Source organism: Hemitrygon akajei, chromosome 9 (assembly GCF_048418815.1).
Source record: "Hemitrygon akajei chromosome 9, sHemAka1.3, whole genome shotgun sequence".
Taxonomy (NCBI): domain Eukaryota; kingdom Metazoa; phylum Chordata; class Chondrichthyes; order Myliobatiformes; family Dasyatidae; genus Hemitrygon; species Hemitrygon akajei.
In genome coordinates, this window is record NC_133132.1 from 93,594,878 (window position 1) to 93,883,235 (window position 288,358).

At 40.4% G+C, this 288,358-nt stretch overlaps 2 protein-coding genes and 2 long non-coding RNA genes across 11 annotated transcripts in view; 1 reads left to right on the forward strand and 3 right to left on the reverse strand.

Moving 5' to 3' along the window:
* Positions 1-7,141: 7,141 nt before the first annotated feature.
* phf3 (PHD finger protein 3) lies at positions 7,142-156,291 on the reverse strand. 8 transcript variants are annotated; one of them, XM_073056516.1, is made up of 17 exons: positions 156,102-156,291; positions 141,904-141,989; positions 136,194-136,457; positions 132,270-132,431; positions 127,685-129,911; positions 122,820-123,063; positions 102,715-102,910; positions 84,878-85,025; positions 83,088-83,244; positions 69,897-70,013; positions 68,232-68,360; positions 61,088-61,232; positions 57,984-58,167; positions 43,470-43,617; positions 42,218-42,307; positions 14,514-14,709; positions 7,142-10,405 (listed from the first exon to the last, which is right to left on the reverse strand). In XM_073056516.1, exons 3-17 carry the CDS (start codon positions 136,435-136,437, stop codon positions 7,944-7,946), a joined length of 6,849 nt encoding a protein of 2,282 aa, XP_072912617.1. In that variant the 5' UTR covers positions 136,438-136,457; positions 141,904-141,989; positions 156,102-156,291; the 3' UTR covers positions 7,142-7,943. The 8 variants fall into 8 exon arrangements, with proteins under 8 accessions (XP_072912617.1, XP_072912615.1, XP_072912616.1 ...); XM_073056514.1 differs by having other exon boundaries at positions 141,851-141,989; XM_073056515.1 differs by having other exon boundaries at positions 141,838-141,989.
* Positions 156,292-217,307: 61,016 nt separating this feature from the next.
* On the reverse strand, positions 217,308-222,179 carry ptp4a1 (protein tyrosine phosphatase 4A1). Its single transcript, XM_073056523.1, has 5 exons — positions 222,048-222,179; positions 221,109-221,201; positions 220,462-220,592; positions 219,779-219,853; positions 217,308-218,879 (listed from the first exon to the last, which is right to left on the reverse strand). Exons 1-5 carry the CDS (start codon positions 222,150-222,152, stop codon positions 218,762-218,764), a joined length of 522 nt encoding a protein of 173 aa, XP_072912624.1. The 5' UTR covers positions 222,153-222,179; the 3' UTR covers positions 217,308-218,761.
* An 11,631-nt stretch (positions 222,180-233,810) lies between these two features.
* Positions 233,811-239,969, forward strand: LOC140733329 (uncharacterized). Its single transcript, XR_012100266.1, has 3 exons — positions 233,811-233,947; positions 238,357-238,526; positions 239,841-239,969. It is a non-coding gene; the product is annotated as an uncharacterized lncRNA (long non-coding RNA).
* Positions 239,970-284,665: 44,696 nt separating this feature from the next.
* Positions 284,666-288,358, reverse strand: part of LOC140732808 (uncharacterized) — a 21,712-nt gene continuing 18,019 nt past the window's right edge. The window contains exon 3 of the long non-coding RNA XR_012100147.1: positions 284,666-286,514. This is a non-coding gene — a long non-coding RNA (uncharacterized lncRNA). The remainder of the gene's footprint in view (positions 286,515-288,358) is intronic.

A 288,358-nucleotide genomic window follows, 5' to 3' on the forward strand; every position in this document is an offset into this window, starting at 1 on the left:
TGCTTCTTCCTATAGATGCTGCCTGGCCTGCTGAATTCACAAGACTGACTTGCTTGTTTCTAATGGTAGTAAGGTATTCTAAATAAATAATTTATACAGCACTGAGCCGTAGAGTCACAGTACACTGCAGCATAGAAACAGGCCTTTCAGCCCATTTAGTCTGAACTATTAATCTACCTAGTCCCATCAACCTGCATATGGACCACAGCCACCAATATACTTTTCCGAACTTCTCTTAAATGTTGAAATTGAGCCCACATCCACTACTTCCACTGACAGCTCATTTCACACTCTCACCACCCTCAGAGAAGTTGTTCCTCCTCATGTTCCCCTTAAACATTTCACATTCCACCCTTTCCCATGACCTTTAATTCCAGTCTCACCCAACCTCAGTGGAAAAAGCCAACTTGCATTTACTCTGTCTATATCCTTCACAATTTTGAATAGTTCTATCAAATCTCCCCTCGTTCTCCTACACTCCAGAGAATAATGTCGTAACCTACTCAACCTTCCCCTATAGCTCAGGTTCTCAGGTCCTGCAACAGCCTTGTAAATTTTCTCTGCACATATTTCACTCTTATTGATATCTTTCCTGTGGTTAGGTGATCAGAACTGCAACACAATACTCCAAATTAGACCTCACCAATGTTTTATACAACTTCACCATACTTTGATTTATGAAGGTCAATGTGTCAAAAGTTCCCTTTATAATCCTATCTATACCTGTGACACCACTTTCAAGAAATTATGGATCTGTTCTACCACACTCTTCAGTGCCCTATAGTTCACTGTGTAAGTCCCATCTTGGTTGTCTTCCCAAAGTGCAACACCTAGCACCTGTCTGCATTAAATTCCACATGCCATTTTCAGACCATTTTTCCAGCTGGTCCAGAACTTGCCACAAACTTTTGGTAGCCTTACTCGCTGTCAACTACACCCCCAGTCTTGGTGTCAGCTGCAAATTTGCTGATCTCCAGTTTACCACTTTATTGTGGGAACAAATCTTCTAGCCCACAGAGACTGGATCTTCAAATACCTATTAACATTAGTCCCACACTGATCCCATTTTGTTCTTTCTACGTTCTAATCAGTTCCCCAGATTCTGCCATGCAGCTACACACCATTGGCCGATCAACCTATCAACCCACATGTATTTGGGATGTGGGAGGGAACTTGAACAACCAAAGGGAGAAAATGCAGCATTACAGGGTCGCACGATACTGAACCAGAGTACACAAAGACATAACGGTTAGCATAACACTTTACAGCACCAGCGACCCTGGTTCGATTCCCATCATTGTCCGTAAGGTGCCTATATGTTCTCCTCATGACCGCCTGTGTTTCCCCTGGGTGCTTCAGTTTCTTCCCACATTCCAAAAACTTACTGACGGTTTAAGGGCAATGAGCTGTGGGCATGCTATTTTGATGCCAGAAGCAAGGCAGCACTTGCAGGCTGCCCCAGCATATCCACGGACAGTTTTGGCCATTGGGACAAGCGATGCATTTCACTATATGTTTCGGCATATGTGTGACAAATAAAACTAATCTAATCTAATCTAAATTCTACCCCGACAGGATGAGAAGTCAGGAATGAACCTGGCTCATTGGAACTTTGAGGCACTACCTAATGCTGAATTCTCGATTTTGCAAATGCTTTATAAATATCTGTACCCTCATCCCAATATATTTTCCATACTAAATGGTTACATGAAAATGTTACCCATAATTCAATGCTTAGCAGTTACCTACAATTTACAGCAAAGAGGCATTCACCATTCCCATCACAACATGTTTCACTTGAATTTGCTAATGAATTAATTAGTGTTTATATTGATACCTTCAACTTTTAGTCTCATTCACCCAGGTGGTACCATAATTTCTATGCCTATGCTCTCAAAGACCTGTGCCAGGTCATTCATACATTTAGTTTACAAGAAAACAATAGGAGCACCTGAAGCCAAACATCGGGCCAAACTTCAAATCCACATCTGTGCCAGCAAACAATGTTCACAATTCCCTGATCATTCAAAAATGTTTCCACTTTTTCCTTAAATACAACCTCCAAAGTTCTGGCCTCCATAACCCTCAGGAAATGATTCCAGGAAAGAAAGAATCCCAGCCAATTCATTCGTTTCTGATATCATGGTTCCCATTTTGTTTCTTCTTCAGAAGTTTTGCAGCATACAGTTACTATTCTCTTGTAGACTGTAAGGTTAGCATAATGCTTTACAGTGTCAGTGATCAGCAATCAAGATTTGATTCCCACTGCTACAAGGAGCTATTATGTTCTTCACGTGACTGTATGTGTCTCCTCCGGGTGCTCTGGTTTCCTCTCACAGTCCAAAGATATATAGTTAGAGTTAGTGAGTTGTGGGAATGCTATGTTGATGCTGGAAACATGGCGATGCTTGCAGGCTGCCCCCAGCACAGTTCTTGGACTATGTGGTCATTGATACAAAATGAAGCATTTGTTACATCTGCTTCACTGTTTTGATGTACATGTGGCAAATGAAGTTAATCTATATCTTTGTATATAAACAATACATTAATTTATATTTGATCTGCATTTATTCAAGCAGTGCACTAGAATCACCAACATCCACATAATACAGTCAAATGGAACTTCGTTGAATTTCTCATTCAAGGCTTATTACCTAGAATGATGCTTTACGCCCTTGGCACTGCACACTCAGAGCTGTGTCTGCCTGGCACACTACATTCTCTGCAGATTAGGTGCTGAGGATCTCTCATGGGTCAGTCTGACATTCAGCTACAATCTGAGCAAGCTGACGCAGGCAAGTTAAAATTTATCCATTTTCATGATCATTAAACCACAAACAACAGATGGCAACAGATACATTAAAAAAAATTCTGGAAATGAACCACACACAAAATGCTGGAGGAATTCAGTGGGCCAGGCAGCAAATATAGAAAGGAACAGAGTCAATATTTCTGGCTGAGACCTTTTGTCAGTATTAGAAAAGCAAGACAATGTGCTATAAAGGAAATCTGCTATGACCTCAAGTTCAACATTATCAAATTGTTTGATAAATGTTTGATACAAACAACATACAAAACAGATTTGTTGTCCTTAGAATGAAATTTGCATCCAACTCAAATCCATCGATCATTTTGATTAACAGTTCAAAATGATGCCAGGAGATGACTGAGGTGAGAGGAAGATGAAAGAATACATTAGCATGATTTAGTATGAACACTTGATGATATCTTTTAAGTTATCCGTTCATGTATCTACAATAAGACAGTTACTATATGCTGTGTATACAATTAGAGGCTGGTAGATGTAATTATAGCCATTTTTACATTAGCTACACTTGAGCTATTAGACAGGTTTATATGTTTCCTGTTTCTGAGTGATTATAAACAATGCTTCATGCTATTGACTGGGTGTTACAAGAGAGAAGAAAAACTTCTATATTCTTGTTCTTGAGCATTCATTGCTTAGATTTAACCATCAATATTAAGTTCAAAATTCTCAATCAATTCATTATCGAAGTACTTATATGTTGCCATATACAACCCCAAGATTAATTTTTCTGTGGACATACTCAGCAAATCTATAGAATAGTAACTACAACAGGATCAATGAAAGAGAGCAGAAGACAACAAAATGTGCACGTGCAAATATAAATAAATAGCAGTAAATAATGAGAATATGAGAACGAGATGAAGAGTCCTTAAAGTGGGATCATTGGTTGTGGGAACATTTCAGTGATGGGGAAAGTAAGTGTTGTCATTCAAGAGCCTGATGATTGTGGGGTAGTAACTGTTCTTGACCTGGTGCTGCAAGTACTGGGGCACTTGTACCTCCTTCCCGACTCCATAGATAACTTCATGCACCACTTTATTGAAATGATTCTATGACTTCACTGAGAACTCTTTGTAGCTCATCTTCTTAGAATTATTTTTATTTGCAGAGATTGTCTTTTCTGATGTTTATCAGTCTTAGTTTTATGTAATGGTTTTCATAAAATTCTATTGTATTTCTTTCCCTATAAATGCCTGCAAGAAAATTAATCTCAAGGTAGTATGTACTGTATGGTAACATATACTGCAGGCAGCTTGATTGCAAACTTCCTTCAAATTTTGATCATGTAGGGCCTTGCTTTGATGGATGAAACCAGTTTCTCTCAGGCAAGTTCCTACATGATCTGTACAAGTACAAGCTGGCACTACACTTGCTTCACTCCACCCCTTGGTTTGCAAAATCAGTATTCCTTACCAGTGACTCACATCGATTAGCACAATATCACTGTGTACTTCTGGCAGAAACACACCAACTTGATCTGCTGCACAAGTAAACCTGGTAATTATAAGCAAAGTGCCCTTTTATCAACATGTGTTACTTACACGCAAATAACCTCTCTGACATCGACATTCCAAAGATGACTTGCTGTGACAATCAGCTCATGCTCTCAGCAGAAGAAAAATCAAGATCTAAAACACGCAAGGGCACATCTACCAAATGTTCTGAATGTAACACACACAAAATACTGGAAAAACTCAGCAGGTCAGGCAGCATCTATGGAGAAGAATAATCAGTCATGTTTCAGGCCAAGACCTTTCATCAAGACGTGAAATGTTGACAATTTATTCCTCTCCACAAATGCTGCCTGACCTGCTGAGTTTCTCCAACATTGTGTGTGTATGTGTGTTACTCTAACAAACACCCGATGAGGTGAAGTGGTTGCCTAAAGCAAAATCCGAACCATTGCAGAAGTGTTGGCCTGGAAATTTTTTGCAGGAAGAGACAATGTTTAAAGGAACATGGTCATCTGAGAAAATTGTCATTTAATTAACTATTTTAAGCATGTGAAATGTATTCACATAAGCAAATTATGTATATCCACTTTTAAAAAGGTTATATTGAGATTTGCAAATCCTAATGCAAACTAAAGATCACTTACAGTGGTTATACTAATAGCTGAAACTATAGGACATTTAGACAAAGGAGCAGAATTAAGCCATTCATTCAGCCCACTGAATCTGCTCCAACATTTGATCAGGCCTGATTTTTTCCTCACAGCCCCATTTTCCTGCCTTCTCCCTGTAACCTTTGCTGTCCTTACTAATCAAACACCTATAAGCTTCCTCTTTAAATATACTCAACGACCTGGCTTCCCTAGCCATCTGTAGAAATAAATTCCACAGGTTCACCATCCTCTGGTTCAAGAAATTCCTCCTCAATTCTGTTCTAAAGGGACACCCTTCTATTGAGGCTCCTGGAAAGAGTTCATCAAATTGCTTCACTTTTACCTATTCACAATTAAATTGTGAAACATGAAATCTCCTGTTCTTTTATTTCAAAAATTTTATTCATTCAGTTATTAACAGATTTCAACATGAAAAATCTCACTTAATTCCAACTTGAATAATACAAATTATTCTTTGAAGCTAGTTTATTATGAATAAGACACCATCTAACATAGCTGAACACAAATTGCCCAAATAATTGATCCACATTAGCTACAGATATAGTATTTCTTTGGCTACCATACTAAATTTGAAATAATCTTTACTTCGTACTTTATTTGCAGTTCCAGAGATGGGTGGCACAACAAAGATATGAGTTGACAGAGTGTTGGAAAAGTGAGAGCATTTCCTGTTACAAAGCAATTGTCAGAAAGGCCTGAAGCTTTGCAATAAATTCTGTGATTTGATAATCAGACTGATAAAGTTTGATAACTAAATGGTAGACCGTGAAACAATTATGTGGAAAAGCTAGAAAGTGTTTTATTCAGAACAAGTTCAGCGGCAGTTCTTTGCTAAAGAAAGTGTAAGAAGTTGTGAGTAAACTGAAGTCCATACATCAGATTGTGTTTAGCCCAGTTATCTTGTACTCGCCTCCTGGGAGGTAGTATTTTTCCCTTGTGCTCTCCACACCTGAAAAGGGTCCCAAGATGTATCCTGTCAGCTCATAGCTATCTCAAGGGCTTTGATCTGCTTTCAAATGTTAATAAAAAACTATTGAATATTGTAAGGCCTAGATAAAGTGGGCACAAAGAGGATGTTTCTAATAGTGTGAGTCTAGGACCAGAGGGTGGTGAATCTGTGGAGTTTATTGCCACAAATGACAGTGGAGGCCAAATCTTTGGATATATTTAAAGCACAGGTTGATAGGTTCTTGATTAGTAAGGGTGTCAAAGGTTACAGAAGGTGGGAGAATTGGGTTGAGAAGGGAAATAAATCAGCCATTATTGAATGGCAGAGCAGACTCAATGGGCCAAATGGCCTAATTCTGTCTCTAGGTCTTATGGTCTACTTTTCAGAGAGTTAATAAGAAAAAAAATTTTGTTGGCAAAATAACATTGGTCATAAACTCATGCCATTGTTTACAAAGTTCAGCAGCTTGTAGCTTGAAAGAGATACAAGTTCTGTAATATAACATGATCATCAATCTGCAAATGTTAAGTCAATGATACAAGTTGTAATGAAATACCATATTAAACTTGACAAAAGGTAGTCTGAGTTGCCATGTAATAGTGAAAGAATGTTGTTAATGGATTATTTATGCCAGCAATCAAATTTCACTTTTGGTTGAATGACAGTAAACAGGGCCAATTGAAATGCTACTTATTTATCAAACATTGGAAAAGGTTTTATTTATTGGAGACCTTCAGATTTCTAGAGCCTTGAAGAATGAGAAATTTAAAGGATTAAAATGTATAGCCCTCTATCACTAATAACCAAACCTTATTTTAATTACTTAATTAGAATCATGGAGCAATACAACACGAACACAGGCCATTTAACGCAATGAGTCCATGCCGACTATGGTGCCCAGTCAGTTAGTCCCAATTTCCTGTGTTTAGCTTACATCCCTCTAAGCCCTCTCCCTCCATGCACTGATTCAAGTGCTTCTTATGCCCGTCTCTCTTACTTCTTCTTCAGTTTGTTTCATATACTGTTTGTCTTTACGATGTTACCCTCACCAATACAAGAAAAGGAATGCTTTTACTTCTTTAGTGTCCAGCTTTCCCATCGAAGGAACATTTCCTGATTTTGTCCAACGTTGCTCTTCTACCAGGAAAATTCCCATGACGATACATTATCAGTGTTGACATTTCATACTGAAATAAATCATACTTAAGAACTATGCTATATAAATAACAAAAGACAGTTATGTGGAGAAAATTCATTTTATAATCATTTACAATGAAAACATCATTTAAAATATTTACACAGATTCTTCAGTAAAAAGATTGATGAATTAAACAGAAAAGGTAGTATACAAGCAATAGTCTACAATGTTGAAGCAACAAAGATAATAGCCAAGTCAAAGCAACAATGTGACAATTTTACAAAATATAGATGGATGTATAGTTTTATTTTCAATGCACTTTTTATCTAAAATTTTAATACAACACTTACGTTGTTGTGATTGCCTGTTTAAAACAATGCAATAGTTAACAGCCAACTCTTGCAAATGAATTAATACATTGAAATAGAAGTACAACATAAAACTTCAGAAATGTACAACTGCAACTGGTTTGAATAAGAACATGATACCTTTGTATAATTATTCATGAGTGTGTGCCGCACTGCAAACTGCCTACAAAGCGTACATTATTTCAGGAAAAGAACCTGGGCAACAGCAAAAGCTGTGGATTTTAACTTCTTCAAATTTTGACATGTATAGTAGCTCATGCTAGAACTATCAGTTTGGATAATTATCAGAAGTAATAAAATTACTTAAAATGTTATACTACTAGCTTCTTGTATTGTTAATTAGTATTTAAGAGCAGCAAGACATGGTGGTAAATACTGTATGCTATACAAGGAACCACTCAAGTGAATCATGTCATAACATTGCAGCATGAACTGGCATTCTAGTTGACAAGTACAGGTGAACCAGTTGTTACTTCTTCAAATGATCAGGACAAAGTTCACAAGTCAACAATTTTTTTGGTTCTGTACAGTTGTTAATTAGAAGTATCCTCTGGGGAACTCTTTCTCTTCTTGCTTTTACTTCTGTCACTGTGGTCCCTTTTATCATGGTCTTTATCTCTGTGGTGTTTCTCCCGTTCCACATCATTATCTCTTTCATGAACTTTCTCTCTATGCTTGTCCTTACTCCTTCCCTTCCCCCTCTCTTTATCGCTATCTTCATTTTCGGACCTACTCTTTTCTTTATCTTTGCTTCGTTCTCTTCTCGAGTCCACGCCATCATGGCTCCTTTCACGTTCCCGATGGCGGTCCCGATCTTTATCTCTATGCCGGTCCTCATGACTCCGTCTCTTTTCTCTGTCTCTCCCTTTATCACGGTCTCTGTCCTTATACTTGTCTCTGTCTCGTTCAGACCCTCGATCCCAGTATTTGTCCCTGTCTCTTTCTTTGTGCCGATCTTTTTTTCGACGATAATCACTATAAAACCTGTATCTATGATGACTGCTGTGTTCCTTGCCAAGATTATGCTCTGACCTTTGGCTATATCTATCCCAAGGATCGCCATGATGCCTTTCTTCCTTGATAGATTGAAAACTTGGTCCTGAACCTCTTACATATCTGTTAACATCAATTGGGCGGTCAGAGGAGAAAGGAGGCATAGGCTGCCCATGTGCAAGATGTAGAAGCCCCAAATGTTGTGGCGGACAGGGAATTGGTGGTAGCCAAGGCATCATATGATTTGAGCCCAGGGCATGTGCTGCGCCAAGATCAGGAGCATGAAACCTCAAATGAGGATCTGTTTGAAGGCCAAATGGTGGTGGAGGAATTGGTGGTGGGGCCCGAACTGGCATGAATGAAGGCATCAAATTACCTGGCTGAAAACTGCCAGCAGGTAAAGTTCGCTGAAATGGAAAACCAGAAGGATGGACTTGGACTTGGTTAAAGTTAGGTAGTTGCGATATTGGAGGAGGGAAAATATTTCCACTTGATGCCGGGCTACCTGAAGGGCCGCTGCTTGGTAATGAGGTGGGCACTGCTGACACCTGAGTCTGATTGTGTGCAGGTACTGCATTTGAAGAGAACTCAAAATGCGTACCTGAACGCGGGCCATGGAAAGAGGATACTGGGACATTTTCCCTTCGGATTGACTGCACAGTCTCAATAGTGTGTGTTTCTACCAATTCTGTTTCAGAAGCTGTTTGACCCATCTGTAAAGAACTTGTTGATTCTGTTTCTAGATTTGAAAGATTCTGAAAACCTGCCGGTGAAGTCTCTATAATACAAGGTGAAGGTTCCTGCAATTGTTTACTGGATAGCTCACTTTGAGTATCAATTGTCTCTTCAATATCCTGCTTTATGGCTGTTTCTCCTTCGCCATTTTCGGGGGATTCCTTCAAAATTTCCTCTGGATTTTTTAAGCTCTCACCCTCATAGTTATCGTTCCTGTTTTCCAAATGTTGTTCTTCTGCACTACTCTCTGGCGGCTTGTTTATTGCAGAAACATTTTGTTGCATTCGAACAGCTGCTTGTCTTGGGTCTCTGCTTATATTCACAACCTGCAAGACACTTGCATGAGCTTCATGTGAAGAGTCTACTTTTTCTGCACCTGTACTGGGCTCAGGCAGAGATAACTTGGGACTCACTGGTCGAGTTGCAGAACCACCAGAAGTCTCATTTTTCTCTTTTGAGGGTTCTATTTTTACCTTTTTTACTTTGTAGTGATGCCGAAGTTTCTCATGCTCTTCTTTCTGATTTGGCTGTGATTTTAGAGCTGCTAGATTGGAAAGGAACACTTCAGTGGAAACATCTGGAGGTTTGTCTTTAAGTGTGAGAGTTGTAAGAAGTCCAGTTGGCTTTGAAATTTCTTTGTCGTCCTCAATGACATCTGCATTCTCATTTTCCACTGTAAGATCATGCAAAGCATTTTTAGCACTCTCTTGATCGTCAGTTGTTTCTTCAGGCTGTGACGTATTGGAATCTTTTACAGTCACTGCAGCATCTCCCAAGTCAGGTCCAGTACCAGAATCAGGCTTTGGTTCAGTTTCTTTCTCTGCATCTCCCAAAAGACTTTGAAGAATGTCATCCAGTGGTCGGTTTGATAATTCGAGAGAGGTGGATTGGTTTTCCCAACCAACCAATACTCCAGGGAGAAATCGCAATGGCTTTGTGGACAGCATAGGAATTGGCTCAGCTGGTGATAAAGGTGGTGTTTTCAAAATCTGAGGTTCAATGGGTGATGTTTGTTTGGGTTTGCTTCTAAATTTAGGCAACACAGAAGTGAAAGAATTAAAGAACTGATTTTCTTCTTCTTCTTCTTCATCTTCATCTTCACCTTCACCTTCTACATACTCTGTTCTGCTTTTCTTTTCTTGAGGCAAATTACTGGGTAGTTTCTCTGATTCAGAGTGTTCTTCAGCAGGTGAAGCACTAAATGATCTCTTTAGCCTCTGTCGAATGATCAATCCGAGGAGAAGATTTTTGCGGACTACCTCAAGACCTATAAAATGATAAAAATAACTAATCATTATAGTTTAATACTGCAATTATTTATATAATCAAAACACATCAAGAAAACTAATTAAAGAAACTAATTATTTAACTGTGCATGATACAGGCAAACAATATGGCTTAAAGAAATGACATGATATTTAAATTCAATTCTTACTGAACATTTTGCATTTGCACCACACACAAAATGTTGGTGGAACGCAGCAGGCCAGGCAGCATCTATAGGGAGAAGCAATGTCGACCCTTCGGGCTGAGAGCAAGAAAGGTGATCACCTTTCTCAGCTTCACCTCACCCCCTCCGGTCTTCTCCAATCATTTTGCATTTTCCCCTCCCCGTCCTGCTTTCAAATCTCTTACTATCTTTCCTTTCAGTTAGTCCTGACGAAGGGTTTCGGCCCGAAACATTGACAGTGCTTCTCCTTATAGATGCTGCCTAGCCTGCTGTGTTCCACCAGCATTTTGTGTGTGTTGCTTGAACTTCCAGCATCTGCAGATTTCCTCGTGTTTGCATTTGCACCATACAGTTTAAAAAACATTATCACAATGAAAATTACATAGAGCTCTGACATACCATAACATATATAACATATCTCTTAAACAAAGAAACTTCTGGGGCACCTCAAGGCAACTTGTGTGGCAGCAGAACTCTCAATGGATACAATTAAATATTCTCATTTCAGCCTGATACAGCTAAAAAGCACAACTGCTTCCAAGGTCAGTAGGGTCAACAAAGATGTCTTAATGCATTTAAACGAACTATCGCTGCTTAACACTAACAGAAACAATGCCGATCATGGTCGGATTCCATTCAAGAATCGTGGCTGCAGGTCAGGGTTACAAGTGCGTTTAAAGAAATGGGTTTTAAAATTCCCAATACCGACTATCTTGCTGGCAAACGTGCAGTCTCTGGTGAATAAAATCGATGATTTCAAAGCTAGTTTGCTGAATCAGAGGGACATTAGGACCGCGTGTGTCCTTTGTTTCACGGAATCCTGGGTACCAGATTCAGCGATTCAGATTGACGAGTTTAGGATAGATCTACAGAGTCTCTCAAAAGCAGAGGTGGAGGAGTATGCTTTATGATCAACTCTTCTTGGTGCACAAATATATCAGTGCTGTCCCAATTCTGGTCACCAGATCTGGATTATCTAGCAGTTAAGTGCCGTCCAATTTAGCTACCACGGGAGATTTCCGGGATCATTTTGGTAGCAGTATATGTTCCACCTCAGGCCAATGTCAAGCAGGCTTTAGATGATCTGAGCATCGATCAACATGCACAAAACAGCGCACCCTAATGCCTTCACCATCGTCTTGGGGGATTTTAACAAGGCCAGTCTGAAAAAATCACTAAGCAATTACCATCAACAGATCACTTGCAATACCAGAGGAAACAACATACTGGATCACTGTTACACCACCATCAAGAATGCCTACCATGCTACTCCATGCCTCTCAATCTGTGGCATTTAAGTCTGGCGACCCAAGTCTATACCAGAAAACCAGGTATAATTTGCAGAGGGCTATTTCAAGGGCGAAGAGACAATTTCAAATGAGGTTGGAGGCAACATTGGATGTACAACAATTGTGGCAAGGTTTGCAAGATATTACTTCCTAAAAAGTGAAATCCAACAGCATGAATGGCAACGATGCTTCACTACCGGATGAACTCATTGCCTTCTATGCCCACATTGAAAGAGAGAACATAACTACAGCTGTGAAGAACCCTGCTGCAGCCAGTGACCCTGTGATCTCTGTCTCAGAGGCTGATATTAGGCTGCCTATAAAGGAGGTGAACCCTCACAAGGCAGAAGGTCCTGATGGAATACCTGGCAAAGCTCTGAAAACTTGTGCCAACCAACTAGCGGGAGTATTCAAGGACATTTTCGACCTCTCACTGTTATGGGCAGAAGTTCCCACTTGTTTCAAAAAGGCAACAATTATACCAATGCCCAAGAAGAATAATGTGAGCTGCCTTAATGACTATCGCCCTGTAGCACTCACATCGACATTGATGAAATGCTTTGAGAGGTTGGTCATGACTAGACTGAACTCCTGCCTCAGCAAGGACCTGGACCCATTGCAATTTGCCTATCACCACAATAGGTCAATGGCATATGCAATCTCAATGGCTCTTCACACGGTCTTATACCACCTGGACAATGCAAGCACCTATGTCAGGATGCTGTTCATCGACTATAGCTCATCATTTAACACTACCATTCACATAATCCCGATTGAGAAGTTACAGAACCTGGGTCTCTGCACCTCCCCCTGCAATTGGATCCTCGACTTCCTAACCATAAGACAACAATCTATGCAGATTGATGATAATATCTCGTCGTCGCTGACGATTAACACTGGTGCACCTCAGAGGTGTGGCTTAGCCTATTGCTCTATTCTCACTAAACCCATGACTGTGTGGCTAGGCATAGGTCAAATAGCTATAAATTTGCTGATGATACAGCCATTGTTGGTAGAATCTCAGACAGAGATGAGAGGGCGTACAGGAGCAAGATATGCCAACTAGTGGAGTGGTGTCGCAGCAACAATTTTGCACTCAACGTCAGTAAGACAAAAGAGCTGATTGTGGATTTTAGGAAGGGTAAAATGAAGAAACACACATCAACCCTCATAGAGGGATCTGAAGTGGAGAGAGTGAGCAGTTTCAAGTTCCTGTGTGTCATGATCTCTGAGGACCTAACCTTGGTCCCAACTTATCGATGCAGTTATAAAGAAGGCAAGACAGTGACTATATTTCATTAGTTTGAAGAGATTTGGCATGTCAACAAATACACTCAAAAACTTCTATGGATGTACCATGGAGAGAATTCTGACAGACTGCATCATTGTCTGGTATGGGGGTATACTGCATAGGACCAAAAGAAGCTGCAGAGGGTTGTAATTTTAGGACGTCTTCAGGAGCGGTGTCTCAGAAAGGCAGTGTCCATTATTAAGGACATCCAGCACCCAGGACATGCCCTCTTCTCATTATTAACTCAGGAAAGAGGTACAGAAGCCTGAAGGCAAAAACTCAGCGATTCAGGAACAGCTTCTTCCCTTCTGCCATCCAATTCCTAAATGAACATTGAATCCTTGAACACTACCTCACTTACTTAATATATATTATTTCTGTTTTCTGCACAAGTTTTAATCTATTCAATATACGTATACTGTACTTTATTTACTTATGGTTTTTTTTCTTCTTCTTCTATATTATGTATGGCATTGAACTGCTGCTGCTAAGTTAACAAATTTCACGACATATGCCAGTGAGAATAAACCTGATTCTGACATATAGTGTTTTTATCAAATAACTTCTGATGCTATACACTTAATCTGTAAAACTTTGAAAATCTGATACAGTTCAAATTCAAAATTATACTCATGACTTTAATCATTCACCAGTAATTGAACCTTAATTTTAATATGCAATTAAGAAATGCCTTAATCATAGACATTTCAATTCATTTCAAAGCTGCAGTCAAAGCTATGTTAAACACATTTACAGGGTCTTATTTCCAATTAAATCTTGTTTCAGCCAGCCAGCAGCAACAGGTTTTGATTGTTTTCCAGATGATGGATATCACAATTGATACAAGCAAGATACTGTGGTGATGAGGCTACTGAAGAGTAATCCAGGGCCCAGACAATTCATTCAGCGCAGGCTGACTTTCTTTCTGTGAGTTTTTATTTTTAATTAATGTTACACATTCAGAAGTGAGTTTAGTCACCTCCAGATTAAAAGGCAAAGTACTGAGAACCAAGCATGGCTTTTGTGTATAATCTCTGAATATAAATCAAGCTCTCTGATGTTCTATTTGCCGATAACAAGTTTGAACTGTTGAAAACTGTTGAACCGTGAAAATAATTTAAACATTTTCAACTGCTCGACTGCCAGTGGTGAAAATACATCATAATAGCTTCTTTAGGTGAAGGGTAAAACACACTCTTCAAGATATAAAAATATAAAAACAAAAATAAATTGCTTGAAACCTCTACTTTTTTTTAGGTATCCAGTGGTCAAGGACTGTTAAATTGTATTTAATGCTTGTTTTACAGCATAATCAAAAAGAAAACTACTGGTTATACAAACTCACCTGGCCCCTCAAATGGTAAGAGTCGATAAGGTATTTTTTCCAAGGCACCCAATGGAATAAGGTACATGTCCTTAACCTGCTTCACGTTGTTGGCTACTACTCCGTATCGCTGCCTGCTGTTGAAGTATGCGTATAATGAAGTGTACATTATCTGATCTTCCTCAGTCACTGGACAGAAACGTATGACACAGATTTCCTGTTAAAGCAAACACGATGAACATTAAACAAAAGTTTAACGAGTTTTAAACTGACCGACTGTGTAGGACAGCAAATTTTGGTTAATTCCTGAGAAAGAAAACATATACTTTGTTCACTAGAGTATCTGCTGAAGGAACTCAGAAGGTCAAGCAGAATCTATAAAGTAGGGGAAAGGAGCTGTCAAAATTTCACACCAAAACCCTACATCAAGACAACCATTTTGTTTGTGATTTTGGTAAAGTGAAAACAAGCAAAAAATAAAAATTACTCATACTGCAAATGGTTGTTTAGTAAAGCATTTTTGTACAAAGGTAATGGAAATACTGCAATCAAAATACTATTCCATTAATTATCCTATAAATAAAGAAAATTCTTTGTGTACACTAGCCATGATTTAAATTGATATTGACAATGTCAAGTAAGGAAATAACCAAGATGTTGACTGTTGTATGTAAACAGTTGAATCCAGATCCAAAGTTTGGCATTGTAACTTGACTTGGTATTCACCCAACATATCAAACATAAATCTTACCATATTATTGACACAAAAGTACAAGTTAATGGAATTGCACTGACTCATTGCAAACAAGCTGGTGACAGCAGTACTCGAAAGAAATGTGTTATGCTCATCTGTATATTATCATTGTATCTGGTTCTACTGCATTTTCAGAGATGTTAACTGCACTGACTTCTACAGTTCACTGTGCTTCAATGTGACTGCCAAATTATTTTTAATAATGTACTAATAATTGAAAAATATTGATCTGACATTTAATAGAATACCTGTATTTTCTTAATGCTTCAAAGAGAAGCAGTTTGCCTTTAACTTTCATTGGCCCAATGGAACAGTGTTCCTATCCTCCACCTCATTCTTCACATTACTGATGACCACTATCAGGCATTGTAACTTGGCTACAGTGAATGGCAAACTTACCAAGGACAGAGGACTGGCATTTTTGGGGATGAAATACTGCAAATGCAGAGGAAAGAGGTGGTCAGAAAGCAGTATGAGGCACTAGATAGGCAAGTTTCATCTGTGGGTGGTAGGAAGGGAGTGAAGTTAGAGAGATAGATAAATCTCCCCCTCAGTCCACTCCTTCTGCTCTATCCTCCACTCTCCCTACCTTTTTGCTCCCACTTACTCATTCTTCTACTCACATTTCTGCTACTGTTTGCCCCTCTCACCCTTCCCCTCTATTCCTTCATCTAGTCCCATGACCATTACCCTCCCATGACCCTAATCCTCCTTTTACTACTACACTAGCCTGCCTATGCTTCTACTCCTCTTTCTCTTTCTGTCCTTCCCTGCCCTATCCAACCTCCTACATCTTTCCCTTGCCTTACTTTCTCTATCTCCCTCTACCTTGTTTCTTTCACTCTCCTCCTTCTCGACTGTCCAAGTTACTCAATATTTGTCTCCCCAACTAATTGCCTGAAAAGAGAAAGGTGCTCTTTGTAGTTCCAACAATGCCAGAAAAAGTGTTTTTAGTATACTGTATAAGCCATAGATTCCATGATACACTTTTTACTTGTCCTAACTCCATGCCAATAAAGGTAATCAATAGCATGAATCTATTTTAAAATAATTGATATAAAGTAACATGCAAAGTTGAGAGGTTGTTGATTTAGCTAGCTAGCTTTGGGTTTCTCTATCAGCAGATGGCTGAGGTAAAATAATGACCAGGTCAGTACAAACATTCATGTTGACAGATCAGAGGTCTGAGGACCCTGCATGTAACAGCCCTTGGGACTCAACAGTTTTAGTAGCCAGCCTTTACAGCTGATACGTTTCTCTCTTCCCAGATAATGTTTGCTGCTCTCTACATTCTATTCTAATTCAAATGTTCTGCAGTGTTAAATTCTCACAATTTCAATTCCATCTTTTGAATCTCCTTGATATCTCCTTCTACTAACACTTTCTCAACCCAAACAGATTAGGAATGAGCAAAAAGCTTTCATTTGTACCACTTCTGACACCCAGCCTCTCCTGGTCTCCAGATTACGAGACATTACTTCTGATCTCTCCATTACTTCGGGTCCTCTGCAATTTTTAATGTGTTTGAAAAATTAACTCTGTTTCTGTCCCCATGGAAGCTGTTGGACCTCCAGAATCATTGTACCACCATTGTGTGGTTTACTTAAGACTTTCAGTATCTTTTTACTTTCCACTACCAACATATGAGCTGACAGAGTGGGCACTAACAGTCAGCAAAATGGATGTGCTTGCATTTGACCAGTGGGGCTCAACCTTTTTCTGCTCATGGTCCACTTGTGTCTTTCATTTACGTCTGCGGCCCCCATGCTCCATAGACTCCATTAGTTGCTAGTCTTTTTTGTCAATTCTACTAATTATTCTAACATACAGTCAATATTTATGTTTAACAGGTTATAGGTATTATTGTATGTTAAATATAATGATATATATGTATATGAAAAATAAAACTATTTCTAAGCTCTGATTAAGATACTTTATTTATAAAAAATATTCTTCCAACCAGCAACAAAAGAGCACTTACTATTGTTACTTAGGGTATTGAGTGAGATCCTTGTGACTGTTGCAAACTAGTGAGTTTATGAATATCTGGTTGTATCTCGGTTAAAAATAATCGATAGCACCTCTTTTTACAATATCATGATGGTTACGAGCTTTTGATAGCAGGTGAAGAGCTTAACTAAAATCACATTCAACTAGGTAAGAGGTGGGAAATCCAACGTATAATCCTCCGTAACTTCCACCACTTCCTACAGGATCCCATCACCAGCCACATCTTCCCCTCCCCCCCACTCTCGGCTTTCCGCAGGGATCGCTCCCTACACGACTCCCTTGTCCATTCATCCCCCCATCCCTCCCAACCGACCTCCCTCCGGGCACTCATCCTTGCAAATGGAAGAAGTGCTACACCTGCCCCCACACTTCTTCCCTCACCACCATCCTAGGCCCCAGACAGTCCTTTCAGGTGAGGCACCCCTTCACCTGCGGAGTCAACTGGGGTGATATACTGTATCCGGTGCTCCCGATGTGGCCATTTATACACTGGGGAGAACCGCCGCAGACTGGGAGACCATTTCGCTGAACACTGGCACTCAGTCCTCCAGCAGTGGCGGGATCTCCATGTGGCCACACACTTCAATTCCACAGACCACTCCCACTCCGACACGTCTGTCCATGGCCTCCTCTACCGTCAAGATGAGGCCACACACAGGTCGATGGAGCAATACCTTATCTCCCGCCTAGGTAGCCTCCTACCTGCCGGCATGAACATTCAACTCACAGACATCCGTTGATGCCCCTGCACCCCCCCCCCTTTACCCCATCCCTATCTATGATTTTAGTCTGGTTCTCTTTCTCTCTCTTTTTCCTCACTATAATCTCCCCCCAGCCCTACTTTTCTTTCTCTTTTATTTCCCATAATTCTCCACCTTCCCCCTAGCCCATTTCCCTCCAGCCTATCACTTCCCAGCTCTCTACTTCATCTCTCCCCCCACTTCTTATCCCCCCCTCGACCATCCCATGTTACTTCACTCCTGATGAAGGGTTTCGGCCCAAAACGTCGTCACTATCTCCTCCCATAGATGCTGTCTGGCCTGCTGAGTTCTGCCAGCATTTTGTGTTTCTAATTAAATACAACCTTGTTTTCTCCAGAGCTGTGGAAACTTATTTTGAATGTCACTAGTGATCCAGAAATTTTGCTTGCTGCGAGTGAATTTTGCTTGAGCTGTTACATCACTCAGCAGCTCAATAAAACCTTCCTGCAAAGTGGAGTCAAAATCATTCACATTCACCCCAAATTAAACCATGACCCAATGTAGAAAATGGTTCTCCAGTAGGTCTCTGCAGGGTGTGAATGGTGATTTGTGCATGGTCAAGCAGGAACACAGATAATGATTGATATGCCATGCCATATATCTCTCTCTCTCTCACACCCCCCCCCCCCCGTGCTCTATTGCTGCCTTATTTGCATCATCTAGCATATTTCATTCAGGGTTCCAGGTAAATTACATGTATTAATTTCTTTTTATTTATGTATTTTACCAATATTTCATTAAAACAGTGAACTCATCATGGCCTACTTAAAAATTCCCGTGGACCTAAGTTTCTTGTTGTTTTACTTGTGGCCTCTATGAAATCTGGTATGGTCCCCTGGGGGACCATATGGCCCATGCTAAGACCCACTGTGTTAGACAGCTGTCTACAGCCCAAGATAATTTACTGTGCCAGTACTCCCTTCTCATAGGTAATGTCCACATCCAGTGCCCCATCTCTACTTGGCTTTGAAATGAAGTTGGTAAGTCTTCTTGAAGCACTGTAGTTTATGTGATAAAGGTGCTCCTACAGTAATATTAGGCAGGAAGACCCTTATTTTCCGATTGGCATTGTAACAGCTGTTATTTTGTAGAAAACCATGTTGAACTAATGAAGTTGATACCTTCCCTACCATTGATCACGTCCACAAAAAGCGCTGCCACAAGAAAGCATCATCCATCATCAAGGACCCTCACCGTCAAGGCCACACTCTCTTCCTGCTGCTGCCACTGGAAAGGTGACACAAGAGGTGTAGGTTCCACACCACCAGGTTCACAAAGTTATTATTCTTCAAGCTCCCAAACCAGCGTGAATAACTTCACTCACCTCAACTCTGAACTGATTCCACAACCTATAGACTCATTATCAAGGACTCTACAACTCATGCTCTCATTATTATTTATTTATTTGTTTTTGTATTTGCAGTTTGTCTTCTCTTGCACATTGGTCTCTTGTCAATCTCCATGTGTAGTTTTTCATTGATTCTATTGTATTTCTTTGTTCTACTGTGAACGCCTGCAAGAAAAATGAATTTCAAGGTTGCCTGTAGTGACATATATTGTACATACTTTTGAGAATAAATTTACTTTGAACTTTGAAATAGATTTAGCAGTGTTGCCAAAGCCTTCCTGCATTCTGTCATCTACCATGCACACAGCCAACCACAAAGGTTTTTCAGTGAGATCATTCTGATACCTGTACTTCCGTGTAAAGGCAATTCTATAGGGGTTGATGAGATAGAAGTGACTCATGTGCTACAGACCATAGCTGACAAAAGGTAGACATATCAGGGAACACAGCGGTAGCCATCATGGACACCAGCCTCTCCATCATGGCAAACAACTTCAAAAGGCAATACCTCAAGAAGTTAGCATCCTTAATTAAAGACCCCCATCACCTAGGACATGTCCACTTCTATTTGTTGCCATCAAGCAGGAAGTACAGGAGCCTGAAGACACGCACTCAATGTTTCAGGAACAGAACTCCTTTCCCTCCACCATCATGGACAATGAATCTATGAACACTACCTCAGTATTTTTTCACTCTCTTAATTCAATTTGTTTAAATTAATTTTCTTTTTTATATATACTTATTGTAATTTACAGTTTTCATTATCATGTATTGCAATGTACTGCTGCCGCAAAACAAATTTCATAACATACAGTATGCCAGTGATATAAAATCTGATTCTGATTTAATTTTTTTAGATATACTTCTTATCATAATTTATAGTTTTATTGTTATTATTATTATGTATTACAATGTACTGCTGACGCAAAACAAAAATTTTATGAGATGTCAATGATATTAAACCTGATTCTGATTTTGAGATGTCTCAGGCATCTTGCACATTTCACTAAATTTGCATTTGTTTTTGTATATCTGATCTGTTACACTTAACGATTCTGAGAAAATTACTCTATCAGGTCATAAAAGTGGAAGAAGCTTCCAAGACTGAAGCTTGGACCATGTGATGAACAGCTTTCGATGTGGATTGAGGCAGTGAATGTTTAGAAACTTGAGACAGTACTGGTAATCTGCTCATGAGTCATGCTGCCTGGAAATACATTCTGCAGCAGCCGTCCAGAATAAAATCATGATCATTAGGATTTTCTGGAATACAGTACACCTAAGCACCTGTCATAACTGTGCTGTGACACATCGTGATGCACCATAAAGTCCCAAATTTTGTCTGCAAGTTTCAATCCTTTTACACCTTTCCAGCTCTCTGCCTGCATGACTTCATTTCCCCTCTCATGAGAAATCCTCAATTAGACCAAGCTTTTGGTCATTCTCCCTCATACCTGCTAATGTTGTTTGGTATCATACTTTGTTAATTCTAACCTCCACTGTAAAAGGATCAGAGTGCAAGGGAAACAATGATTGCAGTTTATAGAAGATAAATCATACCTGGAATATCTGTACAGGTTTGATCACCTTAAAAAAGGTTGGATAAAGAGTGCATAACACTTGCCATAAAGGGAGTGCAGTGAAGATTCATTGAACTAGTTCCTAGCCTGTCAGGTGCAGAAAGAACAAATAGGCTAGGCCTCTTCTTCAGAGTTTCAAAAATTAAGAAGTGAATTTGAAGCAATGATTCCAGAAAGAGTGTTTCCTCCGGCTGAGAAGTCGAAAGCCAGAGGTGAAAATTTTTTTTTAAAGTGTCATCCTTGACAGAACGGTGAAGCTATGGATCTTAGTACAGTAGGTTGATCAATTATTGTTTGTGTTCAAATGTGCTATAGATTTCTGTATACATGAGGAACTGAGGATGAGACAAGAAAATGGTGGTGTTATAGATCTCGCTTGAATGTACTGAATGGCAGTGCAGGCCTGAGAAGCTGAATGGCCAACTCGTGTTCTTATTTTTAATGAACATATAAGATAACACTGTTGAAAAGCAGCTGGGGATAATTACTAGGGTAGTATGGTCTTGATAATAATGAGGATTCCTTACATAACTTAGCGGAGCTTCTGTTTAATGGAAAACAGATTCTCAACCCAACTTCTGAATGAGAAGGTTAGAAGTTTAACTATTTATAACCTTTACTATTATCAGCTGTTTCATCTGGTTCTTAAAGAGTAAAATAATCTGTTTTGGATTATATGACATTATTCAAAGAGGAGAAAATAATTACAGAATATTGGAAAAAAATACTGCACAAGACTAACAAAATTGGTTTCCAAAGATCTGGCATGGACTCAACAAGCTAGAACATCAAATATTTAACTGTATTATTCTATAATTTCTTCTGTGGTGCTGGTAAGTATTGAATCACCACATTTGTGACAACTTGCCTTGCTTTTCTTCAAAACCATGCCATGGGATCACCTGCATCTACCTTAGAGAGTTGCAAAGCCCACGACTTAGCAGTTCATTAAAGGACATCACTCTTGATAGTGTAGTTGTCCCTCTGCAGTAAACTAACTACTAGATTTTTTTTCATGTTCAAGTCTTTGGAAAGGAATTTTTAGTCTACCACCCAACCCAGAAGCAAGACAATTTTAGCCAGGCCACAGCTGACACCTGACTTATTATTTGTGAAAATTTGCATATATGATAGAGTAAATTCACAGCTGCATCAAAGATCTAAAATTTACGCATGAGGTCTGATGTTTAAAAAAATATATAAAGTAGATGAGAAAGGACCATGATGGTTCCAGAAATTCATGCAAAAACTTGTCAAGTATGGAGGTACCAGTGGTGCAAACCCTGGTCAAAAGTTCAAAGCACATTCATTATCAAAGTATGTATGAATTATACAACATTGAGATTCTTTTGCTTACAGGCAGCCACAAACCAAAAGAACCCAATTTAAAAAATAGACCAAAACCCAATGACTCAGCATACAAAAGTTAATTAAAATATACTATCCTAACTAACAATTGGCAGTGCTTATACTTGGAGTGACATGGTAGCATAGCAATTAACATAAAACTTTACAGCACCAGGGATCGTGGTTCAATTCCCGCCACTGTCTGTAAGGAGTTTGTATGTACTCCCTGTGACTGTGTGTGTTTCCTCTGGGTGCTTTGCTTTCCTCCCACAATCCAAAGACATATGGGTTAGTAAGTTGTGGACATGCTATGTTGGCACCAGAAGCATCCTCTGACAGTGTTTGTTGTTGACGTAAATGATACATTTCACTTCATATTTCCATGTACCTGGGTACTACTCGCATAGCATTGAACATGCTAGAATTTTCTGGGCCAAACTCCTGTCCATAAGAATTAGATATGGAACTATTATAAATCTGAGAAAACTGGCACATTCCATCAGGTTGCTTAAAACTAGGTGTAAGATCGCAAGGGCAAACAAGTTGTTTGTATATATTATGTAAATGATTTGGCTGAGAATACAGGGGGTCTGATTAGTAACACAAAAATTAGCGGAGTCGCAAACAACAAAGATTGTTTAAAGACAGAACAGGACATAGCTCAGCTGGAAAGTTAAGTCCATTGATTCTATGAATTACGTACAAAGACAAATTTGACAGTTTCTGAGTTCAGCAGTCAGACGAAACAATATAGTGTAACTTGCGGAGTGTTGGCCCATTTTCAAAAACACTGTAGTTATGAGATCTGAATTTTGATAAGCATGACTTCTAAGAAAAACAACAGAGGTTTGCTGGGTCTACATAGCAGGAGGCCTTAAAATAAAATGACCTTTTTCCATTTGCATAGTTCCAATTCTCTTACACTCTATGAAATTTAATGACTTGACCAGAGCAGACAATGCAATTTAATAGCATAAGTTCCTTACTCTGTTGGTTACCACAGACACTTCATTTTTCACCCTCCCTATCTAAGAATTCATCTTCTGCATTCAGATTAAAAGTACAGGATGGGCTTAGAGGGGAGATTTTTTTGCTTTAAGAAGTTTAACCAAGGACCTCAAAATAGACCCCTACCAACACTTAATTGTGCAAATTTAAAACATTTCTTCCCTTTAAAATGATGATGCCACTGCATATTTTACATCAAACACCAATGCAATCCTAGATGACAGTCCAAACTACATCTCTTTCAGCTAATCCTATGACATCAAAAAACTGTTGCTTGGTGTAGTAATATCCACTCCAGTGGAAGATAATGGAGAATATGATTAATTAATTGTTATTTTTAATAAATATAGGTAAGAATATAATTTAAAAAGTATTTATTTTATCTAATTAAACTTCAAGCTTTGAAAACTATTTACTGAAATTTATTCCATTGGATGTAAATTTAAATTGTTTGGAAATTGGACTATATTACAATCAAGGTCAGGGTTGGACTCCCAAGAGCACAGGCAAGTAAGTGAGATAAGACACTAAACCAATTAAACTCACCTACTCCAGGGAACACATGCAGCCTGCTCTGTATGCATTTTTCCTATCCATTTCAGTTCCTGCAAAGATTCTCCTCACAGCAACAATAGTCTCAACATACATTAAACCTTGCACCTTGCATTATATATACTACTTTAGCTTCTCACCAGGAAGGATTTAAATGTGTTATGAATAACTAAAAGTTGATCTATCTGACAAATGACTTCAAGGCTATAACATTTTATGACTGGCCTAATGCCCTCAAAATTTTCAAATTGTATTTGACAATTAATGTGTCACTTCTTTAAAGTACTTCCTATATGATAAATCAGCAGTGCAAATTATAAACTTGGATTTGCTTCATTCTTTGTACCTTGTAAGATTTCCACTAAAATTTAATTTTAATGCAAGTAATTAACACTAAAATCTGGAGAGTAATTGTTTTCATTGCCACTCAATGATTTTAGCAGATATGAAGGTTCTCTTAGTGAAAATGGCATAAAAATTATGATATTGTTTCACCAAAAATTCTTTCTGCCACTTCACAATGATTGGAAATATCAATGTGATTTCCAATAAAAACTAGTTTGAGTAAGCCACTGTGTGGCATTATCTGAAATATCGCACCACTGGCAATGTCCTGAATTTATAAGTGACTTACTCATAATCACATATATTCTACTTATACCACAGCAGATTATTTAACTTTTACCACAAAGTTGCACCATAGAGGAACATTTTTTGTTCCCTTATGGTTTCATTAATACTTAACTGATTTCAATGAAACTATTCTTTAGAGCATTTTAATGAACTGATATTCAGGTCCATATTTTCTCTAGAATACTTATGTACAGCAACAGTTTATTTTATTCAATTTATCAGAAGAGCATTTGTGATCCAGGAATAAAGTCTTTTTCAGAAGTGTAACCAAGATCTATAGTAGCTTAGCTACGTGTTCCTAATTTCTTGATTCATTTTTAATTCGATTCACTGCCATACTTCTCATACCCCTTGAGACGATGATGGCAAGCTACCCACTTGAACCAACAAACTTCTTCCAGTGTTGTTGGGCTTGGAATTTCTGGATTTAGATTAACAAATAACAATATACACTCAGTAGCCACTTTATTACGTACACCTGTACACCTGCTCATTAATGCAAATATCTAATCAGCCAATCATGTGGCATCATCTAAATGCATAAAAGCATACATAAAGAGATTCAGTTGTTGTTCAGACCAAACATCTGAATGGAGAAGAAATACGATCTAAGAGACTTTGACCATGGAATGATTGTTGATGTCAGATAGGGTGGTTTGAGTATCTCAGAAACTACTGATTTCCTGGGATTGTCACACACGACAGTCTCTAAAATTTACAGAGAATGGTGCAAAAACAAAAAATATCCAGTAAGCAACAGTTCTGTGGGGAGAAACATCTCATTAACGAGAGATCAGAGGAGAATGGCCACAACTGGTTCAACATGACAGAAAGGCAACCATCAAATAGCCACGTATTACAACAGTGGTGTACAAAAGAGCATCTCTGGATGCACAACATATCGAACCTTGAAGCAGATAGGCTATGGGAGCAGAAGAGCACACTCGATTCCACTCCTGTACAGAGTAAAGTGGCCACTGACTGTATTTACCTCCAATGAGAAGAGTAAATGCTGAAATACCCAAGAGATCAAGGCATTGTCTATGAAAAGAGAAACAGAATTAAGGTTTCAGGTCAAAGACAGCACTGGGCAAGTGAGTAAACCAGTTATTTTAAATGGTGGAGAGGGTAGAAAGAGATAGAAAGGACATAGGGAATATCTTCGAGAGCCACCTGTTTGAAGGTTAATGATGGCAATTATAGCGAGGGAAAACAAAGACCTGTGTGAAAGCTGTGAAGGAGAATGATGATCAGATAATATCTAAAGTTTGCAGAGTCAGAAAATCTTCTCTAATATCATCCATAAACAGGAATAATATGCAGAATAAATAGCAGAATCACAGGCAGCCCGGGCCTCATTCTCTCAAGTATATTTCCTTTGTTTTATCTGTACATTCCTCAGCTTTTCTTTAACTTATCAACTGATTTGTTATCTCATTTTTCTAGTTTTGCCTTTCTCTTCCTACTGGTGCTGCCTTGGCCTGCTGTTCTGCTTTTGTTTTTACTTCAGAAGCCTTGTTCTAAACTTTTGTGATATTCATACTTATTTCCAAGCCAGGATGGTGTACAACATGGAGGTACACCTTCAGGTGGTTGCTATCTGCTACTGTCTGTGGCTGTGTGATGTGCAGTGCAGAGTTCATAAATGTATGAAGCGGTGGTGGAATGAATATTTGAGGTAGTTGAAGAGGTCAAGTCAAGTGAGTGCTTTGTCCAGGATGGTACTGACCTTTTAAACTGTTATCTGAGATCAATCCATGCAAGAGAAGTAAACATCACATTGCTGACCTGTCTTCAGGTGAAATGAACTTAGGATATGGGTCATTTGCCACAGGATATCCAGATTCTGAATTCCCCTTGTCGCCATAGTATTTGTAGGATTGCTTTAGTTAAGTTCCTGGTTGAAGGTGAAATCCAGCATGCTGATGGTGGGGAAGCCAGTGATAATAAAGCGACAGGTGGTTAGACTTCCTTTTGCTACAAACGATCATTCCTTGACACTTGCACTGTGCAAATGATTCTTTCTACTAATCAACACAATCCTTAATGCTGTCCTAGTGCTTCTCCTTACAGGGATAAATTGCTCCATTTTCTGAGGAGCTGCTAATGGCTTTGAACATCGTGCAGTCATCAGCAAGCATCTGCATTTCTGAACTGAAAATGGAAGGAAGGCCATTGCTAAAGCAGAGGAATATGTTTGGGCCTGGCACAAAGCCCTGAGGAATTCCTGCAGTGACGTTAAAGCTAAATGTGGGAAAGTCAGCCTGTCAGCCAGCATCTGTGGAGAGAAGAGCAATAAACTTGAAAAATCCCAGACCCTTCACAGGAACTCAGATATGAAAGGTTAATTATTTCTCTTTCTATACATACTTCCTGATCTATTGCCAGTTTCCAGAATTTTCTATTTTTAATTCAGATTTTTAGTGTCAACAGTTTTATTCATTTTCTTTCAGTAGTGATATCCTATAGTGATATGCTGGGGCTGGTACGACTGACCTCCAATAATCATAACTATCTTCCTTTAAGCATGCATGATTCAAGTTTCGATATCATGTGAGCATTGAAACATACAGTGAAATCCGTCATTAGAGGCAATAACCAATACACCTGAGGATATGCTTGGGGCAGCCCACAAGTGTCTCCAAACAGTCAGATGCCAACATAGCATGCCCACCACGTTGGCAGAACAACTCTGAGCACAACAAGCTAGAAGTAGGGTATGAAGTAAAACACGGCTGCCTTTTGTCATTAATCTGTTGGCATTTATATTAAAGAGTTAAGGAAAATAGAAGAGGTATCTCTCAATTGATTGGTCAATGTAAAATAAATACTTTGCATAATTTGATGAAATACATTTCGAAGCCTGCAGCTGTCGAGTTATTTAAATCTTTTTTCATTTAGTTCAGAAACAATATGCAAATTTGCAGATACTTGATTGTATGAAATACATTTTTATGCAATTTAAAATAATTTGGAACACAGCGAAGGGTATAGGTCACTGAATACGTGCCTGTGTGACCATTCACTTTTATTTAGTCTGATCTGCAATACAATATTCATTTTCAACACCCTTTTTGATGCATCATTTGGTATCTTTTTCAAGAAGATTCTGTTGATTTGTACCAAAATGGCAACAGCCCTAGTATACACAACACCTTGAATGGAGTTCCATGTTTCGACAGTTCTTTTACTGTGAAATAGTGTTGTCTGAATTCACTCTTAAATGGCTTAGCTCACATTACGCTTCTATGTTTTCATTATATTCTCACACTGAAGAAATAACTAATCCTTTTTTAACACATTGATTGGATTACCCGTCAGCTTCTAAATTCAAGTGAATAGTATCTGTCTTATTAAGTTATTGGTGTTGGGCTTACTGCAAAGTCAATGTACCTTTCCCGAGACTTGGTGCCTAGAATTAATATAATGTTCCAGATAGGACCTGAGTGATAGTGGTGTTAATCCTCATTTCCCTTTCCATCTAGTCTAGCATTTGGCACTTAACTATCTACACTTCTCTTCTAGAAATTCTGTTCCCTCACCCAACATAACTTCTTGAAAACCCATTATAAAAGCTCAGATCTAATGCAATCTATGTTCCCGGTTTGCAGATACGTTGACATCTGTTTAGCTGAATCAGAAATCCTTATTAGGAATCCAGATCACTTGTCCACATCTGACCTCCATAATCACCAGTTTGACTAGCTTTGGTTCCCCATGGAAACTATTTACCTTGTGCCTCATAGGCACTTATAGCTATCCTCTCTCAAATTCTTAAATGACTATAGCTAAGACAGCAACCAAACTTTCTGTTGGAAGTACAACCTTTGTACAATTCATATACAGTACATGTATTCACCCACACTTGTTTTATCAATCCAGACAAGTGCAACTAACACATTAAGTTTTTAAGAGAGATTAAAAACCTATACATTAATAGATAGACTAACTTATTTGTCACATGTGCATCGAAACGCAGTGAAGTGTGTTGTTTGCGTCAAATCAAATCAATGAGGAGTGTACTGGGCAGCCCACAAGGGTCACCACACTTCCAGTGCCAAAATAGCATGCCCAAAACTCATTAACCCTAACCTGTACAGCTTTGAATATGGGAGAAAACCAAAGCATCTGAAGGAAACGTGGTTATGGGAAGAACATACAAACTCCTTACAAAAAGCGACAAGAATCAAACCTCAATCTTACAGCTGGTGCTGTTAAGCATTGTGCTAACTGCTATGCTATGACCACTCTTCTGCACAGTATAATTTTTTAAAATTTCAGGAGAGTTTGATTTCAAAATCTATAGTTACTTATACTAAATAAATCTATAAATACAAATATTATATTCATTATATCAGTTGTTTTGAAAAGTAAAAGGCATAAAAAACAAGGAAAATATTTTTATGTTAGCAAAATTCAAATAGGGAAAAGATTTTCCCATATCCAATGTCTATCTCCAATATATGATACACAAAGTTCAAAGTAAATTTATTATCTAATTACATACATGTCACCATATACAACCCTGATATTCCTAATGTAGCTTTTAATAAATGATAACGGGATAGAAGGCACATTCCATCACATCAGGCTATCCCAACAGTCATCTTATTGGCTATAGCCAGAAAGGAATATTATACTAGGTAGGGTTCTTGATTAAAATAGACACCATCATATCCAACTGGTACTTCCATTGATTATAATTTTGTTGGTGGTTTAAACTAGCAACTTCAAATGCCCTAAGTTATTCAATACTTCTAACATTTTCACTGAACTCTGTGCCAAGTGAATGGACAGCTGTCTGTCAGCAATTCCCCATGTGACATCTAGCGATCCTTCATCCAGTGAATGATTAGAAAATCAGAAGATGTATCACATAACCATCAAATATGCATGCCCAGTATTCAAAGAACATGGTGTTCTTGGCTCAAACTTCCGAGCAGGACATCTGTCCAGTTCTTCATCATGAACATGTTGAAGGCTAAGGTTTAGAGAGACATTAAAACGGAATTGGAAAGAGTGAACTCATGATAGTGTTAGGGAAAAGAAAAACTTTCTCCTTTTTTTTAATCTATTTGGCATTAGCTGACGAGATTTGTTAATGTATTAATACACATTAAATTCCAGTGTAATACACTATTAACTTCACTGCATGGCAGTGTACGCTCCGCTGCAGTTTTAAATTGCAGCCGCTCGATATTGGGAAGCTGCTGCAGATTTACTTCAAAACTAGCTGATCTGTAAGACCATATGACAAAGGAACAGAATTAGGCCATTTGATCCATCAAGTCTGCTCTGCCATTCAATCATGACTGATTTATAATATCTCTCAACCCCATTCTCCTGCCTTCTCTCCATATATTTGACACCATTACTAATCAAGAACCTATCGACCTCCACTTTAAACATACCTAATGACTTGGGCTCCACAGCCATCTATGGCAATGTGTTCCACAGATTCACCACCCTCTGGCTAAAGAAATTCCTCATCCCTATTACAAAGTGATGTCCTTCTATTCTGAAACTGAGTGTGCAATTACTTCAAGATCTACAAGTGGGAAGACATTATAGTTATTAACAAGATTCTAGAGATCTCATAAAGACAGACTGTAAATTTAAATTCAATTAAATAATCAACAACTTGAACAGGAATTGTCCAAACAAAAACTACAGGAAGAAAATCTAGTGCTTTCCCCGTCTAGCCTATATGCAACCCCAACCACTTAAAATTAGTTTTGATTCCTTCTGTCCAGTCAACAACTAGTTGTATCATACTGCTGATTAAATCATAAGAACAAAATTGAATTGACCTTGTTACCTTATCACTGGGATTTAGCCCACCAAAACAAATCCTGAACATTTGTGAAGCAGAGCACCTGAGGGGATCACTGCAGAGGATCTCAACTTAATGTTGACCAGTTTTCATCCAGTATAATTCATTCCACGTCATATGACAATATAGCTTAGTGCGACAGATCAAGCAAAAAGCTTCCAAAACACTTACGAGATGTATTTTTATCAAACAGATAAAAGGCATAAAAAAGATCTATTCAGCTAATTACTCTCCCATCAGTCTACTAGTAATCAGCAAAGTAATGAAAGGTGTCATCCACCGTGCTATCAAATGGCACTTGCTCACCACAACCTCCTCTCCAGTCCTCAGTTCAGGTTTTATGACAGCTCATTACAACTTCGGACCAAAACTATGATCTCTACCACCTAGAAAGAAAAGGGAAACTGGTGGATGGGTTGACAGCATCTGTAGATTTCCCTTCAAGTTGTACACCATCATGAATTGGAACTATATCACAATTGTTTTATCAGTGGATTTAAATTCTGGAAATCCCCACCAAACAGCCCTTCACTCTATGGACAATAGTGGGTGATAAAAGTGGCAATTTTCCAGACCTCCAGAACCAAGCCAGAATCTATTGATTCTTGGAAGATCGTTACTAATACCTTCACAATCTCTTCAGCTACCTCTTTCAGAACCCTGGGGTGCACATCATCTGGTCCAGCCAGATGATTTATCTACCTTCAGACCTTTCAGTTTCCCAACCCTGGTAAAGGCAACTTCGCTCACTTCTGCCCCCTGACACTCTGGAACTTCTGGCATAGTGCTAGTGCCTTCCACAGTGAAAATTAATGCAAAATACATATTGAGCTCACCTGCTATTTCCTTATCCCACATTATTACCTCTCCTGCATAATTTTCCAGGGGTCTGATATCTACTCTCACCTCCCTTTTACACTTTATATATCTGAAGAAACTTCTGGTATCCTCCTCAATATTATTGGCTAGCTTAACTTTGTATTCCATCTCTTCCTTCTTACTGACTTTTTTGGTTGCCTTCTGCTAGCTTTAAAAGCTTCCCAATCCTAACTTCCCAATAACTGAGCAAAAATTATATGCCCCTGTCTTTGGCATTTATATTGGTTTTAACTACTCTTGTCAGCCATGGTTGTGTCATCCTGCATTTAGAATACTTCCTCTTTGTGAGGGTGTATCTATCCTGTGCCTTCTGAATTGCTCCCAGAAACCAGCCATTGCTACTTTGCTGTCCTGCCTGCTAGTATGCCCTTCCAATCAATTTTGGCCAGCTCTGTAATTCTATTTACTTCACCGAAACTCTGAGACATCTGACTTTAGCTTCTCCTTCTCAAATTGCAGGGTACTAATAAAAGTAGCCACTAAGCGTATGTTTGTGCTACTATAGCCTATCCATTTCAAGGTACAATATGTTGTGGTTAGATACGCTCTTCTGCACACCACTGTTGCCTTCCTGTCAGCCTGAACCAGTCTGGCCATTCCCCTCGGATCTCTTTCATTAACATATTGTTTTTGCCCATAGAACTGCCACTCACTGATTTTTTTTTGTTTTTCACACCATTCTTTGTAAACTCTAGAGACCATAGTGTGTTAAAATCCCAGCAGATCAGTGGTTTCTGAGATACTCGAATCAAGGTCAAGGTCAATTAAATTATATTTCTTCCCCATTCTGATGTTTGGTCTCAACAATAACTGAACCTCTTGACCACGTCTGTATGTTTTTATGCATTGATTTTCTGATTAGAGATTTGCACTAATGAACAGATGCATAGGGGTACTTAATAAAGTAGCTACTCAGTGTATTTCATTTCATCTTCATTCCATCATGTTTCAGCTTTCAAGATTCAAGGTTGCACAATTGTAAGGAGAACAAAATAATTGTTACACTGAATCTGATGCAGCACAATAAAAACACAAAAGAGAAAGAACACAATAAAAAGCACACACAATAAATATAATTACATAAGATAGCTTATATACATATATTGATTGTCTCTCCATAAAGTGAACTAGGCTCTATATAGCCTAGGCTGTCCTGTCTCCATTTCTGTACACCTCTGACTTTCAGTACTAATCTGAGCCTCATCATTTGCATAAGTTCTTTGATGACTCTGCGATGGTCGGGTGTATCAGAGATGGGCAGCAGTCAGACTGGTGGACAAGTTGTGTGGGAGGAATCACCTGCTGCTGAATGTGGCCAAAACCAGGAAGATGATGATTGATTTTAGGAGGAAGGGGACAGTGACGAGTCCTGTATACATTCTGGGATAAGAAACTGTGGTGGTGGAGGAGTACAAATACTTGAGTGTTCATCTCCACAACAGACTTGGCTAGAAAACCAACAGCAAGACTGTTTATAAGAAGGGGATGAGCAGGCTCTATTCTAAGGAAGTTAAGATCTTTCAATGTGTGCAGCAGGATGTTGGAGATCTTTTACCATTCTGTGGTAGTGAGTGCAGTCTTCTTGTGGCTTTATGTTGGGGGAGCAGCATCGGTGTTGGTGATGCAAAACGACTAAAACTCATCAAGAAGACAGGATCCGTCCTTGGCTACAACCCGGACTCTTTTGAGTTAGTGGTGGAGAGGAAGTCACCAAACAAACTGTTATCCATCATAGAGAATCAGGCACATCCTCTCCATGAGCTACTGAATAAGCAGTGGACCACCCTCTCAAACAGACTCATTCAGCTTTGCTGTCACAAGGATCATTACAGAAAATCTTTCCTACCAAATGCCATAAGCATATACAACAGTTCATCTGTGTGTGCCAGGAGAACACACTTCATAGTACAATAATCTCTGTTCTATTAATTTGTATATTATTGTTGTACATTAGTAAATTATTGTGTATATTATTATTCAGTACTTTAATAAGTCTGCACACTGCTAAGTGTGTTTTTAAATGTTGCTGCTGTAATGAAAGAATTTCCCACTTGAGATCAATAAAGTATTTATTATTATTATTATATAAGGTGACTGATGGTAAATTATAAAGTATGGTGGAGTTAGTGTGTGGAGCTGTTGATCAGTCTTACTTCTTGGGGAAAGGAATTGTTTTTGAGTCTGGTGGTCTTGGCTTGGACACTACATAGGCTTCTTGCTGATGTAAATGGGACAGAGTCCATGAGCAGAGTGGGTGGGATCCTTCATGATGTTAATGGCCTTTTTCCAGCACCTTTTTTCTCCTCTTCTACAAACTCTTAATACAATTCTCCCATTGGGTAATTAAGTAATTATGATATTAAAAGTACTCTACATTCATGTCAGATATCTTCTGTGTAGTTTTGACCCCCAAAGGCTCTCTGCATCCCTAAACTACAAAGTTCAGAAAAGGGAATCAGAAGAACTTGCTCAAGAACACAAAAGATTCTGCAGATGCTGGAAATCTACAGTAACACACAAAATTCTGGACAAACTTAGAAAGTCAGGCAACATTTATGGGAGGAATAAAGAGCTGACGTTTCAGGTTGAGACCCTTCCATCAGGTACAGAAGAGCTTGCTCTTTGCTGGTAGTATTTTCTTCCCACCATTTACAGTATGTCCAGTATTTAGAGAATATTTGCTATTATGTCATTAGCTCAATTGTTCCGTTAGCCATCTATTGAACGGCCCCTTTCATAAATCTATAGTTATTTTACCTAGAGAAGTGACGGTCATTGCCTTCAGACATTCTCAGTAATAAACTTTTCTTCCTGTTGGAAAAAGTACACTTGGTAATCCTCTTATCTGAGTCATAAAGTTATGGATGTCACGTGGCAGGGGTTCCCAACCCTTTTTTTATGCCATGGACCAATGCCATTAAGCAAGGGATCTGTGGACCCCATTTTGGGAACCCCTGTAACACACTGAATGACTGGTTTCAATGGACCTGAAGTATCAATAGATGCCACATTGTTTAATAATCGAGTATCATTGCACTCGTATCATGAGAAGTGAATGCTTGTCAACTTCCAAAGCAACTCTTTTAAGTAGCTCCTTAAAGTGAAAAGTGCATTCAGTGGCCACTTTATTAGGTACATCTGGTCGTTAATGCAAATATCTAATCAGCCGATCACGTGGCGGCAATGAAATGCATAAAAGCATGTCAACATGTTCAAGAGGTTCAGTTGTTGTTCAAACCAAATATCAGTATGGGGAAGAAATATGATCTAAGTGACTTTGACCATTGCTGGTGCCAGACAGGGTGGTTTGAGTATCTCTGAAACTGCTGATTTCCTGGGATTTTCACACATCCGCTGTCTCTAGAGTTTATAGAGAATGGTGTAAAAAATAGAAAAAAATCCAGTGAGTGGCAGTTTTGTAGGCAAAGATGCCCTGTTATTATGAGAGGCCAGAGGAGAATGGCCAAACTGATTAAAACTGACAAGGCGGTGACAATAACTGATAAACAACACGTAACAACAGTGATGAGTAGAAGAGCATCTCTGAACACACAACACACTGAACCTTGAAGAGGAAAGGCTATAGCAGTAGAAGACCACAAACAAATCTAAGAAAGTGGTCACCAAGTGTATGTTCTGAAGAGATAATGGTACTTGATTATTGCAGGGAGATGACATGTAGATAGATTATTTATCAAGATTTATTCTCATTTGTGAAAGCTTGTTGGTTTGGACGGGGCACCTACATATCAGGCATTCATGATCCAAGGAGGGGCCATAGTGAACAACTAAACAGCCAAATTCAACTTTTCATAAAAATCTGGGACAAAACAGATTTTTAAATGAATGTCAGTTGTTCTGCTAGCAAAACTCAGTACAGTCCTGCCTCTCGGATCAGCTTACCGGAGTGATTGTTATTGAACCAAAGAATTTATTTAGTGCACAACCAAAAAGTTATTTTACAATTTTCTTAACACTCCAACATTTGTGGAATGGGCAAATTAACCTGCTAATTGCTTTTATATAATAGAAATATTGAGATATTTTCCTGTGGGACAAAGCAACTCCTAGAAGAGGAAAGAATACTGATTACTAAGTAGACATATATTTCACTTCAACTGTCAGGGTCAGAATGTCAATAGGATTTTTTTTAGCATCAGATGAACTCTATATCCTCTGTAGTGTTCTAGAGAGTTGCTCAATACACCTTTCATTATCTCCAGAGTATCAAAATGTTTTGATTTGAACAAGGTGCTAGAAAATGTGGTAACCACATCTGAAAAGAGGAAATGAATAAATAAACGGTCATATTAACTGGCACTTATCAGCACCATTCATGAGGATACTGTAGAGGTACGGTTACTGGATCAAATGATTTTGAGTATTTTCCAGTTTTGGACAAAAACTCACATAAAATTGGAACCTGTTCCTAATTCTATGGTGGCCTGTGTTGGGCACTACACAGAATCCAATTGTGGATTACAGTCTGAATGTAATTCTGTCTTTACAGTGGTGATCAGCTCTTGGGTTCTGCTCCAGATCAAACCCGGACAAGACCATGCTGCTGGACCTTTTGATTCAGAGGACCACTGAGATAATGTATCTACATCCAGCTCAGGTATTAGTGGACTTCTGACAACAATCACAGGGAGTCAGGTGTAGAGATCAGAAGGGCTGCCTATGTCTTAAGCCGTACAAGGTAGGTGGGATTTTTAATATTCCTCCTCAGTGTTAAGAAAGTCATGGCTGCTCAACACAGGTGGGGATTTATTGGAGGACATTTATAGTACATTATCAAGGAGGTGCTACATGCAGCGCTTCAGTGCACTGAGGTGGATAAATCCTCAGGGCCTGATGAAGTGCATCCTCAGACAATGTGGGAAACTGTGGAGGCTCTTACAGTGACTTCATCAGAGCCACTGATGAAGTACCCAAAGACTGGAAGGTCACCAGTGTTGTTCAACTGTTTAAGAAGTGTAGATAGAATAGGTATAGAAATTGAGATGTTAACAAGTATGTAAGTGATGGGACTTAATGTTGCAATCATTGCTGAGGTTGTGTACAGTTTTGGTTGCCCTAATATAGAAAAGACACAAGTGAAGTGTCTCTAGAAAGACTGGAATGAGTGCAGCAAAGACTTACAAGGACATTGTCAAGACTAGAAGGCCTGAGTTATTGGAAGGGATTGGCAACGCTAGGTTTTAAACAGGAGAATGAGAGGCAACTTGAAGAAGTGTTTAAAATTACAGTTAGAAGAAAAGTTTGTGAACCCTTTGCAATTACCTGGTTTTCTGCATTAATTACTCATAAAATGAGATCTGGTCTTGATCCAAGTCACAATAAATGACAAACACAATCTGCCTAAACTAATAACACACCAGCAATTCTACTTTTCATGTCTTTATTGAACACATTGTTTAATCATTCACAGTCCAGGCTGGAAAAGGAATGTGAACCCTTGTATTTAATAACTGCTAGAACCTCCTTTAGCAACAATAACCTCCAGCAAACATTTCCTGTAGCTGTTGACTTGCACAATGGCGAGGAGGAATTTTAGACCATTCCTCCATATAAAACTGTTTCAGTGCATCAATATTTCTGGGATACCTTGCATGGAAGTCCTCTTCAGGTCATGCCACAGCATCTCAATTGTGTTAAGGTCAGGACTCTGTCTTGGCCATTCCAAAACACAAATTTTCTCCTTTTTAAACCATTCTGTTTTTGATCTACTCTTGTATCTTGGATCGTCTTGTTGCATCATCCAAATTCTACTAAGCTTCAGGTGACAGACTGCTTCCCTGATATTCTCCTATAAAATGTCTTGGTGCAATTTTGAATTCATTGTTCCCTCAATGATTGCAAGCTGTCCATGCCCTGAGGCAGCAAAGCAGTCCCAAACCATGATGCTCCTTCTATGATACTTCACAGTTGGGATGAGGCTTTGGTGTTGGTGTTCAGTGCTCTTTTTTACCTCCCAACAGAGTGGTGTGCATTTCTGCCAAAGACTTCAACTTTTGTCTCATTTGTCTACAGGACACTGTTGCAGAAGCGTTGTGGAACATTCAGGTGACCTGTTGCAAATTTGAGATATATGGCAGTTTTTTTGGAGAGCAGTTTCCTCTATGGTGTCCTTTCATGAACACCATTCTTGTTCAGTATTTTTTCTTGTAGTGGACACATAAACATAGACTTTAGCAAGTTCTAGAGATTTCTGCAGGTCTTTTGCTGTTACTTTTGGGATGCTTTTTCATCTCCATCAATGCACATTGTGATCTTTGCAGGATGCTCACTTCTAGGGAGAGCAGTACAGGTTTCCCCTGCTATCCGAAGGTAGAGTGTTCCTATGAAAAGATTCGTCTCATCATGGTGGGTCTCATGGTGGCTAACGAACTGGTGCATAGCCAACAACCTGTCTCTTAATGTGAACAAAACAAAAGAGATGGTTGTTGACTTCAGGAGGGCATGGAGCGACCACTCCCCGCTGAACATCGACGGCTCCTCGGTAGAAATCATTAAGAGCACCAAATTTCTTGGTGTTCACCTGGTGGAGAATCTCACCTGGTCCCTCAACACCAGCTCCATAGCAAAGAAAGCCCAGCAGCGTCTCTACTTTCTGCGAAGGCTGAGGAAAGTCCATCTCCCACCCCCCACCCCCCCCCCCCCCCCATCCTCATCACATTCTATAGGGGTTGTATTGAGAGCATCCTGAGCAGCTGCATCACTAACTGGTTCGGAAATTGCACCATCTCGGATCACAAGACCCTGCAGCGGATAGAGGTCAGCTGAGAAGATTATTGGGGTCTCTCTTCCTGCCATCACGGATATTTACACTACACGCTGCATCCACAAAGGAAACAGCATTATGAAGGACCCCATGCACCCCTCATACAATCTCTTCTCCCTCCTGCCGTCTTGGAAAAGGCTCCAAAGCATTCGGGTTCTCAAAACCAGACTATGTAACAGTTTCTTCCCCCAAGCTATCAGACTCCTCAACATCCAAAGCCTGGACTGACACCTTGTCCTATTGTCCTGTTTATTATTTATTGTAATGCCTGCACTGTTTTTGTGCATTTTACGCAGTCCTGTGTAGGTCTGTAGTCTAGTGTAGCTTTCTCTGTGTTGTTTTTTTTACGTAGTTCGGTCTAGTTTTTGTACTGTGTCATGTAACACCATGGTCCTGAAAAACGTTGTCTCATTTTTACTATGTACTGTACCAGCAGTTATGGTTGAAATGACAATAAAAGTGACTTGACTTGACTTGGGTAAGCCGGAATGTTGTAAAGTGAAGTAGCAATTACCATTACTTTATATGGGAAAAATTTTTAAGTGTTCCCAGACCCAAAAAATAACCTATCAAATCAAACCAGATAACACATAAAACCTAAAATAACACGAACATAAGTAAAAGCAAGAATGATATGATAAATATACAGCCTATATAAAATAGAAATATTGTATGTACGGTGTAGCTTCATTTATCAAAATCTGCAAGACAGTGAGCCAAAATCAATGTGGAGGAAAAAAATCAGCACATACACACCTACACACGTACACGCACAACTCCCCGCACAAGGCTTCACGGTCATGGTAGTCTTTCTCAGGGTAAGCACATGTATAAAGTGGGCGTCTTTTTTTCGTAAAAGCGAAAATCCTCTGATTAGCGAAAACAGATACTAATGTAGATCTTTTGTAACAGCAAGCTGTCATAAAGCAAACGTTCGAAAAACGGGAACCACCTGTAACAGTAATGAATTTCATCCACTTGCAGACAATTTCTCTGTGAACTGATGAACACTCAGATCTTTAGAAACGCTTTTGTAGCCTTTTCCAGCTTCATGCATCTCTGCAATTTTCTTCTAAGGTCCTCTGAAAGTCGTCTTGATCGAGGCATGGTACACATACAGATCTTCCTTGAGAAGGCTCTGTCAGTAACCTAACTTTGTGTGTCTTTTTATAGGGCAGGGTACCTCTACAACCCACACCTCCAATCTCATCTCAATGGCATTACCTCAGAGGTTTACAAACTTTTTTTGAACCTAGACTGTTTGTTTTAATGGTGTACTCAGTATTGACAAGAAAAAGTACAATTGTTTGGGTGTTATTTGTTAAGGCAGATTGCATTTGTCTATTATTGTGACTTAGGTGAAGATCAGACCACATTTTATGGGTTATTAATGCAGAAAACCAGGTTAACAAACTTTTCCTTGCAACTGTATGTCTGACATAGATAAAATGGATGTCTTTTCCCCAAGGTAGGACAGTCCAAACCTGGGGAGCACAAGTTTAGGGTGAGAGGAGACCAGAGGGTCAACTTCATCAATGCAGAGGGTGATAAGTATATAGAATGAGTTGCTAGAGGAAGTGGTTGAGCCAGGGACATTAGTATTATTTAAGAAGCACACGGATAGATATATGGAGGGAAATGGGCTGAACGCAGGAAATTGGGACTGATTGGGTAGGCACTGTGGTTGCCATGAAATGGTTGACCTTAAGAGCTTATAATACTTTATGTCCCTTTGAATTCTAACTGCCTTTCATTAATTTCCTGCTAATGATCTTTATAAGGCATCAACAGAAGTTTTAATGGTCTAGTCTTTGTGATGGCTTGTCACTTTTTATCAAAAATGCAACTGCAAATAAATGCCATTCTTTCAAATGCATCTGAGAGAACACCTACAGATTCAGACATCCTCTCTGAAGTACTCACTTGATTAATGGCTTCTGCAACTAAATGAAGGAATGAATCTATACTCAAATAATGGAGAACTGTGCTTTGTGTTAAGCATGCATCTCAATAAGCCAGTAATTTTAAATCATTTGCAATCTTCCCAGAGAAGTGAATTGTGAAACATAAAGTTTGTTAAATTTCCAGAAACCAATTCAGTCATTCTAAATCAATGAGACTGATTAGACAGTGCCAGTTCCTTCAATTATTATGCACATATTGGTAGGATTCCAATTTCAAGAAACAACATGATTCTAAAAAACTGAAGAAAATCTAAAATTCCAAACTGAAAATGTCAGTTCATTGCAATATAAGAAAAATATTCAAGATTGTTTAACATCATTTCCAGTACACAAGTTAAAAGAGAATGAAGTAATTGCTTCTCTGGATCTGATGCAGCACAAAAAAAACAATAAGATACAGAATACAATAAGTAAAAAATACAATACATGTTAGCTTATATACATAAATTCATTGTAACACTAGGCATAGGAGTGTCTGTACATAATGTGACTCAGACAGGAAATGATAAAGCTGTGGTGGTGAGGGTGTTGCGTGGTGGGTTAGTGGGTGGAGGTGTTGATCAGGCTTACTACTTGTGGAAAGTAACTGTTTTTGAATCTGGTGGTCCTAGTGTGGGTACTATGTAGAATCCTCCCTGATGTAGATCAGGGAAAGAAAAGTGATATTTTGTTTATGGGGTAGAAATATTATATTAAGGAGTCTTACTAAAATGACCACTTACATTCTAATTTCGTGTTCAGTCACTTACGGCTGGTGCAAGATTTATGTTTCTTGAAATCAGTCATTTAAATTAATCACTCATCTGATAATCAATTATCATAACAAATATTCTTTACATGAACTAGAGATAATTCCATTCCTATTACAAAACACCAGAATGTTACCACTAAAAATACAGTAATTGCTTCTCCTACTATTTTTCTCTTGCATAATTCCTGAATATAATCCTTATTATTTGATTATTATTGTATATGAAATTTTGTTTTGATTCTCCTATTTCACTGTTCTATGAGGCTCCTCATATTCTGCAGAGTTTCTAAGGAAGATAAAATACTGATTAGTATCCCGTTCGTACCTCTGATGCCCACAGTAGCCATCAGAAGACACACAAGAGCAAACTTGCAAGGGTCAAGATGGTGGTTTGAGTATCTCCGAAACTGCTGATTTCTTGGGATTTTCACACGCTACTGTCTCTAGAGTTTACAGAGAATGGTGTGAAAAGCAAACAAAATCCAGTCAGCATTAGTTCTGTGGGTGAAAATTAATGAGAGATTGGAGGAGAATGGCCAGACTGGTTCAAGCTGACAGAAAGATGACAGTAACTCATATAAACATGCCTCACAACAGCAGTGTGCAGAAGAGCATCTCTGAATGCATAACACGACAAACCTTGAAACCGATGAGACCACACCAGGTTCAACTGCTGTACCTAATAAAGTGGTCACTTTATTAGTAAGTAAATACACTTACTAATGATTTTGCTACAGCAACAGCATGCAATGTCCTTTCAAGGAATTGTGATCAGAACTCATTCTAGCCCTGCCGTTTTACTGCTGGGTTGATAGTATGCTTACACTTTTCATTAGATTCGCCACTGCCTTGTAATTTAATGTCACATCTCAATATCCTATGCAGGTATTGAGTCTGCAAATTGGAAATGGAAATGAAAACTCCACTGCAAGAAAATTATATAGCTTTTAACAAATTATTGTTCATGGCAGTTTACATATCACGGAAGTGAATGCTCAAGAAATGAAGTATGAAAATTAGCATACCACATGGAATTTGCTAGCTATTAAAATTAATAGATGAAATAAATGTTTCCAATATAGGGTGAGCCTGGGATCTGAGGGCACAGCCTCAGAATACAAGGACATCCCTTTAGAACAGAGATGAAGAGTAATTTCTTTAGCCAGAAGGTGGTAAATCTGTGGAATTCATTGCCACTGGCAGGAGAATGAGGTTGAGAGAGAAAATAATTCAGTCATGATTGAATGGCAGCGAAGACTTGATGGGCCAAATGGCCAAATTCTGCTTCTGTGTCTTATGGCCTAAAATGTGCATATAATATGGAACTCCTTGATTAAATTTTCAAACATGTGCTCCTGTCACATTCAGCATTGTAGTAGGAACAATAATTCCAAAAATTGCATTTCCAAAATTAATTTTTAAAAATCATACATATTAATAATATGAATTATTTCTTATTACACAATATTAATATTTATGGAGAATTGTGTTCTGGATAACTGATGCATTTTCAAAGTATACCTTAGTTCCTGAGGCTTTTATCTTGTCCACATAGTCCCAAACCATCTGAGGAGGAATCCTCCCTCCTACTTGTATGGTATCTGGTAAATCCTTTGGAGGGGGAAAATAAACTTTGTTCAATGATTGGAGCACATGTAAAAAAAAATCCAACAATTTTCAAGTTCATTAATTCCACTTGTCTTTCCAATCATTTCCCTTTTCTGCCATTGCTCCCTAACTGAGAACCCCCAGCTTATACAATAAAAATATTTATTTTCAAAGAGGTTGCAGTTGTAACTTAGTTATTGTTTCATACTTTCACTGGATAAGCCTTTTGGCAGCAACTTTTACTGAAAATAATTTGAGAGATACAGTAGGACAATAGGCCCTTTCAGAATGAGCCCGTGTCACCTATTTATAACATGTAACCAATTTACATACTAACCTATACGTCTTTGGAATGTGGGATGAAACCGGAGCACCCGGAAGAAACCCACGCAATCACAGAGAGAATACAAACAACGGTGGAATTGAACCCAGATTGCTGGCGTTATAATAGGGTTACAATAACTGCTATGCTAACCATGCCACTCCTAAGCAGCAATGGGGAATATATTGGACAGAAACTTAATCCATCTGCTACATTTCTCAATTCTTCTTTCTTTCTCTAGGCTCCCCAAACCAATTATTTTAAAATTACAATTTTTTTTTCCATTTCCTGGGCTTTTTTTTTCCTAATGCTCTGTCTGGAGTGATCAATGAAAAGAAGATTTTCTGATTACTTTTTCAAACCAGGAGTTACTTTATCTCAGTTTGACTCTGCAAAATCAAAGTGATTAAGACTGAGACCAATTAGTTTGGAAAGCAGGAGAAGGAGAAAATGGCAAGAGTATCAATTCTCTCTGACAATTCCTCTCTAGTAGACTCTGCAGATTTAACACTAGTGGTAAAGAGAAATCTATCAATGGTTAATGAAATTGTGCTAATTGATTATTGAAAGCTGAAACATTCTATATTCTCAATTTGCTGTTTCAGCGGCCTTCTATTTGCCACACCCAGCGCTCTCCTGCATATGCAAAACCAACAATTGTAAAATTATAGCTTTTAATGAGACACATACTTGGAGACTTTGAGCGTTATTTTATCATGAAAATATCTGGCAAACTCAAGTTAAGTACTGTATCCTGCATTATATTTTTCTGCAATAAAACTACACAGACAGGTAAGTACATGTCAATACTTTAAAATGCTTTAAATACTTTAGGAATAGTACCTCGGTTAGGTGATCCGATGAGCCAGAGACAGGATAAGCTTTGGTAACAAATTTGGCCACACTAGGCATATTGATAAATCCCTTCCAGAGAGAATCCAGTCGAGCTAGAAACCTTGATTCATCTTCTGCAATGTCATATACATCTGACCTGAATTTAACACAAAAATAAATGAAACACAAATCTAACAGACAAATTGAAACACTAACCTAACAAAAAGATCAATTTAAACTTATCACACAAAACTATGATTTGCTTTAGAGCAGTGGTTCCCAACCTTTTTTTGGCCATGCCCCACCTAATCACCTCTAAAATCCTGATGCCCCCTGTGGTGATATATAATTCTTATTATTCAAAAAGTGAACTCCTATTCACCTGGAGGAAGCCTAAAAGACCATTAACTTGGTTTAAACAAGCTTCCAAAGAACATGGCATTCATGAAAGAGAAAAATAAAAGAACCAAAGGACTGTTAAAGTTCTGAGGAAGAAATTACTAAGAAATTGTAAAAAAAAGAACATTAATTGATATTAAAATAATAATAATAAATAAATAAAACAATGCCGATTCGTTTCTACAGCATACAAAGACAGATACATCGTTTAAAAGAGATGACGCAATGTACACACCTTCACACCACCAAGAACCGAAAGCTACTGCAAAAAGCAGCATTGGCGCGACCTCGTACGAGTTTCTTACGCATTTGGACTTGTTCATTCGTTCCTTCCTACATCAGTCAATTCATTAATTTAATTATGAAAGCCATTTGATGGTTGTAATGATGGTGATACACTATATATACAGTACATACGCAATTACACATGTACTACACACAAGTATTTTTATGTATGCATACTGTATATACACATATGTATTAACTCGCACAAACACTCATACTCACACAGACTTACTAGAAAAAATTCACTGTTAATAACTCATTCTCAAATTGCCCCCCTTAAAAATCAAATTACCCCCCTGTGGGGCGTACGCCCCACATTGGGAACCACTGCTTTAGAGCATAAGTTACATTTATAAATACTCTTATTAAATACGATCATGTCTACGCCAACTTTTTATTGAAGAAATCCTTAGCAAATTACATGGAGTTTTCTCCGCCATTCAATTTTTGTTTTCTTCTGTCTATCCACTTATTCCTTTGAAGGTGAAATACTGAAACAATGTTTGTCTCAATTATTTGATAAAGAATGCCACCCATATTTTACTCTATGCAGGTGAATTTCTGAGAACTTCCTATTGTCACTCTCCTCTCAGTAAAAACGATAAATATACTTGTTACATACTCACTACTCAGAAAGACATACTTCTGAGCAATTCAGAGTTGGGCAGAGGTGAAATTCAAAAGATAAGTGATTTGAAGGTGAAGATTTAATGAAAGGAAATGTACAAAATTTGATGGAAGAGAAAGGAAATGCTAGGTCTGAGAATGACCAAGAACAGATGGAAGGAGCATTATTAACATCAGAAGCAGCAGTCTCATGACTTAATAAAATGGGCCAATTTTATTGCATTATGGCATCTAAGAGCATCGCTCCTGATTCAGAATTAGCCCTGCATCATTCAGCTCAGAACATTTTTATACACCGTGTTGCTAAACTGTGAGACAATTATAGGCCACCTAATGGGGAGCGTGAGTTGGAAGAGCAAATGTGTAAGGAGATAGCAGATATTTGTAGTAAACACAAGGTGGTGATTGTGGGAGATTTTAATTTTCCACACATAGATTGGGAAGCTCATTCTGTAAAAGGGCTGGATGGTTTAGAGTTTGTGAAATGTGTGCAGGATAGCTTTTTGCAACAATACATAGAAGTACCGACTAGAGATGGGGCAGTGTTGGATCTCCTGTTAGGGAATGCGATAGGTCAGCTGACAGATGTATGTGTTGGGGAGCACTTCGGGTCCAGTGATCACAATAGCATTAGCTTCAATATAATTATGGAGAAGGACAGGACTGGACCTAGAGTTGAGATTTTTGATTGGAGAAAGGCTAACTTTGAGGAGATGCGCAGGGATTTAGAGAGAGTGGAATGGGTCAAGTTGTTTTATGGGAAGGATGTAATAGAGAAATGGAGGTCATTTAAAGGGTGAAATTATGAGGGTACAGAATCTTTATGTTCCTGTTCGGTTGAAAGGAAAGATTAAAGGTTTGAAAGCGCCATGGTTTTCAAGGGATATTAGAAACTTGGTTCGAAAAAAGAGGGATGTCTACAATAGATATAGGCAGCATGGAGTAAAGGAATTGCTCGAGGAATATAAAGAATGTAAAAGGAAACTTAAGAAAGAGATTAGAAAAGCTAAAAGAAGTTACGAGTTTGGTTTGGCAAATAAGGTGGAAGTCAATCCGAAAGGCTTCTACAGTTATATTAAAAGCAAGAGGATAGTGAGGGATAAAATTGGTCCCTTAGAGAATCAGGGTGGTCAGCTATGTGTGGAGCCGAGGGAGATGGGAGAGATTTTGAACGATTTCTTCTCTTCGGTATTCACTAAGGAGAAGGATATCGAATGGTGTAAGGTGTGGGAAACAAGTAAGGAAGTTATGGAACCTATGACAATTAAAGAGGTGGAAGTACTGGCGCTTTTAAGAAATTTAAAAGTGGATAAATCTCCGGGTCCTGACCGGATATTCCCCAGGACCTTGAGGGAAGTTTGTGTAGAGATAGCAGGAGCTCTGACGGAGATCTTTCAGATGTCATTAGAAACAGGGATTGTGCCGGAGGATTGGCGTATTGCTCATGTGGTTCCATTGTTTAAAAAGGGTTCTAGAAGTAAGCCTGGCAATTATAGACCTGTCAGTTTGACATCAGTGGTGGGTAAATTAATGGAAAGTATTCTTAGAGATAGTATTTATAATTATCTGGATAGACAGGATCTGATTAGGAGTAGCCAGCATGGATTTGTGCGTGGAAGGTCATGTTTGACAAACCTTATTGAATTTTTTGAAGTAGTTACGAGGAATGTTGACGAGGGTAAGGCAGTGGATGTAGTCTATATGGACTTCAGCAAGGCCTTTGACAAAGTTCCACATGGAAGGTTAGTTAAGAAGGTTCAGTCGTTAGGTATTAGTGCTGGAGTAATAAAATGGATTCAACAGTGGCTAGATGGGAGATGCCAGAGAGTAGTGGTGGATAATTGTTTATCGGGATGGAGGCCGGTGACTAGCGGGGTGCCTCAGGGATCTGTTTTGGGCCCAATGTTGTTTGTAATATACATAAATGATCTGGATGATGGGGTGGTAAATTGGATTAGTAAGTATGCTGATGATACTAAGGTAGGAGGTGTTGTGGATAATGAGGTGGGTTTTCAAAGCTTGCAGGGAGATTTATGCCGGTTAGAAGAATGGGCTGAACGTTGGCAGATGGAGTTTAATGCTGAGAAGTGTGAGGTTCTACATTTTGGCAGGAATAATCCAAATAGAACATACAGGGTAAATGGTAGGGCATTGAGGAATGCAGTGGAACAGAGAGATCTAGGAATAACAGTGCATAGTTCCCTGAAGGTGGAGTCTCATGTAGATAGGGTGGTGAAGAAGGCTTTTGGAACGCTGGCCTTTATAAATCAGAGCATTGAGTACAGAAGTTGGGATGTAATGTTAAAATTGTACAAGGCATTGGTAAGGCCAAATTTGGAATATTGTGTACAGTTCTGGTCACCGAATTATAGGAAAGATATCAATAAATTAGAGAGAGTGCAGAGACGATTTACTAGGATGTTACCAGGGTTTCAGCACTTAAGTTACAGAGAAAGGTTGAACAAGTTAGGTCTCTATTCATTGGAGCGTAGAAGGTTGAGGGGGGATTTGATCGAGGTATTTAAAATGTTGAGAGGGATAGATAGAGTTGACGTGAATAGGCTGTTTCCATTGAGAGTAGGGGAGATTCAAACGAGAGGACATGATTTGAGAGTTAGGGGGCAAAAGTTTAAGGGAAACACGAGGGGGTATTTCTTTACTCAGAGAGTGATAGCTGTGTGGAATGAGCTTCCTGTAGAAGTAGTAGAGGCCAGATCAGTTGTGTCATTTAAGGTAAAATTGGATAGGTATATGGATAGGAAAGGAGTGGAGGGTTATGGGCTGAGTGCGGGTAGGTGGGACTAGGTGAGATTAAGAGTTCGGCACGGACTAGGAGGGCCGGAATGGCCTGTTTCCGTGCTGTGATTGTTATATGGTTATATGGTTATATAACACAAGTGAACCAAGACACCAGTGAAGAAAAAACAGTGAAGTATATTGTTTAAAAACGAATATACAAAGATAAACACTAGGACTGAGAAGGTGGCAAATTTAGAGACAGCATGAACAAGATGAGCCAAAAAACCCGCTTCTGTGCTGAACAACACTATGGTTCAATATTTTATCAGAAAAATAAGAAATCATTTGAGATAGGAAAAAGAAGGAAATCATAAAACAAATTTCTGTACATACACATAGTATTTCTTTATTTGACAGTTATTTGTTTACCTTGTTCTACCTCAATGCACTGTGTAAAGATATGATTTGTATGAACAGTGAACAGTTTGTAAGGAAAGCTTTTCACTGTACATTGGTACATGTGAAAAAAGTACACCAAAAAGTACATCAATCTCAAACCTAAGGAGAACTGGTGTTTAGTATATGATGCTTTAATGCAGAATCCAACCAGTTTTAAATAATGAGCAGTATAAAAGATACAATGAGACTTCCAGTATGGCGCAGATACAGCCAGCAGCATAACCAGTAAGGGCTCCCAGGTGGTCTTATTTCCTCCTAAATAAGAAACGGTTATTTAAACAGAAAAGTGGGTCTTGTAGCATGAAAGGGGGAAACAAAAGAAAGACAAGAGGAAAACTGCAACAAAACCTGAAGACAAGAGATAAAATATTGACTGACAGTGAGGACACTGACGATGGCGCTAGCAACCAAGCTAAACTAAACCTGCGTCTCAATGTCACCAAGACCAAGGAGATGGTGGTGGACTTTAGGAGATCTAGGCCTCATATGGAGCCAGTGATCATTAATGGAGAATGTGTGGAGCAGGTTAAGACCTACAAGTATCTGGGAGTACAGTTGGACGAGAAGCTAGACTGGACTGCCAACACAGATGCCTTGTGCAGGAAGGCACAGAGTCGACTGTACTTCCTTAGAAGGTTGGCGTCATTCAATGTCTGCAGTGAGATGCTGATGATGTTCTATAGGTCAGTTGTTGAGAGCGCCCTCTTCTTTGTGGTGGCGTGTTGGGGAGGAAGCATTAAGAAGAAGGACGCCTCACGTCTTAATAAGCTGATAAGGAAGGCGGGCTCTGTCGTGGGCAAAGTACTGGAGAGTTTAACATCGGTAGCTGAGCGAAGGGCGCTGAGTAGGCTACGGTCAATTATGGAAAACCCTGAACATCCTCTACATAGCACCATCCAGAGACAGAGAAGCAGTTTCAGCGACAGGTTACTGTCGATGCAATGCTCCTCAGACAGGATGAAGAGGTCAATACTCCCCAATGCCATTAGGCTTTACAATTCAACTGCCAGGACTTAAGAACTTTTTTTTTTTTTTTTTTTTAAAAGCTATTATTAATGCTTTTTGAGTTAGTGATTTAGATGCATATCATATTATTACTGAGTTAAGTATTGTATGTAAGGAGTTTTTGCTACAACAAGTGTATGGGACATTGGAAAAAATGTTGAATTTCCCCATGGGGATGAATAAAGTATCTATCTATCTATCTATCTATCTATCTAAACACGAGGATATGGAGGCTGTTCGTGCTAACATCATGGCCGAAATACAGACACTTCGTTCTAACATAAAAAAAGAACTGAGTGATACTTTGGGTTTTCTAAAGAAGGAACTGGAGGATTTCAGAGAAGAAATTAACCAGAATGCTATTGTTGGTGATTTAAAAGAAATAACGGGCAGAGTTGAGGATATGGAACAAAGGGTGGCAGAAGTGGAGGAATAGAATGCCGAAGCCAGGAAGGTTCTTTCCCATATACTGGAACTTCAGGAGATCATTCAAGCTCGACTAACGGACCAGCAGGCACGTTCGCGCAGGAATAACATATGTATTCATGGAATTTTCGAGGGAGTGGAAGGAGACAATGTACAGGAATTTCTGGAAAAATCTATTAAAACAGAGTTGGCCCTTCCCTGTGCTACCCTCGGCATACAACACTGCCATCGATCTCTTGGATCCAAACCACCACAAGGTTCCAACCCAAGGTCTGTGGTCATCTATTTTCTGGAGTATAAAATTAAAGAGTTGGTGCTTTGCCCTGCTTGGAAAAAATGAGAGGTTTATTATGACGGGGAAAAGAGTATTTTTTGATCAGGTCTACTTGACCAAAATACTTATGAAAAGAAAGGCTTACTCCACCATCAGAAAGACACTTAAAGAAAAGGGGCTCTGGTTCCAGACTTTTTACCCAGCCAAACTTCAAGCATTTTTTGACATTGGACAAGTCATCTACAATAACGCATCAGAGGTGATGGAAGACCTGAAGAACGGGAGTTTTTCCGGACTGTCCTGGAATGGTGGCCCCCACGGAAGGCACAGCCACGGCGAAACTGAGACAACTTTCCTGGGAGACAGCTGGTGCAAAATCCCCCTGGGACTGAGAAACACGTCTGAAACGCATCTAGGACAAGCTACAGGAATTTCAACACAACAAAGATACTGCATAAGAGCTCTCAAAAGTATAGTGATAAAATATCCTTCAGCCAGGTCGGTAAAATCACATGTTCCCTAACACCAAACTATAACTGACTTTGTATTAAGAACTTAAAAACAGAACATAAACGATTTTTCCCCTGAAAGCTCTTATTACTATAACTGACCACAAACCTGGGAGCTGATATTTGATTTTTTTTGTGCTCTGTCCTGATTTCAATTATTCAGAGGCATCAACCTGCACTAGGAGGGGCCCCTTCGGGTTTAAGGGCATCCCCCCTGACTTAGAAGTATAGTTTAAACTTCAAAGATGGAAGTCACAGATGTTATATGTGTTGTTTATACGTTAAATATTAGTTTGTTGTACAGACAGAAGTTCATTTGTTTAGAGCATCTAGGGATATTTAACTATTTATATAAACACTTTTTTATTGGCGTGGAATGCCGTATCAAGAACACACAATAATCTCCCTTAATGAGAATGGGTTACAGAACCCAATCAAAAGGAGTAAGGCTATAGCTAAAATGAAGAGAGAAAAGCAAAATATAATTTTTTGGCAAGAAACCCACCTTTCAAAGATTGAACATGAGAAGTTACACAAAATGGGATTTAAAAATTGTTATTACTCTTCTCCTGAGAGGGGAAACACAAGGGGAGTTGCAATATTAATCTCAAATAAAGTAAATTTCCATTTTCCTCACAGATTACAGACAAAGAAGGGTGTTATTTACTGGTGAAGGGTTTTATTGATCATAAAGAAGTTACACTACTGAATGTTTACAGACCACCAGGAAGTGATAAACAGCTGATTAAGAAGGTTTTTAATATATCTATGGAAACATCTAGAGTGGCAATATGTGGAGGGGAGACTGGAATATTCAATTACATCCTTCCCTGGACTCCACAAATAGAACAAAAAAGATAAACCCGGAAACATTACATGTCAAGAAACTGCTCAAAGAAATAGGCATGATAGATATACGGAGAGAGTTACACCAATTCGATAGACGGTTTACCTTTTTTTCGCACTCCCACACTGTGTACTCGAGAACAGATTTTTTTAAAATGTTTAATTCAGAGAGACACAGGATTATAAAATGCGATATAGGAGTAAGAGACATCTCTGACCACGCAGGGGCTTACTTAACATTACATTTAGACAACAAACCCAAAGATAGCTTGTGGAGACTTAATACCAGTCTTGTTTAGTACCCCTATGTTTAAAATAACTAAAGAAAGAGTTTGAAGTTTATATGATATATAATGATAATGGAACGGTGTCCCCCAGCACTCTGTGCGATGCTGCAAAAGCTGTTATTAGGGGTAAACTCAAGGTGGTCAGCTCAGAAGAAAAAGGAAAAAGAGAAACAAGTCAAGGATCTTATTGAAAAATTACAATTTTTGGAGAGTAAGCATATGGAGTATAATGACAGTAATGCCTTGAATCAAATTTTGGATACAAAATGAACTCTAAATAATATTTATTAAAGTGAAATTGAGAAGAGAGCTAAGTTTGTTAAACAAAATTTCTATGAGAATGATCCCAAATCTAAGAAATTACTTGCATGGAGAATACGTAAACAACAGGCTGAGAGATCTATACATAGGGTGAAAGCCCCCCCAGACTAATAAGATGCTTCACAAATTGGAAGACATTCAAAAATCTTTTGAAACGTACTACAGAATGTTATACGCTCAACCCAAAGCTGCATAGTTAGCAGATGTATCTAATTTCTTAACGTCCTCAGATTTAACATCTGTAGAAACGGAGCAAAATAAACTAATAATTCATGAGATAACAAAAGAAGAAATAGGTAAGGCTATATCAGCATTAAAAACAAATAAAATCTCAGATGCTGATGGCTATCCAGCGGAATGGTACAAAACTTTCAGAGATAATGATACCAATACTTAAAAATTTTTTTAATTATGTTCTCAGAGGAGGTGAGACTCCATTGTCCTGGAATCAAGCAATAGTTTCAGTAGTTCCTAAAAGTGGTAAGGATTGGACTAAATGCAATTCCTAAAGGCCCATATCTGTTCTAAGCATAGATTATAGATTATTTTCATCAATATTAGTAAAAAGATTGGAAAATATAATTCCAGATCTAATTGACACAGATCAAACAGGTTTTGTAAAAAGTAGGCAAATCCAGGACAATGTGAGATGGGCCCTTCATCTCATTGACTATATGAGCAAAATTAACCTGGAATTTGTAGTTATTTGCCCTGATGCTGTAAAGGCCTTTCACTGGGTATGATGGGAATATCTCTACTTGGTATTTAAGTGGTTTGGCTTTAATAATCAGGTAGTTAAATGTCTGAAGTCTTTATATTCTTCCCCTACAGCCAGAATTAAAATAAATGGGAATTTATCTAAAATAATATTTCTTGAAAAGGGATGTCGACAAGGGTGCCAGCCCCCTATGCCCCATGCTTTTCGCTCTTTTTATCGAGCCATTGGCCCAGGCAATTAGAGAAGACAAGATTATAACAGGTGTACTGATCAGAGATACAGAATATAAGATTTGTCTGTATGAGATGACATTCTCGTGACTCTTACCCGTCCTAATGCAGGTTTGCCTAATTATCCCTCCTGAAAGAATTTGGTTCCTACTCTCGCTATAAATTAAATTTACATAAAACCCAAACTTTAAATTTTAGTTACGAACCACAAGAAAACATTTACAGAAAGAGTAAATTCAAATGGAAAGGTAATATTATTAAATACCTAGGAGTACAAATACCTGAAGACTTGTCTACTATCTACGAACATAATTATATTCCCATAACAGCTGATATTAAGGCAGACTTAAATAGATGGTCATTGCTGCCAATGAATATGTATAATCAAATAGAAGCCATAAAGATGTATGTATTACCTAGATTGCTCTTTCTTTTTCAATCATTGCCTGTTGAAGTACCTTTTAAACAATTTAATAAATGGAAAAGAATGATTTCAACATTTATTTAGGGAAAACAGAAACCAAGAATTAGATTTCAGACATTCCAGCTGCCTGGAATGAGGATAAAGGAGGATTTGCTGTGCCTTGCTTTGAAGACTATCATAGAGCAGCACAGCTGCGCAGTCCGGTCTATTGGTGTGACCCTAATTGTGAGGCAAAGTGGAAGGATTTAGAACAAGGTCTAATAAATAGACCTCTCTTTATTGAGGTCTCCAATCTTCAATCTTTACCAATCCTATCCAATCTTTACTGGGGGATGAAACACTCCAAAAGAAGCATTTAAGTAAACTGACTAAGTGGACAATAGTCCCTCTAAACATCTGGTATAAAGAATTTAAAGACCCAAAATTTGAAAGAAATCTAAGAACACTACGTTGGGTGGCATATGACGCAGAATTCCTTCCAGTACAATTGGATAGTAGATTTACACATTGGGCAAGTAAGGGAATCACCTCATACTATACAATGTCCTCCATTAAGGGTTTTGGAGTCCTCTCAACAACTCACAGAAACGTTATCACTTAGAGAAACAAGACTTCTTTAGATATCTTCAACTAAGACAATATTTTAATAAAAATATTAAAACTACTGGAGAGAAAAGGTTAAGTCTGATTATTATGTGTGTAAAGGTAATATTAAAAAGAACCTGATAACCAGGATTTACTCGATTTTACAATTTAATAGGGGTCTCTCCACAATGTGTGTTAAATCAAAATGGGAGAAAGAAGCCAACATAAAATTGACAGAAGATGTTTGGTTAAACATATGCAGAACACATTCGACTATTTCAAGCTCAGGTCTGTGGAGGGAATTCACCTGGAAGAATACCTTAAGAATTTTCATAACGCCAAAAATAAAGAAGTTACAAACAGACCTGAACAAGGTCAATGTTGGAGAATGTGTGATAATATGTTGGCTGATAAATTTTCATATTTTCTGGGAGTGTCCAAAGGCTTTGTCTTATTGGTTAGATGTGGTAACAGAGATAAGGTCAATAATCAGCCCAGAGATTAATTTTGACTTTAATGTTATTTATTTGTGTAATGTACCAAATGGGCTCAAAAAGCATGAAAGATATTAGTTACAAATACTGCTAGCAGCCAGTAAGAAAGCGATTACCAGGAAATGGCTAAGCAAGAGTCTCTTACAGTCCTGGAATGGATAGAAATAGTTCAAGAAATTTATGTTATGGAACGATTGACTTTCTCTCTGAGGCATGCCACTAAAAAATTTGAAAGATACTGGGAAAATTGGACAATTTATTTGAACCTGAAATGACTTCTTCACTGTACATTTATTTGGTTTGAAGAACTTTGTTTTATTTCTTCCTATGAGGGAACCTGCAGAACGGACTTTAAAGTCAATGATCTTAAGGTCCCCTGAGACTTTGAAGGACAATGATGGACATGAGTTTGGTTAATCTTGATACAGCAATGTAACCCATTTCTCTATTCATTTATTCTATTATAAGATATGGATTTTACTTCACTTATGATGACCCTGTCTGTCTGTTTTTATTCTGTTTGTTGTTATTGGCAAAACAATAAAAATAAAGTTAAAAAAAGATAAAATGAAAAGACAGGATCTGCAGAGAAACAGTAGGACTTAAAAGACATAAAATACTGTTTGGTTCAGACCTGGAGTATCGTGCGTGATGCTGGTACACTTCGAGAGAGGGAAACCAGAGGTCCATGAGCCAGTAGTCATTGCAGGATCAGAGATAGCGAGGTCATTAATTTTAAATTCCTGGGTATCACTATCTCAGAAGACCTATCCTGAATCCATTGTAAAGAAAGCACAACAGCACCTCTACTTCCTCAAGAGTCTGCGGTGATACAGCATGTCATCAAAAACCTTGGCAAACTTCTATAAATGTTAACTGGCTGCATTACAGCCTGGTATAGGAACACCAATGCCTTTAAGCAGAAAATCCTATTAAAAGTCATGGATTCAGCCTAGTTCATCAAGAGTAAACCATTCAAAACAACTGAGCACACTTACATGAAACATTGCCATAAAAAAGCAGCATCCACCTTCAAAGGTCCTCACAAGCCAGGCTTTTTTCTCGCTGCTGCCATGAAGCAAAAGTGACAGTGCCTCAGGACTTGTACCACCAGATTCAAGAGCAGTTACTACCCCTCAGCCATCGGGCTCTTGAACAAAAGAGGATAACTACACTCAATTTACTTTTAGTGTTCCCACAACCAATGATCTCACTTTAAGGGCTCTTTATCTTGTTACTTCATGCTCGTAATTTATTACTATTTATTTAAGTTTACACTTTGCAGTTTGTTGTCCATTGATCCTGTTTACAGTTACTTTTCTATAGATTTGTTAAGTATGCCCGCAGAAAAAGAATCTCAGGGTTGTACGTGGTGACATGTATGTACTCGGACAATAAATTTTACTTCAAACATTGGTTGCCACACTAAAGGAAAGAAGTGATGGGATGGACAGCGTGTAGAGGCTAACTGTACCCTAGCCACCCCAGATATTTTCTTTTTTTCCCCTCACATAGGGAAGAAGCTATAAAAGCCTGGAAGTATGTACCACAAGGCTCAGGTACAACTTCTATCTCACTATTATATGACCATTGAATGGTTCCTTAGTATGACAAGATGAACTCTTGACCTCAATCTAATTCATTATAACCCTGCACCTTATCGTCTATCTGCAGCGTACTGCACTGTAATGCTTTATTCTGCATTAAGATATGATTTTACTTGTACTGCCTCATGTTGTAATGAACCGATCTGCCTGACAAGCTTTTCACTTTACTTCATGTGACAATAACAAGCCAATTTAACAATTTACCATGCCCTTTCCTGCTCCATGCTAAACTTTTTCACATCATTTTAAATTATGAAGTTAAAATGAATCAATTTTTCAGCTGAACTTATAAAGCTGCAATAAATAGAACCTCAGTTTTAACATACACCACTGACGGTTAGTATTACATTAATTGGTACTGGTTTATACTTTTGCATAAAAGGCACATCAATGTGCCTTCTGACCTAGAGTGCTAGAATTAGAATTCATCAAAAAGTCATGAATACCAAACCAAAATAAATTTTCAGGGCCAAGATATATATATTTATTAAGGGCGGGTAACAGGGGCACTGAAGCAAGGCACATAAATAGATCTAAGGAACTTAGCAGCACTCGCTTTAAAGCAAGAGTTAATAGGCACAAAAGTGGAATAAGCTACTGCTTCTATCTCCTTGCAAGTAGGCAGTCAAACACTAATTACTCACCAAGCAACTGACTGGCTATGAACAAATGAATTAGAATCAGGTTTATTATCACTGCCATATGTTGTGAAATTTTTATTTTGTGGCAGCAGAACAGTGCAAGATAGAAAAAAAATTACTATAATTGAATTGACTTTATTTCTTACATCCTTCACATACGAGTAAAAATCTTTACGTCACATCTCCGTCTAAATGTACAACGTGCAATCATAGTAATTTATGAAATAATTTATGATAAATAGAACAGTCAATGTAACATAGAAATACACTTAAATCAGCGCGAGTTAATCAGTTTGATGGCCTGATGGAAGAAGCTGTCCCAGAGCCTGTAAATCATGGCTTTTTAATGTTGTGCTACTGTTTCCTGACGGCAGCAGCTAGCATAGACTGTGGCTGGGGTGACCCAGGTACCCAATGATCCTTCGGGCCCCTTTCACACATCTGCCTTTGTAAATATCCTGAATTTTAGGAAGTTCAACAACTACAGATGCACTGGGCTGTCGGCACCACTCTCTGCAGAATTCTGAGATCAAGGGAGGTACAGTTCCCATTTCAGGCAGTGATGCAGCCAGTCAGGATGCTCTCAATTGTGCCCCTGTAGAAAATTCTTAGGATTTGGGGCCCATACCAAACTGAGGCACTACTGTGTCTTTTTCACCGCACAGCTGGTGTGTACAGACCACGTGCAGTGCTTGGTGATGTGGATGCCGAAGAACGTTGTTTACCCTCTCAACCCCAGATCCAATGACGTCAATAGGGGTTAGCCATCTCTATTCCTCCTGTAATCACAACCAACTCCTTTGTTTTTGCGACATTGAGGGAGAGGTTATTCTCTTGTGTCAAAAAGATGACTTTTTCCTTGTAGACCACCTCGTTATTGTTTCATATTAGGCCAATCAATGTAGTGTCGTTGGCAAATTTAATTAGCAGATTAGGGCTGTGGGTAGTGACAAAGTCATGTATATATAGGGAGTAAGGAGGGAACTTAGTACACAGCCCTGAGGGGCTCCTGTGTTGACAGTCAGAGAGGTGGAGGTGAGGGAGCCCACTGTTACCACCTGCCGGCAATCTGACAGGATGTCCAGGATCCAGCTGCACAAGGCAGGGTCAAGACCAAGGTCTCTGAGCTTCCTGGTGAGCCTGGGTGGAATTTTGGTGTTGAATGCTGAACTGTAGTCCAAGAACAGCGTTCTCACATAAGCATCCTTCTTCTCCAGATGTGTAAGGACAGTATGTAGAGCAGTAGGTATTGCATCATCTGTCGATCGGTTGCATCAGTAGGCGAATTGTAGGGGGTCCAGTTTGGGTGGTAGCATGCTGAAGATGTAAACTTTGACCAGCCTCTCAAAGCATTTGCTTATTATTGAGTTGAGTGCGATAGGATGCCAGTCTTTCAGGCATGTTACCTTGGTCTTTTTTGGTACAGAGACAATGGTAGATAATTTGAAGCAAGAGGGAATCCTACACTAGGAGAGCTACAATAAAGAATAAAATAAATAAATAGCACGAAAGAAGAATAGTGATATAGTGTTCATGAACCGTACAGAAATCTGATGGCATCACTTGATAAGTCACATTATTTACCTGCATCACCAGCTGGCAAGTAATCCAGACTGACACAATGGAAATCATAAGTAAGTTGCCTACCTTGTCATAGAGGAGGTGGATAGCTGCACTGACTCTGATGTCTCCTCTGCTATTACATCAAAAGAGGAAAGAGCATCCGCCAAATACGCTGATTCGGCATCAACATCTGATTGACGCCTTGTTACACTGGTAGCTACCTTCACTTTTGGCACAGGCAGTTCCTCAACAGGTGGAGCCATTCGACCTGAAAATGATATGTTACAACGAAATCCATTCTAATTCTTAATTCTTTTAATTTATGACTAAATCAATAAAAATAATCACATATACGGAACAATTAGTAGGTCGAAAATATTTCATCACAAATGACTATTTAAAGTTTTGTGTCTTGTTAAAATTACATTTGGCCAGTTATTTGCCTAGGTTAGTTAAAATCAGAAAAAAAGGCATTACATTCAAGTAATCTTCATTGTCTTTTAGTGCTGAGGTAACATGGCTTCAGTTCAAATTAAGTTAATGTCAAGAAACAGAATTGGTTCCTAGGAAGATCTGATAATGCGATACATGCACCCTCTCACAAATCAATGAACATTGTGAGGGGAAGTTGGGAACAGGAAGAGGTCAGTAACTCTACTGGGTGTTTTTTATACACAACCCAATAGTAACAGGGACATCGAGGTGCAGAGAGGAACACAGATTCTGGACAGGTGTAATAGTAACAGGGTTGTCATGGTAGGAGATTTTACTTTCCCAAATATTGATTGGCATCTCCCTAGAACAAGGGTTTAGATGGGATGGAGTTTTTAAGGTGTGTTCAGGAAGGTTTCTTGACATAATATGTAAATAAGCCTACAAGAGGAGAGGCTGTACTTTATCTGGTATTGGGAAATGAACCTGGTCAGGTATCACATCTCTCAGTGGGAGGGCATTTTGGAGATAGTGATCACAATTGTATCTCCTTTACCATAGCATTGGAGAGGGATAGGAACAGACAAGTGAGGAAAGCGTATAATTGGAGTAAGGGGAAATATCACGCTATCAGGCAGGAACTTGGAAGCATAAATTGGGAACAGCTGTTCTCAGGGAAATGTACAGAAGAAATGTTGGAAATGTTCAGGGGATATTTGTGTGGAGTTCTGTATAGGCACGTTCCAATGAGACAGGGAAAGGATGGTAGGGTACAGAAACCGTGGAGTACAAAGGCTGTTGTAACTCTATTCAAAAAGAAAAGCTTACAAAAGGTTAAAAAAAAAACAGGTAATGATAGAGATCTAGAAGAGGATAAGGTTAGCAGGAAGGAGCTTAAGAATGAAAGTAGGTGAGCCAGAAAGGCCATGTGAAGGCCTTGGCAGACAGGATTAAGGAAAATCCCAAGACATTCTGTAAGTATGTAAAGAGCAAGAGGATGCAAAACAGGGCTGAGAAGTGGCAGATGGAGTTCAACCCAGATAAGTGTGAAGTGGTTCATTTTGGTACATCAAATGTTATGGCAGGATATAGTATTAATGGTAAGAGTCTTGGCAGTGTGGAGGTCCAGAGGAATCTTGGGGTCTGAGCCCACAGGACACTCAAAGCTGCTGCACAAGTTGACTCTGTGGCATATGGTGCACTGGCCTTCATCAATCGTGGGATTGAGTTTCAGAGCTGAGAGCAAATGTTGCAGCTATATAGGACCCTGGTCAGACCCCACTTGGAGTTCTGTGCTCAGTTCTGGTCACCTCACTACAGGAAGGATGTGGAAACCATAGAAAGAATGCAGAGGAGATTTACAAGGATGTTACCTGGATTGGGGGAGCATGCCTTATGAGAATAGGTTGAGTGAACTCGGTCTTTTCTCCTCGGAGCGACGGAGGATGAGAGGTGACCTGATAGAGGTATATAAGATTATGAGAGGCATTGATCATGTGGATAGTCAGGCTTTTTCTCAGGGCTGAAATGGCTAGCGCCAGAGGGCACAGTTTTAAGGTGCTTGGAAGCAGGTACAGAGGAGAAGTCAGGGGTAAGATTTTTACTCAGAGTGGTGAGTGCGTGGAATGGGCTGCCGGCAACGGTGGTGGAGGCAGATACAATAGGGTATTTTAAAAGACTCCTGGATAGGTACATGGAGCTTAGAAATATATAGGGCTATGAGTAACCCTACATAATTTCTAAGGTAAGGACATGCTCGGTACAGCTTGGTGGGTCAAAGGGCCTGTACTGTGCTGTAGGTTTTCTACGTTTCTATGTAACATTTCAGACAAAACATACAATTGATAAGTATTTCAAAGGAGAGTTAATTCTATTTACACTTGATGTAAAATAAACATCAAATCTGTATCTGTCAAACCCCATATTAATTATGTATATTATTATGAAATCGTATCTCAATCTTTAAACTCTACATGGTCCCAAGTCTGATTAATCACACCTCTGAGGTGAATTCCATCCAAACCACCCAATTCCCACCACCCCAAACATATTAAGCCCGAGAGTTTCCAATATTATACCAACTACAGTTCACAGCTTACCTTGGATTAGAGCTACAATATGTCAGACTTGTCAAATTACGCCATCTGACTTAACTGAACTTCAGATGTCTGCAGTCAAATTTACTATGTTCTGAAGTTATACTTCAATATCAGTTTTCAATCATACTGAAACAGGCTCACCAGGAAATGATCTGTTCAGTCAGTGCTTATTTTAACAAATGATACTGCCTGTCATTAAATGAAAACAGAAACTTACATAATTCTCCATATATAGCCACACTTGCACAATGGGATTTCAAGCAGATGACAATTTGTCAAGTTCTATTAAGTGTGGTTAGTGTGTTCCATTCAATTTATTAACTAAGTTTGCTTTAATATTGTGATACATGTCTATATCAACTGTGAAAGACCAATGAAGGGATAGGTAATCCAACTGATATATTTGAGTGGAGGACTAACATCAACACAGTTTCGTTGGCCAAATCATTTGCTTTCATGATATAATGTATTTCCACGACAATGTGAGAACATGGATAGAAGTAGGCCATGAGGTTAAAGAGAGTGAACTTCAATAAAGAGACTGCTGCACATCAGGTTTATGGAACTTTCCCTGTCAATGACAAGCTAATTTTACTCAGCAGTACATCTAGCCATACAACAAAATAAAAGATAGAATATTTCCCTAATTTCTATTACCTGTACAAATTTTGCAGTTTAAATCAAAAAGATGGTTTTTGTGCTGACAGGTAGTATCTTCTGTGGCATCTGTTGGAGTTTCTTCTTCAACCTCTTCTATTTTTTCTACAATAGGCTTTGGGTCCAGAGCTTTTGGTTCAGCCGCCTAAGTGTTCATATGGCAAAAAAATTCAATTAGTTGACAAGATGCATCTTATTTTAGCCTTTTGGAGCTCTACAGCAGGGCTTCAATACGAATGTCTTGGTATACTTGAGTGCCCTGTTCAGTTAAAATAAGAACCAAAGGTGTATATTTTTTAAATGGCTTGGTTAATGAAAAACAGGACTAAGCTGAATGATGTGCAACTGCCAAGTTTATCTCAGTTACAATATACTCTAGTAATCAAACATTTTGTTTGCCTGTAACAATAAACATATAGCTTTGATGTTTGCTTGTCACACTTTGTTTATATAAAACACACAATAAAGTTCCTATCCACTTTCCAATAAGTAAAATTAAAGCATGAATTATAATAGGGAAAATTAAGAGTAAATGAGGAAGCAGTATAAAAAAAATGGGTTACCTATCAGCTTTCCTTCTTTTATCAAAACTGAAAATGTGTGCTTTCTTAGCAACACAAACAAAATGCTGGAGAAACTCAGCAGGCCCAGCAGCATCTATGGAAAAAAGTTAACAGTTGACATTTTAGGCAAAGACCCTTCATCATCAAGGAGTCCTGATGAAGGGTTTCAGCCCAAATCATCAACTGTTTACTCTTTTTCATAGATGCTGCCTAGACTACTGAGTTTCTCCAGCATTTCATGTGTGTTGCTTGGATTTCCAGCATCTGCAGATTTTTTTGCTTGCATAATTTCTTTTTGATTTTAGTTGAAATATATTAATTCATAATGTATTAAAATAAGCTTGACTAATTTGACTAATCCAGTTGACTATAGTTTCATTCCTATAGTGTTTCCTCCCGTGTGTATTTAGTCACAAATTTACCATTGAAAGACAGCCAAATTGTACTTTGGAATGGATTTTAACCAAGAATCTATCTTACTAAGATTGTTCATTTATGGATAATTTGGGTGTGTAGCATTTCTACACACAGGAAAACTACACACTTTAGCTTTGTGTGAAAGGCGCATACACTAGTAACATGTCTTCAGCAGTTCCTTGGGATTAACAATGACTTTGTAGTCCTTAGTATTCTGTGGTCACTGATGAGACCCACGTGGTACAGATTCTTCCACATGTAACATGCTGTAAGGTTTCACTGCTAATGTAATGGCTTCTCTGTAATGTTCCACCGTTGAAGTAATGGTTTCTCTGTAGCAGCAATTTTTAGGTTATGACTAGAGATAACAGGGCATGCTAGCCAATCAGCAGGGTGTTGTTCTTTCTTGCGTGTCTCGGAGCCGGGAATTCCCGTTTCTTTTGCAGGGGAAAGATGAGGAGAGAAAACGCGAAATGAGAGAGCTGGTAGACCTCAGACAGAGTGGACTTGGAGCGAGGGTCCGAAAGTCAGTGACGATCAGAGGAGGTCGATGGTGGACGAACAGCCTTATCTGTGAGCTCCAATGTTTGCGCATTAGACTGTTCCATCAGAATGGGCCCTTTTTCTTTTTTTGTGTTCTTTACTATCCAGATAGTCAAATTAAGAATTATGAAGCTTAATTGTTTAAATATATATTGTGTACTGCTTGTTATTTCGTGGTACTGATTTGTAACAGGGACACATCGCACAACATCCATCCAAACAAGATTCCTTAAGATTGGCCGGACCGGGGCTATCATCCCCTATATTAAGCGGCTTGCCGAAGTGAGAGTTACAATTGCCCAGCCAGAGAGGTTTAATCGGACTTTGCTAGACATGCGAAGGGAGCATTTTTTTTACTACTCAGGTTAAAGAGAGGCGAGACTGCGCAGGCGTGTGACGTCAGCCAGTAGAGCATGAAAGGTTTAAAAAGGCAAGAAACCTTCAACGGTTTTTAATTCGGAGCAAGAAGGCTGCGAGTGAACTGCTGATTTTTCGGACTGAAGGCAGTTTTTCACTATTCGGGTTAAAGAGAGGTGAGACTGCGCAGGCACATGACGTCAGCCAGTAGAGCGCGAAAGGTTTAAAAAGAAGGCAGCCATATCCAGCGGGCAGCGTCAAAGCGGGCAGAGGAGTGAGAGGCAGCAGAGTGGTAGGGCTTTGGCTCAGCGGGCTTAGGTGGTAACGGGATGAGGCGAGGTAGGAAGTATGTGTGTGAGGCCAGTTTTCTGTGCTCAGTGTCAGATGTGGAGGTCTCCCAGCCTCCCGGACGGTTATATCTGCACCAGGTGTGTCAAACTGCAGCACCTGAGGGACCGAGTTAGGGGACTGGAGATGCAGCTCAATGACCTTCACCTAGTCAGGGAGAGCGAGGAGGTGATAGAGAGGAGTTATAGGCAGGTGGTCACGCCGAGACCTCGGGAGACTGACAGGTGGGTCACAGTCAGGAGGGGGAAGGGGAAGGGGAAGAGTTGGGTACTAGAGAGTACCCTGTGGCTGTACCCCTTAACGATAAGTACTCCTGTTTAAGTACTGTTTGGGGGGGGGGAGAAACAGCCTACCTGGGGGAAGTGGCAGTGGTCGTGCCTGTGGCACAGAGTCTGGCCATGTGGCTCAGAAGGGTACGGAAGGGAAGAGAATGGCAGCAGTGATAGGGGACTCTATAGTTAGGGGATCAGACAGGCAATTCTGTGGAAGCAGGAAAGAAATTCGGATGGTAGTTTGCCTCCCAGATGTCAGGGTCCGGGATGTTTCTGATCGTGTCCAAGATTTCCTTGGTGGGAGGGAGAACAGCCAGAGGTTGTGGTACATATTGGTACCAATGACATAGGTAGGAAAAGGGAAGAGGCCCTGAAAAAAAGACTACAGGTAATTAGAAAGAAAGTTGAGAAACAGGACCGCAAAGGTAGTAATCTCAGGATTACTGCCTGTGCCAGACGACAGTGAGAATATGAATAGGATGAGGTGGAGGATAAATGCGTGGCTGAGGGATTGGAGCAGGGGGCAGGGATTCAGATTTCTGGATCATTGAGACCTCTTTTGGGGCAGGTGTGACTTGTACAAAAAGGACGGGTTGCACTTGAATCCCAGGGGGACCAATATCCTAGCTGGGGGTTTGTTAAGGCTACTGGTGAGAGTTTAACCTAGAATTGTTGGTGGGTGGGAACCAAACTGGAGAGACTGGGGAAGAGGAGGTTAGCTCACAAATAGAGAAAGCTTGTAGACAATGCGAGAGGGAGGATAGGCAGGTGATAGAGAAGGGACATGCTCAGACCGAAGTCTTAAGATGTGTCTATTTTAATGCAAGGAGTGTTGTGAACAAAGCGGATGAGCTTAGAGCATGGATCAATACTTGGAGATATCATGTGGTGGCCATTACAGAGACTTGGATGGCTCAGGGACAGGAGTGGTTACTTCAAGTGCCGGGTTTTAGATGTTTCAGAAAGGACAGGGAGAGAGGCAAAAGACACAGCTGCAGAAAAGGTGGATGCCATGGAGGGATTGTCTACATAGTCTCTGTGGGTGGAGGTTAGGAACAGGAAGGGGTCAATAATTTTACTGGGTGTTTTTTATAGGCTGCCTAATAGTGACAGCGATATTGAGGAGCAGATGGGGAAACAGATCCTGGAAAGGTGTAATAATAGCAGAGTTGTCGTGATAGGAGATTTTAATTTCCCAAATATCGATTGCCATCTTCCTAGAGTGAGGGGTTTAGATGGGGTGGAGTTTGTTAGGTGTGTTCAGGAAGGTTTCTTGACACAGTACGTAGATAAGCCTACAAGAGGAGAGGCAGTACTTGATTTGGTATTGGGAAATGAACCTGATCAGGTGTCAGATCTCACAGTGGGAGAGCATTTTAGAGATAGTGATCATAATTCTATCTCCTTTATAACAGCATTGAGAGATAAGAACAGACAAGTTAGAAAAGCGTTCAATTGGAGTAAGGGGAATTATGAGGCTATCAGGCAGGAAATTGGAGGTTTAAATTGGAAAGAGATGTTCTCAGGGAAAGGTACGGAAGAAGTGTGGCAAATATTCAGGTGATATTTGTGTAGAGCTCTGTATAGGTATGTTCCAATGAGACAGGGAAGTTATGGTAGGGTGCAGGAACTGTGGTGTACAAAGGCTGTAATAAATCTAGTCAAAAAGAAAAGAAAAGCTTACAAAAGGTTCAGAGAGCTAGGTAATGTTAGAGATCTAGCAGATTATAAGGCTACTAGGAAGGAGCTTAAGAAGGAAATTAGGAGAGCCAGAAGGGGCCATGAGAAGGCCTTGGCAGCAAAGATTTAGGAAAATCCCAAGGCACTCCACAAGTACGTGAAGAGCAAGAGGATAAGACGTGAAAGAATAGGACCTATCAAATGTGACAGTGAGGAAGTGTGTATGGAACCAGAGGAAATAGCACAGTGAATACTTTACTTCAGTATTCACTATGGAAAATGATCTTAGTGATTATAGTGATGACTTGCAGCAGACTAAAAAGCTTGAGCATGTAGATATTAAGAAAGAGGATGTGCTGGAGCTTTTGGAAAGCATCAAGTTGGATAGTCGCCGGGACCAGACGAAATGCACCCCAGGCTACTGTGGGAGGCGAGGGAGGAGATTGCTGAGCTTCTGGCGATGATCTTTGCATCATCAATGGGGATGGGAGAGGTTCCCGAGGATTGGAGGGTTGCGGATGTTGTTCCTTTATTCAAGAAAGGGAGTAGAGATAGCTCAGGAAATTATAGACCAGTGCATCTTACCTCAGTGGTTGGTAAGATGATGGAAAAGATCCTGAGAGGCAGGATTTATTAACATTTGGAGAGGTATAATATGATCAGGAGTAGTCAGCATGGCTTTGTAAAGGGCAGGTCGTGCCTTACGAGCCTGATTGGATTTTTTGTGGATGTGACTATACACATTGATGAAGGAAGAGCAGTAGATGTAGTGTATATGGATTTCAGCAAGACATCTGATAAGGTACCCCATGCAAGGTTTATTGAGAAAGTAAGGAGGCATGGGATCCAAGGAGACATTGCATTGTGGATCCAGAACTGGCTCGCCCATAGAAGGCAAAGTGTGGTTGTAGACAGGTCATATTCTGCAAGGAGGTCGGTCACCACTGGAGTGCCTGAGGGATCTGTTCTGGGACCCTTACTCTTCGTGATTTTTATAAATGACCTGAATGAGGAAGTGGAGCTATATAGGACCCTGGTCATACCTCACTTGGAGTACTGAGCTCAGTTCTAGTCATCTCACTACAGGAAGGATGTGGAAGCCATAGCAAGGCTGCAGAGGAGAGTTACAAGGATGTTGCCTGGATTGGGGAGCATGCCATATGAGAATAGGTTGAGTGAACTTGACCTTTTCTCCTTGGAGCGACGGAGGATGAGAGGTGACCTGATAGAGGTGTACAAGATGATGAGAGGCATTGATTGTGTGGATAGTCAGAGGCCATTTCCCAGGGCTGAAATGGCTGCCCCAAGAGGACACAGGTTTAAGGTGATGGGGAGTAGGTACAGAGGAGATGTCAGGGGTAAGTTTTTTACTCAGAGAGTGGTGAGTGCATGGAATGGGCTGCCGGCAACGGTGGTGGAGGCGGATACAATAGGGTCTTTTAAGAGGGTTTTAGATAGGTATATGGAGCTTAGTAAAATAGAGGGCTATAGGTAAGCCTAGTAATTTCTACGGTAGGGACGTGTTCAGCACAACTTTGATGGCCGAAGGGTTTTCTATGTTTTCTGTTTCTATGCTCGAGATCCTTGAGATCAGCAATAAGAGCAAGTGAAGTCAATATATTGCGCATCTGGTTCACAGTTACAACTGTACACGAAATGAAGCTACTGGGCACTCGCCGTATTATTTGATGTCTGGGCACGAGGCGAGGTTGCCTATTGACCTATGTTTTGGAACTGACGAGGGTGACTTACCCCTAAAGACTTATCTGAAGTATGAGTCTGATATGAGAAGAGAGTTGAAAAGGGCTTATGAATTAGATGGGGTTGCGGCTGCCAAGGAGAATCAAGGAAATCAGAGGAGGTACAATCAAAAGGTGAGTTTCTCCCAACTTCCGGGAGACAGAGTCCTCCTAAGGAATTTGGGGCTACCTGGAAAGCCTAAGTTGGCTGACCACCGGGCAGCTATGCCCTATGTGGTGGAGAGTCAGATGCCAAGCCTACCAGTTTTCTGGGTAAATGGGCCTGTCAAGATTCTCCATCGGAACCACCTGCTGCCCCTGGGTCAAGAGGTGCAGGTAGACACAGAACCTGACCTGGAGCCTACACCTAGTAAGAGGACTCTGCAGAAACGTGAGGTGACTGCAGGGCCCACAGCAGGCGAGGTTAGGCTGGCCCCCACCCGAGAGGGATACTGATTCAGAGGATGAGGACCTGGATGTGTGGTATATGCTGCCTTTCACTCACTCCCCATTGATGGAGGAAGAGACTCCTGGCCCCTCTCCCGCTGTCAGGTGAAGTGGGGGGGGGGGGGGGGGGGGCTATCTGTGGGCAGCCTGGGTTGCACCAGGACTCTGCAGGGGAGGAAACGGGGCTTGGCCATGGGACACAGGGGTTTGAGTTGCAGGTGACCACAAGTGTTAAGTCAGGTGAGGTCTCGTCAGGTGGATTGGAAGTATCCCCAGTAGTGTCTGAACCTGAAGAGTTAGGTGAGGGGGCACGGAGCCAGTGTAGATGTGGCATTTCTTCCAAGCAAGATTCTGGCATACGACTGAATCTGTTCCTCTGGCTGTCTGGTAATCTCTCCCTAAAGCAGAGCTTAGAAGAGTATCTGTTTAGGGAAACTAGTGTCAGGCAACTGAACATAGCTCTCTGAGGGTAACTAGGGCCTCTATTGCAGGCTTGGAAGTGGCCACTAATGTTGATTGGTACTCCACAGAGGGAAACATTAAACTGCATACATGACATTCACCAACAGAGCTGCAGTAGAGATTTATAAAATCCATGTTTTGGTTAATTTTAACTTCATGTAGTGTTGTAAACTATACAATGAATCAGTGGCAGAAAGATCATCAGTATGACTTCACACAAATTAAAAGTAATTATTATCAAATTTAAATATTGACATATCTAATTCAGGAAAAATTTCTTCAAATTCTATTATATCTGATTTTGTTTATTATTTACCTCTGTAACCACCCCTTCAGGTTCTTTCATTGGTGCCTCGCTCTCAATTTCAATTTCCCCCTTGTGCGTTATTTTTGTAATTGGTCGCCTTTCAACCTCTCTTTGTTCCTTTTCTATCATTTCAATCATCTGTGGATAAAATAAACACATTTCACATACATTGAAGCAAAAATCTTCATGAAAACATGATCTGATAATCCATACTCCAAAATTATTTTCAATGGGTTATCATCGTGAAAATTCTAACAATTCTCATTAGAATGTACCTGGACAGAAAAAAAATGCTAGCACAATCAATATGTTTTGATAGAGCTCCAGTTCCTTGATTGAAACACTAACAATAACCAGTAAAAATGTGTTTTTTTTTATATTATGATCAGGTAACTAGGTTACTAGGTCAATCTAATCCAATGGTTCTCAAACTTCATCTGCTCGTCATCTACTTGTGACCATAGTCTCCAAGGTTCTTTTGCTAAACTGTACAGAATATTCTAATAAACAGTTAACTTTAAGTCTTCTCACAACATGAAGACATGTACAAGCTTTTGATAGCAGGTGAAGAGCTTAACTAAAACCACATTCAACCAGGTAAGAGGTGGGAAATCAAATTAAAATCAACTTTGCTTTTCCCTTGAGCTTGGAGACTTATTTTGACTATCATTAGCTATCCTGAAATTTTGCTCGTTGTATTTGAATTTTGCTGGAGCTGTTCCATCACTTTGCAGCTCAACTTCATTCACATTTGATCCAAATTAAACCACCACCCAATCTGGAATATGCATCTCCAGCAGGTCTCTGCAGGGTGTGTATGGTGATTTGTGCATGGTCAAGTAGGAGCAGAGATAATGATTGACATGTTGCACCCCTCCCCCACACATAGGCTAAACTGTTTTGCTCCATCATGTTAACATATTTTCCCATCCCCTTCATTCAGGGTTATAATTAAATTACACACAGTCAGTTCTTTTTTATTTCTGTATCTTAGTAATCTTTCATTAAAACCTGGCCCATTCAGAAACACCTGTGGCTCCCAGTTCCTTGTTTATAACTTGTGGGCCCTATGAAATCAGAAATGACATACATTGAGAACCACTGCTCTAATCTGTCACACACTCTTTCACACTTATTGAAACACTTAAAAAACATTCTGCATAATCTTCTAATAAAGCTAACCACTAAAGTATCCAATTCTGTGCTCCAACCAAATTAAATAGGTATTATATTATTAATCATTCTAGGGATTCAGAGAACTGCAGATCTAAGTATGTTACTTAGAACTACAAATCCAGATTCATTTTAACCTACACTGAGAACTTCGATCAATACGTTATTGCTCACTTGAAGGAAAATGAGAAAAGAAATGTACAATTAAAATTATTTCAGAGATCATTACTATCATGTGATTGGACGTGAAGAGCAGTTATGATCTGCCAGATTTGCTTTTACTAAATAGATACCCTTCACTTGGCAAATGAACATTATGATAATCAACTGTATAAATTGTATAAACTGTATAAATGTACATCCATCTCAGCAATAGAAAGAAAATTATTTCTGGAAAAGGAATAACAAGTTAACATCGCCACTGAAACAGCAGATAGATCATTTGAAGGCGATTAAGGATATAAAAGGATAAAAATAAGTAATATTTAAAACAGGTCTCACATGTCTATTTTCTCGCTGTCTCCATGCAGCCAATTCCTTGGACGCCAGTTCCTCTGGACTCATACGAATTAAATGATCAGGTAAGATGTCACCTTTCAACACTCGCTTGAACAACACCTGAAATGTTTCAGCGTAAATTTTGATTTATGTTTCATAAAGCTTGGCTTATTTTTCTGTACAACAAATAATCATTCAGCAAATCATAAATAACTTAGCGATGAAGTTGAATTTTTAGTTATTTTTGATAATATTTTAAAGCTTCAAGACAGGCAGATGAAGTAATGATAAACACTTCCCAGTGAACCATGCAAGTTTAATTGGAGTTTAGCAATCTGAGACACAGGGAATGGGAATCAGGGTCCTCTGACTGAGAAGGGAGTATGAGGACCTCGGCCCTTGTGAGCAGGAAGGAAGCATGGAGTTGGGCCCCAGTGGTACCACAGCAAGCGAATCTGGTCCCAGTAAGTGAGAAGGGAGAGTGGGAACTAGGCCCCACTAAGTGGGAAGGAACTAGGCCGTTGGTGATTAGGGAAGGAGCTTGGCAACTTTTGCCCTGGTGAATAGGAAGAAAACATGGGAATCAAAGCCTACTGAGTCAGAAGGAAGCATAGGAACCAGGGTCATGGAAAAGGGAGCAGAGTAACTTGGGACCTTGGTGAGAGGGAAGGAACTGTGGCAACCATTAACTGATAAAGTAATACTGAACCACTGGAATTTCCACATCACCAGATAAGGTTATCACTTTTACTGAATTGTCATCCTTTTAATGCTATTTGATTAATAAACTATAAATAATAGAAATACTTCAATCTTCAGGGTGTCTTCATTAAAGATTTTTTTCAGTTCATTTTTCAGAAGGACAGTGTCACTGACAAGACTCAAATTTATTGTGTATTCTTGATTACCCTTGAGAGTTGAAGATAAGTAACCTTCTTAAACTAGTGTAGTGTTTCTGGTTAAAGTTTTCTCACAGAGCTGTTGGATATGGGGGTTAAGACCCACTAACAATCAAAGAAATTAATTTGTCAAATCAAAGCAACAGAACCAGTAACACAATCTGACTTAAAGTATTTAAGTATTGATTAGGCACAATGAATGAAAAAAACGAATACCTTGCAAAGGTATAAAAACCTCTAATTTTAATATTCTTTGGTATTTACTGAAAATTAACTGGTAATGCAAGACAGTTACTTAAGTTAATAAGCAAAAGGCTAAAATAAAGATAGAATGCTGAAAATATTAAAACAACAACTGTAAACAAATGTTTAAATTCACATTTCAGATTAATGACCTTTAGTCAGAATTGGAAATTGTGGTCTTAAGAAGCAAGGCAAGGTGAATGGGGAAAGGAGAGGAGGGAAAAGAGTTCAAAGTTCAAAGTAAATTTATTATCAAAGTGTATATATATGTCACCATATACTATCCTGAGATTCAATTTCTTGAAGGCATTCACAGTAGATCAAAGAAGCACAATAGAATCAATGAAAAACTCCGCACATTTACTCACTAACAACTAACGTGCAAAAAGACAGTATGTGCAAATACAAAAAGCAATAATAAATACATAAATAAATAATACTGTGAACATGAGTGGTAGAGTCCTTGAAAATTAGTCTGTAGGTTGTGCAATCTGTTCAGACTTGAGGTGAGGGAATCAGAATATTGTCCAGTATCAAAAGCCTAGATGAGGTGAATATATAAAATAATTAACTGGAATTACTAAGTACTGGAAATCTGATAAATATGCTGCAAATGTTCATTTTCTGAAATTAGTAAATACAGTGTTGAGTCTGCAAAGCTTTAACATTCCTAATCAGGAAATCAGGTACTTTCCTGACAGATTACATAGAGCTTCATTTAACAAGGGTGAGGACAAGAAAGAAAAGGGGACTGAATGCAAAGTGTTGGAAATGAAAGTAAAGTCAAGGTTCCTCTTAATAATTCAGCAGGGAAATCCACAGTTGAGGATCAAGTAAAAAAAAAGCTTATAAAATGGCATCATCAAAACAACATGACAGAGAAGAGGAACCTAGTTAGCATGACACTATTACAGCTTGGTACGTTCCAGGGTTCAGAGTTCAATTCCAGCACCATCAGTGAGGAGATGCATGTTTTTTTTCTGTGACCATGAGGGTTTCCTCCCACTGTCCAAAGTAGTACAGGTTAGTATGTTATTTGGTCATTGTAAATTGTACTGTGATTCATCTAATGTTAAATGTGGGTTGTTGGGCGGTGCTGCTCAATGGACCAGAGGGCCTGATCTGTGCTGTATCTCTAAAAATAAATAAATAAATTTGTCACTTGCATCATTTTGCGTCGGACCAAAAGTGTCTGAGAGAAGTTGTCAGGCTCCCAGTGCCAACATACCCAAAGAAAGGAGTTGTATCCTTATATAAAGCAGGACAGATGAAGGTTTAGCCATGGTAGCAAGAATTTTAGAATTAGAGCACATTTATTTCATCACTGGGGATAAAATGAACTAAATGCTAGATTTTCAATTCTCCTGAAAGCAAAGTCAGAATGTTTCCAGAGTACAGTTATGTTAGCACTTCCATCTCACAAAAGTATATATTTATGCCAAAGATAACATCTCAGAAAATTGGTTTTAATCCAAATTTCAAACCTATTGATCTCATAGTGTGAAAACTTTCCATCTCAGAAAGCTATCCCACACCACTTTTAATTTAGTACAAAACCACATCTTGCAAGTAGACCAGTACTAAGCCATTCAGCCCATCAAGTCTGCTTCACAAATTACCAAGTACCAGTACAGTCAGCCCTCCTTATCCACGGGGAATTGGTTCCTGGACCCCCTGCGGATACCAAACAACGCAGATGCTCAAGTCCCTTATTTAACCTGTCCCAGTGCGGTGGTCTTTAGGACTGAGCGGAAGCATATAACCAGATAACAATTACAGCACGGAAACAGGCCATCTCGGCCCTTCTAATCCGTGCCAAACGCTTACTCTCACCTAGACCCACTGACCCGCACTCAGCCCATAACCCTCCATTCCTTTCCTGTCCATATACCTATCCAATTTTACTTTAAATGACAATACTGAACCTGCCTCTACCACTTCTATGGGAAGCTCGTTCCACACAGCTGCCACTCTCTAAGTAAAGAAATTCCCCCTCGTGTTACCCCTAAACTTTTGCCCCCTAACTCTCAACTCATGTCCTCTTGTTTGAATCTCCCCTACTCTCAATGGAAAAAGCCTATCCACATCAACTTTATCTATCTCCCTCATAAATTTAAATACCTCTATCGTCCCCCCTCAACCTTCTACACTCCAAAGAATAAAGACCTAACTTATTCAACCTTTCCCTGTAACTTAGGTGCTGAAACCCAGGTAACATTCTAGTAAATCTTCTCTGTACTCTCTCTATTTTGTTGACATCTTTCCTATAATTCGGTGACCAGAACTGTACACAATACTCCAAATTCAGCCTTATCAATGCCTTGTACAATTTTAACATTATATCCCAACTCCTATACTCAATGCTCTGATTTATAAAGGCCAGCATACCAAAAGCTTTCTTCACCACTCTATCCACATAAGATTCCACCTTCTGGGAACAATGCACTATTATTCCAAGATCACTCTGTTCTACTGCATTCTTCAATGCCCTAGCATTTACCATGTATGTCCTATTTGGATTATTCCTACCAAAATGTAGCACCTCACACTTATCAGCATTAAACTCCAACTGCTATCGTTCAGCCCACTCTTCTAACTGGCCTAAATCTCTCTGCAAGCTTTGAAAACTTACTTCATTATCCACAATGCTACCTACCTTAGTATCATCTGCATACTTACTAATTCAATTTACCACCCCATCATCCAGATCATTAATGTATATGACAAACAACACTGAACCCAATACAGTTCCCTGAGGCACACCACTAGTCACCGGCCTCCAATCTGACAAACAGTTATCCACCACTACTCTCTGGCATCTCCCATCCAGCCACTGTTGAATCCATTTTACTACTTCAATATTAATACCTAACGATTGAACCTTCCTCATTAACCTTCCGTGTGGAACCTTGTCAAAGGCCTTACTGATGTCCATATAGATAACATCCACTGCTTCACCCTCATCAACTTTCCTCGTAAACTCTTCAAAAAATTCAATAAGATTTGTCAAACATGACCTTCCATGCATAAATCCATGTTGACTGTTCCTAATCAGATCCTGTCTATCCAGATAATTATATATACCATCTCTAAGAATACTTTCCATTAATTTACCCACCACTGACGTCAAACTTACAGGCCTATAATTGCTAGGTTTACTCTTAGAACCCTTTTTAAACAATGGAACCACATCAGCAATACGTCAATCCTCTGGTACTATGCCTGTTTCTAATGACATTTGAAATATTTCTGTCAGAGCCCCTGCTATTTCTACACTAACTTCCCTCAAGGTCTTAGGGAATATCCAGTCAGGATCTGGAGATTAATTCACTTTTATATTCCTTAAAACCGCCAGTACTTCTTCCTCTTTAATCGTCATAGTTTCCGTAACTTCCCTACTTGTTTCCCTTACCTTACACAATTCAATATCCTTCTCCTTAGTGAATACCGAAGAAAAGAAATTGTTCAAAATCTCCCCCATCTCTTTCGGCTCCACACATAGCTGTCCACTCTGATTCTCTAAGGGATCAATTTTATCCCTCACTATCCTTTTACTATTAATATAAATGTTGAAACCCTTCGGATTTATTTTCACCTTACTTGCCAAAGAAACCTCATATCTTCTTTTAGCTTTTCTAATTTCTTTCTTAAGATTCTTCTTACATTCTGTATATTCCTCGAGCACCTCATTTACTCCATGCTGCCTATATTTATTGTAGATATCTCTCTTTTTCCTAACCAAGTTTCCAATATCCCTTGAAAACCATGCCTCTCTCAAACTTTTAACCTCTCCTTTCAACCTAACAGGAACATAAAGATTCTGTACCCTCAAAATTTCACCTTTAAATGACCTCCATTTCTCTATTACATCCTTCCCATAAAACAAATTGTCCCAATCCACTCCTTCTAAATCCTTTTGCATCTCCTCAAAGTTAGCCTTTCTCCAATCAAAAATCTCAACCCTGGGTTCAGTCCTATCCTTCTCCATAATTATACTGAAACTAATGGCATTGTCACTGGACCCGAAGTGCTCCCCAACACATACCTCCGTCACCTGACTTATTTCATTCCCTAACAGAAGATCCAACACTGCCCCTTCTCTAGTTGGTACCTCTATGTATTGCTGCAAAAAACTATCCTTTACCCATTTTACAAACTCCAAACCATCCATCCCTTTTACAGTATGGGCCTCCCAGTCTATGTGTGGAAAATTAAAATCTCCCACAATCACAACCCTGTACTTACTACAAATATCGCTATCTCTTTGCAAATTTGCTCCTCCAATTCTCGCTCCCCATTAGGTAGTCTATAATACACCCCAATAAGTGTTACTACACCTTTCCCATTCCTCAATTCTACCCAAATAGCCTCCCTAAACGAGCCCTCTAATCTATCCTGCCAGAGCACCGCTGTAATATTTTCTCTGACAAGCAACGCAACACCTCCCCCCCTTGTCCCTCCGATTCTATCACACCTGAAGCAACGAAATCCAGGAATATTTAGTTGCCAATCACACCCCTCCTGCAACCCCAGACTTTATTTAACATGTCTCAGTGTGGTGGACATTAGGACCTGGCAGCGCAGCTCTGAATCCTCAGTGTTTCTGTTCATGAAAATAATCATGATCACGATTGAAAATAAGGTGTAAGTAATAAAGCGATCGGAAACAGGTGAAACGCCATCGGTCATTGGAAAAGCGTTAGGCTACAGTCGGTCAACGACTGGAAAAATTTTAATGGAGCATGTGAAAGGCCCTGCCCCGATGAAAGCTACAATTATTACTAAGCAATGCAGTAGTTTAATTATTGAAATACGTATGTTTCTTAAGTGTTTTGTATGCATAGAAAGGTAAAATATGTACTATATACTAAGAGAAACGTTCGACTAACTGACGCTAAATAATACCGGATGTACCTGTTCCGACTTCAAATTCGACTTAAAGACGAACTCAGGAATGGAACTCATTCATAATCTGGGGACTGCCTGTACTTTTAAGTCATTTCTAGATTATTTATAATACCTAATACAATGTAAATACTATGTAAATAGTTGTTATACTGTATTGTTTAGGGAATAATAACAAGAAAAAATAGTCTGTACATGCTCAAACAACGACTGCTGGAGAGAGAACTTCCAGGTTTTCCCGATCCGCAGTTGGTTGAATCCGCATATGCGGAATCTGCGGATAAGGAGGGCCGACTGTATATGGACATTAAGAATCAAATCAGGGAACAGTCTCTTGAAAAATACTCAACATGCACATAAAACTTTAATTATGCCCATCTTTCTGAACCGTATGAACCTGCAGTAATCTTGCTCTGTTGTATGAACAATGCACCAGTGAGATATCTTCATGAAGCCAGTGCCTTCAATTTAACCTTCCATAATCTTTTGTAAAGAGCTTTCAACATGAGGGAGTAGACAAGCTTGGATTCAATTAAGTAAAATATTCCTTTATTTCTGACAAGTGAGCAATTTAGGAAGCAAATTCACATCTAGTATGAGAATGTTAAAAGCCACTCCAAGTACATTAAACTTAGTGTTTGAAAACTTTGTTGCATACTTTCAGAAAATAGTTACTAGTCATTTCAACTGGATATTAAATAACAAAATCTAACAATAACATAAAATAGATTTAACATCTGAATAGAGATTGGGAAGAAAAAAAAGAGTAAAGAAGCACAGAGAGTCTTTGATTAAATCAGTGCCTTTCAGAAAATCACACATAACAAAGTGCTTTATAGCCCATTCAGTACTTCTGAAGAGTAGCCACTATCGTAATACAAGAGACACAGCAGCTAACACACAGCACATGTAGCAAGCTTGAACAACATAAATGTGATAACAACAAAATTATTATTGCCTGTGGCTGAGTGAATAAATGACCAGAACACAATAAATAACCATCCCTAACTCTTCAGCATTAATATTGCCGAGGGACATTTTAAGTCCAACTGAAAGAAGAGAGCCTCTGATTATCTTGAGTTCACAAAGTTGGCCTTTTCGAAAGTACAACACTTTCTGTTGGTTGCTGAACCCACAACTTCATGCTCATGTTGATAGTGCTGTGGCTCAGTGTCTGCTGCAGTTGGTGAAAAAGTATTCTGCAAATGCTGTCCATTTTCATAGTCAAGACACACATGATCTCTTCTCAAGCACTTCCTTAGGATCCAAGATCACTTGCTTCATCTCCAATTCTGCAGGCTTAAGGTGAGGCACAGTACAGTTGACAGAACAAGCAGTTTGCGGAAATGGGATGCTCTCTCCACTGTTTACACAGAATTTCCATGTACTCTAACATGTGGACTCAAATTCACAAATGCTTCTTCCTCTTTCTGGGCTGTGATAGGCCAAGGCGTTCCAAAGCATCTACTTCCACCTTCCTCAGACAAAGCTTGGGATAGAAACATTGACTATCACTACTTCCACAGTTGCTGCCTGACTTCAGTTCTTCCAGTGTTTTCTAATTTTCCTTAGCACAGAAAGTTTGCTTTTGGAGTTTGGTAACATACGTAAAACTAAGGAGGTGACAGATAAGAGCTACAGGGAGGTGGTCACCCCTGATTTGCAGGAGGCAGGCACCTAAGTGACTACCACTGTCAAGAGATGGAAAGAAAATGGGCAGCCATTACAGCAGTGGTCACCAACCCGTCGATCTTTGAGACTTTCCCAGTAGATCCCGAAAAAAAAAGAAAAAGAAATACACAAATACTGTTGAGAGACTGTTTCCAGGTTGCAGGGTTTTAGTTCCGTTCTTTCTGCCCAGTGCGCATGCGTGTAATTCCCCCGGACTACACACTGTACTTCAGTGGTCCCCAACCGCCGGGCCGCGAGGAAACGATATGAGTCAGCTGCACCTTTCCTCATTCCGTCAGTCCACTGTTAAACTTGAACCCACGCGAGGTCATCAGTTGCCTAACCGCGGTAACACCCTCACGCCAAGGATCACTGGTTGGCCTCAGGCGGCCGGCGGGAAGTGCCGTCGCTACTGACCTGGAGCGCTGTCTCTAAACCTATTTAACACACCGAATGTTCGTGGGCAACCTGGTGCTAAAATATTCGCAGATGACCTAATTCGGGCTCAGGGTTCCGTAAGTATCAGAGCAGCTACCTTGCTGCGATCTACTGAAACAAACTTTTGTCGGCCGATAGATCCAACAAGGGGGGCGGGCGTGTGCCCTGTTGCACTCCTCGCTCGGTCGCTTGCTCTCTCTGGACTGCGACCGCCATGGCCCTGGCACGGGGACCTCCGGCCCTGACCTTGTCCTCTCACCCGACCCATGACCAACCACACCTGGCCAAGGCGTCTGGCGGCGGGTGTGTGGGAGGCTGGAGCTTGGACCTGGAGGCTGTCTAATGAGGCAATGAAGCCCTCAAAACTGCTTCGGTACCCTGAGTCCAAGCACCCTGCACTTAAAGACAAACACATTGAGTTTTTTCAGCAGAAAAAACGTGAGCAGCGCGGGACAGAAGCTAAGTGCCGAGAGCCATGAAAACTAAATTGCGGAATAGACTGGACATAAGGAACCTGCTTCGAGTATCGCTGTATTCCCGTTGTGTTTAACACCCCCCCTCCCCCCCCGTCAGCCAGTCCGCAAGAATATTGTCAATATTAAACCGGTCCACGGTGCAAAAAAGGGGTGGGTACCCCTGGTGTTTATATGTTATTTCTACTTCTACTTCCAGGTTGCAGGGTTTTACTTCCGGTCTTTTCTGCACTGGTGCGCATGCGTGTAACTAATTGATCTGGGGTCAATCTTGCCTTTTACTAAGGCCGAGGTAGGGGATCTTGGGCTTAAAAAGGTTGGTGACCACTACATTACAGAGTAGTCCTGTAGCCGTTCCCCTTAATAATAAGCATACCGCTTTGGATACTGTAGGGAGGTGGGGGGGGAGGGTGGACCTACCAGGGGAAGCCTCAGAAATCAAGACGCTGTGTCTCAGAAATAAAGGGGAGAGAAAATGACCGCAGCAGTGATAGGGAATTCCATAGTTAGAGGAGCAGACATGAGATTCTGCAGATGTGCTAGAGACATCGATGTATGTTGCATCCCAGGTGCCAGGGTCAGGGATGTCTTGGGTTAGGGACATCTCAATCATGAACACAGCATTCTAAAGAGGGAGGGGGAGCAGCCAGAAGTACTGGCATAAATGACAGAGGTTGGAAAAAGGAGGTCCTGAAGAGAGAATTCAGGGAGCTAGGAAGAAAGCTGAAAAGCAGGGTGTTCAGGGTAGTAACCTGTAGTTTGCAGCCTGTGCCATGTGCCATTGAAGGTAAGAATAGCATGATTTTGAATGTGGTTGAGAAACTGGTGCAGGGGCAGAGTTTCAGATTTTTGGATCATTTGGATCTCTTCTGGGGAAAGTATGGCCTGCACAAAAGGAACAGGTTACACCTGAATCTGAGGGGGCCGAACATCCTTGCGGGCAATTTGCTAGAACTGTTGGGGAGGGTTAGGATTGAGAAGCTTTTAAAAAACTAAAAAAGCCACAAGGAGCAAAGTGATGAAATATGAAAGTAAGTTAGCCAATAATATCAAAGAGGATACAAAATGCTTTTTCAGAAATATAAAGAGTGAAAGAGAGGTAAGAGTAGGTTTCATACCTCTAGAAAGTAACACTGGAGTGGTAGGATTGGGGGACAAGGAAATGTCAACCAATCTAAATATTTTGCATTAGCCTGCACTGTGGAAGACACTAGCAGTATGCTGGATTTTCAAGAGTGTAGGGACAGAGTGAATGTAGTTGCTATTACTGGAGGGAAAGTGTTTGGGAAGCTGAAAGATCACCTGGACTAGATGGACTACAGCCAAGGAGCTAAAGAAATTGTGGAAGTATTAGTGATCTTTCAAGAATCATTAGATTATTGCATGGTTCCAGGACTGGGAAAATGCAAATGTCACTCCACTCTTCAAGACCGGAGGCAGAAGAGAGGAAAAAAATATAGATGTTGGAGGGTATTGTTAAGGATGAGGTTTTGGGATACTTGGAGGCGCATGATAAAGTGGGTCAAAGTCATTTTGGTTTCCTTAACTGGGACCCAGACAGATTTGTTGGAATTCTTTGAGGAAATAACAAGCAGTATAGACAAAGAAGAATCGGTGGATATTGTGTACTTGGATGTTCTGAAGGCCTTTGACAAGATGCCACACATGTGGGTACTTAGCAAGATAAGAAGCCGTGGTATTACAGGAAAGATACCAGCATGCGTAGAGCATTAGCTCTTGACAGGAAGCAAAGAGTGGGAATAAAGGGAGCCTTTTCTGATTGGCTGCTGATGACTAGTGGTGCTCCACACAGGTCAGTATTGGGACCGCTTCTTTTTACGTTGTATGCCAATGACGTGGATAACAGAATTGATGGCTTTGTGGTCAAGTTTGTGGACAATATGAAGATAGGTGGAGAGGTAGAAAGTGGGATCTGGGCAGATTAGGAGAATGGGCAAAGCAGTGGCAGATTGAATATAGTGTGGGGCAATGTATGGTCATGCACTTTGATAGAAGGAATAACAGCATAATCTATTTTCTAAATGGGGAGAAAATTCAAAAATCTCAGATGCCAAGGATTCCCTAACAGTTAAGTTGCAGGTTGAGTCAGTGGTGAGGAAGGCAAATGCAATGATAGCATTCATTTCAAGAGGACTATAATACAAAAGCAAGAATGTAATGCTGAGGCTTTATAAGGCACCAGTGAGACCTCACTTGGAGTACTGTGAAAAGCTGTGGGCCCCTTATCTAAGAAACGGTGTGCTGACTTTGAAGGGGGTTCAAAGGAAGTTCATAAAAGTGATTCTGGGATTGAAAGGCTTACCCTATGAGCATTTGATGACTCTTGGAATGTACTTGCTGAAATTTAGAAGAATGAGGGGAGGGGGATCTCATTGAAGTCTATTGAATGTTGAAAGGCCTAGATAGAATGGATGTGGACAGAATGTTTCCTATACTGGACCAGAGGGCACAACATCAGAATAGAGGGCGTCCATTTCAAGGAATTTCTTCAGCCAGAGGGTGGTGAATCTGTGGAATTCATTGCCACAGGTGACTGTAGAGGCCAAATCATTGAGGGTATTTAAGGTGGACGTTGAAAGATTCTTGGTAAGTCAGGGCATGAAAGCTTATGAGAAAGTGGCAGGAGATTGGGGCTGAGGGGGAAATGGATCAGCCAGGATCAAATGGTGGAGTAGATTCAATAGCCAAATGGCCTAATTATGCTCCAATGTATTATGGACATGTGAATGAATGACCTGTCTGAAGAGCCAGCAGAGTATATTCAGAGCCTTGGTGCTGGGAATGTTAGTCAATGGTATTGGTTTGCTTATCCTGCCAGTGGATACCGAGGACTTTGAAGAAAATAGGTAGTACCTCTCTAATTTTTTGACATGTCTGCTCTATACACTCAGTGGCCACTTTATTAAGTACAGGAGTAGAATCCAGTGTGGTCTTCTGCTACTGTAGCCCATTCACTTCAAGGTTTGACGTGTTGAGCATTTCATTTAAGTTAGTCACCTTCCAGTCATCTTGAATGTGTCTGACCATTCCTTTCTGATTCTCTCATTAACAAGGCATTTTAGCACACAGAACCATCACTCACAGGATTAGTTATGTTTCTCAAACCATTCTCTGTCAACTCTAGAGTCCGTTATGCTTGAAAATCCCAAGAGATCAGCAGTTTCTGCAACACTCAAGCCACTCCATATAGCACCAACAATATTCCACTAGTCACTTTGGTTACACTTGTTTTCCATTCCGATGTTTGGTCTGAACAATAACTGAACCTCTTGACCATGGCTGCATTATTGTCTGATTAGATACACCTATACAAGCAGGTGTACAGCTGTATCTAATAAAGTTGCCACTGAGTGCATATTCCAATTCCCAGAAACATCCAAAAGATAAGGATTATTCTTGCCAGCTTCTCCATGAAATCTGATTGATGATCTACACCAGACACATTTAGAATCAGATTTATTATCACTGACACTTCATGAAATGTGTTGTTTTGTAACAGCAATGCAGTGCAATATATAATTAAATGACGATAAGATACGATAATATATAAAAATATAAATAAATAGTACAAAAAGAGAGCAAATAATGAGATAATGTCCATGGACTTATACATAGTTCAGAATTCTGATGAAGGACGGAAAGAAGCTGTACCTCTTCCCTGATGGTAGTTGCGAGTAGCGGGAATATCTCGGATGGTGAGGGTCCTCTAATTGCCTAATGCTATGCTGGCCTACTGAGGGCAATGGTGAACCTCATCATCAACACCTTCTTTCACTGACAGCTGCCACCCAAGGTACAGGAAATGCCTGCATTTTCTTGAGTCTTGTTTTGTACCTTTTTTCACAGGAGGTCACCGTGGTATAGGAGGAACAGATTAGCAGAGGGCTTTTGTTTTGCAGAAGTGCAAGGCCAATGCTCCCATATGCTTAAATAAAGTAAAAAACAATGGCTTAGAGATCTGCCTCCAAACACGAGAGTACTGAAAACGTGCAGCACAGGAATAGGCTCTTTGGTGCACAATGTCTGTGTCAAGCATGATTATTCTTGCCAGCTTCTCCATGAAATTTGACTGATGATCTACACCAACATATTTAGAATCAGATTTATTATCACTGACACCCCTTCTGCCTGCACAGTATCCATATCCCTCTATCCCCTGCATATTCATGTGCCTAAGTAAGAGATGCTTAAACACCAATAATGCATCTGCTTCCCCTACTATCACAGGCAGAGTGTTCCAGATACCCCAAACACTCTGTGAGTATTCTGTGCACTGCAGTTCAACTGCTACAGCTCACAGTGGGCAGCCTATTGGGTGCGTGGGGCAAGGTGGGGGGATTGTGCAAGAGAAAGCCTGAGTAAAGCACTATAGCGATGACTCACGCTTTGCTTAACAAAAAAGTTGATTCATGGACAACTCTCATCTACCCAATCTCTATAGCAGCTTTAACAATTAAGTTCTATTGCATTATAATCTTTGAAAAAAATGTTCATAAATCAGTATTTTCAAAATACAATAATTATTTACATCACTATTTACATACTTGGTTCTTGGGATCTTTGAGATTAAACATCAAGCTCCTGTACTTGCTTTTGTATTTAGTATCTGTGTCCCCATAAAAAGAAAACAGCTTTCTCTCAATCCTGGCCGCAACCTTGGTTGCGCGTTCCTCTGGAACTTTCAAATCCGACTCCGAAAGCCTGAACAAAAGTGAAATTTGTTTTGTTTAAGTCAAAAGTAGTTATTATTATCAGTTGCAGTATATAGCTCATGAGTAAGAGACACAAAATAAAATTAAACAACATACTAGAGTTTCTTCCACCATATGCAACATTGTCCCCAAAAAATTCTGCTGAAAGCTAATATTAAATCAGCTTTCACTAGACTTACTTGTCAGTGTATTTCATATTAGAGCAATATGATCAGTTTACATGGACTGTGGTTCTCTTGGTTTAGATGTTAAATCTATATCTGCTGCTGAAAACCACTACTCTATTTATTTTGAACCATATCTACAAATATCCCCTTAAGCTTTGCAGCCCTAGGGAAAATACACTTAGTATTACTCAAACCAAGTTCCATTAAACCCTTACTAAAGCTTTACAGCATTATGATGTGATGGGCAGAAATGGATACAATATCCAAAAGCTAATCAGCATGACTTCCTTGTAATCAATGTTACTGAAAACCCAAGAACCCCATAAAACAATTAACAATTTGTCCCGTCACCTACCAATGGGTGAACTAAAATACTGCAGTTACTCAGCATTTAAGAAGAGAGAAACATAGTTATTTCAGGTCAATAGATTAGCTTTATTTGTCACATACATCGAAGTGTATAGTGAAATACATCGTCTGCATCAACAACCAACACAGTCCGAGGATATGATGGGGGCAGCCCACAAGTGTCACTATGCTTCCAGCGGCAACATAAAATGCCCACAACTTATGTCTTTCAAATGTGGGAGTAAACAGAAGCACCCAGAGGAAACCCATACAATCATGGGGACTACCTACAAAATGCTTACAGATAGCAACAGGAATTAAACACGATCTTATAGTCACTGACGCTGTAAAGCATTATGCTAACCACTATGCTACCTTGCTGCGTCTTCTTTCCAATCTGAAACGTTAATCTGGTTTTCTATCCATAGTGTTGCCTTAGCTGCTGAGTATTTGCTGCTTGTATTTCAGATTTCCTGCATCCATGTCTTTTTTAACTTTCATTCATGGTGAATTGAAGAAATTTTCAAGATATTAAAGGAAATTACAGGGTAGATAAGACCATTTTTATTGGACAGGAATTCTAAGGCTGCAACTTTTGTCTCTAAGAAACTCACATTCTGACTAGAGGGCCTAGCATAAAGAACTGAACTGAAGCTTTTCTGAAGTGATATGGAAAAGATGGAGAAAAATACTACAAATAAGGAACAGTAGATATTTGACTACTGTGGAAGGCAATGAATATGACTGGTAAATATCTGAAAAGTAAAAACTGCTATCAATTAACAATTGCAGAAACAAATATCACTGTGATGATTGTACACTCTAGTATCAATTGTTTGGTGACAATAAAGTAAACATAATGAACATGTCCTTTTAAGTCAGAGCCAATTACATGGCATTACAGGGACAAGGGCCAACATGACGTAATCATATTCCAATGTTTTGACTTTTGAAGTAAACTTAGCTTACTAGTCTACTATCATGCAGTGTTTTAAACAGCAGAGTTCTGTTTCAAGAGATGGCATCACACCAAGTGCTTTCTCACCTTTGTTGGTTGCTGGATTTACAAAGACAACTTAAATCTTTTTTTCATGCCAAAGATTTTACCTTTTTCCTAATATGTCCTTCAGAGAATGGCGAACATTCTGTCTGATTTGTTCAACAGTTGGTTGAGGTGCAGAAGGGCTGGTTGGAGATGGTGCACTATTTGGTCCTTTCTCTCCTTTCTTTTTTACTAATAGCTTATCCTTCAAATCTGAAATAAAACATTAATATTTTTAATCTGCATTTATCATAATTTGGCATTCATTCACTAAAGCACAAAATTCAAAGTAAATCTATTATCAAAGTACACGTCACCATATACAACTCTGAGATTTGTTTTCTTGCAGGCATTCACAGTAAATACAAGAAACACACCCAACAGGACAAACAACAAATGTACAAAAAAAAACCAAGCTGTGCAAATAGAAAAGAAATATTAATAATAATAAATATATAAGCAATAAATATCAAGAACATGAGGTGAAGAGTCATTGAATGTGAGTTCATAGGTTGTAGGAACAATTCAGTGAAGTTGAGCAGTTATCCCGTCTAGTTCAAGAGCCTGAGAAGTCCTCAGGCTCCTGTACCTTCTTCATGATGGCAGCAGTGAAAACAGACCGGCCTGGAAGGTGTGGATCTTTTGTGATGGATGCTGCTTTCCTGTGACAGCATTCCACTTAACTGTGCTCAGTGGTGTGGAGGGCTTTACCTGTGATGGACTGGACCATATCGACTACTTTTTGTAGACTTTTCAGTACAAGGGTGTTGGTGTATTCATATCAGGCTGTGATGTAACTAGTCAGTATATATTCAATGCCACAGGAGAAGAGACCATGAGTTCATGCTTTCCCCAAATATGACATGCACTCTGAAAAATACTTGGACGCTTTGCACAAGGGAGTGTACAAAAAGGCAGAAGAAAATCAATTCAGACAAATCCTTGTGATATATAAGCAAAACAAGCAAATAACAAACACTTTGGTACTCAAATTGCAAAATAATTATTCTGCCATATTCCGACTCCATACCATTCCTACTTTCATCAAAATATAATACTTTTATCCCTTTGGATCTAGGCATTTGTTCTTCCATAATTCTTAATTTGTAGGAAAAGAAATGAAATTTAGATAGCCAAGTATTACTTAGAAAATATTCAGACACTGGTGCCAACATATTTATAAAAAATTAATCACTTTTGCTGCACATTCACCAAAATGTATTTTCTATTATTTTAATAACTTCAGGAGTTCCTTCCATTGTGCAATGGAATATTTCCTTTAGAATAGACAGCTGCAAGTCATTGCACTGCTTTCGTTCAGAACGGCAAGTAGCAGAAACCAAAGATTAATAGACCAGTTGGCCTAGAATCCATCGCAAAATTACAAGGAATACCAAAAGTCTATGAATAAGAGAGGCTGAACAGAAATTCTAAGGCTGCAACCTTGTATCTAAGAAAGTCACAAACTCAGTCAGACTTAAGGGTGTCATCCAAAGAACTAAAACCAGTCATTGAATAACTTCTAAAAATTCTCAAGCTGAGAGCATAAACGCACATTTGTAAATTGTAGCCCAGTTCTGACAAATGTGATTTTTTTTTAAAGAAGTGATTAAATCAGTAGACAAGCTGGTATCAATGCTGTCACAAAAGACTACAGGTACTGAAATCTGGAGCAACATCTGTGAAAGGAAGGAACTGGCAATATACTTGGTTGAAGCCCACATCAAAGTGTATCTATTTCCAGAAAGTGTTTGATTAAATCTATCAGACTATAACTGGTAGCTGTTTGCATAACTAGGAAAGTTGCTAAACAAGTCAAAATTAATAAAAAGGTACAAAAGTCACAGTATGTGACTAAAGCTACCACAGAAGATTTGAATGGTTGCTACAACAGTGGTATTTGTAAATTCAAGAAATTCTGCAGATGCTGGAAATCCAGAGTAACAAACACAAAATGCTGGAGGAACTCAGCAGGTCAGGCAGCATCTATGGAAGGGAATAAACAGCAAACATTTTGGGCCCAGAATATCAGCTGTTAATGCCTCTTAGACTCTGCTTGACCTGACTGAGATCCTCCAGGATTTTGCATGTGTATTTATGAATGACTTTGATGATAGGATAAAAAGCTTGTAGCAATGGTAATAAAAATACAATCCTAGAGAATTTTCCTTCAAAATAGACTAGGCAAACCAACTCAGCAAGCATACTCTAGAGTTCTAGGCAAAAACACCAACTAGGGAATAGGTTATTTATCCAATGAAGCAAGAAAAATCGGTTATCGCAAGGGATTTCTTGATAAGGGTAATGTTATTTATTACTTAATTTAGAATTTTCATTCAACATTCTTAATCTGAAACTTGAGCCAAATTTAAATAAAGCAAATTATATAGTTTTGAAGGGAAAGTTAACTAGGGTAAATTTCAAATTGAGGCGTTATGGTGAACAGACATATTTGAAAATTTGCAACGTCACATCCACTGAAGATTCAGAGCTAACCAAGAATGGATGGTGAAAGCAGTTATGGGCAGATTTAAATCAAGAGGTTATGATGTTGCAAACCTGAACAGCAAACTTGAGGACTGAGAATATTTGAAAAACAGGGAAATAATCAAAAATTGATAAAAGAGTAAAAGCCTAGCAAAAACGTACAAAAAATCAAAAGTTTTTACATATATCTACAACAAATTTAAAATGTTTCTTTGAAGCTGAGAAGAGAAACTGCGATGGAAAATATAGAAGAGACTAAACAGCTATGTATTTCCAATCCATTTTCAGAGCATAGAACATATACCATATTCTAGATGTAGTGAGGAACCAAGGGGTTGTCAAAATGAAGCACTAAAACTAATTATCAGTAAGGAAAATATTACCAGACAAAAACACCCTGAATCTAATGGCTGACAGTGTTATCTCAAGATTGTAAAAAATGCTTCTGTAGCAATAGTAGATGGATTGAGTGTGATCTACCAAAGTTCTCCAATCTTGAACTGTTTCAGACTACTTGATGACAGCAATGATAACACCATCACTCAAGGAAATGAAGGAAAATTAGGAATTACAGCTAAAATTGTTTGATCAATTTATTAGAACATTTGAGGACATGACTAGCAAAATACAGTACACTTAGATTGCAGAAGGTATTTATAAGATTCCAGAAAAACTATACAAAGACTAAGTTAATTCTAATGTAGAAGCATGGAGAAAAAGAAACTAACAGACACAAAATTGATTGGCAGGAAATTACCAGTGGGCCACAAGAAGAATCAGTGTATTAACCACAGCTATTTATAATCTGCTTGAATCAATTTGAAGAAGTGCAAATTTTGTTGATAATATAAAACTAGATAGGAAAGTCAAGAATGACAAAGCTTCAAGCAGAAAAAAAAACGTGGCCAGAAAGAGAGCATGTGAAATGGAATGAAGATAAAAGTTAAGATATTCACTTTGGTAGGCAGAACAGGGAAGCAGATTTTTTTTTAGCATTGGTGTTCAAAGAGATTTGGGTGCTTTATTCACAAAGCTGGTATGTAGATAAAACAAGCAACTAGAAGTGGCTTGTCAGCTTTTGACGCAGGGTAGATGGAATAAATTGGCAAAAATCTTAAAACCATACATTACTTTGGAAAGACCACACCCCTGTAGTTATGTATAGCTTTCAAAGCTTGACCCCTGGAAGGATATACGAGCCTCAGATTCAGTGTTATGTAAATTAACAAATGTGATTGTGGGATGAGGTTTTTAATCCAGTGCAAGATTGAATGAATGGGGCGACAAACTCTGCGGTTTAGAAGATCTCATTAAAACATATCTGGAGGAATTTCTTTACTGAAATGGCTTTTGAAGTCTCTGCTCTAGAGGACTGGAAATCTTCCATCATTGAGCAAGATCAATACTGACCATCAGCTCTTTGAAGTCTAGAGAAATCAAGTTATATGGGGATTAAACAGGAAAGTGGAACTGAAATAAGTGACCCATAAGCTCCACCAATGGCAGAGCAGAATCAAGAGCCTACTTCTGCTGCTATTTATGTTCTTAAATCCACAAAACAGCAGTGTAGCGATTAGTGTGACATTATTACAGCTCAGGGTATCAGAGATCAATTAGTGTCTTCTATAAGAAGTCTGTACATTCTCCCCATGAACAAGTGGGTTTCCACCCACATTCCAAAGATATACTAGTTAGTAAGTTAATTGATCACTGAACTGCCCTCTGATTAGGCAAGAGTTAAATAGGTGGGCTGCTGGGTGGTGGGTGATGCAGCTGACTCTAGGACTAAATAAATAAATAACCTGATGAAGTTATAGAAATTATTCTGATTAGGGCAAAATGAAATACAAAATGAAAAAAGCTATGAATTGATAACATTCCAATGGAAGCAAATGTGAGGTCATCCACTTTGGACGTTACAAGATAGGAAAGCACTTCCTAAACAGCAAAAAGTGCTATACTTATATCATAAGTATACTGCATTCAAGATTGAAAAGGAATGAAAAAGGCTAACAGAAAGCTATGCCTAATATTTTGGAGCCTGAAAACTTTGCTACATAAGGGCATGGTTAAACTACACTTGCCCTTTGTACAGCTCTGGGCACCACACACAGAAAAGACAGCAATTTAGATTGGAGTCCCAAGATTCCAATTATGAGACTACAGAAATTAAGCTTGTATTCACTGGAACTTAGAACAATTTTCAAATAAAAAAATAAGAGCAAATGATAATTGTAACGGGAAACGAACACCACAGGTTCTAATAAAGGGTCTACATTAAAAGGAATGAAGGGTCTCCACCCAAAACATTGACATTTTATTCATTAGATGCTGTCTGACCTGCTGAGTTTCTCCGGTATTTTGTGTGTTGCACTGAACGTCATTAAGAACTTTATAAGCATTGGGCTACCTAAATATTATATCTAGACTTTCGCACATATGGTATGGGACATAAATGGACCCAAGAGAACTTTACAAGATATATGTCTATGTGTTGACCCCGTTAGGGGTGAAACTAGAATCACAGACCATTTAAGAGACAAATTAGGCGACAATTTCAAACTCTAGATCACCTTCACTCAAAGGGCAGCTGAAGTAGTCATTTTGATTTTTATTTACTCCAGAAAAAGATAAATTCTTATGAGCCAGGAGATGAATGGCTGATGTGAGTAGATGCAAAGCAGAGTTGTAGTGACAATTAGTTGAACTATATTTTATTTCATCCAAGCAAGCTGAAAGGGCTGAATGGCAGAATCTTGCTACAAGTTTGTATGCTTATAGTGAACAAACATTAGGTCAATTAAGATTTAATTAACAATTAATTCAATTAACCACAATCTCACTACATGGCTGACCAAGCCTCAAAGCCACAGAAATTTGTACTTATTTTACTGGACTACTTATAGCTACATTCCCTACCAGAATGCAGTAATTTTCTACTGTTTTGTTTCAGTTGAGAATCTTTACAATTTATTTTCTCCCTCTTAAAAACAGTGGTACTGAAACACTGCCTACAAGAGTGGTGGAAGCAGAAAGCATCACTTCAAAAGGAAAACAAATGGGTACCTGAGTGTTTCAATTCTGCAGGACCATAGCAATGAAACAGAGAGGAGGGATGGACAGGAATGCTCAACAGAAGTTCAAGGTAGTATTGATGAGCCAGATAATCTATATCATTGTAACAACTTAACTGTTCTGAAGTTTGCACTAGCTTAAAGATTTCTCTTCTCAAATGAATCAAAGAATACTGTCAAGATATCTTTCAACTTGACTAGCAAAAACTTCTAAACTGGAAAAGGTAGAAGGCAGGAACAGTTCAAGTACAACCCAACCTTCAGATTTATCAAAAGGCAGGCATGGACAAAGGATAAGAAAGCAATTATGCAATGTTAGTTATCCCAGATTGGTGGGTCAATGTCTAATTAAGTTTGAGCAGGGAAGATGAAAAACTCAAAATATCAGAAATGTTTGAATGAAGCCCTCACCCTGAAGTAAAGAAAGCTAACTAGTGGCATTTTGGTGTGTTCACTTGTTCTGTTAAAAACAAAGTCTTCCGAATTGCTCCACACTAAAGAACAATGACAAGTTTAAGAATTCTCCCATTTGATGTGTGAGGTAAGAGCGTACACAAACAGCTACAAAGTAGTCTCAGTGCAGCATGAGATATTGAGCTCACACAAGTTGATGGCTCTAGGCATTTTATGATTCTTGCATTGCAGGTGTACCAGGCCTGAAACAGGAGGGAGAGATGTGATATCATTGACAGTCTGTTATATGGTATGAAGACAAGAGTAATGAGGATAGTAAATTAAAAGCCTATTGCCCAAGACAGGTCATGAATCCTGAATGATTCACTATGGGATATCTTAATGCCAGCAACTGCAACTCTACTTAACAGTACTTAAGAGATGGTTAACACTGTCATGGAATAAGGAATACCCTGGAGCTAAAGGCAAAAATGGGGTGAAGATAAGGGAAAATGACAAAACATTTCCTGGGGAGATGATGCACAGTCTCTGTCTTTGTAAGCAGGGCCCAATGAAAAGGCAGAGCAACACAACTCTACTCGAGATCAGCCTTCATGTCAATCCGAGTCAAATGGATTTTGATGTGAAAAACATTAAATCAGGACCTCCATATGAATGGATAGGAGATAACTATCATCTCATTGTCATTTCTGGTAAGTAAAGAAATGAAGTTTTGTAAATGTTAGGTTTATTTAAGGTTGAAAGGAACCAAAATTTTGCACAAAACAATCAAAACGTTTACATTGTTTAAACTCAGTTTTACAGAGCTTGCAGTCGTCCCCCCCCGCAGACTTCTAAACATTGAAGTTAATAAAAACATAACAGATTTAATTCCTTACAATATTGATTTGTCTTTAACAAGTAACATGTATAATAAAACTCTGAACATTGGGAGACCAGTGTCTGTGGAGGGAACATCTTCCATTGGTCATCTCTGAAGATAGAGGTAGAGCTCCTCGGAAGGCTACACTTCAAAAGTCCTGCTGACTTGCAAGATGACTCCTGTAGATGTGGCACAGTCCCCACACAACTGAAAGGGATTTTTCTGGTTGTTTTGTCTCCTGTAGAAATCCATATCTCAGTCATGGGAAAGACAAGATGCAACACACTTTAAAGTTTAAAAGGAACCTTAAAGTCACAATTCAATTATTCAAAGTAATGATAGGAATCAAAAGCAGCACTTTTTTTCTTGCCTTAGCCTCATCATGAACACTTCAGTGATAGACAGTACACTGACTCTTATAACAGGAACGGTCATTTGTTAAGTTTCCACCCTTATTTGACTGATTCAGCTCCAGTACCTTGTGGGTGGAACACAAGCCACAAGATTTATGGGAATTGGCCCTTTTCATTGTCATTGGTAGGATCTACACTAAAAGCCAAAATCTTCAGGTTATCTCATAAATGGAAGCTGGGGGGGGGGGGGGGGGGAGAGATATAAAATCACTAGACAATTCATTGTTGATTTGTTGGACAGTCTTGAAGAGCAACTTTTTAAGGCAGACAGCAAAAAGTCAATTCCTCAGATTTGCTGAATTGTTGAACAAGATAGTTTTGACTGAGAGATCTGCATATTTGGTGGCCCTAAACTCACTGGGCATAGGCAATCGGTTCTCTCCTTTAAAAAGTAATGCACAACCATTAAACAAGCTGACTAATTTCCTCCAGTAAAGCCTGTACAATTGTGTTATGCAGACCAAAAGAGGGTGGCTTTGATTTTCTCACATTCAAGCTGTTTAATGCATCAGGTTACAAGGAATGTCAGGTGTGCCAAAATATTCATTTGCAAATTTTAAGGAATAATGTTCTTTTCTCCATCCTAACCCCCAACAGAAGGAAACCCAAATTTGAAGGTTGGTAGTAGCCAGTCTTCAGGATGGAGGTCCACTGGGAAGAAGGTTTTGACTGACAAAGATAATTTTGGGTTTCAGGTTTTTATTTCACACTATTCATGAATAATATACTGATCTTTTAAGATGATTAAATTTTGTCCAGAAACAAAAACAGAAATTCTGGAAAATCTCAGCCAATCAAGTAGCATCTGTGAAAAGAGAACACAGTGAATGCTTTAGATCAGGGGTCTTTCCTCAGAGCTCTGAAAGGTTACTGACACAAAAAGTTGACTTGCTTCCTTCCACTGATGCTGCTTAACAGGCTGAATTTTTCCAGATTCTAGCATTTGTAATTTTGTTGTTTCACTTGCATTTTGAATGAACAAGTTACATGAACACAAATGTGGAGAAAGATTCAGCCAAATAAGCTTTTACACACGAGCAACTTTATTATCCATAAGAAATTCTTAAATTCTTATTACTTTTGCTTCTACAACACAGGGAATTTTGTAAAACTTTTAAGCAGTGCAAGCATAAACAGAATACTACAAAAACCAGCTAACCTCATTATAAACATCTTTATCTTCCAACAAAATGATAAATAAATACTTTGAAACCTTTGTTAAAGAAAGTGAGTTGACAAAATACTAGTGGAATAATGGAATCCAAATAAGAATAGAAGAAATTTGGCAATTATAAAAATTATTATGGTAAAAATGATCAGATTATGAAGGATATTAATCCAACCAGAGCGAGGTTATTTTAGCTTTTCTAAAGCTGTCTAGATTAATAAATTGTAAGATAAAAATGAGATGCCTTCATGAAAAATTATAAAAATGAGTGTCCTACTTAAGGCACATGAAAAGCAGAAATCATGCATTAATTATAAATTAACACAAGTTATAGTAAGTTACTAGAATTTAGTTGTGACACTGATTAAGCATTGAACAATAATGAAAGTATGATCTCATCAATCGAGCAGTGGAAAAACAGCAACATCTCAGGTTGGTAACCTTCAAAATCTTTCAGATCACAGACCACAGATGTCACCAGATGGTAGGCATTCCAACATTTTTTTAGTATTATATACTTCCAGCAGTATTTTTTCACTTGAATGAAACAGTTAAAATAAGTAGTTAGAAGGCCAGTGTGTGACATATCAGACCTTTAGAATGGTTATAGATATGAAAGAATGCTTATTAAGCAGTTATTTCATTTAGTTCAGTGACAGGGGAAGGGATGGAGAGAGAAATGGGGGTGCAATCTTTTTAATTAGTGCGAGTCCAGTTGTGTGAAATCAGGAAGCATGGTCCCTGAAAAAGAAGAAATTCTGGAACTCTCTTAACTGAAGCGTTCAGTCAATTGAAATATTCAAGACAGATTCCTTTACTTTATAAAATGGGACATAATTCAATGGTGTATGAATTGAACTTAGTTAGATGAAGATGAGCAATGGGGGGGGAGGGTGGAGGTTCCGGCCCAGGGTTAATTACTGTCAGTCCCTTTCATAAAAGCTCACCAACCAGAAATACTACAGAATTACCTTACCATACTCAATTCTGATCTGCATTAATTTTTCAATACTTTGTTCATCTTCCTGAATTAATTATGTCCTTTTCTTGTAAATGGACACAATAAGAGGTTTCCAATCAAGGGCAGTCTCCTTCAAATCTATAGGCTCGCAGTAATTGTCAGCTATCCATCAATAACTTTTCATTACACAGGAAAGAGATGCTGTGTCACAAAGGTCCTAAAAGTTGCAGCTACTTGATGTCCATTTAAAAACTCTTTCTCTTCCTTAAAGATCTTAAAACTATAGGGATTTTTTTTTTTTAAGCAGCTAGATATGATTTTTTTATCCAACTGATCCACAGCAAAGAAAATATTCCTGCTAGCACGCCAATTAATCTCAAGTTTAATCACTGGTGAACAAAGTAAAAAATACAAGTATACAAAAATTGGAAAAAAAAAATCTGAAAAGAAACTGAAGTTAGCTGATGGCAAGTTTGTTTATTAAATCCCAACTGTTTAAGAAAGAATATAAAGGAGCTTAAAAGCAAAGGAGCAAACATAAAAGATCAAGAGAATGACACTAAAATTTTAAAAAGGTCTATAATGAAGAATAAAAACAGAGCAGCTATTGAGTTTAGAATCTGCAAGAGAATGTAACATCTCGCTAATGGCACTGCATCAAACAAGCTAATACATTCAAATATAGAATTCTAATTTCTGAAAAGTTTGAATAACAATACAAATTTTCAAGTCAAGATTAACTCACTAGTTTTGGAGGAAAATTAATATAGTTTTCCTAGTTTTGAGGGAAAAAAGGCCAAAAAAAAGACATTTTAAGGTGGCAGATTTTGCCCTCCACTGTTAGGAAGTTAATTACAGGGGGAAGGGCAGTCTACTTATAAGTACAGACAGATGAGTCTGAAGACAACGTTGCAAAGGTGTGGACAGACAGCTTTTTTTTAATTATTTTGTATATAATTGGTGAACAGATAATGACCCATGAACATCACCTCACTCTTTTTGCACTCATTTAATTTTTATATTCTTATTGTAATGTATTGTATTATAATTAATTTCAATTTATATTTCAATTTAGCCGAATAGGCAGGGGTTATCTAATACACAAAGAGTTCCCTGAGGAAATACAGGCAGTCCCCGAGTTTTGAACGGCCGACTTACAGACAACTCGCACTTACGAACGGAGGAAGGAGAACGCCGTCCGCCATTTTAAGTTGTTGCCGTTGACACTGTGTTGAGTGTGTAACTTTGTATTTGGCTTAAATATTTCTTAGCAAGATTCACCCTGACCCCCCCCCCCCCCTCCCTTTTCCACTCAGCACTGCTCCCACTTGTCCCATTTAATCTGTCTCAGTGTGGGTGGATTTTAGGACCCGGGGAGCAGAGGACCCGCCGCCCATGGTTGCTGCTAGGTTTTTTTTTTTAATTAAGTGCGATCATGAAAAATAGCCAGATCAGAAATGCTGATCAAGTCAACTAGTTCCTAAAGAGAACTCTGATAGGCCAATCAGACAGTTCACTGCTGCTCAGCGATAGAACATTAAATCCGCAGCTTCCTGTCCCATTGACAGAAAACGATCGCGATTGAAAATAAAGTGGAATAAAGCGATTTGAAAGAGGTGAAACACCATCGGTCATTGGAAAAGCTTTAGGCTATAGTCGGTCAACGATCAGAACAACTTTAAAAGGATACAGTAAAGGATAAAGTGAGAATAATGGAGCATGTGAAAGGCCCTGCCCAATGAAAGCTACAATTATTACTAAGCAACGCAGTAGTTTAATTGTTGAAATACATGTTTCTTAAGTGTTTTATATGCATAGAAAGGTAAAATATATACTAAGACAAACGTTTGACTAATTGACGCTAAATAATACCAGATGTACCTGTTCCAACTTAAGTACAAATCCAACTTAAAGACGGACTCAAGAACGGAACTCGTTCATAACCCAGGGACTGCCTGTACCCAATTACTAAATATATTACACCATTTTCATCAGCATTTTAAAAGCACTTGAAAATACCTAGTCAGTCAATCATGTGGCAACAACTCAATGCATAAAAGCATGCTGACGTGGTCAAGACGTTCAGTTGTTTTTCAAACCAAACATCAGAATGGGCAAAAACAAAAGTAATCTAAGTGACTTTGACTGTGGAATGATAGTTGGTGCCAGAGGGGGTGGCTTGAGTATCTCCAATACTCCCCAATGCCATTAGGCTTTACAATTCTACCGCCAGGACTTAAGAACTTTTTAAAAGCTATTATTAATGCTTTTTGAGATAGTGATTTAGATGCATATCATATTTTTTACTGAGTTAAGTATTGTATGTAATTAGTTTTGCTACAACAAGTGTATGGGACATTGGAAAAAAAGTTGAATTTCCCCATGGGGATGAATAAAGTATCTATCTATCTATCTATCAATACTGCTGATCTCCTCAGATTTCCACACACAACAGTCTCTACAGTTTACAGAGAATAGAACGAAAAACAAACAAAAATCCAGTGAGCAGCAATTATATGAGCAAAAACCCCTTGCTGATGAGAGGTCAGAGGAGAATGGCAGAACTGGTTGAAGGCAACAATAACTCATAAGCACATTACAACAGTGGTGTGCAGAAAATAATCTCTGAATGCACAAAACATCGAACTTTGAAGTAGATGGGCTACAGGGGCACAAGACAACATACATACACTCAGTGGCCACCTTATTAGGTAGCTCTGTATAATGGAGTGTCTATCAAGATTATACAATTCTAGTTTGAAACTGAGGAAAACTGAAATTTAATCTCACAATATCCAAATAATAATTATTGTTCTCTCCATTTCTGAAAATAATTCTCTACTAATTATATCCAAACTTATTTATGGGGTAGAAATCTTCATTTAATAAGAAATTGCTAATCCATGAATATTGAACATTGGTTTCACAATTTTTAGCTTCACACACAAAAGAAACAATTCTGCAAAATAGAAAGTTTGCGAACTTTTCATAGTTACAACAAATCAATTACACAATGAAATGGACAACCATGATTACAAATACAAACTTTGTTTCATGGCATAAATCTCTTGACGAACCTGAAATGGATTTTGAGTACTTTGTTATAATTTTATCCCAAAATTCAGGTGCCAATGTTTAAGTATTCAACAGAGTAATTACAGCTAAGTTGTTGCTCCAAGTGCTGACAGACACACACAGATCCTATAGCTGGTCTCTCATTAGCTCCTGTTGAAGTAATGGACACTGTTGCATCCCCCAACACTGAACTTCCTTTCGTGACATGCTCAATGGTGAGCAGTTACACCACTCATCACATTTAGTTTCTGCTCTGCTGTACAGTGTAAAACAAAGTACTATGTAATGGAGTTTCCCTAATTGACTGATAATTTTGAGTGTTCAATTGTTTTCTTTAAAAAGACAACAGTAAACTTGTATTGGAAAGATTTATGATTTTATGATTTTTATCTGTTATTATGTTAATATTATTTTATATGCTGGATGTGATACACGTACTGTTTTGCATCTTGGCCCCTGAAGAATGTTATTTAATTTAACTATATACAGTGCGTTGAAAAAGTATTCAGCCCCCAACCCTTTGTTTACATGAGTATTACAACCAAGAATTTTAATCAATTTAACTGAGATTTTTCTTTATTTGTGAATCACAAGCTCCTTTTTCACAGTACAGCCCAAAAAAGGTCAAATTGTAAAGCATGAAAATTAAAGCATGAAACTAAAAATTTAAAAACTGAAATACCAGCAGTTCCGAAGTATTCATCCCCTTTGCTCAATACTTCGCAGTATTGCAGCTATTACAGCCAGTAGTCTTTTTGGATAAGTCTCTATTAATTTTGCACAAGATAGAGCAAGATTTGTTCATTACTCCGTGCAAAATTGCTCAAGCTGTGCCAGGTTAGTTGGGAAGCGGTGGTGGACAACAATCTTGCAGTCTTGCCAGAGATGTTCAATCGGATTAAGGTCAGGACTCTGACTGGGTCACACAAGCACATCAATTTTCTTCATTTGAAGCACTCCATGGTTGCTCTGGCAGTGTTTGGGTTGTTTCCTCGCCAGTTTAAGCTTTCTGGCGGAGGCTAGTTTTTTTTATCCAGAATCTCTCTGTATTTAGCAGCATTCATCTTCCCATAAGTCCTGACTAGATTTCCAGTCTCTGCTTCTAAAAAAAAAATCCCCATAACATGATGCTACCTCCACCCTACTTTACAGTAGGGATGGTGTTCCCTGGCTGATGCACAGTATTGGATTTACACCCCACGTACCATACAGTGTTGAGACCAAAAAATTCCACTTTTGTCTCATCTAACCACAAGACCCTTTTCCACATTGTCATAGTAAGTCACATAAGTACAGCACAGATACAGGTCCTCTAATCCATCTAGTCCATGCCAAAAACCATTTCAACAGCCTATTTTTTATGGTATTTTCTAAGACTTGCCTTGAATGCTCTTTTGCCTTCATTTTGGTCTGGCTTGTTGAATATCTACCATACTGGTGGACCTTATACAGAGAGGGGTATTTATTCAGTAGATCCTCCAATTTTTTATTTTTTTTTTACACCAACAAATTGGGTGAGTTGGTATGATAATATAGTGTTGCAACTGAGGAAAGTTAGCATAGTAATTATAAAGGGGATGAATATTTTTTCAACCTCAATTTTGGTTTTAATTTTTTTATATAAGTTATTGACAGATTTTGAAATTTTTCTTTTGATTTCACAGGATGCACAATGTTTTGTAGATTAGCTCAAAAATTCCTACTTCAATATAGTTTAAATTTAGAAAGTAAGACAGTAAAATATGAAAATAGCTGTAGGGGACAAGTACTTTCTCCAAGACATAGTGTTCGTGTCTACGGTTGAATGACAATAAATGAACTTGAATTTGGGTACTTCTTTCTCCACATTTGTTCTGAAATAAAGAAGCATGACAAATTTTGCTAAAGTTGAACAATGAGGCATGCATGTGCACGTGCGCCCGTCCATCCTTAACTCCTGGTGGAGTCGTCGGGGTGCCGTCATGACAAGCTTTTTGCACCAATCTTTTTTGGTAACTGCTCATTGTACGGCATGCCTTGGGCATCTGAAACCTGACGAAGCCCATCCCTCCCCAGGTGTTTTTTTTTTTAACGAGGTCGAGTTGTTAGCTCAACACTCAACCCAGGCAGGGATGGAGAGCGTGCAAGGAAGCCAGACGCATTCAAACTCGTAATCTCTCGCCCCGAAGTCCAGCGCTGATGCCACTGCGCCACCAGCCGGCATCCATGGGTGTAACTGCATAATTTTAGGTGAGCATGGGCACTTTTAATGTGGACTGAAACAAGAGAATTGACTAACTTTTACTGAAACCTTCAGAAAGATTGATATTTTCCTCCCTCATTTTCTATTCTGCACTAATAGCACTGAACAAAAATTACTAATTTTTAAAATAACTACCCACTGTAAAATTTACCATATACATGAGAGGAAGGGTGGAGTGATACCCATTTTGGAAACTCAATGTCAATGATACTTGATTAGTGTGAGTTTTAAATCCATTTCCAAATGGAACATTGGGATCCACAAGTATACAGACAACAAAAGAGAAAAAAAATCTTAAGGTGTAAGAAAGTGAGATTTCCTGTTTTTAATTTCAAATTTTCACTATATTATTTTACCTTTTGTTCACTTTTCTACTACTCTGATGTCTGCACAAGTCTGATCAGATCAATTGCCACCACATATTCATTATTTTATCACTGACCTCATCCAATTATAGCCATAAGGTAGTCAGGCACGCATTTGGCTTTTCCCAACCAGAATAAGATCATTTCAACAGATGTATGCAGCTGAGCACCTCTCAAAATGGAATGCAGAAATCTATTTGACAAAATGTTTTTAGACAAAGAGAGGGGAAAAGTGGATGAGAAGTAGCCGAAAGAATCGACAGCTTATATTAAAATATTCAGGGCCAAATGTACAGCAAGAGAAAACATGAGAGGAAAAACGCTGTCTAACAACACTAAGGACAAACAAATATACATGAAGAGAGACACTAACAAAGATCCATGAGCCAATGAGAGGAAAATAAAAGAGAAATAGTAAAAGGTAGGTGGGCAACTAAAAAGACTGGGAAACTGAACATACACAAGGACAATGATGACATGAATGATGCTGAAAGAAGTTAGTAGTATATAGCACTTTCAAAGAACTACTCATATGCACTTTAATGAAGCATAAAACTATTCATTCCTTTGTCTTGGTTAGTGTCCCTGAACCCAAGAAGAATTTCCTACAAGGACTGAAGTAAAGGAAGCGAACAGCAAACACCAGATCTGAGTGACAGAGTCAGACAGCAATGTCAACAGCAGTCCAACTACTCTCAGAGACACTGTACAATTCACCAGAGATAACCAGTCAGGTCTGCAAGCTTTAAGAATTGCTGAATGTGCAAGATTTGAAGAAATGTCAGGCCAAAGAATGAAGCCCAAAACCAAAGGCCTCTTAACTTACTGCCTCAATGAGTTGATAAGAATTTTGTACTGACCAGAATAAGTTTGTTCCCACTGATGGATAATAAGCATGTTGCATCAAGCAGGAATGGAGGGAAGAAATGGAACTACACAGTTTACTTCGAGATTAGTGGGCAAAATTAGGGCACATGGTATTGGGGGCAGAGTACTGACATGGATTGAAAATTGGCTGGCTGACAGGAAACAAAGAGTAGTGATTAACGGGTCCCTTTCGGAATGGCAGGCTATGACCAGTGGGGTACCGCAAGGTTCGGTGCTGGGACTGCAGCTGTTTACAATATACAATAATGATTTAGATGAAGGGATTAAAAGTAACATTAGCAAATTTGCTGATGACACAAAGCTGGGTGGCAGTGTGAAATGTCAGGAGGATGTTAAGAGAATGCAGGGTGACTTGGACAGGTTGGGTGAGTGGGCAAATGTATGGCAGATGCAGTTTAATGTGGATAAATGTGAGTTTATCCACTTTGGTGGCAAGAACAGGAAGGCAGATTACTATCTAAATGGAGTCAAGTTAGGAAAAGGGGAAGTACAACGAGATCTAGGTGTTCTTGTACATCAGTCAATGAAAGCAAGCATGCTGGTACAGCAGGCAGTGAAGAAAGCTAATGGCATGCTGGCTTTTATAACAAGAGGAATTGAGTATAGGAGTAAAGAGGTCCTTCTGCAGCTTTACAGGGCCCTGGTGAGACCCCACCTGGAGTACTGTGTGCAGTTTTAGTCTCCAAATTTGAGGAAGGACATTCTTGCTATTGAGGGAGTGCAGCATAGGTTCACAAGGTTAATTCCCGGAATGGCGGGACTGTCATATGTTGAAAGATTGAAGCGACTGGGCTTGTATACACTGGAATTTAGAAGGATGACAGGGGATCTGATTGAAACATATAAGATTATTAAGGGATTGGACACACTGGAGGCAGGAAGCATGTTCCCGCTGATGGGTGAGTCCAGAACTAGAGGCCACAGTTTAAGAATAAGGGGTAGGCCATTTAGAGTAGAGATGTGGAAAAACTTTTTCACCCAGAGAGCGGTGGATATGTGGAATGCTCTGCCCCAGAAGGCAGTGGAGGCCAAGTCTCTGGATGCATTCAAGAGTTAGATAGAGCTCTTATAGATAGCGGGGTCAAGGGATATGGGGAGAGGGCAGGAACGGGGTACTGATTGTGTATGATCAGCCATGATCACAGTGAATGGCGGTGCTGGCTAGAAGGGCCGAATGGCCTACTCCTGCACCTACTGTCTATTGTCTTTTGAGATCAGTTCCTAGGTCAGTCCAAAGCAGCAAGTTAGTGTACTGCTTAGATTGCTTAGGGCCTTAGTGCTTGACTACAAATTTTCTCACTGGATATAGGTGTTTAACCTTGACACAAGCACCTTTCTACAGCAGCCCCAAGACGGAGGGCCATTGTTGTTTGCAGCACAGAAAGAAGCCATTCAGACACTATAGCAGACTGACAGATCCAAAGTCAGTTCTGTGATTGTGTTCTCTCCCTGTAGGAGAAAAATTGCTTCACACATATTTCCAATTTTCTCTTAAGAAGAATAGGTTCTGCCTTAGCCACTTAGAAATACTTCTAAATCTGTTTTAGGGAAACCTGATAATGTAGTTTAATACAGAGTTTGCCTGAACAACTTAAAAACAGCAAGAGCAAACCCAAGTCCCATAGTACAGGATAATATCACACAGTAGTAGATGGTTACTGTAACAGTAGTTAGAGAAATATTAACAAAGCAACATAAAGTTTAAATTTTTTTAAGCCTGAAGGCAAAAAAAAACAAGATTTGTTGAGGACTAAAAAAGAACACATTAGAACAGGACACAGTTTTAAATGAAAACATCAGGGTAAATAGAAAGAGAGTTTACAATGAATTTGACTCCAAGAACATTTCTGCTTGTATACTGCTTCACTAGACATGGAAAATACATTTAAATTACAATCTTTACATTCTTGTCTCCTCATCTGCACTGTTCCGATCTAAATCATTTTCACGCACCTAGTTTTGGAAGTTTTTCTCCTTGACTCAGCCGGGTGGCTGCAAGGTCTTTAAGCAGTTTGTCTTTCTTGTGTTCAGGTGCTTGCGATATTCCTGTTAATTGTCCTGTAAGGCGCTCATTCACCAAATGTGCTTTTTTTGCATCCTTCATCTCTGAATCCTTAGTGTTAGTGATACCAGTTCTCATACCGGAAGCCTAGAATGAATCCAGTACACAGCAACATTATTAAATATAGGCATTAACAAAGATTTGAAATTTACACTTAGTTTACAGCTACAATTTTCTTGCTGTGCATCGGTCAAAATTATGTTTAATATCCAAAACGATGCTTTTCATTAAAGTAACAATTCCAATATCCCCATTAGTTTAACAGACACCATTTGAAATCCGCAGATATATTTTGCACACAAATAAATCTTAGCTGTGGGGGTGATACAGAGCCATCAAATGCTCCTCATATGACAACTTGTTTAATCCTGGAATCATTTTCGTGAACCTTTGAACCCTCTCCAGTTTAAGCGTATTCTTTCTAAGATAAAGGGGCTCAAAACTGCCCAAAAATTTCCAAGTGAGGCCTCACCAGTGCTTTATAAAGTCTCAACATTACATCCTTGCTTTTATATTTTAGTCCTCTTGAAATGAATGCTAACTTTGCATTTACCTTCCTCAACCTGCAAGTTAACCTTTGGGAATCCTGCACAAAATACTGTAGAATTTGCGTCACAGATTTGTGTAATTTCTGTCCATTTAGAAAATAGACAACCCTTTCATTTCCTCTAACAAAGTGCATGACCCTACAGTTCCCAACACAGTATTCCATCTGCCACTTCTTTGCCCATTCTCCTAACCCAAGTCCTGCTGTAGCCTCTTTACTTACCCAAAACTACCTGCCCCTAACTTCATATTGTCTGCAAACTTTGCAACAAAGCCATCAATTCCTTCATCCAAATCACTGACGTATAATATAAACAGAATCGGTCACAACATAGACCCCTGTGGTTCACTAGTCACTGGCAGCCATTCAGAAAAGGCTCCCTTTACTCCCCCCTTTACCTCCTGTCAATCAGCCACTTCTTTGTAAACACACCAAGTGCTACATCTCCTCCCTCCCTACTGTTGGGGTCATATACTGTGTCCGGTGCTCTCCGTGTGGCCTCCTATATATTGGCGAGACTGCTTAGCCAAGCACCTACACCCCATCCATCACTGGCCACCCATTTTAATTCCACTTCTCATTCCCATAGGTCTATCCATGGTCTCCTCCACTGTCATGATACCACACTCAGGTTGGAGGAACACCACCTTATATTTCATCTGGGTAGCCCCAACTTGATGGCATGAACATCACTTTCTCAAACTTCCAGTTATGCGCCCCCTCCCACCCTTCATCACTTTTCCCTCTCATTGCCCCCTTTTCTTTCTTCCATGGCCTTCTGTCCTCTATCAGACCTCCCCCCTTTCCAGCCCTATGTCTCTTTCACCAATCAACTTCCCAGCTCTTTGCTTCATCCCTCACCCTTCAGGTTTCACCGATCACCTTGTGCTCCTCCAGCCCTCCCCTCCCCCCCCCCCCCACTTTTTAAATCTACTCCTCAGCTTTTTTTCTCCAGTCCTGCTGAAAGGTCTCAGCCCGAAATGTCGACTGTATTCTTTTCCATAGATGCTACCAAGCCTGCTGAGTTCCTCCAGCATTTTGTGTGTGTTGCTTGGACTTCCAGCATCTGCAGATTTTCTTGTTTATGCTTTAGCCATGCTAGAATCTTTCCGGTAATACCATGGGCTCATAGGTTGTTAGGCAGCATGTGTAGCACCTCGTCAAAGGCATTCTGAAAATCCAAGTACACATCAACTGATCCTCCTTTGTCTGTCCTGCTTGTTATTTCTTCAAAGAATTCCCACTGAATTGTCAGGCAAGATTTTCCCTTCAGGAAACCACGCAGACTACATACAGTCCATTTTATCATTGGCCTCCAAATGCCCCAAAACTACATCCTTAACAATCAACTCTAACATCTTCCCAACTACTGAGGTTAGACTAACTGGCCTATAATTTTCTTTCTTCTGCTTCTCTCCCTTCTTGAAGAGTGGAATGACATGTAGTGATCTAGTGATTCTTGAAAAAAATCACTAGTAATGCCTCTACAATCCCTTCAGCAACCTCTTTCAGAACCCAGGGGTGTACACCATCTGGTCCAGATGACTTATCTACCTTCAGACCTTTCAATCTTCCCAAGAACCTTCTCCCTAGTAATGTTAACTTCACACACTTCATGACCCGACACCTGGAATTTCCACCATATTGCTAGTGACTTCCACAGTGAAGCCTGAATCAAATTAACTTTGCCATTTCCGTGTCGCTCCCTTACTACCTCTCAGCATCATTTTCCAGCAGACCAATATCCACTCTTTTTTTTTTTACACTTTCTGTATCTGAAGAAACTTTTGGTATTCTCTTTAATATAATTGGCTGGTGTACTTTTGTATTACGTCTTTACCTTTTTAATGACTTTCTAGTTGCCTTCTGTTGGTATTTAAAAGGTTCCAAATCCTCTAACTTCCCACTAATTTTTGCTCTATTATATGCCCCCTCTCTGGCTTTAATGTTAGCTTTGACTTCTCTTGTTAGCCACAGTTCTGTCATCTTGCCTTCTTCCTCTTCGGGTTGTATAGACTGTATCCTATACCTTCCGAATTCCTTCCAGAAATTCCAGCCATCGCTGCTCTGCCATCATCTCAACCAGTATTCTTTTCTAATCTATTCTGGCGAACTCCTCTCTCATGCCTTTAATTCCCTTTACTCCACTGTAATAGTGATACATCTGACTTTATATAGCAGATTCCAGTCAATTGGGCCATCAAGTTAATCAGGGCAGCTGCTTTTTGGGACAAAGAACAAATCGAGAAATGGCTAGGATTCCCTTCCCTTATTTAGAACACTATGATGCACAATTGCGGCAGTTAACTATTACCGAACAATTTCTAACTCGAGTAAGTGCGTGCACTTGCATGGTTGTTAAGACACACACCGTGCTTTGAGCGAAGTTTTTAAGTAGCATCGTTTGCCTGTGTTTGTGTTCAAAAAGCAATGATTTTGTTACTGATAGCTGGTTTTAAAAAAAAGCAGCAAAACAATTCAGAACTATTTTGATCACTGTGGTTTCAAGCATTCTGGCTTGGAGATGCCAGAAACAGCCCGGAGCAAAAATGAAACAATTTCACTACTTCAACAAGATAGAAACTACGAAGAATTTGAAGGTATCGAATTCTTCCTATTTTCTACTTTGAAGTAACATCTCACCTTGAAGAAAGTAAGGATATTTATGCTGGCAAGATTTGAACTATAGAAATCCATAATGGATTACAGCAAGTTTGAATACTATTACAAGGCTTATTGAGAAAGTAAGGAGGTATGGGATTCAAGGGGACATTGCTTTGTGGATCCAGAACTGGCTTGCTCACAGAAGGCAAAGAGTAGTTGTAGACGGGTCATATTCTGCATGGAGGTCAGTGACTAGTGGTGTGCCTCAAGGATCTGTTCTTGGACCCCTCCTTTGTGATTTTATTAAATGACCTGGATGAGGAAGTGGAGGGATGGGTTAGTAAATTTACTAATGACACAAAGGTTGGGGATGTTGTGGATAGTGTGGAGGACAGTCAGAGGTTACAGCAGGACATTGATAGGATGCAAAACTGGGCTGAGAAGTGGCAGATGGAGTTCAACCCAGATAAGTGTGAGGTGGTTCATTTTGGTAGGTCAAATATGATGGCAGAAGATAACATTAATGGCAAGACTCTTGGCAATGTGGAGGATCAGAGGGATCTTGGGGTATGAGTCCATAGAACACTCAAAGCTGCTATGCAGGTCAACTCTGTGGTTAAGAAGGCATACACTGGCCTTCAACAATCGTGGGATTGAGGTTAAGAGCCGAGATGTAATGTTGCAGCTATATAGGACCCTGGTCAGACCCCACTTGCAGAGTACTGTGCTCAATTCTGGTCACCTCACTACAGGAAGGACATGGAAACCATAGAAAGGGTGCAGAGGAGATGTCAGGGGAAGTTTTTTTTTTAAAAACGTAGAGAGTGGTGAGTGTGTGTAATGGGCTGCCAGCGGCGGTGGTGGAGGCAGAAACGATAGGCTCTTTTAAGAGACTCCTGGATGGATGCATGGCGCTTATAAAAATAGAGGGCCTAGGTAGTTGTAACGTAAGGACATGTTCGGAACAGCTTTGTGGGCTGGAAGGGCCTGCATTGTGCTGTAGGTTTTCCATGTTTCTGTGTTTTTATTAAACATATCCCAATAGACAAATGTTAAATAACTGAAATGCAACAGTAAGATATCAATATTTGTTAGAACATATGAAGTAGCTCTTCAGAAGCAGCAGTTTCCTTCTCAACTAAACCTTAGTATTATGATTGGTGGTAAATGGAAGCCCAAGGATTGGCTTAATCCAAAGTTTCCTTTACATGGCATGAGATAATTGAAGGAGAGCATAGAGACATTTTGATGAAAATAAAAATATTAGTCTCAGTGCTAAGGCAGCTAAGTATATTAAAATTATTTCCCTGTCTAATTAATGTGCAGAAAGGCCACAAGATCTGTGATTTTGGCATTCTTCTCATGCTAAAATATACATTTTTTAAATAAAGATAAAATCCACAAATAGTTTGAAAGTTCCCCTCTCCATAAATTAGAAATAAGGAATAAAATCTGCTCTTGCATAACTTATGTAATATAAGCAATTTTCAACTCCTGTTTCTTGACACATGCAGATACAGGCAGTCCGCGGGTTATGTACAAGTTCCGTTCCTGAGTCCGTCTTTAAGTTGGATTTGAACGTAAGTCGGAACAAGTGCATCCAGTATTATTTAGCCTTTGTATTAGTATATAGCATATGTATTTACCTTTCTATGCATATAAAACACTTAAGAAACATATGTATTCCAATGATTAAACCACTGCTTTGCTTAATAATAATTGTAGCTTTCATCGGGACAGGGCCTTTCACATGCTCCGTTATTCTCACTTTATCCGTTATCCTTTAAAATTGTTCCAATCATTGACCGACTGTAGCCTAAGCTTTTCCAATGACCGATGCCATTTCACCTCTTTCCAAATGCTTTATTATTTCCACTTTATTTTCAATCACAATTGCTTCCCGTCAATCGAACAGAAACACTGTAGGCGGCGGGTCATGACCTCCGCTGGCTCCCGAGGTCCGCTGGGACCTAAGGACCACAGCACCGAATTCCCTAGGTCCGAAAGTCCACCGCACTGGAGACAGGTTAAATGGGACAAGTGGGGGCTGTGCTGGGTTTAGGTACTGTATTTGACCCTCCACAATATTCCGCGTGAGAATTTAAACTGGAGGTGGCAGTGTTCTTTTTTTTTTTTAACGAGGTAGAGTTGCGAGCTCAACATCAACCCGGCATGGATGGTACAAGTCAGTGGATCGACATCAACCCGGCACAGGAGCGGTCTGTGAATAAATTGAACTCAGGAACCTCCGTTCTCCAACCTGGCGCTGATCTCACTGCAACACCAGCCAACCGAAACAGGCAGGGCGGCGGGGTCAGGGTGAATCTTACTAAGAAAAATTTAAGCCAAATACAAAGTTAAGCACTCAACAGTGTCAACGGCAACAACTTAAAATGGCGGACGGCATTCTCCTTCCTCAGTTCGCAAGTACGAGTTATCCATAAATCGGACGTTCATAACTCGAGGACTGCCTGTAATAGAGATTTACAACACAGAAAATTGCAATCTTGTCTGCTGACTAGGAATGTAACTGTTTCAGACTATAGTGAAAACTAATGGATGTACAAAGTGATACAACAAAGCACAAAGCATGTTTTTACTGTTCTTGAACTGAATGAACAACTGCAAAATGTTAATGACTAAGAAATTTATCCTACAAATAAAATCCCTATTAATTGCAAATAGAATATTTTAACTCCTTTACTCTGAACTACCTTTTTTGTTTTAAAGATTGGACAAGCTTAGTGGCCTTAACATTTTCAGAACAGTAAAGTTGTAAGACTGGTGAAGTGGTGCAAGATGGCAAGATGTTAAGAAATGAAATATAGTAATGGCATCAAAAGTCTTTTGAATTTGGAAGTTATACTTCATCTTACCTATAGTAGAAGTAAAATGCCAACAGTCTACAGGACTGGGGTTTTGGTAATGATGGACTGGCAGATTTCCTGAACTATTGGTGCAAAGTCAAGTTTATCATCAAATGCACAAGTACACATATATATGAGTGCAATGAGAAACATGCTTGCAGCAGCAACACAAACACAGGATGCCATTTATACTGATATCACAGGACAATTTCTACTTCTTAAAAGAAAGAAGAGGTTATACAAAATTACAGTGGACTCTGGATAAGTGGACCATTGTTTCCATTGGAGCAACAACTTATTTGGGACAACTCTTAAAGATTAAAAACTAAATCGAGAAAATAGCCGGATTCTGTTCATTTATTTGGGACAGGAAACCATTGCCAAAGTTTCTAACTAAAGTCAGTTAAACAGTAATTTGTCTTTTTTGTTATTAACTACTTCCATAAAATTAGGCTAATTGGGGCAGCCGCTTAATTGAGCCAAATTGTGCTGGTTCCAATGTGTTCCAATTGATCGGAATCCACTGGGTATTTTTCTTTAGTTAAGCAAGTTTAAAGGGAACATGGGAATAATGGTTCCAGAGATTTTAAAGATGAGCGAAGTGGTCCTCTACTGGTTTGGTTCGACCATGGATGTTGCATCCTATCTATGTTGAAGTCAATATGCAAGCCAGGGCAGTACAGTGAGTGCAAACTGTTACCCATGCAGCAGGCTCCCCCTCTCCACACAGCTGCCTAATTCAAAGGAACGGCAGAGACCAATATAATTTTGAACCTACGACACCGCAGGAGTTGTCAGTCAGCTTGAATTCAACGTATGATTGCCTTGGAAACTTCAGCTCCAGATTTTTCCTCAGGGTTTACTCCCAAAGCCTTCCCGTGAGTGGGTATGGGTGCAAGACAGCAGAGATTTGAGATCCATGTTGTCCTTTTCTTAGATGAGCTGCCAACCATGGCTGACAAGCCCCATCTGCCTGCAGCAACTAGTTTTAAGGTGGCAGTAACCCACCTTTGCCCTTTTCCTGTCAGTAGAAATAGTCCCACTATAATGAGTCACTAACCCACACATGAAGGCCGGGAGCTGGACTTGGCTGTCAAGTCTATTTGAGATACACACGATTGGGAGCTTATCCCCCACTACTACTCACCAACCACCCCCGCAACCCAGCTATGACAGTCTTAAGTAAACAGATTTTAAAGGGAAGGCAAGATATTAATATGCAGCAGCCTCTCCGGACTCTGGACTGGGAATTGCCAAACGTTATGTGGATTTTCTGGTGTAGTCTGTTTTGTCATGTGCTTTTGTGATATCATCCTGGAGGAACGTTGTCTCATTTTTTAACTGCATTGCATTTGTGGTTTCTAAATGACAATAAACTGAATCTGAATCTGAGAAATATGGTCCCATTGAGTTTATAGGGAATGTGGAACACAGCACCCAAAGAGTCAAAGGCTAAACTGCTGGAATTTCCAAGCAGTCAGACAGAGGATTTTCAGTCCTATTGTATAACCTTTTGGTCTGCTTTATAATGCTGGGATGAGAGTTAGAAAGGCATGTTGAAATTAACACTTGATGCATGCAAACTCCATTAAAACATTGTCCTTTTTCTTTTGAAACATTTCCCCTTTGAGGATAAAGTTGAAAGACAAGTTGTCATTCCAAGCCAGAGCTTAGACAGGTAGAGAAGAATTTATCAAGGATATAGAATGAATTATTCATAGAATAGAGTAATACAAGTGTTCAAAAATGCTTTGCACAATTACAGATCAACGCAGATTAATGTCAGGACCATTTCTAAATTACTCAAGGCAATCTCTCCCTTCGATACATGAACATTTATGTTTAAATTCATTTAAAAAGATGAGATATATGCACATCAGCTAGGATAATTCTTTTAAAAATGGAAACATTTACCGGTATTAGCAATGAAATTATGGTTAAAGTAAGTGACAATATGAAGCAAACACGAGGAAATCTGCAGATGCTGGAAATTCAAGCAACACACACAAAATGCTAGTGGAACGCAGCAGGCCAGGCAGCATCTATAGGAAGAAGCACTGTCAACTTTTCAGGCCGAGACCCTTCATCAGGACTAACTGAAAGAAAAAATATTAAGATTTGAAAGTAGGAGAGGGAGGAGGAAATCCGAAACGATAGGAGAAGACAGGAGGGGGAGGGATGAAGCCAAGAGCGCGGAAGTTGATAGGCAAAAGGGATACAGAGCTGGACAAGGGAAAGGATCATGGGACGGGAGGCCTAGGGAGAAAGCAAGGGGGAGGGGAGCACCAGAGGGAGATGGAGAACAGGCAAAGAGTGATGGGCAGAGAGAAAAAAAAGAGGGGGGGAATAAATAAATCAGGGATGGGGTAAGAAGGGGAGGAGGGGAATTAACGGAAGTTAGAGAAATCAACGTTCATGCCATCAGGTTGGAGGCTACCCCGATGGAATACAAGGTGTTGTTCCTCCAACCTGAGTGTGGCTTCATCTTGAAAGTAGAGGAGGCCACGGATAGACATATCAGAATGGGAACGGGATGTGGAGTTAAAATGTGTGGCCACTGTGAGATCCTGCTTATTCTGGCGGACAGAGCGTAGGTGTTCAGCAAAACGGTCTCCCAGTTTGCATCGGGTCTCACCTATAAAAGGCCCCACTGGGAGCACCAGACGCAGTATACCACACCAGCCGACTATCAGGTGAAGTGTCGCCTCACCTGGAAGGACTTAATTCTCCGTAACTTCCGCCACCTCCAACGGGATCACACTACCAAACACATCTTTCCCTCCCCCCCCTTTCTGCTTTCCACAGGGATCGCTCCCTACGCGACTCCCTTGTCCCTTCATCCCCCACCCCATCCCTTCCCATCAATCTCCCACCTGGTACTTATCCTTGTAAGTGGAACAAGTTATACACCTGCCCTTGCGCTTCCTCCCTCACCACCATTCAGGGCCCCAGACAGTCCTTCCAGGTGAGGCGACACTTCAACTGTGAGTCGGCTGGTGTGGTATGCTGCGTCCAGTGCTGCCTTTTATATATCGGTGAGACCCGACACAGACTGGGAGACCGTTTCGCTTAACACCTACGTTCTGTCTGCCAGAGTAAGCAGGATCTCCCAGTGGCCACACATTTTAACTCCACGTCCCATTCCAATATGTCTATCCATGGCCTCCTTTACTGTCAAGATGAAGCCACACTCAGGTTGGAGGAACAACAGCTTATATTCCGTCTGGGCAGCCTCCAACCTGATGGCACGAACATTGATTTCTCTAACTTCCGTTAATGCCCGTCCTCCCCTTCTTACCCCATCCCTGATTTATTTATTTCCCCCCTCCTCCTTTTCCTCTCTGCCCATCACTCATTGCCTGTTCTCCACCTCCCTCTAGTGCTCCCCCTCCCCATTTCTTTCTCCCTAGGCCTCCCGTCCCATGATCCTTTCCCTTCTCCAGCTCTGTATCCCTTTTGCCAATCCCCTTTCCAGCTCTTAGATTCACCCCACTCCTTCCTGTCTTCTCCTATCATTTTGGATTTCCCTCTCTCCCTCCTACTTTCAAATCTCTTACCATCTTTTCTTTCAGTTAGTCCTGACAAAGGGTCTCGGCCCGAAACATCGACAGTGCTTCTTCCTATAGATGCTGCCTGGCCTGCTGCATTCTACCAGCATTTTGTGTGTGTTGACAATATGAGGACATCTCTATTGCAAAACTGTCAATCTGGCACACTCAAGAATCCGGTGATGCTGAACTGGCAGACTGCTTTCTTTAAACTACAGAGACTATGGATATTATTTCTATTGACAACTCAAATTTCTTTACTATATTTTTATGTTCAACAATAAATGTTCCGGTGAACAGAATGAAGTAGAACAAAGGAACTAGGGCACTGTTGACTGGGAAAAGTATGTGGAAAACCAGGTCCCAATGAATGGGAAGGGAGCAAAGCACCTTTCAGTTTCAAAAAAACCCCCGAAGTTCTACTGGCAACTTATGAATTCTTAATTACGTATTGATTTGTAACCACACAAGACAGCTAATTTAGACACATAAAAAAGTGGCATTGAAATAAAACCAAGCTGACGATACTAAAGAATCCTTTACAACCACTTTCAGTAATTTAATGGGTACTTTTGCACACCACAAATTTCAAGAGGTCTTCAAATAAAATCTACATTATTCCAAAAGATACTGGTCTTGAACTGACAAACCCATAATTCAGAAAAGTCTGCAAGACATGCAGGCCACTTCAAAGTAAACTTATTATCAAAATACGTACAGTCGGCCCTCCTTATCCGCGGATTCCGTATACGTGGATTCAACCAAACGCGGATCGGAAAAACCCTAAAGTTCTCTCTCCAGAACTCGTTGCTTGAGCAAGTACAGACTATTTTTTCTTGTCATTATTCCCTACACAATACAGTATAACTATTTACATAGCATTTACATTGTATTAGGTATGATAAGTAATCTAGAAATGACTTAAAATTACAGGCAGTCCCCAAGATATGAATGAGTTTCATTCCTGAGTCCATCTTTAAGTCGGATTTGAAGTCGGAACAGGTACATCCGGTATTATTTAGCGTCAGTTAGTCAAACATTTTTCTTAGTATATAGTATATATTTTACCTTTCTATGCATATAAAACACTTAAAACATACATATTTCAATAATTTAACCACTGTGTTGTTTAGTAATAATTGTAGCTTTCATCGGGGAAGGGCCTTTCACATTCTCCATTAAAATTGTTCCGATCGTTGACCGACTGTAGCCGAACACTTTTCCAATGACCGATGGCGTTTCACCTCTTTCTGATCGCTTTATTACTTCCACCTTATTTTCAATCGCGATTGTGATTATTTTCGTGAACAGGAACACTGCGGATTCAGAGCTGCGCCACCAGGTCTTAATGTCCACCACACGGAGCCATGTTAAATAAAGTCCGGGGTTCCGCTGGGTCCTAAAGACCACCGCACTGATACATGTTAAATAAGGGACTTGAGCATCCGCGAATTATGGTAACCACGGGGAATCCCGGAACCAATCCCCGGGGATAAGGAGGGCCGACTGTACATGTCACCACGTACTACCCCAAGATTTATTTTCTTGCATTCATTCACATTTGAAGTAGAACAATAGAATCAATGAAAAGCTACAGAGAAACTAACAAGCAACCAATGTGCAAATACAAAAGACAATTAAAAAAATAAATAAATAATACCGCAAACGTGAGCCATGAGTCTAAAGGGTGTGTTCAGTGTTGTGGTGAGTGAAGTTGTCCACACTGGTTCAGAAGCCCATTGGTTGAAGGCTAACAACTGTTCATAATTTTTGCAAACTCAGACAGAACCTTATAATTTAGCTGGCACCTACTAGTTGTTAAAAGCCTAGTCTGCAAGTCTCTTTGGAATTCAAAGCTTCAAGTATGAATTGAAACTTATAAGCTCAGATCTGCCTTCAATGGAAATCTACAAAATTGTAAAAAGTATGGCATGAAACACAGTCTAGTGTAGCTTTGTGTTGTTTCATGTAACACTAGGGTCCCAGAGGAACGTTGTTTCGTTTTTACTGTCTATGTCTATGGTCAAGATGACAATAAACTTGGCTTGACTAACTTTTCAAAAAATCATACCAGCTTTAACTACTACTTTAACGTTTTAACAAATATTTCAAAAATTTAAATGATTTAAATTAATCAGTGACCTTGAAATCAAGGTGTTAGAAGAAAACTGTCAAACACTACACTGAAAAATAAAACAAATCATTATAAGCTTATTATAGTTTGATCTGCAACAGGGTGTGCAAGCATTGATGTCAGACAATGTGATGATTTCAATTTCAGAGATAATTATTTAGCAAATATCCCACATTGTCATTTACATACCAAAATATTGCTCAAACAGATCTGAATGTTCTCAGAGGAACATTCTGGGACACTCCCGGCTCTTATATCTTTTCCCCAATATGTACTCGGCTGTTTTAGTTATTAAGCAAGGAGGTCCTATGCCTCGAATACATGAAGCCCTGAGCATTCCCGTCGCTAAAAAGGCAGAGCAGAGGTTGGCTGAACTGGAACGCTGAATTGAAAATAATACATACAGATTCCTATTACTCAGGATTTTGTTATTCTAGGACACTTTTTTGTACATGGTCTTACATTTTGTAAAACTGCCCGCCTCCCCTTCTTACCCCATCCCTTATTTATTTATTCCCCTCCTTTTTTTCTCTCTGCCCCTCCCACAATCACTCTTTGCCTGTTCTCCATCTCCCTCTGGTGCTCGGCTCCCCCTTCCGTTCTCCCTAGGCCTCCCATCCCATGATCCTTTCCCTTCTCCAGCTTTGTCTCCTTTTTGCCAATCACCTTTCCAGCTCTTAAGCTTCACCCCTCCCCCTCCTGTCTTCTCCTATCATTTCAGATTTCCCCCGCCCCTCCTACTTTCAAATCTCTTACCATCTTTTATTTCAGTTAGTCCTGACAAAGGGTCTCGGCCCAAAACGTCGACTGTGCTTCTTCCTATAGATGCCACCTGACCTGCTGCGTTCCACCAGCATTTTGTGTGTGTTACCCAATGGACTTGCATATTTGTGTTACACATCAAAAGTAACTGATAAGCCATCAAAATTATGTAATTAATTGATTTAAAGTCAATTCACAGGAATATGCAAAAATCAGCTTGTCCCTTTTCTGTGCATTACACTTTCAGGTACAGTGGATTCACGTTAATTAGGCAATTGGTTAATTGGGACAACTCTTAAAGAACAAAACTAATCCAAGAAAATAGCTGGGATTGCCTTTGTTTATTTGGGACACTATGCCACTTAACTGGGACAGGAAACTATTGCTGAACAGTTTCTAACTAGTGTCAATCATGTGCACTTGTTGCCATTAGACAACACTGTACTTCAAGGGAACTGTTTTTAAAATAGCATCAGTTGCATGCATTCGTGTTGAAAAAGCAATGATTTTTATCACTGATAAGACATCAAAAAATAAACAGCAACTCAGAAATGTTTTGCTCACTGCTGTTTCAAGCATTCAGGCTTAGAGATGCCAGAAATGGTTAGGAGTGAAAATGAATTGGTTTCACTACTTCAATAAGTTAGAAACTACAAAACATTTGAAAATCTCAGTCTTCATAGTTTCTATTTTGAAGGTACCATCTTCTGTGCCGAATGCAGCAATCCAGATCAACAGGTTTAATATACACCATCAGGATATTATCTACAGAGTCTCTCAAAAGCAGAGGTGGAGGAGTATGCCTCATGATCAACTCTTCTTGGTGTACAAATACATCAGCGCTGTCCCAATTCTGCTCACCAGACCTGGAATATCTAGCAGTAAAGTGCCGTACATTTTACCTACCACGGGAGTTCTCTGGGTCACTTTGGTAGCAGTTTACATTCCACCTCAGGCCAATGTTAAGCAGGCTTTAGATGATCTGAGTAATGGGATAAACATGCATGAAACAGTGCAGTCTAAGGCCTTAGCCATTATTTTGGGAGATTTTAACTAGGCCAGTCTGAAAAAAAAAATCACTAAGCAACTACCGTCAACAGATCACTTGCCAGAAGAAACAATGCAATGGACCATTGCTACACCACCATCAAGAATGCCTACCATGCTATTCCACGTCCTCACTTCGGGAAGTCTGATCATCTAGCTGTACTTCTACTGCCCAAGTATAGGCAGAGACTGAAGACTGCAACACCAGCAGTGAGGACCAAGAAGGTGTAGACAAGGGAAGCACATGAGTGCCAACAGGACTGCTTTGTATCGGTGGACTAGACTCTATTCAGGGATTCATCTTTGAACCTGGATGAGTATGCTGCAGTTGTTACCTACTTAATCAAAACCTGTGTGGATGAATGTGTGCCCACAAAGACTTACTGTGCATTCCCAAACCAAAAGCCGAGGATGAACCAGGAGGTACGTTGTCTGCTGAAGAATACATCTGTGGCATTCAAGTCTGGCAACCCAGGCCTATACCAGAAAACCAGGTATGATTTGTGGAGGGCTATTTCAAGGGCAAAGAGACAATTTCAAAGGTTGGAGGCAACACTGGATGGACAGCAACTCTGGTGGGGGTCTACAAGACCTTACTTCCTACAAAGCAAAATCCAATAGCATGAATGGCAGCAATACTTCACTACCAAATGAACTCAATGTCTTCTATGCACACTTTGAAAGGGAGAACACAACTTCAGCTGTGAAGATCCCTGCTCACCTAATGACCCTGTGATCACTGTCTCAGAGGCCGATGTTAGGCAGTCCTTAAAGAGAGTGAACCCTCGCAAGGTGGAAGGTCCAGATGGAGTAGCTGGTAAGGCTCTGAAAACCTGTTCCAACCAACTAGCGGGAGTATTCAAGGACATTTTCAACCTCTCACTTATACATTCAGAAGTTCCCACTTGCTTCAAAATGGCAACAATTGTACCAGTGTCTAAGAAAAATAAAGTGGGCTGCCTTAATGATTATCATCCAGTAGCAGTCACATCGACAGTGATGAAATGCTTTGAGAGGTCTGTCATGACTAGACTGAACTGCCTCAGCAAGGACCTGGACTCATTGCATTTGCCTATCGCCACAATAGGTCAATGGCAGATGCAATCTCAATGGCTCTCCACACGGCTTTAGATCACCTGGACAACACAAACACCTGTGTCAGGATGCTGTTCATCAACTATAGCTCAGCATTTAATACCATCATTCCCACAATCCTGATTGAGAAGTTGCAGAACCTGGGCCTCTGTACCTCCCTCTGCAATTGGATCCTCAACTTCCCAATGGTAAGACCACAATCTGTGCGGATTGGTGATAACACATCCTCCTCACTGGCGATCAACACTGGCGCACCTCAGGGGGCTGTGTGCCTAGCCCACTGCTCTGCTGTCTATACACACATGACTGTGTAGCTAGGCATAGCTCAAATGCCATCTATAAATTTGCTGACGATACAACCATTGTTGGTAGAATCTCAGGTGGTGATGAGAGGGCGTACAGGAGCAAGATATGCCAACTAGTGGAGTGGTGCCACAGCAACAACCTGGCACTCAACATCAGTAAGACAAAAGAGCTGATTGTGGACTTCAGGAAGGCTAAGATGAAGGAACAAACTCCAATCCTCAAAGAGAGATCAGAAGTGGAGAGTCAGCAGCTTCAATTTCCTGGGTGTCAAGATCTCTGAGGATCTAACCTAGTTCCAACATATCAATGTAGGTATAAAGAAGGCAAGACAGCCGCTAAACTTCATTAGGAGTTTGAAGAGATTTGGCATGTCAACAAATACACTCAAAAACTTCTATAGTTGTACCATGGAGAGCATTCTGACAAACTGCATCACTGTCTGGTATGGAGGGGCTACTGCACAGGACCAAAAGAAGCTGCAGAAGGTTGTAAATCTAGTCAGCTCCATCTTGGGTACTAAAGTACCCAAGACATTTTTAGGGAGCGATGTCTCAAAAAAGCAATGTCCATTATTAAGGATCTCCAGCACCCAGGGCACACTTTTTCGCACTGTTACATCAGGTAGAGGTACAGAAGCCCGAAGGCACACGCTCAGCAATTCAGGAACAGCCTCTTCCTCTCTGCCATCTGATTCCAAAATGGACACTACCTCACTTTTTTTTTTAAAAATATACAGTACTTGTTTTTTGTACATTTTTTAATCTATTCAATATACCTATACAGGTATGTGTCGCTTAACGTCCACGATACGTTCTGTGAAATCGGACATTATGTGATTTGGACGTTGTGTGAACACCATATTATATACTTTGCCTCTTGCTGCTATCACTAGGAGTGGTTTTGCTGCGTTTGGCAGCCATGATGCACTTCACGGTAATATTTTCGGAAGAAAATTAAACAAAAATAACGCTACTACACGCAGGAGAAAAGCGATATCAGTATCCTCTTTAATATTATTGGCCAGCTTACTTTCATATTCCATCTTTACCTTAATTACGTTTTTAGTTGCCTTCTGTTGGTTTTACCAATACAGACACCCCACCCCCTCTGCCTACCTGCTTGTACTTTGCATACAACATGTATCCTTGGGATACTAAGCTCCCAGCTGTTATCTTCTTTCAGCCATGATTCAGCGATGCCTACAACATCATACTTGCTTATCTGCAACTGTGCTGCAAATTCATCTACCTTATTCCTTATACTACATTCAAGTACTACACCTTTAGTCCTGTATTCACTATTTTGGTACTATACTAAACATTTAGAAATGAGAGCTTCTTAATTTCTTTACAGGTAAATTCAAATAGGAATTATCCTATCTTAAATAAAACAGTTGAAATTGGTTCATTTTCATTGTGCAGCAGTAAACCTATTTCTAGGGAGGGGGGGTGAGCAAAGGGAGAGGCTGACAGAAAAATGAAGGGAAACTATGTGGGGAGTAGGAGACTGTAGGATTATGCAGCACTCACTCTACTAAATCCACCTGGTAACTAGAATGCAACAGCTACACCATGTTACAATCACTCATGCAAAAGCATCTTCTACTCCTCAAATTTGGAATGAAAGTCACCTCAGGGGACAGCCAAAGAAGGGAAGGCATTTTTAGTTGTACAACTAGCACTTAACCTTTGATGTGTAGTTCCATTCCTAAAATCCCATGAGACTTATAGCAATTAATACTTAAATAGATACAATATATGTGACTGTGAGAAAGAAACTCAACAATGGTAAAATTATTTTAGGCTTTAATGTTGCTAGGCATAAAATCCAAGCCAAATCACAAAATAGGTTTAAATTAAAAATTACTTGGCACACTGTTGCTTTCCATGCTCAATCAAATATTTCAGATAAACTAGCACTGTGGATGTCATTTCATACTTCCAGCATTCACTCCACATTCTCTTCCTCTGGTTATTAGATCATTATTGTCTCTCCAATTGTCTCTTTGGAAATCTACCTTGAATTCCCTCCCCCCCCCCCATAATCATGCCTTCTGTCACAAAAATATTGAACCTCTACCCCATCAGACATCTTTGCCTTTGTTCTCTCCTTTTCCCACTCCCAATCCTTTCCATGGTTCTTAAAGGTCTCTATCCCCATTCTTCCCCTCTATATGAAGCATTCTTTTGCACACAACTAAAAAAGCAAGTGAATAATATGTGATATCTACTTTGAAAGTTTAAACACATCTACCATATGTTTGAAATTTTAAGTTCTGAGCCTACTCTTTATAAATACATATGTGAATACACTATTACACGTTAGCAGGGATCATACCCTGTGATGCTGGGCCAAGTAGGCATGTGTCATGAATTGCACACAATTATTGAGTAACACAGCACAAAAACAGGCCCTTTAACCGAACAGATCCATGCTAACCACAACATTCTCCCTACACAGCACACATATCCGAAAACAAGCCGTCAGTCCTTCCCTTCTCAGACACTATACATAGACAAGCCATGCCATTTGTTCTTCCACCTTATCCTGTTAAGCTATGTGCATTGAACAGATACAATTTAAAGGAATGGTTCTATCTGTCCTTTTATTGGAAACATAGCTATCCTAACTTCTAAACTTACACTGTTTGGTTGTTGCAGCTATCAGTCTTCTCAATGACTTCACTTCCTCAGATTCCACCCGCCCCCCCGCCCCTGTCGGCAATCCAGTTTAAACCCTTCCTCATGACAAAGGCAAATTTTCCCATGAGGATAACCGTCCTCTTCTGGTTCACATGTAACTTGGCACCTCTTAGCACATTATAATCTTGCACTTGTTTGTCTATCAGTACTGAACTTTGCTGCACCATTGTAATGAATTAATCTCTATGGACAGCATACAAGTTTTGCACTGAATCTAGGTACATGTGTTATTAATAAACCAATGCAATGATTCACTTGAGCCAGGATACAAATCTGGATGGTAACACATCAAAAAAAATTATAAATCCTTGGATTATGCTTTAATTTTTTAACCTACAGAATTTCTATTACTACTGTTATCTGACCAGAGAATAAGTTTGAGTCACAAAGCAAGACAGCACGAGTACAGAGCTTTTGAGCCAACTAGTCCAGGCTGACCATGGTGCCCACCCAGCTCGTCCCAATTTCCTGTGCTTGGCCCCTATCCCTCTAAGCAAAGCCACTACATGTACCTATTGAAGTGTTTCTTAATTGAAACTATTGTAGCTGCCTCAACTATCTCCTCTGCCAATTTATTCAATATATTCACCCTCAGGTCTCTTAAATCTTTCCCTTAAATGTCCCTTAGCTTTGTTCTCCCCTACCCTGGGGAAAAACTTACCATTCACCTCATCTATGCTCCTCAGTTTTAAACACTTCTACAGGGTTGCACTTCATTCTCCCACATTCTAAGGAATTAAGACGTAGCCAGGTAAACCAATCCTTATGCGCCTTGGCAATATCCTCAAATTTTTTCTATACTCGTTCCAGTTTAGCCATCTCTTCCCTATACAAGGTGACCAAAAGCTGCACTCCAAGTGTGGCCTCAACAATATAATGTCCCAGATTTGATATTCAATGTTCTACTCTCACTTGCTTACCACTCACACCAAATTCACCAAGCCATTTTTTGCTCTCTCCTGTTCTTTACAGTAATTTTTCTCCAAAGAAACAGTATCTACACTGAACAACTGAAAATTATTGCACATTATAGGGCCACAGTTTAGCAGCTGGAAAAAAATACACTTCAGAAAAATTAATTTAATGATCAGCAAGTTGAACTGAATTAGGCCACCTTAAATTTTAAAGCAAAATAGCAATTAATTTGTTTCTGCTCTGAACATCACTTATTTCAATAAAACTTACAACCCAGCTTTTAATATAATTTTGATCATTTACCTTTTTTATGTTCAGTCTCAATTTCAAATTAAGCTTAACTGCATTGCAGAATAATAAGCAGGTAGATTATTAGAGCTCAGAACAGTAGCCTCCTTCTCTGGAGATAAGTCACATGAACCATCTCTGAATGCTACTCACTTTGAACATCAATTTAATCATCTCCAAATGAAGAATCAACTTATGCACCAAAACTTTACTCAAGATTTTTCCATAGATTTTTCAACAGAAAGTTCTAACAGATGCATTTATTCTTTATTATATTAATGGGAAATTAATTTGGAATCAAGGAAGCCCCTATAAATCAAATCCAATCTGGTTCATCATGTAAATAATTACAATGGCAGTCAATACAAGATACACATGTAGGTTATCACTAGTAATTCAAGCACTGTCAAATGTATTCAATGTTTTTCAGGGAGTATACATTAACTGATACTTAAACCCACAATTAAAGTCATTTTTTGTTGCAATTGTGGGGAACATCCAAGTTTAAATATTAAGGATTTCAACAAATAATAGCAGAATGGAAATTAGCCTATATAATGAACTGTGTTACTAAAGCACCATAAAATGTCTGATGAAAGTTCTACTAAAAGCTTGTATCCCAGGAAAAAAAGCACACACTAAAATCAGATCTCCTTTGAAAAACAAATTTACTGTCAAGGATAAAATCATGATAATAAAAGATAGATAATATTAAAGATATTTTCAATATTCATACTAAAAAATGTCAAATTTCTAATGAATTCTTGAAGTACCTTATATATAGTTTGACTGAAAAAATTGAAAAGCAACAAATAATTTGTAGTAAAGGAATAGGAATTGTTTTCTGTACTTTTAGCTCAAGTTGGTGAACAAAACCAGTTTCTAACAACTGAATATGCAAAACTTTTGAAATGTTGTGGCTAAGCACATTTTTGCAATTAGGAACATATCACTTTATAAACTCATTATTAAAGTAAATAGAACAGCAAATGTGTTGTTAAACCATTGTAATTGGTTTCAGTGAATTTGAACACATGACAAAAACAGAAAACAAACAACTTACCTTAGCATTTGACCTTATGTCCCTTCTCATTTGGCAACTGTAAAATCTTTTGAATTAATTCCATATTTGATTTTACATCAGAAGTATTAGTCGTAGTATTTAGTTCTGAATAGCTTACCTTTTCACTTTTTAAATGGTTTGAACGTTCATGGACTAATTCCGATTTTGCCTTATCCATGTCATTATGTATAATATGTTTATTATGACTGTGATTGATTGATGGGCCTTTGTCTTCCACAGCACAACATTTCAAACAAATATATTCTTTGTCTTCTTTCTCCAGTTGCTGGGCTTGGCCAAGCGTCAGTCCAACACATTCTCCATGAAACCAATCGTCGCATCTTCCACACCCAACCATGAACCTGAAAACAAACATCCACATTAAATAGATTTAGTACGAAAGATGGCTCAGAAGATTCCCAAAATGTGTTAAATCATTTCATAGTGCACAGATATTTCATCTACTATACTTTATTGATCCCAAAGCAAATAAAAGTATCACAGTAGCATTACAAATATTACAAGAATAAAATAAAAGTGACTTCAAACAGTCTAACAGGAGGGCATCACTTCCCCAGCTATAGGTTGATTCATTATAGAGCCTAATAGCTGAGTGTAAGAATGACCTCATATAGCGCTCTTTGTCTTAGTCTATTACTAAAAGTGCTACTCTGCTCAGCCAAGATGGCTCGCAAAGGGTGAGAAACATTGTCCAGAATTGTCAGGATTTTTCCATAGGGTCCTTTGTTCTACCACAGCCTCCAACATGTCCAGTTTTGACTCCTATAACAGAGCCAGCCTAATAAGTTTATTGAGCCTATTGGCATCACCCATGTTGATGCCATTTCCCCAGCACTCCACTGCATAGAAGATTGTACTGGTCACAATGGACTGGCAGAACATGTGAAGGAGAGGACCTCAGTCTCCCCAGAAAGTAGAGGCGACTCTGGCCCTTCTTGTACACAGCCTGTGTTGGTGCTCCACTCATGTTTGTCATATAGAATGCTCTTCCAAAGGCCCTTAATTTACTTTTCAATAACGACTCATCCCTCTCATCATCCATGCTAAAAGAGTCCAGGATTTATATTTACCTTGGCTGACATTAAATCATTGTAAAAGTACTTACATACACCAATGTACGAGGGGTGATTGATAAGTTTGTGGCCTAAGGTAGGAGTCAATTTTAGAAAACCTAGCACATTTATTTTTCAACAGTCCCCCTCCTACATGTACACACTTAGTCCAATGGTTGTGGAGCATACAAATCCCTTCTTTGTAGAAGTGGTCCACAGCAGGGGTGATTGATAAGCTTGTGGCCTAAGGTAGAAGGAGGCGAGTTGATACAGCTCTCGTTACATGCACATGCAGATCAACTCAGTGATTATGCAGAAAGTTTGAAGTTAATAACCCATCTCCTTCTACCTTGTGAATGATAAATTCATGTCCTCCCTGCTGTGGACCACTTCTGGAGGTCCAAGACACCGACTTCTACAAAGACGGGTTCTGTATGCTCCACAACCGCTGGACTAAGTGTGTAAATGTAGGAAAAATAAATGTGCTAGGTTTTCTAAACTTGACTCCTTCTACCTTAGGCCACAAACTTATCAATCACCCCTCGTACTTACGAAGTAGAGTCAACTTTGAGGTACAGCACAACACCTAACTTATGCAAATCAGGGTTCCACAAAGAGACATGTGACTAGAAGACCAGAAAATCTGTTTTGGAGTGTTAATTGAGCACAAATTTTACACAGGAAATCCAAGAAAATCCTCATCTCTCCTTAAGAATACTGCCACAGAATATATTACATACACTGTGGGAGGATGAAGGAAAATGAGTCAGCTATCAGAAGAGGATACTTCTAAGTGATGCACTCTCTTGGGATTACAACTGTATTCTCAGTTGAAGTTTTTGCCTCAGATCTTCAGATAATTCATGAACAAAGAATGCCATCTACAAGCCAACCATACATCTATTAAAGCTCAAAATGGCTCTTGTTAAGAGAAATGCAACATGTATATAAAATTCATTGGGATGAATGACCTGCTTTTGTTACATCCAATGAGCAATTTGTGTTTTAATACCCTTTGCACAAATTACAATCCATCATTTAAATCAAGTTGTCACTTACATGTCAAAATCTCATACGAAGAGTTATGTAGCACAGAAATAGACCCTTCAGCCTGCCGTACCCATGTTGCCACTGTTAGCCATCTACATTAATTCCAAACACGAGGAAATCTGCAGATGCTGGAAATTCAAACAACACATACAAAATGCTGGTGACCACAGCAGGCCAGTCAGCATCTATAGGGAGAAGCGCTGTCGACGTTTCGGGCCAAGACCTTTCGTCAGGGTCTTGGCCCGAAACGTCGACAGCACTTCTCCCTATAGATGCTGCCTGGTCTGCTGTGTTCCACCAGCATTTTGTGTGTGTTGTTGTTTACATTAATTCCATTTACCTACATTTGGCCTTGATATTTATTAATCTATTTGTTGCCAGTCAAGGGAGTATCTGGCTTCACTGTCTCTTTGGGCAACATGTTGTGGATTCCAACCACCCTTTTTATATCTCTCAATTTAAATCTATGCCCCCTTGTCACCCCAATCTTAGGGGAAGCATTTTTACTATCTACCCATCTGCCCCCTTATAATTTTATTTATATCTCTATCACATCATTCCTCAGCTTTCTGCTCTGGGGAAAACAAACCTAGCCTATCCAGTCTCTCTTTAGAACCAAAATACTTCATCCAGGCAACAGCCTGGCAAGTGTCCTCCACACCTTCTCAAAACAGAATCATATCCTTCCTACAGTTCTAAAGCACCTCAACTGCAAAAACAGGGTTCTTCCTTCAAACCTGACCATTTTGTAAATTTAAACTGCTGTACAATTTAATTGAAATACTCCAGTTTTACTCGTTAAAATAAATTAGTTAATTTTTCCTGTCAGAATTAAATGCTTGCTGAATCCTTTATGCTGAAATTTGGAGTATTATAGATTGCAACATACATTCAATTAGAACAGCAGTAATTTCAATTAAATATATGCTTACCATCCATTTTTCCAGTTCTGACAAAGGACTGTATGCCTGACACATTAACATACTTGTGCTCTGTAGAGGTAAATTGAATGTTGGCCTTTATCACAAGAATGATAGAGTACAAGAGTACTGAAGTCTGGCTGTCATTATAATGGTTTTATATCTTGTGCAGTGCCACCAAAACTCCAAATTTCATAACATACTGTATGTCAGTGATAATAAACTTGATTCTGATTCCATTTAATGAGATTACAGCTGGAGGACTGTCAATTTTTGGCCAATTTGACAATAGCTGTGCTTGACATAGTGCCTCCGTAAAGGATCACAAGATTGATTCTGGTTTGTGGGTAAATTGAGCAGAAAACATTTATACTCCTATGGATCTTAAAATAATGCAAAGTAATCTTAAAGAAACATACAATATTCTAAGGAGCTTCACCAGAAAGAAGCTGAAAGAAGTTTCTCCTGTCAGACAAGTCTTGAACCAGAAAACAGAGTCAGGATAAGGATTTGCCATTTCAAACCGAGTTGAAGAGGAATTGTTCCTCACAGGATTCTGAATCTATTCTTTACTGACAAGAGCAGTGGATGCCAACTCATATGTGCATTCAAGGCTGAATCTAATAGATTCCTACACCATGAGAACCAAGAGTTAAGGTGATCTAAAAAAAAAGAATGATGTTCTGGCTAAAGATCAAATCAAGATCCCAACATGGCAGAGCAGACTAAAGCTACTATGATGGCATAGTAGACTTGCATCATCTACTACTTCTTACAGTTTCATCTATCAATTGATTTGTGTTACCCATTTTCAGTTTTACTTATTACCACTCACTACGTACGGCAAGTGTTTCACTTTCTGATAATCCTTGGTGCAAAATAATTCTCTTTCCTTAATCTTCAACTTTATGTGTACATAGCAATTATCTGGAGACTGATGGTTAATTATCAGTGAAAATAACCCTTGCAAGGGAGCAGGAAAGAGAACATCAAGTTACTACCACAGCTGCCTTTGCAAATGGACACATACAACAAACTAAGCATTCACTTCTTACCCCCTTGCAATTAAACCTCAATTCCAAATTGACCTTCCAACGTATTGCTGGAGATTCTGAAGTATGAGCTAGCAGGAGATAACACAAATGATCCATTAATACTACCGTACTATTTTGCTCTTTTTATACTATTTACTTTTTATACACTCAGTTATACACTTAATTAGGTATACCTGCTTGTTAATGTAATATATAATCAGCCAATCACTAGCAGCAGCACAATGCATAAAAGCATGCAGATATGGTCAAAGAAATTCAGTTGTTGCTCAGACTAAACATCAGAATGGGGAAGAAATGTGACCTAAGGTACTTTGACTATGGAATGATTGCTGGTGCCAGACAGTGGTTTGAATATCTCAAAAACTGCTCATCTCCTGGGATTTCATGCTCAGCAGTGAATGGTGTGAAAAAACAAAAACATCCAGTGAGCAGCAGTTCTGTGAGCAAAAATGCCTTGTTAATGAGAGAGGTAGGTGAATGGATATTGTGATTCAAGCTGGCCCTGCTGAAGGTTCCTGGCCTGAAATATCTATGTATTCCCCCCCCCCCCCCCCATAGACACTGCCTGGCCTGCTGAGTTCCTCCAGCATTCTATGTGCGTTGCTTAGATTTCCAGCATCTGCAGATTTTCTCTTATTTGTGATCAGAAACATTCATCTGTATAGAGTAGGTATGAACACTAAATACTCCACTGACAGCAAAGCAAGATTTTTTACAAGATGTTTCCAAATCCTGTTTAAAATTTCCAAAATTTATGAATTTTACTTGTTAACAGATTAGAGAAATACCTTAGACATTAACACAATTTCTTTCCCCTCCCATTTTTAACTTTCATTATCTAATCATAGGAAGAATTCATAGTTCAGTTACAAAACAAAAACTCACCTGCTATTATGAGGTTTCTTACAAAAACCACAGAGATTTTTGGGGTCCCACAGATCTGAGGCAGCAGCAGAGCCAGAATGGTCCACATCAGTCTCCTCCTTTTTCACCACAGGCATATTATCTGGGATAAATAAAGGTGGTTCATCCAATGAAAGGCTTTTGCTGCTCCTCCGCTGCCTTGGAGAAATAGCCTTCTCAATCTTTCTGGGTTTCATTTTATCTCTATCATCTTCATTGGAATGGTCGACAAGTTTTGTTTTATCTCTTTCTTTTATATTACCAGTCTGCTGAGGAAATATTTTACCTGAAGGGATAGGTTTGGTGCCCTGTTTCACTGTTACCTCACTCAGTTTTGAAGCAGAGTTAGAACCATGCTTAGAAACCTGGACAACTTTCCTCATCTTATCATTCCCTGAAGGAGATGTTGACCCCGTCTTGCACATTTGTGATGTAACTACTGTCTGTATTTTTGGTCCCTGGGGAGCCGGAGAAGGTTTACCCAAGTTTCTCTTTTGTGATTGATTATTTTTGTATTTAGTGTCCTGTGCAACCTGTGTTTTCAAACTCTTAGCTGCCTTGTGAAGATGTTGTTCATCTTGGTCTATTGCCTTTCGTTTACTAGTAAATGAAGAAATATGTGACTTAGGTTGCTTGAGTGCTTCAGAGGACTGAACATCTGATTTAGTTTTCTTCCTATTAGTGCGCAAGAAGTTGTCAGCCTGGTCTGGTTTTGAATCTACTTGTTCAGGTTTATGTTGAGGCTTCAATGGTGATCTATCCTGTTTTAAAGCCTGACTCTTAGGCTCTACAGCACCCTCTTTCCCAGGGAGTACTTCTGCATGGTCTTTATGGTCAGAATGATCCTGGATTGCTTCATTAATGAAATCAGACTGCTGCTTAGTTGAATGCAGGCTTGCCAAATGATCGCTGGAATGATCATCACTTTCAGGATCAACAGCAGGTTCGGCAACTATTTGTGAGGAAGCAGGTTTTTCTGCTTCTTGTCCAAATCTGCATTCAAGTATCCCAATGTCAGACTTCTCTGAAATACCAACTACCGTTTCAGATTGTGATTTAATATTCCCAGTGTCTTCAACCAATTCCAAGCCACCTGAAATGTTCTGTTTTATAAGACTGCTTTCATTGTTTGGAATTGTTTCATTACTTCGCTGTGTGTCAAGATCACCTTGTGCATCCACATAATTTATAGATACAATTGATTCAGAAGGCATCTGTAATTTTTCATCAACTGGATTTTGAAAGTTTCCTTCTAACTGTGGATGAAGATCACATATCTTAGCCTGTGCTTCAGCATTCGATACAGAATCTGGATCAACTGGGTCATTCTTCTGTTCATTATTACTATTTTCCTCAATATCTATCTTTTTGTTGGGTACTACAGTATTCTTTTCTGCTACAATTTCCTTTGACTCCTCTGCAATTTTATGTATATTTTCACAACAGTGATCACTAACACTATGAAGATCTCCTACTGCAGTATCTGCAGATAGTCCATCTGAATTTGTAGTAATTAATAACTCAGAGCATTGCAATTCAAGTGCAGGCTTACATAAGCTATGATCTACGGGTGTAACTTGCTCGTTCTGATGAGTGTCACAGATTACAGCATCTTGTGCACTGCCATTCTGTGCAATGGTTTCTTGACCAGTTTCAGTTACTGCTGCTGTATGCTCTGATTCCAACAATGAATCAATTGGATTTTGGTTAAGTGATGCAACTTGTGTCTCTAACAAATGAAGATCACTTACACCTTCTACATTTGCATCCGAAGTATTCTTTTCTACCTCTAAAATAATTTGTGTCTCTGTAGAACACTGCAATTCTCTTGCAGGGGTAATTATTTGCCGTTCCCTTGATTCTACCAATGTAGGTTTATGACTTTCACAATCCATTTCCAATGTACTTTCGGCTACACTGTTCTTCTTTATTGAGTCAAGTTTGGGGCTCCTTGAATCCACAGGATTGGGCTGTGCAGCCTCATGAACAGTTTCTTCACTACCCTGTACATTTTCTGACACATGTTGCTGCTGTGATCTACTCTTTTCTCCAGCCTTTTGCTGACTTTGTTTCTCATGCCTATCTGGCAGTTTCGGTGACCCTGCTCCGATAGAGGCAAACTTCACTTGTTCCTTCCTTTTTGTAAGAGTTAAATTTGCTGGACTGAGCCTTTTGGCCAAGGTACTGTTACGGAGGCTTCGAACTGGTTCTAACAGAAAGGAAAGAATAGTCATTTATTGAATACTTAACATATATTCTAGCTTTAAAAACTAATACAAGCAATGTTCTATAAATTTAACACTGACAGATAAATGGGTACATTATGATCTAAGAGCATTTGGCTATTAAACTCTCAGCACAGTGTGATATTTTTAAGTGAGGTAACAATGAATCTTACATTAGAATTGATGAATTAGCTCAAGAAAATGTAAAGAAACATTCAAGTTATCAGTTATCTGAAGTTATCCTTATCCCATCTAAAACAAAAGAGCAGGACTTTGTTACCCAACTTGAATGCAATTTTGCCACTGAGCATAAATTACCATACACTTTCACATTAATTTCTTTCCAGTCTCAAATTTTGTGCCTCCATACTTCCTGAAAATTTCACTATGTTCCAATAATATATACGAGGTTTTATGTTAAACCACTCTAATAATAATCTTAAGTATACAATGCCTCCTATATCCCTTTCAAGATATCCCACAGTTCACAGTATGGTCATTATTGGAATGGAGGAAATCTGACTGCCAATTTTACGCATGCCATTCTCTTCAAACAACAACCTGTTTTACAGTATTTATTGTTGGTTTAGCATGACCAGGACAGAGGAATAAATTTCCTGTTTCTCTTCAATATAGCATCTAGAGATCACTTACACTCAAGAGCAAGCTTTGGTCTAACCTCATTCTCAAGGCACAGCACCACTCAGTATTGAAATTAATTAACTTTATTTCTTACATCCTTCACATACACGAGTAAAAGTCTTTGTTTTATCTCCATCTATATATTCTAGCTGTACTACACTGAAGGAACTAAAATGGACTTAAGCTTGCTATCTTCCGACTCAAAAAGCTATCTGATCAGCTATAACTTAGTAATGTTAACTATAAAGGAAGGTTTAAGCTCATCTCTCTGTAATATACAAGTCAGATTCAAAGAATTAGCCACTAAATCAATAGGTAAATCCTGAGGGTAGATGTGTATTAAGGATCAGGAGGGATTCAAATCTGATAATTATGTTGAGTTAGCTCGATCTTAGCTAGGGACATTGTAGGAATAATGCAATTATTTCTGATTGTTTTTATTAAGAATGTGGAATTGGAAAGGGCTTCCAATTTGATCATTAGTGAGCTCTTCTGAATGTGAATATTAGAGAATAGGGTCATAAAGAATAACTATAATGAACCTCAACATCCTGCTAACAGTCAGCATCAATATAGCTCCTATATATTAAAAGGAGGCTACTCTGATAGGGCTGTGGAAAGCAACCAGTCCCAAATCCCAATAAGTCATCATTGACACAAAGCCGGAAAGTTAAGAAATGACAAGCTGGTAAATGATTGTTTTGAAGAACTCTCGGAACTACATTATACTTTAAATTCCTTTTATGCATGTTAAAGTATTATCTATTCCCTGTACTTTCTTACTAGGATTCAGGTTACATTTAGGAATACTGTCAGAGTATACATACAGGCTCTTCAGCCCATCGTGTTGATACCAACCATCTTGATTATCTATTCTAATACCACTTGCCTAGCTTAATTAAACATTTCTCTTCTGCTTGTTCTTCCAAATAGGTAGCTGGATGCCTCTTAAAAGCTGTTATTATTCTTGCTTCCACCACCTCCTTTGGAACCACATTTCAGTACAAACTACTATTTACCATTTCAATTCCCTTTAATTCTCCTCCTCCTCCTCACCTTTAACCCACACTCTCTAATTATACACACCACCACCTTGGGAAACAGGCTCTACCTACCTACCCTAGCTATGCTTCTCAATTTTATATACCTCTTTCACATCATTTCTCAGCCTCCTTTGCTTCCAGGAAAACAGATGCAACTTATCCAACTTCTCCTCATAACTCAGGCTGTCCACTCAAGGCAACATCTTTGTGCCTCTTTTCTACACTCTCTCTAGTTTAATAGCATCGTTCCTGTAGTACAGCAACCAGAGTGGCACACAATATTCCATATGCAGACTAACCAATTTTATGTACACAAAGTCCCAACTTTTGTACTCAATGGCCAGTAAAAGCAGTTAAAAGATGTCTCTGAAATCTTAAGGGCTAGGCCTGCAACCTTATGGAAGGAGCAACATTTCAATTATTGCAAAAATCTATTACTCAATTCTTCATATTAAAATGGCAAAAATTCACATCCAAGATTGCCTCTAAAATCCAATCACTGACTGTTAATTATATTATATTATATAAAACTATTTCAGGTACATTTCAATCTGCAAATTGTAATAGTTATGCAGATTCAATAGCTACATTTAATCAAATTACACAAACAAAATCAATACAAAGTCACAACTGAAGAATAAGTTTATGATATTTTACCTTGAGCCAATAAACGAGGAGACTTTCGAGGTGACTGCACAGTAGCTTTTGGTGATTTACCCTTACTTTTCTTGTTTGAAAGTTCTGATAAATCCTCTTCCTCCATAGTATCTAGAGCACTTTCCTTCACGTCACCCTCATCTGTGAGCTCAAGTTCAGCATCTGGAAAATATATGGGGAAAAAATGTATTAGCTACTGTGTGCAAACCAAGATGTTCAAGTTATCCACTAAACTTACAACTAATTATACAAATGGACAATTGGCAACAAAATAAGAATATTCTGCCAATAAAACTTGCCTTTGTGTAATACTTTAATACATATTTTGCTAAGTACTTAAAATATAGAATACAAATACTCCAGTGATTCTTCAGTTTATTCAAGATAGCAAGCACCCAGAATCCTGAAATGACTCAACTGCTATAAAAAGACTAATCTTAAAAGCCTAGTAGTTATTCCTCTAATTTTAAAAAAACTGCACTGTATACAAAATATTACAGGAAGCACAAATTTGCATCATTCATCAATAGAACTATTATAAATTGCTTCCACGCTTATTACAAACTGATGAGAACATCAAGCATCCCAACATTGTAACTGCGTTCCTAAATTTGTACTACAATCAACTTTTAAGATCCACCCAATTCAATGACTTCACAAATCCTCAGTTTCATAACTGAGTTTTAATATTTTAAAAATGTATCCAAGTGACAATATGGAACTTTAAATGGGTGACTAAAATCTAACTGAATGCCCTGGTTTAATAATCTCTTGTCCTCCAAACAACTATCTGAACATGACATGTTAGCTCAACCCTTCATGTACAATACCATAGCAGATCAAGGGCTATATACTAATTTTGGTGTTCTTGCCATTACTGTGGTTCACGGTTTAAAAGCTGATCACAATCAGATTTCTATCTTTGCCAAAATATTGACGATTCTGAAGTTCCAGGACATTATTTGTGATTGTGATAAAGCAAATCCATCCTTTGACCTTCTCTACCCATGTGAAGACTCTAACATGGTTAATCACTATTATCCTCAACCAGAACCTTTCAATCAAGACAAATTGCCCATGCAGTTTTTGTAGCTCATCACAACCCATTTGTGTTCCCCAAAGTATAATCACTGATCCCTTCCATTACTTTTTTTCATTTACATGCTGTCCCTGGTCAACATCATCCAGTATTAATATCTCTTTCCATGCACGTGCCTTTGAAATTACACCATTTCACTCGACCTTTTCTCTTTAGACAGTGCCAGACTATTCCACGATGTATGTCTGGATTAGATTGGAAATAATTCATGTACTCAGGTCAGATTAGCAGAGTTTGGTCCAGTTCTAATTTTATACTTGAATAGATTTTTCTTTCACTTTCTAAATATAGTAAAACTGCTTGCTGCCATTTTAGGTGTTAAAGTTACTACAAGAAAAAGTATCACAAAGATCCAAGCTACTCATCACAATCTCAATTAATTAATTTCAACCATTCCCTAATAACTCTCAGGCTCAAATGCTTTTACTGTTATAGTTGTCTGCAGGCTTAATTTCAGACCTAATAAATGCCCTTGCTCCAATCACATTCATCTCTACTTCCATAATGATGCCAGATTCTGGCTCAGCATCAACCTAACTATAGTTGAAATCATTATTTATGCCTTCATATCTACTAACTATTCAACAGCCTTCTGGCTGGTCTCCACTGTTGCATTTTCTGTAAACCTGAGTGCATAAAGAAAACTGTTTTCAAAGGTCCAACAAGACTTTTGTGCATCCCTCAATTTAAATTGCTCCATCAATGGCAGCCATGTTTGCACCCATTCCGCTCCTAAACTATGGAATTTCTTCCAAAACCTGAGGCTTTCTATCCTTAAGGTACTACTTAAAATCTACCTTCACAACAAGCCTTCAGTTAACTGTCATTTTACATATCACAGTGCCAAATTATATTATTTGATAACAGTCTGTTGTGTCCAGGCATGGTTTTGCTCCAGCGTGGTAAGCATGTTCCACCCCCCCCCCCGCCACCCCCCATTTCATGGTTTAAGAGTTTTTCCAATGTACAAGAAATCTGTTTCCATAGTCTTTATCCATGTAATATACATAAATACGAAGACAGTAGAAAATCCAAGCAATTCCAACGGTAGCCTTCATGAATTATGAAGCAACATTTCACCCTTAACAACCTCAGCCTCAAACATCTGTCTTGATTAATATAATCTAGCAATGAACAAACTATCTAGGTGATAAAATATTACACCACACAGATGTGAAGTACAAGATATCCATTTGCCATTATTAAACACGAGCATGATTTTAAGTAGAGTTTTGCAATGAAGCTCAGGAATGCTCACACTTTCTATTTCTTTGTGGCAGGCACAAATAGATCACATTTTTTCTACCACCCTTCACAGCCTGCCAAACATTATTGTAGTGAAGTCTGCCCATTCAAATACTAAAATAGAGCACGCCATAGAAAAGGACGGGCCAAGAATAGGACATGGTACCTACTATGCCTTGCAATCTTTTATTGACTCAAATACCCAGTAAATCTATATCATGCCAATATTTTGTTTTCCTACAATATGACAGAATTCCACCAATGTCAGCAATACTTAGATGCTCAAGCTCCAAAGCCAAATTGAGTACTGCACTGCTACCAATGAAGTTTAAATCAGCTCAAATAACAAGTACTCTGGCAAGTTTCTGCTTTGTTGGATTTGCGTTAAATAATAAGCCCATGGGATATCTGTGAAGCTCCAAGGATTGAAACTCCTTCAATTAAGCTTACTCATAAAGAGCAATGCTTCACTGCTGTTCATGCACAACTGGAAGGTTACATCTTTACAAACATTACTATGAAATTAATTAGTAGTTAAAAACCTGGTACTGGGGAAAGTGTAGTTAGGCAACATCTTAAAAATGCACTAGTGTAGAACATAAACTTCGTAATTTAAAACAATAAGCAAAACCATTTCAGAAAGGAACAAAAATTATGGTAAATGTGCTATTCCATGTAAATATGTGGAAGGGGAACACATTGGTTTTTTTTTACAAAAAAAACAGCTAATAATATCATCCCCCCTCCCATGGAATCAAATATTTCACTCAGCTCTTTAATAATGTAATAACCATTTCTATCCAGAACACTAAATATTAAAATTATAGCAAAAGCAGGTAATAATATTATTGGCTCATACAGTGCTTCACAAAATCAGTGTATAAAACAAAAAGTCTACAAAAAACTCCATTACAAGTTCAGTTGCACATTTCCTTCAGTGATCTTTAAGCAGAAGTTCTTACACTTAAATCATATTTGAGTGGATTAAACAATTTCTGACATGACTAATGAACTGCATTAAGAAAACACTCAAACTGTACACACAGATTCTAAAGAAAAGCCAAATAATTTCACAGTCAGTTCACCCTTGCATTACACCACCAAATATCACTCATGGTACCAAAAATGCTCTATTGGTCCATGTAAGTGATGCTATTTGAAACATTTTAAACTGGCTAATTAACTGAGCTTTATTACTTATTTTCCCCTCCCCACCCATATTAACCACATTAAGGTGTACCACACTCAATTATAACATGAAATTGAACAATTATGATACAGTACTACATCTAAAGTGTACAAAACATTGGAAATAAAATTCCAACATAATGACAGCTCATCATGTTCTCCCAGAGTAGTTACTGACTGTATGTTCAGAGAAATTGCCAGAGTAAAATCAAAATTTCACCAATATGAAATGACACCACAGATCCAATGGAGACTGGATGGTGGCATTTCAAGTGGTACTTTATTAAGGCTCCGTGGGAAGATGTGCCGACCCACTTATTTAAGTACTGAATGGCTGCATTAGCCCACATTGTTTTTGCAGGCACAGGAGCCAAAATGCAAGTCAGACCTACCTGTTGAGCAAGTTAGCTGAACGTTGCCTTCTTCAGTATCTGAAAAGGGCAGGCTGAACTGTGCACTAGCAGATCCTAGCATAGGATCTTTGTCACTCAGCATGTTTCTTAAAGAACCTCCCAGGGTGTCTGGTTCTGTGCCACAATCATCACAAACTTCACTTTCTAAGTTTGACTCTAAAATCAGAATGTCATCCAAGTGGTCGGTGGATATCAAAGGGTTAAATATATCAACAATATCCATGAAGACATCCACTCGGACTCCTGCATAGATAAAAAGCATGACATATTTCAGAGATTAATTGCGAAGCATTCCTAGATCCTCTAATAGGGTTCAACATTTTCACTAGTTCACTCAAATCACAATATTTCTTTACTAGAAAACAGCAAAATAAAAAAAGAAACAGAACAATATGGAAGCCAAATAATAGAAACCCATCATTGGTTATCGTTTCCTTAATCAATTTACCTTTGATTAAAAGAATAAGATTGAAACGAAATCAAATGCTTTGCAGTCAGCAGTCATGAATTAAGTATAAACTTTACCAGAAAGAACTACTCTTAGTGAAATTCCTTGCTGTCATTTATCACCCATCCTCTCCTTGACTTAATTCACACATCCACCCCACCCAAACCAATATTAATGCAATGTACTACTGAACGTTGGCGGTCAACTAGTTCTGGAGAGCATGTTTCACTAATAGCCTAAAGACTTGTGCCAAGCCAAATCTTTACCTCTATAATATGACATATGTGGTGATTAGGAACCTTTTGTATATTATTCAAAAATAGCTCAATCATGATATCCCTGCTGTGTTGGATTGACTGATTCAACCGATCCACAGGTAAGATAATATCAGGTTGTAGTCTAAAAATACATGCAGTAATTCGCTTCAGTCCCTGAATTTGAGACACCAAGGCAAAACAAAAATGGCTCTCACTCATCACTATCTATAACCGTAATTACAAGTCAGTTACAACACCAACAAATTTGCTTTCACTCATATGCCCCCAGTTAACCAATAAATACCTGAAAAGAGACAAAGACCTACTTTTTTTGTAAAAAGTCTTGTGCATAAAATGGTGCCAATAAAATGTTAACCACTCACAATTTACTTTTATATTCTTTTTGTTCATGACTGCTGCATATAACTTTCAAAAAGCTTATAAGTGACCAATTGCATTTGTTTATACAATGTATTGGTCAGAGAAATAGTGAAAAAGAGTAAAAGCAAAGGTAGAAACGGGGCAAAAAAAACTGTAATGTGAAAGAAAATGAAGATTTTAATCAAAGAAATGATTATGGTAAAGCATGAACCAGTTTGAAATGATCATTAATGGTTACAATTTCATCACTCTGCAGAGGCTGAAAGTTAAGGAACCATCTTTTAAAGTTGAAGTGGAACATAATTTTTTTTTAAAGATTTTGTAGCTGCAAAGTGACTGAATTGTTAAATAATTTATAGTTTCATAACACTAGACATGCTTTGGGCATAAACGCAGAAACTGGAATCTTCTGCTAGGATGAGTAAAATTGTCATCCCTCCTTTTAATTGAATAATGTAATAACAAAAAATAATTAAAACAGCTTCACACACAAAATGCTGGTGGAACACAGCAGGCCAGGCAGCATCTATAGGAAGAAGCACAGTTGACGGTTTGGGCTGAAACCCTTCGTCAGGACTAACTGAAAGATAGTAAGAGATTTGAAAGTGGGATGGGGAGGGGAGATCCAAAATGATAGAAGACAGGAGGGGTGTGGATGAAGCCAAGAGTGCAAAAGTTGATAGACAAAAGGGATACACAGCTGGAGAAGGGAAAGGATCATGAGACAGGAGGCCAAAGGAGAAAGAAAGGGGGGGGAGCACCAGAGGCAGATGGGGAGCAGGCAAGGAGTGATGATGAGAGGGACAGAGAGAGAAAAAAAGAGGGGGGGAGAAAAAAGAATAATAGATAGATAAATAAGGGATGGGGTAAGAAGGGGAGGAGGGGCATTAACAGAAGTTAGAGAAATCAATGTTCATGCCATCAGGTTGGAGGCTACCCAGACGGAATATAAGGTGTTGTTCCTCCAACCTGAGTGTGGCTTCATCTTGACAGTAGAGACAGCCATGGATAGACATATCATAATGGGAATGGGACGTGGAATTAAAATGTGTGGCCACTGGGAGATCCTGCTTTCTCTGGCAGACAGAGCGTAGGTGTTCAGCGAAATGGTCTCCCAGTCTGCGTCGGGTCTCACCAATATATAGAAGGCTACACCAGGAGCACAGGACACAGTATATCATACCAGCCAACTCACAGGTGAAGTATCGCCTCACCTGGAAGGACTGTCTGGGGCCCTAAACGGTGGTGAGGGAGGAAATGTAAGGGCAGGTGTAGCACTTGTTCCGCTTACAAGGATAAGTGCCGGGTGGGAGTGGGAAGGAGTGTGGGGGACGAGTGGGCAAGGGAGTCGTGTAAGGAGCAATCCCTGCAGAAAGCAGAAAGTGGGGAGAGGGACAGGTGTGCTTGTTGGTGAGATCCCATTGGAAGTGGCGGAAGTTACAGAGAATTTTATGTTGGACCTGGAGGCTGGTGGGGTAGTAGGTGAGGACAAGCCAAACCCTATCCCAAGTCAGGTGGAGGAAGGATAGGGTAAGAGCAGATGTGCATAAAATGGGAGGGATAACAGCTTGACACTTATGCTGTGAAAAAATATAAAAAGCCTCAAAATATCCTGGCTGTGTAGATTACAATACAGATTATGAATCTGAAAGCTCAGAAACAAAACAGAAGAATGCTTAACAAAGTGAATATAAAGTTACCAAAGGGCAGAAAGAAATTAAAATGGACAAGTATTGGTAAACACCTGATTAACGCTGGCAACTAAGGACAAATTCTACCCCATGGTCAAGTATAAAAGGCACTATGGAAGTACACATATACTACAGGTAGGCACCTCAAAGAAGAATCAGTACAACAAAAGATAAATTTGAATCGTGCTCCCCCCAGCTGAACAGCCACTGAAATACAGTATCTACTTTCATTCCTTAAAAATTGGTTGAAATTAAATGAAATGCAGATTAGTGCCTACAAAATCGTAACAGTTTGTGTCCCAAAAGAAACGAAAAAATGAGGTAGGTTCAATTGTCAAAATAAGTTATAATTCACACCTATGTTAGTGCCAAAAATAATGAATGCATGAGGATTAACACTGAAATTTTATTTGTTTAAAGGTGTCTTTGACCTAGTAACTGAGAGATCCACTAATTCAGTGATGAACTTATTAAACACCAGAGCAGTGTGAGGGGGGCCAAATATCCTGCTCCTGCTTCTTCTAATATTTGGAATTGGGCATTATATGTAGTCCTTCAATGCCAGCAGTTTTAAATCCAGGGATAGCAAAAAGCTTTTACACAAATGGAAAATTCTGTAATTCATCTGTAGCGCAAAAAAGGTAAATATGGTATTAAGCTATCGAAAGAAAATGTGATGTAAAAATGAACAAATGAGCAAAAAATTTTATTGTGTCATAATTTCCAAGAAATGATGGCTTGGAAATGGCACTGATAAGATGAAGGATACAAAAAGAGAAAATAGGGAAATCCAAAAGCTATTGTCAGTAATAACTAGCTCTTCCACAGCGTGCATCTGCCATGCAATTCACAGCTATCAATATATTATGAGAATAGTTAACATGCTTCAAAAAAAAAGTACATCTTATTGCATAGCAGAGTGAGTTATTTAAATGGCTTATTAAGCTACAATTATGGCTGATCTTAATAAATTAGCTTTGATTCTCTCAAATATTTCAAAATTCTACCCGAGTTTCATGTCATGTTAAAATCTTTTGCTTTCAATTCTAAAATGGCTTAAAATTGCATTAAAATTTCTTCTTTTCCTGAAGGAATTTTACTATCCGTCTACCTCCTTGACAAAAATAGACTCAAGATATCCCCTTAAGCCAACACCAAACAGGAGGAAACATCATTGCAAATTCCACACCACAGAGATCAATAGTCCGCAAAGAATGTCATACCTAGCCAATAACAGAAACATTAAAACCTATTTTTCTATAATCACATTTTTTGTACTTAATCATTTCACTGCTACTGAGTAAAAACTGTATAACAAATACCAATTTCCTACATTCGTTCACTTTTAGCTACAAATAGCAATCATTCCTTCTAAAATAATGTATCAAGAACCTTGAAAATTTTTCTTAGAAAGCTTTACTGATATTTGATTATTACAAATATCCTAACATAGTTAATAAAATTAGAATTGCTGAGCAACAGTTTGCAGACTTAAAATTAAAGGCTGCTTACACTGAAATACAACAATCTAAAAATCCTTCTGAAATGGACGCATCTCCCCAAAGGATCTTCAATTTTATTTACTCAAAGGCAAAACTAATAATCAGATCTTCAGCATCTTGAAAAAAACAGAAAATAAAGGTCCCATGCCAAAAAGAAAAGGAACACTCCATTATCAGGCTTGACTGACAATTATTCTGCTTTTTATGTTTAATAATTTTAATAAAATACTTCCTTTGGATTTTTTTTTTTTAAGAACTGCTGACTAGATGGACAGCAAAAGAGAATTTACTGAAAGGATACACCATTTGTATACTGAAACTAAGGAATGAAATGGGCAGTAATATAGAAAGCAGAACTGCTAAATTCTGATAAATTGGCAAGAAAACCTGCAAGAATGCAAATGTGTCCATATGTATGAGCATTAAATGTGATATTTGGTCAAGGCAGCTGGTGTTCCCCACTCTTAAGTCCCTTTTAACTGCAATATACTTTTGTTGAGTGCCATGAAAAATCTTGAAAATCTCTCACCGTGTCTTCTACCAAATAGCCTCTGTTCCAAGTCTACACTACTAGCCAGCTCCTTCCTCATTCTGTTGTAGTCTCTCTATTCATAATACATTGGATTTAGATCAAACTGTTGAACCTTCCTTTTAGAACCAATAGAACATAATTTCTTGACTTTGAACTCACTGCAACTTATAAAGGCAAGAATGTTACTTAACTTCTTAACCACCCTATCAACCTGTGTAGCCACTTTCAGCCATTCATATGGGCGTGCTAAATGTTAAAAAGTGTTCTAACAATTTATAAATTTGTAATCAGGGAGTGACTACAATCCTATCTACTATAGACTCTCATGAAATATTGTCCCCTAATAAACAATGAAAGGTGGGAATGTAGTTACCAGAGGCATGATTGCAACTGTCAGCAAGAGCACCAGAAGTCAAGAGAAATCTGTTTCCCAACAGCAATATTTTGGAACATGTCCAAAGGTTGATCTACCGAACAATGCTTAGTGGTCATGTTCAATCAACATCTAAGAAATGACAAATATTTCTGTACCAAGATGTTTGAAACCTCCAAGTGAAAATCCCTGTTCTTCCAAATCAAGTGAAACCCATTTTGCGTGAAATCAATGCAATTCTTAAAAGATTGGAATGGTGTGGAAAATGAGAATGCAATAATTGATATTAAAGAACGCATTTCTATACAAAACTGTCTACACAACCCATATATCTAAATTGAAGTTCTTTGTGGAGAAATAATTTCCACAGGAACAAACATTAAGTTAAACCTCAATTTTGCATATAGGTTCAACACTGAGTTAACTTGATAATCCTGACCTCTTATCCTGACCTCAATAGCTTTGCCTTGTTGGTTCAACACTGGTTGAATTCAGTTATCCTGACCTCAACAGCTTTGTCTTGTAGATTCAACATTGGCTGAATTCAGTTTTGCGTGCAGGTTCAACATTGGTTGAATTCAGTTATCTTTTCTGAAACAAGAGGAACAGAACAAATATAACTACAATTTTCTTAGAAGATCAGTAAAATTAAGAGTGGAGGAATTGGTAGAGAAAATCCATTTTAAATGTTTGAAATATGAACAAATCTACACTATCTTTATCAAAGTGCTCAGTGCTTACATGTGCAACAATGCTTGATGGAAATAAAAATGTATTAACCAAGTTTAATACAAGACTCCTTATTTATCTGATTGCAACCCAGTACCAAAAACATGAGGGTAGTACCAGAATCAGCTCACTTTCCAAACTTCCTTTCCAGAAGCCACTATATAATCTCACTTGCCTTCATAGGGTCACCCATGCCAAACAAGTCAAAGAGTTGAGGAGAGAATAAGAGTGGTCCACCAGTCCTCCAGGTTCAGGGGTTCAGCTCAGGGCTAGCAACCCTGACTGGTAAAACAAAATTGTTATGGAAACAACAATGAAGAATCCTTCTACATCGGAGTGTGATGGTATTTTTGAGTCTCTTCATGGGACATGCACAACTGACAGTAGTGAAAACCGAGAGGAAGCTACTGACACAATGAAGGAAGCCCTAAACACTGTTACAGATGGAGGACCTTCCCATGCTGCCCTAAACACCATATTACAGCACAGAAACAGGCCTTTTGGCCCTTATTGGCTATGCCTGGCCCATATCCCTCCATAAACCTCTCATCCATGTACCTGTCCAAGTTTTTCTTAAATGTTAAAAGTGAGCCTGCATTTACAATTTCATCTGGCAGCTCATTCCACACTCCCACCAATCTGTGTGAAGAAGCCCCCCCAATGTTCCCTTTAAACTTTTCCCCCTTCACCCTTAACCCATGTCCTCTGGGGTTTTTTTCTCCCCTAGCCTCAGTGGGAAAAGCCTGCTTGCATTCACTCTATCTATACCTATCATAATTTTATATACCTCTATCAAGTCTCCTCTCATTCTTCTAAGCTCCAGGGAATAAAGTCCTAACTTATTCAAGCTTTCTCTGTAACTCGGTTTCTCAAGTCCCGGCAACATCCTTGTAAACCTTCTCTGCACTCACCGGTGGCATAACAGGTAGTAAATGCCCATCAGTTAGGTGGCAGTGAGACAAATTCTCCTCACAAAACTTACGATGTGACAAATTACAATTCTCTATATATTTTGTATTTATCTTGCACAAAGTTCAGGGCACTTTTGGAAGCCAATGTATTCCAAAGCTGCTATCAGAAAGCCATGAACTTGGGTCTCCCAGCTATTTTGCCAAAAGCTTCAAACTCAGCAGCAGAGTTAAATGGAATGGCCTAACAAGAACAAGTGGCATCTATTCAATAACAGTATAAATTAAAATAAATTATAGTCTATATTATCAATATGTACAAGTTGTGTACTGTTAATAACTCAGAATTAACTTTGATTTTACCAAAGAAGCAGACAACACTAATTACTTAAAACACTCCACGATAATTTCGCTCAAGTTCTTCTCCTATGAACTTCCAGCAACTCAACATTTAATCCATTAAAGTACTAAAAGAATCATAAAACTGAATGTTTTAATGATTTTTATGATTTCTGCCAAGAATAATATTTTATATGGATCAAAAGAATAAAATTTTAGAGGAATTTCAGAAAGGTCAAATTCATTAAAAATGACATTAGATTGCAACATTGAAAGCAAAATTAAAATATATTTCAAACTTTACACAGTCATATTTGCTACTAACGACTGACTGTAGGAATTGCTTTCCTCTAAATGTAATAAGTTTATTGGCTAACAACTAGTCAGAATGACCATTTAATGGATGCAGCTTTTGCTGATTTCAAACAAGTTTAGGGATGAGGATTGTTACGTTTTCATAATTTTAAGGAGTTGAGCAACAAAATGATTAACCTAACAAAACAGATTCATCGCTAGCTTCAATTCTGAAGAATCCCAAATAAAACATCATATAGGCCAAAATTTAACACAATCCAATCAACACAGGGACAACTCAAATGTCCATAGAACAATGAATAAGTTTACTATAATTCCCATCCAAAAATGACCTTGTGATGTCAAAACCAATCACTTAATTCATTTTGCAGTGCTGTTATTTATTGTCATTACACCAATTACATTAAAATGTAAAAGGAGGAACAAACAGTGAAATGTTAAGAACACAAGGCCTACAAACTAAGTTGATAAGCTGATTCTAATTCTGTAGCAGTGTAGTAGGAAAAAAATTACTTGCATTTATAAACTGCTTTTCGCTGAGCAAAATGTCACAAATATTACACAAAGGTGAAAAATATTTGACAATGAACCAGAGCCATCTTACGTCAGCAAGCATGCAATAATGGTTGAATAAAGCAGTGCAGGTTTAATGACAAGATTATGGAGGACAGAACCCTAGAATTCACCTGAATGGACAAATCTAGAAGTAGCATAGATGTGTGCTTCAGCAGATTGGACAAAAGCATGTCAAAATGGATCACAGAATGAAGATATTAAGAGGGAGTCTAAAAGCTAGCACAACATGATGCAAAACTTCACTTAAGGTTACCAAATTATATCAAGGTTGCAGACAGTCTGGTTTAGCTCCAAGCAAGTGATATGGAGTCACAGCCTTAGGAATAATTTTGTGACACAGACAGAAGACAATGGTTTGGAAATTTCCTAATATTTAACTGGAAGAAATCTCTACATAGTACTAAATGTTAGATAAGGATAACATCCAGTTCCTCATGGGAGGCTCACCCAGAGACTTAAGATGCATGGGAATCAATGGTGAATTGGCCTTTTGGATTCAGTACAGGTAGTGGTCAAAGGGACTCATTCTTGCCAAAGATCTGCAGTTAGTGGTGTTTGCAGGGATCTGCACTGGGCATACAAGACCTGGATGAAAACCCAGATGGGTGGATTAGTAAGTTTAGAGATGATACAAAGACTTGTTGTGTTGTGTTAAGCACAGATAACTGGCAAAGAATTCAACGGGATATAGATCAGTTGCATATACGGGTGGAGAAATGGCAGATGTAGTTTAACCTACCCCAATATGAAATGTTGCACCTTGTAGATCAAATTTAGAGACAGTGCACTGTTGGCTGACTTATGGAAAGGACCAGAGACTAGGGTCACGAAGAACTCCATCTCGAAATGGTGAGCAAAGAAAATTGAAGCATCAGGTGAACACGGAGGGGGTCAGCGATCGCTCCCATCAGAGCAACAAAGGTCAACAACTGGGTTGGCAGCATTTAGGTCCATTGCGGCCGTCACTCTTAATGGAAGGACTGAGTTTGTGCGGCTGCTCTCCTCATATACTGACAGAAAGATGTTTTCACTATTCTGAGATTTATGTGATTATTGGACTGTACTTTATGTTGGTCTCCTGTTTTTCAGTGTTTTCTTTCTTGTGGCCAATTGGCGGGTGGGTTATCTGTTTTTTTTGTGTGGGGGGGGTTGATGCTATTGATGCTGTTCTTTTCTACGAATGAGGGGAGTCAGGGATTGTTATCATCGCTGTTTTTATCTGTGGGGGAGGGGATGGGGATTTTGGGGTTCTGCGCGTTTTCTTTCTTTTTCTTTTCATGCTGGGGGGGTGCTTGATGTCTTTTCTTTCAACAACTCCCATGGCCTTTCGATATTTCACTGCTACTTGGAGAAGATGAATATCAGAGTTGTATTGTACATGCATATTTTTGACAATAAAATGAACCTTTGAACCTTAAGTCAAGTCCCTTAACATTATTGAGGAACAGAGGGATCATGGGGTCCAAGTTCATGGTTTTCTGAAAGTGGCTGCACAGGTTGACTGGGTAGTTAAGAAGGCATAAAGCATGCTAGCCTTTATTTGTCAAGGCACTGAGTTCAAAAGTCAGAAAGTTACATTGCAGTTTTATAAAACTCCAGTTACTCCACATCTGGAATACTGAATGCAGTTCTGGTCACCCCATTATAGTATAGATGTCCAGACTTTGGAGAGGATGCAGAAGAGATTTACTGAGATGCGGCCTAGATTAGAGGGCATGTGCTGTAACAAAAGATTGGACAAACGAGGGTTTTCTCTGGAGCGGTGAAGGCTGAGGGGAGATTAATAGAAGTTCATAAGATTATGAGAGGTATAGAGTAGACAGACCGTATCTCTTTACTGGATTGAAATGTCTAATACTAAGGCATGCATTTAAAGAGGGGGGGGGGGGGGGGAGTTCAAAGATGTTGGAAGTTGGGTTTTTTTCTCCTCCTTCCCCCCCCCCCCCACAGAGTGGTGGGTGCCTGATGCACTGTTTGGGGTAGTGGTGAAGGCAGCTATATTAAAACTATGTTTAGATAGGCACATGAAAGTGAGGAAAGTGAAAAGATGTAGACATTGTGTAGGCAGAGGGAATTAATTTAGTGAGCTACTTGATTACTCATTTAATTGGTTCGGCAGAACATTATGGGCTGAAGAGCCCATTCCTGTACTGTACTGTTCTATGTTCTAATTGTGCCAACAGACACGGATAATTTTCAGTTGAGGAGTTATTGAGTAGAGCAGAGCTGTCATGTACAATAAAAAAGGTTTTCAAAAGAAATGGCATCAGGTAGATGAAAAACCATTCAGACTTCAAAATATAAAACAGGAATTTTTTTTTAAACCTGACAGGCAACCACATTTCAGGATAATGGAGAGCTTTACATATGGATAACATGGATCAATCACAATAATAACTGCAGAAATGGGTCAAAAAAATGTTCAGAAGGAATAATTTGCCTTTGTCACAGTCATGCAGGTTGTTCTTCACAATTTAACAGCTGTCCTGGAATAACCTGATCGAAGAAATAGGAACAGGAAGTTTGATGGCACTTGGGAGATATCAGAACATTCAAGGACTTGAGAGGAAATAGCTTGAAAAGGGACAGTGGTTACAAGGGCAGGAACAAAAATTGGTTATTAAAATTCCTTTTAAAATTCATTAATAACAGCTTGGTTTATAATTTGGTATTTTAACTCTATGGCTCAACATACAAGCTTATCAGAAGTTGTTACAAGATCAAATATGATATCTCAAAAATAACTACCAAACCAATAACTTTCCAAAAGACAGGAATCAAACCACTTATCTTAAAATATAATTTATGAGATATTAAATATAAAGAGATAAATATCTTACAAGGCATTGTAAGATACATGTATGATACATAGCAGCAGCTCATTCTAAGTGCTCAACATATTCTGCCTGTAGGACAGTGACCAATGGTGTTCTACAAGGACCTGTTCTGGAAACCCTGCTCTTTGTGATTTTTATAAATGACTTGGATAATGAAAATTAAGGTGGATTATTAAGTTTGCAGCCGACATGAAGGTTTCTGGTGCTATAGATAGTGTAGTAGGTTACAAATGGACTGATAAAATGCAGAGCTGGCCAGAGAAGTTGTAGATAAGAGTTCAATCACAAAAGTGTGAAATGATTCACTTTGGAAGGTCGAATTTGAAGGCAGCATACAGGGTTAATGGCAGGATTATTTACAATATGGCGGAACAAAGGGATCTTGAGGTTCATGTCCTTAGATCCCTTACATTTGCAGTTCAAGCTGATAGTGTGGTTAAGAAGGCATATGGTATATTAGCCTTAATTAGTCAGGGGACTGAATTCAACAGGCATCAGATAATATTGCAGGTCTATAAAACTCTGGTTAGACCACATTGGGAACGCTGTCTTCAGTTCTGGTTGCCTTGTTATAGGAAGGAAGTAGAAACTTTAAAAGTGGTGCAGGGGAGATTTGCCAGGATGTTGCCTGGATTATAAAAACATGTCTTATGAGCAAGCTAGGGTTTTTCTCTTAGGAGGAGAAGAGGAGAAGTGACTTTATAGAAATGCAAAGAGGCATTCATAGAGTGACTTTTGCCCCGTGCAGTAATGACTAATTCAAGGGGACATTGGTGTGGAGGGGGGGGGGGGGGTTGTGGAATAGAGATATTTTTTTTTCCTTTTTAAAAAAAGTGGTAAAAGTCAGTGGAGATTGACTTCTAAGAGACTCTTAGATAGGCACACAGATGATAAAAAACATGGAGAGCCTTGAAGGAGGAAAGGGTTACGTTAATGTTTGAGTAAGTTAAAGGGTCAGCACAACACTGTGGGCCAAAGAACCTGTACTGTGATGTGCTGTTCTATGTCCTATATTCACAAGCAAAACCATCTAATTTTAAAAATTATGAACATTTTAAAGTTGATATATTCCACTCAATAGCAATTTTATAAGCAGCTATCAAGTTCTCCACTTCAACAATGCATTACAGGATTTTTCAAATGCAATCCTTCTTAATTTAACAAAAAGCAGGGTTTAACAAAATTTGATTTTGACAAAGTTTTATGTTGATCACTGTTCATTCAATAAACCAAACAAACCAAATTCTCCAGAACACAAGTTTGCAAGAACCAAATGAACAGTAACAGCAAACACTAAATTCACACGTTCAGCTGGAATTTTCTTTTACTAAAAGCACAGCATAATTTTGTAAACTACCCCTCAGCTCTAGGCAAGAAAACCATATTCTGAATTGCAAATCATATTGATAAAACGTCTGCCACTAAAAATGTATAACCAGCAGCCCCTGCGTGCCAAGAAATTGCTATATTTGCAACTTAATTAACAATAGAACCTCAGCAATAAAGAGGGGGAAGGAAACTCCAAGGCTTACCTCCAAAGTTACAGGATCTATGTTGTTACCTCTCCAATTACAAAACTAGCAAAGTATCTCTTAGACAAATTTGAAGTTTTAAAGCATACTATATATTTTCCTTTATCTGTCACAGGAAGACAGCATCCATCAAGGACCTCTATCACCCAGGCCATGCTCTACTCTCGCTACTGCCATCAGGAAGGAGGTGGAGGAGCCTCAGGACCCACACCACCATGTTCAGGAACAGTTATTACCCCTCAACTATCAGGCTCTTGAACCAAAAGGGACAGTTTTCACTCAACTTGCCCCATCACTGAACTGTTCCCACAACCTATGGACTTACTTTCACAGACTCTTCATAGTTTGTTGTCTTTTGCACATTGTTTGTCAGTCCTGTTAGGTGTGGCCTTTCATTGTTTCTTGTATTTACTGTGAATGCCCACAAGAAAATGAATCTCAGGGTTGTATATGGTGACATATGCACTTTGACAATAAATTTACTTTGAACATCTCATATTTCAAAGTCTTCTGTTCATTCTGTCTAATTTAACTCTAATTCACCCAACTTAATTTCTAAAATTTCATTTGTGAGTAAAATATTCATTCTGTGATTCATGAAGACCGTAAATCCCAATTGCAGCTAAATGCTAAAACAAAAGGTTCAACGAAATGGAGATGATGCAAAATACCCCTGCAGAAAATATTTAAAATAAAAACAAAAAACAAAATTCTGGAAACACTCAATAGCTCCGGCAGCATCTACAATAGGAAAAAGTTAATACTTCAGGCCATATATGCTGACATATTTCTGGCCTTTTCTGTTTCATTTCAGACAATGCTTGTTTAGAATGCTCAGCAATTGAACACATTGCAATTAGGTGCTATTTACCTTAAAGAGCAGAGTGAAAAGAAAAACAAGACTCAACTTGTCTTCTCAATAAAAGATCCTTAATATAACAGAAACAATTATACAGACTTTGTACTTAAACTACATAGAAGTCCATAGCTCAAAGCAGATTCTAGTCACTGATAGTTACTTCCTAAGAAGGTTGGCGTCATTCAATGTCTGTAGTGAGATGCTGAAGATGTTCTATAGGTCAGTTGTGGAGAGCGCCCTCTTCTTTGTGGTGGCGTGTTGGGGAGGAAGCATTAAGAAGAGGGACGCCTCACGTCTTAATAAGCTGGTAAGGAAGGCGGGCTCTGTCGTGGGCAAAGTACTGGAGAGTTTAACATCGGTAGCTGAGCAAAGGGCGCTGAGTAGGCTACAGTCAATTATGGATAACTCTGAACATCCTCTACATAGCACCATCCAGAGACAGAGAAGCAGTTTCAGCGACAGGTTACTATCGATGCAATGCTCCTCAGACAGGATGAAGAGGTCAATACTCCCCAATGCCATTAGGCTTTACAATTCTACCGCCAGGACTTAAGAACTTTTTAAAAGCTATTATTAATGCTTTTTGAGATGGTGATTTAGATGCATATCTTTTTTTTTTTAAACTGAGTTAAGTATTGTATGTAATTAGTTCTGCTACAACAAGTGTATGGGACATTGGAAAAAAAGTTGAATTTCCCCATGGGGATGAATAAAGTATCTATCTATCTATATCAGGACCAAACCAGAATGGGAGGCCGCCTAAGACCTCTTAAAAACTATCTGACAGTTCAACCTATTTGTGGCTGATTTGCTTTTTATCTGAAGATATTAGTTTTCTTAAAAACATTAATTTTCAAATAAAACCTGCCTTCAAAGTTTTTATTTTATTCTGGGTAAGGGCTGGAAGGGGAAGATGGAACTACAGTACTTTTATTCGTAGTGCTTCATAACATCATCTCTAAACGTCTCAGTTCTAGTTTGCCAAACCTGGATTCTGAAGAGGAACTAATTTCTTGATCTGCTTCACTTTTCAATTATTATAATCCTAATTATTTCTATACAAAACACTAGAAGAACTCAGTAGGTCAGGCAGCATCTATGGAGAGGGAACAAGACCTGACAATTTGGGCCGAGACTCTCAGGTCTGGAAAAGAAGTGGGAAAAGCCAGAATAAGGTGGGGGGGGGGGGGGGGGGAGAGAAGGTGTATAAACTAGAAGGTGAAAGCTGAAACCAGATGAGGAAGGGTAGATGAAGTGAGAAGCTGGGAGATGACAGGTGGAAAAGGTAAAGGGCCAAAGAAGGAATCTGATAGGGGAGATTGGACCCTGGGAGAAAGAAAAGGAAGGGTACCAGAGGGAGGTGACAGGCAGGTGAGAGGAAGAGTAAGAATATTCCCCTCCCCCAACCTTCTTCCCCATCCCTATCACGTGCTGATGAAGGGTCTCTGACCAAAACATCGGCTCCTTATTTCCTTCCGTAGATGGCTGCCTGAGCCACTGAGTTCCTCCAGCTACTATTCTGTACAGATACCAGAAATTCAATCTCTTGTGTTTTTATATAATTTCCATTTTCAAGGAAACTGATCTGGTCCAGATAATCCATCCTCATGATTGAATATTTTAAAAACAGACTATCACTTGCATTATTCTACAAACAAGTTTTCCACCTTTCCCCTTTATCCACATACTCTAAATCAGCCAATCCCCAAAACCAAGCCTGTCCTGTGGTGGTGTACCCTGTAAGATCTGACAAAAGCCTTATATAACATAAATTCCACCTTATTTGTCCCAGCTACCCAAAAATAAAATTCAGCATTCCAACAAACTTCTGGATCATTTCTGCATTTGCTTACTCATTTTAAAAGCCCCAGAATCGCAAGCAATGTGGATTTTTATTTGTTCAGCTAGCAAAGAGTAATGACCTTGACAACGATGCAGTTAATGATAAAAGAAATCCATCAAGTTACAGACTTACTGGACACAAGAAATATTTGCTCCTTTCGATGATACGATGAATGAAACACAAGCGATTTAGATTTCCTTCTACACATTAGATTTAATTCATCACCAATTAACATAAAATGGCAAACAATACCAAGTAAATATACAGTATTATCAAAAGAAAATGAAGCAACAAGGAAATACATGTGAGAACCTGGGACTAATTCAATTGTCTACTTTTATATGCAACTATGTTATGTTTAGGTCAATTTTAGTAACATTTTGATCAAATACCAAGTCATTTCTGGACTGACCGCCCCATACCAAAGCACTGGAAAGTAGGTAGGAACTGACATATTAAAAGCCACATAACATGACAAAAGAGCTTCAAAATTTCAAATCTACAGTTTTTTAAGGAAACTAAACTAACACTCTAAACGATTCACACTCATTTTAAATTGAGATCTCAAATGTACACTCCCTGACAACCAGAAACAGAAGCACACGATTATTTCCTTTTCCCAATCACTAAGACTTTACGTTACAGTCTCTGCTCAATCACATTTAACTATCGCACTCAGACATGTGGAAGTGAAAGCACACCCCAGAATTCCTTGCACAGCAAAGGACCAGATTTTAGTAGTTGGTGCAGAAAAGTATTATCACAACTATTTCTGCATATCTGGGCATTTCCCATATTAAACCTTTAGTACAACAGTCTTAAATCTAAACAACACACACAAAATGCTGGTGGAACACAGCAGGCCAGGCAGCATCTATAGGGAGAAGCGCTGTCAACATTTCGGGCCGAGACCCTTCGTCAGGAATTTCCAGCATCTGCAGATTTCCTCCTGTTGAGTCTTAAATCTACATTTGTTGCAACTCATGAAAGGTTAACAAAAGCCATTTAGCCCCCACCATGCAATTGATCCATACAAAACAAATTAAAGCTACAATCCTTTTCCGATGTCCCATATCACCACATACTTCAGAACAGTTACCCGCTCTTCCTTGCAATTCTTCTGCCTCAGTTACACTTGAGTTGACAAATTCACACTTTAACCAACATCTCCTCACTGAAGGTGCATACAATAAGCTCAACCTTGAACAAATCTATACTCTCTAATACTGCATGCTATACTGATTTGAAGAAATCTTTTTGTACTTGTAGGGAATAACATTTGCACAAAGGTCTACTGGTTACTTCTGTAGTAAAATGAAACCTGGACAAGCCGGCGAGCACCTTGAGGGTCATGTTTTTTGACTTCTCCAGTGCGTTCAAAACCATCCGCCCTGCTCTGCTGGGTGAGAAGCTGACAGTGATGCAGGTGGATGCTTCCCTGGTGTCATGGATTATTGATTACCTGACTGGCAGACCACAGTACATGTGCTTGCAACACTGTGTGTCAGGCAGAGTGGTCAGCAGTACTGGGGCTCCACAGGGACTGTCCTGTCTCCCTTTCTCTTCACCATCTACACCTCGGACTTCAACTACTGCACAGAGTCTTACCATCTTCAGAAGTTTTCTGATGACTCTGCCATAGTTGGATGCATCAGCAAGGGAGATGAGGCTGAGTACAGGGCTACGGTGGGAAACTTTGACACATGGTGCGAACAGAATCATCTGCAGCCTAATGTGAAAAAAGACTAAGGAGCTGGTGGTGGACCTGAGGAGGGCTAAGGCACCGGTGACCTCCGTTTCCATCCAAGGGATCAGTGTGGACATGGTGGAGGATTACAAATACCTGGGGATACAAACTGACAATAAACTGGACTGATCAAAGAACACTGAGGCTGTCTACAAGGATCAGAGCCGTCTCTATTTCCTGAGGAGTCTGAGGTCCTTTAACATCTGCCAGACGATGCTGAAGCATGTTCTACGAGTCTGTGGTGGCCAGTGCTATCATGTTTGCTGTTGTGTGCTGGGGCAGCAGGTTGAGGGTAGCAGACACCAACAGAATCAACAAACTCATTGGTAAGGTCAGTGATGTTGTTGGGGTGGAACTGGACACTCTACGGTGGTGTCTGAAAAGAGGATGCTGTCCAAGTTGCATGCCATCTTGGACAATGTCTCCCATCCACTCCATAATGTACTGGTTAGGCACAGGAGTACATTCAGCCAGAGACTCATTCCACCGAGATGTAACACTGAGCGACATAGGAAGTCATTCCTGCCTGTGGCCATCAAACTTTAAAACTCCTCCCTCGGAGTGTCAGACACCCTGAGCCAATAGGCTGGTACTGGACTTATTTCCACTTAGCATGATTAACTTATTATTATTTAATTATTTATGGTTTTATATTGCTATATTTCTATACTATTCTTGGTTGGTGCGGCTGTAACAAAATCCAATTTCCCTCGGGATCATTAAAGTATGCCTGTCTGTCTGTAAAACCCCTATAGATAGACAATGGGTCTGCTTAGAACACAACTTGAAGAAAAGGTCACAACAACAACAGCTCTGTTTCTAAAATCTTCGAAATCATGAAACAGCAAGTACAATCAGTGGCCACTTTGTTAGCTACACCTGCTCATTAGTACAAATATCTAATCAGCAATCATGTGGCAGCAATTCACTGCATAAAAATATGCAGACATGATAAAGAGTTTCAGCTGCTGTTCAGACCAAACATCAGGATGGGAAAGAAATGTGATCCAAGTAACTGACCAAGGACTGTTGATGCCAAACAGGATGGTTTGAGTAGCTCAGAAACTGATCTCCCAGGATTGTCACACACAAGTCTCTAAGATTTACAAGGAACGCTGCGAGAAAACAAAAAACTTCCAGCAAGTAGCAGTTTTGTGGGCAAAAATGGCAAGTTAATGAGACAGGTCAGGAGAATAGCCAGACTGGTTCAAGCTGACATGAAGGCAACAAGAACTCGTATAACCACGCATTACAACAGTAGTGTGCAAAACAGCATCTCTAAACATACAACACGACAAATCTTGAAATGAATGAGATACAGCAGAAGACCATGAACATACACCCAGCTGCCACTTTATTAGGTACCTCCTGTACCTAATAAAGTGCCTACTGAGTGCATATGATGTGTCCGGAATTTGCAGGGCTCAACCCAAGATTACTAAAAAGGAACTAAAAGATCTGATGGAGGTCTTGGCCCAAAATGTTGCCTGTTTATTCTTCTCCAAAGATGCTGCCTGAACTGCTGAGTTCCTCCAGCACTGTGTGTATGCTCTGGAATTCCAGCCACTGAAGAATCTGGTGCTTCTAACAGTCTAACTACTGTTACAAGGAAGATAACTCATTGGGAAAGTGTAAACATGTTCAAGATTTTTAATTGCAGGACCTTTACAGCCATGAACACTATATAATAACAACTTCAAAGAATAAAAATACGTCCAATTTCACATCCCTTCAATCATGCATACAATGTCAAAACAAGCAGTGCAACAAGATATACATGTTAAAAATGTCCAAACTTGTAGAATCACAAAACAAGAAATGCACTCAAACACCAACTCCCCTCCATAAAAATTATTTCCCTCAAAATTCACCAATTGAATCTTTTTAATGGATGAAATGTAACAATGGAAATAACAAACACAAGAGACTACAAATGCCAGAAATCTCAAGCAACACAAACAAAATGCTGGAGGAACTCAGGTCGGGCAGCATCTATGGAGGGGAATTAAGAGTCAATGTTTTAGGCCAAGACCCTTCATCACACAGGAACTACAAAGTCTACAAACTAAAGCCTACATTCACTTTGACACTGGTAAAATCACATTACAATCCACAAGATCATATAAAATTATATATTAAAATATGTCATAATAATAAACCTGATTCTGATTAGCAAAGAAACTACTTTTAATCCACTCTCTCCCTGCAATTTTCAAAATGAATGAGCCCATTCTGCACACTTTTCTCATCTTTATCAATTCTGTTTCCCCACAACCAGTAAAGACTAGGGTCATTCAAAAAGACCTACTGCAGACACACATTAAGGCCTTAACGCCAGTAAAGCAACAGCTATAGAACACGATGCTGCCTTTTACTCAAGACTTTAAATCAGAGACCCTTCTTCTCTCACTACAGCTTTGTTTTTATCACTGAAACACACAAAGCTGAGACTGGCCTGGAATCCATGACACGACCGAGATATTTGACAGTTCTGCAAAGAACTGCATAGGTTAATGAAGGAGTCAACAGCACAGTATCAGAGGATACTAAACCCACAAGAAAAGGCCGTATATCTTCACTATAGCAAGGTACTTGCAGAGGGAAGAATTTAGAACTGCAGGCCTTACACAGTGTAAACACCACGTTAAGGTAAAGAGATCCCTCAGAATGATTTTGAAAGAGTCGGAAGTACTCTCCGTTGTCCTGGACCAGCATTCACCTTCCCTCCCTGCTACAACTAGAATTAATTAATCAAGGCTGACCTGCCCCCGCCTCTCCCATCACGTTAACGATAGTGGGATCTTGCTGTACATGACAGGCCTACCACCTTCCTCTCTAACAACAGTGCCTGCGGGACAGCCGCTGTTCACACAGACAGAGGCTGCCTCCCTGCCTCCTCAGTGCCGTGCACCCAAGCCCATGAGTCCCGGGTCTACGTGGGTGCAGAGAGCCGAGGCTCGGGCCCGGGGCCTAGCGCTGGTAGTCCGCTGCTTTCTTTTCTGTGGCCGCGCTGCTCACCTGATCGCAGACTCCGCTTTCTGCTTTCCAACCCACCCACCCTTAAGCCCCGCACTTAAGGGCCCCCGGCGACCTGTCGCCGAGCACGGACACGGAGCACCGCTCTTTTCTCGCCTGTCTTCCGCCCGAGGTCATCCGAAGCCGATGCCGCCATGGAGGGAATAAGAGACCCGGAGAGCGAGGGGAGGGGGAGGGGCAAATGGCCCGGGCCCTGGCTCGCGTCACGTGGGCCCCGAGCCCAGGCCGGCGCGTGGGCTGGGCGGCGGGGGCAAAGCGGGAGAGGGTATCATTGTCTCTGAAACCGGAAAGGCAGGGCCCAGCATTTTAAATGTGAAGCATTTAAAGGGAATGGGTTGCAATGGTGTATAAGTGAAGGGAGGTTTTGCAGTATGCGTAACATGGAAAACGAGGGTATGAAATTATGTCAAAGTAAAATATCAAAGTACTATATGTTACCATATTCTACCTTGCGATTAGTTTTCTTGCAGGCATTTATAGGAAAACAAATAAATACGATATGTTTTATGAAAAACTATACATAGAAGTTCTGGCAAACAATGTGCAAAGAAGACAAAATTGCGCACGTAAATACTGAGAACACGAGTTATAAAGTCATTGAAACTGAGTGTGTAGTTTGCAGAAGCAGTTCAGAGTTGTGAGTGAAGCTATCCATGCCAATTCAGGAGCCTGATGATTGTAAGGTAATAACAATTCCTGACTCTGGTGGTGTGGGACCTTAGGCTCCTATAATTCCTGCCTGATGGTGGTTACAAGATAGATAGATACTTTATTCATCCCCATGGGGAAATTCAACTTTTTTTCCAATGTCCCATACACTTGTTGTAGCAAAACTAATTACATACAATACTTAACTCAGTAAAAAAATATGATATGCATCTAAATCTCCATCTCAAAAAGCATTAATAATAGCTTTTAAAAAGTTCTTAAGTCCTGGCGGTAGAATTGTAAAGCCTAATGGCATTGGGGAGTATTGACCTCTTCATCCTGTCTGAGGAGCATTGCATCGATAGTAACCTGTCACTGAAACTGCTTCTCTGTCTCTGGATGGTGCTATGTAGAGGATGTTCAGAGTTATCCATAATTGACCGTAGCCTACTCAGCGCCCTTCGCTCAGCTACCGATGTTAAACTCTCCAGTACTTTGCCCACGACAGAGCCCGCCTTCCTTACCAGCTTATTAAGACGTGAGGCGTCCCTCTTCTTAATGCTTCCTCCCCAACACGCCACCACAAAGAAGAGGGCGCTCTCCACAACTGACCTATAGAACATCTTCAGCATCTCACTACAGACATTGAATGACGCCAACCTTCTTAGGAAGTACATTCGACTCTGTGCCTTCCTGCACAAGGCATCTGTGTTGGCAGTCCAGTCAAGCTTCTCGTCTAACTGTACTCCCAGATACTTGTAGGTCTTAACCTGCTCCACACATTCTCCATGAATGAGAGCATGTCCTGGATCCATGGTGATATCTTTGATGGTCGGTGCTATTTCCTTGTGCCACCTCTCCTTATAGATGTGCTCAATGGTGGGGAGAGCTTTGACTGTGATGGACTGGGCTGTATTTAGAACAGGGATGAGAAGAAATTTCTGTGGCTAGAGAATCTGTGGAAGTTGTTGACACAAACGGCTATGGGGCAAGTCATTGAGTATATTTAAGGCAGAGATTGATTCTTGATTAGTCAGAACATGAAGGGATATAGGGAGAAGGCAGGAGATTGGGGCAGAGAGGGAAATTATTAGCCATGATGAAATGGTGGAGCAGATTCAATGGGCCAAATGGACTAATTCTGCTCCCTTATCCTATAGTCTTATGGTATCCACCACTTCCTGTAGACTTTAGTCTGATGCACTTAAAGGAAGTGGATAACAGCCATATGTTACAGGTGGAGGGAGGTTATGCAGTATGTGCAACTTGTGAAAAGAGCGTATGCAATTATGTCAAAGTCAAAGTAAAATTTATTATCAAAGTATGTATATGTTACCATATACTACCTTGAGAGGCATTTTCTTGTGGGCATTTACAGGAAAGTAAAGAAATACAATAGAATTTATGAAAACAATACATAAAACAATTAAAACAAAGACTGACGACCAACAAAAATTGTGCAGATTAACAAAGTAATACTGCGAACCTGAGTTGAAAGTGAGTCTGTTGAGTTGTATTGAGTGAAGTTATCCACATTTGTTCAGGAGCCCGATGGTTGTCAGGTAATAACTGGTCCTGTGTGCAACATATGCTTAACAATTATTTGTTTAATTTAGAGATAAAATGTGGAACAGACCCTTCTAGCACAATGAGCCACACTGCCCAACATCCCACCTATTTAATACTAGCCTAATCACAGGACAATTAACAGTGACTAATTAAACTGCTAACCAGAATGTCTTTGGACTGTGGGAGAAAACCAGAGCACCCGGAGGAAACCCAGGTACAAACTCCTTATAGACAGTGCCGGAATTGAACTCTCAAACTCAGAAATGCCCCGAGCTAAAGTAACATCAGTAACTGCTATGCTGCGTGGTGCCCATGTGTGTAACATGTAAAGCAGTGTGTGGAATTATATGTGTGTGACATGTAAGGGATATTATGCAATTATTTTATGTGAAAACATAAACGGAGGGTGTGTAATTTTGTCTGTGTTACCTGTAAAGGAAAGTTGTGCAACTGTGTGACATGAAAGGGAAGCACGTGCAGCTGTGTGTAAGATATGAAAGGGGAAGGTCTGCAATTGTGCATTATACAAAGGAATGGGTCTGCTATTGTCCGTTTATAATATATGTAAAGCAAGGCAGGCTGCAATTATAATGATACAGTAGGTTTATAGAACTATTGAGAGATTAAATGCAGAAACAGACCTTATGGCCAAATAAGTCTGCACTATCAATCACATACTTACATTAATCTCATTTTTAATTCTGATCAAAATCCTTCACATTCTACCACTCTCCAACCAACAAGTAGTTTTTTGGCATATCGGAGAAAACCAGGGCATGCAAGGAAACGCACATGTCAGGAAGAACATGTCAACTCTATACAGATAGAACCCGAAGTCAGCATTGAACCCTTGTCAGTGGAATGAGGCAGCAGCTCCTTTTGCTGCTTATGAACCAGCCTTCTCATGGACTCTCCTGTCCATGCTGGCTGTTAAATATCTGTCTGTATTTCCCAGCATCTGTGCTGTAGACTGAAAATGCTATGGACTTACAAGATCTCATCGAATATTTCTCAAATACAAGTGTTCCTGTTTGTGCCACTCTATCTAGGAATTTTCCTCTTGTTGAAAAAAAACCTCCTTAAATCTCTTCCAATTTTCCTATCTTTTACCTTAAACCTATGCTCCCTTATCATTGCCAAAGGTATATGCTTCTCACCTACCCTTTCTCACCCCCTTATAATTTTATATACCTCTATCAAGTTATCCCCTGAACTTTCTCTGCCCGATGGAAAACAAACATAGCCTCTCCATTCCCTCCTCGTGCCCGAAATGCTTCATCACAAAATTATGAGGGGGATAGATAGAGTTGACGGGGATAGGCTTTTTCCATTGAGAGTAGGGGAGATTCAAACTAGAGGACATGAGTTGAGAGTTAAGGGGCAAAAGTTTAGGGGTAACATGAGGGGGAACTTCTTTACTCAGAGTGTGGTAGCTGTGTGGAATGAGCTTCCAGTAGAAGTGGTAGAGGCAGGTTCGATTTTGTCATTTAAAAAAAAATTGGGTAGGTCTCTGGACAGGAAAGGAATGGAGGGTTACGGGCTGAGTGCAGGTAGGTGGGACTAGGTGAGAGTAAGCGTTCAGCATGGATTAGAAGGGCCGAGATGGCCTGTTTCTGTGCTGTAATTGTTATATGGTTATATGACCTTCTGGAGGCATCTCTCATGTGGGACCTTGTGAAATGTCATTCACTACTTTAACCTCTCCATCCTCGTTTCCAGTAAGATAGTGGCATGCTCAGATGCAGTGGCCTCTCTGGGTCTGAACAAAGGTGTAATTGTCATCCTTTATGCGTTTTTTTTATAGCAAGTTACTGCAGGTTATCGAGAACATCCAACACAGCAGATCTACCCCACCAGCAAGTTACTCAATAGCCGTGGAGCTGGATTTGTTGCACACCGTGGTGCAACCTGTTTCAGCCACCCAGGCAAGAAGGCATCAGAATGGTGCATGGAGGCAGTATGCAATCAAATAAAAGGTGGAAATTATGGCTTGGATGATTTTATTGCGATCGCAAGACTCTGTTGGACACAGGTAATGTAGAACACTGCAAGTGCGATTGGTGAGACCAACAGCAAGAGATCTGTGTGGCCTTGGCTGTGGCACCGACCAGGCCCTCGTGCCTTGGGGTTGCTCGTTCCAGCCACAAGGGAAGGAGATTCTGGAGCTGGTACTGTACTGCCGGATTCTGTTCTAGGATGAGCTGGCCCCCTTCTGTTGGCGCTGCTCTCCAGTGCTTGCTCGGTGGGAGACAGTCTGGGTTGTGTTCATCTGCAGCTACACTTGCACATGAAGAGGAATGTTGCTGGATTGTTCTTGCAGAAGCATGGCTCTAGGACAACATCGGTGGACCATCAATCTGCAGGCCATGACATTCAGGGGCTATATTATTATTTTTCTATATATTTTTGTAACTATATGTTTTTCTGCTATTGTTATTGTATATGCTGTGTGCTGTGTGTGATTATTGGTACTGTGTTTTGCACCTTGACCCCAGAGGAACACTGTTTCATTTAGCTATATTCATGGGTATGATTGAATGACAATTAAACTTAAACTTGAACTGATGATGATTCACTTTCATGAAGCACTATTTCAAATTATTTAGACAGATCCTCCTCTTCACCAACCTATGCAGCCTATCCCTAGTCAAACTTTCTCCAAGTGGAGATACATTCTGCTCTTCAAAACCTTTACTATACTCAGCCACTGATGTTTTACTCACTGACAGGTAATAAATTGGATTATCATTTCTGCTGTTCTTGTATAAAAGTACCCAGTGTGGCCTCCTCTATATCGGTGACACTCGACATGGAGGGGCACTTCTGTTTCGTCTGCCACAGGATCTTCTGGTGGCCTCCATTTCAATGTAACTTCCCATTTCCATACTAACATTGCCTTCCATGGCCTCCTCTACTGTCACAATGAGGCTATACTCAGGTTGGAGGAGCAACATCTCATATTCCATCTGGGTAGATGTCAACCTAATGGCATGAAATTCGATTTCTCTAACTTCAGGTATTTGACTTCTTCTCTAAAGAAGGTTGTCAATGCTTTGGAAGCAGTTCAGAGAAGGTTTACCAGCCTAATTTCTGGAGTTGACAGGTTGTGTTTCGGGGAAAGTTTGGGCAGACTAGGCTTGTATCTGCTGGGGTTCAGAGAAGAGGGAAGTGAACTTGATTTTATCATAAGGATCCTGGAGTATGGATATGGAGAAATTGTTTCGTCTTGTGGAAGAAACTGTAAATTGGAGGGATTAGGGGTAAGGATTGTGGGTTGTGAATTCTATTCAAAACCAGTTGTAGGTTTTTTTTTGACCAACACATTCTGAGGTGGAACGTTTGCAATATGAAATTGCAGTGCCATTGCTGGTGGGAGGGTGCACTGACAGGTGAGGAAAAATTTCAGGTATCAGTATAGACAAAGTTGATGAAGATAAAACTCAACTGTAGATAGACATAAATATTAGATATTTGTGCTTTGCAGATTTGTGCAGTCTTCTGATGAACATTAAACAATCAGTGGGAAAGAGAAATTAGGTCACTAGGCAAAAAATTAACAAATATAATGTCTTTAATATGTCTAGAAATCCTTAAATGTATTTGCATTGTAATTTAAAACAATGGGACTTGATGGAGATTTACTTTTGAACTGATAAGTGGGTAATTGGTCAGATACCAGCACAAGTAAGTATCGTGCCTGGGATGTTCTGCCTGGGAATAGCCAACAGCAGTCTTATTTTTGGTTTGCTGGTTACAAATTGGCTTCACCCACAAACCTGAAAATTGCAATTAGGTCTGAGACCAAGAGTTGCTCTAATTTTCTAAGTTTGTTTTGACATATATAATCTGTTCTTATCCCCAGGGTGCCTCGTGAGTGGCAACATTTCAAAGTAAGTACGTACGTATATGTCACCATGTACTATGTTGAGATTCATTTTCTTGCAGGCATTTATAGGAAAATAAAGAAATACAATAGAATTTATGAAAAACTATAAATAACAAAAACTGACAAGCAACAAATGTGCAAAAGAAGACAAATCTTGCAAATAATAAAAAAGTATATAATACTGACAACATGGAGTCCTTGAAAGTGAATCTATGGGTAGTGTTACTGGTTTTAAGGAATGTAACAGAACATTACTTAGTAAACACGAGGAAATCTGCAGATGCTGGAAGTTCAAGCAACACACACAAAATGCTGGTGGAACGCAGCAGACCAGCCAACATCTATAGGGAGAAGCTCTGTTGACGTTTCGGGCCAAGACCCTTCATCAGGACTAACTGAAAGGAAAGATAGTAAAAGATTTGAAAGTAGGAGGGGGAGGGGGAAATGCAAAACAATAGGAGAAGACCAGAGGGATTGGATTGAAGCCAAGAGCTGGAAAGGTGATTGGCAAAAGGGATACAGAGCTGGAGAAGGGAGAGGGTCATGGGACGGGAGACCTCAGGAGAAAGAAGGGGAGGGGAGCACCATAGGGAGGTGGAGAACAGGCAAAGAGTGATGGACAGAGAGAGAGAAAATAAAGGGAGGTGGAACATTACTTAGTATTGACTGTGAATGTAACAAAGAAAAGAGATGGCATGGTTTTTTCTTGTAATTTAAAAAATTATGAATGAAGTTTATTATATTAAAAAATATCATTTATTAGTCTCATGCCCATTATTGCCAGCCACCCAGAATTGTCTGGGGTCTCTGGACAATGATTGGATCTGCAGGACACTGTTGGATGCAGGAAATTAATTAGAGGAGGTCATTTAAAAGAAAAGATGCATTCAGAAACAGCTATTTCAAACATGGTTTATTGGTTGTAAAAATAAACAGGCATGAAAAGTGAGTGGATAACCACGCAAGTGCGTAATGAGGAGACTGTTTCTAATCCTGTGAGAAGGCAAGATATCATAAGGAGGAGATTAATGGAGGCACCCTGGAAGTTGACCAGCTGAGGTAAGAAGTCATGTGACAAACCAATTGCGCCCATTTAAAGGGCCAGAACAGTTGGCCTAGTTATGACCACTAAAGCAGTGCAAAAATCAGATGCAAGTTTGCAATAGAAAATTACATCATTAAGGCATTTCTGGGGGATCTAATATTGGACTTACATCACAAAAGTAGAAAATCACGTTGCTGTAAGGAACTGCTCTGGGATAACTTGGACTTCCAAGGCTACTTAACCTGGATAGCAAAGAGGCTTGCTTTCAGCCACAAAGATGCTAGAGAATCTGTCAACACTGGCACAAACCTTGGGTCTCATGAGTTAGATATTTTCAGATAGCTGCATGTTCCCCAGAAGAGCAGGAAGGTGACTGGGGTTGAGGGTGGGGGAATCTCTGCTGTATGTGAAAGCGATCACTAACAGGGACCTCATAAACATTGAGTATTTAGTCCATCATTTCAATACTGTCTGTTATGTTTTGTAACTCCAGCAATTAATTGAAAGAAAAAGATGGGAGAGCTGGGGATAACTCACAAACGTTCCATTTCGACTTTAGTGACGAATGATGTATGGCATTCGTGCACTTCTACATACAACCCATAATGAATTACGTAAACGTAATGCTCCGGTTAAGATTCCACTGCTATGCTGTGAGGTAGTTTATATTAGCACTTTTCTGTAAAAGCAGTCTGCCGTGCTGGGAAGTCTGTTTTCACTTCGGCTAAGATAAGGACCAATGTTGTCCAGTTTAGGAATGTAAATCAGCCAATCAGGATTGTGGGATGTGGGAGAAGGCTCTAGAGAGCAGTGGGGATGAGTTTTCTGATGGACAGTGGTCTGATATGGGGTCTTTTGGGGGGAGATGAGGAGCGGGACAGAAGGGAAGATACCGCAGAATGCTGTAGGAAGGAAGAGTCCCTGTAGCAAGAAGTGCTTTGTGCAGGTGGATGGCTCCAAAGAGGAAGGGTCAATACTCCTGAGAGAGGGAGCCAGTTTACTCAAGATGGCGCTCGAGGGAAATTTGAAATGTGGTGGGTTTTTCCATGCAGACCATGGGTCTAGCGCATGAGTGAGAGATACTCCCCTGAATACTTGAGTATGAGCTCCAATGGTTATGTGGAGGTGTCATGGGCAAGCTTCACTGGATGGAATAGATCATACAGTGTGAGTCCAGTGTCTGACATCACCATTTCCTTTACCGTTTTGAAAGGCCCCTCACATAGCTTTGTCCATTGCCATTTCTTCACAAAATGGGAATGAGTTTAAGGGTTGGAGCCCACAGTAGACAGGTTCGGCAGGAACTTATCATAGTAATTGGCAAATCCTAAAAAGGGCCCTGACTGTGACTTGTACGTTGGCCTTGGCGCATCTGTCATTGCTTGATTTTTCACAGCACACTTGTGTAATCCTTGTGCATCTGTGGTGTGAACACAGTAGGTGATTCCTGGATTAAAGAATTCACACTTGTCATGTTGTGCTCAGAGCCCTTAATCTTCTAACCTGTTTAATACTCTTTTGGGATTTTGAAATTGTCCCTTGTCTTCCTCACTGGTAACAATGATGTCATCCAGGTAACACTGAGCTTTGCAGCACCTGGTCCATAGCTTTCTACCAGAGTACAGGTCCAGATGCTACTCCAAAAATAAGCCTATTAAAGCGATAAGGCCCTTTGTGAGTGTTTATGGTGAGAAACACTGGACTCTTCTTCCATCACCATCTGTAAGTAAGCCTCAGCTAAGTCCATGTTGCTGAACTGTTACCCTCCAGCAAGGTTCACAAAGATATTTCCTGTATGGTGCCCAGAGGGTATTGATCTACTTTCAGCACTGGGTTGATGGTAACCTTAAAATCACCACAGATCCTGACAGATTCATTCTCTTGGCTACTGGGGCATCTGGTGTTACTCGTGGACTCAAGTCAGCATTTGAAAGAATTCCTTCAGCCTACATGTGATCTAGCTCACTGCTATAAGGAACCAGATGGGCTTTGTAAAACTTGGTGTGGCATTTTCAATTAGCACTATTTTACCCTCAATATGTTTGAGTTTTCCAATGCCATCCTTGAACACTGTTGTGGCATCCAGTAACTTTCATAATTTGCTTTCAGTTAACTCTATTTCAGAGGTCATGGCATGGGAGGGGTGAGAAAAATAGAGAGATGGGGGGAGAGAGAGAGAGAGGGAGAGTGAGAGTGAGAGAGACACTGAATCAGGTCAACAGTTCACTGATTTTAATACAGAATTTAAAGGAAAAGAGAAACAAAAAATGCAAGGCCAACAGAGCCGTTAACTAAAACTCACAAACTGAAAGTTAACACTAACACTAGTGGGAAATAATAGCTAATACTAACAGCATCAGTCAAAACAATGGTCTTCTTTCCCGGTCAAGGATGAGTGTAAGCAGAGAGCATAAACGTTATTGTACTTTGGGTCAAGTTTCAACAAGACTGGAACAAAAAGGGAGTTAAATGCCACCGTGATGGAACACCACTTCTGCCTTTTATTAACTCAAACAACTTGCTGCACTTCTTAAGAAAAAAAAGCTGTTTTTTTTAAAACTCGAACGCCTTGCTGCATTTCAAGAGGTAGGTATTCATTTCAGGTTCACTTAAAGCTTACTCATCACTGCTATTATGTTTTAATCAAGGTAAAAACACAGGAGTGTCAGGGATAACTTTTACAACCCAATGAGTCCTAATTTTCACCAACCCCGTTCTCCAAAGTAACATCTACCTCAATCCCTCTTATCCCAGAGTTAATCACAGAGCCGTAAGGAATATTAAGCAGTTTTATGTGGTTGTGTTATCCTCCCTTGATGCACCTTTTCATTGGGAGTGGTGCTTGCATTCTGAGCCTGTAATGTCTTCAATTTCTTTTAAGTTCTTGCCTAACTTCCTCCAAAAGTCATTTTTCTTCTGCTCGCACTCTTTGCCTGCTTTTCCCTCTTCCAATTGTGTTGAAATAATTGTTGGATCTTCTTTCTACTGTTTTGAAGATAGCTACCAATCCAAATTATTGTTTGTTGCCTCCACAGATATTGACTGGATTCGGTGTTATTATCTTCAATAAAAAGTGTTATTATTTCTTGTTTAAGACTAAGAGGCTAATGCTATTTTAAAGTTTGCTGACAACATCAAAGTTGGTGATGAGTCAGCATACAGGAGGGAGATTGAAAATCTGGTAGAATGGTGCCACAACAACAACCTCTCATTCAATGTCAGCAAAGCAAAGAGCTGATATTGACTATATGAGAAGGAAATCGGAGATCCACAAGCTAGTCTTTATCAGGGAATCAGAGGAGGAGAGGGTCAGCAACTTAATATTCCTCAGGCTGTAATTTCAGAGTGCCAATACAAAGAAGGCATGGAACCAGCTGTAGTTTCTTAGAATTTTTCAAAGATACAGGTCATCTAAAACTTAGACAAACTTCTATAGATGCGCAGTGGAGAGTATACTCACGGGTTGTATATCGGCTTGGTATGGAAACATCAATGCTCTTGAATGGAAAAGTCTGCTAAAAAAGAGTGGATTCAGCCTAGGCCTTTGTGGGTAAAGACCTCCCACCATGGAGCACATCTACATGGAATGTTGCCACAGGAGAGCAGCATCAATCATCAAGGACTCTTGCCTTCCAGGCCATTCTCTCTTTTTACTGCTGTCATCAGGAAGGAGGTACAGGAGCCTCAGGTCGCACACCACCATGTTCAGGAACGGTTATAACCCTTCAATCATCAGACACTTGAACCAAAAAGGAAAACTTCACTCAACATCATTCACTGTAACACTAAACTGATCCCACAATCTATGGACTCACTTTCCACGATTCTTCATCTCATGTTCTTAATATTTATTGCTTATTTATTTATTGTTGTTATTTGCACAATTTGTTGCCTTTTCAACATGGTTGTTTGTCCATCTTTGTTGTGTGCAATGCTATATTGCTTCCGTTGTATTTCTTTGTATTTACTGTGAATGCCTGAATGAAAATGAATGTCAGGGTAATATATGGTGACATATATGTAAATTTACTTTGAACTTTGAACTTGCATTTGTAAAACAACTTACACTGCTGTACAGGAACATAAGAATCTGTTGTGGGTTATTCAGTCCCTCGTGTCCTTTCCTCCATTCAATAAAAGTATCTTCTATATTAGATCCATTTCTCTGCACAAATCCTGCATCATTTAGTACTCAATATTTTCAAATCTCTTGATCATATGCATATAGTCCATAATCCTGCTTGATAGAAGAAACTCCTTTCCATTTTGTCTCTGAATGGCTGAACCCTCTACTTTGAAGTGGCAACCCCAGTGAAGGTCTTCCAGCCAAGGGAAATATTTGCCCTGCATCCATTTTGACAACCCTTGTAAAAATGTTGTTTATTTTCCTGAGATCTTCTCTCATTGTTTTATAGGTCTAGTCTTAAAATGATAAATAAATAGCTTTATTTGTCACATGTACATCAAAACATACGGTGAAATGCGTCACTTGCGACAAATCAAATCAGCAAGGATTGTGCTGGGGACAGCCCACAAGTGTCGCTACAGTTCCTGCACCAACGTAGCATACCCGCAACTTACTCACCCAAAGCATACATCTTCAGAGTGTGGAAGGAAACCAGAGCACCCAGAAGGAACTCACGTAATCACAGGGAGAACATACAAACTCCTTACAGGCAGGTGGAAATTGAGCCCAACTGGTGCTGGAAAGCAATTGCACAAGCCGCCATGCTATCGTGCCACCCATTTGTTCATCACACAACAAAATTGGCCATCCCAGAAATCAATTTAGTAGTTCTTCAGTAATATCCCTCTATTGTAAATTTTGTCTCCCTTCCTTGGGTAGAGAGAGAGAGAGAGAAAGAGAGACATAGTATATACTCAGATTTCCAGATGGAATTTCATCAAAGACCTTTATAATAAAAGTATGGAACCTCTACACTTGGACTCAAATTCGACAGACCAATCCAAATTATTTTACGTTCCAAAGAAACACTTACAAAGTGAAATCTATATTGTAAACTATAAATTATAGCCAATTTATATATAGCACATTCCCATAATCTGCGAAGTGAAATTACCAAATGATGTGTTTTGGAGAGGTTTTACAGATAGATATTGTTATAATAGAAAAGGGATTCAGAGCCAGAATCAGAATTAGCTTTAATATCACTGGCATATGTCATGAAATTTATTGTTTAAAACAAAGATATTACCCCCAAATGAAATCACAAGAATAATAAATTGACAACAATTAGGGAAGCATCACAATTTAAGAAATCAAAAGAAAACTTTAATTCTTACTTGAAACATCTTGACTAGTAGGTTAATGGCAAATTATATTGGGCCTTACAGATTTTAGACTTTTCAAAGACAAGGATATTTAAAGAAATTGGTAAACAAATTTTTAAAGCATTTCAAGCCCAAAATCATTGTCGCTACAGAATATTCAGGACTTCCGTGTTGATGGCGAGAGTACTGAAGCTTCCAACAAACTCCTATAATTTTAGTGCATTCCTAGATAATAATCACCGGGATCAGTTTGCCTGTGGCCTCTGAGTGAAAGCTCATCACAAGTGGCTACTCTCACAAGAGAATCAGCCTGTGATATTGCACTGGAATGTACTCAAAATAATGCATTCTTATCCAACCAGACGTGCTTTTCAAACACCAGGAGGAAACAAGAATAGCAGAATGTCAGATAAACCTCCTTTTCATCAGTACGACAATAAGACATAGGAGCAGAATTAGGCCATCCAGCCCATCAAGTCTGCCCCACCATTCCATCACGGCTGATCCCAGATCCCACTCAACCCCATACACCTGCCTTCTTGCCATATCCTTTGATGCCCTGACCAATCAGGAAACTATCAACTTCCACCTTAAAAATACCCACGGGCTTGGCCTCCACCACAGTCTGTGGCAGATCATTCCACAGATTCACTACTCTCTGGCTAAAAAAAAGTTCCTCCTTAATCTGTTCTAAAAGATTGCCCCTCAATTTTGAGGCTGTGCCCTCTATTTCTGGATACCCCTATCATAGGAAACACCCTCTCCACATCCACCCTACCTAGTCCTTTCAACATTCGTTAGGCTTCAGTGAGATTCCCCCTCATTCTTATAAATTCCAGAGAGTACAGGCCCAAAGCTGTCAAACACTCCTCATATGTTAACCCCTTCATTCCCAGAATCATACTTGTGAACCTCTTCTGGACTCTCTCCAATGACAACATATCCTTTCTGAGATAACTGTTGACAATTGCCCAAAATTGTTGACAATACTCCAGGTGCATCCTGACTAGTGTCTTATAAAGCCTTAGCATTATCTCCTTGCTTTTATATTCTATTTCCCTTGAAATAAATGCCAACATTGCATTTGACTTCTTTACCACAGACTCAACCTGTAAAGTAACCTTCTGGGAATCTTACACGTGGACTCCTAAGTCTCTCTGCACCTCCAATGTTTGAACCTTCTCCCTATTTAGATAATAGTCCACACTATTGTTCCTTTTACCAAAATGCATTGTCATCACTTTTGGGAAATGAGGGAGAGTCCTCATATAAACACTACTCAGTCACTACACACCACATGCAGGCATACTCATTCTCATCTACAAGGAGTGGTGTCACAGGAAAGCACCATCCATCATCAAGGACCCCTACCATCCACGCCATGCTCTCTTCAGGAATCTCAGGTTCCACACCACCAGATTCAGAAACAGTTAGTACCCCTCAATCATCAAGCTCTTAACCAGAGGGGATAATTTTTCTCATCCCAACATTGAACTGTTCCCATAACCCATGGATTCACTATCAAGGACTCTTCCTCGCATGTTTCCAATATATACAGCTTATTTATTTATTTATGTATTTGCATTTGCACAGCTTGTTATCTTTTGCATCTTGTTGTGTGCAGTTTTCCTTTGAATCTATGGCGCTTCTTTGTATTTACTGTGCAAGTAAATAAATCTCAGGGTTATATATGGTGTCATACTTCTACTAGACAAATTTACTTCAAAACTTGGAAACCACCATCACATCTGTAAACTATGTGGAGAAAGTAGGTCACTTACATACAGAATGCAGGTTAGATAAGATTAAACTAGATTAGCTTATTGTTATATATTGCAGGGCACAATAAAATTCCTTGTTCGCAAGAAGCTTACAGAGTCAACAGTACACATGGTAATAATAAATACAGCAATGAGGGTAAAACAGCAGAATGGTGCAAAGATTACAGTACAAAATAAATTGCCAGTGTGCGATATGTGATTGCAGTGAAGGGGAGGAAGAGTAATTTGGGTTATTATCTGCTGATACAACTCCAGGAAGTGGAGATAGAATTAACTTCTAGATCTATCTGGTAGGCAAATCAACTGGACTCTGCAGAATCTGTGTCAGTTGTGCCTCAGGAAAAGTTTGTGGTGTATGCCTTACAGCCATCACTCACTCCCCTCCTGTCAAACACAAAAGACAGTTCCTTATGTGGAAGTGATTCAAGTTTCATTGACGTACAAAGGCAGTGGTTGCAACCTGCTGCTGGCTGAAGTGGAGGGGGATCAACCCCATAAATACTGAGTGAAACTGACTTGAAAAGATCTGTGAGGAATTTGTACGTTCTACCCCCATAACTGCATAGGTTTTCTCTGGGTGCTCTGGTTTCCACCCACACTCCAAAAATGTATGGGTTAGTGAAATGTGGGCATGCTATATTAATGCCAGAAGCGTGGTAACACTTGCGGGCTGCCCCCAGCGCATTCTCAGTCTGTGTTAGCGGCTAACGCAAATGATGCACATCAATGCACATTTCTATGTTCCGATGTAATTGTGACAAATAAAGCTAATCTTCAAAAAAAAAGAAGCACTCTCATTGTTCATAAGCATCAACCTGTGATCCATGCCCTGAAAAAGTGGTTTGCAAGAATTCTATTAATTGGAACAACATGGCAATATGTAGTAAATATAGAGAAATGGTTTAATACCTCCCATGTGTGATCAGCAAGGCAAGACAAGACACTGAGACTCTGTGGCAACTACAGTCCTGCAGTGAGCAGTATGAAGGCTGAAACATATCCATCACTCAATACAGAGGATTTAGGTTGCTAATTCAGTAGGTGGAAGGTTCTTCTATAAATGTGTGGTGAAGAGTATGTTGACATGTGACATCAAGGCGTGGTATGAAAACACCAATGTCCTTGTACTGAAAAACCCACAAAAATTAGTGGATATGGCCCAGTCATTCATGATTAAAGCCCTCCCCACCATTGATCACATCTACATGGAGCACTGTCACAGGAAAGCAGCATCCATCATCAAGGACACCCACCATCCAGGCCATGCTCTCTCCTCACTGCTGGCATCAAGAAGAAGGAACAGGAGCCTCAGGACCCACACTACCATGTTTAGGAACAGGTATTACCGCTCAACCATCAGGCTCCTGAACCAGAGGGGATATAACTTCACTCGCCCATCACTGAACTGTTCCCCCTGAACTGGACTTATTTTCAAGGAGGCTTCATCTCATGGTCTCAATGTTTATTGCATGTTTATTTATTATTATATTTTTATTTTTTCTCCACTCAAACTGGTAAAACCTGAGATATGGGCTAATCAAGCATACTCATTACTTAATTGCTAGAAACTTTCAGACTATTCTAGTGATGTTTAGTTGGGTTGAGTTGTTCTCCAGTCTTGGCAATTTACTTGCAAATATTTCGTCACCATATGAGGAGACATCATCAGTGAACTGTTAATTGTGGTGTTGTCCTTCCATATATTCGAAGTATCTCAGATATGATGGCCTGACTGTTCCAAGAATGTAGATTTCATTCATGCATTAGCCAAGGGCAATGTTAAGGAGAGTACTTTGCAGACCAAAAGAATGAACCAAACAATTGGACAAGACCAATGTGGTCTACAGAATCCAAAGTGGGGACTGCAGCAAATACTACATCAGCCAACCATCCACAAGAAATTGTGAACTATTAATAAAAGTGTGACTGAAACAGACAAATAAATAAAACATTTTAGAAAACCCTATCGAAAATTATTAATATTAATCAATTTGAAAGACCATTGAAAAATATCATAATTTCTAAATAATATTGTTATTATAACCATTTCCATTTACTATCCAAATATTGATGTGTGCACCAGGTCTGCAAAGATTTCAAATCATATTATGCAACATCATGTGTTCTCGCAATCACCTACTTGGCACTAAACCAGCATGAGACATTTCCTGTGAAAACACCTCACTGTTGTCAGGATGTAAAAAAAAATTTGTTGCTTCATTTGACAGCATAGAAAATCGTTATGTGTTGTTTTAATCTGGATGGGGCTTAAAGAATCAAAGGGCGGCACTGCATGCTGCACGGCAACAACATTTTTGCACTTGCCATTGTGGGCATGCCTGCCACAGATTTGCCATCCCTACTAGTTCATGGTCTTCTCTGGACACGGCACTGCAACATGATCCAATCCAATAGTGCTCATTAACTGAAGATTGCAACCCCCAACTCCTCTCATGTACAATATGCAGCATGCATATGATGGGCTGAAGGGTCTGTGGCAGTACTACATTATGCTTTGACTCTCCCTCTGGAATTTTCAACCAAACATACAGAGGTTGGCGGTCATGGGACCTGTGAAAGCTGTCCCTGAACCTTCTCACGGTGGTAAGATGTCATTGGGAACCAGATGTGGGCAAGTCCCCTTGAATTAATTTGTTTATCCAGCTCTGCTTCAGGCTCCCCAGACCTTCCAATGATCATGGCCATCAACCTCACCCACCTCGTCATGCAGGCTTTCAACCCTCCACTTAACACCTGACCTGCCAGTCTGGAGAATTACCCAATCACAGGGCACTTACCCAACTGAAGATCACTAACAAGACTACTGCTACTCAACCCTCCTGCTCCTTATGTAAAGTCCTCGCCTCCTGTCCCTCATTTGAGCAGCTCCATTCTGCCTGAACCTGTCTCACCAACTCCCAGGCCATACCTCAACTTCTTGGACCTGGGCTTACCTATTCCCTTTGCGTGCCCTGCCACTACCTTCATACCTTAGACTCCGTACGTGTTATGTGCCAAATGTCAGTCGTTTCAAGTGTGCAGCACCCTGGAGGCTGTTTGGCCAGCTGCTCCTTGTTAGTACTCCAGTAACCATCACTGGCTCCTCCTCATCACAGATTCTCTTGAAGCTCACCAACATAAGCATTTTTTTCTCTCTGAGATTTGAGTGGTTATTACTGGATCTATGGAGGGAAATTAACTATTGGTGTTTTGGACCAAGACCCTTCATCAGGACTTTGGCCAAAACATCAACCATTCATTTCCTTCCATAGATGCTGCTAGACCTGCTGAGTTCCTCCAGCACTTTCTGTGTGTTGCTGCAGATTTCCAGCATCTGCAGACTCTCCTGTGTCTCAATGCATGTGTATTGTTTATGCAATGATTTTTTAATGTTTTACTTGTTCAAAGATGCAGCACAGTTATAGGGCCTCTCGGCCCAATAAGCCCATGCTGTCCAATTTAACATGCAGCCATTTAACCTGCTAACTGTACGCCCTTGAAATGCAGGAGGAAACTGGAGCAACTGGAGGAAACCCAAGCTGTCACAGCAAGAACATACAAACTCCTTAAGGCAGAATTGAACCTGGGACGCTGATATTGTAATATTGTTACAATAACTGCTATGATATCATGCTGCCACTCTCTGAGTAGGGCGAATGAGAATGTGGACAGCATAGGGGTGCAGCGGTTAGTGCTGCTGCCTCACTAGGTTTAGTCTTCTACTCTGGTGCACTCTGCGTGGAGTTTAGATGTTTGTCTTGTGACCTGAGGTGAGGAGGAGCAGGTGAAGGTCAAGAGGAGTAATAATTTGCATTGAAATCCTCCCACATCCCAAAGGGCATGTAGACCAGTGGGTTAGTCGGCCACAGTAAATTGTCCATGGTGTAGGAACATCAGGGGTGATCAGAAACAGGTTACAGGGAAGTAATTGGGGATTGACACTGTGAGTTGATGGAGACCTGAAATGTCATAAGCTGCAATCACCTGCTTTGACAGCTGTCAAATTTTCTCCACTCGTCAGTGTTAGTTTCTCTGAATTTTAGCAAAGTGTAAACAAGATGTATGTTGCAGAACATTCTAACAGCCAAGCAATTTTCTGGTCCTTTTATCACCTATTAGCACCCCCACAACATACAGTTTTCTTGTCGTTGAGAGTTTTGGTGGCTAACTCCATGTAAAACATGGGAATGGCTAAGCTTTCATTACACTGAATGCAGATTCTGTTGAGTGTGTGGCATAGCTGGGTGGAAACCAGGAGGTGTCTGCCTGTGCAGTCAACCAAGTACTACACACCCCATCGTCGATGATGTGTACACTGGACAACCTTCCATCATCCTAGGTTCTGGGTGTGCAGGCTCAGGTGGGTGGAGTGGTCCATGGCTTGAGGCAGGACATGTGGAAGATAGGTGTGATCCTGAGGGATAGTAGCAGCTGGAGGTGGTAAGTTACTGGATTCTTGAGATGAGTAGATTGAAGGGACCATTGAATTGGGGCAAGAGATGCATGGATCTTGAGTGGACAGCCAGGCACAGTCCCTAGGCCGGAGTACTGTGGCTGGGCGCTGTCAACGGTTAACCTGGTGGGAGTAGGTGTAGTTGGCAGCTAGACTGGTCCTCCAGCAATGTTCCCTTAAGGTGTGCGCCTGTGCATCTGAACACTTCTTTTGCTACTAGCAGACAGCGGAATTTAAACTGTGCAGAAAAGGTAGTAGTCTACACTATTGTTCCTTTTACCAAAATGCATTATCATACATTTCCCAACACTATATTTCATTTACCACTCTTTTGCCCATACTTCCAATTTGTGTAAGTCTTGCTGCAATCACATTGCTTCTTCAGCACTACCTACCCCTCCACCTATCTTCATATCATCTCCAGACTTTGCCACAAAGCCATCAATTTCATTACCCAAATCATTGACAAAACAATGCGAAAAGCAGCGGTCCCAATACTGACCCCTGAGGAACACCACTAGCCACTGGCAGCCAACCAGAAAAGGCCCACTTTATCCCTATTCGCTACCTCCTGCCTTTCACCCATTCCTTTATGCATGCCAGTATCTTTCCTGTCATGCCACAGGATTTTTTCTTGTTAAGCAGCCTCATGTGTGCCACCTGATCAAATGCCTTCTGAAAATCCAAGTAAATGATATCCAATGACTCTCCTTTGTTGACCCTGCTTATTACTTCCTCAAAGAACTCCAACAGATTTGTCAAGCTAGATTTCCCTTTACAGAAACCATGCTGACTTTTACTTATTTTATCATTAGTCTCCTTATTCTTGATTTCTTTTTTTATTCAGCATATTTATTTTTCTAACTTCCACTTACCGCATTCCTTCCCTCCCTCCTGAATTCTCTCAAGGGACCAAGCTGGTCTAAACTTTTCCCAACAGCCCAGCAAATGTCTGCTGTGAGGATGCTGATTTTGGTACTGTTGAGGAACAGCCTGTATCACTTGTACAAAGCCCCCCTGCCACAGAAATGGTTCCAATACCCCTGAAGAAAAATAAAGAAGAAATTTCAAGAGAACTAGATTATAAAAGTAAGGATATAATGTTGAGGCTTTTTAAGGCAGACTGCACTTGGAGTATTGTGAGCAGTTTTGGGCTCCTTATCTAAGAAAGGATGTGCTGGCATTAGAGAAGATCCACAGGAGGTTCATGAGAATGATTCTGGGAATGAAAAATTTGAGGAGTGTGTAATGACTCTGGGTCTGTACTTGCTGCAGTTTAGAAGGAGGGGGGATCCGATTGAAACATATTGAATATTGAAAGGTATAGATACACTCAGTAGCCACTTTAATAGGTATTTCTGGTAGCCAAAGTGGCCACTGAGAGTATGCTTGTGGTCTCCTGCTGCTGTAATCCAACCACTTCAAGGTTCAAGTGTTACAACAGTGGTGTGCAGAAGAACCTCCCTAAACACACAGAGTTGCTTACAGAGTTTCTTCTGCACACCACTGTTGTAACATGTGATTATTGGAGTTACCGTCATCTTCCTGTCCACTTGAACCAGTTTGGTCGTTCTCCTTTCACATTTCTTCCCCATTCTGATGTTTCATGTGAAATGTCTGAATTTTACTGGGTGTGTCTCGTTAGCCCCTCGCTAACAGCCACTGGACTCAGCGGTGAGAAAACCACCTTTCTCAGACTCTGCACGTCTAGGGTCAATATGACTTGGGTCCCACTAAACCCAAAAAGATGGGATGTCTCCCCCACCCAAAGCCCGATTTGTGTGAGTTCTGTGTGATTTACTGTCCCATGCAATCACCCATAGCAAGAAATAAAAGATCATAGACACATACAAGTATAAAGAAAGTATATTTATGAATGTTAACTTAATCAAAGAGTTATTAAAAAAAAAGCAAAAAGGGCCCATTATAATTAAACAGTCAAATGTGCTCAGGTGAAGCTCAAATCTTCCAAAAGCCATTGTGTCTGATGTACTCACAGTGCCAACTCCTATTCACCAATTAAGGAGATTGAGAGGGGATCTGATTGAAACATATAAGATTATTAAGGGATTGGACAAGATAGAGGCAGGAAATATGTTCCAGATGCTGGGAGAGTCCAGTACCAGAGGGCATGGTTTGAGAATAAGGGGTAGGTCATTTAGGACAGAGTTAAGGAAAAACTTCTTCTCCCAGAGAGTTGTGGGGGTCTGGAATGCACTGCCTCGGAAGGTAGTGGAGGCCAATTCTCTGGATGCTTTCAAGAAGGAGCTAGATAGGTATCTTATGGATAGGGGAATCAAGGGATATGGGGACAAGGCAGGAACCGGGTATTGATAGGAATTGATCAGCCATGATCTCAAAATGGTGGTGCAGGCTCGAAGGCCCGAATGGTCTACTTCTGCACCTATTGTCTATTGTCTATAAAAGAATTCCCCCTCTTGGGCTCCATCACATCATGCCTTCCCACTAGATCAAATTCTATGGCCAGTTCTCTTGAGCTTCATCTCCCTTCATTGCCTGCCAAAAAAGACCTTGACCCACCTGTGTCCATCACAAAACCTCACTCCCAGCATTCTCTAGAACCTTCTCCCAATTCCATCCTCCTAATTGGATGATACAGCATTCCTAAGCACCCCTTATCTTTAATTGTAACCCAAACACTACCAGCAGAACACACTGCTTCTACAGAAAACCATTACATGAAATATCCTACAACATTAGCAGTAAAATCTTTACTCGGGCATTACATGTCTGCATACTTTAATGAATTGAGTTACTGCCACATGATTGGCTGATTAGATATCTGCATTAATGAGCAGGTATACAGGACTTCCTAATAAAGTGGCCACTCAGAGTAGAGTGTATTTGGAGATGTTTCCTTTAGTGGAGGGGGGAGTGGGGGAGTCTAGGACAAGAAGTCACAGCCTCGGAATAGAATGATATCCTTTAGAAGAGAGATGAGGAGGAATTTCTTTAATAGAAGGTGGTGAAACTGTGGAATTCTTTCTCACAGATGCTGTGAAGGCCAAGTTGTTGGATATATTTATTTTATTGTTTTAATTTAGAGATACAGTGCAGAATAGGCCATCCTGGCCCTTTGAGCCACACCGCCTAGCAACCCTAATTTAATCACAGGACAATTGAAAATGACCAATTAACCATCTTTGGGTTGTGGGAGGAAACTGAAGAGCCCAGAGAAAACCCACGCATTCCAAGAGAAGAATGTACAAACTCCATTCAGAGGGTGCTGGGATTGAACTCTGAACTGTGATACCTCGAGCTGTAATAGCATCACACTAACCACTGTGCTACCGTGGTGGAGGCTGAGAGGTTCTCAATTAGCAAAACATCAAAGGAGAGGGGGCAGGAGAATGAAGTTGAGAGGGAGAATAAAATCAGCCATAACACAATGGAGGAGCAGACTCAATTTCCAGATATACTAATTCTCCTCCAATGTTCAGTATATTTATGGTCCTATGGTCTCACTATGCCATGATGTAACAGGAATCAACCATCCAAAAGGGAACAGAACTAAGGAGCTCAACAAACTTGGAGAGCTTGAATTTATAGAGAAGATATGGGCTGAGTCACAACTTGAAAACCACAAAAAGAACATCGAAACTGAGGCATTGCTTATGGAGAGAACAAAACAAAGCAGAATTGCAAAAAACAGGACATGTTGCAAGGTATATTTGCTAATCACATTTGAATAAAGATTTCTGAAATATCTTTTGAATAACATGTTTATTTTTAAAAATTGATGTTTGGTGATACGCGCGATTGTAGAGATATTTTGCTAAGATTCAGCTCCATTTATTTATCACATGTACATCAAAGCATACAGCAAAAATCATCATTTGTGTTAGCAACAAACATAACCTAAGAATGTTCTGAAGGGCAGCCCATAAATGTTGCCACATATTCCATCACCAACATTGCATACTCATATTGTTCCTCAGAACAACAGCAACAAAAAAACCCAGCAAAATGAGCCCCTTTCCTCCCTTCGATCTGCCCTTCCACCCAAACACACACATGAATCGTCCCCCAACCCCAGTACAGGCTGTTTCAGGGCCTTCAGCTTCCGTCGGACTCATGTGCTTGCAGACATCAACCCTTCAACTTCCCCAGTTAACATGCAGACTCGCAGACCCAGGGCTTTGGACTTGGTCCTTGACTTCTGGATTTCTGATCGATCTTCGGGCTTTGAAGTTTGGTACCAACCCCAAAACTTGCCAATGACAGAACCCCAAACACCAGCCTCAAACCCTGGATTCAATGAAGGAATCCCAAACTCTAGACTTAATGACTATGGAGTCATCGGCCCTCAAGCCTCCTGCCTGCACAGACATCCGATACCACTCAGCCTGCGTGGGATTCGCTGACCTCAGGGATGGGAGAATCAGCTCTTGTCCCCACTGCTCTTCATTCACAGTGCTTCTCTGTCCCCCAAACCAACTAATATAAGTCATGGCATCAACGGAGACCACAGCTCAGTGCCATCTTGATCAAAATAAAGGCATTGATATTGTTTTATGTTTTCCTTTAAACAGTAGAACAGAACAAACACTATGTTCATTTGCCTGCAATCAGCAGGAAAATACAATGTATTTTCTTCTATAAAGCATGCGGTAGCCTCCAGGAAAGCCTTTGCAAGTTTATTCCAAAGTTTTGCGTAGAAGATGTCTCCCCCACTTTTATAACCTGTCATTTACAAGACCAACAGAATCAACATGGCTGGTTGCACACAAGGAACATTGCCCCCACTTTTGAACAATGACATTTTTAAAGTCATTCCTTCCTTTCTTGGCTCATCTGATTAGTTTTGGAAAATAATTATTCAAATTATCTCCAAATATTTTCAATATTGGTTGTTTCACTCATTGATAATGGGGTAGGAGTAAAGGCACTCACATGTTGTCTAGCACTCCAAGTTATAGTTTATAGTATTTAATTTCTGTACATTATTTTTGGAAGCTCAGTGTTCTAGTTCTCCATGCCACAAACTTCATGGGCCAAATGGTCTCCATTAATATAATCTTCCTTTGACTCTATGTTGTCCGGTTCTGCCACTTGGGCAAATCTGAAAACCCTGATATTTCTAACATGTTTTATAAGATTCTTGCCAGTTTCCACAGATGTGTGATGGAGAGCATTCTGATCACTGCCGGATATGAAGTTTGCAAAGAGGCCACAGAGGTTGTAGACTCAGCCAGTTCCGTCACAGGAGCAAGCCTTCATCTTCAAAAGGCAGTGATTCAAAAAGGTGGCATCCATCACCATTGGGACATGCCCTCTTCTCATTATTACCACTGGGGAGAAGGTACATGAGCCTGAACACCCACACTCAGTGATTCAGCAACAGTTTCTTCCCCTCTGTCATCACGTTTCTGAATGGTCCATGAACCCATGAACTTACCTTGCTATTCCAATAGCAATATTTATGCAATATTTATCTATGATTGGGAAGGTATCAGGGAGGTACCTTTGAAAGACTCAGCTGTCCTGTCTTTGTGAAGCCCTTGGGCTGCAGTGCTGTGTCTGAAAAGCAAGATTGAGCCATACTTTTGTGAAGCAAAGTACACAGCAGTCCAAATGTCTCTCTTGCACTGTAACCTTGCTCTGATGTCTTCAATTTTATTTTCCAGGGCCTACAGTCACCAGCAGAATAGGAGGATTACATTTTGATTGTACCGGCACCCCAGCTTTCTAAACTGGAAACTGCACTCGCGACCCGAGACTGCAATCTGGGCTCTGCTGAGTATGAGGATTGATAGATCTTTTAAAATATTTTAAAATGATATTGTTTACTTAAGTACCCACACCTGTGACTGTGGATTGCAGGTGTAGTAGTCCTAAATGGCAAAATTTGATTGTTTACATCAGAGTTGCACACAAAAAGTTGCCACTTATCAAGGAGATGGTGGTGGACTTTAGGAGATCTAGGCCTCATATGGAGCCAGTGATCATTAATGGAGAATGTGTGGAGCAGGTTAAGACCTACAAGTATCTGGGAGTACAGTTAGACGAGAAGCTAGACTGGACTGCCAACACAGATGCCTTGTGCAGGAAGGCACAGAGTCGACTGTACTTCCTAAGAAGGTTGGCGTCATTCAATGTCTGTACTGAGATGCTGAAGATGTTCTATAGGTCAGTTGTGGAGAGCGCCCTCTTCTTTGTGGTGGCGTGTTGGGGAGGAAGCATTAAGAAGAGGGACGCCTCACGTCTTAATAAGCTGGTAAGGAAGGCGGGCTCTGTCGTGGGCAAAGTACTGGAGAGTTTAACATCGGTAGCTGAGCGAAGGGCGCTGAGTAGGCTACGGTCAATTATGGATAACTCTGAACATCCTCTACATAGCACCATCCAGAGACAGAGAAGCAGTTTCAGCGACAGGTTACTATCGATACAATGCTCCTCAGACAGGATGAAGAGGTCAATAATCCCCAATGCCATTAGGCTTTACAATTCTACCGCCAGGACTTAAGAACTTTTTAAAAGCTATTATTAATGCTTTTTGAGATAGTGATTTAGATGCATATCATATTTTTTTACTGAGTTAAGTATTGTATGTAATTAGTTTTGCTACAACAAGTGTATGGGACATTGGAAAAAAAGTTGAATTTCCCCATGGGGATGAATAAAGTATCTATCTATCTATCTATCTATCTACCATCTTCAAGAATTTGTACACCAGGGTCTGTGGGACAATAATGTTGAATGCTGAACTGAAATCCAGAAACACCATTCTGTTGACCAAAAAGAATTACAGTCTGCAAAGTGAATTCAAATGAATTAAGTACAGACAAACCAATTGTCTTTGCTCTTGCCATGAGGTAGAAAGAATGAAGGTTGCCATTTTGTAAACTGCTCTGCATCCTCCATTTTATTGAACTGGAGTTGTTTAGCTGGATTAGTGTTTTAAAGTAGACACAATGATGCTCCAGGTAATCTGCTAGACTAGAGATCATTGCCAAATAAGAAGCTATTTGTGAGGTGCTCTTTGGTTAGACATAACATGCACATCTGTGTCTGCCTTGAGTGATTCAAGCTGGTTGTTGATTTGGTAACTGATTTAGAACAAAGAACCATAAATTATCAGGTCACTTGCAGTAAGGGCAATAAATGGTTGCTGACTTGGACCAGAGCCAATAAGATGTTGAAGGTCAGTCAGATGACCCATAGCTAATAACACTGAAATGTAACATTTGAACTGGTAAGGAATAAGCATGAAAGCAGATGCTTCGATTGTGAACGTACCAATACTCCCCTAGCAGCATCGCGGATGTGCTATACCCCACACACGTGGAGATCGGTGGGATCACAAGGAACACATGGCCAGCGTAGACTCCATTTACTGGTGCAGTATTACCGTTTCTATTCTTTGACTGTTCATAGAGGGTCAGACAAACTTTGTGTAGGTGTTCACACAGGTGCTTAGTTGTGTAAATTCATGTGCGGTAGGTATTTGTCGGTAATTACAGATTCTCCCCTTGCCTCTGTGATCATTGTCACACAGTGGTAGATCCTTCTATTAGAATTGGTCTCAAGGGTAAATCTCTTTGTTGAATCAACGGGAGACTTGAGATGGACCACCTAAGTGAGAAACAGGCAGATCTGGTGCTGGATAGTTGGTTGTTTACTGACTCAGGATGAAGTATTCAGAGAATTCTACAAGTCTGAAGAACTTGGACTGTTTTGATTGGAGAGGACTCCTCTAGAAATAGGTATTGGGGAAATGGTCGCAGTACAGGGAGTATGCTGGACACACGAGGTTCTTTTTAAGATTTTTCAGGGGGAATTGTCAGACAAGGAATTCAAACAATTACAAAAGGTAGTTGCAGCTGCCTGTCTGTTTGAGGGTTTGATAGAAAGTCGGCACAAAGCCGGCGCCGAGCGAGATATATTAGGACGGGAAATCAAAAGGATTCGCGAGGAGGTAGTACAGCTTAAGGAAAAGGTTACTGATTTACAGGCACAGAGGTATGCACTTCATAGATCTGGATAATTTTCAGTTACCGTGTGAGAGGCTGGTTAAAGAAAACAGGTGGAAGAAGCAGCAGCCCGGGTAGCTGAGGACGAGGTGGAGGGATTGAAGAAATAGTTCAGCCATTTAATGACGGTTATGAACGTGATACAGAAATCAACAGATGAAAAGAAAAACACAGGAGATCAAAGTGTTTAAAGCAGATACGAAAGCTGCAGGGCCAACTTGGTGTCCAGAAAGGAATAATATGTGGTTTTGGATCTGAAAAGGGGAGGAGGGTGAATATGGAGATTTGGGTTGGAATGATTTAGCAGCTAAGGCGACCGGATATGGTTATGATGAGGATCGCCCGACGACGTACAACCAAAAACAACCGGCGATACCCACGGCGCGTTTCCCCCGCCCCACTAGTTGCTGTCAAAGAGGGAGAAGCCGGGGCAGGAAATCAAAACCAGAATATAACATACACCACCCTGTTCAGAGTACAGCAGCTGAGGGATATTGCTAAGGATATCGGAATATGTATGCCCGGGATGATCCTAGGGAACTATTCCATGCAATTCGGTACCAGAGAGCATTACACGGTCTAGATGACGCCGAGATAAGGAGATTGATTATAATGTGCTTGCATCCGAGCAGGCCAGAAATACCGCGACACTCTTTTGGAAAAGACATTCTGGATACCAATAATTTACCGGATAACTAAAAATTCTCATCCATGTCTCTTGGTTCTTTCGTTAAGCTTTTTAAAATCCGTGTCCTCTGCGCTTTGGCCCTGCTCTGATTGGAAGTACCTTATCACCGTCCATTTTATCAGTACACCTGATCACTGCGAACACGTGCTATGAAACTCCTTGAACTCATCTGTCCTAAGGTGAGCAATCGTGTATTTTTATTCCTGCTAGTCATCTTATGTACAGATACTCCTGTACTTGCAGTCACTTTATGTACAGAATCAGTCTATGTCTATAAGCTAATCTTTTGTATATACGACCATACTCAGATAGTTGTACGTTATGTTTTAACCGATGGCTTTTATATTTGTAGTGTTTTATGATTTGTTTCATTATGTTCTTTATGCTTATTGTGTTTCTTTATGCTGTATCGGATCTAGAGTAACACTCATTTTATTTTCCGTTACACCTTTGTACTGGGGAATGACAATAAACAAATTTTAATCTTAAATCTTTACAGAAGTGAAGACCCTCATCTCTGAAACCATTCCAATCAACTTTTCCTGCGCCTTCTCCATATAGCGCTTGCCCGGTGTCAAACACCACGCGGTGGGCGCATTGATGGAACAGTGTGTGAAAGCCACAGGGAACCTCGCTTTGTAGCTCCTAGGGGCTTCTGATATTCACCTCATCTTTGGCCTGCTTGATAGAACAGCTTGTTCTAAATTTTATCTCTAAGTGCTTTGTTAGCAGATTTTAAACTGCTGTATGTTTAGATAATATCTTGTTCCATTGATTAAAATTACATTCAAAATAAGATTTAACTCACTGTTGACTATAGTCAATGCATGGTTTTATCAGTTTTAAGGCAGGTATTTTACACACCCACTTTTACAGTAATGGGGTATAAACCATAACACCGTAAGACATAGGAGCAAAATTGGGCCATTCGACCCATCGAGTCTGTTCCGCCATTTTGTCATAGGAAGGTCATCAGTCGGTGATGCCACTTGACCCTGTGACTGGGAACGGTGACCCTGCTTTGTAAGACTGGCATAACTCTGGTGAATAGTTGTTGAGTAGTGCCTGGCTACAAGTATGGGCTGCTTTTGGGTATGTAAAAGGGCTGGGGACAGAAAACAGAGCTTGAAGTTTACATTGGGTAGCAGTAGGCAATTGTACAACTGCTTCCCGAGAACGTGTAGCAAGGGTAAACCGCTGGAAAAGGTAAAGCGGCATTTTTCAAGCTTTCCCTGAGTGGGGATTTAAGAATTATTCAAGATTTTTATTTAAGTTACACATTTTCAAGATCTGGATATCACCGACAAGGCCGGCTCTAAGTGAGAGAAATTAGAGAAAATGTTTAAGATTAGCTAATTTGTCACATGTACATCAAAACACACAGTGATATGTGTTGCTTGCTTCAAATCAGATCAACGAAGATTGTTCTGGGCAGCCTGCAAGTTTAACCATACTTCCAGTGCCAACATAGTATGCACACAACTTGCATCTTTGGAATGAGGGTGGAAACCACAGCACCTGGAGCAATCTCAAGGTGGTATATGATAACATACATGTAATTTGAAAATAATTTTTAATTTGATTTTGACTTTGAGTTCCTTACTACAGGTTGTCTATCACTGCTGCCTAGTTGACTATGAGTTTCGGGGAGAGGTCAAAGTTCTCCAGAGATCCTCTCTGATCCTTTTTTGGAGGAGGGCAATGTTGTTTTACAGATGCTGAGTGCACAGCCCATCAGTATACAACTCCCCCATGACATAGAATTCAGCTCCCAAGAGTCTGCAAACCACTGCATACGGTAGATTGAATATTAAAGCTGTGGTGACCCTGGTTCTATAGTTAAAAGTTCAAAATTCAAAGTAAATTTATTGTGTACATGTCATGTAATGGGTGGAAATGCACAGTTCACTACCACTGACATTGAGTTGGGATTCACCTGAAGAGGCTGGTCTGGCATGATGACCACACTTTATTTTCTGTGTTTAAAGGACAATAAAGGAGTTTGTTATGGTTTCTCTTAAACTTAAAATACCTCTGGCATTTTATTTGTGAACACCTGCACTACCTTGAGAATCATTTTCTTACAGGTATTTACATGAAAATAAAGAAAGACAACAATTTATGACAGCCTATGAATAACAAAGGCTGACAAACAACCAATGGAAACAAATCATGCAATTAATTCAAAAAAGTGGAGGTAATATGGATTGAACAGTTTCCCATTAGTACCATTTCAACAGAAAGTCTGTTGGAGGGGAGGTACAAAATTGTGTAAAAAATTTGTTGGCTGGTGAATCAGCCTTGTTAGATCTGCACTGAGATTTTGCTCTGTTGTGGGCCTACTATTTAGGATCACAGCTTGCATGCCATCATGAAGTACATTTAACAATTTGCATAAAGAAAGTTTAGATTAAAGATTAGCTTTCTTTGTCACATGTACATTGAAACATATGGTGAAATGTGCCATTTGTAACAAATGAAATCAATGATTGTGCTGGGCAGCCAGCAAATGTCGCCATGCTTCCGGTGCCAATATAGCACCTGTATCTCTTTGGAATATGGGTTGAGGGTGATAGTACAGGACTGGATGTGTTATATTTGAATGTAGCACAGTTAGAGATTGGCAGATATGAAATTCTGGGCATCACTGAGTCATGGCTGAAAGAAGATTATAGTTGGGAGTTTAACACCTGAGGATACTCATTGCATCGAAAGAACAGGCAAGGTAGGCAGAGTGTGTGGCATTGCTCTATTGGTAAAAAATAGAATCAAATACTTAGGGGTGATATAGGATTGGAGGATGTAGAATTGTTGTCGGTGGAGTTAAGGAACTGCAAGGGTAAAAAGACCCCAATGTGAGTTATATAATTGCCTCCGGAGAGTAGCCTAGATGTGGGTTACAAATTACAATGGGAGATTAAAAATGCATGTCAAAAGGGAAAAGTTATGATTGTCATGGAGGATTTCATTATGCAGGTAGATTGTTTACACTTTATTCTGCATTGTTATTGGTTTACCTTATTCTGGCTCAATGCACTGTGTAATGATCTGATCTGTATGTCCAATAAGCAGGACAAACTTTCCACTGTATCTTGGTACATGTAACAATAATAAACCAATACTAGTTCCAATTTGTACCCAGTCAGATGTGATTGGTTACTTGTCCAGGGACATTATCCACATCCTTTAAAACAAAAAAAAAGGAAAAGTTTCAAGCAAATTTATTATACTTTCTTTCTTTCTTTTTACAATATTTTTATTCAGAAGAAAAAAAACAAGATTTACAGAGTGCAACACATAGATACATCTCAACATAACTTGTGTACATTCATATATTGTGATAAATTGATCAAAATGTTATAGCATAACACATAAAGGTATACCACTGTAATCAAAAATTTAAAGATAGGTCATACATCATAAAATAAATTTTTTATATAAAAAAAGTCAACCCCCTACCAACTACCAAAGAAAAAAGCTGATGGATGATAATGGATAAATTAGAAAAGAAAACATATTCGCTTAAGAAGAGAAGATAAAAATATATTTAAAAGTCTGTGGACTGTTAAACTTTATAAATTGGAAAAATAATATAGGAAAGGTCCCCAGATATCATAGAAAGATTGTTTCGAATTTAAGACTGAGCAGCGGATCTTTTCTAAATTTAAATAAGACATAATATCACATAGCCATTGAAGATGTATAGGTAAAAAAATTTTGTAGGTAAAAATGTGTAGGTAAAAAAAATTTCTTTGCAGGTAAACTTTACTTAAACGAGCTTGCTTATTATTCTAAATATAAGATGTTAAAATTGAATCTAAAGAATCAAAGTAGGTCTTAGGAATAAAAATAGGTAAGGCCTGAAAAAGATATAAAAATTTAGGAAGAATCTTCATTTTAATCGAATTAATTCGGCCAATTAGAGATAAAGAAAGAGGAGACCATTTAGAAAGCGTCTTTTTCACATAATTCAATAAGGGGTTTAAGTTTTCTTTAAATAATTTCTAGAAGTTTTTAGTAATTGTTACACCTAGATATGTAAATTGGCTTGTAACAACTTGGAATGGAAATTTGGCATTTGATGACATTAGGTCATTTAAAGGAAATAACTCACTTTTATGTAAGTTCAGCTCAATCCTATCAAAGGCTTTTTCTGCATCTAAGGAGTGGATGGTGAATATATCACATTCAATAACCGACGTATATTAAAATGTGAGTAATGATTTTTAATAAATCCTGTCTGGTCATGTGATATAATAGATGGTAAAATATTTTCAAGTCTTCGAGCTAAGATTTTGGATAAGATTTTTGCATCAACATTTAATAAAGAAATCGGTCTGTATGAAGAACATTCAGCTGGATTTTTATTTTTTTTAAGAATAAGAGAAATAAAAGCTTCATAAAAAGATTGAGGGAGTTTACCTGATTTAAAGGATTCTGATAAAACAGAGGATAAATAAGGTGTAAGTAACGTAGTGAAAGTTTTATAAAACTCCCCAGGAAAGCCATCAGGTCCTGGGGTCTTACCAGAATGTAAAGCACGTATAGCCTCAGTCACTTCTTCATTGGAAATAGGCTGATCTAACTGTGTTAGGCTATCAGCAGACAATGTAGAAATGTTAATATTACTGAAGAAAGCATTCATATAGGTATCATCTAAAGAAGAGTCAGACTGATACAACTTAAGGTAAAAGTCTTTAAATACGTTGTTAATTTCAGAATGGTCGGATATCTTAGTACCATTATCTTTAAAAATTTCTGTGATTTTACGGTTAACTGTAAAAGATTTTAAGCGATTGGCTAATAAACTACCTGTTCTATCCCCATGAATGTAAAATTGAGTTTTATCTCTCAACAGCTGTTGTTCAATTGGATAAGTCAGCAGAAGATTATACTTGGATTGGATTTCAATACGCTTATTATATATAGTTGGATCTGGAGACAGGGCATATTTTCGATCAAGATCTTTTAATATCGCTGCTAGGTTAGACCTTTCTTTGTCAGCTTTTTTCTTTATATCAGTGGAGTAAGAGATAATTTCTCCACGAATATATGCTTTAAAAGTATCCCAGACTATAGTACCAGCAGTATCTCCTTTAAAATTTTCTTTAAAGAAAAAAGTAATATGGTTTTCCAAAAACTTTAGAAAATTTTTATCAGATAACAATGATAAGTTAAAACACCAACTTCTATTTGGTACAGAGTAAACAGGTAATCTTAAAGCCAGAAACACAGGTGCATGATCAGACAAAGCAATCTCCTTATAATCACAGGATCGAACCAGTGGAAGCAAGTTTCTACCTATAAAAAAATAATCAATCCGAGAGTACATATGATGAACCTGAGAGAAATATGAATATTCCTTTTCTTGGGAGTGTAAAAAACGCCACACGTCGAGAATACCACATTGAAATAGAAAAGATTTTAAAAATAGGACTGATTTATTAGTGACAGGGGTTTTACTTGAAGAGCGGTCTAATATAGGGTCAAGCCAAAAATTAAAATCTCCACTCATCACTAAGGAATACCGATTCAAATCAGGCAGAAAAGAGAAAAGACGTTCAAAGAACAAGGGGTCATCTGTAGTTGGAGCGTATACATTCGCAAATACGATTAGTTTATTCTCAAGACTACCTGAAACAATAACAAAGCGCCCATTTGTATCAGAAATTACATTATGTTGAATAAAGGATACATTCTGATCAAAAAGGATAGAGACGCCTCTCGATCTAGATTGAGGGGGTGAGTGAAAATGTATACCCTTCCATCCTTTGAAAAAGCGTGAAATATCATCTTTACAAATATAGGTTTCTTGGAGAAAGATTATACCAGTTTTAAGTTTCCTGATATAAGAGAAAATCTTATTTCGTTTAACAGGGTTATTTAGACCTTTCACATTAAAGCTGAGTATATTAATATAAGAATCCATCAAGTATCCTTTAGTAATGTATAAAAGGTAATCACAGACATGTAGATAATGAATAAATAAAACAGTAAAAACCTCCAATCAGCTTTCTGGAAGAACCCATTTCCCCCCTCCCTCCCCCCAAAGAAAAAATTTATTTTAAATTCATTCAGATTTTTTCTGTCTTTTGATTATTTATACACTTTTCGGTCTTTTACTGTTTTTCAATAGTATACAATATTCTATTGCTGGTTTTTGGTTTTTTGCATTATTTTACATTTTGTCATTTTGGTTTTTTTTCTCCCTTGAATGCCGTAAATTAGTCATGTAGGAAGTTATCTAAACCGCTTCCCTTTCTAATTATTTTCTATTTGTTTCTTTACCCCTTTTTTTTGCACCCGCGAGTATATGTTGTTTTACTTATTGATTTTCCTTATCTGTCTTTCCTTTTTACCGAGACTAATACTTAAATTTTCCCATGGTTTTTTCTCGTAAATAGTGAACTTATTTACTTTGATGTTTTGTTTTTGTATACATATATTTACAATTGCTTATTCAGCGCAGCTATACAGATATATTTTTTGGAGCCACCGGAGTTTTGGGTTGGGAACGTTAGAAGTAGTTTTCAGTCTCCCTTGGCAAATTTATTATTGAAATACGTATATGCCACCATGTTAATTTTTTTGCAGGCATTTGCAGAAAAACAAAAAAACACAATCCCTCAAAACTAATCAATGCAAAGCTACAAATAAACAAAGAATGACAAGCAAGCAAAGTGCAAAGCAAGACAAACTGTGCAAATACAAACAGACAAATAAATAAATAGGATAGACAGCTACATGAGCTGTAGAGTACTTGACAGTGAGTCCACACCATAGGTTGATGAATCAGCTCCCAGTTGAGGTGAGTGAAGTTATCTGTGCTGTTCAAAAAGCTCTATGTGTTTGAAAAGCCTAATTTTTAAAATTCTGCTTTAAGGTTGTGTATTTTTTTTACTCAAGTACCAGTAAAGAGCAGAGATTTCAAGCCCTTAAGAGGGTTAGGTAACACTGAGCGAAAAGAAATGAATGGGTAATGTCAAACTGTGGTTTGAAAAGTCCAGAAGTCACAGGAGATAAGAAAGTGATAGAAGGGAATGGAATTCCATGGAGCGAGAGTCCGGAGACGAAATGACCTTTGGTAATACACTGCAGGATGTAACAATGCGTACGTTTGTGATGGACGGTGGATCAGAGCTGAGTAGATAGCCGCCGAGCTGCAGGAATCACAGGCAAAACAATGAATCTAAGCGAAGTTTTGACTGTGAGAGAAGTCAGATGCTGGAGGAGGGGAGCAAACAAGCTATTTATTGTAGTTTGTCCAGGATGTTAGGGATTTCAAAAGGAAAGATACTGCTGAAGCATAAGTTTTGGATATACTGGGGCTTTACTTATAATTTAAAAACATTTTGGTTACTAAGTGGATGTGATCCCCACTCCAGTCATAGTAGAGGTGACTGGGTAATTCCCAGGGGTGCACGTAGTTTAAATTTATTGGTTCAGCAACATCACTAACACTGCAGTTTGCACTAACTGTTGGTCAATTCCTTACTGGTTCTCCATTTCAGCTATCACCTCTGTAACTCACTCCCATGTCAATCAAACTTAGTGACCATATAGACTTTGATGGCTGTCCTTACACTCTCTATATTTTAGAAGAAATTACTTCCCCTCCACTTTCATTGAGAGAGATTGTTTCAGTTTGCACCAGACTATAAATAAACCATTTCTGAATAACATGTTTGCTCTGGTCCTGTATCCCATCCACCTCTCAGTTTCTTGGCTGACTTAGTGTCATGAGTAGATTATTCAAAAACTGGGCATTGGATGGATTTGAATCCAATAGCAATGTAACATTTCAGATCAACCCATTATTTAACACAGTTTATTTTCAAGGAAGTAAACACAGAGGCTTCAGAGTTAAATGTTCTAATCTGATTTATTTGCTGCCACGAGATTACAATCTTTTGGGCAAAGTTTAGCTGAGTACTTACTGAAGATGAGACCATTTATAGAGCAGTTGAGCGTTTTTCATTTCATGTCACAGAAGACTATAAGGTTAAAAATCTAAATAGGCAAAGTATCTCTAAGCAGGAGGGAATCAAAGATAAGTTCAAAGTTGAAGTGAATTTTTTTACCGATATAACTATATGTCACCATAAACTGTAGTACTTTGAGATCAATTTTCTTGAAGCCATTTACAGGAAAATAAAGAAATACAATAGAATTTATGAAAGAATATACATAAAGAAAGACTGACAAACAACCCAATCTGCTAAAGAAGACAAATTGTGCAAATTGATCAATAAATAGACTAATGGATAGATAGATAGATAGATAGATAGATAGATAGATAGATAGTTGTGGAATGCCGGAGTTGAGGTGAGTGGAGTTATCCAAGCCAGTTCAGAAGTCTGATGTTGTAGGACAGGAAGAAAAGTTTACCAGTTTGACTTCTAGAAGTCTCAGTTGTGGCTCACTCACTGTTCACCTATGAGTTCTGCTCTGCTTGAAATGTAGAGACTTTAGCACAAAGCCCAAATAGTTCAGTGATGACAGACTGCTACAAGCTTGGTGGTGCAGGTTGGGAAGAGACATTGAACCACAGCCCCCACTGTTGCTGCTTGGTTTTATTTGGGATTGGAGTATCACTGGCCCATCCTAAGTTACCCATCACTAACTGAATTGACTACAGGAAGTATGACTACAGGAAGGAGAATAAAATAGGATTAGTGTAGGATTAAGAAAAAAATGGGTGTCTCCACGATGGAGGTGTTAGGCTCCAGATTTTGCCAAGTGGATTCCTGATTGTCCCACTTTTCTGGATGTTAACTTGTCCTCCTCCATGCATTCCACTGTGAAAGCATCACAGGATCTTGCAGCTATAATTGTTTTTTGTTCTGGCTGCAGTGTGGTTGTGCCTGGTCTTACAGTATATTACGAGCAGACTGTTTTTGCACACTGCCTCTGAAGTAGAAGACCGAACACAGAACACAACACATAGAACATAGAAAAATACAGCACAGTACAGGCCCTTTGGCCCTACAGACCTTGTAACCTACTCCAAGATCAACGTAAACCTTTTCTCCTATATAAACCATAAGCTTCTTTAGTTATTTCATCCATGTGCCGATCTAAGAATCTTTTAAATGCCTTTCACTTATCACCCTGTTCCAATACTCCTGGCAATGCATTCCAGGCACATAACACTCTTTGTGTTTAAAAAAAACCTCAGACATCTCCCCCAAACTTTCTTTCCAACGCTCACCATAAATGGATGTCCTCTGGCATTGGCCATTACAACCCTGGGAAAAGGGTGTCAGCCATCCACCCTATCTATGACTTTCATAATCTTATACATCTCTATCAGGTTTGAAATGAAATGAAATGAAATATCTTTATTGTCATTGCATAGTACAATTTTCATGCACCAATACAGTGAAAATGAGTTTGCAACTCTTGTACTCAATGCTATAAAACAACAAATAAAATAAATAAGCAATAAACAATAAATAAAATCAGGTAACCAGCCAGTACAAGTAATGACCAGCAGTACAAAAGCGCAACTCAGATGCATGCCAGCCATAAAACCAATATTTAAAGTAGCAATATAACAAACTTATGGATGATGCTTGATCGATTGGTTCAGAGCAATTATAGCTCTGGAAAAAAAGCTATTTTTCAGTCTGGAGGTGCGGGCATAGAAAATCTTATAATGTCTGCCAGATGGAAGAAGTTCAAACAGATGATTGCATGGATGTGTATTGTCCTTACAGATGCTTGTAGCTTTCCTTGGGCAGCGTGAGCTGTAGGTGTCCTCCAGGGCTGGGAGCTGTGTCCCGATGATCTTCTGTGCGCTAGAGATGACCCGCTGAAGTGCTTTCCTATCAGCTGCTGTACAACTGAGATACCACACAGAGATGCAGTATGTTAAGATGCTCTTTGTACCTGTATAATGTTGGTGTTTTTTTTTTAAGATGGTGCTGATGTACAGTCTAGTTTGAGGTTGTAGCTCAGACTTAGTTGTTTTCTAAGAATTGTTTTTAGGTTTGTGGCTTATAGAGATGGTTTTGGGAATGTGGAATTGGAGGAGAGGCCAGAGTCTAAGGCTCCGCTCTGTGTTCGAAAGGCAACAGTAATGGTGTGGTTGGATGTCGGGCCTGCAGATCAGTGAAGACATTGTCTGTCCCATCATCAGCGAGATCTGAGATCAAGGCCTAGCTTTTAGTTTTCCATCATCTACGTTCGGTTTCTCCTCATCGGCAAGTTCAGTGTTTGAGGCCTGGAGCTCAGGCCCTCATCCAAGTTCCCCATTCATCATTATCTGTGAATCCTGGGTCAATACTAAATATTGAAGCCGGAAGGTCAATCGGAAGAACAGAAGTCAATGTCCAATGGTAGGAGCCTGGGTCTGTGAATCTGTGCAAGTCCACTGTGGAAGTCCAGGCCCAGTGTCTGCAAATCCACTGGAAGCTGAAGAAGACAGCTTGAATTGGGGTTAGAGGGCAGTACTGTATATGTGTGGATAGGAGGGAGGAACGGGGCTTGTTTTGCTGTGTTTGCTTGGTATAATCTGCTTGGTGGTTTTCTGTTGTGCATTGTGGGCATGCTATGGTGTCAGCACTTGAGAATTGCCCCAACACATCCTTGGCTGTGGTTTTGGTAATGCAAATGACACATTTCACTGTATGTTTTCATGTACATGTGATAAATACATCTGAATCAGAAGTCTGAAATCTGCAGCTGTAACAAACACAGGTAGCACAGAAAGCACGGGGAATCATTATAATGAGCATAGAGCAGAACATTGGCAGGCAGCATGCATTATTCTGAATGTGCACTAGTTAATCACCCATTGCAATCCCGCTCTTGTCTTAGTATCATCCTGTGTAATCTCCATTTTTGCAGGAATCATTAAGTGTACAGGTTGAACTTATTTAAAACTGGGATTTTAAAAAAGCTCAGAAAATCCTTGGGGCTCTTATTGAGGGCCCAGGGGGTTTAATTACCAAACAAGCATCACTCAGTTCCTGGTTCCCTTCTGTCATGGGGGAAATATCAATTAAAATTAAAAATGTTTTGCTGGATGGATTTCCACTCAACAAAACACTAAAGAATCAAACCAAATCAAGTTTAATTAACATTCAAACCATACAGTGATACAGCTGAATGAGACAGTTTTTCTCTAGGCTCAAGGTGCAAAACATTCAAAATTGCAAGCAATTGTTCAAGTAACACCATTAAAATCAGTGAGCAAAGAAGCTCAAAAACAAACACACACACATATGGTCGAAGACCCTGGATACACACAATCCAACCTGTCACTCCACTGCTCAAACACTAGAGGGCAGCACCAATGGGAGCCACCACACTCTAAACGCTTCCGCGTCTCTCACCTGGCAAGCAGCAGGCAAGTCCGAGGCTTGAGGCCTAGTGCTTGCTAAACTGAGACTGCACAGCTCCCATGTCGTCTATCCCACCATCAGACAAGTTTTAAGAGGCCTGTGGCAACGTACATTATCACTGTCCGACAGAGTCTACCAATTACAAGCAAAATGTCCAAGACAATCTCCCATGATTATACTGCACCAACTTTGATGCTTCCGAGTAGCAGGCATCAACACTGTCTGCAGCCAGGTCAGCTCCTCTGAACAGAAACCAGCTCCTCCAAAACATTGACTATTTTATTTATTTCCATAGATACCACCTGACCTGCTGAGTTCCTCCAGCATTTTGTGTGTGTTGATCTGCAGAATCTCTTGTGCTAATAGAAAAGCAGGACTAGTTGTGGAACAAGTTAACTTGAAAAAAAGAGAGACAGATTTCATCAATCATTGCCAGCTCGTGCCTTGCTACTTTTCATACCTTTTAAGTAAAATATATAAACAATAGTTGCCAAATGAAAAGGATCCAAACTAAATTACTTTTCTAAACTCTGTGTTTGCCTCTGGAGCTTGCACAAAGACCTTGATTCATTTGAAGTCACAAACAAATCTTTGTTCCTCTTTCACCTCAGTTTTCAAATCATGGGCCATGGGTGTGCAAGAATCTTTTCAATTTTTTTGTCTATTCCCAGGAACTGAAAACCTGCTTAAGGGCAATAATCACTAACAATAAGTACAGTTAACTCTAATAAGACAATTCTGAGGGGCAATTGCGTGCTTCAATATGATTATCACATAAGTAGCAGAACCTTGAACTGTTCATTTCCTTTACTTGCTCCTTCCTGTTTCCTACCTCAGTTGCTTTGTTTTGATTACAGTCAATTACCAGTGCATACGCAACACATTTACCAACAGTTATCAAATTCAGTGCACGTACCTAGACAACTGATGGATGTCTTGACATGCAAAGTCAGTAAAAACAGAACACCTTCACTCCCTCTGTCTGCCACAGAAGGTGTGTTTTCCCAGAGGCTATCCATTTTAATTCTACTTCCCATTCCTATTCTGACATATCAGTCCATGGCCTCCTCTACAGACGAGCAACATCTGGGTAGCCTCCAACCTGGCGGGATCAACATTGACTTTCAGTAATTTTTCCCCCATCCCCATTCTCTTTTATTCCTCACTTGCTCATCATCTCCCTCTTGTGCCTTCCCTCCTTCCCTTTCTCCCATTGTGAACTTTCCTCTCCTTCCACATTCCTCCTTCAGCATTTTTCCTCTTCCATCTATCACCTTCCAGCTTCTCAGTTCATTTCCCCCTCCCCCAGCCATCTACCTTCCCCCTTACCTGCTTTCACCCATCACCTGCCACCTTGTATCCTTCCCCTCCCTCCACCTTCTTATTCTGGCCTTTTCCCCCCCTTCCTTATCAGTGCAGATGAAGGGTCTTAGACCAAAATCTTGACTGTTACTATTGCACTCCATAGGTGCTGCTTGACTGGTTGAGTTCCTCCAGCATTTTGTGTGTGTTGCTCTGGGTTTCCAGCATCTGCAGAGTCTCAAGTGTTTACATCAGGAAATGTTGAGTGGCAGGGTTATGGGAGGAGGAATTTTTGCGTGCGTGGCAGTTTAAAATACTCTGGGTGGATGGTCTGTGCACCCCATCCTGACCTTTCCATGGTGAAAAGGTTAGCTTTGATCTGATGTTTTGTAATTATTTATTTTTTATTTATTGATATACAACACAGAATAGGCCCTTCCAGCCCTTTGAGTGACTTCGCCCAACAATCCCCCTAATCCTAGGCTAATCCCTGAACAATTAACCTACCAACTGATATGTCTGTGGGCTGTGGTAGGAAACCGGAGCACCCAGAGGAAACTCATGTGGTCATGGGGAGAACATATAAACTCTTTCCAGGCACTGGTACTGTAAAGCACTGTGCTATTGTGCTGTCCTATCAGTGGGATCTCTTAAGACTGTACTGGTCCTTATCACTGTGTTGGAGATGGTGCTCTCCACTGAGCTTGTGATGGCTCTTGATTAACCTTAGAACATAGACTTTTTTGGATGATCTGAGATAAGGCTCGAGTTGTTCAGGCCAGTGTACACGTAGGTGTTCGTCTCAATATCACCAAGACCAAGGAGATGGTGGTGGACTTTAGGAGATCTAGGCCTCATATGGAGCCAGTGATCATTAATGGAGAATGTGTGGAGCAGGTTAAGACCTACAAGTATCTGGGAGTACAGTTAGACGAGAAGCTAGACTGGACTGCCAACACAGATGCCTTGTGCAGGAAGGCACAGAGTCGACTGTACTTCCTTAGAAGGTTGGCGTCATTCAATGTCTGTAGTGAGATGCTGAAGATGTTCTATAGGTCAGTTGTGGAGAGCGCCCTCTTCTTTGTGGTGGCGTGTTGGGGAGGAAGCATTAAGAAGAGGGATGCCTCACGTCTTAATAAGCTGGTAAGGAAGGCGGGCTCTGTCGTGGGCAAAGTACTGGAGAGTTTAACATCGGTAGCTGAGCGAAGGGCGCTGAGTAGGCTACGGTCAATTATGGATAACTCTGAACATCCTCTGCATAGCACCATCCAGAGACAGAGAAGCAGTTTCAGCGACAGGTTACTATCGATGCAATGCTCCTCAGACAGGATGAAGAGGTCAATACTCCCCAATGCCATTAGGCTTTACAATTCAACCGCCAGGACTTAAGAACTTTTTAAAAGCTATTATTAATGCTTTTTGAGATAGTGATTTAGATGCATATCATATTTTTTACTGAGTTAAGTATTGTATGTAATTAGTTTTGCTACAACAAGTGTATGGGACATTGGAAAAAAAAGTTGAATTTCCCCATGGGGATGAATAAAGTATCTATCTATCTATCTAGTTGGTGTGAACCGGAGGCCAGTTCCCTCGAGGGATCATTATAATGAGCATATGGCAGGCCATTGGCAGACAGGGTGCATTATTCAAAATGAGCACTGGCTGATTATTAGATTCACTTTATTTGATACATATATATGAAAACAGCAAAAAATAAAGTGAAATGTATAGTTTGCATCAATGACCAACATAGCCCAAATATGTACTGGGGGCAGCCCACGGGTGCTTTTGGTGCCAGCGTAGCATACCCACAGCATATTAAACCTAACCCTTTATGTCTTTGGAATGTACGAGAAAATGAACCATGCGGTGACATGCGGCATGAACCATGAACCATGCGGCAGCAAGGGAATTGTTTCCTATTGCTGGCACTGTTACACTAACTGCTGTGCTACCATAATGCCCGTTAAACTATCCGTGCTGCCCTCTGCAATCTCATGCAATCCAAGTGACACAAAGGATTTTTCCCAGAAGTTGAAAGTGGAATCTGTTCAATATCACAAGACCATAAGGCATAGGAGCAGAATTAGGCCGTTAGGTTTTACGAGCCTGCCCCGCTATTCCATCATGGCTGATTTATTTTCCTGCTCAACCGCATTCTCCTGTCTTCTCCCCATAACATTTGATGCCCTGATTTAATTAAGAATCTATCAACCTCTGCATTAAATGTATTCAAATGTCTTGGCCTCCACAGCCATCTGTGGCAATGAATTCTACTGATTAATGACCCTTTGGCTAGAGAAATTTTCCTCATCTCTGTTCCAAATAGAATTCCCTCTAGTCCGAGCCAGTGCTCTCTGATCCTAGACTCAACCACTATAGGAAATATCCTCACCACATCCATTCTATCTAGGCCTTTCAATATTCGATCAGTTTCAATGAGATCCCTCCCCCTCTCCCCCATTCTTCTAAGCTCCAGAGAGCACAGGTCCAGAGTCATCAAATACGCCTCATGTATTAACCCTTTCATTCCCAGAATCATTCTTGTGAACCTCCTCTGGTCCTTCTCCAATGGCAGCACATCTTTTCTTAGGTAAGGGACACAAAGCTGTTCACAGTACTCCAATTGTGGTCTGATTAATGTCAGATAAAACGTCAGCATCACAACCTTGCCCTTATATTCTCGTCCTCTCAAAATTAATGTGAACATTGCACTTGCCTTCCTTACCACTGACTCATGTTAACCTTTAGGGCATTCTACACAAGGATTCCCAAGTCCTTTGCACCTCTGATTTTTGAACGTTCTCCTCATTTAGAAACTAGTCTGTGCCTTTATTCCTTCTATCAAAGTGCATGACCATACACTTCCCTACATTTTATTGCATGTGTCACCTCTTTACTCATTCTCCCAATCTGTCTAAGTCCTTCTGTAGACTTCCTGCTTCCTCAACATTCCCACATATCTTTGTTTCATCTGAAAGCTTGGCCATAAAGTCATCAATTCTGTCATCCAAATCATTGACATAACTGTATAATGTGAAAGGAACCAGTCCCATCACTGAAGCCTGCAGAACAATACTAGTCACCAGCAGCTAACCAGAGAAGGTCCCTTTTATTCCCATTCTTTGCCCCCTGGCAGTCAGCAAATCTTCTATCAATGCTGGTATCTTTCCTGTAATACCATGGACTCTTATTTTATTAAGCAGCCTCATTTGTGGCACCTTGTCAAAGGACTTCTGAAAATCCAAGTAAACAACATCATCAACTCTCCTTTGTCTATCCTACCTGCCTTTTCTTCAAGAATTCCAACATACCTTTCAGGCAAAATCTCACATTAAGGAAACCATGCTGACTTTGGCTTATTTCATCATGTGCCTCCAAGTACAGAAAACTCATACTTAATAACGATGGAACTTGCCTTCTCTGCCATCTTGTTCCACATGGCTTCCAGTTCTGTTCTTCAGGCCACCCAGTTTGGACCACCAAGGGTTCCAGGCCCGTCTAGATAGCCTCCAAAATGAAATGAACATTGATTTTCCCTTCCAGTAATTTTTTTTCCCCTCACCTTTCCCACTTCTATTTCCCACTCCAGCCTCTAACCTCCTTCTCCTCACCTGCTGACCTCTGGTGCCCCATCTTCTTCCCTTTTTCCCATAGTCTGCTCTCCTCCCCTAGCGAAATCTTCCTTACCTTACCCACCCACCTGGTTTTACTTATCACTTTTGAGTTTACCCCCCTTCCCTTCACCCCACCTTTTTATTCTGCTGTTTCCCTCCTTCCCCTCCAGTCACAATGAAGGGTCTCAACCTGGACGTTTGACTGTTTATTCATTTCCATAGATGCTGCATGACCTGCTGAGATCTTTTACCATTTTGTGTGTGTTGCTGTGGATTTCCAGCATTTGCAGAATTTCTTGTGTTTATAACTACACTCACTTCTGCCCCTGGACTTCCTCAAATTTCTGGCAGACTGCTAGTGTCCTCCAGCGAGGACTGATGCAAAATACTAAGTAAGTTCAAACGCCATTTCTTTGTCCCCAGTTATATCTCTCCAGTGTCATTTTCCAGCAGTCTGAAATCCACTCTCACCTCTCTTTTCCACTTCATATATCTGAAAAAAAAATGTATGTCATCCTTTTTTATATTATTGGTTAACTTGCCTTCATGGTTAATCTTTTCTCTCCTCATGGCTTTTTTAGTTTCCTTCTGTTGTTTTTTAAGATTTCCCCAATGCTCTAACTTCCCACAAATTTTTGCTCTTTTATATGTCCTCTCTTTTTCTTTTATGCTGTCTTTGATTTCCCTTGTCAACCATGATTACCTAATCCTCTCTTTAGAATACTTCTTCATCTTTAGGGTACATCTTCTCTGCGAGTTTGCCCCCGGAAACGCCTGCCATTGCTATTCTGCCATCATCACTGACAATATCCCCTTCCAATTCCTCTCTCATGCCTCTGTAATTCTCTTTACTCCACTGTAATATTAATAAATCTGACTTTGTCTTTTCCCTCTTCAAATGCTGGGTGATCTCTAAAATACTATGATCACTGGCTCCTAAAGGTTCCTTTACCATAAGCTCGCTAATCAAATATGGTTTATTGCACAACATCCAATCCAAATGGCCTTTCCCATAGTAGGCTTAAGCATAAGCTGCTCTAAAAAGTCATCTTTAGACATTCTACAAATTTCCTCTTTTGGGATTCAGCATCAACCCAATATACCCGCATACTTAAATCCACCATGACTCTCATAACATTGCCCTTTTTACATGCCCTTTCTATCTCCCATTGTAATGTGCATCCCACATCCTGGCTACTGTTCAGAGTCCTTTATATAACTCCCATGAGGGAGCTTTCACCCTTGCAGTTTCTTAAATCTACCCACATGGATTCTACATCTTCTGATCCTATTTCTAAGGATTTGACTTCATTTTTTAACATCAGGGCCATCCCAACCCTTCTTCCTACCTGCCTGTCCTTTCCATATAATATGTATCCATGAATGTTAAGCCTCCAACTAGGATCTTCTTTCAGACACAACTCAGCGAAGTCCACAATGTTATACCTGCCAATCCCTGAGTGTGTACAAAATCATCTGTTTACTATGTGGATTCAAATACAACACCTTCAGTCCTTTATTCATCACCCTTTTCAATTTACCCTCCATGTTACACTTCAACTCATCTCACTGACTGCAATTTTGCCCCGTCATCTGCCTGTCCTTCCTCACAGTCTCATGACACACTGCATTGACTTGTATACCAGCTGCTCTATCCACAACCCTATCACTCCAGTTCTTATCCCCCCTGCATATTAGTTTAATGAGCTCCAACAAACCTGCACACAAGCATGTTGGACCTCTTTGGGCTCAGGTATCCTCACCAGCCTGGTGCATGTGCCCCAGCTGTCACAGCCATGGAGGGCACGAGATCAATAGATACCCAATTTAACAGAGGTAATGGACGTTCAGTGCTGGCAGGTTGTTTTGTACTCAGCAGGGAAATTAGCTGGTGGTGGATGCTTTGCATTTTTATGTCAGAAGGGGCTGCAGGAGCTGAGCCAAGAAAGCAGAAGTGTGTTTATAGTCCAGGGCCGAGCTGTTGATGTAGAGTTTGAGAAGCTGCTACTGGTGTTGGCAGTCTGATAAATGTTTTCTTGATAGCTGAGTGCCATTTCAAAGATGGCACATTGTTGAGAAAAACTTCTTTTTTTTAATCTACAATTCCTTATCTGAACTGTTAGTTAAAAGCTGATCCCAAATACAGATGAGCCTCAAGATTCTGTAAATGCTGGAATCTGAGGCAACAAACTATGTGCTGGAGGAACTTAGCAACATCTGATACAGAGTCTCAACCCAAAATGTCAGCAGTTCCTTTCCCTCCCAGAGATGCTGTTTGACCCACTGAGAATCTATTGATTTCAATCAGTGACTTTGGGCCAGAAATTCGAAAAGTCATTAAAAAAAACCTCTAATGTCATGTCTGAACCTTAAGACTATGATCAAGTTCCGGTAACCTAAATTTCATGGCATCTGTAATAAATTTTCCATAACTCACTGTTGGGCTCAATAACTCCAAATTAATTGAGTTCAATAGAAGCACAAAATTTTGGAATGATATTGTACAGTTGGAGCTCATTCAATCCAATATACATTTTGGTTAAGCTATCTAAATAATCCCTACTTTCCTCAATCTTTCCCCTGTAAATTGCTGCTCCTGTATACGTTACTACTCAATCTGCTTAAATGACAGCTTGGACTGTACGGTATGGTCCAGATCACAACCACCTGCTGTGTAATAAACTTTTTTCTAGCATCACCTCTGGTTCTATGGCCAATCTCCTTAAATCTGTTTCCTCTGGCTATCAGACCTAGAAATAGTCTCTCCTTCAAGTTTTTGAATACTACTTACTAATTTCCCATTGACCTTTCTGTTCTCAGGGTCACAGCCCTACCTAACTTGAGTCCCGGTAACACACTTGTAGATTTCCCCTGTACTTTTTCCAAGGTTTTCATGCCCTTCCTGATAAGGAGTGGCCAGATCAGAGCATAGTTTTTACCCGAGATTTGACTAATATTTATTTTTACCAATTTAGATTGAAAAAAATCACTCACTTCTGTGGTCTGTTCTGTTAATAAAACCAAGGACACCAGATGCTTGTTTTAACTGTCTTATACAGATATAATACAGTTTCTAAGAGAAAATAGAATCCTAGCCAGTGACACAGAAACAATTAATCTTTTTAAATTGAAAGAGCACTGAAATGATATATATATAAATAATTTGGTAACATGGTTAATTGGGACATCAGGATTAGTACATTTTGGTTCGATTACCTCTACTGGGTAGAACTTATGAGGATGATGACGCCTAACAGAGACTACTTTGCTTGGATCTCTGGAAACATATCTATTTCTGTCTTTACTATCTCTATTTTACCCTTTCAGTGTTCGTTTGAAGACCCTGACCTGGAGTTACACGCTGACTTTGGTTCTTTGTGGGAATGTGACCCGCGCTCTGGGTCTCACGGCTGACCGTTATTCGATATACCAAGGACGTGACCTAGAAGTCTAGTGCACCTTCAGGGTTCCGAGATTTCGTGGCTCTGGAGGCGGGTGGACTCCAGCTCGGAGCCTCCACAGAAAACTGGTGTGTTGTGGGAGTACACGCAAGATCGAAAGCGGTGAGCTGGCCGAGTGCCCAGAGACCCGAATTATTGGGCACAGAGCTTGGAAAAAGCGACACAACAGACTTCTAAAACTATAAATCAGCAAGTTGTTTTGATATGTCTCCCCTCTCACTGTGAAACAGGGACACCCCTTTTTCCCTTATTCGGGAGAGAGAGCGCCTGTGGTATGTAAAATTACTGGGTGAATGGATAGTCTTTGGAGTGCTCATGGGAGGCACCGATGTTGTTTTTTGCTGGGGGAGGGGGGATCGTTGCTTTGCTGCTGCTTACACATGGGAGGGGGAGCTGGGGGTTCTTTGTGGTTCTAACATTTATCTGTCATTCATTTTGGGTCACACCCGTGTTTTCGTGGATGTTTGTGAAGAAAAAGAATTTCAGGATGTATATTGTATACATTTCTCTGACATTAAATGTACCTTTGAAAATTTTGAGTTAAATAGTTGCTGCAGTTAGCCAAAATTTCATGGAAAGAGTTGAAAGGTTGAAAAAAGACAAACTAGATAGATAGATAGATAAGTACATTATTGATCCCAAAGGAAACTGTTGTGTCGGAGTAGCAGTACTAGTGCACAAATGTACAAATATACAAACATTAGAAGAGACGTTAGAAAGAATTAAAAAAAACGTACCACAAACAGTTGAACAGGAGAGGGTCATCACTTCCCTGGCTATAGGTTGACTCATTATAGAGCCCAATAGCCGAGAGTAAGAATGATCTCATATGGTGTATTCAGTGCAGTTATCTTAGTCTATTACTCAAAATATCCTCTGTTCAGTCAAGGTGGCATGCAGATGGTGAAAAACATTGTTGAGAATTGCCAGGATTTTCCAAAGGATCCTTTGTTCTACTACAGCCTCCAGAGTGTCCAGTCTGACTTCTATAGCAGAGCCAGCCTTTCTAATCAGTTTAATGTGCTTGTTGGCATCTCCTGTGTTGATGCCATTCCCCAGCACACCACCATATAGAAGACTGTACTGGCAACAACAGACTGATAAAACATGTGAAGGAGATAACCTGTATATTCCAAAGAACTTCAGTCTTTTCAGGAAGTAGAGGTGACTGTGGCCCCTCTTGCACACAGCCTCTGTGTTGGTGCTTCACTCAAGTCTGACAGTCAGGTGTATCCCCAGGTACTTGTAGGTCCTCACCACTTCCACATCCTCACCATCAATAGCAACAGGGAGCAGTGCAGGCTTAGTCTTCCTTAAGTCCATCACCATCTCCTTTGTCTTACTGATGTTGAGCTACAGATGATTCAACGCACCATTTGACAAAGTCCTCCACCAAAGCCCTATATTCATCCTATATCTATCTACTTTTCTCACTGGATGCTTTTTGTACCACCCTCTGTAAACTCTAGAGACTGTTGTGTGTGACAATCCCAGGAGATCTGCAGATTCTGAGATACTCAAACCACCCCGTCCGGCACCAACAATCATTCCGCCGTTCAAGTCACTTTGATCACATTTCTTCCCCATTCTGATGTTTGGTCTGAACAATCACTGAGCCTCTTGACCTTGTCTGCATTATTTTATGCATTGAGTTGCTGCTGCATAATTGGCTGATGAGATTTTTGCATTCACAAACAGATGTACAGGTGTACCTAAAGAAGTGGCCACAGGTTGTGTGTATATCTGTGTGTATACCCCTGAGAAAATGTATAAAAGCCATGCAATTCTCCCTATTCCATCAAATAGTTGTGGTTGAATTACTGAACCAGAATCCTGACCACTTCATCCGGAGACACGAATATGAACCCCTCTGTGGCAGGAGGGAGATTTAAATATAATCCTGAATCAGCAATCATGATTGTGGCAGAATTCTCATAAAAACACCTATGGATCATGGCTGCTCTTCAGTAAATAGGACCTGGTGTCTTTACCAGATCTGTTTTGTATGCACAAATGTAGTTGTTTCTTAATTGCCTCCTCAGTTCACAACAGCCAGGGATGGTCAGTAAATGCTGATGTTACTGACATCACCCACATCCTGTTAATGAACGATAAAAGATTCTATCCACTTCACTTCGGTTCTGCTATTTGCAAGTCTGTGACCTCCAGTCCATTGCTTCTTCATCACATGGGAGGGTGTGGGAGATAGAGGAAAGGGTGAAACTCCCTATCCTTTACTCAGTCCGACCTCAACGATGGATGTATTAGCTTTTCTCACTGCTAATTCCAACACTGTAGCTCTGACTCCACACCTCTTCACACTGTGACAACCAATCTTACATTGGAGCTTTTTACAGATTGGTTTGACTCGGTTTCTATGCTTCTGGAGCCTGCTTTCAGCTCTGCTTCTGCTCTCATGATCATCCTTGGCTTCCTTTATCAGATGTATGCACAGCATCTCAGTATGTATTCTATTGATAACATCAGTCACTTCTCCGTGCACCCCAGTATGGGGTGGCATGGTAGCGTAATGCTATTGCAGTGCCAGCAACTCCGGTTCAAGTCCCACCAATGACTGTAAGGAGATTATACTTTCTCCATGGGTTTTCTCTGGGTTCTCTGGTTCCCTTCCACATTCCAAAGACATAGGGGTTAGTAGGTTAGCCAGTAACAAGAGTGTGATTGGGTGATGCAGACCGGAAGGGCAAGCAACCATGTTGTATCTCCAAATCTAAAAACAAGCATATAACAGCATCTCCCTGTTTCCATTTTCATCCCAGCTCTGCAATCTTTTTCTTTTTGGTACAAATTTTGTTCCCAATAAATTTATTAACGCTGTCCAGTCCACTTGCTAAACTGCTGACATTGTTTTTGGCCAGGAAGGATTTGTATTTCTTACAACAATTGGGTTAGATAAGGCAGAAGTAAAGAGTATCTAAAACTAGGGGCCAATAATATGACAGAGTATAAATAAGTCTAATTGCACAGCAGATGGAAATTTCCATCCTGAATGACTGCTTAGATCTTGCTGTCACAGGAAGTGGCTAATGCAAATAGCTAAATGTTTCAAAGAGCAGTTCAGCACAAGGGCTATACCGAAGGCATCAGAACAAAAAGAGGAGTTTCCATTGTAGGAATTTCAAGGATATTTCAGGACAAACAGGTGGGATCAAAAGAAGAGCTTTAAAACAGGAAGTAAATTCTCATAATTGTGATAACTCTGGAGGGTCATAGAAGGTGCAGGGTGTTTTTTTATTGGAAGATGGCACGTAAGTGAAAGCTTGGTAGATACAATCCCCTTGAATCTTATGAAAACGAAAGAGTAGAGAAGAAAATGGCAGAGTTTGTCATCAAAATGTCAGTTATAATCAATACCCTTACCTGGCTGAAAGCCCAAGAAGAGTTTATTCAACACAGAGTTCACAATAATGGACTGATGTCTTTAGAAATGGATACATCTCCAGGCCATAGTAAATTGACAGCCAGTATATATTTGACATTAAAAATCACACAAATGAACTGAAATGAATGTATATGATCTGGTAGCCAATAGAGAGACATGGCTGCAAAATGCCGTAGAAACGCTTGAAAGTGAGGAGCATTTCATATTTAGGAAGGGAGAAAAAGCTGGCATGGTTAGTTAATCCTGGTGAGTCTTAGCACAAGAGAGATGCTCTGAGTTCAGGAAACGAGGGTGTCAATATGATTTGGAAGTTACAAAGGAATAGGAATAGGTCTCTGTTTGCCTCCCAGGTTATACTCCTAGTTCATCAAGATACAGTAAATAGACTATAATGGGAAAGTAGGAAATTGGCTGCTGTGTACAGCAAAAATAAATCCAAAGCATATTACCTGAATTCTGAGAGATTGCGGAACCCAGAGATGCGTAAGATCCTGGGTGTTGAAATGCATGATTTAGTCAAGGGTAGTGTGCAGGTGTACGGGGTGTCCAGGGAGGGGTAGACCTCTGGTGAAGAAGCTTCTCATGCCCATTATGGGTCTGCTCACTCACCTTTGGACTCCACCAGGCACTCAGCTCTCACCCTTGTCCAAGTAGCTGTTTGCATGCAACAGCAGCCACATCCCGGTGGGTTAAATCAGGTAAGGGTAGCCACTGGCCTCATTCCCCTGTTAGATAGGAACATGTCAGCTCTGGTGGACGAGGCAGATAAAATCAACAGATATCCAGTGGCTAGGAAGGCAGTTCTTCACTGCTTTGTGGAGAGCAAAGCACAATGACAAGGCACAAAAGTCATGGTCATCCATTGCAAACAAGGAGGAGCCCGTTTTGTATTGACTACTCATACCACTGGACCCACACTTTCGAGGTCAAGAGAGTGGAATGGCTTATCTACTTTAATAACCTCTGCGCAGGTCTCCTGTAATTGTTGGATACCATGGGCAACCAACCATGTGCAATTAAAGCAAGTGATTAGAAATGCTAACAATTAGTAATGTGTATTGCAGGAGGACCCAAGTACATGTGTAGGGAGATCATATTTCATTTATATAGGACATTGTTGGCACCACATGTAGAGTACTGTGTGTGGTCCTGGTCTTATTATTTAAGAAAGGATATAAATGTATTGAAGGTAGTTCTGAGAAAGCTTTAGACTAATTTCTAGTCTATACTAGTTGTTGTATGAAGGAAGGTTGGGCAGGCTAAGCTGTTTCTAGAGATTAGATTGGAGAGGTGACAATTGAAACATATAACAGGGATGATACAGAGAGAACATTTCCTCCTGTGGCAGAATCTAGACTGGGGTGGTACTATTTAACAATGAGGGGTCTTGTGTTTATGTCAGAGATGCAGCAGAATTGGTGTTACACACTTGAACACAACTCAGGAGCCATGCAGATGGATTTCTTTGGGAATCATTTGATAACTTCCATTTGCAGGTGTGTGTGGTAGTTGAGGAGACAACAGGACTGCTGAGTGGACAAGAACCAATTGAGCACCCGTTTGCTAATCTGAGAACAATACTTTCCTGTATTTGCTTTGTTATAGGTTTTTAGTTTGTTCACATTCAACATATTCGCAATCACAGGGTGAGGCCTATAATTAATTTCCCCCTGGTTTTCCAGAATATTTCCAGGTAGAGTCAACCACATGGGTAAAGGAGTTATATGTACTGATCCAGACCAAGTCAGGGAATTTTTTCCCCCTAAAGGCAATTTGCATACTCAGGATAGCTTAGCTTTTTGTGATTTGAGTTGATTTATTAATAATTTAATTTGAACTTGCACAATACTTTAGAGACTGGAGATCACACTTTCAGGTGCGATGCAAGGAGCACAAGCAAAATGAAAGTAGCTTTGTTACTAAGATTGTGTCATATGGAGATTTGAAGGTCAAGTAACACTGGCGCAGAGACATACTTTATGCTGAATAGGAACATGTGTGCATATTGCAACACACCCAAGTGTGAAAAAGGCTCTTTTGTTGCTCTGAGCTATTCTGGCACGGTCTTCCAGTCAGAAATGGCTCCCTGTGAACATTTCTATTCAACACTGGAGTGTTGGTATCAGGGAAACTTGGGCTACAAAGTCACAGATTTGTCCTGAAAAACTCATCTGGTTCATTAGTGGGGATATATACCATCCTTATTTAGTTTGGCCTGTTATGTAATGCCAGACCTTACAACCTCGTTGTCTTTTGACCATTGTGAGATAGTCCATCTCCAGCAACAGTGCTGACCCAGCCTGTGACACCGCATCCTTTAATGATTGAACATAAAAATTTATATTTGATACTGATCTGTTAATTATTTTCATTTTATGTTAGCTTATCTTTTCCTGTTCTTAAGGACATTGAATAAAATGGCAAGTAGCATCAGTGTAAGTTGTGTATGGTTTTCTGCCGAAAACAAGCCAGCTGAGTTGAATGGTCTTTCATATTCCATACATATTAAGCAGGGCATCTGTTATATGGCTATACTAGTGTCCTAACCACTAAACAGCAACACTCCAGTCTTCAACTCAGTGGACCAAAGGGTTTGATTCTCTCCCATATGAATTTTGGACCAGCAAATTTAAAAAAAATATATATATATTTGATTAGTTGAATTTAAATTCTCCAGCTGCTGTGGTGGGATTTGAACTTACGATACTGGGTCATTAATTTAGGCTGATGGATACTAATTTAATAGTTTAACCATTCTGCTACTTTGCATGACATACCCAAGTAATACGTAATTAATATGATAGAATATATAGTAATAACATCATGCAATTTAATCTATCTCATTATAACATGAGTGCTTAAACAAGTGATATGATATCACCTTATCACAAATACCTCAAATTATGCAACGTAGAATGCAATAGCGCCTACCTCTTGGAAAGTAATGACCCATCACAAACTATAACTGTATTGTAATACACAACATATAAAAAACTTTCATTCAACCCTAAAGGTATTCACACAAAAGCTTCAAGCCAAACAAATGCTACAATCAATATTCTTCTATCCTGTCAGTACTCACTTTGCAGATCAGTGCAAGCCTGGATTACATGGTACTTGTTCATCAATGACATGTTTCTAGGGCACTTTCTGAAGCAATTCTGTAGTGCAATCTAGCTAATGCCGTAGAAACCATCATGTAATTTTAATGCTACTAATTTAAAAGCAGTTAAATAATTTGGGAAATTCAAAGGACAAGGTGCAAGTGCAAAGATTTCTAAGTAATTATTTCTGTATGTTGCTGATTACAATACTTCTGATTGTGAAGTCTTCTGCATTTGGTTGTCAGTTAAATTGTTTTAAATGAGAGTGAATGTCGATGCTACCCATTGGCTAGTGAATAATATTCAATGCTGTGGTGCCCCGCCTCTTGAACAGAGGACATCATCTAACGTGCCCGTATTCTGGAACTATACAGTATCAGCTGTAGTTTATGCAAATACAAATGGCTTGCACCAGAACGCAGGATGCCCATTGCTTTGTTTTGGCTGTGGGGACACACTAATTATGACTTTTGAACATCTTTCTGAAAAGGAATATTAAATTATTGGGTCAGACTTTACACACAAAATTGTATAACCCTGAAACAGGTTAAAGGTGAACATGCTGATTACAGAAGTTAATAGTGGAGGTAGTTTTAAAATATATATTTACTGGTGGGGATCTCCAGGATTTGATAAGACTATTTAGTAAAGATGTGAGGAAACATCTTTGCAGCCAGCATTTCACAACTCCCCATAAAATGAACAATCCCTGGCTCCATGCACAACACTGACACAATATTCAAGCATAAAACAAGTAACATTTGTGTATACCAAGTGCAAGGCAACAATAAAAATCTAACCTGGATACCCATCTGCATTACCATCACCACCAAGCAATGTGACCATCAAGCAAGGCAGTTGAATCATGTGTATAAATTCTCTAGCTGAAAGAGTAGTCAGAGGCATGTCCTCTCCAATGAGTGACTGATGCCTCTACAAATCAAGGGTGGGAGCCAGGAATTGGGGTTTGTTTTGCTGTCGTTTCGTTGCTTCTTGTGGTTTGCTTTCTTGTGTTCTGTGTTCTGCCAAGCATTATGGGCATGCTATGTTGGTGCCAGAATGTGTTTCAACACTTGCAGGCTGCCTGCAGAACACCCTTGGGTGTCTTGGTTGTTAATACCAATGGCACATTTCACTGTATGTTTTGATAAATAGTCTTGAATCTTCACCCTGAAGAAATACTCTGCACTTAGCAGCTTTGACTTTCAGGAAGTATGCCTCTATCTAGGACTATATGACACTTAACCTATGTCAGTCATCATCATAACCATTTACTCCCTACAGTATGGGAAGCACCTCCAAAACCGGTGATCTCCACCACCAACGTCTCATAGAACATCATCAGATTCTCCTCCAAGCACGCAATATCCTAAAATGGAAATAAATTAGCATTCCATCATCACTGAGTTGAAATCCTCAAACTACCCCCGGCAGCAAACTGGTTCAAGGTGGCAGCTCACAACCAGAAATTCAAACACAAGGATAAAGGTCAGGTTGATAAATTGATATGACAGTCTAATTTGATAGCAGCATTATTGCAGGTTGTTATCAGAACTGATTCCTGTAATGTTAAGGCAGAAGTATGCACTCATGAATTTTACCTATTTATTTAGTTCATGATCTCCCTGAACACCTGAATATTCTTGTTTTCCAAAGAATGAGACAGTCTTTTGGAGTTGGACAGTATTTGGTTATACTACATTATAATTTAAGCAGATAGCAACTGAAACTTACCGTTTCTCTCCAATTTGCAGATTGGACACACAGCATGCTTTAGACACCACACAAAAGGATATTCAAGAAGTGCAGGATACAAACAGAATTGGCAAGTACAGAACTGCCATTTGTTAAAAACTCATGTCTTTCTGATGTGCATGTCTCTGACATGCCTAGTATGTATTTCCCACATTAAGGTGAAGATGAGCAGCTTTCTTGAACCACTGCTCAAACAACTGAAGGACTTGTCTTTATCAGAAGGGAAGCATGACTCAATTACAATGTTGTAAGAATGGAGTTAAACACAGACCATCTCAAGTGAGAACAGATTTCCTTCCCTGAAGAACTCCAGCAAATCTGAAGGCATTCAGAAGCCAAAAGAAGTTTTGTGGCTATCATAAAGGTCAGCTTTAAATTCCAGATGCAATTAATTGAGGTGTGTCTTATGCAAAATGAGTGTGGCTCTTTTACCACTGCTGCATAGGAAATTCATATTTCCATGTGATGTGGGCAGATATTTGACCCATCAGGACAATGCCAACTCTCAGAAATCCAATTTTCCATTTTACATGTAATCTTTCCTACATACTTACCCTTTCTCTCTTAATTCTTTTGCCATCAACCAAATAGGGGTAAATATTTTTTACAGTAACCAATCAACTTGTAGGATGTGGGAGGAAATTCAAGCATTTGAAATGCATAAGTTAGAGTATGCAAAATCCACACCACACCACACCAAGGATCAAAGACGTTTGTCACTGTTATGAGGCAGTAGAACTCCCTGTAGCTGCATTGCGCAAACTGATGACCTAACTTGTGGGACAGCTCACTAGTACACCCTATCCTCGTTATATGCCTCTTCACAGTTACGCAAAGAACTTATTTCTACCAACACATCCTTATATGCATCCAAAACTCAGTTATGTGAGGAGCAATACAAGTCACATGCGCACACCTCACAGTCTCACTGTTGGGATGAGAAGCACCACTTTCCCGCCAATACAAGTCAGGTGAGCGCGCCTCACAATCTCATTCCCACCTGTCTCACATTGGTTTTGGCAAGGTGTGTGTGGATGGATCTTGAGCTCTTTCTTTTAAAAAAAACTTTTTTTATTGAGTTTTCAGATAATTGCAGAAAGAAGAGAAAAAAAGAATACCCTTCCCCCCTCCCCCCTAACATCCCTGATCTTGAGCTCTTAAACTTTTGTTGGTTTTACCTACGGTGCAGTGATTTTGTGCTTGAAATATTTAACTGTGCCTCCTAAGCATCTGATGTCATGTCCTGGGCCATCAGCTGCGCGGCAGAGAATCACTTTAACACTTGAAAAAAAGTTGGAAATTAAAAAACAGCATGGCATCAGGTGAAGGTAACACAGCTCCGGGATGCTACTGCTGGGAACAAAATCTTGCCTTTAAAGTTCTTTTGTTGCCTGACAATGCGCTAGCCAATCCTAAACATTTGGACAGCATTCATCCTAACATAACAGTGCGTTTCCTGTTGCCTAACACAATATCGCTGATTCAACCACTCGACTGAGGTGTGATCCACATTCAAGGCATATTTTTTTTACAACGAACTATCTCTCAGATGCTGCAAGCAACAGACGATTTTGAAAAACCCAGGAGTTTACCAACGGTGAGGGAATGGTGGAAGTTGGAACACTCGGCACAAATGGCGATGGACATGGACCCAAGTTTATAACGGAGTCAGCATTTCAGTCATTCCCTGCCGTCAACCCTTCTTCCCTTCAAACAAATTTATGCTGAAAAACAAAATGTTGCCAAGCAAACAACCCTCACCACTTTCTTCAAACCAGTGTCATTTCCTGCTGCCGGCAGTTGAAAGAGTTCTGTGACTTCCTTCACCCCTTGCTGTGCTTGATATGATCCTGACAACCACAACCATCCACCATCTTATCCATGTAAAGCTGCCTAACACCACAACAACCACTCATCTCCCGGAGCGAACACACCTGCCACTGTTGGTGAGTACTGTACACCTTAGTATGTTTAACTTTCTATGATTTATTACATTGAATATTACCCTAAATTGATAAAATATAATATGAATGTTGCCTTGTGGTACTGCTTTTGTGTTGTATTTGTATGAAAATGTGAATAAATTCCAGATAAAACATATTTAGGGAGCCCTCTGGAATGCATTCCCATTTTCTCCATTTAAATAATCATTCACATTATGCGTCAACTGCGAGGAACGTATCATCCGCGTATAACAAGGATAGGGTGTAGTTCGAAATGCTAGAAATTTGACTAAAAACATTAAGTGGAGGCAAAGCTAATTCAAAGGTGTTACGTGCGTTCATCACAAAGCCAGAACGCAACACATTCAAGGTAGTGTTGGTATCGCTGTCAATGTTGGGAGTGAACAATCTGGGTCCTAGAGCGACGTACTACCCAGTGGTCGGAGAATTTAAACACCAGCCCAGAAGGTCTGGAAAGCCCAGGGGTCAGGTTGACTTTGCTTGCTGTTTTACAAGGATGTTGCCTGGATTGGGGAACATGCCTTATGAAAACAGGTTGAGTGAACTCAGCCTGTTCTCCTTAGAATGACGGAGGATGAGAGCTGACCTGATAGAGGTGTATAAGATGATGAGAGGCATTGATTGTGTGGATAGTCAGAGGCTTTTTCCCAGGGCTGAAATGGCTAACATGAAAGGGCACAGTTGGAAGTAGGTACAGAGGAGATGTCGGGGTTAAGTTTTTTACTCAGAGAGTGGTGAGTGCATGGAATGGGCTGCCGGCAACAGTGGTGGATACGATAGTGTCTTTTAAGAGTCTTTTGGATAGGTACATGGAACTTATAGAGAAATAGAGGGCTATGGGTGAGCCTAGTAATTTCTACGGTAGGGACATGATCGGCACAACTTTGTGGGCTGAATGGCCTGTATTGTGCTGTAGGTTTTCTATGTTTCTATGACTGTCATTCCTCTCTGTGGCGATAAGGCTGTAAACTGATTTGGCGGCTGTTGTCTTGAGTTTTGCAGTGTTTTTGCTCCACTAATTTGATGAACTGAAATCAAGGCTTGGGCCTACTTCAGCAGCTCTGGGGAATGGATATGAAGACTCCATCTGATTCGGAATGCTGTCATTTGCTTCTGTTTGCATGATGCATGTCCTCACCCCCCACCCCTTCTCCGTGCAGTGGTTACGGTCTTTACTATTAAAATTGGCTTCTTAGTTTGTGGCTGCCTGTGAGCAAACAAATCTCAGAGTATAATTTATACATTTTCAATAATAAATGCACTAGAGTATTTGACCAGTTTGTAAGGGTGGCAAGCAAAAATAGAAATAATATTCAGGGTTTTTCCACTTGTTGCATCCATGGCATGTAACAGGTAATCAAATTATAGTGTAATATCATTGGGGTACACCTGCAGCAGACCAGTTAACTACTAAACTAAAAAATCCAAAGCACATAATTAGTTAGTCTCGGCCCAAAACATCGACTGTACTTCCTATAGATGCTGCCTGGCCTGCTGCATTCCACCAGCATTGTGTGTGTTAATTAATTAGTTCCACAGTTGCTGAAGGATACCACAGCACCCAGGGAGAATTGGGATAGTTCTAGTGAAAATGTTTAAACTTCACTTCACTTCACTTACAATTCCCGAGATCAGGACTGACCAAGTTATGCACTAAATATCTAAAGGAGAACCTTTAAGGACACCAACAGTGTGCCAGTGTGTGATTTGAGTATCTCAAACTGATCTCCTGGGATTTTCACAGACAAGTCTCTAGTGCTTAGAGCAGGGTGCAAAAAAAAAACAAAAAAAGCATCCATTGAGAGATCTGAAGGCAAAAATGCCTTGCTCATGAGAGGTCAGAGACTAGCCAGGCTAGACCAAGCTGACAGTAATTCAAATAACCACATTACAATAAAGGTGTTACAGAAGGGCATCTCTGAATGCACACGTTAAACCTTGAAGTGCATGTACTACAGCAGAAGACCAGATCGGATTTCACTCCTGTACCCAATAATGTGGCCACCATGTATGTTCTTTAGACTTGTGGAGAAAAGGCAGTCCACGTAAGATCAATGTGCTGGACAGCCACCTACAAGACTATTACCTTAGGAGGTTGCAGTTACAAAATTTGTAGGTGAAACTTATGAAATAGCTTGTTTTTATCAATACTTACATACAGATGAGCTTCTCATATGCCTACAAACTATTTGAATAGCTTAAAAAGCATCAGGAAGGGTCCATGTAAATTTATTTATATACGAAACATGTAAAACATGCAAAATAGATGAAGATGCACATTTTTTTGGTCAAAGATTAGTCCACAGAAATGTATGTGTACCCCTATTTATCCAAGAACAGTAGAACACAACATGAATGACTTGACAAGTTGATCCTTACTGGCAGTGACTGATGTTGCCTAATCAGCACAGCATTTGATGCAGTGGAAATGTTAGTGATGTTAGGTCTCATAGAATACTGTACACGGTACCAAGGGAGCCATCAATGGAGATTCCATGACAGTGAATTCACACCAGATACTGAGAACTATAACTTACATTGTGGTTGTCCATTGACAGCAGGCCCTCCAGGTATTCTCACCTGGTTTAGCCCAGCTGTTGAAGTGGTGTACCAAGGTGTGGCCACTGTCACATGCAAAGATACTTGGAGCCACAGAGAGGTTAGTGTCCAAAGGTAAGTGGGCAGCCCCAAAATAAACATGATAAGCCCCTTCAGAGGTGCTACCCCTCCCCAGACGTCCATGCAAACAGCACAATGACATATACCATAGTGCAACATAGAACTAAACATATCAAACTGACATCAGGCAGAGCAGAGTAATGATGATGCTTAACTGAGACTCCTTTGCTTACATCTTCGGAAACAGCTCTATTTTCATCTGTAATATCTTTATTTTTCCCTTTCAGGGCTCTTTTGAAGACCCTGGCCTTGAGTTACATGCTGACCAGTTCTTTGTGGGAATGGGACCCATGCTCAGGGTTTCAGAACTGGCCATTGTTAGGTATGCCAAGGGCTTGGCCCAAGAGTCTGGCTTGGATTTGGAAGCCCAAGATCTCAGGGCCCTTGAGACAGGCGGATTGAGGGTCGTTGTCCCGCGTATCATCGGGGGGAGTTGAAACATCTACGGCTGTGTGCCTGCAAATCCGAGATCTTTAAGATATTCAGGCACAGAGCTCGAAAAAAGCAGCTATTAGGGAGAGAGAGGCCATGGTATGTTGCAAACCAGGTAAAACACGAAGTCTTTGGGCTAACTGCAAATCTGTGTCTTTGCCATTGCTTTGCTCACGCTTCAGTGCTCAATGGTGGTGCTGATGTTTTATTTGCCATTGGGATTGTTGCTCACTGCTGCTTATGCACGGGGGGTGGGGGACATTGGGGTTCTAACAACTACCATTGATATACCGTTTGTTACCTGCAGTCAAAAGTTAAAGCATGGAGCAGATTCTTCCTTTATACAGAGACCCAAGTACAATTTATGTATATGAGAAACACAGCCTCTACATTTTACATGAAATGCTTTGAAATGAATTTACTAAGCATGCCACTGTTGACCTGAAATTGATGCTGCTAGGTTTTGTCGATTATAATCAACTCATTTAAACAGTCTTCAATAAATGATGAAAGTAATGAAGAAAATCTAAAGAAACTGTTCAGTTTCTAAATTCAGAAACTCAAAACAATCGAATGCTAGTATCAGCATAGTTCAAGTTACTAGATCACAGTATAAAGAATCTCACTTATTCAGGCTAAATCCTATAACTTTAACATGTAACAAAGTTCTCAAATCTTCCAATTTTGAGTTGGCTGGACCCAAAATAAATGCATCTTTCAAACATGAAGTAAACAAAATTTGCAAACAAAAAGGCCATTTACAAAGATTTGCTTTTTCCCCCACTTTATTTCAGATGACAAAGCTCTCGCACTAGATTTTAAACAAGCTGGTGAATGCTGGCAAATTATTTCTCCCACAGAACTGTACCACACGCTCCCAAAACAGTATAAATATGGTTTATCTAACATTAATACAACATTGCTTCAAATTACATAATTAAATGATCAAGTATCCAAGAATTAACTTATGCAATCAAAAGGCATACAAAATATTACAGACATCATAGCCTGCATAGTTTAAGCAGAAACTCAAAAATTATGCTTCTGACAAGTTGGTAAATTTCCAATATTACATCAAGAAAGATTACAAGTTTCAGAAAGTTACTGTACAGTATGAATTTAGCTACAACAAAGCATTTCTACCTTTAAAAAAACAATTACTCTGTATGTAACGGGCACACCCCAGTGTACATTTTCTGCACAACACAAAAGGCAACATACCAATATTAGATAGCAACCCCATCCCCCCACCAAATCATTGTCTCAGGCTCTCCCTTTGGATCAATTGTGGAGTGCCAGTAAGGCTTCATTTTGAAAACTTAAAACTCGTGTGCTTCTATATGCTGAGCTTTGCAAAATGCATTCGAGTGAACCAAAACATTTGGGACACTAGTGTGACAAAGGGACAGATTTGAATGAATGGTTTATTTTATGATTCAACTAAAATGCATTAAGCCTTTTTGAAAATACAACATAGATAAGAGGGCATTCAAACGTACTGTTGACTCTTAAGTTATCAATTTCTTTTGAAGTAACCTAGACATCTGTTGTGCAGCAATTAGATCTAGTGCGACTGTGAGAGGGCATGTAAACAGTGTTGAAACGTATCATGATCAGCCAGAGTTAAACCTTTTGGCGCTAGCGTGCAGGACACTCAATTGAAGAATCTCTGTACACGATTCATGTAGCATTGACCAATTCAGGCATACTTTCAATGAGATATCAAAAAGCCGACAAATTGTTTAGCAATGCACAGTGTCTCAAGACAGGAAGCAGGGTGGAAGTGGGAAGGGAGGAACTGCTCAAGAGGTTCCAGCTTTTTACAGACATATGGAACATCGTAAATAAATTGTGGAAGCAATTTGTTGCTCAATTTAGCCATTCTTCTTCGCATCTGTAAACAGCACAGGTACACATGCTGTATTTCACAGCTGTTAAAATAATTAATGTGGACAAGAGTCTATACTTTGAAACCAATTGTGGAGGGACCCTCTTATTCTAGTTCAGAAACATACAGCAGCAACTCTAAGCTCACAAGAAGTGGATTTGAAGGCAAGAATCTCAGGGTTTAAAACAAAACATCACCTTCATCGCTCAACTCCTAAGGAAGCACCAGTAGACATTACAAAGCACATCTAAAAACTTCATGTTCTTCTGCTGAATTAGCCAAGCTGGCCATCTTCAATGCCTTCAAATGAATTAAGTGATCAATCCTCTGGTATTATTGGATGCAGCAGTTATTCCGATGACCATTGGAATCCTTGAAGCGCAGACGCATTTTGGGACGGTATTTCTCCAAGTACAGGAGCTGCTTACTATTAAAGGCCCCACGTCGTTTCCTGTTTTAAAATACAAAGGCTATATAAGTGCTTCCACTCAAGTGGCAGTTTTCTACCATTCAATAAATTGCCTAAAACAAAGTCCTTCAGTTATCTACATTCTCCGATACTAATATTAATCACTGTATTTGGCTACTTATGCTTTATTTTCTAAAAGCACTAGATCAAACACCAACAATTATGCACAGCACTAATAACAAAGTGGACAGATGATATCCACCACATGTGGGATAGCTGCCATGTTCCTAGAGTATTTGGGTTTTCTTCACTAATGCTTAAGTGTCTTTTAGGAAAGGAGATGGGAGAAATACATCCAATGCTACCATTAAAGCAACGTTTTACAGTCTGTGAGGCACCAAAGAGGTAATTGGCCCACATACTTCAAACTGTACAAATTAAATGGCAAGTAAAGAAAGGAAGTTGAAGGTTACACTGGTAAGATAAGTAAAATTAGTGGAGGAGAGTGGGGAACTTGTGGTTCCTGTTCTTTCGATGTTGCAAGAAAATTAATAGGAAAAGGAACTTTAAATGCTAAGACAAGCTTCCCTCTCTCTCAAAGGAATATTTAGCACAAACTAGTAATTTACTAGGGAGCATTTGAAATTAGTTGAAAATTCATGGGCTGCTGCACATTAAAAGCGACATTTCCAAACTATTGCGAAATAGTATTGCCTAAAGGGTGAGAAAACAACTGCTTTCAAGCATGCAGTGATGAAATAGATATAAACTCAATGCACAGCATACATCAAAGTTTTAACACTAAAAGATCAGCTTCATATCTTTTGGTAACAGTCAGTTCCTTGACAAGTTAACTCTGGAACTTTTGACTTTGAATTTTTTTTGCAGAAAATAACTTCATATCAGCACAGATTTTACAGGACAATATAAACTTCACTTACTGTCGAATGAACTGAACTGCATCTTCATACTTCATTCCACATTCAATTAGCGCCAAGGCCACCAGAACTGGAGCTCTGTTTAAAAACATTTATTTCAATCTTAGATCATGTCACTACTAAAAAAAATGCTAGTGACATCCATCATGCTTCTAAACCTACCTGTTATAAACCCAGCTTACTCCCCATAAATCATACAGCAATTCACACTACAGTGCAGTTGAAATAAGTTATGCTCCACTAATTGCTTTATTGTTGGACCTTTCTCAGAAGAGATCTGCCTCAGAATTCTACTCTTCCCTGCTGCCTTAAGTTCGATATACACCATTCTTGTACCCTTAAGTCTCCAGGCATCTTATGACCCCTTAACAGAATTCCATGTAAGATAGTGTGATCAAACCAAATTTAAGGAAAGTTGAATTTAGTGATTATTTGAGATGGTTGCAAAAGAATCAGGTACGAATATTAGTCCAATGTCAACAAAACATTCACAATGTGTGTGTTCATTATTTGGTTCTTGCTCCATATTCCTTCCTGACTAGGCTAACATTTGGCTCAACAATTCTCTGTTCAAATGACATTTTCCCTTCCTCTCTGGAACAAAGATTTCCTCTTGAATATTCTATACAAATGAAGAATATAAGCATTATTCAAAGACTGTGGATTAAAGAATGTAAAATACACACCGTCCAAGTCCTGCCACACAATGGACAGCAACACAACAACCAGGCTCTTCTCGGAACTTAACTCTCAAAAGGCTAAGCCAATCATCGACAATCTGGTTGGAAGGTGGAGCACCATCATCAAAGGGCCAGTCCTGTTAAAGAGACAGTTCCGATTGTTATAAATAAGCCAATTTACTAGTTTATATCAACATATCTATTATGCAAATACAGCTTGTGCCAAAGCTTTTGCTAATTGAACTTGTATTTTGGCATCCTTTATGATCTATTGAATATAAACCAAGGTAGTCTGTAAAATTGTCTTCTGCCAGAACCTAAGGGTTAAGAGTCCATTGGAAGGTTTAACAACCATGTTAAGCCAGATACACCAATTTAGCATTCATGCAGGCCATAAGTTGCCTTAGCTTGTATTACAACAGGAATCAATTCTAGTCCAATATAAAAGCATGCAAACATTTGAGTTAACCTGGATACAATCATACTGATAATTCACTCTTCTCAGGACAACCACAAATGGTCAAACCAGGCATAGGATCTTACAAAGGTGGGGCACAGACTAAATCATTAGAACATACTAGATCAGAACTATTTTGTAATTGAGTTATTAAAATAGAAATGACAATTTAAAACTAAAATCAAGTTTTACTCACCAAAAACTGAATGCCTTCTTTTTCAACTGGAGATGTATCATAAGTTGCTTCACATACTCTAACAACTGTGGTAACACTGTATTTCTTCAATTCCTGAAAAATCATTTGGTATGGTAAAAGACCCGTTGTAGATTTGATAGTAATCAGCACAATGTATTGCTTTTATCCAAAATTTTACTAATTAGCCCCCTTGATTTTAGTCTATTCCAAGTCAAGGGTTTTAGCCTTCAATGTTTCCCAAACTCCCATTTACTTTTAAATTGCAGTATTTGCTACTCAATGAGCACTTGCTCTGGCGTACAACTAAATACTCTAAGATTGCAACTTTCAAGCTTGAATTATCCAAGGATGTGCTTTAAAAGACACATGAAAACAACAGTCTTCTGTAAAGGACTGAATGGGGAAAGAACTTCAATCAAATTTTATCTAAAAATTTCTGTGTCAATGAGTAAATTGAATTAGTGTCAAAACTTAAAACTGCAAAGCTCAGATACAAATTCCATAAATAGAAACCATCTATTCCTCCATTAGCTTTAACTGCTTCAGTGTCCCAATCACCCAACCATCAGCAGGACGATGCAACCATCAAACAGTGGTGTCCTGCAGCTGAACTATATCCAATTTTGAACAAAAACATTGCATATGTCCATGACTGATCTTCAGAAGATCAATTGTGGCAAATAATCTCATCAGATAAAAGAAAATCAAGAGCAACCCCCAAGAGCATTACATGGATTAAAATGGCATCAATGATCATATGGTCTGTGCAAACTGCATTTCGACATTTTACTGGTAAAAGCACATCTCCATATAGAAACTTGAGATTGTATTATTTCTGTTAGTAGGACAGAAACACCAGGAAGAGAGTAAACCCAAGGAGTGGGAAATTACCAGAATACTAAATGATAAACATTTAATTCCTTCAAAATGGATTCTCACCTCTATGAACTTATTTAAGGTTGCATTGGTAGGGTTGTGTGTGATCAGGAATCTCATGTTTTTGTAGGTAATTTCCACAGGTGCTGGGCGATTCATTCGAGCCATTTTCTTATAAAAATGCACAAATCTTAAAAAGTGAAAAAACTATCTGGCAAAAAAAGCTGAAAATAAAGGTTCAGTTCTGTTTAATTCCACCGCCAATGGAGTGCTTACACTTTTGAAGGCTTTTGATGAAGCTCTTGACAAGCAGCAAATCTTCAATCCAGTAATACTGTGACCAACAAAAAATACAGCCCACTTGAGTTACCCCATCCAGATACAGTCTCCAATGAATCTTCTTCTATTACTCCCAGTTGCTGGTAATCTGCTCTTGAGGGGGTTTATTAAGTGGAATAGCAGTAGACTTCTACAGTTCACTTGTCTGCATAGATGTCGTGCTGTGCCTGGCAGTAGTCTCCACTGCCCTTCAGAAACTCCATAAATGTGTGACCTAGAACACCACAGAACTGCTGCAATAAAAAGAAAAAGACATTAACTAGAACATTTTATTGGACGCGTACATTATTCTTTTCCTATATTAAGTGAAAGTAACTAGGTAAAGTATTCAAAATCTTCCCATAAACAAGTTAGTAACTAAAAATATAAAAACATGTTGATAAGATACTGATCTGATGAAAGCTGTCAAGGCTTTGACTAATGTATCAACAAAATTTAGTAATGATAATTTCAGAATCAGAAATACCATTTCAAAGCCAATCAATTCATCCAAGATATCTACTTGGCAAAAACATTTTGCTAAAGCTTCAGATTCTACTTGCTCCTCCACCAACTTCAATATATTACCACGTGCCCTTCCCTTGCTTTCTAGTACATCAGAACTCTACAATTAGACTTTAAAATGCAAATACACAAACCTGTCTACTTAAGACAAAAAAGGCTTTGTCTTGAATGTCCAAGTATTAACTTTGCAATTTAATAGTGATTTGAATTCCATGCAAATGACCAGTGAGAATGGACGAACGTGCACACACACACACACGCTTATATACACAATAACAATGTTTGTTCCTCCAGCAACAAGATGTTGGAATGCAGATTAAAAGTCAGTAGGCAGGCAGAAACCAATGGAGTGTAACTGTGTACAAAGTCCTGTGTTTTTATGTTATCATTAGGAAGTTCCTTTCCAATCTCATTCCGCTTCAATACGCATTTCCAAATCACAGACTGCACTGTTGATTTCTAGAAGGGTTTTGCATCACCTAACACTAATACATTTCAAGTAGATGTGTTCAATTTCAGAAGTTCTCTATTTCAGTAATTCTCCATTCTGCTAATGCAACAGAATACAAAGATTAACACTGTTAAAGCAAGACAAGAGAATTAATTCCAACTGGATAACATAGCATTCAATTATATTAGATTGCATCAAATCTAGTTACATCTGATTTTGTCACCTCAAACCCTGAAACCTTGCTGAGAATCTTTTTAACCAAGTACAGCAAAACAAGCACCTTACATGAAACTGAGCACTTTGATGCGAGGTATGTAAATTTATAAAAAGAAATTGTCAAATGGAAGCAAAGTAGACAAGAATTAACTTCATATAGCAACCCCTAAATGTACTTAAACTCTCACTGAATGCTGTGCAGACACCTACACCTGTTCAAGAGATAAGCACATCTACAGCATACTCCAAGTAATCTTGCCCTACATACAGCACTACAAGGAAATAGCTACTTTCTAGATTGGAAGAATCACACAGGTTGGTAAGACAACTGCAAGTTACCCCTTGTGTAGGGAGGTATGTAGGGTTAGTACAGGTGCATGCTTGACTTGAGCAGACTCAGGTGATCAAAGGATTTGTTCCCATGTTGCATGACTACAGCCTTTAATATAAACCTCACTAACAAAATGGTGATTTCATCAAAGGGTACATCTGCTTGCTGTCATGCACAGTGAACTATGAAGATAGAAGACTTTGCCTTCCAATCAAATGATAGAAAGCTATGTTACTGCCTTAAGACAACCAAGTGGTCCCTAACCAATGTTGATCACATCCCATTTCAGACACCAAGAATAAAATCAAAGTGAAGACCGCAGGCACCACTGAGCTCTACGACTGAATTTTTGTACATGACAGGAAAAGGATATCTTCTACTGCATCCTATAGCAAAGTCTGAAGAGTTAGCATCTAACCAATGCATATCCCCAAATGAAGATAAATAAACCTAACACGAGGAAATCTGCAGATGCTGGAAAGAGATTTGAAAGTAGTGGGGGGAGGGGGAAACACGAAATGATAGAAGACCGGAGGGGGTGGGATGAAGCTAAGAGCTGGAAAGGTGATTGGCAAAAGTGATACAGAGCTGGAGAAGGGAAAGGATCATGGGACGGGAGGCCTCAGGAGAAAGAAAGGGGAGAGCACCAGAGGGAGATGGAGAACAGACAAACAACTAAAAATGTCAGGGATGGGGTAAGAAGGGGAGGAGGGGCATTAACAGAAGTTAGAGAAGTCAATGTTCATGCCATCAGGTTGGAGGCTACCCAACCGGTATATAAGGTGTTGTTCCTCCAACCTGAGTTTGGATTCATTTTGACAATAGAGGAGGCCATGGATAGACATATCAGAATGGGAATGGGACGTGGAATTAAAATCTGTGGCCACTGGGAGATCCTGCTTTTTCTGGCGGACCGAGCGTAAGTGTTCAGCGAAACAGTCTCCCAAATCTGCACTGGGTCTCACCAATATATAAAAGGCCACACCGGGAGCACCAGACGCAGTATACCACACCAGCCGACTCACAGGTGAAGTGTCGCCTCACTTGGAAGGACTGTCTGGGGCCCTGAATGGTGGTGAGGGAGGAAGTGTAAGGGCAGGTGTAGCACTTGTTCCGTTTACAAGGATAAGTGCCAGGAGGGAGATCGGTGGGAAGGGATGGGGGGACGGACGAGTGGACAAGAGAGTCGCGTAGGGAGCGATCCCTGCGAAAAGCAGAAGGGGGGGGGGGGGGGGGGGGAGGGCAAAATGTGTTTGGTAGTGGGATCCCATTGGAGGTGGCGGAAGTTACGGAGAATTATATGTTGGACCTGGAGGCTGGTGGGGTGGTAGGTAAGGACAAGGGGAACCCTATCCCAAGTGGGGTGGCGGGTGGATGGGGTGAGGGCAGATGTGCGGGAAATGGGAGAGATGCATTTGAGAAACGCATAAATAAACCTAGTTTGAGAGAGCACACACAAGGTACTCACAGTGTACAATGAATTCTGAAAATGCAGCAAATCATTATCAAATGGGATTAAAAGTTTTAAGTATATAAAAAAATAAAATAAATAAAACAGCCTAATAGAGAAAGTACCCAAGGACCAATCACTGAATACAAATTGCGAAGCTCAAGGAAAGAACATGCTGTCTCCACTTACATACCAGTGAAATAACCACAAGGGTCAAAAACAAGTCCTAAATGGCTCAAAGATTTGAATCTGAATACTGGTCAAGAGTAGATTAGTCATGAGACACAAGATATGAAACAGTAGATTGAAAAAGGCCTACATTCAAACAATTGATAAAAGAATTGAACTGGGTGCAAACTGAATGATCTAATTTAAGTCAGGAATTTACCAAAATACAATACTAATCATTATTAAAGAGGACATCAACTATATGAAGGTCACACAACTTGTGCCTGAAAAATGGCCATTCATTGGAACCAAACCACCCAAGATGATTTGAACTCTAGTAAAGTTAAAATAAATATCAACTTGCTCACTGGTGGGATTTTTTTTTTTAAAAAAATCACAAAACATACACAGCAGCTAAATGAAGTCCAACTCACAAGTTGAGTTTGAGGCAATTTATAATTTACCAATAATTAAATGCTGAAATAGTGATGCCAGTCTTTTCTAGTTATGTTAAATAGCAGTTTGTTCAGTACATACTTATTAGCCCCGTGCATTCCACTTTTGAGTTGAGCAGCAAAGCAACCCAACCCAACTGAAGAAATTGTCTAGCATGGTATCACAACCTTCATACAGTGTGAAACTTCTTACTCTACGACCACTTGTGTTCTCTAGTTGTACTTTCCTCTCAAGTACCAAAGATTTACAGGATGATACATTGCTGCAAATTGCCCCATCGTGCATACGAGAGATAGAATATTGGAATGGGAGTAGAAGAAATGCAGGGAGTATGGCTGGTTCTTCTGACAATAACAATTCAATTAGAGCAAATTGCACTGTAGACAAGACAAAATACTATGCACATTGCATGATTTTAGTGATGACTAGTGCACGGAAGTAGGGTGCAAACTCAGCTTCATTCTAACAGGTCATGTCTGACAACGGTTGGTTTATATTGAAAATCAGGATACTGCAGAGGATAGAAACCTGAAACAAAATGAGTAAACGTTACAATACTCACATCTGGCAGCATCTGTGCAAAGAGAAACAGCTCTGATACATTAGAATCTTCTGAGTATGTCCAGCATTTACTGCTTATATCATAGAAAGTTTAGACTGGTGAAATGAATGAAAAGCACTTTAACCCCTGGCTTTACTGTTTGAAAGAGATTAACAGGATGTGTGGCTGATGATAGGAGTAAAGAAAAAATTGAACTACAGTTTAGGAACAACCAAGCAATCAAAACAAGCAGTGTAAAAGGGGAAAAAGAACAGCAAATGTCAGCAATGCAACACATCCTCTTTGGTCAATTACCATGGTTGCAGTCTGACGTGTATACAGAACGTATTACAATTAGTTACATAGGCCTGAAATACAAAAAAAAGAATGCCAAAGATCAAAAGATATTTATTTTCAAATTTATCTGGTCCTGCATTGCTTTGAGTTTAAATCCTCATCATAATATTCATATCCAATACCAATTTTTGCCCTTTCCGAAACTGAATCTGTTTAAGCTCTAAAACTTGCTGTTTTAGAGCAAGTTCTAAAACATGCCAATTGTGAATACCATGTTTTCTCATGAACAATTCCCTAGCACTGCCCAATTCAAGCAAATACCTTAGTTACACCTACAAACCTAGTCATTATCACCCTTGCATTTTTCTTGAATTTTCCTTGAATCTTCAAAATTATTCGGATTTTGTTGCAATAGGTATAGTACATAAATATCTTGGCCTTTTGGGATTCAAATGGTTAAAATAATTCTCACAAAGAACAATGATTCCCTTTATGGTCAAAGATAGTTATAATTTGTTTCCATTTTCACCTGTATGCCAGAAGTGAAGATCATGTGAACAATTCTACAAATATGCTAACAAACCTGGTTTGAACTCAAGCAACTTGATTTAAGCACCAAGAATCAAAACTAATGAATTAAACAAGTTCATTTTTTGAAAAGAGATAAATTGTGCAGTTCAGGTATTTCCCTTTAGGCAACAGCTCCACCCAAACCCTGATCACATGTGGAAGATTTTGCAGACACTCTCAAAATCAAGTATACAAGTCCATCTTTCTATAGTCGCAGTCAACAAGTTATTGCGTCACTTGTCATTTGAAAGCACTAAAGCTCAAACACAATTTTAATAAATAAATATTTCTTGGAAACTGTGCGTCACAGGGAAATTCTAAAGGCAGGTCATGGCCGGAGGTTTCATGTGCAGTCTAACTTGTTTGGCAGAGAGGTACAAAAAGATACAATCATCTCCTGGTCTTCCTGATGAGGTATAAAAGTGCACGAGGAACTTGGAACAATCCTCTAAGCTCACTGTTATTTTCAGGATAACTCCATGATGTTCATCTCATGTTCCTGAAAAGATGTCTTCACTAACTTCATACTGGCCAGAGAAAATGAGTTACTAATATAAAAGCTCCTATCAATTACTTTGTTTTTAGAAAGGATTAATTTAGTCTGCCTCTGAACTGAGGAAGCAGTGGCACTGAACTGGGACCACACAAGTGTTTGAATAAGGACAAAGACCTCCTTCTAGAGTATTAGTGAACTAGATTGGTTTTCACCATAATCTGATCATCACATGTTTACTGTTACTAATACTGGCTCGCTCTAATTCCACATTTATTTAATCACTTGGATACAAATTCTCTAGCTACCTCATTGGGATTCAAATTTATGTCTCTGCCAAGGTGAACTCCAAATTTTGGCAGCTGGTTTATTCGCTTTACTAATCTTTACACCCCTGTGCTTTTGTCTACATAATAACCTCAGTCCCAATGTAAAATGCCTAACTGCATTTTGCTAAATCCTTAACTTGACAAAACTAACTAGCAATTGAGATTGAAAACATTTTCTTGTACCAGGTATCTTACTTGAAAATTTGCACAAAACATCACTGCAGCAAAGTGCAAAACTGTTTTTGAACTGTAAAGCAAGTGACTGGTGCAGAGTGAAGCAAGACAGTAACCTTAAACAGATTAGAACAAGGTCCAAGATCAAGATTTTTTGTTCAGGAAGGAATGTTCCACTAACAAAGGATCAAAATACACAAATTAAAATTCAGATGTAGAGGGAATCTCACTTCAAACAAGTTTGCAGTTAGGAATTGGCATCTGTGGCAAGTGAGCAATCTTTGCAACTCAGTCAAATCTATTCAAACAATGCATAGCTGCATACTCTATTGCACATATTTTGGAACTGAACCACAGAATTTGTTAAAGCATATGCAATGGATAAAAGCAGCTTTCACGAAATATTACTTCCCCCCCCCCCATAAAGGTACTTCCTAAATAACACAAGGAACTATTTGGATACTTTTTGTACTGATGTTTTTTTTAATTAAGTAACCTTAAAAGGGATCTTTCACAATGTCTCCTTCACACTTGACAGTCATGCCTCAGAAAATAAGGGAACTCCACTGTCATAAAGTAAAAACGCAAGGCAGCCAAGATTCGAGCAACAGGTGTACAGACTCGAGAGCCTATTTAATCATCTTAAAGACTGAATTTAAGGGATGTCAAATACACTCACTTAACATCACACGTTGGAACACCAACATATACTAACTAGTTGCCACACACCAAATTAAACTGCATTGCGATACGTATCAACGCCATCCATTTTAAACTGAACTACCGTGGGGCAAATATTGAAATCTTCACTCGGCCAGCTGAAGGTGGGGACTTGCGTTAACTGAACAGAATCTCACAGCCACCATGCGATTTTACACGTTGCGCGGAGTCGGAAGCCCACCGGCGAATTTTCTCAGAAACAATGAGCACATTGGCAGCACAATCGGCACAAAAGAAAAACCACTCGGGCCGAACTTTCGATCGAAATGGGTTGCAGAAAACGAACATGCACCTACAAGGCGTCTCTCAGGAACCAGGGACACGCCACGAACGCTTTGCCAGCAGGGAAGTGCACGGTAATGCGTCTCCGGTGTTGTACATTGCAGGAAACGTGGCAGCCGAAGGCGGTGAGCACGGCAAGATCCCTGCACTGCGCCGAGCCAACAGAGGACGGTCACAACCGGCGGGGCAGGGCGCTGACCCGCCCAGGGAGGAACAGCCGATACAGGAAAGCTGCAGTGCAGGCGCACAGCAAGACTCCAGAGGCGAACCACCGGGATGGGTCGCAGGAAGGGGAGCTCTCTCAGGGGTGTGGGGATTGGAGGGAGATCCTGCTTCCGGCCATGGTGTACTTCTTCACCGCGCCGCGGGCAGGGCAGAGGTGGCCCGGGCTTCCGCCAGCCAGCCACGTTATAAAGGCAGAGGAGCCATCTTAGCGGCGCCGGGTGTGCGTGGAGGGACCCGCACTCTCAACGCCACCGGAGCGCGGAGTGGCTGGTAGCGTAGAGGGGGAGGGGAGAGAAAGCTAACAATCCAACAACCCCCCCCCACCCCCACCTCACACACACGTGGACTCGGGACTTGGCCGGCGCCCTTCCCCCATCATCCAAGCCGGGGTTTGACAACCCCGACCCGGTCGCACCCTCTTCCCCGCCACGGAACGCAGGGGCCACCGTTACCGGCGCTCACCCTCCCCCTCTCAATTCGCCGCACGTTGCACCTCGCACCCGCTCGGGAATGCGCGTGCAGCAAGCGAGGGGCGACGCGCGCCCCCCGCCCGCCCCGGACACGCGCTCGCCGCTTACACTTACAGGGATGTGCTTACTCATTGAAGTACGAGTCTCGCTCAGGCGCCCCGCTCCGCTCCACGCTGCCCAGACTGGCCTTTATTTTTTATTTCACTGTAGTTCAGCTTCCGCCGCCGGCGTTTCTCCTCTCGCCTGTGGCCTCGCACAGCTTTCTCCTCTTTTTCTTGATCTTCGTCGTCTTCTTCCGCCACCCCCTTTCCGCAACAAACCTCCGTCTCAGGTTCCCGCGTCAACCTCCGCCCCCGCCTGCAGCTCGCCTTTTTATTACCTTCCCGGCGGCTGACGCACCTACTACGTCATCCAGAGCTCCGCCAATCACAGAGACGCGCAAGAGTGAGAGAGGGAGGAGGAGGAGGAGGAGGAGGAGGAGGAGGAGGAGGAGGAGGGGGGGAAGAACGCGGAGATGAGCCGGCGCGAGCCGGTTAGCGCGAGTTAGCCTGACCCAGGTTGGGACGGTCCGCCCGGGATCGCCAGTTCCGTAGGAGGGAACTGTGTGGGTGCCCTGCTGATCACTCATGCTGTGTAATGCTTTTTTTACTTTAAAATGTTCGCGAGAAGAATATGAAAAAGAGAATACGAAAAAAACGCAGAATTACGTGTGCTTCGGCACAGAGCTTATTATGTGAAAATGTCACTTTCATATTTCTGATGTGGTCACGAGTGCTACTAATGTTATAAATAAATGCCCACGTATTTTGGAATTGCAAGATGGAAAATACACTTAAGTGTCTCCCAGCTTCCCTGCGCCCTCCCCCCAGCCTAGGTCGTACGTGAACATTGTAAGCGAAAGTCTGCATGATAAATAGAGTGCTTCCAAGACAACTGGATCACGATTTGTTGAGTTAGGTAGCAGAATCGGGAAGATGGCATTTATCCCGACGCGATGAACATAAAATTAATAAAGGAAAATCTGAAGTCCACAGAAACGTACAAATTACGATGACCAATGAAACTTTGTGAAAATGAAATGAATTTGAACATTTGAATTAAAGACTTCAAATGAATTTGAAGTTTCCTTTGGAAATCAGTGAACACATTGAAACAGGTGTTCAATGACCCCCCCCCCCCCCTTTTGTTAACGTCTGTTTTGCAAACTTATGATAAAGTATGCTATTTTTAGGAGAACGGAACAAAACATATTTGAAAAATGAAAGGTCAACAGATTCTAAAGAATATTAAGATTAGATAAAAACAAAATGTATGACAGACTGCAATCTTTTGGAACAATGCATCAAAATACATGCCAAATTTAACCCACCATATATCTCAGAATGAAGCTTGCAGGGCTAAATTAGTATTCACCTGAATAATATTATGAAAACTAAGAAACATTTGCAAAAGTTACATATTTTTCAATTATGGTTTATGATCATACTTTCCTGCAGGGTATGTTACATTGCTGTCTTTAAATAAAATATTCAAAGGTTCAATAATATCCAATTCCTATTACAGATAAATATTTCAATTATTTGTAAATAAAAGGAAGCATTAGATTATAACTTCTGTAAGAAAATTACAGGTGGTAATTATAATTGAACTATATCGTAGCTACAAAAGCAATGCTGGAATCAAAATTTAAAACAGGAACTGTTCCAATTGCTCAACAGGTTAAGTCAGATGTCAGGGTCAATGAACTTCTGCAATTTTTTGTATTTAAAATGGTGACTTTCTTCTAGCCTAAGTATCACCAGTGCTTTCTGTTCATAGACAATGTCCTTCTGCTTTGTCAGTCACATGATGCACTAATAATGAAACTAATAATAATCCCAGCAATTGATCTTTTTTCCAATTAGGGGGCAATTAATTTAGACAGGTGAGATAAACCCCGAAGCATGCAGAACTTTCAAAACCAAAGCTTCAAAGTCACTTGTTGCTCCCAAACATGCTAGAATCACCACATGCATGTATCAACTTTCTTAGATCCCAGAATATCCTCTCACATTAATAATAGCTCCTCCATATTAAGTCCTCAAAGAAAACCGGCAACAAGCAAAGATTATAGAACTTTAGTACATAAGAAACAGGAGTAAGACCCCATGAGCCAACCCTACCACTATGTAACTTAAAAATGAATAGATGTATACACTGTACAGTATATGGTTTATTGTTACGTCTTTGAGCATCTTCATATTGCATGTCTTGTTAAATGTATTGCACTTGGGAAAACTAACTCTGTAACCGTAGTATTTTACAATAAGTATAATGCAATTGACTAGTAGGATGCCATAACAGAAATATTAACTCCAAACTGAAATATTAAATACAAACTGTGATTATAGTAGTTCCATTAACTATTTGACATTTGTTTTACAGCCTCCTGACAAACTTGAGGAAAAGTTTGCAATGAAAACAAACCCAGTATCATTCTCCAAAGCTATTTACATGGAATGACTAATTCACTTGTGAGGCTGATGAAAACAAGTCAGCTAGTATAACTAGACTTGAATAACTTCTGTAAGGAACCTATGAGAATTTCCTTTTCCCGAGTAATGGAACATACCAGAGAATGGACTTTATCCCAGGAATGGAGCACAGCAACATATAGAATAGTTGAGATGAATAGCACAGATGCAGTTAACAGAAAATTTGATAAGAACACAACAAAAGAAGAAATGGACGGATCTGGAAATTGGATGAATTGAATAATCATGAGGGAAGAGGCTCCTACAAAGAGAAAAATATGAAATTATAACACATACAAAAAACTGGAGGAACTCAGCAGGTCAGTCAGCATCTATGAAAAGGAATACAGTGAACATTTTGGGCTGCAATCCTTCATCACTGTCATTTTCCACTGGAAAATTGTAAGTTTCTATCTGCTTGCTAGACAAGATTGTTGCTGATGCAAGAATAGATCCTATTCTTTCAAATTAGAAGTAAGTTTTCCTCAACAATGAGCAAAAGAAAGGAGAAAAAAAACATACTGCAATGAAGATTTGGAACAAAATAAAATGCTTAAGAGCTATACAACTGTAGGAGACAGTGAGCAGGAGGGCAACTGGAGGGTTGTAAACAGGAAATAATAGCACTCTAATAACACTCAATATAATGTATTATAGATATGCCAACCTTGACTCATTGGTACCACTTTCACCTCCGCTTCAGAAAGGTTGTGGATTCAAATCTCATTTCAGAAGCTTAACTCAGGCTGGCGCCAAGGGCAGTACTAAAAGAAAGAAAGATGGATTTATTTAGTTCTGTTTGCAGTCTTAGGAATGAGCCAAACCACCTGACATGACCAGCTAGTTACTAGTTGTTATGTTTGGGAGCTGCTAAATTCAGCAGCAGCTCTGTGGTCATGGATTCATTTCCCTTTTTCCAGGGATTTGAATACTTGATGGGGCGGAGGACACCAGCCTGTGCCTGGGGAAATCGAGCCACTCTCTTTGAGATCAAATATTAGAGGCGGAGGCAACACCAATCTTCCTGGACAAACACAGTCGGTGAAGCAGCATCTTCGGGATGGGTTGGGAGGGGGAGGAATTGTCCACCACCTTTTAGGTCTGGTCTACACCCCTGCATCAAGAGGGTGGGTATGTTCTCTGTTTTCTCAAGTGGATGCAAAATATCCTTTGCCATTATTTTGAAAAGCAGACGAGCTGTACCCGACTCTTATCAGCTCTAAGGTAGCATCTTCATCGTATTTCCGTTTATGGGGGCTTACCGTGCGGGAACTGGCTGCCATGCTTTCTATCCCTAGCCGCCGAAGTTGTGAAGGACGGTATATAAACGAAAGAATGAAATAGTACGAGAGCACATTGAGGCACCACCTTTGTGGAAGGGAATGTCAGCCAGAATATGTTGGCCGTAATGCAACACAAAGTAATCTCAAACAGGTAGTGTGATGTGAATGAGTCACCGCAATATTTTTATGCTATATACTGTTGGTGTTGACGTGTTCAGTGCGTGATCCTGAGTCACCGCTTAATTGGCCAGAAACCCGATCGCTTAAGTTCAGAAGACGTTGTTTCACTCACCCAGATCGGATGCAATAAATTGTTCCGTGGTTACAAGTCTCCGGCCCGAGTGATAACAAACTGATGCGGCTCAGCGCAGTTTGAGGTCAACTTCGGAAGTGTGGCAATTACTATTTCCCCGACTTCCAGCCGTAAATCAGAAACATGATCGAGACCGTCGACAATATCGTTGAACCAGTGGTGCAAAAGGGCTATGCCGAGATCAGTTTAAAAGCTGCTCTCTTTTGAGCAGGAGAAGCAGGAACTGGGTGTTTCTCTGAATGTTTGGTTAACCTTGGTGGTGGTGGGGGGAAGGAACAATGGGAAAAAGGAAAAGGAATGCAAGGAATTTGTGGAATGAGTCATTGGTCGGTGCTGCATTATCCCCGCCCGGAAAGTCCAGGTTAATTTCGGGCCACCATGTATAATGTTAATCCCACCCTGCACAGTGTTGAAGGCACCTGGATTCTCCCCACCTCCTTTCCCCTCCGGGATGGGATATCTTTAACGTTTCCTCGTTGATTTAAATTTAGCAAAGGGTTGAAAACTCACAGGATGAGCCTTACCTCGCTTGACACCCTCCCCATCACAGGAAAATAGCCACTCACAGGAGACCTTGCCCACGCCCAGGATTACGGCTGCACAGGTGGAAGGTCAACTGAGGAAGATATGTACCAGCAAGGCGGCTGGACCGGATGGAGTATCCCCACGATTACTGAGGGCCTGTGCGACTGAGCTGGGAGAACCACTACAGCGCATCTTCAACATGAGCCTGGAGCGGAGAAGAGTACCCAGACAGTGGAAAACATCCTGTATTGTCCCGGTACCGAAGAAACCACAACCAAAGGAGTTGAATGACTTCAGACCTGTTGCCTTGACGTCGCACGTGATGAAGACCATGGAGCGGCTGATAATACAGAATATGAGGCCACAAACCAGGCACGCCCAGGATCCTCTTCAGTTTGCGTATAAGGAGAAGGTGGGAGTGGAGGATGCTATCACGTATTTGCTGCACAAATCCCTCTCTCACCTGGATGGGGTCAGTGGTGCTGTGAGGATTACATTCCTGGACTTCTCTAGTGCCTTTAACACCATCCAGCCCAAGATCTTAAGGTACAAACTAACGGAGATGGGAGTAGACTCTCACATGGTGGATTGGATAGTGGACTACTTGACAGATAGACCTCAGTATGTGCGGTTGGGAGACTGTAGGTCTGACACGGTGGTCAGCAGCACAGGAGTGCCGCAGGGGACCGTGCTCTCTCCGGTCCTGTTCACCCTGTACACATCAGACTTCCAATATAACTCTATGGAAAACCCTGAACATCCTCTACATAGCACCATCCAGAGACAGAGAAGCAGTTTCAGCGACAGGTTGCTATCGATGCAATGCTCCTCAGACAGGATGAAGAGATCAATACTCCCCAATGCCATTCGGCTTTACAATTCAACCGCCAGGAGTAAGATATGTTAAAGTGCCGGGGTTAGGACTCAATGTATTTTAGTAAACTACTTAAGAACTTTTTAAAAGCTATTATTAATGCTTTTTGAGAGTGTGATTTTAGATGCATATCATATTTTTACTGAGTTAAGTATTGTATGTAATTAGTTTTGCTACAATAAGTGTATGGGACATTGGAAAAAATGTTGAATTTCCCCATGGGGATGAATAAAGTATCTATCTATCTATCTTCTTACTTTGGCCTCTTCCTCCTTCGTTTCCAGTCCAGATGTAGGGGTTCAGTCCAAAGCGTCAACTCCTATTCCTTTTCATAGATGCTGAGTTTCTCCTGTATTTAGTGTGTGTTACTCAGGGTTTTCAGCTGAAGAATCTCTTGTGTTCACCAGCTAGTGTGTATTATCTTTATTGCTCCCATACTAGCCCTCTTGCTCTTGAGTTGGATTTGTGAGATTCAGTAATGGCTCTCGGGAGGTGAGATGAGCACATCTTATCCTGGCAGTAGTACTGGCCTTCAGAGGGCACACTTACTGTAGACTCAGCCAGCTTCATCAGGGGCACAAGCCTCCCCACCCCATTACAATTTGTATTTCCATCAACTTCGTTGGCAAAAGACTTTGAGATGAAAGAAGCAAACATAATTAAGCATTTTGAGGACACCTGGCCCATTACATTCCAAGACATGATGACATGGGAACACCATGATCTTCATCTACAAAGTCTAGATCATGTCAAAGGATGCTAATGAAGTCACTGGATTTGAGCCACTGAGGTGACATGACAGAACAATGAAGCATTCACACTCACCTATGCATAAAAGCAAAATCTATCAATGTCAGGAGCAGTTGGAAAAGGTGTAGATGGAGAAATTACAGTTTTGCTGCCAGTGCTAAACACACAAAACAATTACAATTGCAGGTTCAATTTAGTTCTGCACTTTTGATTGAATTGACTTTAAAACCATCTCTCTGCCCTGGGTCTCTGATGGAAAGGAAGTGGGACTGGTTGGCAGTAAGGATGTTCTTCATAGAGAACCCTCCATCAAGGAAACTTGCAACATCTGATGGCAGTATGGACTGCTAAAAGTAATGCACAGAAAACGCTGGAGGAACTCAGCAGGTCTGACAGCATCTTTGGAGAGGAATAAAAAGCCAGTGTTTCTGTTCAAGATCCTTCATCAGGCAAAACGTTCTGTTGTCAGCAAGGGCCTTAACTTTGTTCCCTTGGGCCCACAACTCATTGAGTTCCGGGCTCACCTGATGTCAAAATCTTCTTCTATTACAACCCATTTCTTCGGCAATAATTCCACACCATGCGCTGTGACCCCCTTCTCCCGTCTCCAACTGTCCTCCTCTTCTTGGACACCCCACTCTGGTCTTCTACCCACTCTGAATCTTTCCATCCCTAATTGCTGATGATACATCAACCATCTTGACTTCAGCACACCTCTCTTCAATTTAAACCTTATCCCTGTTCTGATTGTGTTAGCCCGAAACAGTGACTCTTACTCCTTCTCCATTGGAAACTGCCTGACTTGATGAGTTCCTCTAGCATTTTGTTGGTGTTACTCTGGATTTGCAGCTTTTTCACATTCTCTTGTGCTATGGACCGCTATAATGTGTCCGGATAGCAGATCAGGTGAAGAAGTGGAGTGTGTGTGTGTGCAGAGTGAACGGAAAGCATTTTGTGTGGTTTGGAACTGCACAGAGGGTGTTTCTGAAAGATGGCACATGTTGTGTGGGACCAGTCCTTGAGAAGAATTTCAGAGGAGTAAATTTTGAAGGGGAGTCAGCTCGATGAAGATTGCCCCACACCGTTGAGCCCCCTTATCACTTACTGTGACAAGACTGCAAAGGCAGTTGGTTGAAGAAACTTTTCTTTACAACTCAGGAAACATTGCAACATCTCAATATCTGATGGCAGCATGGGTAAGTAACACACACAAAATGCCACCCATGAGTTGGTAGAAGAAAACTTACAAGGTTGTTGCTGGGACTTGAGAACCTGAATTGTAGGGAAAGGTTGAGTAGGCTAGGACTTTATTCCCTGAAGCGTAGGAAAATGAGGAGAGATTTGATAGAGGGGTAAATACAAGCAAACGTTTTTACTCAGACTGAGTGAGACCAGAATTAGAGGTCCTAGGTTAAGAGTGCAAGGTGAAATATTTAATGGGAACATGAAGGGGAACTTCTTCACTCAGGGGGAGGTGAGACTATGGAGTGAACTCCCAGCAAAAGTGATTGATTTGGGTTTGATTTCAACACAAGAGATAAGTATTGAATTGAATTGACTTTATTTCTTACATCCTTCAGATACATGAGGAGTAAAAATCTTTACGTTATGTCTCCATCTAAATGTGCAATGTGCAATCATAGTAATGTATAATAATTTATAATAGAACAGTCAATGTAATATAGAGTACACTCAAATCACGTGAGTTCATCATTCTGATGGCTTGGTAGAAGAATCTGTGCTGTTGGTCCAGGTTTTTATGTTGTGGTACTGCTTCTTGGATGGTAGAAGCTGAAATAGATTGTGGTTGGCATGGTTTGGGTCCCCAATGATCCTATGGGACCTTTTTACACACCTGTCCTTGTAAATGTTCTGAATCATGGATGGAAGGAATATGAAGGGCTATGGTCCAGGTACATGTTGATGGAACTCGGCAGAATAACAGTTTGGAATGGAGTAAATGGACTAAAGAGCCTGGTTCTTTGCTGTAGTGCTCTATGACTCTTAAGAGCTGTTCCCTCTCACTTCCATTGATCTGAGTTCAATCCTAACCTCCTGTGCTATGTGTATATAATTTTCACTTTCACTTTTCTTTCAGGTAAAGGAACCTCCACTTTAACTGCCTGTGCCACAGAGATAAAACAGAAGTTGCTGGATCTGGAGATAATATTGTTCAGAAGGTTCTTCAGAAGTTGTGAATGAGGTGGCTACAGCTATTTTATTACAAGTGCCTAAGTAAAGCACTGCCAGTGAGTAACAAGGCATCAGGTAACTAAACCTAACTGTACCCAGTTCACCCTAAGTCAGAATCTGCCTTGTGGTCTTTCTTTATATTGAAAACTGGTTCAAACTAGACAAACTTTTCTCAGATAAGTTCTGACTTATGCTCAGGCTTACCAAGAAATTACAGAATTACAGAACCAGCTATTGTACAACTTAGTGAATATCCACTAAACATTTACAGACAAATATGTGATTAAACAAACATATAAACAATCATAAAGGAAGTTAAAATACAGTTTACTCTCACATACCAAAGACCAACCAATTAATAGGTTAATTGGCCACTGTAATTCGTAACCCCTACCGGTCCCCAGCTCATGTGAAGACAAGTGGGATATCCAAGGGAGATAACGGGAACAGGGGAGAATAAAATAGGATTAGTGTCACATTAGTTTAAATGTGCTTGAGGAGGTGCAAGAACTTGCCAGGCAAATAACCTCTTCCTTAATGTCAAAAAGACAAAGGAAGTGGTTATTGACCACTTAAATCCCCTCCTCCCATTACACTGGCGGCACAGCAGTTTCAAACTCCTTGGAGTGTGCATCACACACAGCCTCTCATAGTCCCAGAACACAGCCTGCACAGTCAAGAAAGCTTACCAACACCTCTACTTTCTAAGAGAGATGGCCCTTGCACATCCATACTCACATCATTCTACAAATGCACAGAAGAGAGCATCCTAACAAGCTGCTTCACTGCTTTCTACAGAAAGTGCACTGTGGCAGACTGGAAGGCTCTACAATGGATGAGCAAGACTGCCCAATGGATTGCTGGCACTAGTCTACCCACCATCAAGGGCATATATACAGAAAGGAGCAGGAAAAGGGCCAGTAACATCATGAAGGATCTCTCCCACCCTGCACATGGACTGTTTGTCCTGTCCCATTCCCATCAGGGTGGATGCTATGTAGTATCCATGCCAGGACCAACAGACTCAAATACAGTTACTTTCCCCAAGCTGATCTCCACCCACTAACCCCGCCACAACTTTATAACTTCTTGTTAGTCACCTTATGTCACTTTATGGACATACAATCAATCTATGTAATCTTATGTATTTGTATTTATCATTGTGCTTTCTTGTGTTTCATCAGATCCAAAGTAACAATGAATGTGTTCTCCTTTGCACTTGTACACAGGAAATAACATCAATCAATCCTGAATCTTGAATAAAATTGTGCTTTAGCTACTGTGGACTCAGAGGCTGAAATGGCTATTTCTGTCTTGTATGTCTTTATGTCTGGAAGTACTGATGAAGTATCAGGGCACAAAAAGACATCTCTTTATTGCTTTCCGCAGATGCTGCCTGACCTGCTCAGTTCCTCCATCATTTTGTGTGTGCTATTCCATTTTTAGCATCTGCAGAATCTCTTGACTCTACTTTTATTGAAGGAAGTACTTACCTGGAAGCCAGTGCCTCGACCCCACCATTTTCCATTATGGATTTTGAACCTCAGTTGTTTGTTCAATTATTTTGCTTTATAAATATAATTCAATATGTCATAATGTGTTTTACAGTCAATGATGTACTTCTCGTGATGTTACTAAAAATGTACCCAGCTTGCCTGGGTGAGTACTGTTTCAAAAACACCTCTTTGGAGATGATTGCTTTGCAAATGAGGTGCGAATATTACTTGCTGTTTTCTTTCAGCAACCTAATCATTCTTCATTCATTGGGATTGAATTCTCCCTTGATGTTGAGTTCCATCATCCTTTCAATGGAATAATATCTGGTGATGTGTAGCCTCTAAATGAGATGCAGATTAACTGTATCACCACTTTTTCAGGTGTACAGCTTCAGTTTTATGTAACGTAGAAGAGCTCAGAGTGTTCTCCCTTGAGAAGAAAAGATTAAGGAGATGCTCAAAATTATGAAGTGTTTGGATGCAATAATTATATCCAATAGAGGAGAGTTGGTAACCAAAGGACACACACATAATGCTGAAGGAACTTAGCAGGTCATGCAGCATCTATGGAAAAGAGTATAAACAGTTGATATTTTGGGCTGAGACCCTTCCTCCAGTCCTGATGAAGAGTCTTGGCTCGAAACATTGACTGTTCACTCTTTTCCATAGATCCTGCCTGACCTGCTGAGTTCCTCCAGCACTTTGTGTGTGTTGCTTGGGTTTCCAGCATCTGCAGATTTTCTCTTGTTTGCGGTTGATCACCAAAGCAGACCAGTTTAAGGTAATTTGTAAAAAGCTGTGATGGAAAAGTGGTGTAGCAGTTAGAATAACACTGTTGCAGTGCCTGTGACCTGGGATCTGTTCCACCTCTGTAAGGATTTCTATATTCTCCCCGTGACCATGTGGGTTTCCTCTGGGTGCTCCTGTTTCTTTCTGTGTACATTCCAAAGACGTACAGGTCAGTAGGTTAATTTTTAAATCTTTATTCAAGGATATAGGATGATTACAGGCCTTTCAGGCCCAACAAGTCCACACTGTCCAATTACACCCATGTAACCAATAAACCTACTAGCCCTTACATCTTTGGAATATAGGTGGAAACTGAAACACGCACAGCCTGGACAGAATGTACAAACTCCTTACAGAGAGCAGCACGAATTGAACTCAGGTCACTGGCACTGTGTTAATACACTAACTGGTACACCATCATGCTGCCCGTTAATTGGTAACATGTGTAACCAGGCAGCGTGGGCTTGTTGGGCTGGAAGGGCCTCTTCACATGCTGTACCTCTTGACAGTAATGAGGGGGAATCTTATTGTGTGATGAATTGTTTGGAAGATGGAATGTGTTACTGGAAACGTTGATGAAAGCAGGTTTAATAGGAACTTCCAAAGGACAATTGGGCAATTACACAAAAGAAAATCGTATGTTAGGCAATGAAGGAAAGGAAGGTGGAAGGAATAATTTGGCATCTCTGTTAAAGTGCTGGCATGGGTATGGGAGGTCTAATGGCCTTGTGCTCTCTTTGATTTTATGTTAATTTTGCCCTATGGTATTCTAACTGAGCAGTACGAATGCAGCCAATGCCACTAAATTGATACAAACAATGGGACATATTTCCTCACAGGCAATGGTGAAAAATTACATTAAATAGTTTGGCTGTGATTAAACTGTGAACATTGAAGTTGGAGTCATGCCCACAAAACCAGCAGGCCTGAGAATAATGTTTCACTCAATGAGCAGAAGATCTGCAAAACTGCAGTGTAGCAGTTAGCATAACGCTATTACAACGCTGATGACTCAGGTTCAAATCCGGCGCTGTCAGTAGGGAGTTTGTATGGTTTCCCTGTGACCTCCTGGGTTTCCTCCAGTTTCCTCTCACAATCCAAAGACATACTGGTTAGTAGGTTAATTGGTCACATGGGTGACGTGGACTTGTTGGGCTGGAAAGGCCTGTATCTCTAAATTTTAAAAAAATTACAAAAACATATTGAACAAAAAGTGTTGGGCAAATGGAACAAGGGAATAGACTGTGATGAGTCTAGGTAATGTTGAGAAACAATGAACAAAGAGAGGGAGACTGAGTGGACTGTTGGGAGTGGAAAAATGACACAAGTGGAGAGTGGGATTCCTGAAATTGGAAATACAGGTATGTCCTTCACCCATGTACCTATATCCCTAGGTTTCTTCATCCTTTGTTCAACTCTCCAATCTCCTCTCCCACCTGGTTCCATGTTGCAAACTTCTGCCCTGCACTTGAATATCATGGAAGGCCTGATATAATCCACTAAGATGTCATCGTCATCTTTGATTTCAGAAATCCTGGATGTCAGCAAGTGAATATTAAAGCTCAACATAAAACTTTCCTGAGCACATTATCTGCTGTTGTTTGCCTTGATTGCATGGCTGAGGTGTCCAGAGGCAGGGGATCTAGACCAGGACTTACAGAGGTTTGGCATTCAGAAGAGAAGTGGTCTGAATGTTCTTCTCCCAGAGAATCTTTTGTACTCCCTACGGAAGCTCAGTCTGTCAGTACATTCAATTCAGTGATTAATAGATTTTGGATTTTAAGGGAATCAAGGATTATGGGATTAGCACAGAACATAGTGCCTCGTACGCCAGGACGCTGTTTATTAACTAGCTCAGTGTTTAATATGGTCATCCTTCAGAAGATGGTGAATAAAGTGTCCCCAACACCTCCCTCTGTAACTGGATCCTTGACAGAAACATCTCTAGCTCCATCACGCTGACTCACCCCACTGCTGTTCGTGCTGTTGATGCATGACTGCGCTGAACCGTGTTCAAACAGAATAATCAGATTTGCTGATTTCACAACAGTGGTTGTCTCATCAACAGGGAGGAACAGAGAGTGTCTGATGGAATGGTGCAAGCACAACAATTTGAGTCTCAGTGTGGACAAGACCAAAGAAGTGACTGTGGATTTTGGGAAGGTGCAGACTGATCTCTCCTCATTGCACATACATGGCTCCTCCATGGAGAGAGTTAGGAGCACCAGGTTTCTAGGATGATCTCACCTGATCTCTCAACACCACTTCTCTGGTCAAGAAAGCACAGCAGTATCTCTGCTTCCTGAGAAGATTGAGGCAAGTGAGTGTATTCCCCCACTCCTTCTATCTAATTTTTACAGAAGCACCATTGAGAGTGTCCTGACCAGCTGCATCACTGTCCAGTATGGCATCTCGTGGCAGGTCTCTACAAAGGATTACTGAGATCATTGGGATCTCTCTTCCACCCTTCAGAGATATTTATTAGGAGCGCTGTGTATATGGGGACCTTGGCATTGTCAATGATCCATTCCATTGGTCCAGCAATGTCTAGGATCCCCCACCATCAGGCAGGAGGCACTGTAGCATTAGGCCAAGAGCCATTAGGATGGGAACCAGCTTCTAACCCCTAGACATAAGACAACTGATTCCCTGCCGCCAACCAGATCTCATCACACATGAAGAGCCAGTGGCATTATCCTTGTACTTTTTAACTTCCGTCATAAATATACATTATTTGTTTATTTATGAGTGGTAACATTACTTTCTGGGTTATGTATGTGAAATATATGTATTGTGTTGTGCACCTTTCTTACTTCAGTGGTTGGTAAGTTGATGGAGAAGATCCTGAGAGGCAGGATTTATGAACATTTGGAGAGGCATAATATTGTAACACTTACCCAACAGGCTGGTATATGTCTAGGGGAAAAGGAGATTCAGTCACTCACCAACCCCACCTCCCGTACACGCAGGTGCTGTGAGAATCAAGTTTATGCTGCGCGCACACACACCATATCAAACTCACACCAGATACCGTTAAGGAATACACTTTAAAGATTTTACTAAAACTAAAAGAGTACTACGCAATACAATATATATGAAGGAAAAGAAAATAAAGTAAAAGGCGCCAACTTATCAAAGTTCAGTCAGTTTAGTGCACATCGTTGGAGCTCAACCATCGAACCATTTGACCCCTCGTCACTTTCCTCCGACCTCCACGTCCTCGCACCTGGGACCACCCGGGTGGTCGACCAAGCAGTGCAGCGCACGTCCACCTTCCTCGGCGTCTTCTTCCTGACTCCCCTGAAAAGACCGCAAAAACCCCCACTCCCAGACCCACAAGACAATATAACGTTCCCCATTGGTTAACAAATGAATACAATCCCAATATCAGCAAGTCTAAAGCTAAACAACTGTGAGAGAAAACACTTATCAAACATAAAAGCATTCCTACTCTAGCAAACCAAAGAAGCCATTTTGATTAACATACACAGTACATTGTACATTCTCTCCCCACCAGTAAATGTCATGCCCTCATGACATTACCAGAGTTCCCCAAGGCTTCTTGTAACACACAAAACCCAACCCAGGTGCAGAAAGTAGTGACATAACTACCCAGAGCAGTAGAAATCACATTCGGTTCTCCTGGCACCACATATGTCAACCGCTCCGGGGGGCGCCTACTCCTCTGAGATCACCATACCCCTTCTGCCGACCCTTCCGCCTCAGACCCCGTGGGGGACACTCCTGTCGGACCCTCATCCTCCCCCTCACTGGGCTCCCTCTTCACCTGTGAACCCTCTGCCTCGGACACCCCAGGTCTACCTGTCAGATCCTCACTCCCTCCCCCACGGGGTTCCCCCCTCACCTGAGAACTCTCTGGCTCATGTTCGGGTTCCACCCTCTCTCCCCCCAACGCTGGCTGTCTCTCCATCTGACCATCAACACCTTCCCTCCTCTCGCCCAACTCAGTAGGGGAAGGGCCAGGAGCCTCCTCTTCTGGTACTGAAACGCCAGCGAATGGGAGCAGGGACCACTCATCTGAGTCGTCATCTTCTGAATCGGTATCCATTCCCGGGTTAAGGACCCGTCCCTGCTCTTCCCTTTCTCTGCGCCCTTGCAGAGTCCTTGTACTAGGCGCAACCTCCCACTCGGGCTCCTTATCCACCCGCACCGCTTGACCCAGGGGCAGCAGTTGATTCTGATGGAGTACTTTGATAGGCCCATCCCCATCCTCAGGTTTCACCTGGTAAACTGGTAGATTCGGCACCTGGCTCTCTATTACATAGAGGCTGGCCGCCCATCCATCTGCCAACTTGTGCTTACCAAGGAGTCCCAAATTCTGTAAAAGGACCCGGTCGCCTGGCAATAATTGGACAAACTTCACCTTTTGATCATACCGCATCTTATTCCTCTGATTTTGTTTGGTAGCCGCCGCCTCGGCCAACTCGTACGCCGTCTGTAACTCCCTCTTCATGTCGGACACATACTTTAGATAGGACTTCCCGGGTAATTCACCCACTTCACCCCCAAAACACAAGTCAATGGGCAACCTTGCTTCCCGCCCGAACATCAGATAATAGGGCGAGTACCCTGTAGCATCATTGCGAGTACAATTGTAACAGTGAACCAATTGTCCAATATGACGACTCCACTTATTTTTCTGCCCAATCTCTAGTGTCCCGAGCATATCCAACAGGGTCCTGTTGAACCTCTCTGGCTGAGGATCACCCTGTGGGTGATAAGGGGTAGTCTGGATTTCTCCACCCCAAGCATAGTCAGTAATTCATGGATAAGGCAACTCTCAAAGTCCCGCCCCTGATCACTATGGATTCGCCTGGGAAGGCCATAATGAACAAAATACTTCTCCCATAACACCTTCGCCACTGTCGTCGCCTTCTGATCCTTAGTGGGAAATGCCTGAGCATAGTGAGTGTAATGATCGGTGATGACTAAGACATTTGCAGTGTTGCTGGTGTCAGGCTCAATCGACAGAAAATCTATACATACCAGGTCCAGAGATCCCGCACTCTGCAAGTGCGACAGTGGAGCCGCCAACGCGGGCAGGGTCTTCCTCCGGATGCAACGACTGCATCCCCTACAGTATTCTTCAACCTCCCCCTTATCCGGGGCCAGTAGAACCGGTCTTTGAGTAATCCATAGGTCTTTTCCACCCCCAAGTGTCCGGAATCATCATGTAAGGCCTGGAGTACAGTCTACTGATACTCCTCCGGCATGACCAGTTGCCAACGGCGGGGTTGGTCCGGAGGCGCCGTGACCCGGTACAACATTTGGTTCTTTAACTTTAACCGAGGCCACTCCTTCAATAACAGAGGCACGGTCGGGTGTTTCTCCTTCTCAGCCAACGCCACATCCCCCTTCTCTACCACTCTCCACACAGTGCCAAGACCCGGGTCATTTTGCTGAGCAGCTGCCACTTCCCCCGGACTCAGTTCTGGCAACTGTTTAGTCCGCAGTGCGGTCAGGTCACAGTAAGCTAGGGATACGGCGTCGTCAAAAACCCCCAAATGGTCCACGGCTCGTTCCAGCCTCCCTCTTCCCTCGGCCTTCACGGTGATAGCGAACTGACACATAGCCTTTACTCCAGGGGCAGGGACACTCTCCCACTCCTCGTCCTTCTCCTGTTCCCCTGGCTCCTGACGTGACAAAGCATCCACATCGACATTCTTGCTTCCTGGGCGGTACCTCAGGCTGAAATCATATACTGACAAGGCCGCCAGCCACCGATGTCCTGTGGCATCCAGCTTAGCCGAAGTCAAAATATAAGTGAGAGGATTGTTATCCGTTCTCACCTCAAACTTGGCTCCGTACAGGTAATCGCTCAACTTGTCCACCACCGCCCACTTCAGCGCCAGGAACTCCAACTTGTGAGTGGGATAGTTTCTCTCAGATGGCGACAAGCTTCGGCTGACAAAGGCTACCGGTCTCAATGCTTTGCCATGATCCTGGTACAGAACAGCCCCGAGACCCTCTCGACTGGCATCCGTGTGCAGCACATATGGCTTCTGGGGATCGGCAAAAGCCAACACCGGGGCCTGGGTCAGTGCCCTTTTCAAAGATCGGAATGCCTCTTCACATCGATCATCCCATCTCGAGCCAAAAGGTTCCGCCGGGTTCCAGTATCCTCCAGCATCTTGCCTCTGGTCCCCCTTCCTTTTCTTTTCCACCGGGGGATAGCCACACAACAGCTGAGTCAACGGGTGACACATTCTGGCGTATCCTTTCACGAATCGGCGGTAATACCCACAGAACCCCAAAAATGAGCACAGGGCGCTCACGTTCTGGGGTCTCGGCCAGGTGGTCATGGCCTCTATCTTGGTTGGATCAGTAGCCACTCCCTCTCGTGAAATGATATGGCCAACGTAGCTGACCGACGACTTGCAGAACTGGCATTTGTCCAGGGAAAGCTTCAGCCCTTCCTCCTTAAGCCGGCTTAATACCTTTAACAGCCGCTCTTCATGTTCCTCCAAAGTTGATCCAAACACTATCAAATCGTCCAGGTACACCAGCACCTCCAACAGATTCATATCCCCCACAGTACATTGTATAATATGATTAGGAATAGTCAACATGGCTTTGTCAAAGGCAGGTCGTGCCTTACGAGCCCGATTGAATTTTTTGAGGATGTGACTAAACACATTGATGAAGGTAGAGCAGTAGATGTAGTGTTTATGGATTTCAGCAAGGCATTTGATAAGGTAACCCATGTAATGCTTATTGAGAAAGTAAGGAGGAATGGGATCCAAGGGGATATTGCTTTGTGGATCCAGAACTGGCTCACTCACAGAAGGCAAAGAGTGGTTGTAGATGGGTCATATTCTGTATGGAGGTCGGTGACCAGTGGTGTGCCTCAAGGATCTGTTCTTGGACCCCTACTCTTCGTGATTTTTATAAATGACTTGAATAAGGAAGCGGAGGGATGGGTTAGTAAATTTGATGATGACACAAAGGTTGAGGGTGTTGTGGATAGTGTGGAGGGCTGTAGGAGGTTGTAGCAGGACATTGATAGGATGCAAAACTGGGCTGAGAAGTGGCAGATGGAGTTCAACCTAGATAAGTGTAAAGTGGTTCATTTTGGTAGGTCAAATATTATGGCAGAATATAGTATTAATGTAAGACTCTTGTCAGTGTGGAGGATCAGAGAGATCTTGTGGTCTGGGTCCATAGGACACTCAAAGCTGCTGCGCAGGTTGACTCTGTGGTTAAGAAGGCAAATGGTGCATTGGCCTTCATCAATCGCAGGATTGAGTTTAGGAGCTGAGAGGTAATGTTGCAGTTATATAGGACCCTGGTCAGACCCCACTTGGAGTACTGTGCTCAATTCTGGTCACCTCACTACAGGAAGGATGTGGAAACCATAGAAAGGGTGCAGAGGAGATTTACAAGGATGTTGCTTGGATTGGGGAGCATTCCTTATGAGAATAGGTTGAGTGAACTCGGCCTTTTCTCCTTGAAGAGACGGAGAATGAGAGGTGACATGATAGAAGTGTATAAGATGATGAGAGGGATTGATCGTGTGGATAGTCAGAGGCTTTTTCCCAAGGCTGAAATGATTAGCACGAGAGGGCACAGTTTTAAGATGCTTGGAAATAGGTACAGAAGGGATGTCAGCGGTAATTTTTTTACGCTGAGAGTGGTGAGTGCATGGAACATCTCCATGTTGGCAGGAACATCTCTGACTCCATCACACTGAGCACTGGATCCCCACAAGGCTGTGTGCTTAGCCCATTGCTGTTTACATTGCTAACACATGACTGTGCTGCCAGATTCAAGGAGAACCTGATCATTAAATTTGCTGATGATACTACAGTGGTGAGGCTCATCAGCAAAAATGATGAAACAATGTACAGGGAGGAGGTCAAACACCTAGAGAGCTGGTGCAGTGACAACAACTTGATGCTTAATGTCACCAAAACTAAGGAGATGATCGTCGATTTCAGACGGTCTCAGCCTGAGCACACACCGCTCAGCATCAGCGGCTCCACAGTGGAGAGAGTGGAAAGCATCAAGTTCCTTGGGATGCAGATCTTGGACAATCTCACCTGGTCCAGGAACACCACTGGGATTGTGAAACGAGCCCTGCAGAGATCGCACTTTCTGAGGAAGCTTAAACAAGCATCACTCCCCACTAACATCATTCTACAGAGGTGTGGTTGAGAGTGTGCTGACCTTTTGCATCACAACCAGCTGCAGTGCTGCTGACAAAAAAGTCTTGCAGAGGGTGGTTAGGGGAGCAGAGAAGTTTATTGGGGTCTCCCTACCTTCTGTCCAAGACCTCTTTCAGAGTCGATGCCTCCAGAAGACAAGGTACATCATTAAAGACCCCTCACACCCTCTCCATGAACTGTTTGTTCTTCTGCCATCAAGTAAACGTTACAGGAGCATCAAAACTAAAACCACAAGGCTACTAAACAGCTTCCTCCCACAAGTAGTCAGACTGCTAAATAGCTGCTCTACCTGACTCTGCTTTGGACACTTTTAACTTGCACTGGACACTTATAACTTGTTTTTAACTGACATGTAGCTATTGTGTTTTACTATTTATTGTTGTGTTTATTATTGGTGTTGCGTTAGTTATGTTATGATTGCACTGCTCCTGGGAAACGCTGTCTCATAATGCCCTGCAGAGCTAATGTACGGTTAGAACAACAATAAAGTTTTTGAATCTTGAATCTTGAATCTTGAATGGGCTGCCCATGACAGTGGTGGAGGCAGATATGATAGGGTCTTTTAAGAGACTCCTGGATGGATACATGGAGCTTAGAAAAGTAGAGGGCTATGAGTAACCCTAGGTAATTTCTAAAGTAACGACATGTTTAGCACAGCTTTGTGGGTTGAAGGGCCTGTATTGTGCTATAGGTTTTCTATGTTCGATGTTCTATGTTCTACCTTGGTCTGGAGGAACGTTTCATTTGGCTGTATGGATGTGTATGGTTGACTGACAATAAACTGAATTTTAACTTGAAAAGTTGGCACTAAGGTAAAAGGTTAGCCTTTCTCCTTCTCTGTATTATACTCTTTCACCCCTTCTCTTCTCCTCACTTGCTCATTACCTCCCTCTTGTTCCCTTCTTCCTCTTTATTCCATTGCCCTCTCCTTTTCACTTTGTACTTTTTCAGTCCTTTAACCCTTTCATCTATCCCCTCCTACCTTCAATCCCCTCTCCCCCACCCACACACCTTTCCCTTCACCTGCCTTCCCCTATCACCCTTCCCTTCATCTCACCTTTTTATCTGGCTTCTGCCCCCTTCCTTTCCAGTTCTGATGAAGGGTCTCAGCCGAAACATCAAATACTTACCGTAGTCTTCTCCATAGATGTTGCCTTCACCCACTAAGCTCCTCCAGTGTTTTTGGTGTGAGATGCTCAAGATTTCCAGCATCTGCATAATCTTTTGGGTTTATGTAGCTATGACATTGAATAGAACAAACATGAGGGGCCAAATGGCCTCTTCCTGAATCTACTTCGTACATTACCATCCTAGCCTTGGATATGGTCCAGGTCTTGCTGCATATGGGCACACATTGTTTCACTGTGTAAGGCCACACAGATAAAATTGAACATGTTAATTAACAGATCCAGTACTGATGCATGGATTATCATTTATCGAACAACGTAAGCTGGTCTGTTTGAGGACACAGTCATCAAAAAAAGCTCTTACAACAGTGTCCTGGAGCTGATGTGATTAGCCATTATTATCCACAACCTTTGTGCCAGCTGTGACTCTAACCAATGGAGAGATTTCCCTTTCATTCCTGTTGCATTTAAATTTGCTAGGTTCCCACAGTGCCAAAGTTAATTGAATAATGCTATGACGTTAGCGAAGCCTGAGATGATTGATGAATCCAAATGGTTCTGATGACATCTAAACTGAGTAATGATAAACAAGAATTTTCTGATTAGTTGCCATTTGAAGGAATTGTTAATAACTTCACACACTCAGTGGACACTTTGTTAGTAGAGCTGTATACCTGCTCGTTAATTCAAATATCTAATCAGCCCATCATGTGGCAGCACTTAATGCTTAAGAATGTGCAGAGGTTCAGTTGTTGTTCAGAAATGTGATCAAAGTGACTTTGACTGTAAAATGATTGTTGGTGCCAGACAGGGTGACTTGAGTATCTTATAAACTGCTGATTTCCATGGATTTTCATGCATAATATTCTCTAGGGAGTTTATAGAGAATGGTGCAAGAAACAAAAAAAAAAAACCACATGCAGTGAGGAGCAGTTCTGTGGGTGAAAATGCTTTGTTAATGAAAGAGGTCAGAGTAGAATGGTCAGACTGGTTCAAGCTAACAGAAAGCGACAATAACTCAGATAACCACACATTACAACAGTGGTGTACAGAACAGTATCTCTGAACACACAACCCATCGAGCCTTGAAGTGGGTGGGCTACAGCAGCAGAAGACCATGACTCATTGCAGGAGGTAGCTAACGAAGTGGTCACTGATGTATGTCAAACTGCTGATCATTGGAACACACACTCAATTATTTGATTTAGCTTTTGTGGAATGGGCAGACATCAATTTTGGGTAGCTGTTATTGTAGTTGATGTCTGTGATGTAACTTTTGCTTAACAATATGGAAAATAGGAATATCAACATTGAAAATTCTAAATGGCAACATTGCTTTTGTTATCTTAGAATTTGTCTTCATTTAATTTCAGTGAATGAGAACTGCCAGGCTTACTTTCTTCTTTTTTTTTCACTTTAGGCTACACAAATACAGCAAGACATTAAATGGGTGATCTTAAAATTAAAGTCTGTTAGAAGAAAACATAATTAGAGAAGGTCATAAAGTAAAGCCATCTGCATGCAGGCGAATTCAGAGCATATAAAGATTAGAGATTAGCTTTATTTGTCACATGGATATCAAACCATGCAGTAAAAGAAGTTGTTTGTGTAAATGACTGACACTCTCTGAATATGCGTAGGGATCAGCTGCAAGTGTTGCAGTGTTTCCGGCACCAACATGGCATGCCCACAACTGACTAATTGTACATTTGGAATGAGGGAAGAAACCCAGAGTACCCAGAGAAAACCCACGTGTTTACAGGGAGAATGTACAATCTCCTCACAGAGGGTAGTGGGAATTGAACTCTGATTGCTGATGCTGCTGCATTACCATGCCACCCCATAATATTACAATTAGAGCTGAATGGACAGGGGTCATACTATGAAGCATTTCTTCACAATATCAAACTCTCTCATAAAAATAAAACTTGTTGATATTGGAGGCCATTGGAACATGGAAAAAACATGGAAAAGTTGAGCATAGGAACAGGCCATTCAGCTCTCAATGTTGTGCCAAACTAATTAAACTGATGACACCTGATCTCTTCTGCCTGCACATGGATCATATCACTCCTTTCTCTGCATTTCATGTGCCTAAGAGTCTCGTAAATGCCTGTACAGCATCCCGGCATCACATTCTAGGTAGCTACCACTCTCTGTGTAATCAAAAACTTGCCCCACACAACTCCTCTGAAGGTTTTGAGTTGGCATTTTTGTGAGGCAGTGGTATTATGAGTTCCTGAATCGAACCAGGTAGAAAGGGTTCTGATACAGCAACAATCAAGATGCTAGAGGAACTCAGCAGATCAGGAGGCATCTGAAGATGGAAACGGACAGTTCACTTAACGGGCCGAGATCCTTGCATGTTAAGATACAGATCAACTAACTGGATATTGAAATAGAATTCCAATATCTGAATGACTTGCTCTTATTCCAACTTCGAAAGCTTGATTTCTTTTCCCTCATTCCATTCATTGTTTTTATTCTGAAGAACATTTTTGTGACATTTCATTGTGTGTTCTAACTAAAAATGAACCAAGCTTGAAAACAAGTGATTATTATAATTTTGAGTGTAATGAAATATCTTTCATATACAGCACAGGAGGCTCTGAACTGCTGCATCCTTATGATGTCAGCATTGTTATTGACAAGTCAGCCAATGGACTGAATGTGAGGGGGAGGAATGGGGGCATAGTCAATTGAAACATGGCATTTAGTCTTTTCTGCAGCAAACTGTCCATTTAATTAGAAAACAAAGTCTATTTAATAAATAAAGGGAAATACAGTAGCCTCATCGTGGCAGTCAAGGAGGCCACGGAACAACATGCCAGAATGGGAATGGGAAGTAGAATTAAAATGGGTGGCAACCAGGACATTGAGATAATGGACATTGTCCTGTTTTAAGTGGATGCTTTATTTCCTGTATTACAACGATGACTACACTTCAAAAACAAGTTAATTAGTTCCAAAGCATATTGGGATATCCTAAGGGCATGAAATGAGCAACTTAAAGATCTTTCCTGTAGACATTGCAATATTACACACTCAGCAGCAACTTGCCTTTTTATTTAATTGCCTTTAATAGAGGCAATTAAGTTAAAAAATACTTAAAAGGCACATCACTGTTGGAATCCATGCCAGGTTAAAAGTGAACCATGCTGGGTTAAAAGGCTAACCCCTGCAGGTCAGCCCTCCCATCAATACTGCTCTCCAGTGTTTGCTCCCTGGAAAACAAATTGGATTATCTTTGTCTGCAACTGACCCACGCAACATGAGGAACTTATTCTTACTGAAATGTGGCTCCAAGACATCATCCCATGCACCACTAATCTTAAGGCCATGTATTGTGCTTTGTTGTAACTATTAGTGTTGTATCGTATCTATATGGGCCATGTGTGACTATATCTACTGTGTATACTGAGAGGAACCATGTTTCATTTTGCTGTATACATGTGTTTGGTTAAATGACAACAGACTTGAACTTGAACTGAAATATTGTCAAATAAACTTGCCTCCTAGGTAAATCGATCAGATTATCAATATTTTGTTCAAATTAAGTAGTTTTTAAGGAGCTTGTGAGAAGGGAAAAACAAAGTAGAGGAAAGGTTTGGAGAAGGAGTAGAGGAACTTATAGATTAATAGCGGAAGGCATGACTGCGAGTGAATGAACAATGAAAATTAATAATGTCCCAGAAACCAGGATTGGTCAAGTGTAGAGATCTTGGAATGTTGTAAAGTAGGAAGTGCATCAATGATAGGGAAGAACAGGGCCATGAAGTGATTTTGAGATTTTAAAACTAAACAATAGCAGAGTCAGGAGCTGATGTACGTTAGTGAGCACAGAACTGATAAGTACCTGCCTGAAGAACAAATCAATGATGTATAAATTCAAAAAAACTGTAAAATAATTTTAATGACATCAGAAGTTATGCCGCTGAAGGATGTAAACAATGTAAAGTTGACTAAGTTGGTGTCCAGCATGATTGGAAGTGAGAAACAACACTGACAGCTGCTTTTGTGTTTCATCTCACTGGGAGTGTGCAAGGACTAACGGTGCAAGGTCGCTTTCCCAACTACCAGTTGTTTTAAGTTTGTTGTTTCTGTAAGTGAGGACAGAATCTACGTCACTGTAATCAATACCACTAAAACATTCATTTGGTTTCAAAATCTGCACTAATGGAGTTAAATTGGATATGAACAAACGAGTTAAATACTGTTTGATCATAACATTTTATTGGCGTTTTGGAAAATCAAACTGATTTTTGTCAAACTTTCTGTGGGAAGTGTAAATGTGAGTTTAAAGAAAAAAATTGGCATTATAGTGGTACTCTCTTTTGTTAAGACTGCTTGAACAAAATTTAACTCTTAATACCTGACATCAAGGAATAAAATGTTAACTTTAGTCATTTTAATTAGATCAATTAATTACCTGACTGTAGGAAATTGTAGCTTCCCATTTTGTCATTTCAGATGAGATTACTTACATACAATACAGAATCTGTTTTTCTTTGTGCAAGTTAGTAATATGCTTAAACTTGTTCATCTTCCATACCTTTCTGATTCACCCTGAGGTTATGATTTTGGTAAATTGTTTACAATCTTCTGTTTTGCTAACGTGGCACACATTGCACATGTTTAAACTGTTGCATTTTGCCCTTGAAATTATGCCACAGGATATCGCATGCCATGAGTTTTATCTGGAAATTACTTAATCTGCTTCTTTTCATGGTTATCTCGATTCTTTTAAAATAAACAGGTAAATTCAGCAGCTGTTAAATTGAAAAACTAGTTTCCAGCAAATCGGGTTTGTATCTGATCAGATCTAAAGAGCATTGCACAATAAAGGATTAAAATCTAGGCTCTTCAGTAATCTCCAGCACTGTAGCTCCTATTGGACCTCTGTTGTTTTGTCAAACCCAGTGTTAATCCTTCCCTACTAGTGACAGTGTCTTTGGCTAGTAAGAGCCTAAACTACAGAACTTCTTCACTAAGCTTTTCTAACTCTCCTCCCTCCTTTAAGATGCTTCTTAAAAACTCCCTTTTTAAACCAACCTCCTGATTACATGGTCTAACAGGTTTTGACTAATAAACTTGTTGAGAAGCACCCTGGAGCTTGTTTTAAACTATGTTAAAGGTGATAAAATTGATAATGGTCAATGGGGGCATACCAAATTTCTTTAAGCCCCTGAGGAAGTAGAGGCATAGGTGAACTTTCTTGGCAATAACATCAACATGGTTGGACTAGTACGGAACTTATATCTCTCAACCCTCTTAAAGGGAAATACACCAACTTCTTCCAATGAAATCAAAATAATTATCTCTAGGAAAGACAGTGAGTGGAGGATAGTTACATATAAATAATACAATTCCAGCAGTATGGAGAGCAAACTTGATTGACAAAAGAATTAGCCAGCCATCACTTTCCTGCATAACTATAGAATTGTTCCTGTTTGTAGCCATCCATTGTTTTATGGGCTGTAGACAAAACTATAGCATAGTGTGAGGTATCCATTTTCAGTTAATTCTATACAGCAGTCTGCATAAAATAATCATTTTGTGTTCAGTAACAAATTATTCTGTTATATATTTAGAAATATCTGACTAGTCTATTCTATAATTCCACCAAATCTGAGTCCTCTCTAACAAAATCAACATAATGAGATCAAGAAACTGCCAACAATGGATATTGAATGAAATTGAAAAGATCAAAGTTTCAAAATAAGACATTAAGTTGTTATATAAAAATAAGTGTTGACCATGAAAAGAAAACAAATTTCACCATTTATTTCTTCTCATTAAGAGCCCAGGAGCTGCTTTGAATCTTTGTGTGATGGCGCTGACATTTCTAAGCATTGTACAACAGGATTTTTTTTTCAAATATTTCGTGAATAATGATGAACAAGAAAAGACTTAAATGTCTGTACACTATGTTCCAAAAACTATAATTCAGTGTCATCCTTAGCCAAATTTGTTAGGAGCATAAAGGGTCAAACCCTACTCCAGAGACTTGCTATCAATTAACAAATGGGGCAGTTTTCCTCAGTGTGCTGGTTAATAAATATTGATCCATCAGATCTGTTGGAAAACGCATATGGACCTGACAGTTACTTAATTACTGTTAATGAGACACTACACAAACAATAGATTCTGCAGATGCTGGAAATCTTCAGCAACACACACACACAAAGTGCTAGAAGAACTCAGCAAGTCAGGCAGCATCTATGGAGAGGAATAAATTATTGATGTTTCGGCTGAGACCCTTCATCAGGACTGGAAAGGAAGGGGGAAGAAGCCAGAATATGAAGGAAGAGGAAGGGGAAAGAGTACACTCTGGTCAGAGATAGGTGAAACCAAGTAAGGTGGAGTATAGGCGGCTGGGGAAGGGGTATACATGGAAAAAGTTAAGAGTTGAAGAAGGAATCTGACAGGAGAGTGGACCATGAGAAAAAGGGGAGGAGGAGGGGCACTAGAAGGAAGTGAGGAGAAGAGAAGCAGTAAGTGGGAATGGAAAAAAGAGAGAAGGGCGAGGGGGCAGAATGACCAGAAATTAGATAAATTGATGTTCATATTGTTTAAAACTAAACAATAGCAGAGTCAGGAGCTGATGTACGTTAGTGAGCACAGAACTGATAAGTACCTGCCTGAAGAACAAATCAATGATGTATAAATTCAAAAAAACTGTAAAATAATTTTAATGACATCAGAAGGTGCTATGTAAATAAAAACTTGTTACTTTATCCTGTCCTGATGTCTGTCCTATTTTTTGGCACTACAATATTTGTTGTAAATCACCAAACTCTGGAACCTAGAAATCAATGCTTCCCTTTGTAACCAGATCCTGACCAACAGACCACAATCAGTAAGGATAGGCAGCAACATCTCGTCATGATTGATGTAAACACTGGTACTCCACAAGTAACATGCTCAGCCCCCTACTCCGCTCCCTGTACATTGTGACTGTGTGGCCAGATCATCTACAAGTTTGCAGATGATAACACTATAGTGGGTTGTATCTCAAATAATGATGAGTCAGAGTACAAAAAGTAAATTAAAAACTTAATGACATGATGACCTAGCAACAATTGCTCCCTCAATGTCAACAAACAAAAGAGCTGGTCATTGACTTCAGGAAGGGGGCCAGTGCACATGCTGTTGTTTACAGCAACGACATTGAGGTTAAGAGGGTTGAGAGATATAAGTTCCGTACTAGTCCAACCATGTTGATGTTATTGCCAAGAAAGTTCACCTATGCCTCTACTTCCTCAGGGGCTTAAAGAAATTTGGTATGCCCCCATTGACCATTATCAATTTTTATCGATGCCCTGTTGAAATCATTCTGCTGGGTTGCATACCTGCTTAGCACAGCAACTGCACTGCACTTGACTGCAGGAAACTGCAGAGAGTTGTGAAAACAGCTCAGCACCACGGAAACCATTCTCCCCTCTATGTGATCTGTCTATACTTCTCGCTGGCTCAGTAAAGCCACCAGCATTATTAAAGTGTCTATCCACTCCAGATATTCTCTCTTCTCCCCTCTCCCATCAGGCAGAAGATACAAAAGCCTGAAAACTTGTACCACCAGGCTCAAGGACTGGTTCTATCCCACTGTTACCAGACTCTTGAACAGACCTTTTATACAATAAGATGGACTCTTGACTATACAATCTACCTCATTATGATCTTGCACTTCATCGTTTGCCTGAATGGCACTTCCACTTTACATTTTATTCTGCATTGTTATAGCTTTACCTTGTTCTACCTCAATACACTATGTAATCTGTGGACAGGATCTTCACTTTAACCAATACCAATATCAATATCAATAGCCCATGTTTACGGTTTTATTGAAACAGATCCAGCAACAACAAAGTTAGCATCTTTGAGGATGCAAAGCATTTTGTTGGGCAAAAAGAACTAAAATCTGAAAATCAGCAAATAGGAATATGCCAAGGGTAGTGGAAGCAGACATAGCAAATGTCTTTCTTCTTGTCATGTGGTCGAAGCAATGGAGGCTGCCATTTTGTGAGACATGTTCATGGAAACTTAGTAGATGTGTGCACAGGCATTTAGTTCTGTAAATTAACATGCTTTTGTTAACTGAACCAATAATTTTATTTGCCATTAAATACAGCTTCTCTCCAAGGATCATTATTGTTGAGGGTTGATACCTGTAACAAACCCTACAGAAATATTAGGACTAGAAATAAGCATGTGGTCCAGTGGCACAAAATAAATTTGCATGGCACATTTGTGCAGCTAATAGAGCTGCACTCTCACAGCACCCGAGACCTGGGTTTAAAAGACCATTAGACCATTAAACATAGGAGCAGAATTAGGCTATTCAGCCCATCAAGTCTTCACTACTATTCCATTGATTGATTCATTATTCCTCTCAACCCCATTCTCTTGCCATCTTCCTGTAATCTTTGATGCATAACTAATCAAGAACCTATCAACCTCCACTTAGTTACACTCAATGGCAATGAATTCCATAGATTCACCACCCTCTGGCTAAAGAAATTCCTGCTTATCTCTGTTCTAAAACAATGTCCCTTTATTCTGAGCTGTGCCCCCTTATCCTAACACTCACCCATTATAGGAAACATCCTCTCCATATCCACTAGATAAAGGCCTTTCAACATTCAACAGGTTTCAATGAGGTCACCCCTCATTCTTCTAAAATCCAGCAAGTAGAGGCTCAAAGCCATCAAACACTCCTCATTCAATAACCCTTTCATTCCTGGAATTATTATTGTGAACCTCCTCTGGACAATCCAATACATTACATCTTGTCTTACATCAGAGGCCCAAAACTGCTCACAGTATTCCGAGTGTGATCTGACCAATACCTTATACAGTCTCAAAACTGCATCCTTGCTTTTATATTCTAGTCCTCTCAAAATGAATGCTAACATTGCATTTGCCTTCCTTACCACCAACTGAACCTGCAATTCAACGTTTGGGGAATCCAGCAGAAGGGCTCCCAAGTCCCTTCAAACTTCAGTTTTTTGTATTTTCTCTCCATTTAGAAAATAGTCCATGCTTTTACTCCTGCTACAAAAGTGCATGACTATACACTTCCTAACACTATCATCCATCTGCCACTTCTTTGCCCATTCTCTCAACCTGTGTAAGTCCTTCTGCCTGCTCCTCCACCTATCTTTGCTTTGTCTGCAAACTTGGTAACAATTCTGTCATCCAACTTTTTGCTATTTAATGTAAAAAGAAGATTCAATCCTAACCTTGAGAGCTCTCTATGTGGAGTTTGCGTGTTCTCCCAGTGCTTCAGATGCTCTGGTTTATACCCACATCCCAAAGACTTTGGATTGGTTGATTAATTGGCTTCTGTAAGTTGTCCAAAGAGTGGGTGAGATGTTGAATCTTAAGGGAATTGATGGGATTTGGGAGAATAAAAAGATCAGATTAATGTAAGAATGTCATAGTAGTGCGATCACTAGAGTTGAGTATGATGTTCTCCAAAGGAGTTGTGTATTAGTGAGTCCTCAATTGGCTGTAGAAGCTAATCCGAGAGAATCAGGATGTTTAGATAGATTCCCTGTGCGTGACCTATTTTGACATAGTGAGGGTGATGCATGGTCCTTCAGTAATCGCTGGCTTCCGACCTTGGAGCACTCGGACCTGAACTCTGACTTCCAACTCCTTACCCTAATTCTTCATTTTTGCCCCTGACTTCTCACTCCCCACTTCCCTAACCTACCCCCTAACCTTCCAGACTGTCCCCAAAAATCATCCCTACAAACCTAAAACATTAAGTTTGAGCCACAAACCCAATGGACATTGCAGCTTGGCATAATACTTTCATGTGCCAAGTTGTCCTTAAATCCAGCTTGCGAAGCGGGAAGCAGCAAGTTTCAGCCAATTCCTGTTGAGTTCAATATAACATTAGTGAGGAGAACAGAGCTGGGTAGATTAGGTGTTAGGTTACTCATGAAGTGCTTTGAGACGGGAATCAGTCACATCTCACATTCAGTTGTCAGAGGGATTCCTCTATCACCAAAGACGCCAAGAAATTTCTACCTATGTACTGTGGAGAGCATTCAAGCTCATTGCATCATTGTCTGGTATGGAGGGGCCACTGCATGGGATCAGAGACTTGCAAACTCAGCCGACTTCATCATGGGCACGAGCCTCCCCAGCACTGAGGTAATCTTCAAAAGGTGATGCCACAAAAAAGGTTGCAAACATCATGAAGGACCCCAGTCACCTAGGACATGCCCTCTTTTCATTGCTACCATCAACGAAGAGGTACAGGAGTCTGAAGACAGCTTCTTCATCTCCACCATCAGATTTCTGAATGGACAATGACAATTGTTTATTACCTCATTACTTATTTTTGCCCTCTTATTGCATGAACTATTTATTTAATTTTATACATATATATTTCTTACTGTAATTTAGAAATTTTTCATTAATTATTGCACTGCACTACTGCTGTAAAACAAAACTATTTCACGACATACAGATAAGCCAGAGAGATTAAACCTGATTCTGATTCTATCACAGTATTTCACCTTTCACCTAAATAATTATTTTTATTACAAAAATATACTTCTTTCACAGTACACATGGTAAATCCAATGGAGGCTTGCCTTTCCTCTATGTTCATTGTATTCTCATGTCAATGCATTCTCTTGCAATGAGTCAACACCACTCATGTTTCCTCCTTAAACAATGTGCCCGTGAAGTGTTTGAGAGCAGTTACGCAGGACCCAGTCCCATGGTATTTGGCAGCAACAAGGCCTTGGATTGCAGTCCTTCCCCACAAAATCTTTGAGGGTTACATTGAGCTTCAATGCAATCCTCTCTACATACATAAATGAGCTTTTCTTTATTTTATTTAAAAAAACTGTAATCACAAAAAATGACATGAAATACACAGTGCAAGGCTTTATATTATATGTCTTCCAGCCTATATATTCATAATGTCTATGTATTTGTAGTGTCTAAAAGTTAATACTTTTTATTTATACAAATCAACAAGTTTTATATTTCAAAATAAACTTTATAACAAAATATACACACACACATACAAAAGCTGATATAGTGCAGAATTTCTACATTCATAAAACATAGAAGAGTACAGTACACTGCAGGATTTTCAGCCCATAATCTTCTGCCAGTCTTTTAACCTACTCCAAGATCAATTGAACAGTTCCCTTTCCTTGAATGATATTCATGGTCATTATATTCAGTAGTGTTAACTTACTTATAAAACTACAGAATCATTGTCACTTATGTGGTTCCCTGAAGTGATGCATCTTTTAATTGTTTGAGAGCTTCCCCCCTCCCCCAACTGCAATAGGAGGAGGAACACAGAACTGCATGGCTGCACCAAGCTCCAGTGCATCTCTCAGCCTTGAAGGTGCCCGTCAGCAGCATCCCCTTACAGACATGTCACTGTGCTGGAAGACCAGGGAGTTTTGGACAGACAAAAGATAGTCTTTCATTGAGCTGATGATCTTCCAGCAGCACTTGATGTTTGTCTCACTGTGTGGCCCTGGTCATAGATCAGAGAGTCCTCTATTACACAGCTGCTGGTGATCAACTTGAAGGCAGAGCACAGGGTTAACTGCAGAATGCTTGGCAGTGTGGAGGAACAGACGGCTCTTGGGGTCCGCATCTATAATTCCCTCAAAGCTGCCACACAAACTGATAAGGTTGTCAAGAAAGCGTGTGGTGCATTGGCCTTCATTAGTCAGGGGACTGAGTTCAAGAGCCCAGAGGTAATGTTGCAGCTCCATAAAACTCTGGTTAGACCACATTTGGAGTATTGTGTTCAGTTCTGGTTGCCTCAGGATGTGAAAGCTTTAGAGAGGGTGCAGAAGAGATTTACCAGAATTGGACAGCATGTCTTATGAGGAAAGGCTGAGAGAGCTAGGGCTTTTTTCCTTGAAGGGAAGGAAGATGAGAGATGATTTAATAGAACCTACAACATAGAACTGTACTACACAGGAAAAGCCCATTTGTCCAACAATGTTGTGCTGAGCCAATTAAATTAGAAATCCAACTAAACTAATCACTTATGCTGACACAATGTCCATGTCCTTCCAATTCCTCACATTCAAGTGCTTATCTAAATGCCTCTAACATATTTGTGTCTACCATCACTCTGGGCAGCGTATTACTGGAACCCACCACCCTCTGTGTGAAAAATTTATTCCTCACATCTCCTTTGAGCTTACCCTCTCGCACCTTGAATGCATGATCTCTGGTATTAGACATTTCAACCCTGGGAAAATATTCTGTTAGTCTACTCTTTCTATGCCTATCATAATCTTACAAACCTCTGTCAGATCTCCCCTCAGTCTCCGCCACTCCTGAGGAAACAACCCAAGTTTATCCAGCCTCTCATGATAGCACATGCAGGCAACATCCTAGTAAACCTCTTCTGCACCTTCTTCAAAACCTCGACATCCTTCTTATAATGGGGTGAACACAATTGTATGCACTACTCCAGATGTGGCCTAACTATAGTTTTATAAAGCTGCAACACAACCTACTGACTTTTGTACTCAATGCCTTGACCAATAAAGACAAGCATGCCTTATGCCTTCTTAACCACCATACCAACCTGTTCAGCCACTTACAGGGAGCTCTGAACTTGGACTCTAAGATCTCATCAATACAGTTAAGGATCTTGCCCTTAACTGTTTACTGTCTCTTTACATTTGACCTACCAAGATGCAACACTTCACATGATTCATATCCCATTACAATCGTTGCCAGTCTTCTATTCAATCCACAATACCACCAATATTTGTATAATCTGCAAACTTACTAACTCACCCATCTACATTGTCATCCAGGTCATTCATATATGTCACAAGCAGCAGAGGTCCCAGTACAGATCCCTGTGGAACACCACTTATCAACAGCTAGGATATGTCCCTCCAAGTGCTACCCTCTGTCTTCAATGCGCAAGCCAGTTCTGAATCCAAGTGGCCAATTCAGCATGGATCCCATGCATCTTAATCTTCTGAATGAGTCTCCCATGAGGAAACTTGTCAAGCACCTTACTAAGATCCATGTAGTCAACACCCACAGCTCTACCTTCATCAATCACCCTCATCACCTCATCAAAAAATTCAGTCAAGTTAGTAAGATGTGACTTGCTTCACACAAAGCCATGCTGGCTCTCCCTAATTAGGCCATGGTTTTCCAAATACTCGGGAATCCTATCCCTTTGAATTCCCTCCCTACCACTGACGTGACACTCACTGGTCTAATGTTTCAAGGATTATCCCTGGTTCCCTTCTTGAATAATGGAACAACACTAGCTACTTGCCAGTCCTCTGGGACCTCACCTGTGACTAGAGAGGAAATGAAAATATTTGTTAAGGTCCCAGCAATCTCTTCTCTTGCCTCTCTCAAAAACTTGGGGTATATCCCATCTAGGCCCTGGGCCTTATGATGCCCTTTAAGAGACCCAACACTATCTCCTCCCTTAGCTCAAAATGCCCTTGTGTATTATTATGCTTGGCACTGATGTCCTTATCGTCCAAGTCTTTCTCCTTGGTAAATATCAATATAAAGTGCTCATTAACAACTTCACCACATCCTCCACATCCAAGGAAATGTTTGCCTTTTTATCCTTCAGTGGTCTTACCCTCTCTCCTCTTGCTCTTGATGTATGTGCAGACTGTCTTGGGATTCTCTTTAATTCTACTTGCCAAGGACATTACATGGCTTCAACTAGCTTTCCTAATTCCTCAGCAACACATACAAAATGCTGGTGGAACACAGCAGGCCAGGCAGCATCTATAGGAGAAGTACGGTCGACATTTCGGGCCGAGACCCTTCGTGAGGACTCCCCTAATTCCTAATTCCTCCTTGAGTTCTATTCTAGCTTCTTCATAATCCTCAACGGCTCTGTTTAATCCTAGCTTCCTAGGCTTTACATACTTCTGCTTTTTCTCCTTGACTAAATTCATCACCTCTCTCGGCATCCAAGGTTCTTTTACTTAGCCATCCTTGGCCTTCCTTCTTACAGGAACATACCCATCCTGTACTCTGTGCAGTTGGACTATAAACACCCTCCACATTTCAGATGTGGACTTGCCCAAAAACAACTGTTCCCAGTTAACTCTCCCTAATTCCTGCCTAATGCTCTTGTAATTTGTCCTGCTCCAATTTAATGCCCTCCCGCAAGGTCCATACTTACCATAGTTATAGTAATCTTAAGGAGTTGTGGTCACTATTCCCTATCTGTTGGTCACCTGGCCAGGCTCATTACACAACAGGCCCAGCACAGCCCCTCCTCTTGTTGGACTATCTACAAACATGTACATATTGATTTAAGAAACCTTCCTGGATGAACCTCACAAATTCTGCCCCCTCTAAAACTCTTGCACTAAAAAGGTCCCAGTTTATATTAGGGAAATTGACATTCCCCATGACAACAGCCCTATTGTTTTTACATCTTTCCTTAATCGGCCTGAATATCCGTTCCTCAATGTCCCAGAGATCATTGGGGTGAGGGAAGGGTTGGTCTACAGTATAATCTCATCAGAGTGATTGAATCTTTCCAATTATTGAGTTCTATCTATATAGTCTCAGAGGATGAGACCTCCATTATGTCTCCTCTGAATGTAGCTGTGATGTTGGCCATGATTAGTCATGTAACTCACCCCCTCTTTTTCATCCCTCTATCTTTTATAAAATATCAAAAACCTGGGACATTAAGCACCCTCTCTCAACTAAGTCTTTGAATGGCAACAAAATCATGGTTCCATGTACTTTTTATCACCTTTACCCATGATCTCCACGCATTAAAATGCACATATTTCAAACTATCTATTACTTTGCCCCTGTCTGTTTTTACTGGCCCTGACATCTACCTTCCTCTCCATCCCTCCCCTTTTTGACCTAGTGCTTTGGTTCCCATCCCCCTGCCAAACTAGTTTAAATCCTCCTAAGAAGCATTTGTGAACCTTCTGGCCAGGAAATCGATTCCCTCCCAGCTTAGGTGCAACCTGTCCCTCTTGTACAGATCACCCCTGCCCCAGAAGAGGTTCCAAAGATCCAAGAATCTGATACCCTGCCCCCTGGACCAGTTGCTCAGCCATTCATTCATTCGTCAGCTCGGCCATCATCTTATTTTTGCCCTGACTAGCATGTTGCCCCAGAGATCACTACCTTGGTGGTCCTGCCCTTCAGCCTCTTTCCTAACACTCTATATTCATTGAGCAGAATGCCTTTCCCCTTTCTACCTATGTCATTGGTGCTCCACGACCTCTGGCTACTTATCCTCCCCCTTGAGAATATTCTGTGTCTGCTCTGAGACAACTGGACCCTAGCACCTGGGGGATAACACACCACCTTGGTGTCTCTTTTGCAACCACAGAATCTCCCGTCTCTCCCTCTAATTATTGAGTTTCCTATCATTATTGCTCTGCCTGGCTTTACCCTTCCCTACTAACCCTCAGAGCTGGCCACAATGCCACTGGCTTGGCTGCTGCTGCTGTGCCTTGATAAGTCATCACCCCCAGCAATATCCAAAGGGGTATATTTCCAGTGGACCAGAAGGTCCTGTCTGCACTATATCTCTAAATGAATATTATATTCCTTAAAACCAATAGAACTGTTGCCACTCATGTGACCTCCCCTCAGGTGGTACGCTACTACAATAATTGAAAGACTTCCTCATCCAACCCAGCCCCTCCCTCTCCATTAGTGAAAGAATCCTATACTGTGGTCCTTCTCCACCAAGCCCTTGTGGTAGCTGCATTGAGCTTCAGTGGGTCCTGCAGGCTGGAATATGCCAGTCAGCAGTGTTTCTGCAAGAATATCATGATGTGCTGGCAAACCAACAAGTTTCAGGTAGACCAAAAGATTTCTTTCACCAAGTTGATAATCTGCCAGCAGCAACTGATGTTTGTCTCTGTGTGTGTACCTGGGAACAGCTCGCAGATTAGAGAGTCCTCTGTTATGTAGCTGCTCAAGATGAAGTGTGAGACAGTCCCTTGCACCTCTCTCCACACCATCTTCTCAAACCCACAGTCTGCAAAGAAGTGAGCTACCTACTCTTGCCCACTATAGTCATCCAATGGGCAACGGGTGCTGAGAGCGGGGCTCCGGGCCTGCAGGAAGGATCTGATTGGGAGGACCCCACTCCTCACCAGCCAGGCATAGTCTTGCTGCTGGCTGGTGAGGTCTGGCAGTAAGACTGTCCAGATGGTCTGAACAGTCTGCTCAGGAAATCACCCCACTGTGTTCATCAGATCCTTTTCCTGCCACATCTGCTGGACATTTCATGCTGTCCACTGCTTGATGGACTTAGGGTCAAAGGTGTTAGTCTGGGTGAACTTTTCCACAAAGGACAGGTAAAAGTTCAAAGCAAAGTTTATTATCAGATTACATACATGTCATTACATACAACCGTGAGATACTTTTTTCTGTGGGCATACTTAGCAAATCTATAGAACAATAACTATAAACTGTAAACAGGAACTGTAAACTATAAGAAAACTGTGCAAATGCAGATAGAAATAAATAGCAATAAATAATGAGCATGAAATATTAATATAACAGTGTCCTTAAGTGAGTGTAGTTATCCCCAATGGTTCAAGGGCCTGATGGTTGAGGGGCAATGAGTCCTGAGGCACCTGTACCTTCTACCTGATGGCAGCAGTGAGGAAGGAGCATGGTCTGGGTGATAAGACTCTTTGATGATGGACGCTGTCTTTCTACAGCAATGTTTCATGTAGGAGGGCTTTACCCTAGATGCACTGGGCCAAATCCACTATCTTACGTAGGATTTTCCGCTCAACGGCATTGGCGTCTCATACCAGACCTGTTATGACCTCGGCCCCCTCCTTTGTGAGAATCGCAAGAGCCCTAGTCAAGGGGGGGTCAACTGACCCAAGAGGGGGAGAGACGTGCTGAATAGACACAGGAAATGGGAGAGAGAGCGAGAGAGACGTGCGGAAGACCACGTTCTCCCGAGAAGCAGAATAAAGGCGATATTGACTAATGTCTCATGAAGACCACGTGAAAAGCCCTCGGGCAAAGTGGGCTGGTTGAGAGAGAGATCGCATCACCTGCAACCTGATTGACACCTGCGATCCCGTGAAGAAGTATAAAGGAGGGTCTGAGGGGGGGACAACCCTCAGATGCACCAAGGAGACACCAAGGAAGCACGATACCGATTCCCGTGGGAGCGGGAAGCCATTTTGAAGGAAGCCACGTGCGTTAGATTCCAAATTTTGAATCTGTGGCTAGAACCAACAGAAGACCGCTTTTAACTAACAACGGGGAAGCCTGCTCCCCTGATTCCAAGGATTTGCTCTGTAAAGACAACGGGCAAGTGTTTATCCTTTCTCAACCATCTCTCTCTCTCCACAACGTGAAACCCCAGCGGTTCCCAAAAGGGAAAAGCCTGCAGACTTCTGAGTGACTCTTTATATTTCAATTGGACTCAGTATTACCCCCTAGACAACTATAGAGCTTATTTCTGATTGATTATTATTACACCGGTGTTTTAGATTGAGTTTTGACAATGTATATGATCTGAATGTTTTGTATTAACCATACGTTTGTGCCCCTTTTTGAATAAAACGTTTGAAAATAGTAGCATCCGACTCAGCTGATCCCGCTACCTTTGCTGGTAAGTTACCTGGTTACGAGGTTACGTAACAGACCCTAATGCAGTCAGTCAGTACCCTTTCCTCCACACTCCTATAGAAGTTTGCTAAGGTTTTCAATGACATGCCAAAGCTCCGCAGATTCCTGAGGAAGGAGAGGCACTATTGTGCTTTCTTCACAATAATATTTATACGATGGGTCCAGGACAGGTCCTCTGAGATCGTGACACCCAGGAATTTAAAGTTATTGACTCTCTCCACCTCTGATCCTCCGATGATTACAGGGTCATGGACCTCTGGTTTCCCTCTTCTGAAGTCTACAATCAGTTCCTTGGTCTTATTGACATTGAGTGAGAGGTTGTAATTACACCAAGTTTTCATTTTCCTTCCTATATGCAGATTCATCAGCCCCTTTGAAACAGCCCTCAACAGAGGCGTCATCAGCAAACTTATAAATAGTGTTGGAGTTGTACTTAGCCACACAGTGATAGGTGTGTAGCGATGTCCAGCTGATTGAGACGCTGTGTGGCAATGGGGCCAGACCTATCCTCCACAACACAGGGGACAGATTGAACCTCGGCATGTAGTGCTGCTTGGTGCCCACACAGACGAAGGTGGACATCAGGGTGAGAGTGCCACTGGGTACCTTTTTGTCCTATAGTTTATAAATCACCATTTTTTAATCCAAATAAACTTTATTCGTAATAATAGAAATGATTTACATGAACAGGATAATGCCTTTTCATTCTTTACATTCACAGTCAATGCTTTCTGTACTATTCTACTCCGTGCCTGCCACACATCCAGCACTCCAGGGTGGTATACTGTTACAATAATTGAGGGGCTTCCTCACCCAACCCGGCCCCTCCATCTCCAGTGGCAGAAGAACCCTACACTGTAGTTCTTCTTTACTGAGCCCTGGTGGTGGCTGCCAGCACCAACTCCATGCTTCTTGAGTTTAATTGCCTATGCTGCTCTCAGGCTCCAGTGGTACTGAGCAATGTTACGAGTGAGGTTCCACCTCTTGCTTGTGGATTGTGTCTCTCTGCTTGGAATGGCAATATGAGGACAGGACTATGTGTTACACTTCTAGTTATTATTTGCATTGCTAATTTCAAAGCAGCTGTAATCTTTCTGGGGTTGCAACGAGGCCCATACGATTGGCTACAGTGCTCAGTGCTAAAGGGTTAAATATCCCTGGAGGACTGAAACTGAAACCCCAGGTACTCCTGCTTTTGAAGCGTGCAAGGATTGGCTTTCCTTGATGATTTCAGTTCTTGGAATCTGCTGATAGGCGTCTTATCAGAGTTACTCCCATGCAAACGGTGAAGGTCAGTGTTTGTTTTATATGCCGTATCATTCCAGACGCAGAGCAGTGATGCAGTGGCTTTATTTGAGCTTAAGTTTCCATCGGTGCCAGTAAGAGGCTGATCTATTTATATCCTGAGAAAAAGGCAGCTTCTAATTCTGAAAAGGGCATTCATTCTAGATGGACAGGGTCATGTCACCTGCATGGGTGTATTTGGACAGAAGAATTATGGGCCTAACAGGGCGGGTTGGTGATAATTATAGAGTCCTAGAACACAGCTCAGAATCAGGCCCTTTGGCCCATCTAGTTGTAATGACCTGGGAAAGGTTTCCCTGCGAAAGCAATGGTTTCTCTGCAGTGCAGTGTTTGGGTTATGACTAGAGATAATGGGGGCTTTGGAATGTGTGCTGGCCAATGAGGGAGATGTCTTCTTTCTTGGTGCCCGAGCGAAGGCTTTGCGGTCTTTTGTTCGACAGAAGATGGAGAGAGAAGATGCCAGAACTTAGAAGTCATAGACCACAGGACGGAGTGGACTTGGAATGGGGTCGAGATTCAACACCCGGGGAGAAAATCGATGGAAACCAAACAGACGGGAAAACCGTGAGCTCCAATGTTGCTCATTAGACATTTTCATGAGAATGGGCCCTTTTTCATCAGATGCGCAGTGATTACCCTGAGCTTTGAACCAGTGCGGTAGATATTTGAACTCCAGATGAATTGTTAATTTGCCTGTTAAGTACTGTTAAAGTTGCAGTTGTGGGCTCAAAGTCTCACGGCCTGGAGTAGCTACAGATCTGGCTAAGATAGCGGCGTTGACCACTTGGCCAAGACCCCAGACTGTGAGCATTCAGCGCTCGTTCCTCGGGTTCTGTGGTTACTATCAGAGGTTCGTGAAGGGCTACGCAAAAGTGAGTCACCCTTTGAATCAGCTTCTGTGTGGTTATCCTCCCTTGGGGAAGAAAGGGAGGGGGAGAAAAGGACACGAGGGTGGAGAGTATCTTAGCCCGTCAAAGCCCTTTGGACCAAGGTGGGATGCAAAATGTGAGGAAACCTTTCAGTCGCTGAAGGAACTGCTGACTCAGGCACTGGTGCTGGCTTTTGCAGACCCCTGATTACCGTATGTACTGCACACGGATGCCAGCCGAGAGGTCTTAGGGGGTGTCCTGTAGCAGGATCAAGGCAATGGGTTGAGACCCGTTGCGTTTGTCAGCCAGAATCTATCACCCTCCGAAAAAAACTATCCCACGCACAAGTTGGAATTTCTGGTGCTGAAATGGGCAGTGATGGATAAGTTGAGTGACTACCTCTGTGGAGCCAAGATTGAGGTGAGGACAGACAACAATCCCCTAACTTATATCGTGACCTTGGCAAAACTGGATGCCACAGGCCGTCGGTGGTTGGCGGCATTGTCCGCCTATGATTTCAGCCTGAAATCCAGCCAGGAAGCTGGGACATTGATGCGATGCTTTTTTCCTGATGTGCGCACGAGAGACTGGACAGGGATGAAAAGTGGGAGAGTGTTCCTGCCCCAAGGGTGAAGGCCATGTGTCAGTTTGGCATCACGGTGAAGGAAGAGGGAAAAGACGGGCAGGATCAAGCGGTGGATCAATTGGGAGCTTCTGATGACGCCATCCTCCATGTTTATTGTAACCTGACTGCTTTGAATTCAAATCAGCTTCCGGAATTGAATTCGGGGGAAGTGGCAGCTGCTCAGCGAGATGACCCGGGCGTCAGCGGTCAAAAAGGGAGATGTGGCTCAGGCAGAGAAGATGAAACACACGGCGGTGCCTCCGTTACTGAGAGAACGGCCTCAGTTGGAGTTGCGGAACCAGATCCTTCACGTCTGGACCGACCTCGGCGTTGCCAGCTGGTTCTGCTGGAGAAGTATCGCAGGATTGCATTGAAGTCACTTCATTGTGATTCTGGACATGTGGAGGCTGAAAAGACCCATGGATTGCTCAGAGACCGGTTTTACTGGCCCTGAATGAAGTCGGAGGTCGAGGAATACTGCAAGTCATGCATTCAATGCATATGGTGGAAGAAGCTGCCTACGAGGGCAGCTCCCTTGTCTCACTTGCAGAGTGCGGGTTGACCCCTGGACCTCTGTGTCCACCGAACCCGATGCCAGCAACACAGCAAGTGTCTTAGTCATCATGGACCACTACACCAGATGTGCTCAGGCTTTTCCTACCAAGGATCAGAGGGCGTCTACGGTGGCCAAAGTGTTATGGGAGAAGTATTTCATTTATTATGGCCTTCCCGGGTGTTTACATAGTGATCAGGGATGGGATTTCGAGAGCAGACTCATCCATGAGTTACTGGGCATGCTTGGAATTGAGAAGTTGAGGACTACTCCCTATCTTCTGCAGGGTGATCCCCAGTCGGAGAGGTTTAATCGGACCTTGCTAGACATGCTTAGGACCTTGGGGCTCAGCAAGAAGTGCAAGTAAAGTCAACATATTGGACATCTGGTCCACCGTTAGAACTGTATCCTAAATGAAGCTACCAGATACTTGCCATACTATCTGATGTATGGCCGCGAGGCGGGGTTGCCCATTGACCTTTGTTTTGGGATGGACGAGGACGACTTACCACAAAATACTTATCTGAAGTATGTATCTGATATAAGGAGAGAGCTGAAAAGGGCTTATAAATTAGCTGGAGTCTCGGCTGCCAAGCAGAATCAAGGAAATAAGAGAGGTATGACCAAAAGCTAAGGTTCTCCCAACTCCTGCCAGGAGACCGAGTCCTCATAAGGAATTTGGGGTTACCTGGAAAGCACAAGTTGACTGACCGCTGGGCGGCTACGCCCTATGTGGTGGAGAGTCACATGCCAAACCTACCTACCAGTTTTCCGGGTGAAACCAGAGGAGGGGAATGGGCCTGTCAAGATTCTCCATCGGAACCACCTGTTGCCTCTGGGACAAGAGGTGCAGGTAGACACAGAACCTGACCTGGAGCCTACACCTAGTAAGAGGACTCTGCAGAAACGTGGGGTGACTGCAGGGCCCACAGCAGGCGAGGTTAGGCTGGCCCCCACCGAGAGGGATACTGATTTGGAGGATAAGGACCTTGATGTGTGGTATAGTCTGTCTTTTGCTAACCTCATTGATTGAGGAAGAGACTCCCAGCATTTCTTCTGCTAAATCAGGTGCAATTGGGGGCGGGGGGGGGGGGGCTATCTGTAGACAGCCTGTGTTGCAGTGGGACCTTGCAAGGGATGAAGCGGGGTTTGGCTACGGGATAGATGGGTCCGAGTTGCCAGTGGGCACGAGTGAGAGGCTGGGGGAGGCCTCACCAAGTAGACCAGAAGTATCCCCAGTAGTGTCTGAACCTGAAGAGTTAGATGAGGAGGAATGGAGGTCTCAGAGATTAGGAGTCCACCGGATAGGCTGGCCTGTGTAGCACTGGGGGAACAGAGTGTGACCCCTACCATTTTGGGGAGCTGTGTCACTGGCGTTTATACCAGGGTTGGAGCTTGTGTTTTGCAGGAAGGGTTGGCAAACTATCTCAAAGTCATGAGGACATGACTAAATTTGTTGGGGGGGATAATGTAATGACCTGGAAAAGGTTTCCTTGCTAATGTAAAGGTTTCTCTTTAGCACAGTGTTTGGGTTATGGCTAGAGATAACAGCAATTTTGGAATGTGTGCTGGACAATGAGAGGAGACGTTTTCTTTCTTGTGTGCCTGCACAAAGGTTTTGCGGTCTTTTGTTTGACGGAAGATGGAGAGAGAAGATGTCAGAACGGGGGAGTCATAGACTTCAGGACAGAGTGGACTTGGATTGGGTTCAGGAGTCGACGCCTGGGGAGAAAATCGATGGAAAATGATCAGACGGCAAAACCACAAGCTCCATCGTTGCATGTTAGACTGTTTCATGAGAATGGGCCCTTTTTTTTTGTTTCTTTATTAACCGATGGTCAAATTAAGAATTATAAAGCTCAATCGTTTAATTGCAAATTGTGTACTGTTTGTTATTTCGTGGCACTGATTTGTAACAGGGGACACATCACGCAGCATCCACCTAAACAAGATTTCTCAAGTTTGGCTGGGCCAGAGGCTGTCTTCCCCTAGATTGAGCCACTAGCCGAGCCTGAGGGTTACACAGTTCATACTGAACTATTATTCTTCCTAGTCCCATCAATCTCTACCTGGACCGCAGACTTTCTTACCCTTCCCATCCACGTACTTATCCAAACTTCTTTTGAGTGTTGAAATAGAACCCATATATAGCCTCCACTTCCACTTCTGCTGGCACGAACTGAACTCTAATGTTACAGCTGGCGCTATAATAGCATTATGCTAAACAGTACACTACCGTGCCACGTGGAGAAGAGAATGCCACGTAGTCATAGGAGAATGTGCAGAAGAGGGACTGGCCCTCTTCTCATTCCTAGCATCAGGGTGGAAGTGCAGGAGTGAAGACCCACAGACAATATTTTAAGAACAGTTTCTTACCCTGCACCATTAGATTCCTGACAGTTCATGAACCTCATTACACTATACATTTATTTTTGTAACATATAGTAATTTTATTTCTTACATGGTACTGCTGCCACAAAACAACATTTTTAATGAGATATGTCAGTGGTGATAAACCTAATTCTGATCTATCATCTTGACAAAAAAAGCCTTATCAGATTTAAAATCCCCACACATCATCCTTGGGTTGAGGAATAAACTTTGATCAGGGTATTGGACACAGTTTCAGTTTACTTAAAATAATAGAAACAAAAAATGACAAAGAGTAGGCCATTTGACCCTTCAAACCCTGTTCTGCCATTCAGTAGGACCCTTGTTAATCCTCATCTCAATATACCTGATGAATGGTCTTGTTCGCAATCATCAACTCCTGTCCATGGATACTGCCTGACCTGCTGAATTCCTCCAGCATTTTGTGTCTGGTGAATACTTCATTCACCTCAACTCTGAACTGATTTCACAACCTATGGACTCACTTTCAAGGAAACTACAACTCATGTTCTGAGTATTAATTATTTTATTTTATTTGCACAATTTGTCTTTTTTTGCATGTTGGTTGTTTGTCAGTCTTTGGTTATGTATAGCTTTTCATAAATTCACTGGTGTCTCACTCCTTCCTATTTGTGATATTTACCACGAGTGTTGTAGATGAAGGGCCCAAAGTATTTTTGAGAATCCTTACCACCCATCTCACAATCTCTTTGACCCACAATTGTCAGGGAGGAGGTACAGGAACATCAGGACTAGGACTGCCAGACTGGGTAACAGCTTCTGCCCCTAAGTTGTGAGACTATTGAATACTGTACCATACACTAATCTGTGCTATGCACTATCTGCACTTATAATTATATTTGTTAACTTATTTATGATAATATTTTGTTTTATGTGCTGTGTAATATATGTTTTGTGGATGCACCATGGCCTGGAGGAACTTTGTTTTATGTGGTTATATATATGTACAGTCAGATGACAATAAACTTGAACTTAAAATTCTACAGTATTTCTTTATTTTCCTGTAAATACCTGCAAGAAAACAAATCTCATGTATATACTTTGATAATGAATATATTTCAACTTTGGCATATAGACAGGTAGAATTATCATTTAATAAGATGATGTCCCATGTTATTGGATGGAGAAATTGTGAGCTACTTCCTGTTGGCCATGCATTTTCCTTTACTTTCTTCTCAAAAAGGACTGTGCCATGACTTGCTGGAAGAATAATAGCTGGAAAAACAGCAGTGTAGTCTTGGTGGACAATGGAACCTACAGTTTAACTCCTCAATCACAGAACCTACAATACTACAGAACAGTACAGACCCTACAGCCCACAATGTTGGGCTGACCCTTTAACCTATGCTGATCTCAACCTAACCCGTCTCTCCCACATGTCCCTCCAGCTTTCCAACATCCATGTGCCTATCTAAAATGCCTCTAATGTATTTGCTTCTACTACCACCCCCTGTTAGGATATTCCATGCACGCAACACCCTCTGCATTAAAAAAACTTACCCTATAAAAAGACATCAACCCTATAATTTGAGTGTATCCTTCCTTAAATACAGAGACAGAAACTGTATGCAGTTCTCCAGGCATGGTCTCACTCGTGCTCTGCAAAATCCCATCAAAACGTTCCTCCGTTTATAGTTCATATCCTAAGGTTAAGGAAAAGAAATGGAAGAGTGATGGAGAAGGAAATCAGGAGAATTAATGACCATAGGACATATGCACTTGTGTGCTCAGCTCAGCATTCTCGTGCAATTGCAAAGAAAGTGCAGCTGTGCTTTGTTTCCTTGGAAGTTTGTGAAGATTTAACATGAGATCTAATACCTTGATAAAGCTCTATGGATGTGTGGTGGAAAGTATATTGAGTGGTTGCATCATAGGCTGGTATGGGAATTCCAATGCCTTTGAATGGAAAAACCTACAAAAAAGTAGTGTCTATGCCCCGGTCCTTCACGGGTAAAGCCCTCTCCACCACTGAGCGCATCTGCACGAAGTGTTGTTGCTGGAAAGCTGCATCTATCATCAGGGATACCCACCACCCAGGTCATCCTCTCTTCATGCTGCTGCCATCAGGAAGAAGGTACATGAGTCTCAAGGCTCATGCTACCAGGTTCAGGAACAGCTATAACCCTTCAACCATCAGGTTCTTGAACTAGTGGGGATAACTTCATTTAACTTTACTTGCCCCATCACAGAACGGTTCCCAGGACCTTTTGACTCATTTTCAAGGACTCTTTATCTCATATTCCTTCAAGAAGACCACAACCTTGTTGTGGTTTGGAGGCTTCTGTGCCTCTATGACCCAGAGAGCTATGCTGGCTGGAGTTAGAGCCTTATGCTTTGGCTCTTGGTAGGGTCACCCATGCCAAACAAGTCAAAGGTAAAGGACAGGCTAAGAGTGGTTCACTCCACCAGTTCTCTGGGGTTGGGGCTTCAGTTCCAGGCTAACGACCCTGACTGGTAAAGCAAAATTGTCATGGAAGCAGCTATGAAGAGCCCTTCTACATTTGCATGTGACAGTATCCCTGAGTCTCCAGCCAGGACTTATATGACTGACAATAATGAAAACTGAGAGGAAGGCACTGACATGATGAGCTGACCACTGCCAGAGATGGAGGACCTTCATTGCTGCCCTAAATGCCAGCGATGTAATGGGCAGTAAGTTATCGCATGTCATAGATATTTATTGCCTATTTATTTAGTTTTCTCTTCTGTATTTGCACAGTTGGTTGTCTTTTGCATATTGGTTGTTTGTCTGCCCTGTTTGTTTCTATTATGGCTCTTAGGTTTACTGAGTATGCCCACAAGAACATGAATACCAGGATTATATACAGTGACATATACTGTATGTAGAGTGATAATAAATTTACATTGGATTTTGAATGTAGGAGCAGAACTAGGCCATTCAGACTATTTAGTCTGCTCCACCATTTTGTCATGGCTGATTTATTATCCCTCTCAACCCCACCCTTCTGCCTTCTCTCTTTTGATGCCCTTACTAATCAAGAATATATTAACCTCCACTTTATATTATCCAATGACTCCTCCACAGCCACCTATGGCAATGAATTACAAAGATCCACTGCACTCTGGCTACAGAAATTCATCCCCATCTATGATCTAAGTGGACGTCCCTCTATTCTGAGGCTGTGCCCTCTGGTTTAGACTACCCCACTATAGGAAACATCCTCTCCACAGCTACTCTATCTAGTTCTTCTAATATTTGATAGGTTTCAGTCAGATTTCCTCCACCTCATTCTTCTAAACTCCAATGAGTACGGGCCCAGAGCCACAAAACTTTCCTTAACGCTTTCATTCCCAGAATAAATCCCATGAACCTTCTCTGGAGCCTCTCTAATGCCAGCACACCTTTTCTGAGATAAGGGGCCCAAATCAGCTCACAATACTCCAAGTGCAGTCTGACTAAAGCCTTATAAAAGCCCCAGCATTACATCCTTGTTTTTACATTCTCGTCCTCTCGAAATGAATGAAAAATAGTGAGGAGAGAAACAAAATGGCCAATGAAGACCACACGAGGAAGCACATTACTCTTTAAGTCGTTAAAAATGGCATTTATGTTTTAAATTTCACTAGTTTTCTATAGCAAGTTTAATTGGGAATTAAAGGGCAACACAGCAGTCTCATAGGGAGATTAAAAATTAGCTGCTATTTTCATGACCCTTGTAGCAGCATGGTTTAAATCACATACAACTTGTGGTTATGCACAACTCACAGACTGTCCTTTATTCTCCATTAGGTACAGTTTGAGAGTGTTCCACCATGCTGTTCTTAATTTAGGATGCAAATTTAGTTTAAGCTTGACTCAATAAGTCAATAATAATTGGGACATTTCATTATACTTTTAAAATGCTCTTGTTCAGCCTTCAAAGTCCATGAAGACATTTCCCACAATTTCCTACTGAAGTTCAGCTTTCTTGCTTAACAGGAAAATAGAATGTAGAACAGTACAGCACAGATTAGGCCTTTCAGCCCACAATGTTGGGCTGAATCTTTAACCCACGCTAACATTAATCTAATCCTTCTGTCCTACGTAGCTTTCCATTTTTTTTTCATTCATGTGCTTAATGTCTCTGCCTCTACCAACATGCCTGGCAGGCATTCCACGCACCCACCACTCTTTGTGTAAACTCTCTGACATTCTCCCTATGCTTTCCTACTGTCATCTTAAAATTATGCCCCTTTGTATTAGCCATTCTGCCCTGGGAAAACCAATTGTAGGAATTGACAAATCATACAAAGGACCACAGCTGTGGCATGTCTGCTTGAATTTTCTCAGCACACTTCTGTAATCCTTTTGTGTCAATAGTGTGACCACAGTAAGTGATGCTTGGTTGAAAGAATTCACAATTGTTGTGTCATGTTCTGAGCCCATAACCTTCTAATCTTTTTAAGCAGCCTTGCAGCACCTGGTCCGTAGCTTTCTGCCAAAGTGCAGGTGCAGATGCTACTCCAAAAGTAAGTCTATTATAGTGATACAACCCTTGTGAGTGTTTATGGTGAGGAACATTTTAGATTCTTCTTCTTTCTCCATCTGTAGGTAGTCTTCAGCTAAGTCCACTTTGCAGAAGTGCTTCCCTCTGGAAAGGTTTCTAAAGATACCCTCTATCCTGGGCAAAGGGTACTGATCTGCTTTCAGTGCTGGGTTGATAGTGACCTTAAAGTCACTACAGATCCAGACAGACAGATTCTTCTTGGTTACTGGGTGCCACTGTCGTTGCCCATGGGCTTCACTCAACTTTTGAAATAATTCCTTCAGCCTTCATGCAAGCTAGTTCATTGGCATCTTTATCACAGATGGTTTAAGGTACTGGACAGGTTTTGTAAAACTTGGGTGTTGCCTTTTCATTTAATTCTGTTTTAACCCTTGATATGCTTGAGATTTCTAATTCTATCCTTGAACACAGGTGTGGCATCGACCAGTACCATTGTTAATTCACTTTCAGTTGACTCTATTGCAGGGGATGTGGCAATATCCTCCAAACAAGTTGTAGTTCTTTCAGCCAATCACATCCCCAAAGTGCTTACCATATACAAGCTCAATGTGGCTTGTTAGATATTGTATTTCACTGTTATTAATGTCAGTCCCGCAAGATTTATCTTTTTCTTTATAAATACTAAATTCAGGACTGTATTCAGGGATTCATCTTCAAACCTGGATGAGTATGCTGCAGTTGTTACCGACTTCATTAAAACCCGTGTGGGTGAGAGTGTGACCACAAAGACTTACTGCACAATCCCAAACCAAAAGTCGTGGATGAACCAGGAGATATATGGAGTCTGCTGAAGGCTGGATCTGTAGCATTCAAGTCTGGTGATCCAGGCCCGTACTAGAAAACCAGGTATGATCTGCAGAAGGCGAAGAGACAATTTCGAACGAGGTTGGAGGTGACATCGGATGCATGACAAATCTGGCAGGGTTTGCAAGACATTACATCCTAAAAACATCTAGAGATTTTTCACACAAAATTCCAGAACTTATTAGATGCTGATTGGATAAATGTACAACTTAGTGTCTTGAATCCAAGATGGCCGTGAAAAGCTGAAGAAACTTCTAGAAACACAAAACTATAACCAGGGCTTGGCTGCCATTGAGAAGTACGGAGAAGCTGCTCTGAATGATCCCAAAATGTATGTACAGACAATTCTGAATGTCACAAGAAGTATAATGCATTAGTGATGTCAGCTTTCAACAATGATGCTGATTTTTGTGGCTTCTTTAGATAGGGCTTGTGGCCGTTTCCTAAATAGTGATGCAATCACAAAAATGGCTCAGTCATCAAGAAAATGTCTAGTGATTGGCACGATATGGGACTCTCTACTGAAGATAAAGCAAGAAACCTGACCAGTGATTGATGCACCATCAATAACTCACTCTGAGACATAAGAAGCGAGATATCGGCTTTTATTGACTGGAAGAATGAACAACACTACATCCTGGACCACTCACTGTCAGGAATCCTCAGTTTGGTGGGACTTCGCCATATACTCCGTTACCACTCACACATCCACACCGAACCACACATCCCGCCCAGCACCATGCCGATAGCTGTGCTACTGACACTACTTGCAGCCTCTCCACCCTCAAGATCCCTCCCCCATCGCTGTTCACCAACCTGACCCCCGACTGTAAACCGGTGGCAACTAAAAGCAGGAGGTACAGCGCAGGGGACAGGGCCTTCATTCAGTCAGAGGTGCAGCGGCTGCTCAGGGAGGGGATCATCGAGCCCAGCACAAGCCCTTGGCGGTCCCAGGTGGTTGTTGTTCGGACTGGGCAGAAAAATAGGATGGTTGTGGACTATAGTCAGACCATCAATAGGTTCACGCAGCTTGACGCGTACCCCCTACCCCGCATCGCGGATATGGTCAACCAGATAGCTCAGTACAAGGTGTACTCGACAATTAATCTGAAATCCGCTTATCACCAGCTCCCCATCCGCCCAGAGGACCGCCCCAACACCGCCTTCGAGGTGGGCGGCAGGCTCTATCACTTCCTGCGTGTCCCATTTGGTGTCACCAATGGTGTCTCAGTCTTCCAGAGGGAGATGGACCGGATGGTGGACCAGTACAACCTGAAGGCCACATTTCCCTATCTAGATAACATCACCATCTGTGGTCGCGACTGGTCGGATCACGACGCCAACCTCCAACAATTTTTCCAAGTGGCCGAAGCTTTGAACCTTACTTATAACAGGGACAAGTGTGTGTTCAGAACCACCCGACTCGCTATCCTTGGGTATCTCGTGGAAAACGGGGTCATTGGCCCTGACCCCGACCATATGCGCCCCCTGTTAGAACTCCCTCTTCCCACCACTCTCAAAGCCCTCAGGCGGTGCCTGGGTTTTTTTTCCTATTACGCCCAATGGGTCCCCCATTACGCAGACAAGGCCCGCCCCTTGGTCAAGTCTACCACTTTTCCCCTCTCTGCTGAGGCCTGCGCGGCCTTCAGCTGCATTAAAGGGGACATTATCAAAGCAACGATGCATGCGGTGGACGAGACCATTCCCTTCCAAGTAGAGAGTGACGCCTCCGATTTCGTGCTGGCTGCTACCCTCAATCAGGAAGGCAGACCAGTAGCATTCTTTTCTCGTACCCTTCAAGGCTCTGAACTTCGGCACTCCGCGGTGGAGAAAGAAGCCCAGGCCATAGTGGAAGCTATTAGGCACTGGAGGCACTATCTCGCCGGCAAAAGTTTCACCTTGCTGACCGACCAGCGCTCGGTTGTGTTCATGTTCAGCAACCAACAGCAGGGCAAAATCAAAAATGATAAAATTTTGCGGTGGAGAATAGAACTCTCCACCTACAATTATGATATCCCGTACCGGCCTGGCAGACTCAATGAGCCCCCTGTTGCCCTATCCCGGGGAACGTGTGCTAGCGCACAGCTCGACCAGCTGTATGCCCTTCATGCACATCTTTGCCATCCGGGGGTCACCCGATTTTACCATTTCGTCAAAGCCCGGAACCTGCCGTACTCCCTGGAGGACATCAGGACGATGACCAGGGACTGCCAAATCTGCGCTGAGTGCAAACCGCACTTCTACCATCCTGAAACGGCGCAACTTGTCAAGGCCACCCGCCCTTTTGAGCGACTGAGTGTTGACTTTAAGGGCCCCCTTCCCTCCACCGACCGCAATGTCTATTTTCTCAATATTATTGACGAGTACTCGCGATTCCCCTTTGCCATTCCCTGCCCTGACACCACTACCACATCTGTCCTAAAAGCCCTGCGCCAGCTCTTCACTCTGTTCGGATATCCCTGCTATATCCACAGTGATAGAGGGTCCTCCTTTATGAGTGACGAGCTGCACCGGTACCTGCTAGCTAGGGGCATTGCTACCAGTCGAACCACGAGTTACAATCCCCGGGGGAATGGACAGGTGGAGAGGGAGAATGCCACAGTGTGGAAGGCCACACTTTTAGCCCTTAAGTCAAAAGGGTTGCCGGTCTCTCGATGGCAGGAGGTCCTCCCTGAGGCACTCCACTCTATCCGTTCCCTGTTATGTACGTCCACCAATGCCACCCCTCACGAACGCCTATTCTCTTTTCCCAGGAAGTCTGTCACTGGGACCACCCTACCAGTTTGGCTGACGTCCCTGGGGCCAGTGCTGCTACGAAAACATGTGAGGAGTAATAAATACTCCCCGCTGGTCGAGAGGGTTCACCTTTTGCATGCTAACCCCCAGTATGCCTACGTGGTCTTGCCTGATGGGCAGGAGGACACGGTCTCTGTCCGCGACCTGGCGCCCGCAGGAGCAGCAGACCACTACCCCGTACACTCCACGGTAACTATGAACCCTGTACCCGAGGTGACACCGCGCACACCGTGCCACACACAGACTCCTCACGACGCTCATTCTCCAGGATGTAGTGTTGTTCATTCTTCCAGTCAATAAAATTGATGCACCATCAATAACTCACTCTGAGACGTAAGAAGCGAGATATCGGCTTTTTATTGACTGGAAGAATGAACAACATTACATCCTGGAGAATGAGGCCGGGCACAGGCCTCAATCGCCTTTATACAGGGGTCTGTGGGAGGAGCCACAGGAGCAGTCAGCAGGGGTCTGTGGGAGGAGCCACAGGAGCAGTCCAGACAGGTATATGTAGTTCACCACAGTGATGTAAGTAGCCAGAACAAACCGACCACTCGTGCAGCCAAGAACAGTAAGCAGTCCTGAACATTTCTCTGTAATTGAGCAGGAAAAGTGTTTACTGACTTCCACAAAAGAGGGACCTGTGTCTGTCAGCCGTTGTGCCCTTTTGCTAAACCCCCTCCACCCGCCTGGGTCATTGACAATCTGGGCAAGCCCGTTGTGTCAACTGGAGGCTCCCATTGAGGGGAGGGTACTGTCACAGTCCAGTCCGTTGACTCCTCATTTCTGTTAGTTCCCTTTTCCCCGTATTCTACCGGGCTCCTTGATTAGGGCACCTGATTCTCATCCGAACCGGCAGCATAAAAACTCCGGCTTACATCTACTCAGGGCTGGACCGTCACCTCAGCCAGTGCGGCAATGCATGTTCCGAGCTGCCGAGAATGGTGCTTCGGTGCCTGGGGTTGCTTCGGGAATTCTGTTGCTTGGTGTCCAGCTAAGTGATTGCCGGTCGTTTACCTTTTCAGTTAATTCTCCATGGCACGAGGGGTGTTGCCTGCCACCTGTCTGTAGTTAATGTCCAGCTCTACCAGAGCCTGGGGTCAAGAAGAGTTTGGCTTGCCTATGGCTCCTCTGTCCTCTGTCCACCTGCGCTGTTTGCCTGTGTTACGCTGTCTCTCGACCACTGAGTTCTAAGTTCCATTCCCGCGCCAGTTGCCTGTGTTAATTTACCCCCCGTGTTAATAGGAGTAGGGCATTCCACCCTCTGTTCTTTCCCAGACACGTTCACCCATTGGTCCGCATTCTTGCTCTGCCTAAGTCCCGCCACTAAACACCAGAGTCTTGCTGTAGTGACCTGGGTTCGATCCCCGGTCCAGCTTTGCTCACTCCTTGGCTCCCCTCAGCCCAATCCTTGCTCCCCGGCCTTCCTTGCAACTATTAATAAACACACTTCTGTTAATACTACCTACATGTTGGTGTCCTGCACTTGGGTTCACTTTCAACGTCCTTGTAACAGTTGGATACCTATAGGCTTCAGTTCAATATCTTTGAAATGCCATTGAAACTCATTTTGTGCAATGACTGAAAAGCCGAGCCAGTGTCCAATTCCATTTTAATTAATTTGCCATTCGCTTCTGGTGTAAGCCATGTTGCTTGTCTATTGCTAGCTTTCATATTGTAAGTCTCAAGGCTACGCAGCCCTCTATCATTTTTACCATTATCAGATTTTTTTAATCAACAACATGCAAATTAGTGATCTTTTTAAAAGTGCAACTTGACTTTTTATTTTTTTCTCTTCCGTATGCAATCTATTTATTTTTATCTGCTCAGCAGGCTCTTTGTTTGTGCCTTATGTTATTGCCTTTTCTGTAAGTTACACCTTTAAACCTGCATTAGTCTGGTGTAAGTAAACCCCTGCCACTATGGTAACACAATTTGTTTGGTAACAATTCATTAGGCAGGTTTCGGTTTAGATGGTGCAATTTTGTTCACACTCACTTTTATTCCTGACTGCAACTCAATAGCATCTCTGCCTGCTGTTTCCATTGATACAGTGATTTCAACTGCTCTTATGAGTTGCACTTCGTTTAGGAGCCGATGTGGAATGTTTTCTCACAAACTGAATAATCCATCAGTGTATCATTAAGCCTCTCACTGAACTGACAATGTTTAGACAATCACTTGAAATCAGGGACAGAAGCTGTAATAGATTCCCCTTCTTATTGATTCTACTGAAGAAACCTAAAGCATTCTGTAATCAACAATGGTTTCAGTTCTAAATGTTCCTGCATTACTTTCACAATATCGGCGAAGTTTATTTCAGCTGGTCTGGTTGGAGCAGTCAAACTTCTAAGCAAACTGTATGATCTTCCACCCATTACACTCAGCAAAATTGGCACACATCTCTCATTGGCAATTTCAGTTGTTTCAAAATAGCGATCAATTTGTTTGTTATGCCTTATACAGTTATGTGTTGTGCAACTGAATGCGTCTATCTTTCTGATGTAGTCAGCCATTTCTGCTTTTAAAATTTTTTAAATTTTCATCCAGTACTCATTGCTTATGTACTGATGAATTTTGTACATTTTCTGCCTTTTTTTTTCAGCTCAACTGCCTCTCTGTGCTTCTGAAGAGGGAAAACATAAGCTGCAGTTCAACGGGTAATGTAAGTAGTCACCGCGAGCTCATTTTAAAGCTTACATGTTGCCACAGTTATATTTTGTAACCCCAAAACGTAAAACTAATCAAAAGAAATACATGAGAATCTGGAGATAATGTGTCTGCATCATTTTTTACTTTAGTGAGGGGCACCCTTATGACGTGGCAGTGCAATGATGTATATCATTCATTTACTTTTGCATATAACCCATAATGAATTATGTAAACAACAAAGGATGCTTAATAGAACAATATATTACAATATTACTTGAATATTACTGAAATATTAAATCACAACACTATTTGTTTTAAGGAATGTAATAGAACACCACTTAACTCATTTATTATGAATGTAAGAATGAAAAGGCATAGCATGGTTTACTGTTGTAAATATTTTTTTATTATGAATAAAGTTTTTTAATATAAAAAGTTTAATACCCATCTTGATCACAGGTTCAGTCTGGTTTAGAATCTGCTTTTAAACAACAGAAAACCTCTAACTCCATATACCCACTCTGTTACCATGACAGCCTGCTTCCACCCACTGTTACACCTTATAACATATAAAATAATTTAGTTGTCTGTGAAGCATTCTGAGACAGCACAGGGCAATAAAGGGAAATTCATTAATGCATCTCTTTTTGGTTTTAGACTTCCAGCAAGTATTTTGGGATTTTCTCTTTATATTTTAATGAAATTCTATATAAATACAATTGTTGTTTCTGGATGAGGAAATTTCCAGCTATTGTTTCCAGCTGCTATTTCAGTCTAATGAAAAGGAAACCTTATTTCTTACTGGAAATCATTCAAACATGAAAAGTGATGCAATTTCAAGATTTGAGAGGAAATGGACCAGGTGGGAGACAGGAAAATGCAATTGTATATTGGCTTGGGAAGATTAAATAATAGCTAAAGAAAGGGTGGTAGCCCTTAAGAATGCTTATCAATCAGATATTTAACTCAAAATGTTTGTATCATTTAGTTGCATGGGATGTTGGGAGCCATTTGTTGAGCCAGTAGTAAGGGAGTAACTTCCCAATGCATTTGACAGTGGCTTCTGTACCTGAGAAACTGAGATATAAAAGTCTTTGGAAGCGCATCCACACTAGAAGTATATGAACCCCTATAGTTATGTAAACATGTTGTAAACTGCACTCAAAATCCATTCCATCAAGGTCAGTAGCACTGAATTTTGGAACCAGAGTATTGTGAACTGATTTTCCCTTTAAAGCACTCTTAGTGTTCAATGTTCAAAGTAAATTTATTATCAAGGTAGATATATTTCACCATACACTACCCTAAACTTCATTTTCTTGTCACAATTCACAGCAGAATAAAGAAATACAATAGAATCAGTAAAAAAAAACTACACACAAAGACTGAGAAACAATGAATGTGTGAAAGAAGGCAAACTGTGGAAATACAAAAGAAAATTAAAAAAATAATAATATCGAGAACATTTGTACAGTCATTGAAAGTGAGTTTATAGATTGTGGAATCAGTTCAGTGCTGAGGTGAGTGAAGTTATCCACACTGTTTCAGAAGCCTGATGGTTGAGGGGCAATAACTGTTTCTGAACCTGGTGGTGTGGGTCCTGAACTTCCTTCCTGACTGGGAATGACTTTTTAGACAGTGGATATATTTTCTTTGTTTTATTCTCTATTGCTGCAGAAGATAATACTGCATAATACATCCCTTTAACTGATAAACTTTATCAATTACTAAGAAAATATGTTACTAATTTGACTGAAAATTTCAAGAGTATTCTTAGTAACTTTCACATAAGAGTAACTATAATAGACTCATATAGCCTCTTAAGCCTGTTCCAGTTTTTTAAAGGCTATTCTGTATTTTAATTCTTTCTATCCACTGTGACACAAGACCATAAGATATAGGAGCAGAATTAAGCCATCTGACTCATTGAGTCTGCTCCGGCATCTTTTACAAGTTATTTAATGATGTTCCATCAACCTCAGTTTTGAAGCTTTCAGTTTAATGAAAAGAAATTTCACCTGGTACTCTCCAACTTTCAATCAAAATGACCAAAGGTGGCTGTGCAGATTGCATGTTGTCTGGCTGTAGAGCAGTGATCATGACCTTTGTATCAAACCATGTAAACACTTGAGGAATCTGGTACAATCCAGTCCTGTAATGAACTGAAATAACCAGGTCTAGGTATTTTTTAAACTTTCCAAAAGTGTATGTCCCTTTGATTTACTGTTGCTTTATGCTTCGACCCCTTCAACAAAAGGTGCATCATTCTGGTAAGATGTTTGTTGTGGCATCGGTAATCTATAGAAGAGGTAAAAAAGCTTTATGCAAAAGCAGCACAAGATTCACAGAGACAACTGCTGCAGAATGTAATTTCATCTGAAAATACACTCTAGCCCTTCAACTTAGACTGCTGACTGTTCCTTGAATATCACCCCTTTTAAGTTTAAATGCAGGTTCGAGTTCAAGTTTATTGTAATTGAATCGTATACATGTACACCACCAAATGAAACATTTCTCCAGACTAAGGTGCTGTGGTGAACTACATATACCTGTCTGGACATGCCCCCCCCCCCCCCCCTGCTGACTGCTCCTGTGGCTCCTCCCAAGGACAATAAAGGTGATTGGAGCCTGAGCCCCGGCCTCAGTCTCCAGGATGCAGTGTGGTGGTCAATTGCTGCTTGTTCTTTCTTCCAGCCAATAAAAGCCTATATCTCGCCTCACGTCTCGGAGAGTTATTGATGGTGCATCAGGTGCACAACACAGAACATATAACTCACACATAACGCATAAAATATTTTCCAGAAGACTGACACTTAGCATTAGGTCTACAAAGGTTCTCAGCCATCCAGATTATTTTATACCAAGCAGTAGTATATCAAGGCAACTGGACTTGCTAGCCTCATGTCTCCATAACAGTTCATACCTCCATTCATGCAAAGATAAGACTAATGACCCTCTCATTATCTCTGCAGCTCTTAACGACCCTCATGTGATTGCTATACCTTTACACAACTCACAGAGTTTATAAGCTGGAAAACTACCCACCATGGATCAGAACTGAAGAAGCCCCTCAGATGAGTGGCTAAATGTCTTCTAGACAACACAGCAAGTTCAGTTGCCTTGATTTACTACTGCTGATATAAGGTGCATTTATGACACAAACTAAGAAGTCAACAGTACAATGTAACTAGCGATTTGTAAGTGATGAGACATGGGTTGTGGCAGGGAGTTCAGTAGTCTCATAGCTAAAGGAGGAAAGAAACTGTTTCCCTTCTTAACAGTCCTTGTCTAATGCCACAGTACCTCCTGCCTGGTGGTAGAGTGTCAAAGAGATTGTGAGATGGATGGGAGGGATCACTCACAATGCTAAGGGCTCTGTGTCAATACCCTTCAGGCAAGTTGGTTGATTAGTCTCAAAGATGAGTGGTAGATGGCAGTTTCTGCAGCTGCTGCCGCACAACAACAATCAAGCCAGGTCAGTTTAATCTCTGGTACCATCTGTGTGTAGTTGACAATACAGGATCACATGGGCGTCCTCTGGTTTAAGGACAAAGAGCATAGAATATTGAACACTACAGCACAGTACAGGCCCTTTGACCATGATGCTGTGATGATATTTTAACCTACTCTAAGATCATTTTAAAGCTTTCCTTCTACATATCCTTCCATTTTTCTATCATCCATGTTTCTATCTAAGAGTTTCTTAAATGCCCCTATTGTATCTGCCTCTACCATCATCCTTGACAGCACATTCCAAGCACCCACCAATCTGTGTACAAAATTTAGAGAGTACAGGGATTATTTGGGCTGACTAGGTGGGAACTCTGTAAAAGCATAGCTAGCAGAAACAGGAATAACCCACTGCATTTACTGCAAGATTGTTCAAAGTTCAAAGTCTAAGGTAAATTTATTATCAAATTACATGTTATCAAATTACCATTTGCAGTCCTGAGATTCATTTTCTTGTGTGCATAATTAGTAAATCCAAGAAACATAATAGAATCAATGAAAGGCTGCCCCAAACAGGATGGACAAACAGCCTGTGTGCAAAAGACAACAAACTGTGCAAATACAAAAAAAAAGACTTAATAATAAACAAACAAACAACATTGAGACTGGGCTGTGTCCAAGGATTCACCTGT

Coding starts and splice junctions, on each gene's coding strand:
- phf3 (XM_073056517.1), bottom strand. CDS start 136,437: ATGGATATTGTTGATATATTTAACCCTTTGATATCCACCGACCACTTG. Junction 123,064..127,684: donor AAGAAACCTCATAATAGCAG/GTGAGTTTTTGT, acceptor GTTTGTTTTCAG/GTTCATGGTTGGGTGTGGAA. Junction 68,361..69,896: donor GACAGCGAGAAAATAGACAT/GTGAGACCTGTT, acceptor TTTTATCCACAG/ATGATTGAAATGATAGAAAA.
- ptp4a1 (XM_073056523.1), bottom strand. CDS start 222,152: ATGGCTCGAATGAATCGCCCAGCACCTGTGGAAATTACCTACAAAAAC. Junction 221,202..222,047: donor CCTTAAATAAGTTCATAGAG/GTGAGAATCCAT, acceptor ATGATTTTTCAG/GAATTGAAGAAATACAGTGT. Junction 218,880..219,778: donor GCAGTTCAGTTCATTCGACA/GTAAGTGAAGTT, acceptor ATTTTAAAACAG/GAAACGACGTGGGGCCTTTA.